Source organism: Pristiophorus japonicus, chromosome 10 (genome assembly GCF_044704955.1).
Source record: "Pristiophorus japonicus isolate sPriJap1 chromosome 10, sPriJap1.hap1, whole genome shotgun sequence".
NCBI lineage: Eukaryota > Metazoa > Chordata > Chondrichthyes > Pristiophoridae > Pristiophorus > Pristiophorus japonicus.
The window spans coordinates 100,635,480-100,923,837 of record NC_091986.1 but is presented as its reverse complement, the minus strand read 5'-3'; the positions used below and the strand labels follow the sequence as shown (position 1 = coordinate 100,923,837).

Genomic DNA, 288,358 nt, shown 5'->3' with positions numbered 1-288,358 from the left:
TTTTGGGCAGAAGGATTGCCGCTGATGGAATCCGCCCAACAGAGTCCAAAAAAGAAGCAATTCGCCTGGCACCCAGGCCCCGGAATGTCTCAGAACTGCGCGCCTTTCTGGGGCTACTCAATTACTTTGGGAACTTTATGCAGAACTTAAGCAAGCTGCTGGAGCCTCTCCACGTGCTACTCAGAAAGGGGTGCAATTAGTTTTGGGGGGACGCCCAGGAACGCGCCTTCAATAAGGCACGCAACCTTCTGCGTTCCAACAGTGTTTTGACTTTCTTTGACCCAGGTAAAAAGCTAGTTCTCACATGCGATGCGTCAGCGTATGGGGTCGGGTGCGTTTTGCAACATGTCAATAATGCGGGCAAATTACAACCCATAGTTTATGCCTCCAGGTCACTTTCGCGAGCGGAGCGCGGGTACGGAATGGTAGAGAAGGAGGCGCTCGCGTGTGTGTACGGTGTCAAAAAGATGCACCAATACCTTGTCGGGGCCAAGTTGGCGGTAGAAATCGACCACAAGCCCCTCACGTCCCTCCTATCTGAGAGCAAGGCAATAAACGCCAACGCCTCGGCGCGAATTTAACGGTGGGCACTTATGCTGGCGTCCTACGACTATACCATAAGGTACAGACCAGGCACAGACAACTGTGCCGACGTGCTCAGCAGGCTACCCCTGGCGACCACGGAAGGGTCTGACGAACAGGACTGTGAGATAGTCATGGCAATCAATGCCTTTGAGTCCACAGGTTCGCCCATGACAGCTCGCCAAATCAGAGCCTAGACGGCCAGCGACCTCACATTATCCTAAGTAAAAAGATGTGTCCTAACCGGTGACTGGGCAGAGGCTCGCGATGCCTGCCCCAAGGAATTAAAACCCTTTCACAGGCGCATGCATGAGTTATCACTACAAGCAGACTGCCTGATGTGGGGCAGCCGAGTAGTCATGCCTCTGTGAGGCAGAGAGGCATTTGTCCGGGAGCTCCACCGTGAGCACCCGGGGATTGTTCTCATGAAGGCCATAGCCAGATCTCACGTCTGGTGGCCTGGTATTGACGCAGACTTGGAGCTCTGCGTCCGAAGGTGCACCATTTGTGGCCAACTCAACAATGCCCCCAGGGAGGCTCCACTGAGCCCCTGGCCCTGACCTACCAAACTGTGGTCGCGGGTGCACGTAGACTATGCGGGCCCATTCATGGGCAAAATGTTCCTCGTAGTTGTAGATGCTTTTTTAAAGTGGATCGAATGCACCATTTTAAACTCGAGCACAACCTCCACCACTGTGGAGAGCCTCGCAACCACGTTTGCAATGCACGGAATCCCTGACATATTGGTCAGTGACAATGGTCCATGCTTCACCAGCGCAGAATTCCAAGACTTTATAATTGACCACGGCATAAATCACGTCAAGACGGCACCGTTCAAGCCGGCCTCCAACGGCCAGGCGGAGAGAGCAGTGTAAATCATTAAACAATGCATGCTTAAAATCCAAGGTCCCACGCTGCAGGGTCACCTGTCGCGACTGCTGCTGGCATACAGATCTCGTCCGCACTCGCTGACTGGGATTTCCCCCCCGTGCAACTGTTGATGAAAAGGACTTTAAAAACAAGGCTCTCATTAATCCTCCCAGACATGCACAAAATCGTTGAGGCAAAGCGCCGTAAGCTGACTGAATACCATGACAGAAATTCGAGGGGGAGATGGAATGAGATAGGGGACAAAGTGTTTGTACTAAACTATGGCAGGGGTCCCAAATGGCTTGCAGGGACAGTAACGGGAAAGGAAGGAAACAGGCTACTGGTAGTACAAATGGACAATGGCAAAACCTGCCGGGGGCATGTAAACCAAGTCAAAAGCAGATTTACCAACAACACTGCGGAACCAGAGGCAGACTACAATGTGGAACTCGCACCACACCTGGTGGACAGACAGAGGGAACAACCTGAGGAAAGGGCAATCCCAACAGACAGCCCAGGCGAGTCAACAACAATCACACAATTGAAACAGACAGCCCAGGCGAGATACCAGACCCAAAGAAAACCAGACACCAAGGCAAACAACTGAACCGCAACTCAGACACTCCACGCGAGATTGTAGACCACCTGAGAGACTGAACCTATAAAGACAATAAGACCTTGGGGGAGGGTGATGTCATGTATCTTACATTATTATATATAACTGTATCCTAACATGCTATACATGACTGTAATAAGATATCACCTGTAATCACCAGCATACCTTACCACCAGGGGTGCACTTGCAAGAGACAGATATATAAGGGCAGGTCTCAGGCAAGTGCAGCATTCCAGAGCTGTGAAATAAAGGTGCAGGTCCAGAGTGACCTTGACTTTACTACATGCCTCGTGTGAATCTGTACTGAGGGGACAGGACTTTACAGGGGAACTTCACAATTGACCTCAGTTTCCTTAATGTTTCTGCTCCTGATCATTATCCATCATCCCTGCCTGCATATCAGGTGAGGAAGGAATACATTTGGCTATGATGCTTTGAATGGATGCATAGACTGCCAACATCCACAGGCAAGGTTCACACATGAAGGGCCACTTAGATGAGACATAAAACTCTACTGCTACTCAAGCAACTGTAACCAAACATCAATTGCAGGAGGGAGTAAAGAGAGAACATGGGAGGGGAAAATTAGATGAGGAAGAGGGGCAAAACATATACATCACTTCTAGAATTACTCTTAAATAGTATGTTTGCAAGGAAACCCTAGCTGGAGTATGACTCATACAAAATAAGATATAATTTAAACATTGACCTGTTAGAAACATTACATATTACAGGCCTAGCTTCCACTGAGTGTATGCTAAACTTGTAGTTTGTTTGGTCAAAATAATTTAATTACATCATGGAGCAGAATTTGTTTCACATTCCATCAGAATATAATAATTGCAAGTTCAGCCACATGAACCATTGGGAGTAAAATGTACAGCAGGAAGCTGTTATTCCACACCTGGTAATAATTAATAAGCAAGATCTCAGAACAAAATATGTTTTTATCCTTCCCAGCAATAAGAGCACAGAAAGATCTGGCATCGAGCTCCAAAGAACCAGATGGATAAACAGAGTGAGCTGTTCTACTCCAGCACTGGAATTACACTACAGCTGCCAACTGAAACATCGGATAAATCAAATTAACAACAACAGTGAAATCACAAAGTGAATTCATTCATGCAGCAACTATATATGAACTTAAAAGTGAATCATAATATAAAACTGGTATTAGAAGTCTTATAGCAAAACTGAATAATGTATGGGTTATATTCTAATGTGTTTATTATCTTACAATGTCAGAACACCAAACCCTTTCCTGTGCATTTCTATCAATTAGATCCTATTTTATATAATAGAACCTGTCTATCTCTTACTATTAATGGTAGAAATCACCAATTAGCAGCTTTCTCATCAATAATAAATAGAATCAAAATGTAATTGCTGGGACTTGTTTATTTTGCATCAAAAAGATAAATTAAGTGCAACAATAACAACTTGTATTTATATAACAACTTTAACACAGCAAAATATCCCAAGGGGCTTCACAGGAGTATTACAAGACACAAATTTTACACCACTCAACATAAGAAGAAATATGGGCAGATGACCAAAAGCTTGTTCAAAGAGGTAGGTTTTAAGGAGCATCTGAAAGGAAAAAAAGAGAGGTAGAGAGGTATAGAGAGGGAATTCCAGAGCTTAGGGCTGAGGCAGCTGAAGGCACGGCCACCAATGGTTGAGTGATTATATTCAGGGATGCTCAAGAGGGCAGAATTTGAGTTACGTAGATATCTCGTGGAGTTGTGGGGCTGAAGGAGATTACAGAGATAGGGAGGGGCGAGGTCATGGAGGGATTTGAAAACATGGATGATAATTTTGAAATCGAAGCATTGCTTAACCGGGAGCCAATGTAGGTCAGCGAGCACAGGGGTGATGGGTGAGTGGGACTTGGTGCAAGTTAGGACACGGGCAGCTGAGTTTTGGATGACCTCAAGTTTGCATAGGGAGATGGGCAATGTTACAAAGGTGGAAATAGTCTTCGTTATGCCATGGCTATGTGATTGGAAGCTTATTTCAGGGTCAAATATGACACCAACGTTGCGAACAGTCTGGTTCAGCCTCAGATAGATGCTAGGGAGAGGGATGGAATTGGTGGCTAGGGAACGGAATTTGTGATGCGAACAAGAATGTCACTGAGTGGCTGCAGGGCATTCTGGGGGGAGAGGGTGAACAGCCAGAGGTCGTAGTCCACATCGGTACCAATGACATAGGTAGGAAGAGGGATGAGGTCCTGGAGGCAGAGTTTAGGGAGCTAGGAGAGAGATTAAAAAGCAGGACCTCAAAGGTATTCATCTCCGGATTACTCCCATTGCCATGAGCTAGTGAGTACAGAAATAGAAGGATAGTGCAGAGGAATACATGGCTGAAGAGATGGTGAAGAGGGCATTAGTTTCCTGAGGCATTGGGACCGCTTCTAGGGGAGATGGGACCTGTACAAGCTGGGCGGGTTGCACCTCAACAGACCCGGGACCAATATCCTCACAGTGGGGCTTTGCTAGTGCTGTTAGGGAAGGTTTAAACTAGCTTGGCAGGGGCTGGGAACCTGAAAATAGGTTCAGTAAGGAGAGGAGTAAAGCTGGAATTAGAAAGCAAAAATAAAGAAAGTGAGTTTGAAGGAGAGAGGAAACAAGCAGGAAAAAAGGGTAAAAAAGCAAACTTAAAGGCACTTTGTCTAAATGCACGTAGCATTTGTAACAAAATAGATGAGTTGACGGCACAAATTGAGACAAATGGGTATGATCTGATAGACATTACAGAGAAGTGGTTGCAAGGTGACCAGGATTGGGAATTAAATATTATGGGGTATTTGACAATCCGAAGGACAGACAGAAAGGAAAAGGAGGTGGGGTAGCTCTTTTGATAAAGGATGGAATCACTGCAATAGTGAGAAATGATATTGGCTCAAATGATCAGGATGTTGAAACAGTTTGGGTGGAGATAAGAAATAATAAGGGGAAAAAGTCACTGGTGGGCGTAGTCTATAGGCCCTCTAACAGCAGCAACTTTGTTGGTCAGAACCAAACCAGGAAATAGTGGGGGCTTGTAAAAAGGGAATAGCAATAATCATGGGTGATTTTAACCTCCATATTGATTGGACAAATCAAATTGGTCAGGGAAGCCTTGAGGAAGAGTTCATAGAGTGCATAAGGGACGGGTTCCTTGAGCAGTATGTAATGTAACCAACCAGGGGCAGGCTATCTTAGATCTGGTCCTGTGTAATGAGACAGGATTAATAAACAACCTCCTAGTAAAGGATCCCCTCGGAATGAGTGATCATAGCATGGTTGAATTTCAAATTCAGATGGAGGGTGAGAATGTTGGATCTCTAAGCAGCGTACTAAGCTTAAATAAAGGAGACTATGAAGGTATGAGGGCAGAATTGGCTAAAGTGGACTGTGAAAATAGATTAAAGTGTAGGACGGTTGATGAACAGTGGTGTACATTTAAGGAGATATTTCACAACTCAAGAAAAATATATTCCCGTGAGGAGGCAAGGGTGTAACAGATAAGTTAGCTATCTGTGGCTAACGAAAGATATAAAGGACGGTATCCAATTAAAAACAAGGGCATGCAAAGTGGTCAAAACTAGTGGGAGGACGGTGTTGTATATGTATGCCTGTTTACTATGTGATGTCTGTAACACTGTTATGCAACACTGAATGTACCCTTACACTGTACACACCTTACCTGTACACCAGAGGATGCTGCTGCTGGAGACTTAAGGGTTACCTGCACACTGCAGGTAACCCAGTATAAAAAGGAGCTCACAGCTTGTTGTCCTCACTCGAGGAGCTGCAAATAAAGGATTACAGGTATACACAGTTTAAGTATCATACCCTGCCTCGTGGAGTCATTACTAAAGGTGCCTACATACATGATAGACAGAAGACTGGGAAGCTTTTAAAAGCCAGCAAAGAATGACTAAAAAATGATTAAGAAAGGGAAGATAGATAATGAAAGTAAACTAGCACAAAATATAAAAACAGATAGCGAGAGTTTCTATAGGTATATAAAAAGGAAAAGAGTGGCTAAAGTAAATGTTGATCCCTCAGAGGACGAGACCGGGGAATTAGTAATGGGGAACATGGAGATGGCAGAAACTCTGAACAAATATTTTGTATCAGTCTTTACGGTAGATGACACTAACAATATTCCAACAGTGGATAGTCAAAGGGCAATAGGGGGGGAGGAACTTAACACAATCACAATCACTAAGGAGGTGGTACTCAGTAAGATAATGGAACTAAAGGCAGATAAATCTTCTGGACCTGATGGCTTGCATCCTAGAGTCTTAAGAGAAGTAACGGCAGGGATTGTGGATGTAGTGATTGTAATTTAACAAAATTCCCTGGATTCTGGGGCGGTCCCAGCAGATTGGAAAACTGCAAATGTAATGCCCCTATTTAAAAAAGGAGGCAGACAAAAAGCAGGAAATTGTAGACCAGTAAGCCTAACATCTGTGGTTTGGAAAATGTTGGAGTCCATTATTAAAGAAGCAGTAGCAGGACAGTTGGAAAAGCAAAATTCGGTCAGGCAGAGTCAGCATGGATTTATGAAGGGGAAGTCATGTTTGACAAATTTGCTGGAATTCTTTGTGGATGTGGATAAAGGGGAACCAGTGGATGTAGTGTATTTGGACTCCCAGAAGGTGCTTGACAAGGTGCCACATAAAAGGTTACTGCACAAGATAAAAGTTCACGGGGTTGGGGGTAATATATTAGCATGGATAGAGGATTGGCTAACTAAGAAAAAACAGAGAGTCGGGATAAATGGTTCATTCTCTGATTGGCAACCAGTAACTAGTGGGGTACCACAGGGATCACGGCTGGGACCCCAACTATTTGCAATCTATATTAACGACTTGGAAGAAGGGACCGAGTATTACGTCGCCAAGTTTGTTGACGACACAAAGATGGGAAGAAATGCAATGTGTGAGAAGGACACAAAGAAATCTGCAAAAGGACATAGACAGGCTAAGTGAGTGGGCAAAAATGTGGCAGATGGAGTATAATGTAGGAAAGTGTGTGGTCATGCACTTTGGCAGAAAAAAATCAAAGAGCAAGTTATTATTTAAATGGTGAAAGATTGCAAAGTGCCACAGTACAGCAGGACCTAGGGGTATTTGTGCATGAAACACAAAAGGATAGTATGCAGGTACATGCAAGTGATCAGGAAGGCCAATGGTATCTTGGCCTTTATTGCAAAGGGGATGGAGTATAAAAGCAAGGAAGTCTTGCTACAGCTATACAGGGTATTAGTGAGACACACCTGGATTACTGTGTGCAGTTTTGGTTTCCATAGTTACGAAAGGATATACTTGCTTTGGAGGCAGTTCAGTGAAGGTTCACTAGGTTGATTCTGGAAATGAGGGGGTTGACTTATGAGGAAAGTTTGAGTAGGTTGTGCCTCTACTCATTGGAATTCAGAAGAATGAGAGGTGATCTTATCGAAACGTATAAGATTATGAGGGGGCTTGACAAGGTGGGTGCAGAGAAGATGTTTCCACTGATGGGGGAGACTAGAACTAGAGGGTATAATCTTAGAATAAGGGGCTGCCCATTTAAAACTGAGATTAGAAGAAATTTCTTCTCTCAGAGGGTTGTAAATCTGTGGAATTTGCTGCCTCAGAGCTGTGGAAGCTGGAACATTGAATAAATTTAAGACAGAAATAGACAGTTTCTTAATCGATAAGGGAATAAGGGGTTATGGGGAGCGGGCAGGGAAGTGGAGCTGAGTCCATGATCAGATCAGCCATGATCTTGTTGAATGACGGAGCAGGCTCGATGGGCCATATGGCCTACTCCTGCTCCTATTTCTTATATTCTTATGTACTTATAAACCGAAGACAATGGGCTGGATTTTTGGTTTTGCCGTTTTTGGAGCGAAAACGGGGCAGGTGGGAAAGTTATCGGCCGGGAATAGATTGCGCTCTCGTGAGAACTTTTTGCCATCTGGGCCCTGTGCCAGAGACGTAGCATGAAGGGAGGCATTGTACTATTTTCACGCCGCAAAAATGGGAACTTTGTCAACATGGCTGGGAGCGCTCCAAGTGAGGCCTTGGGGCAGGGAAAAAAAACTAAAAAAAAACACAAAAACATTCCCAAAACATTGCCCACGCCCCAACAACACAAATCGCTAAAGAAAATAAAAGAATAAACACTCGCACTTACCTTTTCTGCACTTTACCTACCACACTGCCACCGACATGGCTGGACCACTCTGGTTTATCTGGCGGCCATTGTGGGGCGTACGCTTCGGGTGTATGGGTCGGGTGAGTGAAAACTCACACCGGTGTCGCAACAAGAGGCATTGCACACCCGGCACAGCTCTTCCCGATCCGAAGCTCCCAACGGGATGCAGGAGACCTCGCCGTCCATTTCACGCCGCTCCGGAGCGAGATCCGCAGCGCAAAGGTCCCGAAAATACAGCCCAATGGCTTTGATCTTCCCAATATTAAATTGGAGAAAATTTCTGCTCATTTAGAGACCGTGAAGGGGTCGAGAGAAATGGCTGTGAGGTAGAGCTGGGTGTCATCAGCGTACATGTGGAAACTGACACCGTATTTTCGGATGATGTTGCCAAGGGGCAGCATGTAGATGAGAAATAGGTTGAGGCCAAGGATAGATCCTTGGGGGACACCAGAGGTAATGATGCCGGAGCGGGAAAAAAAAGCCATTGCAGGTGATTTTCAAGCTATAATTAGACAGATATGAATGGAACCAGGCAAATGCAGTCACACCCAGCTGGATGTTGGTGGAGAGGTGTTGGAAGATGATGGAGTGGTCAACTGTGTCAAATGCAAACGAAGGATAAAAAATGAGTCATGCTCATTACCCAAACCAGACATACAATGTGCTAGGAAGAGGTCGTAGAATTACTTACCTTCCCCCACCCCAGCTTTAACAGTCATTGGCCCTGAAATCCCGGTCCTCTGTTTCCCACGGGCGCTCGCCAGAAAATGGCTAAAAAGATCCGCACCTGCCTTTGCCTGCTGCACCCACCAGCGATCCCGGTCCTGAGGCCTCATCTTCTTGTGCAATGGAGCGCGTTCACATTGGGCCGTCCGTAGGAGTCACGTGGACCTGGACATCCAATCACAGTAAAGTATTTTCTCATTCATACTAATAAGAGTTTCGTAAGTTCGAAACTCCTATTACTATGAATGAGAAACGTCCCCAAATACCCAAACACTACATAAAAATTTTTTTTAAAACACCTCACATAAATACATTATAGAAATTAAAGTTGATAGAAATGTTTTTGAAAAAAAAATATTTGCCGATTTAAAAAAAATGTTTTAATTATGCTTTAAAATAAACTTGCCATAGTGGGCAGGGTTTTCAACGTTAAAATGTGTTTTATAAATGTTATTTTTATGTGTTTTTGTATGTTTTAAAACTCTTATGCTGTAGCTATGTGCCTGCTTTTACCAGGCACGAGAGTTTTAAGGACATTCACCGGGCAAGAGATGGGCAAATAGCACAATCTCTGCTGTGGGAATGTCCTTCTCCCCGCGATGCATGCAATCAGTCAAGCCAGAAATTTGACAGATCAGAAAAGCTGGTTTTTGGCGCATGCGAATTGCACGCCGAAAATCGGCATTTGCGATGCCTTCCCAGGTCCGTACACACTCCATACGGACCTAGGGAGGCCGGAATTTCAGGCCAGTATGTCAAGAAATATAAAATGCATGGTGACTGTTCCAACAGCCAGCATAAATTTACTGTTTTTAAAGGCATATCATCATCAATCAGAAGTGTTTGCCAAACTTGTTTTTAGTTGTACATTAAGTAAATTATATATTACATTAAATTACATTAAACCACACAATTCTGTCATGAGAGTGTTCTTATATTATTTGAGCATAGTATCATTGTCACAAAAGTGATGTGCAACTCTTCTGGTTCTTCTTTTAGATCCCCTTTACATAAGAACATAAGCAATAGGAGCAGGAGTAGGCCATACGGCCCCTCGAGCCTGCTCCGCCATTTAATTCTTCATTAAGATGGAGAGTGACACAGTTAATTCAGAGACTAGGGTCCTGAACTTAAAGAAATGTAACTTCGATGGTATGAGACGTGAATTGGCTAGGATAGACTGGCGAATGATACTTAAAGGGTTGACAGTGCATAGGCAATGGCAGGCATTTAAGGATCACGTGGATGAATTTCAACAATTGTACATCCCTGTCTGGCGTAAAAATAAAATGGGGAAGGTGGCTCAACCGTGGCTAACAAGGGAAATTAGGGATAGTGTTAAATCCAAGGAAGAGGCATATAAATTGGCCAGAAAAAGCAGGAAACCTGAGGACTGGGAGAAATTGAGAGTTCAGCAGAGGAGGACAAAGGGTTTAATTAGGAGGAGGAAAATAGAGTATGAAAGTAAGCTTGCAGGGAACATAAAAACTGACTGCAAAAGCTTCTATAGATACGTGAAGAGAAAAAGATTAGTGAAGACAAATGTAGGTCCATTGCAGTCAGAATCAGGTGAATTTATAATGGGGAACAAAGAAATGGCAGACCAATTGAACAAAGACTTTGGTTCTGTCTTCACAAAGGAAGACAGAAATAACCTTCCGGAAATACTAGGGGACCGAGGGTCCAGTGAGAAGGAGGAACTGAAGGATATCTTTATTAGGCGGGAAATTGTGTTAGGGAAATTGATGGGATTGATGGCCGCTAAATTCCCAGGATAGTCTACATCCCAGAGTGCTTAAGGAAGTGGCCCTAGAAATAGTGGATGCATTGGTGATCATTTTCCGACATTCTATAGACTCTGGATCAGTTCCTATGGATTGGAGGGTAGCTAATGTAACACCACTTTTTAAAAAAGGAGGGAGAGAGAAAACAGGGAATTATAGACCGGTTAGCCCGACATCGGTAGTGGGGAAAATGTTAGAATCAATTATTAAAGACGTAATAGCAGCGCATTTGGAAAGCAGTGACAGAATCAGTCCAGTTAGCATGGATTTATGAAAGGGAAATCATGCTTGACAAATCTTCTAGATTTTTTGAGGATGTAATTAGTAGAGTGGTCAAGGGAGAACCAGTGGATGTGGTGTATTTGGACTTTCAAAAGGCTTTTGATAAGGTCCCACACAAGAGATTAGTGTTATAAATTAAATCACATGGTATTGGGGGTAATATACTGACGTGGATAGAGAACTGGTTAGCAGACAGGAAGCAGAGAGTAGGGATAAACGGGTCCTTTTCAGAATGGCAGGCAGTGACTAGTGAGGTGCCGCAAGATTCAGTGCTGGGCCCCCAGCTATTTACAATATACATTAATGGTTTGGACGAAGGAATTGAGTGTAATATCTCCAAGTTTGCAGATGACACGAAGCTGGGTGGCAGTGTGAGCTGTGAGGAGGATGCTAAAAGGCTGCAGGGTGACTTGGACAGGTTAGGTGAGTGGGCAAATGCATGGCAGATGCAGTATAATGTGGATAAATGTGAGGTTATCCACTTTTGTGGCAAAAACAGGAAGGCAGAATATTATCTGAATGGTGACAGATTAGGAAAAGGAGAGGTGCAACGAGACCTGGGTGTCATGGTACATCAGTCATTGAAAGTTGGCATGCAGGTACAGCAGGCGGTGAAGAAGGCAAATGGCATGTTGGCCTTCATAGCGAGGTGATTTGAGTATAGGAGCAGGGAGGTCTTACTGCAGTTGTACAGGGCCTTGGTGAGGCCTCACCTGGAATATTGTGTTCAGTTTTGGTCTCCTAATCTGAGGAAGGACATTCTTGCTATTGAGGGAGTGCAACGAAGGTTCACCAAACTGATTCCCGGGATGGCAGGACTGACATAAGAAGAAAGATTAGATCGACTCGGCTTATATTCACTGGAATTTAGAAGAATGATCTCATAGAAACATATAAAATTCTGACGGGATTGGAGGTTAGATGCAGGAAGAATGTTCCTAATGTTGGGGAAGTCAAGAACCAGGGTTCACAGTCTAAGGATAAGGGGTAAGCCATTTAGGACCGAGATGAGGAGAAACTTCTTCACTCAGAGAATTGTGAACCTGTGGAATTTTCGACCACAGAAAGTTATTGAGGCCAGTTCGTTAGATATATTCAAAAGGGAGTTAGATGTGGCCCTTACGGCTAAAGGGATCAAGGGGTATGGAGAGAAAGCAGAAATGGGGTACTGAAATTGCATGATCAGTCATGATCATATTGAATTTGAATGGTGGTGTAGGCTCGAAGGGTCAAATGGCCTACTCCTGCACCTATTTTCTATGTTTCAATGTTTCGAATAAGATCATGACTGATCTGATCATGGACTCAGCTCCACTTCCCCATCTGCTCCCCATAACCCCTTATCCCTTTATCGTTTAAGAAACTGTCTATTTCTGTCTTAAATTTATTCAATGTCCCAGCTTCCACAGCTCTCTGAGGCAGCGAATTCCATAGATTTACAACCCTCAGAGAAGAAATTTCTCCTCATCTCTGTTTTAAATGGGTGGCCCTTTATTCTAAGATCATGCCCTCTAGTTCTAGTCTCCCTCATCAGTGGAAACATCCTCTCTGCATCCACCTTGTCAAGCCCCCTCATAATCTTATACGTTTCGATAAGATCGCCTCTCATTCTTCTGAATTCCATTGAGTAGTGGCACAACCTACTCAACCTTTCCTCATAAGGCAACCCCCTCATCCCCGGAAGCAACCTAGTGAACCTTCTCTGAACTGTCTCCAAAGCAAATATATCCTTTCTTCAATACGGAAAACAAAACTGCATGCAGTATTCCAGGTGTGGCCTCACCAACACCTTGTATAGCTGAAGCAAGACTTCCCTGCTTTTATACTCCATCCCCTTTGCAATAAAGGCCAAGATACCATTGGCCTTCCTGATCACTTGCTGTACCTGCATACTATCCTTTTGTGTTTCATGCACAAATACCCCCAGGTCCCGCTGTACTGTGGCACTTTGCAATCTTTCTCCATTTAAATAATAACTTGCTCTTTGATTTTTTTCTGCCAAAGTACATGACCACACACTTTCCAACATTATACTCCATCTGCCACATTTTTGCCCACTCACTTAGCCTGTCTATGTCCTTTTGCAGATTTTTTGTGTCCTCCTCACACATTGCATTTCCTCCCATCTTTGTATCGTCAGCAAGCTTGGCTACATTGCACTCAGTCCCTTCTTCCAAGTCATTTATATAGATTGTAAATATTTGGGGTCCCAGCACTGATCCCTGCAGCACCTCACTAGTTACTGGTTGCCAACCAGAAAATGAACCATTTATCCCGACTCTCTGTTTTCTCTTCGTTAGCCAATCCTCTATCCATGCTAATATGTTACCCCCAACCCCATGAACTTTTATTTTGTGCAGTTACCTTTTATGTGGCACCTTGTCAAATGCCTTCTGGAAGTCCAAATACACCACATCCACTGGTTCCCCTTTATCCACACTGTTCGTTATATCTTCAAAGAACTCCAACAAATTTGTCAAACCTGGCTTCCCCTTCATAAATCCGTGCTGACTCTGCCTGACTGAATTTTGCTTTTCCAAATGTCCTGCTACTGCTTCTTTGATAATGGACTCCAACATTTTCCCTTTAGAAATGGTTTCATTCAAGTTATGATACACAGAAGTCATATCATGGGGAATAGCATAACCAGTTTATGCCATAAACAAGATACACTTAATATCTAATTTTTCCTTATGCTTAGTTGTGATCATAGTTCTTATTTTATTTATACTTCATAGGCTAAATTTTATTTGTGTTATTTATATCTGTACAACACTGACATGTGGCATAATTCCACATGCTGTGCAGAGATTAATTTCATTTAGTGGTAAAATGCACTCATTTACATATTATAAATAATAATTATGAACTATTTAAATATTTCTTAAGCATAATTCCATTCATGTGTCAGTGTGGCTGGATTGATAATATTTTCACTGTTGAATCAGTAGATTGTGGTTTGAAGCAGGACTCCAGGGGTAGATTTTCCTCCTAGGCAGTAATCTGGCAGATTAGCCCTTTATAGAAACCACCCGATTTTCATTCAACTGATTTCAATGGAATGAAAACCAGGCGGATTCTATAAAGGGTAGGTGATCTGCTCTACTAAGTTACTGCCCAGGCAATGAAGATGAAAATCTATCCTCCGGGTTTAAGTATGTTATCTAAACTGGCACATTCGTGGAATACTGTCAATATAACTTTAATCTCTCCTAAATCCCATTGGCTAAATTATGTTAACTTGAGGCCTGTTGCAGTAGTTCCTAAGAATGTAAATTATCCCATGAGACTATTCATAGAAGGCTAACTTTGAAGGTATGAGGCGTGAATTGGCTGAGATGGATTGGCGAATGATACTTAAGGGGTTGACTGTGGATGGGCAATGGCAGACATTTAGAGACCGCATGGATGAACTACAACAATTGTACATTCCTGTCTGGCATAGAAATAAAAAAGGGAAGGTGGCTCAACCGTGGCTATCAAGGGAAATCAGGGATAGTATTAAAGCCAAGGAAGTGGCATACAAATTGGCCAGAAATAGCAGCGAACCTGGGGACTGGGAGAAATTTAGAACTCAGCAGAGGAGGACAAAGGGTTTGATTAGGGCAGGGAAAATGGAGTATGAGAAGAAGCTTGCAGGGAACATTAAGACGGATTGCAAAAGTTTCTATAGATATGTAAAGAGAAAAAGGTTAGTAAAGACAAACGTAGGTCCCCTGCAGTCAGAATCAGGGGAAGTCATAACGGGGAACAAAGAAATGGCGGACCAATTGAACAAGTACTTTGGTTCGGTATTCACGAAGGAGGACACGAACAACCTTCCGGTTATAAAAGGGGTCGGGGGGTCTAGTAAGGAGGAGGAACTGAGGGAAATCCTTATTAGCCGGGAAATTGTGTTGGGGAAATTGATGGGATTGAAGGCCGATAAATCCCCAGGGCCTGATGGACTGCATCCCAGAGTACTTAAGGAGGTGGCCTTGGAAATAGTGGATGCGTTGACAGTCATTTTCCAACATTCCATTGACTCTGGATCAGTTCCTATGGAGTGGAGGGTAGCCAATGTAACCCCACTTTTTAAAAAAGGAGGGAGAGAGAAAACAGGGAATTATAGACCGGTCAGCCTGACATCGGTAGTGGGTAAAATGATGGAATCAATTATTAAGGATGTCATAGCAGTGCATTTGGAAAGAGGTGACATGATAGGTCCAAGTCAGCATGGATTTGTGAAAGGGAAATCATGCTTGACAAATCTTCTGGAATTTTTTGAGGATGTTTCCAGTAGAGTGGATAAGGGAGAACCAGTTGATGTGGTATATTTGGACTTTCAGAAGGCGTTCGACAAGGTCCCACACAAGAGATTGATGTGCAAAGTTAGAGCACATGGGATTGGGGGTAGTGTACTGACATGGATTGAGAACTGGTTGTCAGACAGGAAGCAAAGAGTAGGAGTAAATGGGTACTTTTCAGAATGGCAGGCAGTGACTAGTGGGGTACCGCAGGGTTCTGTGCTGGGGCCCCAGCTGTTTACACTGTACATTAATGATTTAGATGAGGGGATTGAGTGTAGTATCTCCAAGTTTGCGGATGACACTAAGTTGGGTGGCAGTGTGAGCTGCGAGGAGGATGCTGTGAGGCTGCAGAGCGACTTGGATAGGTTAGGTGAGTGGGCAAATGCATGGCAGATGAAGTATAATGTGGATAAATGTGAGGTTATCCACTTTGGTGGTAAAAACAGAGAGACAGACTATTATCTGAATGGTGACAGATTAGGAAAAGGGGAGGTGCAAAGAGACCTGGGTGTCATGGTACATCAGTCATTGAAGGTTGGCATGCAGGTGCAGCAGGCGGTTAAGAAAGCAAATGGCATGTTGGCCTTCATAGCAAGGGGATTTGAGTACAGGGGCAGGGAGGTGTTGCTACAGTTGTACAGGGCATTGGTGAGGCCACACCTGGAGTATTGTGTACAGTTTTGGTCTCCTAACCTGAGGAAGGACATTCTTGCTATTGAGGGAGTGCAGCGAAGGTTCACCAGACTGATTCCCGGGATGGCGGGACTGACCTATCAAGAAAGACTGGATCAACTGGGCTTGTATTCACTGGAGTTCAGAAGAATGAGAGGGGACCTCATAGAAACATATAAAATTCTGACGGGGTTAGACAGGTTAGATGCAGGAAGAATGTTCCCAATGTTGGGGAAGTCCAGAACCAGGGGTCACAGTCTAAGGATAAGGGGTAAGCCATTTAGGACCGAGATGCGGAGGAACTTCTTCACCCAGAGAGTGGTGAACCTGTGGAATTCTCTACCACAGAAAGTTGTTGAGGCCAATTCACTAAATATATTCAAAAAGGAGTTAGATGAGGTCCTTACTGCTAGGGGGATCAAGGGGTATGGCGAGAAAGCAGGAATGGGGTACTGAAGTGAATGTTCAGCCATGAACTCATTGAATGGCGGTGCAGGCTAGAAGGGCCGAATGGCCTACTCCTGCACCTATTTTCTATGTTTCTATGTTTCTATGTTTCTATGTTTCTATGTTTCTATGACAAGGAGTTCTCCCACTACCCTCGCCAACATTCCTCCCTAAACAAACAGTAATAATAGATTAACTGACCATTCATTTTATTATTGTTTATGGGATCTTGTCAGCAAGGTGAGCTGTCTACAGCACAACAGTCACTGCACTTGATGTGATAAATTACTATGTAAATGACAATATTTTGTGGAAAAAAACGAAATCTGAGCATGGACAATGAAATGACCTCCCATGGAATAGCAAAGTTAAAAGGGACTTTTTTTTTTAAAAAAGGGGTCATATTCACCCTCTTCTTCGCCCAATAAAAAAATTCCAAAGCTAATTGACATTGATCATTTGAAACCATTGACTCAGTGATATGTGTTTTATTTTGAGGTGATGAGTTCATATATATATCTACTAGCAAGTCTCCTCTAGTGGTGTTCACAGTCAGTTAGTGGATATGCTGTTTTAAAGTAGGCATGTAATAGTATGTAACACAATGCATCATATGGTCTTTTAAGATTTTTACTGATGTTTTGGGGATCGAATTCTGTCATTTTGATCATGGTTTTCATGAAAACTGTAAATGAGTGGCCTTGATTACTTGTATATGATGCTTTAGCTATGGATTTAATAACATTTTTATCTTACCGTTTTTAAAGCTCAGGATAGACAGAGATGACGGACAACATGTAGCAGATCAAAGGTAGGTATGTTGAGTTTAGCAATAGGGAGGAGAGCAGTTATGGGGGCTAGATCCAAAAGGACTGGAGGAGGTTCTTGGGTAAGGCAGTATTATAAAGAGGAAATCTCAGGTATGGTGGGACTGGAGATTGAACGTGGGGTTTGTTTTAGTGAGTAATTTCATGAATCTGGCATCAATGTGAAGGAGTATTGGGAGGAGGTTCCCAGTTTCTTGGATTGGGGAAGGCTATCCTCAGATTAAAGAGCATTTGGAGAGGGGGACTGTGGGATCTATGAGCGTTGGGGGTGGTCTTTGAATCTGGGAGAATTTAGAGAGAGATCTTTTGTCTAGTTTTAGCTTAGTATTGTCTCCATAAGATCCATAGGAGTTTAAACCAACTACATTCCCAGAAACACGGTCACAGCCTAAATTGATACAGATGTGATGATTGGTCAGCTATCTCTGGGAAAATTTGCTTGCGGAAGAAACCAAACCGCACAATTCAACCATAAACACAGAAATATAGAAACATAGAAAATAGATGCAGGAGTAGGCCATTCAACCCTTCGAGCCTGCACCACCATTCAATAAGATCATGACTGATCATTCCTTCAGTACCCCTTCCCTGCTTTCTCTCCATACCCCTTGATCCCTTTAGCCATAAGGGCCATATCTAACTCCCTCTTGAATATATCCAATGAACATGCTGTGTGATTGATTCAGATTCAAAGGTGGCTCTGTAAGAAAGAGACCTTTGGATGTGGAATTTGTGGGAGGGGGGCCTGGGGTATGGGATCACTTGGAAGATATCCCATGATGGAGCAGAGACACAGTTCCAGGCTACAAGAGCACTAGGGAAAGACATGAACATGTGTCTCTCTGTCTGTCTGTGTGTGTATCTCTCCCTCTATCTTTGTGTGTGTATCCCTCCCGCTATCTCCCTGTCTCTGTCTCTGTCTCTATCTCTCTATCTCTATCTCTATCTCTGTGTGTATTGTAATATATATAGCTCCAACCAGTGGACTACTGTGGTAATGCAGCCATTGCTGTTTACAACAAAAAAGAGGGAACAGGTCATCTGACAGGTTGCTGAAGTTATCAGCCATCTTAAAGCCTGTGTGTTTGTGAGGTCGTACCGAAAATGTAACATTGGCGATGAAGGATAGGATTTATGGATAACCTAGCTGAATTTTTTTTGGGTGGATGATTCAGCCAGCTGACAAAGAGACTTTGAGGGCTTCTTTGTTTAGATTCACAGCTAAAAATCTAAGGTAAATTACAAGCACACTTGACTGAACTGCCAGAGTTCAGTTAGCCGCACCTATGGGAATAATAGGGTGCATGGGTGAGTTTCAATGTCACCGTGAAACTTTTGGAGGATATGTGGAGCAGTTAGAAATGTTTTTCACTGCAAATAGTATCATCAAAGTTCCTGATGATGAAAACCATAACCGGGTGCTGTAGAAAGAAAATTGACTATTTTCTTAACTGAAGCAGGCCCCGAGGTGTATGAAACCCTGAAATATTTGCTTGTGCCTGTCGGGCCAAAGAACACATCACTTAAGCATATTCCAGCACTACAATCCTGAAACCCTAGAAATTGCTGAAAGTTATCATTTCGGAATACGAGATCAATTACCTGCCGAGAGTATCAGTGAGTACATTGTAGCATTAAAGAAGCTATCTATTCATTGACATTTCGGAAACTTTCAGAACCGAGCATTGCATGACCGCTTTGTTTGTGGGATGAAAAATGAAGCGATCAGAAGAAAGTTGTTGACTTTTGATTTAGCTTGTCAGACAGCTATGTCAATGGATATGGCCGACCAATATTCCCGAGAATTTTGTACCATTTTGAGTCGTCAGACAACCAAGGTGAATCGCCTGCAGGTTAAAAGTAAAAGGCAATTGAGCCCCAAGGCCTCAGAAACTGGCCATTGTACTCATGCTATCGATGTCTGGGGCAACACATTGCTCAAAGTTGTTCATATGTGAAGGCAGAGTGTTTCTTCAACAGGAAAACTGGGCATCTTGCGAAGGCATGTCAACTGAAGAGTAAACCAACTTTCAAGGCTATAAGTAGAACTCCCCAGAGACTACAGAGCATGGAAGAAAAACAACAGGACAAAGGGATACACATCATCAGGAGCACAAGAGTATCTAACAGCGATTCGAAAAGTTATCATCATCCAAGTAGATGTTGCAGGAAACAAGATACCCATGGAAATCGACACTGGTGCATCCATGAGCGTAGTACCGGAATCAATATATCTCGACTAATTGCGTGATTTCCCATTGGAGAAAACCAAGATCTGTGCAGATACTCAGGAGAGAACATTCCTGTGGTAGGTCGTATCACTGAACCGGTGAAATACAAGGATCAATTTCAGAGCTTGCCTCTCTTAGTAGTGGCAGGAGACAAGCCTGCCTTACCAGGAAGAAATTGGTTGGGATCACTGATGCTGGATTGGAGTGAGATTTTTCATGTTGAAACGAGATTTGCATCGAAGGATGATGTCATCAAGAAGTATCCGAAGGTGTTCTGCGAAACAGGCAGTCTGATCCAAGGCTTCAAAGCGAGTGTCAAGGTACAGAAGGACGCTAGACCAGTTTACTGCAAGCCACGTCCCGTACCATATGCACTCAAGGAGAAAGTTGAGCAAGAACTCAAAAGACTAGAGACTGAGAACATTATCTCTAAAACAGATCTCTGTATTGGGCTACACCCATTGTTGTTGTACCTAAGTCCAATGATAAAGTAAGGTTGTGTGGTGATTATAAAGCAACCGTAAACTAGGTTCTCGAGGGTAATCTCCTCAATACATTGCCAAATGTAGAAGATTTGTTCACAACACTGACAAGTGATCAGATCTTCTCAAAGTTGGATCTTACAAATGCCTACTTACAACTTGAGCTAAATGAGGAGTCCAAGTCATGCTTGACTATAAATACTCATCTAGGTCTATATCAATTTAATATGCTACCATTTGGAATGTCTTCCACCCCCGCCATATTCCAAGGGGTGATGAACCAGATTTTGCAAGGTATTGAAGGGGTAATATGTTATTTAGATGACAAACTAATTTCAGCAACAAACAAGCAAATCCATAATAACATATTGAATGAAGTGCTCAAATGGCTAGAGAAGCACAGAGTACGAGAGACTGCTCGCAAGTGTGAGTTATTTCAAAACTCAGTGAAGTACTTAGGGCACAGTGTAGACAAAGATGGTTTACATCCAACCAAGGGAAAGCTGGATGCAATCAGAAATGCACCCACTCCCAAGAATGTCACTGAGCTTCGATCATGTTTGGGTCTTTTGAACTATTATGGGAAGTTCCTACCAAATTTGGCTACAATGTTATATCCACTGAATGAACTGTTGAAAAAACAGGTCCGAAAAACAGATCAGAAGAATGTGACACAGCATTCAAGGAGTGAAAAAGCCAATTGGTAGCGAGCACCATGTCAGTTCACTATGACATATCTAAGGAGATCAAGCTAGCATGTGACGCCTCTCCATATGGAGTTGGGGCAGTGATCTCTCAGGTATTACATAGTGGAGAGGTGAGACCAATTGTTTTTGCTTCATGCACTCTCAGTGCCAGTGAGTGGAATCATGCGAAAATCAAAAGGGAAGTTTTGGCATTAATTTTTGGGGTCAAGAAGTTCCACAAATACTTGCATGGTCATAAGTTTATCATTGTTACGGACCATAAGCCCCTGACAGCAATCTTCCATCCAAAGGCCCCAGTTCCAACATTAGCTGCAGTCCAAATGCAGAGATGGGCTTTGATTTTGTCGGCATATACATATACACCTGATCACAGTAATGCTGATGCTATGTCTAGATTGCCTTCCCCATCACAAGTTACACCCGATAGGGAAGAAGTGTTCTAATTCTCATACTTTGATGAACTACAAGTCACAGCTGAAGAGATTGGTAGAGCAACCAAACATCTCCCAGTTATGTCAAAGATGTATGATTACATCACAAATGGCTGGCCAAACCAGGTATCAGAGAAAGATATTCATCCATTCTTCATTCGTAGGAATGTATAATCAGTCAATAAAAATTGTATCATGTGGGTGCAAGAGCAGTTATAATAAATTCAGGTCCAAATTATTAGGAGACCTTCATGACCAGCACCTGGGAATGTGCTTGACCAAGAGTTTTGCATGAAATTATTTATGGTGGCCATGTCTAGGTAAAGGTATAGAGTACATCATTACTCAGTGTACAACATATAAATCGGTAAACAAGAAACCACCATCAGTACCATTACAGCCATGGAAATGGCTTGCTAAGGTGTGGCAAAGGTTACATATCGATTTTGCTGAGCTAGGACAGCAATTGTTCATTGTGATTGATAGCCATTTGAAGTGGGCAGAGGTGGTTCCAATAACAAGTAAAACATTAGACGTTTTGCAAAGATTATTTTCTTTATATGGCCCCCAGTAGAAATTGTGTCTGATAATGGACCACAATTTTGTTCAGAATAATTTGCACAGGTCACAAGCAAAAATGTTGTGAAACATACCAAGGTTCCACCGTACCACCCTGCTTCAAATGGTGCAGCAGAGCACACAGTACAAATTGTAAAATGTGCCCTCATCAAACAGATGTTCGATCCAAATCCAAAGAAACAACAGTTGTCATTGGACCACAACTTGGCTAATTTTTTAATTACATATCGTAATACTCCTCATACAACTACTGGTAGAACACCAGCAGAGTTGTTTCTCAAACGACAGCCACAAACCAGATTCTCGTTGTTAAAACCAAACTTGGCACAGTCTGTAGAAAAGAAACAATTAAGACAGAAAGAAAATCATGATAGAGGTAGAGTAAGAGAAAGAAGTGTGAAATTAAATCAGAAGGTGAGAGTGAAGAACCATCACCATAAATGGATAAAGTGGTTACTAGGAAGAGTGGTGAAGATATGTGGTCCTCGCACATATTTGGTCAAGATGTTTGATCATGGACAGGTTAGTTTGTTCACATTGATCATATTTTACCTCCAGATGTGGAAGGAGTTGAAAGTTGGAATGATTCGATTATTTCTGACTCATCAGATAGTCTTATTATAAGTATAGTTCCAGTAGCAAATCCTACATGAAATGTAGTAGAAACAAGTCGAAGAGAAAGTCAGAATTTTAGTCTGAGTCCAAGTCAGACAGACAAACAGTCTGAAGTTGAAGAGAGTTCAAATATAGATCCAAGGCATTCCTTGGAGACAAATTCTCCTCAGGATCAGCCTAGAATGAGTCTAAGTTCAACACCATGTTTGGGAAGTTCTGTTTGAGCGCAAATGTATCCTCTTCGAAACAGAAAACAAGTGATTAAGCTTGATTTGTAAATATGGCAAAATAAGTCCATGGGCTAGAACCTCCACTTTTGTGTTTATCACCCAAAAATGGGCTTTATTTCCAGCGTGGGCATTAAAAAAGGGTTTTCAGATCGCCGGCTTCTCGCCCATGCTCAAAGCACCTAGTCTCCATTTTTGAAAATGGGCGTTACTGCAAGCGATATGAAATGGGCGGCAGCGTTAAATTTTTTTTACCTTCTGCCATAAAGTGTCACCGTCCTTAGCAACGGCATGGCAACGCTCGATTCCCGTGATTCGGGAGGTCAAGGGTCATCATGACAGGCGCAGAAGAGGAGACAGAGAGAGTGGGAGCTCAGAGGCACTGAAAGCGTGTGTGGGTGTGGTGTGTGCTTGTCTGGCTATTGTGCGAGGCACGAGGGAGATTCACCAGCAGCAAAAAGCCTACTAAGCACAAGAAAATAGTTGGCACCGAGTTTTTGATCAACAAATAAGATATAACATGGAAGGGATGGAGAAGGCCCTGAAGCTGGTAGCCAGGAACACTGGTGGCAGAGGGCTCCCAATGGTCCCGGAGTGCGGCACTGCACCCCAAGGTGCCGCACCCCCATTGCCAACCACACATGAGAGCCAGCAGCAACATCTTGCTTCTGGCTCGGAGCACATTCCCACCTCAGGACCATCCTCTCCTGTATCCGTCCCAGCAGCGTTTCGGCCATCACCCTCCCCCACGCCACCCCCCCAATGAAGCATTGCCTGAGGAGCTCCTCGGCCAAGCGGCTTGGAGTCAGGTGTGGAAGGGGAAGAGGTAGAGGTGGGGAAGAGAAGCGGGGCGGGGGGGGGGGGGTTGGTTTGTACAGAAATACTGATAATTTCAGACTAATGTTCGGTTTAAATGTTTTTTATTTAACAAAACCTTGTAGCGCATTGGCTCAGATAGCTGCACCATTACACACTGGTAATTCCTTAACATAAAAGGGTATAATTACACTTAACTTCAATCAACTTAAACTTTAACTGTCACCAAGGTGATGCCCACCATTAATGTATCACCTGCACACCCAGCAGTATGTCAGCCTTGTAAATAATACCAACGTTCTTTCAGGCAAAGCTCTCATTGATGAGTTCCTGACGCAAGGTTCTTGCAGCTATCCTGCCACCACGGGCCCTTTCATGCGGTCTACAGGGGGGCGGGGGCATGGCTTCAGTGTTAGCCTGATTGTCTGGGCCGATGTCAGCGTTCGCCCCCTCTTCCTCTCTCTGGTGAGGTGGACTGTCAGACTCTTCAGGCAATTCTTGACCCCTCCAGATAGCCAAGTTGTGCAGCATGGAGCACTCCACAATGAATTGAGCTACCTGTTCACGGTGGCATTGGAGCTCGCCTCCTGAGTGGTCCATCTAAAGTGCTGCTTCAGCATTCCAATGGTTTTCTCCATGATATTGCGAGTTGCTCTGTGGCTCTCGTTGTATCGCCTCTCAGCTTCGGTGTGGATGTCATGCAGGAGGGTCATCAGCCAGGTGCCTTTGTCACCAAGCATCCAGCATTGACCTTGTGGCTGATTGTTAAACAAGTCAGATACAGTGCTCTCATGCAGGATGTGAGTATCATGGATGCTGCCCAGAAATTGAGCATTTACTGCCAGTATAATTTGGTGGTGGTCGACAACCAGTTGGACATTCAGGGAGTGGAATCCCTTGCGGTTCCTAAAAACCTCTGCATCCTGTAAAGGTGCCCGCATAGCGATGTGTGTACAGTCTATTGCTGCCTGCTCCTTGGGGAAGTTTACAATTCTGGAGAATCCTAGAGCCCTCTCACTCTGTGCCTCCCTGGTCATAGGGAAGCTAATCAATTCCCTCCTGTGTGCGTACAGGGTTTCAGTGACCTGTCTAATGCAGCGATGTGTCGCATGCTGAGTAAGTCCGCAAATGTCTCCAGCTGTGGCCTGAAAAGAACCCGGAGGCGTAGAACGACAGTGCCGTGGTGACTTTGACCTCGACGGACAGTGCAGTACTGATGGTGCTGGCAGGCTGCAGATCTGCCCTTATCAGCTGACAGGCTGCAGATCTGCCCTTATCAGCTGCTAACCTCTTTGTGGAAGTGCAGTTTCCAAAGGCAGGTAGTGTCAGGCAAGTCGAGGTAAGAATGCTTCTCCTTGTACTTGCGGGGGGTGTAATGTCTGGTCCTCCTCATCAGTCTGTCACGTCTTACATTGGGCACATAATGCAGTGGAGCGTTCCTTCGGCAATCTCGAGTCTGCTGCATGTAATTGGTCACCAAGAGAGGGTGAGAAAGGACAGGCCCCATTGCAGTAGCTCTCTGTTTTCCACCGATTGGTCACAAACAAGGAATGTCCCGACAAAGATACCTATTCAATTCCAATCGGTCAAAGTATGGTCAAGATGGTTGTAGATATGTTCACAAGATCTCCAACGACCTGTAGAGTACATCCGAACTCCGCCGAGGTTGAAGCACAGCAGTCTTTTAAAGGACGCATCATGTGATCTAGAACATGGCGTCCATAACGCTGTGATTAGACCCGGTTAGTTCCACTTTTTCTGGCCTTTTTTTTGAGCAAGCGATATTGTGGGCGATATGTGTGCGAGGTGGTGAAATTGATGCTGGCCGATCTCATGGCCGATAGTTTCGATAAATATGCTCTTTATGACAAAAAAAAGTGGGCGGGCGGTATTATTGAATCTCAGCGTTAAATCAGTGTGGAAATTAACGCTGGGCGATATTATGGACGTTGATTTCACCCATTCTAATGATTCCGCCCAAAAAAAGTGGGCAGGCGGTAATATTTTTTCCCAACATTAAGTACATGGGGAAAGTAACACTCGCCATTAAGTTTCCTAAAACTGCCCGTCAGTTTATATTTTGTGCCAAAATGGGTGATATCTGGGCATTATACATCATTTCAGCAGTAAAATGGGCATTAAGTGGGCGTTAAGCATGCAAAAAAGTGGAGGTTCTAGCCCCATATTCTTTGTTATATATAAACATGCAAGTTATGTATGATGATTGTTTGTTATAATTACTTCTTCATTAATGAGGGAGAAATGTAATATATATAGCTCCACCCAGTGGACTACAGTGGTAATGCAGCGGTTGCTGTTTACAAGAATAAAGAGGGAATAGGTCACCTGACAGGTTCCTGAAGTTATCAGCCTGTGTGCTTGTGTGGTCGTACCGAAAATATAACATGTATCTCTGTCACTCTATCACTCTCTGTATCTCTGTCTCTATCTCACCTCTCTCTGTATCTCTGCCAATCTAACTCTATCTCTGTCTCTATCTCTATCGCTGAATCTCTGTCTATCTTGCTCTCTCTATCTCTGTGTGTGACTCTGTCTCTCTCTTGCGCTCTGTCTCTATCTCTGTGTGTATCTCTGGGCTGAATTTTTGTCACTAGTCTGCGCTGTTTTTTCGCCTACGCTGTTTTTTTTTTGAGCAGACTAAAATCTGCAAGTTTCGCCAAAGTTTCTGAGGCATCCTAAACTACTTACGGTCGATTTTTTTAGTTCCCGATTTTGTTTACATCACTGGGTGCTGGCTGCCAGCTGCGCCATTTCTGGCCATTTAAGTGAGTTTGGCCAAGTAGGATTTTTTCAAAAACGGCACAGTGCACCATTCTGAAAAACCTTACCTGCACTTAAGAAAATTGGCGCAGAGAAGATCACATTGTTTTAGCGGAGCTGAAGACACGGCACCGGGGGCGGGGGGGGTTTTCGGCCCGGGATAGAAGCGGCAGGCATCGGGGGCAGGGGGCCTTTCGGCCCGGGATAGAAGTGGCAGGTACCGGGGGGGCGGTTTCTGCCCAGGATAGAAGCAGCACCAGGCGTGGAGGGTCGTGGTTGAGTTTACAAAGAGAAAAATCAATTTTTTTAAATTAAGCTCTTGGAATGCTTACACCTGTTATGAAAATTCTTGGGGTGAGAAAAATCAGCTATGACACTACAGGATAAATTCAGCGACCCTCATTAGCTAGTAACCTCAGTTTTTCGGCGCAGACCTTAAGCTCAACCCACAGAGCTTAAGGACAATCTGCGCGGCTCCAAATGAAAGTTTATTCCGGCGAAACTTGCAACTTTGTTTTGACGCAGTCGGCCACTAAAAAATCAGACGTACCTCTACAACTGTGCCAAAAATTGGCCATGTGAAAAATTGGCCCTCTGTCTCTATCTTTCTCTCTATCTCTATCTCTCTCTGTCTCTGTTTCTATCTCTCTTTTTTCTCTCTCTGTGTCTCTGTCTCTGTCTCTCTCTTTATCTTTCTCTTTGTATTTCTGTGTCTGTGTCTCTGTCGATATCTGTCTCTGTCTGTCTCTGTCTCTATCTCTATCTCTCTCTTTATCTCTCTGTCTCTCTCACTCCCTCTCTCTCTCTCTCTCTCGATGTGGCCAAGATTTTGCGGGGGGTCAGCAGGTGGGATCAGTGGTGGGTTGGGTGGGAAAATTGATTTTTTTTAAATTTTTTACAGTGGGTCAGGAACCCACTGTCAACCCGCCGCAACATGCCTTTCCCAATGTCGGGTCTGTCAACACTGAGCAGACCTGACCGGCAGTGGCGGGGGACCCAATTAAAATCATTAGCATCTAGTTGACAGATGCTTAACAGGCTTTTTTAACTTACCTTTTGACTTTAACTACATGACCATGGGAACCACACTGTTCGTGGACCATGGGATGTCAACCTGAGGCAGGAGTTCTGTGGCCATTGCTCCAGCTGATTACTTGACAGCTTCAAATATACAGTAAAAGCTCCCACCTAACAGGTCATCACTTTCCTTAGTCATAAGCTGTTTCTCAGTCCATTTCCAGCACAGATTCTGCAGGTTTTCCAGTTACCACTCTCCATCCACTCTCACCTCATTGGAAGAACTCTCTCACCATTGATAGAATGATTCCGTCATCTCTACTTCACATGCCATCTATTCCATCAACGTGGGTGCTCTTTCTACTGACTCACCTTGGTCCGCAGAATCCGACCACGATCAGCTGCAACACCAGCAGCACCAGGCACAACACCAACCTTCTCCGCAATCACCTGATGCTGCACAGGACAGAAGGCATCAGCACCCGAGGACAATGCTGCCCAGGAGGCCAGGGATGGCCTCACCATAGCCAGATTTACTTCACTTGATGCTGTACATCCTGGCTGTGCCAGGTTGGCACCACCCCACGCCAGCTCCATTAAGCATCCCTGCAATGCCCAAACCATTCCTTTCACACTCATCACTATTGCGGGGAGGTACCGTTAAGTCTCACCATTCACTGCAACTCACTTAGCCACTTCAAAGGTGCACACAAATCTGCCCAAGAATGCAAAGTGTTGAAAATAAAGATTTCAATGTTTGACACTGTAATGTATGTACATAAGCTCTACCCACCAACAGGGGGCACTACCGTCAGCGGTATATAACCTGAATTTCACCTTTGTATCTTCACTTCTGGAAGCCATTAAAGATTGACCAGGTTGCACCTCACAGTACGGAGTCCATTGTATCATTTCATACACTACAACTTGCGACGAGGCAAATACGAACCCACACAAAAGTATGGCAATCACAGCACGATCAAGTATTGTTGGAATTCTCGAGAGATTCAATGAGGGAGATGATTGGGGAGATTTCATGGATCGGCTTGACCAGTATTTTGTGGCAAACGACCTAAACAAAGACGAGGATGCAGAGAAGCGCAGGGCAGTTCTTCTCACCGTCTATGGCCCCACGATCTATGCACTCATCAAGAATCTGGTCTCACCCACTCTTCCTACAGAAAAGGATTACAAAGAACTGTGTGCTCTAGTTCGGGAACACCTTAAACCCACGGAAGGAATCCTCATATCCAGATATCGATTCCATACACACGTTCGTCCAGAAGGCCAGGACGTAGCGGCATTTGTTGCCAACCTGAGACGTCTTGCAGGGCCTTGCAAGTTTGGGCCTGCGTTGGAAGACATGCTGCGTGATTTTTTCGTGATCGGGGTCAATCACGAGGCAATCTTAAGTAAGCTGCTGGCTGCGGAGACGCCGGACCTCAGCAAGGTCATCACCATCGCCCAGGCTTGCATGTCCACGCAGAAAAGCGACTAAACAGGAACTCCACGGCAAGTACTGTGTACAAAATTGTATCGACGGTCGGCAGAACTGCACATGGCAGGGCCTAATCGACTGCGTCTGCAAGACCATGAGCCGCTCAAAGTTCGCCATCGAGGGCCTACTCGACTGTGTATGGGAGAACGGGAGCCGCTCAAAGCCCGTCACCAGGCGCAAATCCGAGCTCAAAGTGTTGGCGTTGTGGGGGCAATCAACGACCCCATCAGTGCCGCTTCAGGCAGTATGTATGCAGGGGATGTGCGAAGACAGGGCATCTTCAGCGGACATGTCCACAGCAGAGCAAGCGAGCTGCGACACACCACATGGATGATGATCAATGCAGCGTGGATCTGGCGATGCAACCCGAGACATTTGAGAACTCCGAGGAGGAAGTGTATAGCGTACGTGCTTTCCTAACAAAGAGCCAACCGATAATGATGGAGGTAAAATTAAATGGCGTGCCGGAATCCATGGAATTAGACACGGGTGCAAGTCAATCGATAATGAGCCAGAGGACTTTTGAAAAGCTGTGGGAGACCAAGACAGAGAGACCCAAGCTGAGACCGATAAATGTGAAGTTGCGTACCTACACCAAAGAGCTCATACCAGTGATCGGTAGTGCAGCAGTAAGAGTGTCGTACGAGGGAGCAATTCATGAACTACCATTATGGATTATCCCGGGCAATGGCCCATCGTTATTCGGCAGGAGTTGGCTCAAGAAAATAAAATGGAAATGATACAATATCAAAGCTTTGTCATCAGCGGATGATGATTTGTGCTCAAATGCTGAGCAAATTTCCCTCAACATTTGAACCGAGAATTGGCAGCTTCAAGGGAGCCAAGGTGCAGATTCACCTCGGCCTAGACGCAAGGCCCATCCATTATAAAGTCAGGGCGGTCCCCTGCACATGATGAGAGAAAAGGTCGAGCACGAATTGGACAGGCTACAACGCGAGGGGGTCATCTCACCAGTTGAATTTAATGAATGGGCCAGCCCCATTATTCCGGTGTTAAAGAGTGACGGCACGGTCAGGATTTGTGGAGACTACAAGGTCACGATCAACCGAGTTTCGAAACAAGATCAGTACCCGCTACCGAAAGCTGATGATCTGTTTGCAAAATCATTCACCCAATTGGATCTAACATCAGCCTACATGACACAGGAACTGGTTGAATCATCAAAGAAGCTTACGTGCATCAACACACACAAAGGATTGTTTATTTACAACAGGTGCCCTTTTGGCATTCGTTCAGCGGCAGCCATATTTCAGAGAAACATGGAGAGCCTTTTGAAGTCCATCCCCAAGACCATGGTACTCCAAGACGACATCCTAGTCACAGGTTGTGACACCACCGAGCACCTGCACAATCTGGAAGAGGTTATGTGTCGTCTGGACACAGTGGGACTCAGGCTGAAACATTCGAAGTGCGTTTTCATGGCACCAGAGGTCGAATTCCTTGGACGAAAGATTTCTGCAGATGGAATCAGGCCTACAGACGCGAAAACAGAGGCCATCAAAAATGCGCCCAGGCCCCAGAATGTGACGGAGCTGCGTTCGTTCCTGGGTCTTCTCAACTACTTTGGTAATTTCTTACCCAAATTGAGCCTTTGCACAAGCTGCTCAGGAAAAAAGATGACTGGGTGCGGGGTGAACTTCAAGACAGAGCCTTTGAGAAGGCTAGAAATCTGTTGTGTTCCCACAAGCTACTGGTATGACCCATGCAAGCGTCTAGTTTTGACCTGTGATGCTTCATCCAATGGGGTCGGCTGCGTACTCCAGCAAGCCAATGAGTCAGGCAAACTACAACCAGTTGCATATGCGTCTCGAAGCCTGTCCAAGGCAGAAAGAGCCTACGGCATGGTAGAGAAAGAGGTTTTAGCATGTGTTTATGGGGTAAAAAAAATGCACCAGTACCTGTTTGGGCTTCGCTTCGAGCTGGAAACCAATCACAAGCCGCTTATATCGTTGTTCTCGGAACATAAAGGTATCAATACCAACGCGTCGTCCCACATCCAGAGGTGGGCGCTGACATTATCTGCCTATGATTATGTCATTCGCCATAGACCAGGCATCGACAACTGCGCTGATGCATTGAGCCGGTTACTGGAGGTGGAAACGCCAATGCCCGCAGAGCTACTCATGGTCATGGATGCCTTTGAGGGTGCAGGGTCGTCTGTCACTGTTCAACAAGTTAAGACCTAGACCAGCCAGGATCCGACCCTATGGGTTGTAAAACGTTCTGTTCTTAATGGGGACTGGTCGACCATCCCCAAGGAAATGGGTGATGAAACCAAACCGTACAGCCATCGCAAAGATGAGCTTTCCATCCAGTCTGACTGTTTACTGTGGGGTAATCGTGCTGTAATGCCCAAGAAAGACAGGGCGAGATTTGTACGGGAGTTACATAGTACGCATGCCGGTATTGTCATGATGAAGGCCATCGCCAGATCCCATGTTTGGTGGCCTGGTATTGACTCGGACTTAGAGTCATGCGTGCATCAGTGCAGCACTTGCATGCAGTTAAGCAATGCCCCAAAGGAAGCTCCACTCAGTCTGTGGTCATGGCCATCCAAACCTTGGTCTAGAATCCACATCGACTTTGCGAGCCCCTTCCGTGGTAAAATGTTTCTTGTGGTGGTGGATGCATACTCCAAATGGATAGAATGTGTGATCATGTCATCCAGTACTTCCACTGCCACCATTGAGAACCTGAGAGCCATGGTTGCCACAGATGGTCTGCCAGACATCATTGTCAGCGACAATGGACCATGTTTCTTGAACCTGGAGTTTCAAGAGTTCATGAAACACAACGGCACAAAACACGTGAGGTCAGTCCCATTCAAACCCGCGTCGAATAGTCAAGCAGAGTGGGCAGTCCAAACCATTAAGCAGAGCCTGAAATGCGTAACTCACGGTTCCTTGCAGACATGCCTGTCACGCATACTGCTCAGTTACAGGACAAGGCCACACACGCTCACCGGGGTGCGGAACTATTGATGGAGAGAGGCCTCAAAACCAGGCTCTTGTAATGTATGTACATAAGGTCTGCCCACCACCAGGGGGCACTATCGTCGGGGTCCTAGGATCATAGGTACACTCGTGCTGGGCCCGGTATATAACATAGAAACATAGAAAATAGGTGCAGGAGTAGGCCATTCGGCCCTTCGAGCCTGCACCACCATTCAATAAGATCATGGCTGATCATTCACCTCAGTATTCCTTTCCTGCTTTCTCGCCATACCCCTTGATCTCTTTAGCCATAAAGGCCATATCTAACTCCCTCTTGAATATATCCAATGAACTGGCATCAGCAACTCTCTGCGGCAGGGAATTCCACAGGTTAACAACTCTCTGAGTGAAGAAGTTTCTCCTCATCTCAGTCCTAAATGGCCTACCCCTTATCTTAATACTATGTCCCCTGGTTCTGGACTTCCCCAACATCGGGAACATTCTACCCGCATCTAACCTGTCCAGTCCCGTCAGAATCTTATATGTTTCTATGAGGTCCCCTCTCATCATTCTAAACTCCAGTGAAGAGAGGCCCAGTTGATCCAGTCTCTCCTCATATGTCAGTCCAGCCATCCCGGGAATCAGTCTGGTGAACCTTCGCTGCACTCCCTCAATAGCAAGAATGTCCTTCCTCAGATTAGGAGACCAAAACTGAACACAATATCCCAGGTGAGCCCTCACCAAGGCCCTGTACAACTGCAGTAAGACCTCCCTGCTCCTATACTCAAATCCCCGAGCTATGAAGGCCAACATACCATTTGCCTTCTTCACCGCCTGCTGTACCTGCATTCCAACTTTCAATGACTGATGAACCATGACACCCAGGTCTCGTTGTATCTCCCCTTTTCCTAATCTGCCACCATTCAGATAATATTCTGCCTTCATGTTTTTGCCCCCAAAATGTACAACCTCACATTTATCCACATTATACTGCATCTGCCATGCATTTGTCCAGTCACCCTGCAGCCTCTTAGCGTCCTCCTCACAGTTCACACCGCTTCACCTTTGTATCTTCACTTCTGGAAGCCATTAAAGACTGATCAGGTTATACCTAGTCACTGGCTCACAGTACGGAGTTCATTGTATCATTTCATACACTACAGTCACCACATTAACAGAAACTTTACATGAACATTGGATAAAACACCCAAGTGCCCAGCCTTGTGTGTTGTTAGTTGGTGTGATTGCACTAGGATGAGGGTGAGTGTGAGGGGTGGCTAGTGAGATGGGGATGTGATAATGCAGATAAAGAGAGAGGGATGTATGAAGTTGCAAGGTAAGTTGGTGTGAGTAAGGATGTGCAGGAGGCAGGATAGGGAAGGCAGAGTGATGGGGATGTGATGAGAGGCACAGGAGGAAGGTCAGTGTGGCTTTGTACTAATGTTTTGTGATCCAATGAGTTAATTGAAAAGTTTGCACTACTTCACCCAGATCCTTCTGACGACATCCCTGCTTGTGACCACCTGTGCAATGTCCAACCAGGCTGTGTTGGTCTTCTGGGGAGGTCTGTTCCACCCATGCGGAGGGAAGAGGACCTCCCTGCATGCTGTGACTCCCTCCATAAACATATGAGGGAGTCATGGGAGAACCTGGGTGCAGCCTCTGTACAGTCAATGTCAGTGTGCAGCACTTCAATGCTGTCATCATCATCATAGGCAGTCCATCGAAATCGTGGAAGCCTTGCTTCCACTCTAAAAGTGAGTTCTCAAGTGACTGAACAGTCCAATATGGGAATTATAGTCTCTGTCACAGGTGGGGCAGACAGTCGTTGAAGGAAAGGGTGGGTGGGGAGTCTGGTTTGCCGCACGCTCCTTCCGCTGCCTGCGCTTGTTTTCTGCATGCTCTCGGTGACGAGACTTGAGGTGCTCAGCGTCCTCCCCGATGCTCTTCCTCCACTTAGGGCAGTCTTTGGCCAGGGATTCCCAGCTGTCGGTGGGGATGTTGTACTTTGAAGGCTTTGAGAATGTCCTTGAAACGTTTCCTCTGCATATCTGGGGCTCACTTGCCGTTTAGCAGTTCCGAATGGAGTCTTGTGTCGGGCATGGATTACAATGTGGCCCGCTGTAGAACACTAACAGCACAACTGTCAAAAGTAAGGTGGCCAGGGTCCCTTTAAGGAAGCCAGCTGGTGATGTATCATGAATGACATTACCAGACCCGCTCCTTCTAATTGGGCCAGGAAATGCGCTGGGCGGGTTTAACACGCCCCATTGAGTTAAATTTATTTTTCAGAGCGGGATGGAGCCAGCAGCCGGGCCATGACCCGCCACCGACATCGCCCATTCCAGACCCGCCGAGGTAAGGAAAATCTCGGCCTGTCTCTGTCTCTCTCTCTCTGGGTATCTCTGACTCTATCTTGCTCTCTCTCTCTCTCTCTGCCTCTATCTCTGTGTGTGTCTCTGTCTCTCTATCTGTTTCTATCTCTGTGTATCTCTGTCTCTATCCATCTCTCTATCTCTGTCGCTATCTCTGTCTCTAGAGGGCTGGATTTTCGGCTTTTGAGATTTTGAGGCGGTAATGACGGCGGGAAGGTCCTGATGCCACCTGGAAAAAGTTTGCGTCCTCATCTGGAAAATTCAGCAAAAATTGAGGTTCCATAATCAGGGGCGCAAAATCAGGCGTTACACAAGGAAGTTTTTGCGCTCTAGCCAACAATCACGGTGTTAAAAATTTTGTTGATTTAGGAATGTCATTGTTGCTCAGTGCCCTGGAACATAACATTGCATGTTGTATGGTTTTATTTAGGTGGGGAGAGTTTTTGTTACTTTGTTGCAGTTAAATGTCTGTTTGATCCTTTGCCGTTGGTGTCTTGTGTATCATTCCAACATTCAACGGAGATGTGCTTTTATGGGGGCACATTGCTTGTCCCGTATTAGTTCCAGCCCTCAGTTTCCTCCATTTAGGAGAACCGGTCCATTATGAGCTGGCAACGTCCACATAGAGAGTAAGAACCCTGAATCTGTTGGACAAAAGCAAGGGCTGAGGCTCCTCCATCACTACCTCACTTGTAGTCACATCCTCCTGTCCCTGACCACGGATCGAATTTGAATTAATTAATCTAAGAGGTGTGACTGCCTCCTGGAACACAGCATCCAGGTAACTCTCCCCCTCCCTGATGTGTTGCAGTGTCTGCAGCTCAGAATCCAGCTCATCAACACGGAGCTGAAGTTCCTCGAGCTGCAGACACTTGCTGCAGATGTGGTTGCTGTGGATCTCAATGGGGTCAACCAGTTCCCACATGCAACAACAGAAACACATCTAAAGAGTCCAAACTCTTTTAACCTATCTTGATAACTAAGATGCTTTAGACTTCTGCACCTTTTCTGGAGCCTCAATATCACCCACCATGTGAGGAGACCAAAACTGGACACAGTATTCCAAGTGTGGCCTGACTAAGTTATTGTATAAGGACAAAACAGTACACCTCGTCTTATATTCAATTGTCCTATGGATACACCCCAACACCCTATTTGCTCTAGCTGTCGCTGCACCGCATTGCTCGTGTATCTTTAAGGATGTATGCACTTGAATGCCTAAATCTCTTTTTACCTCCACTATCTTTAATGCTTTTCCCTAGAGGGTGTATGAATGTTGAGCATTTGCCCTACCCACATGCATAACACTGAACTTATCTAAGTTATACATCATTTTCCAGTCACGAGCCCAGTCTCCCAACACTTTAAGATCTGCCAGAATCAGACAAGCCTCTTCTACAGTTCGAGCACTCGCACAGATCTTGGTATCATTTCCAAATTTGCAAATTGTGCCCCCAACTCCAAAATCCAGATCATTAATAAAAATAGTGAAAAGCAACGGTCCAAGCACTGATCCTGCAGGACACCATTGGTGACCGGTCTCCAAACAGATCCAAATCCATCTATAATTGCTCTTTACCTGCATTCTGCCAGCCAGGTCTGTATTCAGCTCAATATATTTCCACTAATACCAGAGGCTCCGATCTTATAGAGAAAGAAGCCCCTTGTGCGGTACCTTGTCAAAAGGTTTTTGGAAATCTAAGTAGACAATGATAAGGGGCAAGCCATTTAGGACTGAGATGAGGAGAAACTTCTTCACTCAGAGAGTTGTGAACATGTGGAATTCCCTACCGCAGAGAGTTGTTGATGCCAGTTCATTGGATATATTCAAGAAGGAGTTAGATGTGGCCCTTACAGCTAAAGGGATCAAGGGGTATGGAGAGAAAGCAGGAAAGGGAATGATCAGCCATGATCTTATTGAATGGTGGTGCAAGCTCGAAGGGCCGAATGGCCTACTCCGTGGATGGTGTGGCTATCCAATGGAGGCCTCACTAGGCCCCTCTGCATCCCCCACCTCCTGAAGTGGGCATGCAATCCCCACTGGCAATGTCTGGCCCCTCATGATGGCAAAGTTGTGCAACATGCAGCACGCCACAATGAATTCGGATACCTGTTGAGGGGAGTATTGAAGGCTGCCTTCAGAGCGGTCCAGGCATCGGTCTGCCTGAAGGAGATAGCAGGTCTCTGTCAGCACATCCTTTCGGAAGCGCAGCCTTCTCACACACTGCTCCTCAGGGAGCTGGAGGTATGAGCGTTAGTGCCTGTAAACCCGTGGGGAGGTAAGCCCTCCTCCCCAGATGTCTTCGGCCTCTCCTCATCCGTGGACCGACATGGCCAAGAGCCCTTCTTCTAGTTTGACACCACCTGGCAATAGTATGGAGCATGATATGCTGTTGAACTAGTAATGCGCCCATTAAATTCTCTCACTGAAGTTGTAAGGGCGTTGTAATGGCGATAAAAGTGTTGTTTGCAAGTTGGAGCTTCACGAAGCGTGCTGTGCACAACTATTGCAGTCAATGTGACCTGCGATATAGGAGCCTCATCCCTTCATTTAAATACTCTGCTAATACTACCTGCTGCACCCTGGAAATGAGGCGCTAGGGATGGATTTTGCATCTGGGGCAGTAGTGGAGCGTTGCACAACGATTGACGTCATGATCTTAATGAAACTAGAGGGCGGGACGTTAAGTTTTTGCGCCGTCGCAAACCAACAGCCGAATTTGTCAGCCGGATGGTAAAAACTGAACGCCTGGAAACAGCGTTTACCGCCCCTCCGGGGCGCTAACAGAAGCACAAGCGAGCCGAAAATCCAGTCCATTCTATCTTTCTCTCTGTGTATCTCTGTCTCTATCTCTCTCTCTGTTTCTATCTTTATCTCTCTCTCTATGCCTCTGTATTTCTCTCTCTATCGCTGTATAAATCCTTGTCTTTTTCTGACTGTTTCTTTGTCTAACAGCTGTCTCTAACTTGAATATTGACATTTTCTATTAATGAAACAAGTGACGGTAATGCACGGGCCCCGAAAATCCACAGGTGCATCTTGGCATAAGTGATGAGATGTGCCCTCCCCGATCTATGTCACTGACCCCTCCAAAATCTGTAAGATTCGATGGGGATCCCCTGATTTAAATGGCTTCAGTGGACTGTAGATGCTAAAAAATCTGGTGTAAGTCTCCAGCTTCCTCGCCAGAAGATTATTCTAGCTATCCCAAAAGCCTCCTTACAAAAGAGACTGCCTTAAAATAATTTTAAAAGGAAACATTTTTTTATTATTAGGGTCCAGGCTACAACTCCGTTGTTTAAAAAGGGAGAAAGGGAAAGACCGAGTAATTACCAGCCAATCAGCCTAACCTTGGTGGTGGGCAAATTATTGAAAGAAATTCTAAGCGACAGTATAAATTGTATTTTAGAAAGGTATAGATTAATCAAGGACAGTCAGTATAGATTTGTTATGGGAAGGTCCTGTCTGACTAACTTGATTTAATTTTTTGAGGCAGTAATAAGGATGGTCAATGAGGGTATTGCATTTAATGTAGTCTACCTGGATCTTAGCAAGGCTTTTGACAAGGTCCTACATGGCAGACTGGTCAGAAAAGTAAAAGCACATGGGGATCCAAGGGAAAGTGGCAATTTGAATTCAAAAACAAAAACAAAATAGTAAAATATTTTACAGGCACATCAATAAAAAACGGACGGTTGGGATGGGAATAGGGCCGTAAAGGGATAGACAGGATAATGCCACAGGTAACGATAGAAAGATGGCAGAAATATTAAATAATTATGTTGCTTCAGTATTTACTAGGGCGATAGAACAGGTAGACATGATGTTAACGTATAATAACATAAGAACATAAGAAATAGGAGCAGGAGTAGGCCATTTGGCCACTCAAGTCTGCTCCGTCATTCAATAAGATCATGGCTGATATGATCTTGGCCTCAACTCCACTTCCCCGCCCGCTCCCCATAACCCTTGATCCCCTATAGTTCAAAAATCTGTCTATCTCCACCTTAAATATACTCAATGACCCAGCCTCCACAGCTCGCTGGGGTAGAGAATTCCAAAGATTCACGACCCTCTGAAAGAACAAATTCCTCCTCATTTCCGTTTTAAATGGGCGACCCCTTATTCTGAAACTATGTCCCCTAGTTCTAGATTCCCTCACGAGGGGAAACATCCTCTCTGCATCTACCCTGTCAAGCCCTCTCAGAATCTTATATGTTTCAATAAGATCACCTCTCAGTCTTCTAAACTCCAATGAGTATATGCCCAATTTACTCAACCTTTCTTCATGACAACTTCTTCATCTCAAGAATCAACCTCGTGAACTTTCTCTGAACTGCCGCCAATGCAAGTATATCCCTCCTTAAATAAGGAGACATTGGATGATGAGATTAGTAATGAGATAAGTGCATTTAAAATAAAAAGAGGGGATATATTAAATAAACTAATCAAACTCAAAGAGGATAAAATCCCTGGTCCGGATGGATTGCATTCATGAATTTAAAAGAATCTAGGGAAGAGATAGCAGAGGCATTACTACACATATTTAATAATTCTGAAGAAAAAGGTGTAGTGCCAGAGGGCTGACGGATAGCTAATGTAATACCTATATTTAAAAAGGGGGATAGAACATGTCCAGGGACTTATAGACTAGCCAGCTTAACATCAGAGGTAGGAAAAATAATGGAATTCCTACTAAAGGAGAAAATAGAACATTAACCAAAAATATAGTAATGAATAGTCAGCATGGATTTCAAAAGGGAAAGTCTTGCTTGATCATCCTTAATAAAGTTTTTGAAAAGGTAACAGAGAGAGTAGACAATGGTAATGCAGTAGATGTAATTTATCCAGATTTTCAAAAGGCCTTCGATAAGGTGCCCCATAATAAACTAATGAATAAGGTTAGAGAATGCGGAGTCAGCAGACAAATAGAAGAATGGATAACTAGCTGGCTTCAAAACAGAAAGCAGAGAGTAGGGGTAAAAGGTAGCTATTTACAGTGGCAAAAGGTGGGTAGTGGTGTTCCTCAAGGATCAGTGCTGTTGTTCACAATTTATATTAACGATTTAGACTTTGGAATCAAAAATAAAATTTCTAAATTTGTGAATGACACCAAATTTGGGGGTGGCCGGGGGATAGTCAATACTGAGGAGGACTGCAACAAACTACAGGAGGATATTAATAAACTGTCAGAATGGGCATAAAATTGGCAAATGAAGTTCAACACAGATAAATGTGAGGTACTACATTTTGGTAGGAAGAATAGGGAGGCCATTTATTAATTGGACGGTGTGAGTCTAGGTGGGGTGGAGGAACAAAGGAATCTTGGAGTACAAATACACAAATCATTGAAAGTTAGGACACAGGTTAGGAAGGACATAAAAAAAAAAACAAAGCAAGCACTAGGGTTTATTTCTAGAGGTATAGAATTGAAAAGTAGGGAAGTTATGTTAAACCTGTATCAAACCTTGGTTAAACCACACTTAGAGTACTGCATAAAGTTCTGGTCACCATATTAAAAAAAGGATATATAGGGTGCAGAGAAGATTTACAAGGATGATACCAGAAATGCGAGGGTATACATATCAAAAAAGAACGCTGAGGGATGACCTAATAGAGGTCTTTAAAATTATGAAAGGTTATGAGGAAGTTTTGCTACAGTTATACACGGTATTGGTGAGGCCACACCTGGAATACTGCGTACAGTTTTGGTTTCCATATTTAAGAACGGATAGAAACATAGAAAATAGGTGCAGGAGGTCATTCGGCCCTTTGAGCCTGCACCACCATTCAATATGATCATGGCTGATCATGCAACTTCAGTACCCCCATTCCCGCTTTCTCTCCATACCCCTTGATCCCTTTGGCCGTAAGGACTACATCTAACTCCCTTTTGAATATATCTAACGAACTGGCCTCAACAGCTTTCTGTGGTAGAGAATTCCACAGGTTCACAACTCTCTGAGTGAAGAAGTTTCTCCTCATCTTGGTCCTAAATGGCTTACCCCTTATCCTTAAACTGCGACCCCTGGTTCTGGGCTTCCCCAACATCAGGGACATTCTTCCTGCATCTAATCTATCCAATCCCATCAGAATTTTATATGTTTCTATGAGATCCCCTCTCATTCTTCTAAATTCCAGTGAATATAAGCCTAGTCGATCCAGTCTTTCTTCATATGTCAGTCCTGCCATCCCGGGAATCAGTCTGGTGAACCTTCGTTGCACTCCCTCAATAGCAAGAATGTCCTTCCTCAGATTAGACCAAAACTGTACACAATATTCAAGGTATGGCCTCACCAAGGCCAAGCACAGCTGCAGCAACACCTCCCTGTTCCTATACTCAGATCCTCTCACTATGAAGGCAAACATGCCATTTGCCTTCTTCACCGCCTGCTGTACCTGCATGCCAACTTTCAATGACTGATGTACCATGACACCCAGGTCTTGTTGCACCTCCCCTTTTCCTAATCTGTCATCATTCAGATAATATTCAGATAATATGCTTCCATGTTTTTGCCACAAAAGTGGATAATCTCACATTTATCTACATTATACTGCCACTGCCATGCATTTGCCCACTCACCTAACCTGTCCAACTCACCCTGCAGCCTCTTAGCATCCTCCTCACAGTTCACACCGGCATCCAGCTTAGTGTCATCTGCAAACTTGGAGATATTACATTCAATTCCTTCGTCCAAATCATTAATGTATATTGTAAATAGCTGGGGCCTCAGCACTGCACCTTGCGGTACCCCACTAGTCACTGCCTGCCATTCTGAAAAGGACCCATTTATTCCTACTCTTTGCTTCCTGTTTTCCAACCAATTCTCTATCCATGTCAGTACATTACGTCAGTACATTACGTCAGTACATTACGTCAGTACATTACCCCCAATACCATGTGATTTAATTTTGCACACCAATCTCTTGTGTGGGGCCTTGTCAAAAGCCTTTTGAAAATCCAAATACATCACATCCACTTGTTCTCCCTTGTCCACTCTACTAGTTACATCCTCAAAAAATTCTAGAAGATTTGTCAAGCATGATTTCCCTTTCATAAATCCATGCTGACTTCGACCGATCCTGTCACTGCTTTCCAAATGCGCTGCTATTATGTCTTTAATAATTGATTCCAACATTTTCCCTACTACCGATGTCAGGCTAACCGGTCTATAATTCCCTGTTTTCTCTCTCCCTTCTTTTTTAAAAAGTGGGGTTACATTAGCTACCCTCCAATCCATAGGAACTGATCCAGAGTCTATAGAATGTTGGAAAATGACCACCAATGCATCCACTATTTCTCGGGCCACTTCCTTAAGTACTCTGGGATGCAGACTATCAGGCCCTGGGGATTTATCGGCCTTCAATCCCATCAATTTCCCCAACACAATTTCCTGACTAATAAGAATTTCCTTCAGTTCCTCCTTCTCACTAGACCCTCGGTCCCCTAGTATTTCCGGAAGGTTATTTTTGTCTTCTTTAGTGAATACAGAACCAAAGTATTTGTTCAATTGGTCTGCCATTTCTTTGTTCCCCCATTATAAATTCACCTGATTCTGACTGCAAGGGACCTACATTTGTCTTTACTAATCTTTTTCTCTCCACATATCTATAGAAGCTTTTGCAGTTAGTTTTTATGTTCCTTGCAAGCTTACTCTCATACTCTATTTTCCCCCTCCTAATTAAACCCTTTGTCCTCCTCTGCTGAATTCTAAATTTCTCCCAGTCCTCAGGTTTGCTGCTTTTTCTGGCTAATTTATATGCCTCTTCCTTGGATTTAACACTATCTCTAATTTCCCTTGTTAGTCACGGTTGAGCCACCTTCCTCTTTTTATTTTTACGCCAGACAGGGATGTACAATTGTTGAAGTTCATTCATGTGATCTTTAACTGTCTGCCATTGCCTATCCACCATCAACCCTTTTAAGTATCATTCGTCAGTCTATCCTCGCCAATTCACGTCTCATACCATCGAAGTTACCTTTTTTTAAGTTCAGGACCCTAGTCTCTGAATTAACTGTGTCACTCTCCATCTTAATGAAGAATTCTACCATATTATGGTCACTCTTCCCCAAGGGGTCACGCACGACAAGATTGCTAATTAATCCTCTCTCATTACACAAGACCCAGTCTAGGATGGCCTGCTCTCTAGTTGGTTCCTCAACATATTGGTCTACAAAACCATCCCTTAGACACTCCAGGAAATCCTCCTCTACCGTATTGCTACCATTTTGGTTAGCCCAATCTATATGTAGAATGAAGTCACCCATGATAACTGCTGTACCTTTATTGCACGCATCCCTAATTTCCTGTTTGATGCCATCCCCAACCTCACTACCACTTTTTGTGGTGTGTACACAACTCCCACTAGCGTTTTCTGCCCTTTGGTGCTCCGCAGCTCTACCCATACAGATTCCACATCATCCAAGCTAAAGTCCTTCCTTACTATTGCGTTAATCTCCTCTTTAACCAGCAACACTACCCCACCTCCTTTTCCTTTCTGTCTAGCCTTCCTGAATGTTGAATACCCCTGGATGTTGAGTTCCCAGCCTTGGTCACCCTGGAGCCATGTCTCCGTAATCCCAATTATATCATATCTGTCAACAGCTATCTGCGCAGTTAATTCATCCGCCTTATTTCGAATGCTCCTCGCAGTGTGACACAGAGCCTTCAGGCTTGTTTTTTTTTTTAAAAACACTTTTTGTCCTTTTAGAATTATGTTGTAATGTGGCCCTTTTTGATTTTTGCCTTTGATTTCCCTGCCCTCCACCTTTCCTTATCTCCTTTCTACCTTTTGCTTCTGCCCCCATTCTACTTCCCTCTGTCTCCCTGCATAGATTCACAACCCCCTGCCATATTAGTTTAAACCCTCCCCAACAGCACTTGCAAACACTCCCCCTAGGACATTGGTTGCGGTCCTGCCCAGGTGCAGACCGTCCGGTTTGTACTGGTCCCACCTCCCCCAGAACCGGTTCCAATGTCCCAGGAATTTGAATCCCTCCCTCTTGCACCATTCCTCAAGCCACGTATTCATCTTAACTATCCTGCTATTTCTACTCTGATACACTTGTTTTGGAGGCAGTTCAGAGAAGGTTCATTAGGTTGATTCTGGAGATGAGGGGATTGACTTATGAGGAAAGGTTGAGTAGGTTGGGCCTCTATTCATTGGAATTCAGAAGAACGGGAGGTGATCTTATCGAAACGTATAAGATTATGAGGGGCCTTGACAAGGTGGATGCAGAGAGAATGTTTCCACTGATAGGAGAGAATAGAACTAGGGGGCATAATCTTAGAATAAGGGGCCACCCATTTAAAACTGAGATGAGGAGGACTTTCTTCTCTCATAGGGTTGTGAATCTGTGGAATTCGCTGCTTCAGAGAGCTGTGGAAGCTGCATCATTGAGTAGATTTAAGACAGAGATAGACAGTTTCTTAACCGATAAGGAAATAAGGGGTTTTGGGGAGTGGGCAGAGAAGTGGACCTGAGCCCATGATCGGATCAGCCATAATCGTATTAAATGGCGGAACAGGCTCGAGGGGCCGTATGGCCTACTCCTGCTCCTATTTCTTATGTTCTTATGATAGAGTGGATACAGAGAGAATGTTTCCACATGGGGAAGAGCATAACTAAAGGCCATTAATGTAAGATAGTCACCGAGAAATCCAATAGGGAATTTAGAAGAAACTTATTTACCCAAAGAGTGGCGAGAATGTGGAACTTGCTACCACAGAGAATGGTTGAAACGAATAGTATAGATGCATTTAAGGGGAGGCTAGACAGGCATATGAGGGAGAAGGGAATAGAGGGTTATGCTGATGGATTTAGATGAGGAATGATGGGAGAAGGCTTGAGTGGAAGCATAAACACCAGCATGGACTGGTTGGGCCGAATGGCCTAATTCTGTGCCATGTATCCTATGTAATTCTATGTAATCCTATGTAAAATTGGCTCAGTGGCAGGTGATTTTGCGACTGGGAGACTGTTTCCAGTGGGTTTCTCAGGGCTCAGTACTAGTTCCCTTGCTGTGATATATATCAAAGATTTAGACTTCATTGTAGGGGGCATGATTAAGAAGTTTGCAGCTGATACAAAAATAGTTTGTGTGGTTGATAGCAAGGATGAAAGCTGTAGACTGCAGGAAAATATCAATGGACTGATTCCGTGGGCAGAAAAGTGGCAAATGGAATTCAATCTGGAGAAGTGTGAGGTAATGAATTTGGAGAGGGCTAACAAGACAAGGGAATACACAATAAATGGTAGGATACTGAGAAGTATAAAGGAACAGAGGGACCTTGGAGTGCATGTCCACAGATCCCTGAACATGTAGATAAGGTGGTTAAGAAGACATATGGGATACTTTCATTTATTAGCTGAGGCATAGATTATAAGAGCAGGGAGGTTATACTTGAACTGTATAAAACACTAATTAGGCCACAGCAAGAGTACTGTGCATAGTTCTGGTCAACACGTTACAGGAAAGATGTGACTGCACTTGAGAGGGTACAGAGCAGATTTACGAAGATGTTGCCAGGACTGCAGAACTTTAGCTATGAGGAAAGATTGGATAGGTTGGGATTGTTTTCTTTGGAACAGCTGAGGGGAGACTTAATTGAGGTGTATAAAATTATGAGAGGCCTAGATAGAGTGGATCAAAAGGACCTATTTCCCTTAGCAGAGAAATCAATAACCAGGGGGAAGAGATTTACAGTAATTGATAGACGGATTAGAGAGGAGTTGAGGAGGACTTTTTTCACCCAGAGGGTGGTGGGGGCCTGCAACTCACTGGCTGATAGGGTGGTAAAGGCAGAAACCCTCATCACATTTTTGGATATGCACTTAAAGTGCTGTAACCTACAAGACAATGGACCAAGAGCTGGAAAGTGAGATTATGGTAGATAGCTCTTTCTCAGCCGGCACAGATATGATGGGCCAAATGGCCTCCTTCTGTGCCGTAAATTTCTGTGATTCTATTTCTATTCAACCTTGGCCTGGTCCTCCAGTTGGGCTCCACTTCCACTAATTATTCAGCTGGTATACTTGATCTGACCAAGTGCCGAACAGGTCCCCAAGTATGCTCGGGACACAAGGATTCTAACATTCAAAGTTTCCACCTTCGGCTTCACTTCCCCTTATATTGATGGTTTTGTAAGGGGCTGGCAAGCTCTCTGCTCTCACAAGGTCTGAAAATATTGACACTACGTTGGGACCCAACGGCCCCAATATTGGTGGCCTTACTGCCCACTGCCGCCGACTGCCACCGAGTTTTGCTGTCATTTTCCTCTCCTTGCCATTTTCCACTTGGGCTGGAGCAGGCGGGAGGGAAGTACCGCTGGGAACCACCCACTGATGTCCTCTGGCGGCTAAGTAGCGTCAGTGGTCTCCTGCTTGCCGAGCTGCCAGATTGGTGCGGGCGGGAGTCGGTGCCAGCAGGGGGAAGGACCACTGTGTGGAGGCTGTTCTAACCCCAATGGTAGGCATGAAGACCTGCAAGAAAAGGTTAGTAAACATCTTTAAAAATATTTTTTTACAGCGACTTACCTGGGTGGGGTCCCCTGAAGATGTTCCGGTGTTTTTTTTTGGTAATGTTTTTTTTTACTGTTCAGGTCTTCCACCCTCCCTGGGCCCGACTCCATCCTCGGCGGCATTTGGGCGGCAAGCTCATTTGCTACCAAGATGGAGAGCTCCCACCCGCTGCCGCCCAGTTTTGATGGCGTAAGCCATTACTTGGCCGCCGGGAGGTACTGCCACCTCTTTTAGAGGAATCTTTCAGGCAAAGTACCACCCGGTCTCTTGGCGGCCATCGGTGGTCCTTTGGGTGGCAAATGGGTGGGCCTTGCAGCTCATGAAAACCGGGGCCAACATAACCAAATCTCAGTCAAATGTTTATTATTTGTTCTAGAAATGTAAGAAACACTGACATTTATTGGCCTTCTCTGGTTACCCAGAGACAGTGGTGGTGGGCTTTCTCCTTGAACAACTGCAGTCCTTGTGGTGATGGTGCTCCCACAATGGTGTTAAAGGGAATTTAAGGATATTGATCTCGTGACAATGAAGGAACAGCAATATATTTCCAAATCAGGATGATGTATGATTTGGAGGGGAACTTGGAGGGGACAGTAGTCCCATGAAATTGCTGCTCTTGTCCTTCTTGTTGGTAGAAGTTGCAGGGGACGGAGGTACTGTTGAAGTAACCTTGGTGAAATGGTGCATGCATCCTGTAGATCATAAATACTGCAGCCACAGTGCGCTGGTGGATAATGGGTCAAGTGACAGAAGCACTGACTAAGTGTACTGCCATGCCCTCGATGGTGTTGAGCTTGAGTGTTGTTGCAGTACACTCATTCAGGCGAGTGGTGAGTATTCCATCACATCCATGATGACCATTGTAAATAATGGAGAGGATTTGAGGGATCAGGAGGTGAGCCACTTGTCGCAGAGTAACCTGCCTCTGTCCTGATTTTGTAACCACGGTTTTAATATGGTTGGTTTAGTTGAGCTTCTGGTCATTGGATGTTGATGGTGGGGGTCTCGGCAGTGGTGGTCTTGTAGATGGTCAAGGGGAGATGGCTGGGTTCTGTCTTGTTCGAGATGGTCATTACTTGACGCTCATGCTGCTCACCCCTCTTGGGCCACCTCCAGCCATGCCTTCTTCGTTATGGGAGCAGGTTTTGTTTTCTGTTGCGAGGGAAGAGCACCTCCTTCCTGGCCCTTACTGCACCCAGCAGTACTTCAAGGGATGCCTCATTAAATAGGGCTGCTGACTTTGCCCTCACAGATTTCATTGCTACTTCCACTTCACTTCATTCAATGTATCCAATTCCTCCAAATTGCATCTGTGCAATTGGCCTTTAAATAGTCACGGTGAAATTGCATTATGCAGGCCCACATCAAGCATTGGAGGCGCGAAACCTGGAAGTAAAATTATAAGGAGGCATCCTTGTTGAAATGGGTGATTGTCATGCTTCCCACAATCTTCCATGTTTGTCGCCCGCTCCCATACCCACTCAGATCCTGGTTCCATGTTAATACCAGGGCCAAGGTATCTGGTCTTGAGTTTACTATGGTGTGTTTGTTACCACAAGGGGAAAGCAGGAAGGGAAGCCTGCTACCAACTGCTAGATAGGGCATGTGGCTGGAAAAGTCAGGTGATATAAGATTGGGCTCAACTGTCATACCCTCCCCTGATTGAATGCCCCAATACTTATTAAGATTTTTTTTTTTAACTTCAGCAATGAAGATTCAAAACAGCAAAGGAGAAAAGGTGAGAAAATCAGGATAGAGGAAGTGACACCGCTCACCACTTTCAAAAGCCTGAAGATTACAAAAGGACTCCATTCAATGGTTGAGGTCCCAGACAAAAGAAAAAAAAAGTGACTATGAGATAGTGGTACATTTTAACTCAGCAAGGATGCAGGGAGCTGCAAATGTTGGGGGACAGTACAAACAGCAGATATTGTGGCGTTTGAAACAGGATAGTTCAGAGGAGATCTGATATCAACTTTTTGAAAGTGGTGATGTTTTGGAACCTGGAAACCGAACAGGTCCATCTATTAAAACTATTAGATTATGTCCCAGCATACCAGAAAAGCCTGCATAAATATCGCACATCGTATTCAACTCTGATAACTTTTACAAAGAGAAAGTCAATCTATTCTTGACAGCAGAAGTTGCATTTTGTACAGAAGAGAAAAAAAGTTTTAGCAGTGCAGGAAGAGATGAGAGAGAGTGTTGTGCAATCTAAAGGAAGTCCATGTACAAAAATCATTGGCTGAGGAGCAAGAGGAGATGGCAAGTGATACGGGTAAGGAACAGAAAGGGGTCAGATCATTGGGAAACAACTGACTTAATGGAAGGTAACAACTACAGCATAGAGCTTTAAGAAGAAATCAAAGAACCAAGTTCATAGTTTTGGGGAAAGATCATTTAATGGCAATTGCTTTAGAAGAGCTTTGCGCTAGACCTCTTCTGTCATAATATGATCTGTTAAGAGTAGGTTATATGGCTTTAAGATTACTGTGCTGTCACTTATGTGCACTTCGGACTAATAAAGTTATACATAAAGCTATGATATGTTGAGATTCCGTGAATTTACCTGATGTACACATGCACTCCGGCCAACATTGAGTAGGCAAGAACTTTCAAGCTGATGAACTTTGAGCTAACAGCAGTTTCCATATTACAAAATATACAATACGGCAGCAACAGGGCTGCAGTTAGTAGGGTTTCAGTAAAAGTGAACACAAGCAAAGTTCCAAAGAGAAACTCCAAAGAGGACTTGGGCAACAATAGCTTAAGATGGGTTTAACCATCTGGGGAATGAAAGTATATCCCAGTTATCAATATACCTAAGGGCCCCATGGTAATCCTGGCGCACTAACCCACAAACAGCATGTACAAAGGAGCAGGTTTCAAAATGCCTTTTTTGCAGTTCACTCAACACACATCTTCAGGAAAACCACAAATTGTACTATCATGGTAGCAGAGCAATGGAAAGGAGGATAGTAGAAGACAGCAGTTAACAAAAAGCCATTCAGCAGCTCTGCAACCAAAATAAAGATTGGCAACTGGGCTAAGCTCCAAGAGCGCTTTCAATGCCTGTGAAACAAACACAAGTCAATGCCTTCAAGAGAAACAGCAAGACATAGAAATAGAGGCTATATTTAAATAAACACAATCAGACTGGTGACAAATGAAAAATTTAGACAGGAATTCGATTTCAATTTGTTGGTTTCAATGAGAATTGTGATACATATTGTACCTCAGGCTCCAATAAATATCCTGAACACAAATAAAATCATCTAAGGACATTATATTCACCATTTGAAATCAAATAACAAACATTCTCCACTGAAAATGAAGCAAGTCTTTCCAAAACTAATCCCTCCCCACCCCCTCCAGCTATTAACAGTTGGTAGTAACTCAAGGTTGTTGGTTCAAGTCCCACTCCAGTACTGGAGTCCAGAATCTAGTCCTACACTTCAGTTTGGTACTGCATTATCAAGGGTGCTGCATTTCAGAGGAAATGTTCAACTGAGACCCGGATTGCCTGTTTGGGTAACATGGCTAACATAGCATTATTCAAAGAAATCGTTGAGATGTATAATCCAGGAGTCCCAAAATTCCAAAAGTTTGCCCACCTCCTGGAACTTCCTTCATCATTATTAGGTTCAGTACTAGGTCCCTTGCTTTTTTGTGGTATACATCAATGATCTAGACTTGAATAAAGGGGTATGATTAAGAAGTTTGCAGATGATACTAAAATCAGCTCTATGGTTGATAATGAAGAAGAAAGCTGCGGACTGCAGGAAGATATCAAGCAATTGGTCAGAACAGTGGCAAATGGAATTTAATCCGGAGAAGTGTGAGGTAATGCATTTGGGGAGGGCTAACAAGGAAAGGGAATACACATTAAATGTAGGACACTGAGAAGTGTAGAGGAACAAAGGGACTCTGGAGTGCATGTCCACAGATCTCTGAAGGTAGCAGGCCAGGTAGATAAGATGGTTAAGAAGGCATACGGAATGCTTGCCTTTATTAGCCGAGGCATAAAATATAAGAGCTTATAAGGGTTATGCTCGAACTGTATAAAACACTGGTTAGACCACAGCTGGAGTACTGTGTGCAGTTCTGGTCATCGCATTACAGGAAGGACGTGATTGCACTGGAGTGGGTACAGAGGAGATTTACGAGGATGTTGCCGAGAGTGGAGAATCTAAGCTATGAGGACAGATTGGATAGGCTGGGTTTGTTTTCCTTGGAACAGAGGAGGCTGAGAGGAGACCTCATTGAAGTGTATAAAATTATGAGGGGCCCAGATATAGTGGATAGAAAGGGCCTATTTCCCTTAGCAGAGGGGTCAACAACCAGGGGGCATAAATTTAAAGTAATTGGTAGAAGGATTAGAGGGGATTTGAGGGGAAATTTCTTCACGCAGAGGGTTGTGGGGATCTGGAACCTACTGCTTGAAAGGGTGATAGTGGCAGAAACCCTCATCACATTTAAAAAGTACTTGGATGTGCACTTGAAGTGCCGTAACCTGCAGGGTTAAGGACCTAGAGCGGAAAATGGGATTAGGTTGGATAGCCTTCCGTGCTGTAAACTTTTATGATTCTATGGTTTCCTTTTTCAACACTCCTAACAAATCAGACAATCTTCTCTCTCTCTCTCTCACACACACACACACATAGACAAAATCAGGCTTTAAACGTCTATTACCTCCCTCGTTCCTTGAACTATGGTATGGTGGGTTTTCTTGAATGCCACTAGCTTGCAAACTAAAGGAAGAGATGCAACAGAAAACCACCTCCAAAGGGTTTCAGGAGGGATAGAGTAGCTTTCAGGTTCCAAAAAAAGCAGACCTTTTCACTAGAAAGACAAACTCAACAAAAACTCCTCCTCTGCACATTCCACAATTAAATGACATCAAGGTAAATTACATCATTAGACAAATGAATCCTCAAAAGCACAATATGCAGTCAGCATTCTAACATTGAGCAACAGTTATGAGCTGCCCAAAGGTCTCCAATCTTATTGTACTGCTGCAGTGGGTAATTGAACATGTTCCCTTTTAAAATAGACCAATAAGAAACATACTATATAAGAGCCATCTCCAAGAGGAGGGCAAAACTAACAAAAATGATTTATTACAATTTCACATTTTTACACACTCCCGAAAAGAGCGCACAACTAATACCTATGATCTATTCAAACTAAAATAGTGCTATACCATGACCTGATTATCCAGATATATGATACAAACCATATTCTGCAGTGCCCAATGGTCACGGAGGGTCTCAAATGTATTGGCGGATACCGTGTCAAGCTTTTCTAAGTTCACCCTGGAGCGCACAAGGTCTTCAACGAGAGTCAAACAGATTCTCTGCAGAACCTACGCATCTTGGGCCTGTGGTGGTTTTAGTGAGGCCCAGGAACAACCCACTAGGAGGAATCAGAGGTCAGAGGTCGGGCTCAGGAGGAGTCAGTAGTTGGAGATTGGGGCCCGGAGGAGTCGGAGGTCGGAGATTAGGGCCAGGAGGAGTCAGAGGTCAGGGCCAGAAGGAGTCAGTCGGAGGTTGGGGTCAGGAGGAAGCGGAGATTGGAGCTAGGAGGAGTCAGACGTCGGAGGTTGGGGCCAAGAGGTATCAGAGGTCGGAGGTTGGGGCCAGGAAGTGTCAGAGGTCAGATCCAGGAGGAGTCGGAGGTCTGGGCCAGGAGGAGTTGGAGGTTGGAGGTTGGGGCTAGGAGTCGTCGGAGGTCGGGGCAGGAGGTGTCGGAGGTCGGACCCAGGAGAAGTCAGAGGTTGGGGTGCAGAGCAGGAGGAAAGGAGGTTGGGACCCAGAATGGAGGTCGGGACCCAGAATGGAGGTCAGAGGTTGGGACCCAGAGTGGAGGTCAGGACCTAGAGTGGAGGTCGGGACCCAGAGCGGAGCTTGGGACCTAAAACGGAGGTTGGAGGTCAGGATCCAGAGTGGAGGTCGGGACCCAGAGCAGAGGTCGGAAGCCCAGGAGCGGCGAGGTCGAGGCCAAGGTGTGGCCCAGGAAAGGAACAGCACGGGTCAACAGCGAGGTGTCGCGAGGACTACACTGTGAATCTCAAGGAGAGAGTTCCTGTGGAAAGGAGGAAGGAGAGTAGGAGTATGCGAGTGTGTATGATCTAGGCCCATACCGCAGAGTCTGGTCTCCAGTCATCTTGGATACCCTTGCCACTGGACCAAGACCTTGCTCTGTCAAACCCATGTGGTAGCTAGTGTGCAACGGCCACCCCACATTAAAAGAATTCACACACAGGTATCTTCCACACTTTAAGATGAAGTTCGGGACCTGGAACGTCAGGACCCCCATGGACAACCCCAACAGCAACAGACCGGAACATTGCACCGTTATCGTTGCCCGGGAACTCAACCGCTTTGACAAAGACATCGCTGCCCTAAGCGAGACCCAGTGGGTAGGGGAAGGCCAGCGCAAAGAACAAAATGGTGGATACACCTTCTTCTGGAAAGGCAAACTAGAAGCAGAATGCCGCCTCCATGGGGTTAAGAAATGAGCTAGTGGAATGTCTCAGAGACTCCCCTTATGGGATAAATGAATGCCTCATGATTCTTCGGCTTACCCTAGCCCGGAACCAGTGCACCACGGTCTTCAGCACGTATTCCCCAACACTGGAAGCTACAGACGAGACCAAAGAGGAATTCTACTCCGGCCTCGAACAATCCCTGTCCCAAGTCCCAATGGGCGACAAGCTGATCCTCCTTGGCGACTTCAACGTCAGAGTTGGAAAGGACACTGACGTCTGATGAGGTGTGATCTGCAGAGTGGGGCGATAGGGAAAGCCAAGTCTAATGGCACCCTCCTCATGACGAAATGCTTAGAACATGGCCTCATCATAACCAATACCCTGTTCCGTCAGAAGGACAAATATAAAGCCTCATGGCAACACCCTCGCTCTAAGCACTGGCATCTGCTGGACTACATCATCGTCCGAGCGAGGGACAGCAAAGACGTGCGCATCACCTGCGTCTTGACAGGAATTGATGCCTGCTGGACGGACCACCGTCTAATTCGCTCTGTCATCGCCATCAACATTGCCCCAAAACAGCAACAGCAACGGAAACAATGCCGCTGGTGCACTCAAAAAATCCCATTAAGAAAGCTCGAATCAGCCAGTGCCTCGCTATCAATCTGACGACTCCCAGTGACCCAGAGACACAGCGTGTCCACAGCGCCTGGTCTGCCCTAAAGGCTGCCGTAATTAGTACCTGCTCAGTCACTTGACCAGGAAATACCAAGACGGGTTCGATGAGAACGACCAGGAGATCCAGGAGTTAATATACCGCAAGCGCAAGGCATTCTTGGACTGGAAGCAGCAACACAACTCGAGGGCAAGGAAGAAGCTCTACAGATGTCTGAAGGCCGAGGTTCAACAGAAAACTCGCGACCTAAAGAACAGATGGTGGGTGGAGAAAACTCAAGAAATCCAGCAGCTAGCCGACAACCACGACGTGCAAGAATTCTTCAGCGCAGTCAAGATGACCTACGGCTCAAGCACCTAAGGCCCTACCCCACTGCTGGCCAAGAACGGAGAGATGCTCATCAAGGACAGAGAGGCAGTTAGTGGCAGTTCGAGGATCTCCTGAACCGAGTTTCTGTCTTCGACATGGGTGTCCTCGACTCCATCCCACAGCATGCCACCCACCACCATCTCAGCACAACCCCAGTCCAGCACGAGGTTGAAAAGGCCATCCAACAACTGGTCATCAGGACCAGATGGAATCCCTGCTGAAGCACTAAAACATGGCAGAGAAGCACTACTGACATGGATCCAAGACCTTATCTCTCTTATCTGAAAGGAGATCATCATGCCAGGAAATTGCAGAGATGCTGTAATCGTGACCATCTTCAAGAATTGTGACGTCCGGCTGTGGTAACTACAGAGGAATCTCCCTGCTGTCGAAAGTCATCGCAAGAATCCTCCTCAATCGCCTTCTCCCTGTGGCTGAAGAGCTCCGCCCAGAGTCGCAATGCGGATTCCGCCCACTAAGGGGCACAATAGACATGATCTTCATCGTGCGGCAGATACAAGGGAAATGCAGGGAACAGCACCAGCCCTTGTACATGGCCTTCTTTGACCTCACAAAAGCCTTCGATACTGTCAATTGTGAGGGATTATGGAGCTTCCTCCTCAGATTTGGCTGTCCTCAAAAGTTTGTCATCATCTTCCTCCTGCTTCACGATGACATGCAAGCCATGATACTGATCAACGGATCTATCACAGACCCATTCCACTTTCAGACCGAGGTCAAGCAAGGCTGTGTCATGGCACCAATGCTCTTCTCGATCTTCCTTGCTGCAATGCTCCATCTCACCCTCAGCTGGAGTGGAGCTAAATTACAGGACAAATGGGAATCTGTTCAACCTCCGTCGCCTCCAGGCCAGATCCAACGTCGTCCCATCCTCCATCATCGAATTACAGTACGCAAGATACGGTACATTCCACTGCGAATGCTCGCCTCCACTGGCTGACAAGATGTTATACCAAGTGCATACGGATGGAAGATGAGTACAAAGGAATGGAGAGTTTGCATCAGCAGCCTATACCTAAAGTCCATCTGTACAGAACAGAATAGCACCAAGGGAGTTTCTGAGAGAAGGCTCAAATTGTGAGGCAAAGGTTCCTGCTACTTATTGCTCAACCACATGGCTTATTCCAGCAAAAAACCTGTTGCTTGGACTCAGAGAAACAATGTCTGATCGAACACACTGATAATCATTCATCTGCATACAGAGTCAAGATCCACTATTGTGCTGTCTTGAGAACCAAATTCCATTTAGGAAACATTTGATGAAAACACATTTTAAAATAGATAATATCCAAGTCCTTTGTGGGAAATAAATGGCCAAATAGCCCCAAACTGTGCCACCCTCTTTGTTAAATTATCTAATGCATGACTTCAATGGATTTTTTGTTGGAATAAGCCATGTGGTTGAGCAATAAGTAGCAGGCAGAAATACTGCTCAGGTATCCCCTGGGTCTGGGCTTGATTCCTGGCCTCCTTTCTCAACAGTCTTGAATATTTGGCTGTTTTCCTTATTCCTCGTCTATTGAGCACAATCCCGGATTGCATCAATTCAAAAGCCTTAGTCCTTCCAAATTGACCATCAGATTCAACTGGACTTTGTCTTGTCAATAGCAACAATTGGTAGAAAGACTCCTTTCTCCAACTTGTGCATCAGCTGCTCTCGGTCTGTGCTCCCAAGGCAGGATGGTCCCGTGTTATCTCAAAACACTTGCCAAAAGGATGGTGGATACATCACCTGGTAAACACATTCAACTGTTCAAATACCATTTTTTGTAATCCAAATTGAATATCTTTTCCTGGTTTCCATTTTACAATCAGAACACAACAGATTTTATGTTGCATAAATGAAATCCTCTTTGTGCCATTGTCAGTATTCAATGTATGCATCAATTAAAATATTAGGAGTGGAACAGATGTTCAACATGACTACTATTCAGTGAGTAGAAAACTATCACTCGAAATGACTGATCCCAATGTAAGAACATATACCAGGTTCATCTGAATTTTCTCATCTATTTCAATGAAGAGGTTAACTCATTTAATTTATACTGGCCAATGTCTCTGTTAAAGCAACAGATGAAAGAATGTCATTAGAATGTATTAAGGGTTTGTGGGCTCATATTGTACAGGAGAAATTAAAGGGCATAACTAGACTTAATATTCTGTGAAAGATTTGTCAATCCAATAACTGAACCGGCCAGGTCCACAGTATTCCAGGGCACTGCTGATGGTTGGCCAGCACACCGAGCTCAGAAAGGGAACCTCGAAGGGTAGATGTGTTATTGGGTTGGGAGGAGGGTGGGATCTTCCCACTTGTTTCCACATAATCCTGGATTCAACACCTACTGCATGTAGCTGACCACACTGGACAAGCAGCATTATAACTACCATTTGTTTTTTTGAAGTGCCTTGGCACATCTAATTTCATTGAAGGTGATTTGTTTTTTGGTTTTTTGTGTCCACCCCCTTTCAGCGGGGTGTCTGATGCATAGGGAAGCCAATCAAAATGCTGAAAAGTTACCAAAACAAACTACTGAGGAATCCACACAAGTAATCTTCCTCTATGCCTGACATGGAATACACAAGATTACTTGTGTGGGTTTCTCACTACCCTATAGTTTGTTTTGGTAACTTTTCAGCATTTTGATTGGCTTCCTTATGCATCAGGCACCACTGAAAGGGTATTCAGGATGGACACAAATTGCAGCTTTTATTTTGATACACAAAGTTGAATTTAAGCTTGCAGTACAATTTTTTTTTTTTAAGTTCCATCCAATTTTTTTAAATCCATGGATAAAATGAATGAAGACTAACTATCATTATCTTTTCTAGGTGCCACAACTTTGAATAGAATTGCAGGAACGGAATTGGTTCTTTCCATGTTGATAACTAGTTTCTCAGTGCAATGGTTTTCAAAACCTAGTGAACACAATGGTTACAATCCGTTATTTAATGCAAAGTTTGACAGATCTTAATTTAAGTAACTTTTTACCAATTCTAAATATCTGTTGACTGAAGTCATCCAATTTTACCTATAAAAATAGATGGGATTATCTTCTTACCCCAATGGTGGATGGTTTGTATGATTACCTAAAAAAAAAAATTGAGGATTGTTCTATCCACACAACCCTCTCTCTGAGCCTATGGTTTTAAATATTCCAAACTCCAAAACCAATTATTTCATATTTTGAAAATTCTAAGTGAACCCTTACCTTTACCATTAAGATATTCTTTCCTATAGAAGTGAGATATTTTCTAAGTGTGAGCTCCACTACAGCAATGGGGACTTTTCCACTGCTTAAACAGGGCTGCTGTTCCAAAACTACTTCACCATTTAAACTGAATGAGACAGACTAAAGGTAATACATTGTTTTAGAAATGAAATGAGGAAATTGCTTTAGCAAATTGCTCTTGACATTGGACTTGAAGAAGGAAAGATACCCATAGTTGGAGTGAAGATTTATTTTTCTCCACCCACTGCCCAACTCACTTGCCAGGAATGGAGGGCTTTTCATTGGGTGGTTGATTTGTTTGACTCACTCCAGCCTTGGCTGCAGGTGATTCTTCTTGTGTAAGCTGTGATAGGTAGCATAATGCAGTGGGCAAGCTCTGAAGCAGTTCAGTTACAGTCTGAATAGCTTTACTTTCATGCAATTCCATTTCTGATCTTTGCTTAGGTGTAGAGGAGTGTATCAAAATTTGGGCTCATCCATCCATTGCTTGAAATTAGCAAAGTAGGATGCTTATCCAGCCGTTTGCTGATGATACAAAGATGGGTGGGAAAGCAAATTGTAAGGAGGACACAAAAATTCTGCAAAGGGATAGAGACAGGCTAAGTGAGTGGGCAAAAATTTGGCAGATGGAGTATAATGTTGGAAAATGTGAGGTTATCCACTTTGATAGAAATAATAGAAAAGCAAATTATAATTTAAATGGAGAAAAATTGCAAAGTGCTGCAGTAGAGAGAGACCTGGGGGTCCTTGTGCATGAAACACAAAAAGTTATTATGCAGGTACAGCAAGTAATCTGGAAGGCAAATGGAATGCTGGCCTTTATTGCAAGGGGGGTAGAGTATAGAAGCAGAGAAGTCCTGCTACAGCTGTACAGGGTATTGGTGAAGCCGCACCTGGAGTACTGCGTACAGTTTTGGTCTCCTTATTTAAAGGAAGGATATACTTGCATTGGAGACTGTTCAGAGAAGTTTCACTAGGTTGATTCCAGAGATGAGGCGGTTGACTTATGAGGATAGGTTGAGTAGGTTGGGCCTATACACATTGGAGTTCAGAAGAATGAGAGGTGATTGAAACATATAAGATAATGAGGGGGCTCGACAAGGTGTATGCAGAGAGGATATTTCCACTCATAGGGGAAACTAAAACTAGGAGACAAAGTCATAGAATAAGGGGCCGCCCATTTAAAACTGAGATGAGGATAAATTTCTTCTCTGAGGATTGTAAATCTATGGAATTCTCTGCCCCAGAAGCTGTGGAGGTTGGGTCATTGAATATATTTAAGGTGGAGATAGACAGATTTTTTGAGCGACAAGGGAGTAAAGGGTTATGGGAAGTGGGCAAGGAAGTGGAGCTGAGTCCATGATCAGATCAGCCATGATCTTATTGAATGGCGGAGCAGGCTCGAGGGGCCAAATGGCCTACTCCTGTTCCTATTTCTTATGTTCTTAATTGCTTAATTGGAAGGTCAAGTGCAAACTGTACACCAACTGGTAGGAGAATGTGTTTTTGTTTAAAAGTTTCACATTGATGACTTGTACAGTCTCCTTCAATTTCCATTACTGAGTTATGACAGCTGGTCAATAATGCGTGCCCACTTTGTCCCATCAGAGAAGTCAAAGAACAATACCAGTTCATAGATCCAGCCTTTATTTCAGTTGGGAGATTTCACTTTAGAACTGAAATTGCAATTAGACCAAGGATTCTCCTCAGCTTCCTTCAGGACACTATTTTAAGGCTGCAGTTACACTGCAATTGGGGAGTTAGTGGAACCAAACCACTTTACACTGACTTCTCACTTGTATTGTCCATGTAATTAAGGAAGGATAGATCAGGAGGGGAATAGGGAAACTTAATCCTGAGCATGATTAAATTGCAGGACAATATAGTTTTGGCTTCAATGTAATGGGGCCAAGTTTTGGGCTGAGTTGCTCCTGTTTTTTTGAAGCAACTGGTTTAGAATGGAGTATCTTAGAAATTTGAATTCTCGGCATTTAGTTTGCTCCAGTTCTAGTCAGTTAGAACAGTTTCACTTTGGAACAGAATTTTTTTTTCAAAAGGGGGCGTGTCCGACCACTTACGCCTGTTTTCAAAGTTTAGGCAGTGAAAACTTACTTCAAACTAACTTAGAATGGAGTAAGTGAAGATTTTTGAACGTTCGAAAAAACCTTGTCTACACTTTAGAAAATCAGGCGTAGGTTACAAATTAGGCGTAGGGAATGGGGGGGGGGGGGGGGGGGTTTAAAGGGAAGTTTACAAACATTAAAAACTTCAGTTTTGCAAATAAAGAGCCATCATCAATAATAAATGATAAATACATCAATAAATCAACTAATAAATCAATCAAAAAAATGTTATAAAAAATAAAAAAAATGTAAAAAATCAATAAATAAAACATTTTCTACTTACCAACTGCAGCACCGGGAGTCCTCCAACAGCGTGCTGGGACGGCCCCGTCAGTGTGTCTCTGTCAGTGTCACTATCTCGCTGTCTGTCTGTGTGTGTGTCTCTCACTCTCTGTCTGTCAGTGTCTGTGTTTCTGACAGCGAGGGGAGGGGGAGAAGGAGAGAGGAGAGAGGGAGGGAGGGAGGGAGGGAGGGAAGGAGAGAGGGAAGGAGGGAGGGAAGGAAGGAGGGAAGGAAGGAGAGAGAGAGAGGAGGGAGAGAGGAGGGAGGGAGGGAAGGAGAGGGGAGCGAGGGAGGGAAGGAAGGAGAGAGGAGGGAGGGAGGAAAGGAAGGAGAGAGGAGGGAGGGAGGGAAGGAAGGAGAGAGGAGGGAGGGAGGGAAGGAAGGAGAGAGGAGGGAGGGAGGGAAGGAAGGAGAGAGGAGGGAGGGAGAGAAGGAAGGAGAGAGGAAGGGAAGGGAGAGAAGGAGGCTGAACGGCCGGGCCCAAGACCTCAGGCTGGATTTACAGGTAGGTGGCGTTGGGTCTCGGGGCGGGTTGCGGAGGTCCGGGGGGGGGGGGGGGTGGGGGGCGAGTCGAGGTCCGGGGGGGGGGGGAAAGAGAGAGAGTCGCGGAGGTCCAAGGGGGGTGGGAGAGAGTCGCGGGGGGGAGGGGAGGGGGGGAGAAGAGTCACGGAGGTCGGGGGGGGGGGCGGAGGGGAAAGAGAGAGAGAGAGAGTCGCGGAGGTCCGGGGGGAGGGAGGGGAGAGAGAGTCGCGGAGGTCCGCGGGGTCGGGTTCGGTCCGGTGGGAGGAGCCTTATTCACGCAGCCCCAGTGAGGCCATTCGGCCAGGGCTAGGGGCTGTGTGCTTCGGGCCCCTCCCAGAGTTTTGGGCACCTGGAGCTACTGCACATGTGCGCTCACTGCAGCGCGCATGTGCAAAGGTCCTGGCACTGTTTTCAGCGCAGGGACATGGCTCCGCCCCCTACAGCTCGTGCTGCGCCGCGCCCAGCTCCAGAGGGCCTCCAGGGAGCCGGAGAATTGTTAAGCTTTTTTTAGGCGCACTTTCTGGCGCGAAAAACGGGCGTCCAGGTCCGGGCTGCGCCGTTTTAGGCGCGGCCCGAAACTTGGGCCCAATGTAACCACCACTGACTGAGCTGGCCGAGTTCTGATGGACATAGCTGCCAGACTTGGGCTTGCAGCAGGTGGTGAGAAAACAACAGGAGGGGAAAAACCTACTTGACCTCATCCTCACCAATCTATCTGTTGTAAATGCATCTGTCCATGACAATATTGGTAGGAGTGACCATCGCTCCTTCGGAAACCGTACACCCGTCTTCGCACTGAGGACATCTGCCATAGTGGCATTACCACTGTGCTAAATGGGATTAAGAACATGTCTAGCAGCTCAAAACAGGGCATCCATGAGGCACTGTAGGCCATCAGCAGCAGCCAAATTGTATTCCTCGTACAATCTATAACCTTATGGCCCGGCATATCCCTCATTCTACCATTACCATCAAGCTAGGCGACCAACCCTGGTTCAATGAGGTAAAAGAGCATGCCATGAGCAGCACCAGGTGTACCTAAAAATGAGGTTCCGTCCTGGTGAAGCTACAGCACAGGACTACATGCATGCTAAACACCGAAAGCAGGATGCTGTAGCCAGAGCTAAGTGATCCCACAACCAACGGAACAGAGCAAAGCTCTGTAGTCCTGCCACATCCAGTATGAATGGTGGATGACAATTAACTGGAGGAGGAGGCTCAATGAATATTTCCATCCTCAACGATGGCGGACCACAGCATGTCAATGCGAAAGACGAGGCTGATGCATTCACAACCATTTCCAGCCAGAAGCGCTGAGTGGATGCAGCATATTGGCCTCCTCGAGGTCCCTAGCATCAACTCCAGCCAATTCTATTCACTCCATGTGAAATCAAGAAATGGCTGAACGCACTGAATACAGAAAAGGATATAATGCTGAAGACTTGTGCTCCAGAACTAGCCACACCTCTAGCCAAGCCGTTCCAGTACAGCTACAACATTAGCATCTACCCGACAAAATGGAAAATTGTCCAGGTATATTCTGTCCACAAAAGGCAGGCCAATCTAATCTGGGCAATTACTGCCCCATCAGCCTATTCTCAATCATGAGCAAAGAGGTGTCCTCAGCAATGCTATCAAATGGCACTTACTCACTAATATGCTTAGGTTTGGGTTCTGCCAGGCCCACTTGGTTCTAGACCCTATTACAGCCTTGGTCCAAACATGGACAAAAGACCTGAATTTCAGAGGTGAGAGTGACTGCCCTTGACATCAAGGTCGCATTTGACTGAGTCTGGCACCCAGGAGCCCTAGTAAAATTGAAGTCAATAGGAATCAGGGGAAAAACTCTCCACTAATTGGAGTTATGCCTTATACGAAGGAAGATGGTTGTGGTTGTTGAAGGCCTATCATCTCAGCCCCAGGACATTGCGACAGGAGTTCCTCAGAGCAGTGCCCTAAGCCCAACCATCTTCAGCTGCTTTATCAATGACCTTCCCTTTATCATAAGGTCAGAAGTGGGGATGTGCACTGATGATTTCAGTGCTCAGTTCCATTCAGTTCCTCAGATAATGAAGCAGTCCATGCCCGCATACAGGAAGACCCAGACAACATCAAGGCTTGGGGTGATATGTGGCAAGTAACATTCACACCACACAAGTGCCAGGCAATGACCATTCAATGGACCAGCCACATAAATACTGTAGCTACAAGAGGTCAGCGGTTGGGTATTCTGTGGCAAGCAACTCACATCCTGACCTCCCGAAGCCTTTCCACTATCTACAAGGCACAAGTCAGGAGTATAATGGAATACTCTCCCCTTGCCTGGATGAGTGCAGCTCCAACAGTACTCAAGAAGCTTGACACCATCCAAGTTATAGCACTGCAGCAACTTGCCAAGGCTTCTTCGACAGCACCTCCCAAACCTGCAACTTCTACCACCTAGAAAGATAAGGGCAGCAGGCGCATGGGAACATCACCACCTCCAAGTTTCCATCCAAGTCACGCATCAGTCTGACTTGGACATAGATCGCCACTCCTTCATCATCGCTGGGTCAAAATCCTAGAACTCTGGACAAAACAGCACTGTGGGAGTATCTTCACCACACAGACTGCAATGGTTCAAAAAGGCAGCTCACCACCAGCTTCTTAAGGCAACTAGGGGTGGGCAATAAATGCTGGCCTTGCCAATGACATCTACATCCCACGAATTAATAAATAAAACAAAATTAAAAAGGGTAGAAACTTGAAGAAAGGAGTTAGAAACTAATACAAAAGTTTTACAATAGAGGTCAGGAAGGATTTCACAGCAAAATACATCACTACCCGGAGTGGATTTCTGGGTGGGGTCATGGAATCGAAAACTCTGCAGTTACCCAGTGGTCAGTTAAATTATGTCATGGAGAGGCGGGTGGCCTTTGTATATTATTGTAGAAGGATGAACCAGATGTGTCTTCAACAAAGACTCAGCAAGCTTCAAGTTAACTAAGAGTTGCTAATATGGTCTGCATTCACAGCTGCCCTCAGGTGGCCTATAATGGTACAACAATTTGATGTGCATAAAGTTCTCACTTAACTGAAACATTTATTGTTCCAGGCATTACATGTCAAACAAACTAATATTGTTCGTCTTAACCAATCTCAGCCACACCACCAACCTGATCCCAGCATTAACTGGACACCTTTATTTCAGGGAAGAGGCCATGGTGACTGGTGAAGGAAATAGAAGGGTCACACGGTCACTGGCAAGGTGCTGATGTCAAATTAGGATTACGGAACACAGTGGGACAAGTCTTAGGGTATCAGAACTCCATCAACCCCATTATCTCCCTCTTGTCAGCATGACTGCTTGTAATTTGGGATCATGAGTCAGTTCCTGAATACATCCTTCACCTCTACAAAGGGTAAATAGAAGCCAAAACTAAAACCCCTCCCTCCAACAGCCAGGCAATCTGCAACAGATTTTAGCCTCATGATATGGATTTCAGTAAGGGATTGTGACCTAGATATCAAAGATCTCTAATCAGATGTAGAGTATAAAGTCAATATGCTCCAACATTCAATTTAAATGTTACTAGGCTGGCAGCTCCATCAGGAGCTCTGGAGCTTTTCACTTCTATCCATGGGAATCTCCAGTCATCCTTTCCCCCCTCTCTCCCAAATCTCATCGCTTCCACTGTTCAAGTTCCCCTGGCTTCATCAGTTGGTGTATTTTAGTCCCAACTACAAGTTAACAACTTTAAACTATCACCCATTGGCCCCATCCCTGCTGTCTGCTTCTCAAATTTGGTTTCTGAATTCCTCGGCTTCAAGGGACATCAAGACTATGTTCCTGCATTGGACTACACCACTACGCTTCTGCACTGCACTACACTACACTGCAAGAATCATTTTGTGTCTCAAAATCTGCTGCTAAAACAAAAATGTATCTTCCTCACTGCCTGTTTCTCTGCTGAGCTGGGTGACTTGTTTGACTGGTTTTTCAGCCCTGTTGGTCACTGCTACTGCTGTCGTCTCTACTGAGTTAGAGCAGCGGCCTGGAGCAGCGTGGTGGCCCCGACCTGCGAGAGACCATCAGTGGCAGGTTGGGGCTATAAAAGGAGTGGCGAGCAGCGGCAATGGGCAGTGTGGTGGCATACCACTGCAAGGTACAGCGCAAGCTGGTGCAGGAGGGTGACGGCAGCAAAGAGGGCGACTGGATGGGACGTCATCAAGGTTCAGGTCGGTGATTGGAGTGTGGGCTGGTGCAGCAGGAGCAGTGAGGGATTGTGGAACGGTGTGATCGGGGGCCAGGAGAGGCATACTAGGTCTGTGCAGCAGAGCTGGTCTCCAGTCACCACTGGACCAAGACCTAGCTCTGTCAAGCCCGTGTGGTGGCTGGTGTGCAATGGCCACTACACATTAAAAAAATCCACGCACAGGCATCTTCCACCCTTCAGGATGTAGTTCGGGACCTGGAATATTATTAGGTCCTTCATTGAAACACCTGTGAATTCATCCTTTTTTGGTGTGGAAGCAAGTCATCCTTGATACAAGGGACGGCCTATGATGCTGAGTCGGATGACTCGTTCTACTGGTTTTTCTGCTTTGTTGATCCTGGCTTGTGAGGTTTTACATTTTCTCCGCTGCTACTGATCTATAGCAACCTCCAACTTCGCATGTACTTTGCCATCATCTTCCTGCACCAAAACTGACACCCATTGCCATGGCAATAACCTCCATCCTTCAATTCTCTACCCTTTAAATAGCTTCTGGACTTCTCTCACTTGCTACACCTGTCTCCGAACTTGGGCAACAGTTCGTTGATGCTCCAAACTGACTCCATCCTACTGATGTCAACTTTTGCCCTCCACAGGACCTCCAACTTTAACTCTGGACTCCTTACTATTGTCACCAACTGATTGAGTTACTACCAGGAATTATGCATCCCTATAATTGCTACATAATCAAGCCTATGTAACTTGAGCTTTTTTCCGTGTCCATCCGTGTGCGCATTTTGGCTGCCACTCCAGACCAGAGTCCACTTCTTTCTCTCCCTTTTCCTTTTCTCTACCCCTCGCTGACCGGTGTCTCCTGTCGTCAAACCGCCTTTCATCTCTCCTTTCTGATACTGTCCTCCCAAATCACTACCCCAACACTTCATTACTCTTCGACCTTCCGATTCTCCTGCCACTGTCCCAGGTTTGACTCCCTCTTCGATAAGCCTACAGCTTCCCTCTGTGCCTCGTTTGGCATCCTCCAAAAAGGCCCACCATGGCACCTGTCGCTATCTCCTCACGAGTAGCAACCCCAACTGTCCCATCCTACTCTCTCAGCGACCTTGCCGCCCAGCTTGCCCGTGAGGAGGTAACCTTGCCAATCTCCTCGCTGTCCAACTCGCCTCTCCAAGCGCTGACCCTGTGGATGCTGGCAGTGGATCAGCCATCACCGATCCTCTCCGTATCTTTTGCAGAAGGGCCTTGTTCGCAAGTGAACGCACATTGTCATGCATGAGCTTATTGTGGATGATTGCATCGACATCATGGCCCTGATGGAAATTTGGCTGAGGGTGCTCACATCTTACTTTTAAATGAAGCCTCCCCACCTAGCTATACCTTCCACCACTTTCCTCGCCCAGACCTCCGTGGTGAAGATTTGGCTCTCATCACCAAATTATACCTTGGTCTTTTTCCCTACTTCTCCAGCACTTTCCCTTGATTTGAACATTCGCCTTATTCCACCCCTCATACGTCATTTAAAATTCTCTTTCTCTACCGCCCACCCAAGTACGATAAAAACTTTATCGCCGCTATCTCTTCACTACTTTCCTCCCTCAGCACCTGAACCAAGTGACTTCTCATCCTCGGTGATTTCAACCTCCATCTCAATTCATCGTGCTCTCTCTCCTCTAAGTTCACTACTCTCCTATCCTCCCTTAATCTCTCCCTCCATGTGAACTCCCCAACCCATATTCATGGCCACTTCCTGGACCTTGAAATCTCTCGTGGCCTCGCTATTTCTACCATGTCAATTACAGATAAGGCCATTTTTGACCATTTCCTCGTATCGCTCTCCATCCAGAGAAGGATGATGAGGGGGTTGACTTATGAGGATAGGTTTATGAGGTTGGGCCTATGCACACGAGTTCAGATGAGGGGTGATCTTATCGAAACATACAAAATAATGAGGGGGCTCAACAAAGTAGATGCAGAGAGAATATTTCCACTCATAGGAGGAACTAAAACTAGGGGTCATAATCTTAGAATAAGGAGCCGCCCATTTAAAACTGAAATGGAGGAGGAATTTCTTCTCCGAGGGTTGTAAATCTATGGAATTCTCTGCCCCAGAGAGCTGCGGAAGCTGGGTCATTGAATATATTTAAGGCCGAGAGACACAGATTTTTGAGCGATAAGGGAGTAAAAGGGTTATGGGGAGCGGGCAAGGAGGTGGAGCGGAGTCCATGATCTGATCAGCCATGATCTTATTGAATGGTGGAGCAGGCTCGAGGGGCCAAATGGCCTACTCCTGCTCCTATTTCTTATGCTCTCATGTCTCCACCACACTCACCTCCAACAACAAGTGCAAGGAGCTCATGGACGACATTGTCTCCTTCCTCCCTTCCTTCCCCTAGCCCACTGGGCCAAACTTCCTCTTAGGTTCCCCCCCTGTCCTAATCCTAAACTCGCACTCTCCAGTTTCTCTGATCCCCCCTCTTGACCTCTCCATGCTCATCTTATCCATGAGACCCAGTTCCAGCTCCCTTGACCCCATTCCCACTAAACTGCCCAACCAACTCCCTTTTCTAACTCCCATGTTAGCTGACATTGTTAACTGTTCTCCTTTCCTCAGGTACAGTCCCCCTCTCCTTCAAATCTGCTGTCATCACCCCTCTCCAAAAAAACCCTTAACCCCACTGCGCCTGCAAGGTACCACCCCATCTCCAACCTCCCTTTCCTCTCCAAAGTCCTTAAACATGTCACCCTCCCAAATCCTTGCCCACCTTTCCCAGAACTCCATGTTTGAATCCCTTCAATCTGGTTTCCGCCCCTGCCACAGTACCGAAACGGCTATCAGTCACAAATGACATCCTTTGTGACTGTGACAAAGATAAACTATCCCTCATTTGGCATGGTTGACCATTCCATCCTCCTCCAACACCTCTCCACCATCGTCTCGCTGGGTGGGACTGCACTCGCCTGATTCCATTCTTATCTACCTAATTGTAGCCAAAAAATTACCTACGCTGGCTTCTCTTCCCACTCCCACATCATTACCTCTGGTGTCCCCAAAGGATCGATCCTTGGCCCCCTCCTATTTCTCATTTATATATTGCCCTTCGACGACACCATGCGAAAACATGGGTCAGTTTCCATATGTATGCCGACAATACCGCCACTTCTCTCGACCCCTCCAGTTTCTATTTAAATTGTCAGACTGCTTGTCCGACATCCAGTACTGGATGAGCAGAAATTCTCCAATTAAATATTGGGAAGACTGAAGTCATTGTCTTTGGTCCCCACCACAAACTGCGCTCCTCAACCACCGACTCCATCCCTCTCCCTAGCATGTCTTGAGGCTGAACCTGACTGTTCTCAACCTAGGTGTCATTTGACCCTGAAATGAGCTTCCAGCCACATATCCGTGGCATAACTAAAATGGCCTATTTTCACCTCCGTAACATTGCCCATCATTTCCGCCCCTGCCACAGTTCATCTGCTGCTGAAACCCACATCCATGCCTTTGTTACCTCTAGACTGGACTACTCCAACGTACTCCTGACTGGCCTCCCACCTTCTACCCTACATAAACTTGTCTTCCAAAACTCAACAGCCCATGTCCTAACTCGCACCAAGTCCCATTCACCCATCACCCCTGTGCTCGTTGACTTACATTAGCTCCTGGTTTAGCAAAACCTCGACTTCAAAATTCACATCCTTGTTTACAAATCCCTCCATGGCCTCGCCCCTCATTATCTCTGTAATCTCCTTCAGTCTCCACACTTAATCGCCCCCTTCCCCACTTCTGAAGGCACCGACTCCTACACTTAAGACTCTTTCCCTAGTACTAGCAGCAGTTCAGTACCTCAGCACATATCCTATCATATGAGCCTGAAAAGCAAGTTTTGCAAGATCCAACCTTCATGACATTTTTCAGCAGATGTCAACATGAAGTCAGAGCTGGAACCAGAGCAGATTTCCTCCCACCCTGTCCCTCTCACAGCACAGACCCGTTGATGTGAAATGAAATTCCTCAACTCTTGCCAGAGAAGTGATCAGCTGATAGATCCCAGATCAGATCCAGGATGATCTGATTTTTGGCCCAGTGATACACTGCGTTGCATTCAGAGCAGCTACATGGTCAGTCCCACTTTCTATACTTTCTTGGTGTCCTTGATAATGACATAGTTTTTGTCTAATTACATTGCAAAAAATCAAAAAAATTGTGGTAGGTTTTGGGGCAACATTCAACCTCTGCTCCATTTTCCTCCATGATACAAAAGTAGTTTTCTGCTCTAATTTTCACATTAAATCTGAAAATTAAGTACTTTATTCATTCATTATTCTCTTATGATTTTTAGCTCCCTCTTTTTGTGGAGAATTGCAGGCATTAACTTGCATTCTACCACACCATTGCACAATGTTTTTGCAATGGAATGGCATTGGACCGGCCCTTATTTAGTCTATTGCTTCACAATATTTGCAATTGAACTTGTGCAAATCTAAAATAAGTTAATGCAAGAGTTAAAAATCTAAAATAAATTAATGCAATAGTTAAAAATTATTCTATACTCACCTTTATCCAAAGGATGATTGAAACCAAGGGAAATGTATACCCTGCATCATGTACACCAATTTCTGTTTTCTACATGGGCTTTTATACTCTGGAGTCAGTGGTCAGTGAATCTGGATTTAGCTTTCATAAATGTTTTTGAAGCTACTTGCTCAGACTAGAATCAAGCTGTTTATATTAGCTTCAGTATAACCAGTTTGCTTTGCAATCAAGGTGGTGTGCATTTTTACTTTGATGTAACAAAGTATGTGTTGACTATATACAGCTTTCATGGACCTTGCAATACATGTTCAATTTTACCGACTTGTAGTCTTCTTATTTGTAACAAACCTACATTCACAGAAGTTACCTAAACAAGATTCCATCATAAATTAATCTCTTACACCATTACTGGAACCGTGAGTGAATAAAACTTTTGTCTACTAATAGAGAGTTATGGGATCTGATCAGAATCCTCTGTATAGTGAAATGCACATTTCAACACAATTCAAATCTGCCAATTTTGACGTGACATTTAAATGTAAGGCAGACAATATACCCTTAGAAACCTTACTGGCAATGTTCCATGTCTTTTCATTTGTGAGTAGTCAGATTTAATTAAAAAATGTTGTGCGCCTTTATGACAAAAGCTAGATTAGATACACCAGTGAAAGTAGTACACAGTTCCTCTATTATTGCATGAATTTATCACATTGTAAACTGGTTGAGTGTCTATACAGACTTATATTATGTACATCTGCATGCATGTCATACTAAAATGTAAAATTGTATTACCAAAATCCTGCAGCGGATCAGATCTGACTTCTGATCAGCCATCAGAATTTGTTACTTCATAGCATCAGTGTTAGGGTGCAATATCTGTTTGTAGAGTATCAATATTTTGGTATTTCATCCATTAAATACAGTGAGCTAAAACAGTTAACAGCTATACATGATACACACTGTGCCATGGAGTAATCCCTGCCCTTTAAAACACACATTCAGAATATAAACATTCTGCGCTTGGTAAGATCTTTCAACAGCAGAATAATCCAAAGGACAAAGTGTGTTAGAAAGACAAGCCTGAAGGCTTTGTGCCTCAATGCGAGGAGTTTTCGGAATAAGGTGGACGAATTAACTGCGCAGATAGCAGTTAACGGGTATGATGTAATTGGCATCACGGAGACATGGCTCCAGGGTGACCAAGGCTGGGAACTCAACATCCAGGGGTATTCAGCATTTAGGAAGGATAGACAGAAAGGAAAAGGAGGCGGGTTGGCATTGCTGGTTAAAGAGGAAATTAATGCAATAATAAGAAAGGACATTAGCTTGGGTGATGTGGAATTGGTATGGGTGGAGCTGCGGAATACCAAACGGTAGAAAACGGTAGTGGGAGTTGTGTACAGACCACCAAACAGTAGTAGTAAGGTTGGGGACAGCATCAAACAAGAAATTAGGGATGCATGCAATAAAGGTACAGCAGTTATCATGGGTGACTTTAATCTACATATTGATTGGGCTAACCAATGCGGTGGAGGAGGATTTCCTGGAGTGTATTAGGGATGGTTTTCTAGACCAATATGTCGAGGAACCAACCAGGGAGCTGGCCATCCTAGACTGGGTGATGTGTAATGAGAAAGGACTAATTAGTAATCTTGTTGTGCAAGACCCCTTGGGGAAAAGTGACCATAACATGGTAGAATTCTTTATTCGGATGGAGAGTGACACAGTCAATTCAGAAACTAGGGTCCTGAACTTAAGGAAAGGTAACTTAAATGGTTTGAGGCATGAATTGGCTAGAATAGACTGGCAAATGATACTTAAAGGGTTAAATGGCAGACATTTATAGATCACATGGATGAACTTCAGCAATTGTACATCCCTGTCTGGAGTAAAAATAAAACGGGGAAGGTGGCTCAACCGTGGCTAACAAGGGAAATTAAGGATAGTGTTAAATCCAAGGAAGAGGCATATAAATTGGCCAGAAAAAGCAGCAAACCTGAGGATTGGGAGAAATTTAGAATTCAGCAGAGGAGGACAAAGGGTTTAATTCAGAGGGGGAAAATAGAGTACCAGAAGAAGCTTGCCGGGAACATAAAAACGGACTGCAAAAGCTTCTATAGATGCGTGAAGAGAAAAAGATTAGTGAAGACAAATGTAGGTCCCTTGCAGTCGAATTTATAATGGGAACAAAGAAATGGCAGACCAATTCAACAAATACTTTGGTTCTGTCTTCACGAAGGAAGACACAAATAACCTTCCGGAAGTACTAGGGGACCGAGGGTCTAGTGAGAAGGAGGAACTGAAGGATATCCTTATTAGGCGGGAAATTGTGTTAGGGAAATTGATGGGATTGAAGGCCGATAAATCCCCGGGGCCTGATAGTCTGCATCCCAGAGTACTTAAGGAAGTGGCCCTAAAAATAGTAGATGCATTGGTGATCATTTTCCAACAGTCTATCGACTCGGGATCAGTTCCTATGGACTGCAGGGTAGTTAATGTAACACCACTTTTTAAAAAGGGGAGAGAGAAAGCAGGTAATTTAATTATAGACCGGTTAGCCTGACATCAGTAGTGGGGAAAATGTTGAAATCAATTATTAAGGATGAAATAGCATTTGGAAAACAGGGGCAGGATCTGTCCAAGTCAGCATGGATTTATGATGGGGAAATCATGCTTGACAAATCTTCTGGAATTTTGAGGATGTAACTAGTAGAGTGGACAAGGGAGAACCAGTGGATGTGGTGTATTTGGACTTTCAAAATGCTTTTGACAAGATCCCACACAAGAGATTGGTGTGCAAAATCAAAGCACACGGTACTGGGGGTAATATACTGACGTGGATAGAGAACTGGTTGGCAGTCGGGATAAACGGGTCCTTTTCAGAATGGCAGGCAGTGACTAGTGGAGTGCCACAGGGCTCAGTGCTGGGACCCCAGCTCTTTACAATATACATCAATGATTTGGATGAAGGAATTGAGTGTAATATCTCCAAGTTTTCAGATGACACTAAACTGGGTGGCGGGGTGAGCTGTGAGGGGGATGGTAAGAGGCTGCGGGGTGACTTAAGATAGGTTAGGTGAGTGGGCAAATGCAGTGTAATGTGGATAAATGTGAGGTTATCCACTTTGGGGGCAAAAACGCAAAAGACAGAATATTATCTGAATGGGGGCAAATTAGGAAAAGGGGAGGTGCAACGAGACCTGGGTGTCATGGTTCATCAGTCATTGAAAGTTGGCAAGCAGGTACAGCAGGCTGTGAAGAAGCAAATGGTATGTTGGCCTTCATAGCTAGGGGATTTGAGTATAGGAGCAGGGAGGTCTTACAGCAGTTGTACAGGGCCTTGGTGAGGCCTCACCTGGATTATGATGTTCAGTTTTGGTCTCCTAATCGGAGAAAGGACATTCTTGCTATTAAGGGAGTGCAGCGAAGGTTCACCAGACCGATTCCCGGGATGGCGGGACTGACATATGAGGAGAAACTGGATCAACTGGGCCTTTATACATTGGAGTTTAGAAGGATGAGAGGGAATCTCATAGAAACATTCAAGATTCTGACGGGACGGGACAGGTTAAATACAGGTAGATTGTTCCCGATGTTGGGGAAGTCCAGAACCAGGGGACAGTCTTAGGATCAGGGGTAGGCCATTTCGGACTAAGATGGGGAGAAACTTCTTCACTCAGAGTTGTTAACCTGTGGAATTCCCTGCCGCAGAGAGTTGTTGATGCCAGTTCATTGGATATATTCAAGAGGGAGTTAGATATGGCCCTTACGGCTAAGTGGATCAAGGGGTATGGAGAGAAAGCGGGAAAGGGGTACTTAGGGAATGATTAACCATGATCTTATCGAATGGTGGTGCAGGCTCGAAGGGCCAAATGGCCTACTCCTGCACCTATTTTCTCGGTTTCTAAAACCACACATCTAGTCGACCCCAAGGTTAAATGGTGTGTATTCAAAAGCACAATATATATTTAAGCAAGATCCTTATCAAAATGTGTTCCCTACCCAGGTCCATTTTGAAAGTAAAAATATGAAAACAAGCAACCAAGACCTTTAAGCAAAACATTGTGTCGCAAGTTGTTTATTGTAACTAGCTTTTGTGGTAGAAGGCTCCATTATAGTTATACTCCCATCTCTCCATGCTCCTACATTACCAAAGATATTTGTATCAAACTTCTTTAATTATCAATGCCTCTTCTAAGTTTCCAGCTTCTTGTGACTATATCTGGATTATTTCAAACAGTAAAATGTTAATATTGATGACATTATTTAGTTTCCAACCCACATTCTTTTATGGTCCTAATAATAACTGGGTCGCCCAAGAACACGATAGTAATTTTCATGTTCTGGCAATGCGGCTCCAGGATCTGTCCACTACATGCTTTAGGCTCTTATAACAATTAACGCCGCCGAATCCTATTAGCTTAACCTCAATCTATTAAATCTGAAATCCTACGTTGGGATGGGCCTGCCACCAATTGTCTCCAATTCAGTAAATTAATGATTTCATGAACAAACACTGCACACTGTCTGTAAACGGATAGGATGTACCTATAGTTTCAGAAACACATATGTCAGTACAGAAACTGAGAACTAAAATTGTCATTACACAAAGCTGCTAGTGACTTCTCTGAATGACCACTCTGACTAAAAGGTAGCACTGCAACACTTAATGCAGTGCAGTACAAAGATTTAAATTCTTTAAATTAAGTCAAATCCCAAGTAAATATTTTCTTTTTCCCTTTTTTTCTTGCCAATTAATTGAAGACCACTTGGTGCTCGAACATAGTTCTACAGGAATGTTGCCCTCCAGTTCTTAGCCCAAATTGTCGGTTTTTATGCAGAAGCCTACGTAGCAAGTTCAGTGAGCTATTTTGTCGTTGGGACCATCACATTTAGCCCGAAAACTTATCCTCATCAATAGAGCTACACTTGCAGCAAGGGTCACAGAACAAGTGACATTGATGTAATTTCCCCTCCCTAATCCAGGGAGTCATTAGTATTGCACGTGCTGAGATCAGGTAATGCAGCACAGACTAGGGATCAGACTTGGGACTTCCCTAATCTGAGACTCAGCTTCTCATTGGAAAAACTCAGCCATCGGGGAACTCCTGAACATTCATTTACAAAGAGTTCAATGCTTAAAAGGACAATTCTTCAAGTTTAACATAAATCTAATCATTTTTGAGATCAACAGTGATGGAGTACTACGACTTGTCGCCCCAAATAAGAAAAGGAAAAAAAAAAGAAACCCCTAAACAGCATGTGACATTAAAAGCAGAATATTTTAAGAAGATTTATTTCAAACTGTCAAGATTTAGAAAACAAGTATAAAATTTCAGCTGTTGACCAATGTCTGATTACAGAATTCAGTCTGTTCCTGTGTATAGTTACAAATTCTGAGGAACACATTCCAAGCATTTCATGTATATAGTTCCTTAAGGAGGAAACACAGGAAATACAAGATGAGTTGTGAGATTTTAAAATATACAACTGCCAGCTTTGACTTAAATCCTATTCCATTAGAAAGAACACAAGTTTAATGAACTTACATTTATGGTTACATAAAAATGAAGTACAGTACAATTTAACCTTGCAGTTTCACCACTTATACAGGAAACTTCTTTCCAAAATAAAATAAAAATAAGCATAAGTCTATGTCTATTGCTGCAAGGAAACATCCCAGACTATTTTACAACTTAAAATTTTCAAGTAATAAATGGGAGGTAAAAACAAATAAAAACCATAGTAAAACCTTAAAATTCAGTACATGATTAAAATTTTCCATCCAGGTTTAAATACTGTGAAGCCTTTGAATTCTATGCACCCTGTTTCACAAATTACACTGTATACAACATATCTGATCAAGGTTTATAGCCCAAACATGAAGGGTAACAATCCTTCATACACAATGTAACTAGAATTAGCCTCAGGTGAAAAAGCATGGAATTACATGATTAAAATTAAGTTTAAAAAACATGGAACCACTCGACATCAAAACAAATTACAGCATTTAAAAATATGCAAACTGTTGCAATAGCAAAATTTTATATACAAATGGTAGTATATTAGCACTACTACAGAATGTATGCCAAATTTTAAAACTTGCATTATGACAAGGCACTGTTACTGGTAGAGGTCAATGGCAATTTACACATGGTTATATCACATTCTGCCAACTTTTGTAATTATGCTCCTGTTTACACACAAAATACTGCATCAATCTGTTCTCATCAAACATGTTAGAAAATTAGTTTGATCAAGTTTGCATCAGTTCTAGCAGAGGTACTTCATAGGCCCTGGGGTTAACCATGCTCGTACTGGAGTAACATGCTACCAAATATTTCCACATCACTATGAAACCAAGAGAGTTCAAACAAAAACTTACCCTTGCATTTATTATTCTGCAATAATTTTATAATGCTCCCTACAGATAGTTATCTGCTAGAAGTTTTAAATCCTGATCATAGAATTGCAGTGTGACATTATCAAGTGTTAATTGCATCAGCCTGAGAGAATAGATATTTAATTTTTGTTTTGTACAGTTACCAAAAAATGATACCATTGACATTTTTATAGGTTTTAAATGCATAGCTTTATATGGCCTACTCAACTTCATGCTGGTGGAGAATAGTAGTCAACAAAAATGGCCTGTACTATTGTCAGAATACAAGGCTCAGGCAGAATTTTATTATTCTTTTAAAATTATAAAGGAAATCAAAAGGCTGCATATAAAATAATGGTTTTCTACACCTAGAGCTTAAAGAAGTCTTCATACCTGTCTGTTAACTGCCAAGCTGCTGAAAGCACAAGTGTCACACATCTGACTGAATGCTGTAAAAATGTTCTTGCTTTCTATGTTATTTCTAGTTAAAAAGATCCTACAGGTAACAGTGGGCTTTTATTTAGGGGAAATTAAAAAAAAGGTACAAAAATTAAAAACTTCAATTTAGAAAATTTGAATATTATTTTCAAAGAAATATAATTAAATCACATCATAAGTCCAATGAGATAAGTTGACCATTTCATGTTATCTAATAGCACCTTTACATGAAAATTTAATTTTATCAAAATGCTGAGTATTTAAAAATTGTACAAATTTATATTGTATACACAATTTGCAGTTTTGCTATTTATAGTATAACTAAACTAAGAATTGTTTAAAAGGGACAGCTCACCATTTGCTATAACAGTTGTGTGAAAGGGATTTGAGAACTATTAGTTAATGTGTATAGCCTCATTAAGCTAAGAACACAAAAATTAGCAGGAGTAGGCTACTCGACCCCTCGAGCCTGCTCCACCATTCAATATCATGGCTGATCTTCTACCTCCACTTTTCTGCACTATGCCCATATCCCTTGATTCCCTTAATATCCAAAAATCTATCAATCTCTGTCTTGAATATACTCAAAGACGGGGTATCCAGTCCTCTGAGGTAGAGAATTCCAAAGATTCACCTCCCTGAGTGAAGACTGTTCTCCTCACCTCAGTCCTAAATGGCCGACCCCTTATTCTGAGACTGTGACCCCTGGTTCTAGACTCCCCAGCTAGAGGAAACATCCTCCCTTATAGGATTGTGCTAATGATAGTTTTTTTTTGGAATATCTGAATAATTATATAAATTGAATCATAGTTCATTTACAGCAACAATTTTTCAAAAATGTATATGCATTGTACAAACTTGAAAATTTATTTCCTTTAACACGAGATGTAAAATGAGATAAGGCTAACTTCCCTAAGGCACAACTCCAACTCTACCACATAAATCAATCTCGAGTCTCCCATCCATTTTATAAGCTTCATTCATAGAACAAAAACAAAAAATTGTATACACAGACCAATAATGCAAGATGTTTGACGTTCCTTTCCAACAGAATATTAATTCAGGGTTCATTTATCATTTGTAAGTTGGTTACCATGCAAAAGTAAAGGAAAAAAGAAAATAATATGGCATGCTCTTCAGATGGAGATTGAAAAAAATATAATTGTGCACTATATGGAGTTGCTCTTTTAAATGAAAGGAAAACAACTGGTGTCTCACATATGGGGAGAGCTCACATCATCTCATATCTAAAGTTCCTATTTTTTTTTCAACACACATTAGTTTGCAATCCTGGAATGTCCTCTATCAATCAGTTTAGCATAATTTTCACATACACACATACAATCACATATTTGTCAATTATGGTGAAAGCTACATGAAATGATACTGAAAAGGGAGTTTTCCCGCCCATTCCAACATTTTTAGTTTTAATTAAATCAGAAACATCAACTGTTCAAAATTCTACAGTATTTGAGAAAATCAATTTCCAAAAGAAAAGCAGCTCTGGGCAGATCACATTGTTCTCAGTATAAGTTTTATACATTTGTTAGTTCTGATTTGCATAAAGTATCATGTATATGAGTCATGTTATATTCTTCTACAGCTCAACTGGATAAAGGTGTTCACAGCGCTTCCTAAATAGGAAATGTAATTTATATTTTACATTCAAACCTCCAATTATAAACAAACCTTTGCACTGGCTCATGCTAAAACTCAATTATAATCAGGATTAGAGAAAATCTGATTCGGACTATTTTGCCAGACCTTACTGGTTTTCTTGTTAAATAAAAGTCTTGCTGTAAAACTAATAACCATTGCAAAAAGTGACTCATTTTACTATGTTATTGCGAGGTAAGAGCATTTTTCTGTAGAAAGTACGAATAGACTGAAGCACTTATTACTTTCCATTCACTGTCCCCTTTTAAACTGCCAAATTCAAGATGATAAAAGGGATTCAATATCCTGTCTGTCAGATAACTTTGTCTTATGTGAACAATACTGTTTGTTATTGCTAGTTAAAAATATAAGACTAAATCTAGCGACTTTGAAAACGATCAGGGTGCAAAAATATATTTAAAGACTTCACAGTAAGGTTCAACAACCACGGCAGTATTTACTTTCACTTGCACGATGCACCAGTCAAGGAACCCTCAAGGAGACAGCAGTACATTTCCAGTCTTCTCCATCTTTTTACCCTTGGACAATGCTGCAACTTGTTTCAGCAATTCGCGATTTTTGGCCTATGAAAAATAGTAAATATACAATGACCAGTTTCAAAACACAACTATTGTTTTTAATATTAAATTATCTGAAATGTGCATCACAAAAAAAGATTCAAAGCAGTTCAGTGTCACACTCAAAGGCCATCTTATGGCTCTGCATTAATGCATGAAGTAACCACTAACAATCTAAGTGAACAAAAAAGGTTCCCATCCACACTATAATGAGATTTGAGTTGTATGGTTAATAGAGGATAACAGATATGAGATACCACATTTAATGAATTAACCCAAATATTTCAAAGAAGAAAAATCTAGGGATAGTAACCATTATTCAAGTACTCATTACAAAAAGGGTAACATTTTTATCATGAGACTGTTCAGGTCAGGTTTCTTCCTCGCCACTAGGTCACAGGGACCTGATACTGTCGGTATCCAATGGGCAACTAATAGGAGGATTTAGCTTACACTGATGAGAAATAGGGCTGCAGTCTCCAAAGTGATTGAGGTGGTAAAGAAATTTGTGGCAATTGTTTTAAATGCTGTTTGTGAAAGAGTAGCTTTACACTTTTGTCAATCAAGGGATTTTAAAAGTGCTTTCACATGATTAGAGCATTTCATTGTCTACACCTATCTATATACCTCATTAAAAATCTTGGTCACCCAAGTTCCACTGTAACCTATGTAAAAATGTCCAATTGCAATTCTCATGTTAAAATGTCAACTATAATTATTACAGGAATATTGATATGGTGAGATGAGATGAAGTAAAGAGAGTGTGAGGCTTGTTTGGAGCCTAAACATCAGTCAAATGGGCTGTTTCTGTGCTATAAATTCTGTTATATTACTTACCGCACCACTAAGTGCTGCTATAGTTTGCCCACAAACCACAAAATGCTTTCTGAAAAAAAATTGCATGTCTTTTGCTCCTTAGTAACAAATTTCTAATGCTCCAAATCAGGTTTTAAACAAAAAAGGTAAAAAAAACCGCACACATTTCACAATAACATTTACCTATTGAATTATCTATCATGCCTTACAATACTTCCAGTAACATTTTTATTTTAAGGTCGTAGTCGATCTCAAAAACGCAGCATGCTTCAATATAACAATTAGAAAGAACTTTCAATCACATCTATACATTCTAAGCATGTGCATTTTGCAGATTTCCCAATATACAATCTGCACCAACAGAAATTGAAGGGTATGTCCTCTCATCCTGTCAGGATTTGAGTGTTTCTTTGCTTTTTCAAAGACTCTGAAACAAAGATTGAATTTTCAAAACTTTTATTTCAAGCAAATGAGGACATTTATATAAATGCATTAAAAAAAATCAGTTTATCTGTTATAAAACTCTTAGACAAACAACACTCGTGAGAGGCAACACCTATGAACAACAGCACTGAGCAGAAGAGCATGCCAGGAGCAGTACCAGGCATAGCTGAAAATGAGCTGACACCCTGGTGAAGCTACAACACAGGATGACATGCTAAATAGCAGCAGCATCCTATAAACAGGGCTAAGTGATCCTATAACCAATGCATCAGGTCAAAGCTCTACAGCCTCATCACAGTCAGTCACAAATTGTGGAGGACAATTAAGCAACTAACAGGAGGTGGCTCCATGAACATTAAATCCTCAATGATGGCAGAGTCCAGAATGCGAGTGCAAAATACAAGGCTGAAGTGTTTGCAACAATCTTAGCCAAAAGTGTTGAATAGACGATACTTCTCTGCCAAGGTCTCCGCCATCACAGATGCTAGTCTTCAGCCAATTCAATTCACTCCATGTGTCAAGAAATAACTGGACACTGCAAAAGCTATGGGCCCTGACAACATTGTGACTGTGGTGCTGAAGAACTAGCCAGGCCCTTAGCCAAATTGTTCCAGTACAGCTACAACACTAGCATCCACTTGACAATATGGAAAATTGTCCAGATATGTCTTGTATTCAAAATGTAGGCCAAATATGTCAATTACTGCCACAATAGACTATTCTGAATCATCGGCAAACTGATGGAAGGAGTCATCACGAGCACTTTCAAGCGGCACTTACTTAGTAATAACTGGATCACCAATGGAGTTTGGCTTCCACCATGACTACCCATTACAGCCTTGGTCTAAACGTGGATACTACAGCTGAATTTCAGAGGTGAGGCGGGAGAGTATTCGATCAAGTGAGGCACCAAGCAGTCCTAGTAAAACTGAGGTCAATAATGATCACTGGGGAAATCCTTCCAATGGCTGGAGTCGTGCCTGGCACAAAGGAAGATGGCTGTGGTTGTTGGAGGCCAATCATCTCAGCCCCAGAACATCACTGCAGGAGTTCCTCAGGGTAGCATCTTGGCCCAATTATCTTCAACTGCTTCATCAATGACATTCCCTCCATCATAAGGTCGGTAGTGGGCTGTTCGCTGGTGATTGCATCGTTCAGCTCCATTTGCGATTCCTCAATGAAGCAGGAGACCTGGACAACATCCAGGCTTGGGCTAATAAGTGTCAACTAACAATTGTGTAACACTAGTACAAGACAATGAGCATCTCCAACAAGAGAGCTCCTAACCATTTCTCAATGTCATTTAGTGGCATTACCATCGCTGAATCCCCACAATCAACAATGGACCAACCACATAACTGTCATGACTATAAGAGCAGATTAGATTGGATATTCTATGGCAAGTGGCTCAGCTCCCGACTGCCCAACGCCTCTCTACCATCTTCAAGGCACAAGTCAGGAGTGATGGACTGCCTGGATAGATGCAACTGCCACACACAAGATGGCACATCCAGGACAAAGCAGTCTGCTTGATAGGCTGTTCACCTACTAGCCTAACATGCACCCCTTCCACCACTGGCGTACCATGGATGCAGTACGTACTATCTACTGCACTGCGGCAACTCGCCAAGGCTTTTTTCAGCAACATCTCCCAATCTCACGACCGTGACCACCTAGCAGAACAAATGTAACAAATGTGTGGTTACACCATCACCTCCGTATATCAGTACATACGCACCTGTGTGATTTTCCATCCATTAATTTTAAGAAGAAAATTTATATTAAATGCTTAAAGGCAGGAACAAAGACAGGACCACGGGAACGTGGCTGGGTGAGAGAGAGTGAGGAGTGGCAGAGAAGCGGAAGGGAGTTATTCGAGGGCACAAAAGAGGCTGCAGACTGGTTGAGGAAGGAGGCTGGTGGGTAGTAATCAGATGGTGGGTAGGGGCCTGATGTGTTAAGGAGGCCAACAGTTTGGGTCTCATTCTCCTGGGCCCCTTTCCCCACATGGTCACAAAACATTACTTCCCTAGATAATGTCAGAGCCCAGCAAGCTCCAGTATTCCAGGACTTTGCCCTTTCCACATTTTAAAATCTTTAGAGTTCTTTTAGATCCTATGATCCACCTCCCTAGAACTTCTATTCCCAGATCTCTCTCTGCACTCACAAATCCCTCATCCCCATTACTCAGATTCCAATGCTTGCAGATCGAGACATCCTTCCCCAATGCCACAGATTGCCAAGACCTGCCTGCATTACTAGAACCTCCTTTCCCAATGTTCCACGGGCCCTAGGATCTCCTGCTAGCATCCCAACAGTACAACTCACCGAGACCCCACTGCTGCCAGACAACCCCCTCCACCAACCTCCCAGTGCTTCCAAGGACTGTCTTAAAGCTAATGGTCATGGTTCCTCATATTAATTGGCATACCACTCTTGTTCTTATAAAATAGCCAATTCACTGTCTGCAATGAGAGAGATCTGCTAGCATTTTATTAAAAATCTTGCATGTGGTACACACTTCCTTTCAACAACTCGCCAAGGCTTCTTCAGCAGCACCTCCCAAACCCGCGACCTCTACCACCTAGAAGGACAAAGACAGCAGGCGCATGGGAACACCACCAAATTCCCCTCCAAGTCACACACCATCCTAACTTGGAAGTATATCCTTCATCGTCGCTGGGTGAAAATCCTGGAACTCCCTTCCTAGTAGCACTTCACCATACAGACTGCAGTGATTCAAGGCGGCGGCTCACCACAAACTTCTCAAGGGCAATTGGGGATGGGCAATAAATGCTGGCCTTGCCAGCGACGCCCACATCCCATGAACGATTTAAAAAAAATCATAATCCCTGTGTCATGGTCGAGTAACTCTTTTTAGGCCATGTTTAACATTAAAACTGCTTATGCTAATAAATAAATGAACTCTGTATGTAAACATTTGTTATGTAAATTGTTGCTGCCAGTCATGAGAGTGAGTGGTATGCTCTGGTCACTATGTGACAGTGGCATAAATCCATCATCTCAATTTGAATGAAGAGTGACAGTACCAGTGTGATGCAGTCATTCTAAACATCTTCCAACAATGAAATGTAGTTTAAAAGCATTCTATCTTGGTGCACATTTATTGATTATGAACTCAACTAATCAAGTTTATAATTTAAAGCAAGCTTGTTGCAGCAAAAATACTAAAAAGCATGGCCAGCTTTACAATAAACATGAAATGAATAAATAGCTGTAGGATCAGGTGCATGAATAGTATTCAGAGATTTAAACATTTCACACCAGGCATCAGCTGGACAATTTGCAAGAATCTAAGTCATGTCAAATAAATGCTTAAGCTTCAGTGAGATTATTTTTATATAATTAAAGTGTAAAATCAGGTTAGTGCAGACAAAATAAAAAATTACAAATATTAAAAACTGGTAAATACCTGTAGCTGTTCCACTGCCTCTTTGTGAGCTTTCTCCGTGTTGTTCATTTTTGTCCTAAGGTTAGATTCCTGGTATTGAAAATCTGCCTTCAACTCAGTCAGCTTTGAAGAACAAAAAAAAAAGTACTAAAATCACAGAAATCCCAGTTTGTCCTACAAAATGTTTCAGATATAATGTTTTTTTTCAATTTCCTTCTCTGAAGGAACCAACTGGTACCTTGTCCAAGTAGGTATTCCTCACAAAAGTGAGCACTGGTAATAATTTATATATTACTGATCATATTATATAGCATTATAAACCTAATCCTATTACATCTAACATCCATACACATATGCTTTCCAGCAAGAGGCCTTAGACAGCAAGCAGAACAGGAATTGTGGCTGATTTTCTCTCCCCTTACCAAGGAGCACGAGGGCCAAATGCAACATCCCAACTGCTGTCCTAGCTAACTCAGCATCGAGCAGGAATTGAACCCAGGACCTTCTGCTCTACATTTCCTGTTATTATAATGGACAGTACCTATTACTGTATAATCTACCTTTTTATCTCTTTCCAAGATAGTCTGTTCTTTCTGCTGCAGAAGTCTTTTCAAAGACATCACCTCTTCTTTTAATTGGTTGATTATAACAAAGTTGTCTGTCCCACCAGAGTCCATTGACTGGGTTAATGAGCTGCTAGCAAAACAAAATATAGTTTAATATAAAATCAAATCACAAATTTGGAAATAGAAATGTATTACTTTACTTTATTGTTAAGATGTCAGCTTGGCTCAGTTTGTAGCACGCTCAACTGAGTCAAGAGGTTATGGGCTCAAGCCCTACTCCAGTGCTTGAACACATAATCGAGACCAATGCTTCAATATAGTCGAGAGAGCTTGTCAGAGGTGCAACATTCAGATGAGACATTAAACAGAGGCCCCAACTATCTGTTCTAATGGATGTTAAAAAACCTGTAACAATACTCAAAGCACAAGGAATTCTCCTGATGTATTGGAATTATTCCTGCCTCAACCAACACCATCAAGTTAGTTTGTAATTCTCAATGCTGCTTGTGGTACCAAAGTGATTAAGTTTTATCGACATAATAATGACTACAATAAAAAATTAAGCACTTTGGGACATTTGAGAGACATCATAATGCACCATATACCCATTTCTTACTCATTCCCTAAACAAATGCTAGAAAACAAAACCATACGCGAGAAGGACTCAAAAGTCTGTTAAAAAATTCAATCAAATTTTACCTGCAAGTAAAGCAAACTATAAACACCAGGCAGGATTTATCAATCTATCACTCTGCAACAGGCTATTAAAATCTCTCCCTGGTGGAAAATAAAGGCAACCAAGCAGCATTCAGATATATTTAAACATGCCAGTTTAACTACAGGAAATGAGCCACAAATATTAAGCTGCTGTGCCACATGGCACAGAGTAAATAACATGACATAGGACTGAAATAAAAGCACTCTGGCCTAGCATTTCTGCTCGATTGTGTTGGTTTCTTTTGGCACAATTCCCCCGATATCAGCATAACCGGTGCAAAAGATCATGGAATTTAAGCGCAACTCAAGCTTCTGCGATCTTTTGCGCTAGTTTTAAAAACACTAATAGAATTTCTAGAGTAATAGAATTGATGAGTAGAGATGTTATGCTAAACTTGTATCGAACCTTGGTTAGACCACACTTGGAGTACTGTGTACAATTCTGGTTGTCATAAGGATATAGATACACTGGAGTGGGTGTAAAAAGGATTTACAATGATGACAACAGAAATATGAGGTTGTACCCATTAGGAAAGGGTGAACAGGCTGGATCTCTTTTCTCTGGACAAGAGAAAGCTCAGGTGATAGAGGTCTTTCATATTAGGAAAGGTTTTGACAGTACTTTGGATCTGTCTTCACTAAGGAAGACACAAATAACCTTCCGGAAATATTAGGGGTTCGAGGGTCTTGCGAAAAGGAGGAAGTGAAGGAAATCCTTATTAGTCAGGAAATTGTGTTAGGGAAATTGATGGGATTGAAGGCCGATAAATCCCCAGGGCCTGGTAGTCTGTAGCCCAGAGTACTTAAGGAAGTGGCCCTAGAAATAGTGCATGCATTGGTCATCAATTTCCAAAAATCCATTGACTCTGGATCAGTTCCTATGGACTGGAGGGTAGCTAGCTAATGTAACCCCACTTTTTTTTTAAAAAAAAGGAGGAAGAGAAAACAGGGAATTATAGACCAGTTAGCCTGACATCGGTGGTGGGGAAAATGTTGGAATCAATTATTAAAGATGAAATAGCAGCACATTTGGAAAGCAGTGACAGAATCGGTCCAAGTCAGCATGGATTTATGAAAGGGAAATAAATCATGCTTGACAAATCTTCTGGAATTTTTTGAGGATGTAACTAGTAGAGTGGACAAGGGAGAACTAGTGGATGTAGTGTATTTGGACTTTCAAAAGGCTTGTGACAAGGTCCCACACAATAGATTGGTGTGCAAAATCAAAGCACATGGTATTGGGGGTAATGTACTGACGTGGATAGAGAATTGGTTGGCAGACAGGAAGCAGAGTCAGGATAAACGGGTCCTTTTCAGAATGGCAGGCAGTGACTAGTGGGGTGCTGCAGAGTTCTGTGCTGGGACCCCAGCTATTTACAATATACATCAATGATTTGGATGAAGGAATTGAATGTAATATCTCCAAGTTTGCAGATGACACTAAGCTGGGTGGCAGTGTGAGCTGTGAGGAGGATGCTAAGAGGCTGGAGGGTGACTTGGTCAGGTTAGGTAGTGGGCAATTGCATGGCAGATGCAGTATAATGTGGATAAATGAGAGGTTATCCACTTTGGTGGCAAAAACAGGACGACAGATTATCTGAATGGTGACAGATTAGGAAAAGGGGAGGTACAACAAGACCTGGGTGTCATGGAACATCAGTCCTTGAAGGTTAGCATGCAGGTATAGCAGGCGGTGAAGGTGGCAAATAGCACGCTGGCATTCATAGCTAGAGGATTTGAGTACAGGAGCAGGGAGGTCTTATTGCAGTTGTACAGAGCTTTGGTGAGGCCACACCAAGAATATTTTTTTCAGTTTTGGTCTCCTAATCTGAGGAAAGACGTTCTTGCTATTGAGGAAGTACAGCGAAGGTTCACCAGACTGATTTCAGGGATAGCAGGACTGACATACGAGGAGAGACTGGATCAACTGGGCTTGTATTCACTGGAGTTTAGAAGAATGAGGGGATCTCATAGAAACATATAAAATTCTGACAGAATTGGACAGGTTAGAGGCAGGAAGAATGTTCACGTTGCTGGGGAGTTCCAGAACCAGGGGTCACAGTCTAAGAATAAGGGGTAAGCCATTTAGGACTGAGATGAGGAGAAACTTCTTCACTCAGAGAGTGGTTAACCTGTGGAATTCTCTACCGCAGAAAGTTGTTGATGCCAGTTCGTTAGATATATTCGAAAGGGAGTTAGATATGGCTCTTACAGCAAAAGGGATGAAGGGGTAGGGAGAGAAAGCAGGAAAGGGGTACTGAGGTTGAATGATCAGCCATGATCTTATTGAATGGTGGTGTAGGCTCGAAGGGCCGAATGGCCTGCTCCTGCACCGAATTTCTATGTTTCTAGAGACCGCAAGAGTGTTTCCACTTGTGGGTAAGAGCAAAACTAGAGGTCATCAATATAAGATAGTCACCAAGAAATCAAATGGAGAATTCAGAAAAAACTTCTTTACCCAGAGTGTGTTTGGAATATAGACCTCGCTACCACAGGGAGTGGTTGAAGTGCATAGTATAGATGCGTTTAAGGGGAGGCTAGATAAGCATGTGTGAGACAAGGGAATAGAGGGTTATGCTAATAGATAAGGAAAGATGAGAGTAGGCTTCATGGAGCATAAACACCGGCATGGACTGGTTGGGCCAAATGGCCCGTTTTTGTGCTGTATATCCTATGCAATCCTAAAAAGACCCCGCCCTCAGTGAATTAATCACCATTAGGAATTGTGCTCGGGTGCAGGCAGTCGAGGAGGCACCAAAATTAAGCTGGAACTTTTGGGTGCAAGGACACCAATAGATAAGTTTTGAGAGGTTTTTAATGATTTGTTTTTTAAATTTATTAAAGTACTACAATCTAACTAGAAAATAGTTTTTTTTTTAAAAAAGTAATTTTCAGTCATTTAAAATGGGCGGTGGATTGACAGATTTAAAATGCATATTGTGTGTGTGAAAAACCCCATTTTCCACTGTATTAATCAAACTTTAACAAGTTACTACAGTATATCTCAGAATATATTTTAAAACATTTTGTAAAACAGATTGCACTGATTCATGGCAGATTTTGTGCTCGACGATATGCAAATGCATTTGAGCAGAAACTCGGGTGGGGGGGGGGGGGGGAGAGAGAAAGAGGGGGAAATAGGCAAAATTTGCACCAGAACCAGCAATTGCGCCCAGAGCTAAAACTTTAGGTTTCCTGCTGTATGGAAAGCTCCGATAATACAGTTCAGTAAATCACATTCCATTTCTACCTACAATTCAGGAATCTTGGAACTTTTTGCAAATGATGTGCCATTAAATGCAAGTGTTAATGAAATGTCAGAAATTACATGCAATACTAAGACTTCTCCAAGGCTAATTATTTTCAGTAGGATGCAATGCAAGAAAAAAACCCTACAGTGCAACACACTGGAAAATTACTCAAGGAGAAAACTAACAAGACCAAGTAATGGACAATCATAATATTTCACCTTGTATAACAAACTTGACAGAATCAGTAGATTCAGAAGAGACATCGGGTGTTATATTATTTTATGAAATGTTTTATTGGTTTATATAATATATAAAATGGTCTCAGCTATCATTACACACTGTATAATTCAACAACAATGAAAGATCTTTAAAACAAACAGCTGATTATTAGCTGATAATAATTGAAATCATAGGAAAATTGAGAGCTGTACTCTCATCATTCATTAGTTTTCTTTTCAGCAGTGCTGTGGCAATGAATGAAGCACTGTGTAATCCCAAAGTGATGCCACTTGGGTTTGCGAGTGATCTTAATTGATAGCTTCAACCATACTGCTGAAACCAAATACTTCTCCACAGGCCATTCAGGTGTGTCTAGAGTATCAGCAGAAACACATTACAAGTCTATCTGTAATGTGTACAGAACCAGGGAGACAGCAAAAAAGTAAGTTTAAAAAAAAAAGCCACATTCAGCCCCAAAAAGTTTTCCCTTCTCACAGAATGCATCCATCTGATCCTCCATGTCTCCTACGGATCAGATTCCTGTTCCTCACAATGTTCACTGATTGTCTCATCGGGCTGCTCATCAGGGAACATGATGGCAGGGATGAGGTGACCTGCTGGTTTATGGCAGTGGCCCATTTTCACTAGAAATAATTAGTTTGCAACAGTAACCTATTCTCACTACCAGGCTACACAAAGCAGGAGCCGTTCTAATAGTATTCCTAGGGGTATGGTAGCACAGTGGTTAGGTTATTGAACTCTTAATCCAGAGGCCTGGTCTAATGATCCAGTGACAAAAGTTCAAATCTCACCATGGCAGCTGTGGAATTTAAATTCAGTTAATTAAATAAATCTGGAATAAAAAGCTAGCATCAGTAATGGTGACCATGAAATTACCGGATTGTCATAAAAATCCATCTGGTTTGCTAATGTCCTTTAGGGAAGGAAACCTGCCGTCCTTATCCGGTCTGGCCGATATGTGACTCCAGACCCATAGCAATGGCCTCGCAAGCCACTCAGTTGTACCAAATCGTTAGGAAAAGGTCAGCACTGTGGGAGTACCTTCACCACAAGGACTGCGGCGGTTCAAGAAGGGGGCTCACCACCACCTTCTCAAGGGCAATAAATACTGGCTTTGCCAACAATACCCACATCCCAGAAATGATATTTTTTAAATTCCACTGTAAGAGGGAAAAGTTATAGAAAAAGTGACATTTTCAGGCAGATGTCAAAGAACGAGAAGCACCTTACAAAATCTACATATATTGTACTGCCAATTTGTATACAAAATAAATAGAGTAACAATCCAAAATAATGTCATAATGGTAGCCAAAATCTAAGTCATCAAATTTCAGCACTAAGTAAGACGAGAGCCCTATTTATAATAATTTACAAAATAAAAATAACATTGTAAAAAACACTATGGGGCCATGTTTCGACCCGAGTTGCTCCTGTTTTTTTTGGAGCAACTGGCTTAGAATGGATTATCTTAGAAATTGCAATTCTCGGCATTTAGTTTGCTCCAGTTCGAGTCAGTTAGAACAGTTTCAGTTTGGAACAGATTTTTTTTCCCCAAAAGGGGGCGCGTCCGGCCACTTACGCCCATTTTGAAAGTTTAGGCAGTGAAAACATACTCCAAACTAATTTAGAATGGAGTAAGTGTAGATTTTTGTACGCTCAGAAAAACCTTGTCTACACTTAGTAAATCAGGTGTAGGTTACAAATCAGGCGTAGGGAATGGGGGGGGGGGGGGGGGGGGAGGTTAAAGGGAAGTTTACAAACATTAAACACTTCAGTTTTACAAATAAAGAGCCATCATCAATAATAAATGATAAATACATCAATAAATCAATCAAAAAAAAAAATTTTAAAAATCAATAAAACAAAACATTTTCTACTTACCGACTGCAGCACCGGGAGTCCTCCAACAGTATGCTGGGACGGCCCCCGCAGTGTGTCTCTGTCAGTGTCTCTATCTCTGTCTGTGTGTGTCTCTCATTCTCTGTCCGTCAGTGTCTGTGTTTCTGACAGCGAGGGGAGGGGGTTGGGGGGAGGTAGAGGGAGATGGGGGAGAGGAGAGGAGGAGAGGAGGAGAGGAAAAGAGAGGAAAAGAGAGAGAGAAAAAACGGGCAGGGCCCAAGACTTAGGGCTGGATTTACAGGTAGGTGCCGTCGGGTCCCGGGGGGGGGTCTGGTCGGGTCAGGGGGAGCAGGGGTCGGGGGAAGAGAGCGGGAGTCAAGTCGGGAGGGAGCTGGTCGTGGGAGGTGAGCCTTATCCACGCAGCCCCAGTGAGGCCATTCGGCCAGGGCTAGGGGCTGCGTGCTGCAGGCCCCTCCCACAGTTTTGGGCACCTGGAGCTACTGCACATGCACGCCCACTGTAGCTCGCATGTGCAGAGGTCCCGGCACTGCTTTCAGCTCAGGGACCTGGCTCCAGAGGACCTGCAGGGAGCCGGAGAATAGGTGAGTTTTTTTTTAGGCGCACTTTGTGGCGCGAAAAATGGGCGTCCAGGTCCGGGCTGTGCCGTTCTAGGCGCGGCCCGAAACTTGGGCCCTATTAATCAATATTAATATTTTATGTTTTCTAAATATTTTGTAAATCATGAGCCAGAATTCGAGTATGCCATCGTACCACCTTTGAACTGCACAGCAAATTTGGGATTTCTGCATGCACTTGTGCTACATCCCAAACTTGCGATTGGTCAAGTTCCAACTTGACAGATCATCCGCTCCAACACCACATTGGCTAATTGCCCAAAACTGGCCAGCAATTACAGACAAAAAATTTACAAATGATGGAACCAGGCACAGGGCCTGTTTCCACAGTGCAAGGGGATACCTCCTGACAAATGCAAGTAATTTTAAAAACTTGAGGCCAGAAATGGAAGCATTTTCATTTTTATGCCATGGAAAGTATGTATTTGTCCATGAAAGGTTCGGAGGAAGTGGCTGCGACATTGATAATTATTTTTTTTGTATCTATGTGGAGCGCAAGCTTAAAACATATCAAAACTGAACGTATAGATGTTTCGTCCGAGAGGCTCTAGTTATGAGGGTTTTTTTTTCCCCCTTTCCGAAGATCATAAATGAATGAGACCTTCTGTACGATGATTGGAGCACCAGGCTCATGCGATCCCAGGCATGCTGCCGCACAGGCTGCGCCCCGGGATGCGTGGGCAAGTACACTATCCTCTAGTACGCAGCTTCAAACAGCAAATTTGTGAAGGAGGGTCCTCATCAGGTAGTTCACATTCTATTCGGATGCTGGTGGCATACTCCAGAGGTACGCCGCCAAAGGCAAAATCCAGGCCCATGTTTTAAACTTGGTCTGACGATAACTTTAGGGAGCTGATAGGTAGAAGTTTTAAAAAAATGGTTTCTATCATAAAGTTCTTAAATCAGTTTCCATCCCAATGGATATGAATGTGCACCCGCCTATTTTAACCACATCACCAGTAGCTGATGAATCCCTCAAATTTTGGGGAGGTGGGAGAAATAAGGAAATGAAGGGAAAAAAGCATTCAAATCAGTCTAATTACCCTGCAGCTGCATAAGATGGAATTTAATTTTCAATTTAATAACTTTGAAATGCATTAGAACATCAAATCGTGGCCTGTTTTACTGACTCTTATACAGCTTGGTATATATTGTGCCATGTTTTTTTTTAAAAAAGTAACTTTCTCTGAAATTCTCTTCCTTTCTGAAGGCACTGATTCTCTTTGCTGGAGTACAATTCCATGGGAAGCAGTTACTCTCCAGCATGTGATCCAACATTCATACAAGAGCTGGACAATAAGTGTAGGCAGGCTATGCAGCTGTGGAAGACATCACCACTAAACTAGACTCTGCCCTCACCCAATAGCCACCATGCATATTTCCAGCGGAGGTCGCTGTAGAACAATCAGGAACTCTGGCCAATTTTCCTTCCTTCACCCAAGGACTTTGGCACCATTCCAGATGAAATCGGCTAACTCTGCGTAGACAGGGGTTTAATTTGGCACCTTCCTGGTCAGTACGGCTAATGACAGTAACTTTTCTAGGCTTGGTTACTTCAGTACACTATCTGAATGGCTTGTGAAGTTGTACTGCATATAAAAATTCCCCCATCAATAATAAGACAACAGAAGTTTAATTTCCAAAGACAGCCAACACAGTTTACCTGTCTCCATTGGAGGGCTTTGTTTCAAGTTTTGGCTTTTTCTTTGGAGCTTCATTTTGAATACTAGATGATGACGATTTATGGCTATAAACAATAAGAAATGTTTAATTTATAGACAACTTAAAAAAATCATGGTTGACCCTAAACAAGAAAAATATGAAGGCAAAATAAACAATTGGGAAGTATTGATTCAACATACAATAAACTGAATTAAATATAAACCAATAAAACTTTGTTAAAATATGTTGAAAAATTTAGAATTAGTGGCAGGAATACCAAGCAAGGAATATCAAAGCATGGAAGAATGCATTCAGATATCCCACTTTATAGCCCCATTCACAGTCCAGCTGTAAATCTGTATTAGTTGTTAAACATGGAGTTAACAACTCAGATTCCAATTTGAAGCAAAAATCTCACCTCTAGATGCCCATTTAAAGCCAACTGTGAATAATCAAGGAGATTCAAATCCAACTGGTATAAAATGGGATTCAAATCCTAGGTCACTGTGTTCTGGGAAGAAAAAGTTAATTTGTACGCCTGTTATCCAATATCGAGGTTTTATCTTAAGATAATAAGACCTCAAACAGCACGTTCATGCTTTAACTGGGGGGGGGGGGGGGCTGGCCCCAGAGATGAAAACACGATTAAGACGAGATGACTATAAGCTGCATATGGATTAACGGGTTATAGATGTTGCTATCATCACAACAACTAAAAAGGCATTTTTACTATCATCTGTGTACAAGCTATCAATCGAGAGGTCGTGCTTGTTTACAGCCACTAATCAAATCATACCTAAACTAGCAGTACATATTAATCAATCAACAAATTAAGGATGTTGTGTGCCTTTATTTTAATGCCACTCAACACAAGATTTAGGTGTCATTGTTTTGTGCTCTTGTTTTGGCACTGTGCAATTATGGGACTTAATTCTCACTGCTTAAGGTAATGTTAATTGAATTGATAGAAGGAATAACATTCCTTGCTCCAGTCAGTGGCAAATCCTGATAATCACTTCTAGTCTAATTACATTGAACTTAAGTAGGAAAATGCACATTTGTTGGTGTCCATCACAACATCTTTCCTTCCCCCCCCCCAAACTTTATTTTTGCATATATATATATAAAAAAGATTTTTCTGCATAACTCATCAAGGTTGAGCTGATATTTATAAGCTGCAGCAGCAGTTAGAATGGTTTATTAAGTCATTTCAATGCCATAAAGCATTAATTATTCTATGCTAATGGATCGCCTGTGATGATATTCACAATGAGTTGGAGGACATTCCATGTAACGGTATAAACATATTATGAATGGCACTGATGGAAAAGTAAAATTGCGTTATTACACAACATAGCGTTATTACACAGCACTATGCAAGTGTTAATGGTATTTACAGACTTAGATTTTATGATTATGTGCATATCTGTACATAGTGTTAGATAAGAAAGATTACATATGGTAATAGATCATCTATTATTGTGCTGGTATATTTTAAGATGTTGGGAATAAAAACAATGATAGTTAAAAAGAAAACAGATGACAGATTATAGAAATTCCAATGAAAATTGAAAAACATGTAATACTATATTGATGGCTTTTATAGAATTAGAGGGAGCTTAAATATTGTGAAATATTTAAAGATATATATACATACATACATACATGTTTATGATGGTGTATGCCTAACAATGAGGCCATCAAGAGGCAGAAAGTTGGAGCACAGTGGTAGATTTCATGATGTTGTACTCTTGGCACCAAGACGACGCCAAAAATCAGAATAGCTGGTTTAGAAGTTAGCATGGCTGCTTTGCAGTAAGCCAAACTTTCCATCCTTTTACTTCAATTGGTGAAATATTGTAAATCGAGTGTGCTGAGCTGCGTCACAAAGTTCAGTGCAAGATCATGACATCGTGAAATCTGGTCCAGACAATCTTAATGGAAGATTTGTTTTTTAAAAAAAATTGAATCTTGGAGTGTGTTGAGGGAGTGTGAAATTTTATGTGTTATAGGTCGTGGAGAGGTCGCATTGGATGACTGGGAGATACAAAACATTCCAGAAGGAAAGTGCAAAAAAAGTCTGTAGATATAGAGAGGTTGCAGAGTGAATGGGAAAGAGATTGCTGGCGATAAGTGAGTGAAAAAGTAAGACTTTGGGATGAATGATGAAGAGCAGTGAAAGGCTGGGATAATGCAATTAGGGATTACGGAGAGTTTGCTGATGAGCAAGACTGATGGGATGAGGTGCGAGCAGTGGGATGGTAGCGGTAGGTTAAGGGAATGGTGGGAGTGGGTTCCAGGGTCAGGGTGCAACAACCGTGGAAAGGTAGTGATGGGATGCAATGTTTGGAGGGCTAGCTCAGGGGTCTTGTAATATGGTAGCATTTGAGGTTAGGTGTGATGGTATGGAAGAATCAGGACAGGTGTTAATTTTGGTATAAGTTGAATCAATTCGGAGCACCCAACATTGAAAGTTGCTTAATTATCCCCTACAATAAACTTACTAATTTCATCTTTCAGTCTTCCTCAGTTGAAAAACAATTGGAGAAATTGCTAATGTTTTAAAACCAAAAGTATATTTAACAAGTCTGCCACAAAAATTCTAAAGGTTTTAAGGAAATGTATTGTTCTAAAAATATTAGTGTGGTGGACCCCCTGACTATTGACACATTTGGTTAGCTACTCAAAAGAAAAACAGTACCATCACTGCAGAAAACAGGTTTTATAATGATACAATAGAAATAATGTGCTTACAAGTTAATAGCCCTAACAATCTGCCGCCAAATCTGCCTCTTTCTCCCCACCCACGAATAGGACTCCAGTTTGAATATCTAGCCTACACAAGTACACTGTTGCCCTTGTTATTGTGCTTCATGCTTTGGGAATATGCTGACCATAACCTATTCTTCTCATTCTTATCATCAGGGCTGCAACCAAGCTGTCTCTCACCAACAGCTCTAAAGCATAAAACATTAAAACAAGGACCAACTCATAACAAATGTACAGATATCTTCCTTTATAGTCTGTTTATAGAGATTATACAGCAATTATGTCCATAATATTTAGTCTTTATGTACTGTAGTTCTTCATTTTTAATTATTTTATAAACCAAGTATCTTTGGTGCTGCTGTGTCATCTGGTGGAATCAATTCTGCTACTCACCCTTTTGAACTTACAGCTGCACAGCAGCAGTTGTAAAAAGAAACACATAACTTGTTGCAACAAATGCTCAAAGCTGAGGCAGTGATTAAGGACAATAGAAATGATCCCCACACTGGAAAAAGTCTGAACAGCCACCAGTTCAGACAGGTGAAATACATTGACTATTTTAAAAAGGAAATTAATGAAAATCTAAAACAAGTAATTTCAGAATGAACAAATTTCAGGAATGATTAGCAAAAGCTATACAGAATTGAGTTCTGTTGGTAACCTGTACATGCAAATCAAAGCCAGGCTTTACACAATGCATCAAAAGGACCTTTCCCTAGACCATTAGCACACCCACCCCCTCAAAAAAAAGCTACATCTTGGCTTGGATCCCATGTAGTGAATTAAAACAAGTCTACTGCACCGAGGGACTCCGTTCAAATGAAATGCAACCAGGCAGCATTTGATTGCAGAGTCAGCATGGTTTTATGAAAGGGAAATCGTGTTTGACAAATTTGCTGGAGTTCTTTGAGGATGTAACGAGCAGGGTGGATAAGGGGGAACCAGTGGATGTGGTGTATTTGGACTTCCAGAAGGCATTCGATACGGTACCACATAAAAGGTTACTGCACAAAATAAAGTTCACGGGGTTGTGGGTAGAGGTAATATTAGCATGGATAGAGGATTGGCTAACTAACAGAAAACAGAGTGTCGGGATAAATGGGTAATTTTCCGGTTGACAAACAGTAACTAGTGGGGTGCCGCAGGGATGTTAGGGTCTCAACTATTTACAATCTATATTATTGACTTGGATGAAGGGATCGAGTGTAATGTAGCCAAGTTTGATGATACAAAGATGGGTGGGAAAGCAAATTGTGACGAGGCAACAGAAAATCTGCAAAGGGATATAGACAGGCTAAGTGAGTGAGCAAAAATTTGGCAGATTGAGCACAATGTGGGAAAATGTGAGGTTATCCACTTTGGCAGATAAAATGGAGAAAAATTGCAAAGTGCTGCAGTACAGAGGGATCTGGGGGTCCTTATGCATGAAACACAAAAAGTTAGGGCTAGACTTTCCACTTAGATCGCTAGGGCCAAAAAAATGGGCGATGTTCCAGCCTTAAGGATCGCTGGAACATCGCCACTTTAGTTTTTTCTCTCCAGGCAATTGCCCAGTAATGTGGATTGGGCCTTTGTGATGCAAAATGGATGGCAAGGCTTCCCTAGCAACGGCCTTCTGCGCAAGCGGTTTTTTTTGCAAACAAGTTTTCCCACAATTCGGGAGGTCAGAGGTCATCCACGCATGCGCAGAAGGCAAAGGGTGCGGGGGCTGGGTGTAGATAGATAGATAGATAGGAAGGGAGAGAAAAAGAAATATACTATTGGAGAAAATGTCTGAAATCGAGTCAGATCAGAGTGTGCACGATGTGGAGCTGGAAGGGCAAAGCCCTTTTCAGATGAGGCGAACAAGGCCCTGGTTAGCGAGGTGCACTCAAGGTGGGGCCAATTAACCCGGGGTGAGCATGGGAAACCTCCACCCCAGGCGTACAGAAAGATTTGGGGAGAGATCGCCGACGTGGTCTCGTCGGCATCCCACGAGGCCCGACCAGTGCCGCAAGCGCTGAAACAGCCTGGTTGCTTCAGCAAGAGTATGAAATTAAGCTGGTTATTCTTGCATATATTCCCTGCTAAGATCTGGACAGGGCTTTGAATCTGCACCCTTTTGGCACCATCTCCTTTTGGGTTACATTGGTGGATGGAACATGACTGAGCAATGAGGTGTCCAGTCACCTTTATCCAGACTGTCAGTCTCTCCAGCTGTTGTCACTTACACAGTGACCCAGCCTGGACTGGGGGAGAGCTGCCCTCTGCTCACTGTCTGCCCTGGGACACTAGCTCCAGTCATTGGCGAGTTCACCAGCTATCCTGATTCCCACCACCCAGGGGACCCTGCAATGGAGATTGTAGTTGACATGTTTGTGTCAAGCATTAGATCCTAAACTCGATCTTTGTTGTAACCATGCAGCAATTGTGGATACAAACCCTATTAGCATATAACGTTGGAAACTGTTGTCTTTCCATGATAGCACCTAGTCAATTAGCTTATGCCATGCTCTTGTCACATTTGCAGAGGAAGATATCCAAGAAGAGGAGGGCCCGCACAGCTGGTAACGCTGACCAAGTTGGAGGAATGCGCTGCGGCACTGGTCGGCAGCCACAGTCGCTCGGCCACCACCTGTGGGTGAGGCGTTGCCCTCCCTTGCGTCACGTGAGTAATGTGTAAAACAGTGTTAATACAAAGTAATGTAACGGCAATTCATATACGAATAATGTCATGTTATGCATGCAGCTCTGTCCTACTCTAAAGTTAACATAAGAACATAAAAATAGGAGCAGGAGCAGACTAACTGGCCCCTCGAGCCTGCTCCACTATTTGATAAGATCGTTGCTGATCTGATGTCGGGCTCAGCTCCACTTCCCTGCCCGCTTCCCATAAACAGTCACTTACCATTCTGTCTAACTCCAGTTGATACAGCCTCCACAGCTCTCTGGAGCAGTGAATTCCATAGATGTACTACCAAATTTAGTACCATATGATGCAGTAATGTCTCTCGGTCACATTTATTGTAGTAGTGCTGCCCCTCCTACATATGCCAGCGCAGCGCAAAAATCTCTTCTGCTCCAATAAGCTCAATTGTGTTTTGCAGGTCCAACAACTCCGATGCCGCACCTGCCCCCCTAACAGGTAATAATCACCACAGGGACTGAGGAGGCGGATACATCATCGGAACCAGAACCAGAGGAGGAGGAGAATGTTATGGAAAGGGTGGAGGATGCCCCTTCCATTCAACTGGAAGGAGTACTTGCGGCCATTTCTTCGTCATCATCTACAGAAGTAGCAGCGGGACCAAGCAGCTTGCAGCCAGCAACGCCAAGGCGTTTCGTGCTCACGCTGACCCCACGGAGGTCGAGTCAGCGAGGTCAGCACATGTCTCCACAGGCAGATTGGATTGAGGGCTTGACCAGACTGTGCATGGAAAATGTCATGATAAGTTACGATCTCATCCTGGTGAGTACATGTCCCGGATGTCCGCTTGCATATCGAAGGATATGCAGATGATCCGGGAGATGCGCGAGCAGACGGCCGCCATCCATGCCTTGTGGCATACAAGATGGCACTGCACCCCAAGGTGCCATCCCACCAACTGCCAGCATAGATGCGCGTCAGGAGGAAGAACTTCCTTCTGGCTCGGAAGTAGTTTCCTCAGGAATGTCTTCCCCTCCACCACCCCAAGCCGATCCTGCCACCATTCCCCCCCCCCCCCCGCCCCGCCACAGCAGGAAGTCTTGACGTCGCCTGCTGCATGTCCACCTCGTCCCGCTACCTGGGGATTCAAATGGGGGGCTAAGACACCAGGGGTGGGGGGGGTAAGAGGACCTGGAGGAAACTTGGCCGCAGGTAGGGAGCGGGGTGTTGTATTGTTATTGTTGTAATTTTCTTATTATTATTGTTGTTTTTTAAATTTATAGTTGGGTGATTGTTTGGGATGGGGGTGGGGGCTTGTTACAGTTGAAAAATAGTTACATTGTTAAATTATTAAAATTTTTATTGAATTTTACAATTGCAGTGTCTTCTAATAACGTACGGCAAGGTAAAACATGAATACAATTGTTGGAAAACAATGGCCAGGCAAGGATGAAATGATACGCAACTGCAAGTGTTGTCTTTCCATAACTAACTGTCAGCAATGCAAGTTCATGCAAAGCGTTCATTAATGAGCTGCTGACGCAACAGTTTTGCAGCTGCGTAACTCCCACGGGGTTTTTCCAGTCTCGCTGGGAGGGGGGGGGGGGGGGACATGGGTTAATCGCCAGGCTGATTGTCCTCCCCGAGGTCCTGATCATCCTTTCCCTCGCCTCCTCGTCCACTCTCTCCCAAGGTGGATCGGCAGCACCATCTGGCAATTGTTGTCCTCTCCTTATAGCTAGGTTATGCAGCACACAATAAACTCAGCGACCTGGTCAGAGTGGTCCAGACATCTGAAGCACTGCTTCAGCACTCCTATTGTCTTAGACGATATTGCGCGTAGCTATATGGCTTTTATTGTAGCGCTTCTCGGCTTCCGTCTGGGGATTACGCGGGGGGGGGGGTGCGGTCATGAGCCAACTGGCAAGGCCATATCCTTTATCCCCCAGCATCCAACCGTGACCTTGTGCTGATTGTTAAACAGGTCAGAGACAGTGCTCTCACGCAAGGTGTGCACATCATGGATGCTGCCTTGAAAATTAGCATTTACTGCCATGATTATTTGGTTGTGGTCGATAACGAGCTGCACATTCAGGGAGTGGAATCCCTTTCGGTTACCAAACACCTCCGTATCCTGTAAAGATGCTCTCAGGGCGATGTGCATACAGTCTATTGCTCCCTGCACCTTGGGGAAGTTTGCTATTCGAGAAACCCAAAGCCCTCCCAGTCTGTGCCTCCCTGGTCATAAGGAAGCTTATAAAGTCCATCCTGTGCGCTTAAAGGGCTTTAGTCATCTGTCGAATAGAGCAAAGTGCTGAGATATATCACGGATGTCGTCAGCTGAAGCTTGAAAGGAGCCTCGTGAGTAGAAGGAAAGTGCCGCAGTAACCTTTACCTCAACAGGCAGTGTGGTCCTGATGGTGCTGGTAGGCCGCAGATCTCCCTTAATTAGCTGGCATATCTCAGCAATGACCTCCTTTCGGAAGCACAGCCTCCTAAGGCACGTTTATCAGACAATTTCAGGTATGATTGCTTTTTTCCAAGTTCGTCCGGTGTAAGGTCTCCTCCTTCGCATCAATCTGCCACCTCTTTGATTGGGCTTTTCACTAAACCCAACTTCAGTCTCCAGCACGTGAGCATTTACAAATAATGGTAGGGAAGTTACAGACCCCATCACTAATGTTATAAATGTTATATATGGTCCTCAATAAACATAAATGTGAGCAAGTCAGTATGGTCCTTAAATAACTCACAAATTAAAATTATCCTGATAAGGCCCTTCTTCAAGCAGCCTCTCACTTCCTCCGACGTTCAAAATCACTTCTGTAGTGCCGAGTCATGTGAACAGTGCAAGGTAAGAGCAGCTTTTCTCCAGCGATCTTCTCGGCGAGTGATCAGCCCGGCGATGTGTCGAAAGTTGTGGTGGGCGATCACCTCGGCGATGTGAAATTCTTGTGCGCCGAAAGTTGGGCCAGCAATCTTTGTCCGATGTTCCAGCCCAACTTTCCATTTGTTTTTTTAAAAAAGTAAAATGGGCGATAGCCTGCCTATTTAGACGATAGCCCAGCGATCATCAGTGGAAAATCTAGCCTTTAGCATGCAGGTACAGCAAGTAATCAGGAAGGCAAATGGAATGTTGGCCTTTATTGCAAGGGGGAGAGAGTATAAAAGCAAGAGAAGTCCTGCTACAACTGTAAAGGATATTGATGACATCACACCTGGACTACTGCGTACAGTTTTGGTCTCCGTATTTAAGAAAGGATATACTTGCGTTGGAGGCTGTTCAGAGAAGGTTCACTAGGTTGATTCCGGAGATGAGGGGGTTAACTTATGAAGACAGGTTGAGTTGGTTGGGCCTACACTCATTGGAGTTCAGAAGAATGAGAGGTGATCTTACTGAAACATACAAGATAATGAGGGGGCTCGACAAGGTGGATACAGAGAGGATATTTCCACTCAAAGGGAAACTAAAACGAGGGGGTATAGTCTCAGAATAAGGGGCCGCCCATTTAAAACGGAGATGAGGAGGAATTTCTTCTCAGAGGGTTGTAAATCTGTTGAATTCTCTGCCCCAGAGAGCTGTGAAGGCTGGGTTATTGAATTATATTTAAGGCGGAGATACAGATTTTTGAGCGATAAGGGAATAAAGGGTTATGGGTGTCATGTATCTTACACTACTGTATATAACTGTATCTTACCATGCTATACATGACTGTAACTAGATATGACCTGTAACCACAGGCATACTTTACCACCAGGGGTGCACTTGCAGGAGGCACTGCATGCCTGTTCCACACAGGTATATAAAGGCAGGTCTCAGGCAAGCGTGGGACTCGAGAGCTGTGAAATAAAAGTGCAGGTCCGGAGTGACCTTGACTTCAGCATGTGCCTCGTGTAAGTCTGTACTGCAGGGTCAGGACTTTACAATGGGGAGCGGGTAGGGAAGTGGAGCTGAGTCCATGATCAGATAAGCCATGATCTTATTAAATGGCAGAGCAGGCTCGAGGGGTCAAATGGCCTACTCCTACTCCTATTTCTTATGTTCTTATGATTGCCTACCTCCAGCTAATAACCCATAGAATAGGACTGGTTTTGAAAGTTAAAGCTTACTCATCTGCAGGGAAAAGAAATATATAAAATAAGTAGTAATGGACAATGTATGTGCATTAATATATTTTGATTTTAGATTAATTAACTACACAAGAGGATGGATCCTAGAGGAATTATAAGGCTACAACTCAATTAAGGAGTCCTGATAATGGAATAGTTTACAGATCTTAGCAGAATCCTGACAATACAATCAACACCATCCACAAAATCTGCCAATTTCGACTAAAATCTTCGAATTACAAAAACCACAGTATGGAGTTGAAATTCTGCTGGGTGCTATTTTTAGTCTGCCAATTAATGTGTCCCTGTAATTACTGCATGTGCTATTTTAAGTGATTAACGACATTTTAAGAGTCAACGACTTAAAATAACAGGAATTTTTACACAAGTGTGTTAAGCAGTATATTAAAGATAGTACTCAGCAGGATTTGAAGTTCATAACTTAATCACTACAGCCAATTTCATTTAGCAACTTCCAGTCACAGCTCAGTTTTTTCTGCCACCCCGAGCTCAGCTACCGACCCCATATCCTCTCCATGACCGAGACTGCCTACCTCCACCTCCATAACATCAGCCGTCGCCGTCTCCGTCTCTGCCTCTGCCCATCAGCCGCTGAAACTCTCATTCATGGTTTGTTGCCTCGAGACTTAACTATTCCAATGCTCGTCTGGCCAGCATTCCATTTCCCCTCCTACATAAACTTAAACTTAACCAAAACTCTGTTGCACGTACCTTAACTCGCGCCTAGACCCATCACTACTGTGCTCGCTGACCCACATTCACTCCCAATCTGGTAAAGGCTCCATTTTAACATTTTCATTCTTGTTTTCAATTCCCTCCATGGCCTCGCCCCTCCCCATCTCAAACCTCCTCCAACCCTATAAGGGTTCTGTGCTCCTCCAATTCTGGGCTCTTGTGCATCCCCAATTTTAGTCATATCACCATTGGCGGCCGTGCCTTCAGTTGCCTAGGTCCAAAGCTCTGGAATTCCCTCCCTAAACCTCTCCGCCTCTCCTTTAAGAGGTTCCTTAAAACCTACCTTTTTGACTAACTTTGGACACCTGTCCCAACAGATCCTATGTGGTTCAGGTCAAATTTTGTTTGATAACGCTCCTGTGAAGTGCCTTGGGACCTTTTACTACTTTAAAAGGTGTTATATAAATGCAAGTTGCTGTTTTTAATGCTGTTTTCATCATGATGAGGGACACACACATTCCCAGGTTGGATAGAGTACAAAGTGACCTCCTGAAGGACTATCCTAACAATGCATTTGAATTCCAATAGTCGAACAGCATCCATTACTTCAGGAATGCATCATTTAATTTCCCGATAGTTGCCAAATCTGAGATTGACAAATAGTGCTAAATTAAGAGTAGATACATGCAAGGATAGAACACTCACTTGAACTCAGTCAAGATCCTTACAGCTAGCAGAGAGAAAGGATAATTTCATCCGAACTATCTGGTCTGCATACGGTGTAACATCCCAGAAGTGGAAATACAACATTTTAAGAGTCCACTGTGCTACCCAATCTCCTAAACTATTCAGTTATTTTAATCTGGTAAATTTATATTAAATTCAATGTAATCAGAAAGGTGCAACATATTTGGAACAAAACCCAATTGTTACAGGAATGAGTAAAGATCCAATAAGGTTGCTTTTTCTAGTACATTACTGGGAAATCCAATATACGTAATGTTATTCAAGCCCAAGTTCCATAAGGAAGTAGATAATTTTAAAAATAAACAATGGATAGATTAAGACACTAAAGACAGTACAAACGTTTCTAGTGGGGTTAGGGAGGAAAATATAAGAATTATTTAAAAAAAAAAAGATTACAAATGTGTGAGGATAAAGAAGAACACAAGAACATAAGAAATAGGAGCAGGAGTAGCCCATTTGGCCCCTTGCGCCTGCTCCACCATTCAAGAAGATTATGACTGATCTGACCTTGGCCTCAACTCTTTCCCTGCCCGCTCCCCATAACCGTCAACTCCCTTGTCGTTCAGAAATCTGTCTATCTCCACCTTAAATATATTCAAAGACCCAGCCTCCACAGCTCTCTAGGATATGAGAATTCCAAAGATTCACGACTATCTGAGAGAAGAAATTCCTTCTCATTTCCGTTTTAAATAGGCGACCCCTTATTCTGAAACTATGCCCCGTAGTTCTAGATTCCCCGAGGGGAAACATCCTCTTTGCATCTACCTGGTCAAGTCCCCGCAGGATCGGATACGTTTCAATAAGATCACCTCTCATTCTTCTAAACTCCAACCTGCTCAACCTTTCTTCTTAAGACAACCCCTTCAGCTCGGGAATCAACCTCATGAACCTTCTCTGAACTGCCTCCAATGCAAGTATATCCCTCCTTAAATAAGGATACCAATACTGTACGCAGTACTCCAGGTGTGGTCCTAACGACGCCCTGCAGAATTGTAGAGGACTTCCCTACTTTTATACTTGAGATAAAGGCCAACATTCTATTTGCCTTCCTAATTACTTGCTGTAGCTACATGCTAACTTTTTGTGTTTCATGTTCAAGAACCCCAAGATCCCGCTGTACCACAGCATTTTGTAATCTCTCCCCCATTTAAATATTAATTTGCTTTTGTATTTTTCCTACCAAGTGGATAACCTCACCTTTTACCACATTATACTACATCTGCCAATTTTTTGCCCACTTAGCCCATCTATATCCCTTTGGAGATTCTTTGCATCCTCTTAACAACTTGCTTTCCCACCTCTCTGTATCATCAGCAAATTTGGCTACATTACACTCAGTCCCTTCATTAAAGTCATTAATATAGATTGTAAATAGTTGAGACCCTAGTACTGATCCTTGTGGCACCCCACTAGTCACTGTTTGCCAACCTGAAAATGACCCATTTATCCAGACTGTTTTCTGTTAGCTGACCAATCCTCTATCCATGCTAATATATTACCCCCAACCCCAGGAGCTCTTATCTTGTGCAGTAACATTTTATGTGACACCTTATCGAATGCCTTCTGGAAATCCAAATACACGACATCTACTGATTCCCTTTTATCCACCCAAAAAGCATATTACAACACACTAGCTAAATATTTACCTCATTTTCCACACTCCATGCTGCTGCTCTGGGCTTAGGCTGCTGATTCTGAAACATATACAGTCAAGTCTTTGTTAAATTTTTCAGAAAATGCCTCGTTCAAAAAAATTACATGTAAAGATCACATGGTTTCAGGTGGGGCGGAGTGTATATATCGTGATACACAAGGTATCGCAATTGTGTACGACAGGCTCGATGGACCAGAGGGTCTTTCTTTACCTGTCATTATTCATATATTCGTATGTTTTTATGTACAGATTTTGTTGGTCAGACTAGCTTATTGCAACATTTGATTTGCACCAGAATGTTAAGAGTGCCAAATTGCTGTGGAAGTTATTTTTGGGATGGATTTGTCAGGGGCATTAGCATTCTATTGGCACACTATTTACATTACAAGTTGGATGCCCACATCAGAGGCAGGAAGGGGGCAGGAGTGGGAAAGAGGAGCTGTAACAAAGAGAAAGAGAGGAAGTGAAATCGAGTTCTCGTCTTGGGGCAAGTGGGCTAACATTACTAGACCAAGATGCCCCAAAAGTTAAATATTTGGATGGTGTCACTATAGGCCAGTTTACTGAAATCAAATAAACTCATTTCAAGACACAGATTGTTTACCTTGAAATCTCCCTCCCCATTAAATCCCTAGCAACATGCGACGCCAGGGACAGAGGCATCCTTTGTATCCAAAACTGTTAATGGCGTAAATGAGAGAAACTCATCATATGGCACATTTCTCTCATTTGCATGGCTCCCAAATCAAAACAAAATTTTGATAGGCGAAAACCAAACTAAATTGGGTTCCATCTCAATTGCAAAAACAGGACGCCAAGAAATTTTTCACATGACTAATATTGGAAATATACTTAAGGATAATCAAATTATTAAGTAATGTTCTATTCTACACCTCTATGTAAAAACAAAACTGGGCTCTTGGTCTAAAGTTCAGCACTTCAATAGGACATTAAGCATGAATTCCATCACAAAAAAAAAAGAACTTGGATACATAAAGCACCTTTCAAGATGTCTACAACTACACTTTAAAATGCTGATTGGGAAATGCACACCAATCAACTTGGCCTAATACTTATGATTTAAATTGTCATAGCATGTTAAAAATGAGTAATGCCTAAAGACAATAACTAAAGGAAACACATTATATCAAAATGGCCCTTACATAAGAATTAGGAGCAGGAGTAGGCCATTCGGCTCTTCGGGCATGCTCCGCCATTCAATAAGATCATGGCTGATGTTTTATCTCAACTCCACTTTCCTGCACTATCCCCATAAATGTTGATTTCCTGAATATTCAAAATTCTATTGATCTTGGTCTTGAATATACTCAATGACTGAGCGTCCACAGCTCTCTCGGGTAGAGAATTACAAAGATTCACCATTCTGAGTGAAGAAATTTCTCATCAGTCCTAAATGGCTGACCCCTTATTGAGACTGTGACCCCCTGGTTCTCGTCTTCCCAGCAAGGGAAACATCCTGCCTGCATCTACCCTGTCAAGCCCTGTAAGAATGTTGTATGTTTCAATGAGATCACCTCTCATTCTTCTAAACGTGAGAGAATATAGGCCTAGTCTACTCAATCTCTCCTCATAGAACAATCCCCCCATCCAAGGAATCAGTCTGGTGAACCTTCATTGCACTCCCCCCATGGCAAGCACATCCTTCCCAAGGTAAGGAGACCAAAACTGTACACAATACTCCAGGTGTGGTCTTACCAGGGCCCTACATAATTACAGCAAGACATCTTTACTCTATTACTCAAATTTTCTTGTAATAACAGCCAACATACCATTTGTTTTCTTAATTGCTTGCTGTACCTGCATGTTAACTTTCAGTGTTTCGTGTACAAGGACACCCAGTCCCTCTGAACACCAACATTTCCCAGTTTCTCACCGTTTAAAAAATACTCTTATTTTTCCCACCAAAGTGGATAACTTCTCATTTCTCCACATTATATTCCATGGCCATGTTCTTGCCCACTCACTTAGCCTGTCTGTATCCCCTTGAAGTCTCTCTGCATTCTCCTCATAACTTACATTCCTACCTAGCTTTGCATCATCAGCAAACTTGGATATATTACATTTGGTCCCCTCATCGAAATCATTGATATATATTGTGAATAGCCGAAGCCTTAACTGATCCTTGCGGTACCATACGAGTTACAGTCTGCCAACCCGAAAATTACCCATTTATTCCTACTCTCTGATTTCTGTCCATTAATCAATCCATGTTAATATATTACAGCCAATCCCATGAGCCCTAAATTTGTTTAATAACTTCTTGTGTGACACCTTATTGAATGCCTTCTGAAAATCCAAATACACTACCATCCACTGGTTCCCCCTTATCTATTCTGCTAGTTACAACCTCAAAAAACTGATTTGTCGAACACTATTTCCCTTTTATAAATCCATGTTGACTCTGCCCAATCCTATTATTTTCTAAGTGCCCTGTTACCACATCCTTAATAATAGATTCTAGCATGTTCCCTACTACTGATAAATAGCGGGGTTACATTTGTTACCTTCCAATCCGCGGGAACCTTTCTAGAATCTAAGGAATTTTGGAAGATGACAACCAATGCATCCACTACCTCTATAGCCACCTCTTTCATAACCCTAGGATGTAGGCTATCAGGTCCAGGGGATTTATCGGCTTTCAGTCCCAGTAATTTCTCCAGTACTTTTTTTTAAAAAACTAAAACTAATTTCTTTCAATTTCTCATTCCATTGGTTCTCCACTATTTCTGGGAGGTTTTTTTGCATCTTTTTCCGTGAAGATAGACACACAGTATTTGTTTAATTTCTCTGCCATTTCCTTATTCCCCGTTATAATTTCTCCTGTCTCAGCCTGTAAGGGACCCATATTTACTTTTGCTAATCTTTTCCTTTTTACACACCTATAGAAGCTTTTACAGTCTATTTTTATGTCTCTCGCTAATTTACTCTCATATTCTATTTTCCCTTTCTTTATCAATTTCTTGGTCCTCCTTTGCTGAATTCTAAAATCTTCCCAATCCTCAGGCTTACTGCTCTTTTTGGCAACATTATAAGCATCTTCCTTTGATCTAATACTAACTTTAACTTCTCTTGTTAGCCACGGTTGGACCACTTTTGCTGTGGAGTTTTTGTGCCTTAAAGGAATGTATATTTATTGTAAATTATTTATTAATCCTTTAATTGCCAGCCATTGCTTGTCTATTGTTATACCTTTTATTGCAGTTTCCCAATCTACCTTAGCCAACTCTCCTCTCATACCTTTGTTTAGGTTTAAGACCCTAGTTTCGGATTTAACAAAATCACTTTCAAACCGAATATAAAATTCTATCATATTATGGTCACTCTTCCCCAAGGGCCCCTTTACGACAAGGTTATTAATCAACCCTCTCTCATTACACAATACTAGATCTAAAATAGTCTGCTCCCTAGTTGGTTCCTCAATATACTGATCTAGAAAACTATCTTGTATACATTCCACAAATTCGTCCTTCATATCATTACTGCAAATTTGGTTTGCCCAGTCTATATGTAGATTAAAGTCCCCCATGATTACTATATTACCCTTATTACATGCGCCTCTAATTTTCTGATTTATACTCTGCCCTACATTACAACCACTGTTTGGGGGCCTATATATAACATGGAAGTAACAACAATGTTCATGTGTCCATTACTTTAAAAATCACTAATAGCACTCACTTGTGACGACTACTACTATGGTGATGTTTTGAGAGGTCTTTTTCAGGCAGCGAAGTTGATGATGAGGATGAGTGTGAGCCCAAGTTTTTTCTCTGTTCTTTTGTTTTCTGCAGAACACGCTTATATGAAAGAGTACAGAGCCAACACAGCAATTTTCCATCAACCTTTAAAACAAAATTAAAAAACAGAAGGTCAAACCTTGGAAAAATGAGCTGAGAGAATTATTTATACGGTATGCATTGTTCCATTTTAAAAGATACAATCTCTTGGATGCTACCTAGCTCCCCCTAACTTCAAACCTTACTAGAACAATACACTTGCTGTAGAATTTCCTATATTTACACCACATTTTTTGCAACCAATCTGTTTTTAGATGGACATGCAGATGTTTTTGTAATTTTATACAGATGTTGGATCTCTAACTGAACTTGCACCTTTGAATTATTATTACCAACAGTTACCTCACCTTTGCAGTTCTCCCACCCCAGTGAGATGCTGCCAATTTTTCAGAGAAATAAAGAAAAAACAAAATTATGCTCAGGAATATATGAATCACAGGCGTGTTAGGGGTTATTCACTGATTTCAAGATTCTATGTGCACATATTGACCCAAAAGAAACCAAGGGTCATACATCTCTCTTAGCAATTCATCCAATTGTCTAATATTTCTTAAATACTATAAGTAGCAGATACTAAACAGCTGAAAAAACAACCTTGTAATATGATAGTACCTGTCACAGGATGCAGTGTACTTTCAGGTCAATCGTCACAATCAGCTGCAATACCCTTCCTCACCCTTCCTCCTAAGTCATTTGGCATAGCTTTCAAACTTCAAGGCGAACCCAAATGGCGACGGTAGTAGAAGATAGGAATGGCTAAACTAAAACTAAAAATATATATTACGTAAAATAAATACCCGGGGGAAAGTTAAAGGTAATCCAATCTCAGGCTTTAATAAATTTTTGAACTGTCATTTTGACAGCATCAGAACCCCAGTGATTAAATTACAGCCGTGTAACTTCCTCCAAGGTACATGTTACTCTACAGATTATTCAGTTTTCTCCATTAAACCCAAATCTTTGTATGAAAATCATGAACGAACTTAAGTACCACTGGATATTACTATCACTGCCAGATGGAATAAGAAAGAATCAAAGCTTGAAGCGATTTTAACAGATATGAAAAGCAAGTGATTAACTGCACTAATTAAACATTTTACACTGACCAACTCAGTTACAATAACTTGAAACATATAATAATCGACAGGATATAAAATTTAAACTGTACAATACTTACAAAAGGATTCTTGGGATACTTTTTTTTAAATAGTATGATTTCAGCTTACATCTACCATATGTGGATACTTATATGTACTGGTTGATGTCCTATGCTGTATATACAAACATATGAAGCACTGAACTAAAGTTGAAATTGTATTTTAATTATAGCTATTGTTATAAATGAATTTTCAGTCTTTTATTTCTCTCCACATAACCTCTGAAAAGATGGTGCACTTTTACTTAAATACAATAGGATGAATGTAATACTGACAGTAAAAACAGCATCACTTACTAATGAGAAGCAATATACTGTCTATCTTTGTGGTTTAACATGGCAAGTCCTAACCAGTTTTCACAATTTATAAAAAAAATTCTAATTTCTAAATCAGAGAGTTAACTTTAATGCTAAATATTCATAAATAACTTTTGCTCACTTCTGTTACCTTTCGCCGACTCTCGTCTTTTCGATCAAAGGCACATTGCTGCTTGCACTGCTCACATGTCTGAGGAGGCCCATACTTCTTTTCTGAATTTGTACAACGCTGACACTTGGTGCCAATGAAAGCTGCTATAATGTTACAATATTGACAGGGTTTGGGCTGTAAGCATAAAAAACAAAATGTCAACTCAAACTTTAATAGAGCACTGATAATTCAACAAAATGCTGTACATCTGTGCTTAATGATCAGGACGAAGTACTGTATAGTACAGGTACAACATCTCAAATCCGGCTGTCCAAAAATTAAAATGTTCTGAAAACCGGACATTTGAGAAAATCCCATTTGATATTCAGTAGACCGGAATCCAGAATTATTGTCCATACACCGGCGGGCTGGACTAGTTATCGGCTTCAGGGATGCGGAGGGCCCTCTTCGGAGAAATCTTAATAGATTGGAAAAGTCGTTTTTTGGCACATGCGCATCGTGCCCTGAAAACCAGCTTTTGCGAGGCCTTTGTGGAATTTTTTGCCCCTAGATTTTCTTGTCCGAAATCCGGAAAAATCCAAAAACCGGCATGGTCTCGGTCCCAAGGTTTCCAGATTTGACACGTTGTACCTGTGGATCCAATTAAAGATTTGGGTTGCCGCTCTCTAAGCCACTGCACAGGGAATGAAGAAACCAATCTCCCATCCTTCTTTCACAATATCCGTTTTATCATGAAGCATTCTTCAGGCTCTCACTTCGATTCACAGAAACAGGAGAGACTCATTTTTCCTAACAGAGGAACTAAAATGTTCTGAATCATCCAATGTTGTAAAAGAGTTAAATCGTCAACCACAATTACATTTTTAATGTTTCAAGTAAATTATTTTCAAAATGAAAATCACAAAATAATGGAACATCAAGGATATCTTGTGTCTCTGCTTATTTACTTCTAACATGCAAGATTAGTAAAATAACTTTGGAAGTTGCTGAATTGATAACATGCACATTTTAATTTCATTGTGAAAGGTGAAATAAGGCATTCCAATGGTACAGGAGGTAAATTCAACCCCTGCTGTGATAGTTGGGCATCAAATCAGGAAATTTCCATGTTTGATCCCTGATCTGTCCAGATTTAGTAGACTTTATCTGGTGTGGGAGGACTATGAATGGTCTCACCATCAGACAGGAAAGGAAAACTCGCTCCAGCTTTCTGCTTATTTGCTGGAAATTATGTGTAGAGCAGATGTGGAGTGTATGGAGGCAGGGAAAGGAAAGGAAGAAACAGGTTCATGCTCAACTACGATGCCCAAAGTAGAATAGCCTAATAACTCTTGGGGCCCAAAATTAAAATTTACAAAATGCATAGTTTTTTTTTTATAAAAGCCAGTAATTGATGACCCACTAATAATATTGTGGGAATGCATAGCAATTTCATTAATGGGTTAGTTCCAGAGAAAAATAAGCATTCTTCCATTTTTTTTTTTAAAAAGAGGAATTTCACCCGCTTACTGCCCAGGCTTAAAGAATAGTCCAATGGCCCAGACATTGGAGGGCATACGGAACCATACCTTAGTACGAGTTTCAGGAAAGGAGTTAAAGGAATAGGAAGAATGTAAAAGAAAAAGATTTAAATGAGTGGGCTGAGTTTGAATATAATCCAAATATAAGCAATAAAGTTTTCTCTGATGATTATAAGGTTCCTCTGGTGATCCAAGCACAATGTTAATCCAGTTCCAGTAGCTAGGAATTCACAACCAGATGCCCTTAACTCTATAGCAACTTGCAGTCCAAGAGACACGACAGAAGTAGCAAGCATGGGAAACAGAAATGGCACATAATGCAAATAAAATTATTTGGATTGAGGAACACTGAAGATATTGGGCCCAAGTTTCCACAGGAAAAAAAACGGGCGCCCCTCCGAGCTGGGCGCCCGTTTTTCGCGCCTAAAACGGCGCCGAAAACAGTGCCGGGACCTCTGCACATGTGCGCTACAGTCGGCACGCAAGTGCAGTAGCTCCAGGCGCCGAACTGTGTGGGAGGGGCCCGAAGCACGCAGCCCCTAGCCCTGGCCCAATGGCCTCACTGGGGCAGCGTGAATGAGGCTCCTCCCACGGCCAGCTCCTGCTCCCCGCCCGACCAGACCCGACACTCGCTCTCCCACCCCCCCCCCCCACCCACCCCCGCCGACCCGACCCGAAACCCACTCCCCCCCGACCGAGACCCGACACCCGCTCCCCCCCACCCCGACCCGACACCCGCTCTCTTCCCCACCCCCCCCGACCCGACACCCGAGACCCGCTCCCCCCCGCCCCGACAGAGACCTGCTCTCCCCCACCCCCCCCGACCCGACACCCGAGACCCGCTCCCCCCCGCCCCGACAGAGACCTGCTCTCCCCCACCCCCCCCGACCCGAGGCCCCCCGCTCGCTCCTTCACTCCTTCCTTCCCTCCCTCCCTCCCTCAGCAGCACGAACAGCTGCAGAATTCTCCCTGGCTGAAGCACTTTCACACAGGTAGGAAGATGGTTTATTTAATCTTTTCTTGGCTTATAAAGGTTTATTCAGGTTGGATTTATTTGTATAATATTTGTAGAAGTATAAATAAGGATTTATTGTCAAATTTAATGAGTTCCCTTCCCCCCCCCCACCTCGTTCTGGGCGCCTAATTTGTAACCTGCGCCTGATTTTTTAATGTGTAGAACAGGTTTTTTCAGTTCTACAAAAATCTTCACTGGCGCCATTCTACTTTAGTTTGGAGTACGTTTTCACTGTGGAAACTTTCAAATCAGGCGTCAATGGCTGGACACGCCCCCTTTTGAAGAAAAAATTCTGTTCTAAACTAGAACTGTTCTACCTGACTAGAACTGCAGAAAAAAAAGTGGAGAATTGCGATTTCTAAAATAGTCAGTTCTCCACCAGTTGCTCCTAAAAATCAGGCGCGAATCATGTGGAAACTTGGGCCCATTATCCTACATCTAACCTGTATACCTGAACTGGTATACAGTTTTCTTTGCAATTTAAAAACTCACCATGATTGATGAATTTATTCAATGTGAAGCAACTTTAAGTCACATTAGCCACAAGAATACATGCAAAAAGTGCCCTTGATTAAAATCAATCTCAACTAGTAAATTCTTAATTTCAGTTAAATTAGATCTTCTAGATATCACAGTAGACTTGCAGAACAGTATAACAGTTTTGGTTCATAGCATTTTACAGCACAGGAGGCCACTTGGCCATTAGGTCTGTGTCAACTCTTTGAAAGAGCTATCCAATTAGTCCTACTTCTCCCACTCTTATTTATCCACAACCTTTCAAATATACATCCATCTGCATTCCAGTTCATGGAATACTCCAATGCAATGGTCTCGAACAAACATTAGTGTTTGGCTTCATATAACATTACATTGCTGCATAATTATTTTCACTTTTATTTATGTACAGATTAATATTACTATACCTTCATAAGTCAGGAAGAAGGTATAACAAGAATACTGCCATCTTCTGCCCATTTCCAGCCTTAGCTTCTTGTAATAAAAAGTCAAATATCCCAGGCCCTTTAAAACCTCACTCACTGGTCCGGGCTATTGAACAGACATGCGTCACTTTCTTCCTCATACCAAGTGACCTGTCCATATTGGCTTAAGTCCCAATATTTGTATATAGTAAAAGGGTAATCAAAAGGAAGGTGGGGCCTATTAGGGATCAAAAGGGAAATTTTCTTGTGGAGGCAGAGGGCATGGCTGAGGTACTGAATGAGTACTTGGACAGCAACCTCTTTAGAGAACACAGATGCAATGTAGCAGTAAAGGAGGAATCTGTAGCAATATTGGATAGGATAACAACAGAGAAAGAGGATGTACTTAAAAGGTTGGCAGTCCTCAAAAGTAGAAAAGTCACCCGATTCTGATGGGATGCATCCTAGGTTACTGAGGGAAGGGTGGAAATTGCAACGCCTCTGGTAACAATCTTCCAGTTCCCTTGGTGCCAGAGGACCAGAGGATTGCAACAGCCATGTTCAAATAAAGGGGCAGGAGATAAACCTGGCAACTACAGGCCAATCAGCCTAATGAAAGTGGTGGGGAATCTTTTAGAGATAATGATCTGGGACAAAATTAATCTGTATTAGGAAAAGTATGGGCTTATAAATTAAAGTTAGCATGGATTTATTAAAGGTAAATTGTGTTTGATTAACTTGATCCAGTTCATTATTGAAGTAACGGAGAGGGTTGATAGGGTAATGCGGTTGATGTTGTGCCTACAGACTTTCAAAAGGCATTTGATAAAGTACCACATAATAGACTTGTTGGCAAAATTAATGCCCGTGGGATTAAAGAGACAGTGGTAGCATGGATACAAATTGGCTAAAGGATAGAAAGCAGGGAGCAGTGATGAATGGTTGCTTTTCCAGACTGGAGGAAAGTATACAGTGGTGTTCCCCAGAGGTCAGTATTAGGACCACTGCTCTTTTGATATATATTAATAACTTGGACTTGGGTATACAGTGCATAATTTCAAAGGAGACTTGATAGGAGGTGTTCAAAATCATGAATGGTTTTGATATAGTAAATAAGGAGAAAATGTTACCAGTGGCAGAAAGGTCACTAACCAGAAGACACAGGTTTAAGATGATTGGCAAAAGAATCAGATGCGACATAAGGAAACATTTCATTTTAAACACAGTAAGTTGTTGTGATCTGGAATGCACTGCTTTAAACATTCAAAAGAGAATTGGATAAATACTTGAAGGGAATACATTCACAGGGCTATGGAAATAGCAAAGGAGTGGGATTAATTAGATAGCCCTACCAAAGAGCCAGCACAGGCACGATGGGCAGGATAGCCTCCTTCTGTGCTATATCATTTTATGATTCTATGATATTTCCCCCAATACAATTGGAGAGAGTTGTTTTGGATGCCATTTTACTGGCACCTTTGCTTCGCAACAAAGCAAAAGGGACAGTATAAATCCTGTCCAATCCAGACCAGACTTCTACAGGAGGCCACCTCGCACCACATTGATTTAATGCATGTAGGATAACACTTGTGCAGTGTCAAGTCCAAATTAAAAACTCCGCAAAAGCTTAGGGAGGTCATTTGAACATAGTACTTTAAATGTCTGTAGAAATAAACTACTCCCTCTGTTGAACCAAATACACTAAAAAATATACTGGATGGAAATAGAGCACTGTACATTAGTGTTAGCCATGTAGTATAAACAAATGTATACTTTAAATATTGATCAGAAACAGTATTAATTGTAGCATTAGAAACAAATACCTATGGTACTTTTCTCCATTGGACAAAAACACTTTCAGGTCTTAATAAAAAATTAAAAACAATTTTAAAAATCACAAACAAAATTTTCAATTTGAAGGTGGCCGCATTTACAATACGTACAAAACATCCGCCCTATAGTCACAATTGGGAAAACTTAGCAAGAATCGCACATTGGTGGATCTTACGTGGCATTTCTCATGCATTACAGTTTGATTGAGGCTGCTTTGCTCGGCCGCCGATAACACAATAACCCGCCTTGATTTTAAATGTCATCCTTGGCTCAGTGGTAGCAATCTCGCTTGAGCCAGAAGGCTGTTGCTTCAAGTCCTACTCCAGAGATTATATTTGGGACATTTAAAAATGTCTGATGGCATTGCTCGTCAAGTCAGATGATACATTGTTGGATATATAAATAATGCATAAAGACAATGGCCCAGATTTTGCAGTGGACAATGACAGCGAACGGTCGTGACCCTTCTGAAACTGACTAACTTCAGGATTTAGCGCATGCGCAGCTAAACTTTATAAGTTGCGGTCAGTCATTGCTCCAACACGGACTGTACTGTGGACCCCCACTCCACCATAGCCGGCAAACAGTGAAAGTGATGAAAACAGAAGCTTTACTGCACTAATATCACTATTAAACACCCCATTAAATATGTTAAACCTTGTTGGAATAGGTATAACTGGGATTTTAACAGTGTATTGACTACGAACCACTCGGTCTGAAAAACTGATTTTATATTTGTAGAAATGTCAAATTTCTTCATTGTGATAAAAATTACTAAAGTTTGCTTATGATGTCAGCTTTCTACCTTAACCCCATGTGTATGTCCCAATCTTTATCTCGCTCTCTGTAAAACTTTTAAAAGGGAATTGATAATCATTGCTTTTTATTTCCTGGGTTACTGTCTGAAAATTATTCAATGTGATTGGCTGCTTAGACAGCTTGATGACATCACTGTTGCACTACATTCGGGATCCTCTTTTGACAGCACTACAATCAAATTAAGGTCAAGAAAACTAAAGTTTTCGCCACAGAGATTGCAAGATCTTTGCGGGCAGCTTTCTTCGAGGTCAGCGGCGATTGCCGTCGCTTAGCCGCTGACCACAAATTCCAGGCCAATATCCCTGGAAGTTAAGAAGTGATGATTGTATTTGGGAGTTTCAACCATCAATGAGATTTTAAAAGAACATTTTTACATCAGGTCATGCGTGTACATTTTTCTTGTTTCACGGAGATGACTTTGCAGATGAAAATAATTGGCAGTGTGGGGAAAATCTATTTTGCAGCATCACTAGACATACCCAGCAATCCAATCATTAATTTTGTTCGTTTAAAATGAAGTAGAAATGTTACTCTTTGATTTATTTGATTTCCTTCCCCCATCCCAAAGCAGCCTTCCAGTATCTGATCTTTATACAGATGGAGGTGGAATTTATTCACTCTTAACTGGTAAAACTGTTCTATGATTACTTATAGGCTATTTGTGCTGAGCAGTATGATTAGCTCTCTCTTTCACACACAACCTGTAGACATAACATGAGGGCTAGATAAATTCAAGCAAACCAAAAATAAGAAAAAAAGTTAAACAAAAGCGGAGCAGAAACAAGCAGTCACAATCGAATTACCCTGCTCAAACTCATGATTTTGGAATAGCAGCAGTACTACTCCACCTAAATTATTTATTAAGTAGGTATTTCACTACCGATACTGAAATATTAATAATTCTACCAGTAACACAATTTATGCATACTGTTCCATTAGGTTTTTTCAAAATTCTAGCAGCTGTGTTAGCTATTAAAATGTCAAACAAAATGCTGCATCAACTTACTGTTCCAAACTGCTTCACATTCTGTGCACATTTCTTGCATATTGTGTTGGTTTTGCTGTACAAAATAAGAAACCCATAATTCAGAAACATTCAAGATTTCAAAGATGACAGAACTAAATGAAAGCATATCATAATGACTTTACCTTTCTTGTTGGAATTCAGTTCTGCAGTATGTACACTTGACTACTGGATGTGCTATCCGACACTCCTGTTTGGGAGAAAAATAAGGCAGTCTAATATAATCCAACATGTTTAAAATTTCATTGCCAAGCAGTTCATTGGTTGAGACATGCTACAGAATGAAAATACGACTTCATCAAGAAAGCTGCCTGAAAATTTCAATGTCAAAGAAAAAACATTAGTTGTTATTGCTCATCAAGTTGGATGAGTAACTCTTAAATCCATTGTATTATCCCCCACTGGTGGATCTAGATAGTAAAAGAAGTTTCCATCAAGTTCACTACTTTCAATTCGTCACACCTTTACCTAGCAGTTTAGGATTTTGAACCAAAAAAAGTTACTTTTAGGGAACAGTTCACTCCAGGAATAGGCTAGGAGGAGAAGCTACCATTTACTTCTGATAATTCAAAGCTATTTTTGCGTTAAATAAATTTTAATTACCTCATGATTCGAACTAAGCATAAATCACATAGGAAAGCAGCAATTTAATTGCAAAACCAAATTTAAAAACATCAGATAACTTTGAATTACAAATAGACTGTACTTTCAATCTAGGCTGGCTTAAAAAAAGCTCAAGAATATACTTCCATCGAGCCAATCAAAGGGTAGCTTGGCAATAAAATTATAAGGGGGTTTAATAGAGCAAGTATGGAGAAACTGTTTCCTCTGGCAAGTGGGTCGGTAACCAGAGGTCATAGATTTAAAATAATTGGCAAAGGAACTAGAGAAAAAGCAAGTTATTTCCTCCCCCCACCAGAGATTTGTTAAGATCTGAAACAAACTACCTGAACCAGATTCCATTGAAACTTTCAAAAGGCAATTGGACATTTACTTGAAGAGGATTACTTTGCAGGTTTATGGGAAACAGCTGGGGTGTGGGACTAAATTGCACAGCTCTTTCAAACAGCCGGCACATGCACAAGTCGAATGGGATGAGGAGGGGAGGTGTCACATCTTTTGCCCTTGACCAGGAAGGTGCCGTGGGATGGAGAGTGGGTGTTGGGGGTGCTGGAAGAGTGCACCAAGGTGTCCTTGGCCTCCTACACTGTCAATGAAGCTCCAGGAACAGCACCTCTTCTTTCTTTTAGGCACTTTACAGCCTTCTGAACTCATCGAGTTCAACAATAGAAAATACTGGAAATGCTCAGTAGGTCAGACAGCATCTGTGGCAAGAGAAACAGAGTTAATATTTCAGGTCGATGACCTTTCATCAGAACAAGGTCATCGACCTGAAACTTTAACTCTGTTTCTCTCTCCAAAGATGCTGTCTGACCTGATGATTTCCAGCCTTCTGTTTTTATTAAGATTTCCAGCATCCACAGTATTTTGCTTTTGTATTGAGTTCAATAATTTCAGATCATAATCTCTGCCCTGATTTTTCCAGACAGCAGCTGCTGCTGACAATTCTGATATTCCCAATTACACCTCCTCTGGACCCATCTTTTGTTTCTTTACTTGCCCCATTACCATCATCCCTTTTGTCATTTAATCTCTGTCTTCCACCCTATCACAGACCTTCCCTTTTGTTCTTTCCTCCGTTCTTTCCCTGCCTCTATTTTCTTAAAATCTGTGACAACACTAACGTTTTCCAGTTCCGACAAAAGGTCATTGACCTGAAACGTTAAATCTGTTTCTCTCTCCGCAGATGCTGCCCGACTTGCTAGTACTTCCAGCATTTTCTGTTTTTATTCCTAACACTTTTCTGGCCAAGACAATTCTGGATGCAAGAAATCATGTGCAATTGCACTTCGCAATTAGTAATCAAACATATTTACTGCAGTGAGCCACTGTAATAGCATGTTTGATTGTGAACAGTCAGAATGAAGATACAATGAAGAAGGAAGTTAGAACTAATTTTTACAACTAGGAAAGGTGTTTGAGTAAATGTTCATATACCTACAGAATACAAAAGGCGGTATTAGTATACTTGATGTCTCAATCCTCTTTAGTTATGTTTTGTGGTTTAAAACTGCTAATCAGAAGTATGCAAAACACAAATGTACCAACTTAGAACACGTAGCAATTCAATGGAATAAACGTCTCTATTAAAACTACCAAGAGATAATTGTGGTACCCTGTATTTGCAACAGTTGACATACAAAAGTAGAAAGCAGTTTGGAAATATGTCCTACTTGCATTCTGTGAATTACAGATCTTTCACCAACTTAAAAGTTCCAATCACAATACTGGACCCAGCATTTACAAGGATGCAGTGATGAGCTAATAAAAAAATGTTTTGCCTTTGAACCTTGTGCTGTAACGATAGCTTGAGGGAGCATATAATTTTTTTTGGAAAGGAAAATAACATGGAAGTTAGGATGTTATTTATCGCAGATCTGGATAATCTAAGCGATTAGTCAAGTTTTCACAAATCCTCCTAAAGCTGAAATGAACTTGTCAAGTCATGAAGTCTAGTCTCATTGTAAACAATTAAACATACAATTAAAATTGACAGAGAAACAAAAAGAATCTTTGAAGGTGGCATGACAAGTTGATAAAGTTGTTAAAAAAATGCATATGAGATCTTTGCCTTTATAAAGAGGGGGACAGACTACAAAAGCAAGGTGTTTTATAAAATCACTGGTTGGCCTCGGCTGGGCACCACACTTTAGGAAGGATGTCAAGGCCTTGGATAGGACACAGGAGATTTAACAGAATTATATCAGGGATGAAAGACTTCAGTTAAGTGGAGAAACAAGAGAAGCTGGGATTGTTCTCATTGGAGCAGAGAAGGTTAAGGGCAGTTTTAATAGGTGTTCAAAATTATGAGGGAGTTGGATAGAATATACAAGAAACTGTTTTCACTGGCAGATGGGTTGGTAACCAGAGGACACAGATTAAAGATAATCAGAGTAGATGTTAGGAGACTGAAAGGGTGGTGAAAGCAGATTCAATAGTAACTTTCAAAAGGGCATTGGATGTGTACTTAGAGGGAAAATTTGCAGGGCTCTTTGAAAGAGCAGGAAAGTGGGACTGAGCAGGTCACTCTTTCAAAGAACCTGCACAGGCAAGATGGCCCAAATGGTCTCATTTTGTGTTGTAATTTCAATGATAGAGCCAACAATTTAAATTATCCAGCTCTACAGCTGAGATTTTTTTTTAAAAAGGCTCGGCTTTACATAAATAAGACCTTAATCTGAGGATGGAAAAGATTGTTTATATCAGTGGTCTAGATATTTGATTTTAGACGATAATAAATCGCTCTTTCCTCACCTCATTCTTGATTTTTCAGTACAAGACAGTCATAAATCTCATTATTTGATCAATTTAGATTAAAGGATAACAACTCAGTTCAGACGAAAGGTTATCAACCTGAAACGTTAACTATCTCACTCCACAAATGCTGCCTGACCTGAGTATTTTCAGCATTTTCTGTTTTTACGCTAAAAAAAATCATGATTCTTCAGATCATTTGAAAAGTTAGCGTGAAATCTATCTTTACACGAGTATTTAAGAAATGGACAAGTTCAGGTAGTTTGGAAACATTTTCTCGGGAGGGGAGCAGTAAATTAGTCACGGTTACTAGATTTTCTTTTACACTCTAATCGATGGCAGCAGGGCATAGAAGGGGCGGCGGGGGGAAAACTTCAGAAACTAGGCCGAACCTACGCCCTACCTGGTTACAACTGAGCCTGTACCAGGTGGGGGAAGAGAGCAGGTGTCAGTTTAAATGCAAGACACGGTTCAAAACAGAACATTTCACCCTTTCCTACTCCCACATCCTCTTCCGTGTTGAGCAGCGCCTGCTGACTGAAAAACACCGAGCTGATTTGCGACACCGAGTGCGGAGTCCTTGGCCGGATTTCGGAGCTGATTAACCCCGGCGTAAATCACAAACTGCGGAGTAACTGATTTCCTCCGGGAGAAGGGACTGATATTTACTACAAACCTTACAAAGCTGCTGGCCTTGAGAGAGGTCCTCGAACGGGTATCGCTGATGGCATTTCGTACAAGCGTACAGCGCGGCCATTATTTCAAATATCAATCAATAGCCGCAACCGCCCGCCGTCAGACTTCAACACCTCGATTGGTTTCTTCACACATACAAAAAAAAAACACGGAATTTGAGGGACGGGAAAAAATACTTTTTTTAATAAAAGCGATAATCAAAATAAAGAATAATGTAAAGAATCTGACCTCCCGGCGTCACACCGCACGGACAGGCGACAACGGAAGCGGACGCTGACGAACGCAAGCCAGCCAATGGAAACACTCCATACGGCGATGCGACGAAACGCTTCAACCGTGACAGCCAGTCAGCACACGACCTCATCCGCGCGTGGCCGCCAATGGACACTGACGGTTGGATGCCGTGGCGCGCGAGGGGAGTGGCTGCCCCGCCGAGCAATCACACTTGAAAACTTGAATCCGATTTGAAAAGCTCCCAGGCTCAAGGCGAAACGCTGTTTGATTAGGCCGAAAATCACGTGACGTATGCAGCTGCGAATGAGGCTGGGGATAAAGGTTGTACATCCGCATTTACGGAACAAATACAATACCAATAACCTGATAGGGTTCAGTTACCACCATTGTTGTGATATTCATTAGCTTTCTCGGCAGTTTTCCTTGCCAATATGTTTGTATTGGTATAAAAGAGATAAGATGAAGAAAGAAAGACTTTCATTTCTATAGCGCCTTTCACGACCACCGGACGTCTCAAAGCGCTTTACTTTTGGAGTGTAATCACTTGTAATGTGAGAAACGCGGCAACCAACTTGCGCACAGCAAGCTCCCACAAACAGCATTGACAATGACCAGATAATCTGTTTTTGTTATGTTGACTGAGGGATAACTATTGGCCAAGACAGAAGAGGAAATTGAAGAACACGTTAGGATTTCTGTTGGGATTAGGATTGACCCCTTCTAATTGATCAATTAACCGCACTTTTAAAGTGAGGAAAGACAGCTATCAATCAGACGGCTCCGCCTATGAGATGTCGGAAAGGCCCGCGGCTCCGCCCACTCGGAGCTGATTCGAGCCTCACCGCTCGAGCTGCTTTGAACTGATGTCGGTACCAGTTCGGTTTTAATGGCTCTTCCGGTACGCGCACTGCATTCTTCCTGGCTCTGGCCGCTACGTCTCTTGACATAAAATCGGACATGGAAGCAGTTTACAGCAACGAAGGGGTGAGGTTCTCATTCCTTCTATTGATGTGAATTGTGGTAATGGGTTTAAGATGAAAAGTGGCATTCAGCGCGAGCTCTGCCTGATTCCAGAGTACTGGGGGAAGGGCTGGGGTGCTCCTTGCTGCAAGCGCTACCGCTCCTGTTAGACTATGCCCAACTTTTCAATATTGTACGCTCCTGCTTTGTCCATGAAAAACACCAAACAATGCGGGGACAATAACGGTATAATGTCTTAATTTTAATGGGGCACTCAGCCTGCTTTAAAGTATATGAAACGCTCGTACGGCTGCATTTCCTACCTGTTGCAGTCCTTGGCGACTTGAAATGTTTTAATCACCAAAAGCCTTTCCCTTTGTGGCGCACTTGCCTGCCCGATTGTTGTAGTGTGAGAGATCTACCTTGACTTGCAACATTTCGCTATACTGGTATTTGCAGTGAAAGCCAATGCAATTGTTTAAAGGAGTCATTTCGCTTTAGCATCTGTTCTTGCTAAAAATTCTAACTGTAAAAGTAGAAATCCTCTGACAAAAACGACTGCTTGGTGAGGGATCCTGCAGATTACCTCGCTCAAAGGCTTTGAAAATGCTGTATTGTAACTGTAAACTTGGTTTAGGCCCCATTTCATGACTTGAGCATGTAATTTAGGTTCCTATTCCAGTGTAATAATGAGGGAATGCTATATTGTCAATTCTTTCAGATGACATTTTAAATTATCTCCTGTCTGCCTGTTCAGGTGGATGTAAAAGATCCCTTGACTGACTTCATTCACCATGAATTGGTGATGGTATGAACATTTATTTGCATGTTTTATTCAGTGGGGTCATAGACACATAGAAAATAGGTGCAGGTGTAGGCCATTCGAGCCTGCACCACCATTCAATATGATCATGGCTGATCATTCCCTCAGTACCCCTTTCCCGCTTTCTCTCCATACCCCTTGATCCCTTTAGCCGTAAGGGCCATATCTAACTCCTTCTTGAATATATCCAATGAACTGGCATCAACAACTCTCTGCGGCAGGGGATTCCACAGGTTAACAACTCTGAGTGAAGACGTTTCTCCTCGTCTCAGTCCTAAATGGCCTAAGACTGTGTCCCCTGGTTCTGGACTTTCCGAACATCGGGAACATTCTTCCCGCATCTAATCATGTGAAATAGATTGTACAGCACTTGAATAATGTGTGGTAGACTGAGTACCCATGGAGCAGCTATGGGATGCAATCTATATTTTGCTTGTGTTCTATAAAGTGTATGCATCAGCTTTATGTTACATAGCTGCTTGCTATCTTCTGGATTATAAAAGTTAAGACTTGCTGCACAAAGACCTTTTTATACTGTGCAAGGTGATGTACAGGAGTTTTATGTAAAACTCAAAATCTCAGTGAACACATTGCTATAAATTGGGTTTATGGGGTTTTCTAAAATTATCTACTGTGCACATGCAGTAAACGAAAATGATAGGTAGTTCTTGCCATCCTGTCTTCTGCTTATATTAATTGACAAAGTAAGGTGAGTGTGACTGCCCTTGACATCAAGGAAGCATTTGACCAAGTGTGACATCAAGGAGCCCGAGTAAAATTTAAGTCAATGGGAATCGGGGATCATAAGGTCAGACGTGGGGATGTTCGCTAATGACGGCATAGTGTTCAGTTCCATTCGCAACTCCTCAGAAAATGAAGCAGTCGCAACACCTGAACGACAATCATGCTTTGGCTGATAAGTGGCAAGTAACATTCTGTGCCACAAGTGCCAGGCAATGACCACCTCCAACAAGCGAGAGTATAACCACTTGCCCTTGATGATATTCAGTGGTATTGCCATCACTGAAATCCCACCATCAACATCCTGGTGGGGTCGCCATTGACCAGAAACTTAACTGGACCAGCCACATAAATACTGTGGCAACAAGAGCAGATCAGAGGGAGTGTGTCGCCTCCTGACTCCCAAAAGCTTTTCCACCATCTACAAAGTACAAGTCAGGAGTGTGATGCAATAGTCTCCATTGCCTGGATGAGTGTAGCTCCAACAATACTCAAGAAGCTCAATACCATCCAGGACAAAGTAGCCCGCTTGATTGTCACACCATTCACCAGCTTCTACATTTTCTCCCTCCACCACCGGCGCACTGTGGCTGCAATGTGTACCATCTACAAGATACACTGCAGCAACTCGCCAAGGCTTCATCGGCAGCACCAACAGAGAAGAGCAAGGGCAGCAGGTGTATGGGAGCACCATCAACTGCAAGTTCCCCTCCAAGTCACACACCATCCTGACTTGGAAATATATTGCCGTTTCTTCCATCATTGCTGGGTCAAAATCCTGGAACTCTCTCCCCAACAGCACTGTGGGAGTACCTTCACCACACAGACTGCAGCGGTTCAAGAAGGTGGCTCACCAGCACCTTTTCGAGGGCAATTAGGGATGGGCAGTAAATGCTGGTCTTGCCAGCGACGTTCACATCCCAGAACAAATTTTTTTTTAATTATAACTAAAGTTGAAGGTTACCAGCAGCTGAGGGGCTATGAAACTGCTTCACTGATTCTATAGATACTATTTTTAATGTTGCAGCACAGCCTCTGTCATGTTATAATACCTTGCATTCAAACTACAATTGATAGAGTTCTGCAGATTAGCTATTCTGTACAGGGATATTGGAGCACTTATAAGGTGTGTGACCATAAAAAAATTGTTCAAGTGCTATTTTATATATATAATCTAACCCCATACATTCATGTCCTACCCTGCACAATCAGTTATAATTATTTCCCAACAATGAGTTAATAACTTTATAATTGCATTTTCATTCTACAGCTACAGCCTTGTTTGGATGGAAGTTTTCAAGTATTACCAATATCTGACATCTCGACCATGCCATCATTTGCTGCGTACCCAATGGGCAAGCCCTTCCTCAATGCTGACTTGAGACGGTCCCCAGATAAGCCTGTTGTTGCATATCCAGAAAGTAACAGTAGAGGTGTGTAATCAAAATAGCCTAAAAAATTAATTAAATCAACTGTGTTTGGTTTCAGTTGAGGCCAGCTGTGACTCATTTACTCATTGCAGTCATTTACATTCAAATAGGTAGCAAAAGCTTAACCTAGTCTGCCTGAATCTCAACAATCAATTTTCATTTTGTCGTTTTGATCAGTACCAATTTTGGTAAATTATTCAAATAACTTTGTTTTGTGCTGTAAACTTGTACGGTACTTTGATGCTATTGGGTAATGTTACTAGAGACACTCTGATCAATTAAACAACTTGGCCAATGAAAAATTAAATTGGTCCATCATTCACAGAAATTTACAGGACAGAAGGAGGCCATTCGGCCCATCGTGTTCGTGCCGGCCAACGAACAGCTATCCCGCCCAATGTAACGAGAAAAAATAGGTTTGTATTTTTTTTTAAGTGAATTCCAGGAATTTAAAATGGGGTTACTCAAGAGGTGCTGGATTGACAGTGGGATGTAAAAGGTTTACTTTTTGTGATAAACCCACTGTCAGCTGTATTAAGCGAACGACACCAAGTTAAATATAGCAAGCAATATTTTATAAGGCATATTTTTTTAAAAACTCACATTTAAAATGAGCCAGGAAAGTAAAGCAGTCACAAGTGAAGCTCAGGGCCTTGAAAGGCGGCCCAGATTGCAGCGACCTGCTGCCGGAGTGTCCGGCCCCGGCCCGGCCCGGGGGAGGAGGTGCCATCTCCTCAACATGGCGGCCGAGCCTCCGCTCCCTCAGACGGTGTGTGTGGGCGGCTCGGCTCGGGAAAGCAGCACAAACCCCACCACCCCTCCCCCACTTTACCACAGCAGCGAATCCAGCTGGCAACCCACCCCCTAAAACACACACAAATCCAACTCACGGCTGTCGGCTTGGTTTGGATCACTTCGGTTGTGGAATCAAACCCCATTCCAGAACTTGAGCACACAATTTAGGCTTCAGTGCAGTACTAAAGATAACACTTAGTGTTGTTGCCAGAGGTGTCATACTTTCAGATGCAGCAATAAGCCTGTGTGACAGTATCTGCCTGTTCCAAGCAGATGTAAAAGGCTCCATGATCTGACCTTATTCATGAGTCAACTATCCAGTACTTTATCAAAGGCCTTTGGAAAATCCAAGACCGGGAACTTGCGGTCAGCGGCGAAGCAAAAGCATTCGCTGCTGACCCCGAAAAATGCTGCCCACAAAGATCTCGCTTCTTCTATGGCGAGATTTGCCTTTTTCAACGTGCAATTGAGATCAGTGTAGTGTAGTGGGAATCCCATAGTACGATCTGCTGTGATGACGTCAACAATCTGTCTTAAGCAGCCAGTCACAAAGCAGAATACTCACAAACAGGGACCAAGGAAGGGAACAAGTTGCTTTTATTCTGACTTTTAAAAAATGTTACAGAAAGCAAAACTAAGATTGGAGCTCTCGCATGGGGAAAAGGTAAACCTGAAATAAATATGAACAAACTTTAAAAGAAAATACAATTTTTATTTGTTAAATATTTTTATTATAATGGAAACATTTGACACTCCACAAAATTAAAATTCATTTTTCCGGGCCATAACGTTTGTTTAGCAGTCAATATGCTGTTTAAAAACCCCAGTTACACCTAATCTTACAAGGCCTAACTTTTAATGTGGTATTTAACAGTGATATTACCATGAAAAAGCCCAAGTTTTTGTCCGTTTCACTGATTGCCGACTATGGGGATGGTCCACAGCGCAGCCAGTGTCTGAGCAGTGATTGACTGACCACACCTTCAGGATTTCTGCATTAGGATGCACTAATGGTACTCTTTCTGTTACTTCAAAGAATTCAGTAAGGTTGTTGAAGCATGACCATTGCTTTTAAAATCCATGCTGACTGCTGTTTATTATATTTTTGGTTTCAAGATGTTTTTCAATTACATCTTTGAGTAAAGATTCCATTGGGGCAGAAATTGCGATGGTCTTCGATGGCAGACACTTAGCATACGCCATCCTAATCCTGAAAGGCCCCGCAACTCCGGGTTTCCATGCGCAAAAACCCGGAACTTACGATCTGTCAAGATATGCCTTGATAAGTCATACGATCCAACTGGAAAATCACTTGCTGGCACAGAGTTGAGCTATTTTCCCCCCTCTTCCCCCCCCCCCCCCCCCACCCCCCCCTTCCTCTTCCCCCACCCCCCTCATTTCCTCCCTCCCTTTCCTCTTTCCCCCCCCCCCCCCCCCGTCCCGCTCTTCCCCCGTCCCTCTCTCTCCCTCCCCCCTAATTAATCCTTGTAATGTGGCCCATGCAACCTGTGCCATTGCTTGGGGTCCTGAGCCAATCAGGGCCCTTAATGGTTCCAGCCAGCAGAGCTGAGCACATGGTACAGATTGCCAACACACAAATGTGCTTGATGTGACCCCAAAACTTGCAAACCGTACAGCTTGAGTAAGTTAGTTGAGCTGTTGGGAGGTACTGAGAAGGGGCTGTGATGCTGAATTTCCTACGGCATCAACAGAAATCTTGTGAAGTAAATAATATAATGTCACTTGTGTCAGAGACATCCGTAATCTTGAGAGGGCGTTTCGCCTGGTGCCTCGTAACTACTGAGTGTCAGTGGTGGCAAGTATTTTAGCAGCAGTTGAGTCCTATCCTGCCATTGCTGGCCTGTGTGGACCTAACCTGAGCTTTGGGAAAATCCTGGCCTTATACAAATTTAACTTTATATGCACAAATCCCTAATCCTGGTCACACACTTCACACTGCCTTACATATGCAGCACTGCAGCGGCTTGCTTCCCTACAGATAGTCATGCAAGAGTGAGCCCTACTGCTTGCGTGTTTGTGCAACACATCAGTACGTCTAGTAAAATGTGGGGCCCTAGGGCAAGGCAACTACTTCTCCTGAATGTGTTCTTCTGTAAACGGTAAGGCTATAAGATTGAACAAATAACAGGCTATTTTATAATACAAAAGCTGACTTGCCACTAAAACAATTTTTTATGGGTCAGTTTGCTTGCTTAGACAAATTTAAATTTAATTATTAATCTGTCGTTGAATATAACTATCAGGATTTACCTTCCATATTTTTGCTTCTGATTTTATTTTAGCGGTACTTTCAGCATTAAGAAATCTTCAAGAGAAGATTCGCAGGTTGGAGCTGGAGCGAACACAGGCAGAGGAAAACTTGAAACGTATCTCCAAGGACACAGCTGAGTACAAAAAAGTGTTGGATAAGGGCCAACAAAGAGACCGCAACACACAGGCAGAAGTGGCACAGGATAATCGAGGTTTGTTGAAGTGTTTTTTTAAGTTTCAAATTTACAAAAAACCTGGCTTAGATTCTAGTTTTGTCTATCTAGAAAATCCTTATTTGCGATCTTTCATGCCTTCCAACCACTGCATACATAGTAAGTTAGTTGAGCTGTTGAGAGGAACTGAGAAGAGGTTGAGATGCTGAATTTCCCTATGGCATCAACCGAAATCTTGTGATGTAAAGAAAATAATGTCAGTTGTGTCAGAGACATCAGTAATCTTGAGGGTTTCGCCTGGTGTCTCTTAACTACTGAGTGCCAGTGCCAATTGAGTCCTATCCTGCCATTGCTGGCCTGTATAGACCTAACCTGAGCTTTGGGAAAATCCTGGCCTGATACAAATTTAACTTTATATGCACAAATCTCACATGCATGTTACCTTGGCAAAACTGTCTTTCAGTAGGATACATTCAGCAGCAAGGAAAGTGGTACATATTACAGAACAACTTTCAGTGGTATCTGAAATCTTGCAAATGGTACAAAGAAGGTAGCTCAATTAGGAACCCATCCATTGCATGGTAATCAATCTTTTGAAAACTTCAATGTATTTTTCAATTGAGGGGGACTGACTTCACATAATCCTAAATGTTATTGGGAGTTATCTGTCTAGTCGCTAGCATTTGTCTCCTTTTTTATTTAAATTGCATTTTGTGCTTTAGAACTGGTTAGAAACAATCTGGAAGCCGACTTCTTGTGCAGAATTTTCCCTTAGTCAATATTATGAAATTCTGCTTTAGTACTGTGAATAGGAAATTGTGTCTACAGTGCTCAATTGTGATATTCAAAAGTGGGTTTGTAACGATGTAACCCACTAAAGAAATTTACTTTTTGTATGTGACAAAATATTACTGTAACAATATTACAATTGGTTTTGGTTATTCTTCAGCATTGGCAGCACAATTGTCAGCAGCAGAGTCTCGCTGCAACATTCTGGAAAAACAGCTGGAGTACATGAGAGAAATGGTGCAGAATGCTGAAATGGAGAGGGGGACCGTGTTGCAGAGACAGGTAATGGTGAAGTTGTTGAGCGGATCTAATATATGCAAGGAAAGTAATCCCCAAAATCTGAAATAAAAATAGAAAATGCTGGAAACACTCAGCCGGTCAAGCAACATCTATGAAGAGGGAAACAGAGTTCACGTTTCAGGTCGATGACCCTTCGTCATAAATCTTAAAGTTGTCCCTCATATGATCACATAGCATGTGATTTTAGGAACTGGTTGTTGCTTTTATACTGGAATGAAAAATTGTCATCCTTGATTTTGAAGGTGTTCCTACTGAGCACTTAAGTTTCTTGTAACCATAGTAACTGGCTACAGTATCAAACCTCAGTTTGATTGTGAGCAGCTCTTAATTTTTCTTTTTAAACCTGGTATTGCAAGAGGAAAAAAGGTGTCTGCCAGTATTACTGACTGACTGACAGTAGTTTTGAAAAACACACTTAAATTGAAATAGATTGTGCTAATTTTAAAATCTATTGCAGTGAATCGTATTTAGTTTCGAAAACACTGAAACCATTTCACTACAAAGTTGAATATCCAATTTCTGCTTAAATTCCAACAACAACAACTAGTATTTATTGTGATATAGCCTTAGGACATCACTAAAAAAACACACTCGACAAGATGGCTCCAACTGTTATCATGTGACCATATCACATGACCCTTTTATTATCGACAGCAGTAGTTGCAGTACCACAATAGTCCACTAGGTGGGGCTATATTACACTTCTCCCTCCTTTAATGAAGTAATAACAAAATAATCATCATTCATAACTTGCATGGTTATATACAACAAAAGAGATGGACTTATTTTGCCCTATTTACAAATCAAGCTTAACCGCTGGTGTTCTGTTTCAAAGTGGAGGATACCTTCTCTCTTGAGCAAAACTTTCCAAACTTGGTGTCGAACTTAGACTCATTCTAGGCTGAAGGGAATGTTTTTAAAAGGACCCTTGATCTAAATTCTGACTCTCTACAACTTCAGACTGACTTGGACTTAAATTCTGACATTCTCTTGGACTTGTTTCTGGTACATCTGATGTAGGATTTTCTACTGGTACAGGTGCAGCGTTAAGAATCCGGATGTTTCGTAATCCAGACTCCGGGACGATTGGTGGCAGCGTCATCCGGAATCCGCAAACTGTTCTGCAATCTGGACCTGCAGACCTCTGGGCCCCGCCCCTGCCCGACCTCTGGCCTCGCCTCGCCTCGCCTCACCGCTGCTGCCCTTACCTCGGGGTATCCTCGCTGCCCCACCTGACGACCTATTCAGCGGGGCCCCGCCCGACGCGTCCTCCTCCTCCTCAGCGGGGCCCCGCCCGACGCAACCCCCTCCTCGGCTGGGCCCCGGACGACCCGAACAGCTCCTCGACATGGATCTCCCCCCGCCCCCCTTTTTCTGATGTTCCGAAATCCGGAAATACCCGAACCTGGGAGCGGGTGTTTCCGGATTCGTGATGTCAGGAAGCAAATGCAAATCAAAAGTCCGGAATCCGAAACGACCTCGGTCCTGAGGGTTCTGGATTTTAGGTGCTCCACCTGTAATTAGACTATCTGACTCATCATAAATAATTGAATCATTCTAACTTTTAACTCCTTCCACATCTGTAGGTAAAATATGATCAATGTGAACAAACCTAACCTTACCATGTTCAAACATCTTGATCAAATATGTGCGAGTGGCACATATCTTTACTACTCTTCCTGGTAACCACTTTAACCATTTATGGTGATGGTTCTTCACTCTCACCATCTGATTCAATTTCACACTTCTCTTTCTTACTGTACCTCTATCATGATTCTCTTTCTGTCTTAATTGTTTCTCTTCTACTGACTGCCAAGTTTAGCTTTAACAACGAGAACCTGGTTCATGGCTGTCGTTTGAGAAACAACTCTGCTGGTGTTCTACCAGTAGTTGTATGAGGAGTATTACGATAAGTAATCAGTTTGCCAATTTATGGTCCAATGACAACTGCCATTCCTTTGGATTTGGATCCAACATTTGCTTGATATTGGCACGTTTTACAATCTGCTGCACCATTTGAAGCAGGGTGGTAAGGTGGAACTTTGTGGTTACTTTATAATCCCCACACAAACTTACCATTTGACTTGGGTACAACAACAATGGGTGTAGCCCAATTACTTAGATCTACCTTAGAAATAATGTTCTCAGTTTCTAGTCTTTTGAGTTCTTGCTCAACTTTCTCCTTGAGTGCGTATGGCTTGCAGTAAACTGGTCTAGCATCGTTCTGCACTCTAACACTCGCCTTGAAGTCTTGAATTGGACTGCCTGTTTCGTGGAACACCTTCAGATACTAATACATAAGCAAAAATACTGCAGATGCTGGAATCTGAAATAAAAACAGAAAATGTTGGAAATCTCAGCGGGTTGGGCAGCATCTGTGGAGAAAGAAACCAAGTTAACATTTCAGCTCGATGACCCTTCGTCAGAAATGGCAAATGTTCAAAATGAATAGATTCTTAAGCAGCACTGAAAAGGGGAGGGGTGGAAAGAACAAAAGGGAAGGTCTGTGATAGAGTGGAAGACAGGAGATTTGAGAGACAAAAGGGATGATGGGCCGACTTGAGATGATAATGGCTGTAGTTAGAAAAGGATTAGTCTAGATAGGGTGTGAATGGTGGACGAATTACCAGCTGCCATGGGAAACGGGAAAAAATATATAAGATCGGTGGGGGGTTTAAAAAAAAAGGAGGAAAGGGCGCAAAATATGGGCAGAGGTTATGGTCTGAAATTGTTGAACCCGATGTGGAGTCCAGAAGGCTGTAAAGTGCGTCCATGAAAGTTACGGTGCTGTCCCGTGAGCTTCATTGGAACAGTGCAGGAGGCCGATGACTGAGATGTGGGAGTGGAGCGGGGAATTAAAGTGACGGGTGACCGGAAGCTTGGGGGCACGATTACGGACTGAATGGAGGTGTTACGCAAAGCGGTCACCCAATCTGGGTTTGGTGGTCTCAATGTAGAGGAGACCACATCGTGAGCAGTGAATACAGTATACTAAATTGAAAGAAGTACAAGTAAATCACAGTTTCACCTGGAAGGAGTATTTGGAGTCCTGGACAGTTTCAAACCATCACCTTTGCCCATATTTTGTTCTCTTTCCTCTTTTTTTTAAACCTTCCCGCCGTCCTTGTGTATTTTTTCACCTGTTTCCCTTGGCAGCTGGTAATTATTTCCCTTTTATTATCTATAGCAGTAGTTGCATTACCGTACAGTAGGTGGAGCTATATTACATTTATATCGTGCCTTTAACATAGTAAAACGTCCCAAGGCACTTCACAGGCGAATTCTAAGACACCGAGCCACATAAGGAGAAATTAGGGCAGATGACCAAAAGCTTGATCAAAGAGGTAGGTTTTAAGGAGTGTCTTAAAAGAACATAAATAGGAGCAGGAGGAGGCCATTTGGCCCCTGGAGCCTGCTCCACCATTCAATAAGATCATGACTGATCTGATCCTGGCCTCAACTCCACTTCCCTGCCCACTCCCCATAACCCTTGACTCCCTTATCATTCAAAAATCTGCCTATCTACCTTAAATACATTCAATGGCCCAGCCTCCAAAGCTCCCTGGGGTGGAGAATTCCAGAGATTCCCGACCCTCGGAAGAAATTACTCCATTTCTGTCTTAGATGGGCGACCCCTTATTCTGAAACTATGCCCCCTAGTTCTAGATTCTCCTATGAGGGAGAACATCCTCTTTGCATCTGCCCTGTCAAGCCCCCTCAGAATCTAGTATGTGTCATTAAGATCACCTCTCATTCTTCTAAACTCCAATGAGTATAGGCCCAATCTGCTCAACATTTCTTCATATGTCAACCCCCTCATATCAAGAATCAACCTCGTGAACCTTCTCTGAATTGCCTCCAATGCAAGTATATCCTTCCCTAAATAAGGAGACCAAAACTGTGCGCAGTACTCCAGGTGTGGTCTTACCAACGCCCTGTACAGAGGCGAGGATTCGGAGCCCAGAAGAGGCGAGGAGCCCAGGGGCAGCATGGGCCAGCCCACACTGCGATCGATGGATAGTAGGAGCATGTGTGCGCACTAGGTTCGTACAGCAGAGCTTGGTCTGTAGTCGTCTTCGCTAACCCTTGCCACTGTATCAAGACCTAGCTCTATCAAGCCTTTGTGGTGGCTGGTGTGCAATGGCCACCCCACTTTAAAAGAATCCACGCACAGACATCTTCCATCCTTCAATATGTAATTCGGGAGCTAGAATGTCAGGTCCCTCATTGAAACACCTGTGACCTCATCCCTTTTTGGTGTGGAAGCAGGTCATCCTCGATACGAGGGACTGCCTAATATTATACTATACAGTTGGAGCAGAACATCCCTGCTATTATACTCCATTCCCCTTGCAATAAAGGCCAACATTCCATTTGCCTTCCTAATTACATGCTGTACCTGCATGTTAACGTTTTGTGTTTCATGTACAAGGACCCCCAGATCCCTCTGTACTGCAGCATTTTGTAATCTCCATTTAAAAAATAATTTGCTTTTTTATTTTTCCTACTAAGTGGAAAACCTCACGTTTTCCCACATTATGGGCCCAAGTTTCCACATGATTTGCGCCTGATTTTTAGGAGCAACTGGTGGAGAATGGACTATCTTAGAAATCGCAATTCTCCACTTTTTTTCTGCAGTTCTAGTCAGTTAGAACAGTTTCACTTTGGAACAGAATTTGGAACAGGCCACTGATGCCTGATTTCAAACTTTCCACAGTGAAAACGTACTCCAAACTAACTTAGAATGGAGCAAGTGAAGATTTTTGTAGAATTGAAAAAACCTTGTCTACACATTAAAAAATCAGGCGCAGGTTACAAATTAGGCTCCAGAACGAGGTGGGGGGGGGGGGGTGAGGGAAGTCGTTAAATTCTATAATAAATCCTTATTTATACTTATACAAATAAATCCAACCTGAATAAAAATTTATAAACAAAGAAAAGATTAAATAAACCATCTTCCTACCTGTGTGAAAGTGCTTCACCCAGGGAGAATGCTGCAGGAAGCCTCAAGTTGAGGCAGCTGTTCCCGCGCGGGGGGGGGGGAGGAAGCTGTTCGTTCCCGCGGGGGGGGGGGGAGGAGGAAGCCGTTCGTTCCCGCGGGGGGGGGAGGAAAGGAGGAAGCCGTTCGTTCCCGCGGGGGGGGGGGGAGGAGGAAGCCGTTCGTTCCCGCGGGGGGGGGAGGAAAGGAGGAAGCCGTTCGTTCCCGCGGGGGGGGGGGGAGGAGGAAGCCGTTCGTTCCCGCGGGGGGGGGAGGAAAGGAGGAAGCCGTTCGTTCCCGCGGGGGGGGGGGGAGGAGGAAGCTGTTCGTTCCCGCGGGGGGGGGAGGAAAGGAGGAAGCCGTTCGTTCCCGCGGGGGGGAGGAGGAAGCCGTTCGTTCCCGCGGGGGGGAGGAGGAGGAGGAAGCCGTTCGTTCCCGCGGGGGGGGGGGGAGGAGGAGGAAGCCGTTCGTTCCCGCGGGGGGGGGGGGAGGAGGAGGAAGCCGTTCGTTCCCGCGGCGGGGGGGGAGGGGAGGAAGCCGTTCGTTCCCGCGGGGGGGGGGGAGGAGGAGGAAGCCGTTCGTTCCCGCGGCGGGGGGGGAGGGGAGGAAGCCGTTCGTTCCCGCGGGGGGGGGGGGAGGAGGAGGAAGCCGTTCGTTCCCGCGGGGGGGGGGGGAGGAGGAGGAAGCCGTTCGTTCCCGCGGGGGGGGGGGGGGAGGAGGAAGCCGTTCGTTCCCGCGGGGGGGGGAGGAAAGGAGGAAGCCGTTCGTTCCCGCGGGGGGGGAGGAGGAGGAGGAAGCCGTTCGTTCCCGCGGGGGGGAGGAGGAAGCCGTTCGTTCCCGCGGGGGGGAGGAGGAGGAGGAAGCCGTTCGTTCCCGCGGGGGGGGGGGAGGAGGAGGAAGCCGTTCGTTCCCGCGGCGGGGGGGGAGGGGAGGAAGCCGTTCGTTCCCGCGGGGGGGGGGGAGGAGGAAGCTGTTCGTTCCCGCGGGGGGGGGGGAGGAGGAGGAAGCCGTTCGTTCCCGCGGCGGGGGGGGAGGAGGAGGAGGAAGCCGTTCGTTCCCGCGGCGGGGGGGGAGGAGGAAGCCGTTCGTTCCCGCGGGGGGGGGGGAGGAGGAAGCTGTTCGTTCCCGCGGGGGGGGGGGGAGGAGGAAGCCGTTCGTTCCCGCGGGGGGGGGAGGAGGAGGAAGCCGTTCGTTCCCGCGGGGGGGGGAGGAAAGGAGGAAGCCGTTCGTTCCCGCGGGGGGGGGAGGAGGAGGAAGCCGTTCGTTCCCGCGGGAGGGGGAGGAGGAGGAAGCCGTTCGTTCCCGCGGGGGGGGGAGGAAAGGAGGAAGCCGTTCGTTCCCGCGGGGGGGGAGGAGGAAGCCGTTCGTTCCCGCGGGGGGAGGAGGAGGAGGAAGCCGTTCGTTCCCGCGGGGGGGGGGGGGAGGAGGAAGCCGTTCGTTCCCGCGGGGGGAGGAGGAGGAGGAAGCCGTTCGTTCCCGCGGGGGGGGGAGGAAAGGAGGAAGCCGTTCGTTCCCGCGGGGGGGGGAGGAGGAGGAAGCCGTTCGTTCCCGCGGGGGGGGGAGGAAAGGAGGAAGCCGTTCGTTCCCGCGGGGGGGGGAGGAGGAGGAAGCCGTTCGTTCCCGCGGGGGGGGGAGGAGGAGGAAGCTGTTCGTTCCCGCGGGGGGGGGGAGGGGAGGAGGAAGCCGTTCGTTCCCGCGGCGGGGGGGGGAGGAGGAGGAGGAAGCCGTTCGTTCCCGCGGGGGGGAGGAGGAGGAGGAAGCCGTTCGTTCCCGCGGCGGGGGGGGAGGAGGAAGCTGTTCGTTCCCGCGGGGGGGGGGAGGAGGAGGAGGAAGCCGTTCGTTCCCGCGGGGGGGGGAGGAGGAGGAAGCCGTTCGTTCCCGCGGGGGGGGGGAGGGGAGGAGGAAGCCGTTCGTTCCCGCGGCGGGGGGGGGGGAGGAAGCTGTTCGTTCCCGCGGGGGGAGGAGGAGGAGGAAGCCGTTCGTTCCCGCGGGGGGGGGGGGGAGGAGGAAGCCGTTCGTTCCCGCGGGGGGGGGAGGAGGAGGAGGAAGCCGTTCGTTCCCGCGGCGGGGGGGGGGGGAGGAAGCTGTTCGTTCCCGCGGGGGGGGGGGGAGGAGGAAGCCGTTCGTTCCCGCGGGGGGGGGGGGAGGAGGAGGAGGAAGCCGTTCGTTCCCGCGGGGGGGGAGGAGGAGGAAGCCGTTCGTTCCCGCGGGGGGGGGGGAGGAGGAGGAGGAAGCCGTTCGTTCCCGCGGGGGGGGGAGGAGGAGGAAGCCGTTCGTTCCCGCGGGGGGGGGGAGGAGGAGGAAGCCGTTCGTTCCCGCGGCGGGGGGGGAGGAGGAAGCTGTTCGTTCCCGCGGGGGGGGGGAGGAGGAGGAGGAGGAAGCCGTTCGTTCCCGCGGGGGGGGGGGAGGAGGAAGCTGTTCGTTCCCGCGGGGGGGGGGGAGGAGGAGGAAGCCGTTCGTTCCCGCGGCGGGGGGGGAGGAGGAGGAGGAAGCCGTTCGTTCCCGCGGCGGGGGGGGAGGAGGAAGCCGTTCGTTCCCGCGGGGGGGGGGGAGGAGGAAGCTGTTCGTTCCCGCGGGGGGGGGGGGAGGAGGAAGCCGTTCGTTCCCGCGGGGGAGGAGGAAAGGAGGAAGCCGTTCGTTCCCGCGGGGGGGGGGAGGAGGAGGAAGCCGTTCGTTCCCGCGGGGGGAGGAGGAGGAGGAAGCCGTTCGTTCCCGCGGGGGGGGGAGGAGGAGGAAGCCGTTCGTTCCCGCGGGGGGGGAGGAGGAAGCCGTTCGTTCCCGCGGGGGGAGGAGGAGGAGGAAGCCGTTCGTTCCCGCGGGGGGAGGAGGAGGAGGAAGCCGTTCGTTCCCGCCGGGGGGAGGAGGAGGAGGAAGCCGTTCGTTCCCGCGGGGGGAGGAGGAGGAGGAAGCCGTTCGTTCCCGCGGGGGGAGGAGGAGGAGGAAGCCGTTCGTTCCCGCGGGGGGAGGAGGAGGAGGAAGCCGTTCGTTCCCGCGGGGGGGGGAGGAAAGGAGGAAGCCGTTCGTTCCCGCGGGGGGGGAGGAGGAAGCCGTTCGTTCCCGCGGGGGGAGGAGGAGGAGGAAGCCGTTCGTTCCCGCGGGGGGAGGAGGAGGAGGAAGCCGTTCGTTCCCGCGGGGGGGGAGGAGGAAGCCGTTCGTTCCCGCGGGGGGAGGAGGAGGAGGAAGCCGTTCGTTCCCGCGGGGGGGGGAGGAGGAGGAAGCCGTTCGTTCCCGCGGGAGGGGGAGGAGGAGGAAGCCGTTCGTTCCCGCGGGGGGGGGAGGAGGAGGAAGCTGTTCGTTCCCGCGGGGGGGGGAGGGGAGGAGGAAGCCGTTCGTTCCCGCGGGGGGGAGGAGGAGGAGGAAGCCGTTCGTTCCCGCGGGGGGGGGAGGGGAGGAGGAAGCCGTTCGTTCCCGCGGCGGGGGGGGAGGAGGAGAGGAAGCCGTTCGTTCCCGCGGGGGGGAGGAGGAGGAGGAAGCCGTTCGTTCCCGCGGGGGGGGGGAGGAGGAGGAAGCCGTTCGTTCCCGCGGGGGGGGGAGGGAGAAGAAGCCGTTCGTTCCCGCGGCGGGGGGGAGGAGGAAGCTGTTCGTTCCCGCGGGGGGGGGGGAGGAGGAGGAGGAAGCCGTTCGTTCCCGCGGGGGGGGGAGGAGGAGGAAGCCGTTCGTTCCCGCGGGGGGGGGGAGGAGGAGGAAGCCGTTCGTTCCCGCGGCGGGGAGGGGGGAGGAAGCTGTTCGTTTCCCGCGGGGGGGGGGGAGGAGGAGGAGGAAGCCGTTCGTTCCCGCGGGGGGGGGGAGGAGGAGGAAGCCGTTCGTTCCCGCGGGGGGGGGGGAGGAGGAGGAGGAAGCCGTTCGTTCCCGCGGGGGGGGGAGGAGGAGGAAGCCGTTCGTTCCCGCGGGGGGGGGGGAGGAGGAGGAAGCCGTTCGTTCCCGCGGCGGGGGGGGAGGAGGAAGCTGTTCGTTCCCGCGGGGGGGGGGGGAGGAGGAGGAGGAGGAAGCCGTTCGTTCCCGCGGGGGGGAGGAGGAAGCCGTTCGTTCCCGCGGGGGGGAGGAGGAAGCCGTTCGTTCCCGCGGGGGGGGGGGAGGAGGAGGAAGCCGTTCGTTCCCGCGGGGGGGGGGGGGGAGGAGGAGGAGGAAGCCGTTCGTTCCCGCGGGGGGGGGGGGGGGAGGAGGAGGAGGAAGCCGTTCGTTCCCGCGGGGGGGGGGGGGGGAGGAGGAGGAGGAAGCCGTTCGTTCCCGCGGGGGGGGGGGAGGAGGAGGAGGAAGCCGTTCGTTCCCGCGGGGGGGGGAGGAGGAGGAAGCCGTTCGTTCCCGCGGGGGGGAGAGGAGGAGGAAGCCGTTCGTTCCCGCGGGGGGGGGGGAGGAGGAGGAAGCCGTTCGTTCCCGCGGGGGGGGGGGGAGGAGGAGGAAGCCGTTCGTTCCCGCGGCGGGGGGAGGGGAGGAAGCCGTTCGTTCCCGCGGGGGGGGGGGAGGAGGAGGAGGAAGCCGTTCGTTCCCGCGGGGGGGGGGGGAGGAGGAGGAGGAAGCCGTTCGTTCCCGCGGCGGGGGGGGAGGAGGAAGCCGTTCGTTCCCGCGGGGGGGGGGGGGAGGAGGAAGCTGTTCGTTCCCGCGGGGGGGGGGGAGGAGGAGGAAGCCGTTCGTTCCCGCGGCGGGGGGGGAGGAGGAAGCCGTTCGTTCCCGCGGGGGGGGGGGAGGAGGAAGCTGTTCGTTCCCGCGGCGGGGGAGGAGGAAAGGAGGAAGCCGTTCGTTCCCGCGGGGGGAGGAGGAGGAGGAAGCCGTTCGTTCCCGCGGGGGGGGAGGAGGAAGCCGTTCGTTCCCGCGGGGGGAGGAGGAGGAGGAAGCCGTTCGTTCCCGCGGGGGGGGAGGAAAGGAGGAAGCCGTTCGTTCCCGCGGGGGGGGGAGGGAGGAGGAAGCCGTTCGTTCCCGCGGGAGGGGGAGGAGGAGGAAGCCGTTCGTTCCCGCGGGGGGGGGAGGAGGAGGAAGCCGTTCGTTCCCGCGGGGGGGGGAGGGGAGGAGGAAGCCGTTCGTTCCCGCGGGGGGGGGAGGAAAGGAGGAAGCCGTTCGTTCCCGCGGGGGGGGGAGGAGGAGGAAGCCGTTCGTTCCCGCGGGGGGGGGGGGAGGAGGAAGCCGTTCGTTCCCGCGGGGGGGGGGGGAGGAGGAGGAGGAAGCCGTTCGTTCCCGCGGGGGGGGGGGGGAGGGGGAGGAGGAAGCTGTTCGTTCCCGCGGGGGGGGGAGGGGAGGAGGAAGCCGTTCGTTCCCGCGGCGGGGGGGGGAGGAGGAGGAGGAAGCCGTTCGTTCCCGCGGGGGGAGGAGGAGGAGGAAGCCGTTCGTTCCCGCGGCGGGGGGGGAGGAGGAAGCTGTTCGTTCCCGCGGGGGGGGGGGGAGGAGGAGGAGGAAGCCGTTCGTTCCCGCGGCGGGGGGGGGAGGAGGAAGCTGTTCGTTCCCGCGGGGGGGGGAGGGGAGGAGGAAGCCGTTCGTTCCCGCGGCGGGGGGGGGAGGAGGAGGAGGAAGCCGTTCGTTCCCGCGGGGGGGAGGAGGAGGAGGAAGCCGTTCGTTCCCGCGGCGGGGGGGGAGGAGGAAGCTGTTCGTTCCCGCGGGGGGGGGGGAGGAGGAGGAGGAAGCCGTTCGTTCCCGCGGGGGGGGGAGGAGGAGGAAGCCGTTCGTTCCCGCGGGGGGGGGGAGGAGGAGGAAGCCGTTCGTTCCCGCGGCGGGGGGGGGGGAGGAAGCTGTTCGTTCCCGCGGGGGGGGGGGAGGAGGAGGAGGAAGCCGTTCGTTCCCGCGGGGGGGGGGAGGAGGAGGAAGCCGTTCGTTCCCGCGGGGGGGGGGGAGGAGGAGGAGGAAGCCGTTCGTTCCCGCGGGGGGGGGAGGAGGAGGAAGCCGTTCGTTCCCGCGGCGGGGGGGGAGGAGGAAGCTGTTCGTTCCCGCGGGGGGGAGGAGGAGGAGGAAGCCGTTCGTTCCCGCGGGGGGGGGGGGGGAGGAGGAGGAGGAAGCCGTTCGTTCCCGCGGGGGGGGGGGGGGAGGAGGAGGAGGAAGCCGTTCGTTCCCGCGGGGGGGGGGGGGAGGAGGAGGAGGAAGCCGTTCGTTCCCGCGGGGGGGGGGGGGGGGGGAGGAAGCCGTTCGTTCCCGCGGCGGGGGGGGAGGAGGAAGCTGTTCGTTCCCGCGGCGGGGGGGGAGGAGGAAGCTGTTCGTTCCCGCGGGGGGAGGAGGAGGAGGAAGCCGTTCGTTCCCGCGGGGGGGGGGGGGGAGGAGGAGGAGGAAGCCGTTCGTTCCCGCGGGGGGGGGGGGGGGAGGAGGAGGAGGAAGCCGTTCGTTCCCGCGGGGGGGGGGGGAGGAGGAGGAGGAAGCCGTTCGTTCCCGCGGGGGGGGGGGGGGGGGAGGAAGCCGTTCGTTCCCGCGGCGGGGGGGGAGGAGGAAGCTGTTCGTTCCCGCGGCGGGGGGGGAGGAGGAAGCTGTTCGTTCCCGCAGGGGGGGGGGGAGGAGGAAGCCGTTCGTTCCCGCGGGGGGGAGGAGGAGGAGGAAGCCGTTCGTTCCCGCGGGGGGGGGGGGGGAGGAGGAAGCCGTTCGTTCCCGCGGGGGGGAGGAGGAGGAGGAAGCCGTTCGTTCCCGCGGGGGGGAGGAAGCCGTTCCCGCGGGGGGTGGGGGGGGGAGAAACAGCTGCCTCAACTTTCTGAGGCTTCCTGCAGCCTTCTCACTGCTGCAAGAAGCCTCAGTGCTGATGTGCTGATGGCAATGTGCTTTTATTTAAAAATGTTCAAAAATTAAACAGCTACAAAGAACTACAAAAATGGCCGAGTGCCAATGTTTCCTTCACACTGCGCGTGCGCGAACGCTCCAACGCGCACGCGCAGCGTTGCCGGCAGGAAAAAAACTAATTTAAATGGTACCCGCCCCCTCCCACTTACAAAATTGGCGCGAGTGGTAGGCTCTGCCCCCTGGGCGCCGCGCCAAGCAGACATGGAGCTGCAGGGCGCTCCAGAATCGCGCGTTTCTTTTCCGGCGCGAAAAACGGGCGCTCAGCTCGTAGGGGCGCCCGTTTTTTATCGTGTGGAAACTTGGGCCCTATATTCTAACATCTGCCAAATTTTTGGCCACTCATGGGTTTTATGAAAGGGAAATAATGTTTGACAAATTTGAGGATGTAACGAGCAGGGTGGATAAGGGAGAACCAGTGGATGTGGTGTATTTGGATTTCCAGATAAGGTGCCACATAAGAGGTTACTGCATAAGGTAATAGCTCACGGGGTTGGAGTAATGTACTAGCATGGTTAGAGGATTGGCTAACTAACAGAAAACAGAGTTGGGATAAATGGGTCATTTTCCGGTTGGCAAACAGTAACTGGTGGGGTGCCGCAGGGATTGGTGCTGGGTCCTCAACTATCTACAGTCGATATTAATGACTTGGATGAAGGGATCGAGTGTAATGTAGCCAAGTTTGCTGATACAAAGATGGGTGGAAAAGCAAATTCTGAGGCGGGCGCAAAAAATCTGCAAAGGGATATAGACAAGTTAAGTGAGTGGGCAAACATTTGGCAGATGGAGTATGATGTGGGAAAATGGGAGATTATCCACTTTGGCAGAAAAAATAGAAAAGCATATTATTTTTTAAATGGAGATTACAAAATGCTGCGGTACAGAGGGATCTGGGGGTCCTTGTACATGAAACACAAAAAGTTAGTATGCAGGTACAGCATGTAATTAGGAAGGCAAATGGAACGTTGGCCTTTATTGCAAGGGGGATAGCATATAAAAGCAGAGAAGTCCTGCTACAACTGTACAAGGTATTGGTGAGGCCACACCTGGAATACTACGTACAGTTTTGGTCTCCGTATTTAAGGAAGGATATACTTGCATTTGAGGCTGTTTAGAGAAGGTACACACGGTTGATTCCGGAGATGAGGGGGTTGACTTATGAGCATATGTTGAGTAGGTTAGGCCTCTACACGTTGGAGTTCAGAAGCACGAGAGCTGATCTTATTGAAACATAAGATAATGAGGGGGCTCGACAAGGTGTATGCAGAGAGGATATTTCCACTCCGGGGAAACTAAAACTAGGGGACATAGTCTTAGAATAAGGGGCCGCCAATTTAAAACTGAGACGAGGAGAAATTTCTTCTGAGGGTTGTAAATCTATTGAATTCTCTGCCCCAGAGAACTGTGGAGGCTGGGTCATTGACTATATTTAAGGCGGAGATACAAATTTTTGAGCAATAAGGGAGTAAAGGGTTATGGGGAGCGGGCAGGGAAGTGGTGCTGAGTCTGTGATTGGATCAGCCATGATCTTATTGAATGGCGGAGCAGGCTCAAGGGGCCAAATGGCCTACTCCTGCTCCTATTTCTTATGTTCACTGAGCCTATCTATATCCCTTTGTAGGTTCTTTTCGGCCTCCTCACAACTTGCTTTCCCCCACCTATCTTTGTATCATCAGCAAATTTGATTCGGTTCCTTCATCCAAGTCATTAATATAAATTGTAAATAGTTGAGGCTCCAGCACTGATCCCTGTGGCATCCCACTAGTTACAGTTTGCCAACCTGAAAATGATCCATTTATCCCGACTCTCTTTTCTGTTAGTTAGCCAATCTTCTATCCACGCTAATATATTACCCCCAATGACATGAGCTCTTATCTTGTGCAGTAACCTTTTATATGGCACCTTATCAAATATTTTCTGTAAATCCAAATATTCAATGTTTACTGGTTCCCCTTTATCCACCATGCTTGTTACATCCTCAAAGAACTCCAGCAAATTTGTCAAACATGATTTCCGTTTCATAAGACCATGCTGAATCTGCTTGACTGCATTGTGATTTTCTAAATGTCCTGCTACTGCTTCCTTACTGATGGACTCCAGTATTTTCCCAATGACAGATGTTAGGCTAACTAACCTATAGTTTCCTGCTTTCTGTCTCCCTCTCTTAAATCGGAGCGTTACATTTGTGGTTTTCCAGTCCGCTGGGACCTCTCCAGAATCTAGGGAATTTTGGTAGATTATAATCAATGCATCCACTATCTCTGCAGCCACTTCTTTTAAGACCCTAGGATGCAGGCAATCGGGTCCAGAGCTTGTCCACCTTTAATCCCATTGGTTTGCCTAATACTTTATCTCAAGTGATAGTAATTGTTTTAAGTTTCCCCCCCGGCCCCCCATTAGCTCCTTGATCATCAGTTATTGGGATATTTTTAGTGTCTTCTACCATGAAGACCGATACAAAATATTTGTTCAAAGTTTCTGCCCTTATTAATTCCCCAGTCTCTTCCTCTAAGTACCAACGTTTACTTTAGCTATTTGTTTTCTTTTTATATACCTGGACAGAGGTGTTTAGGCAGAGAATTCCGGAGCTTAGGGCCTAGGCAACAAAAGGCACAGCCACCAATGGTTGAACAACTATAATCAGGGATGCTCAAGAGGGCAGAATTAAAGGAGCGCAGATATCTCTGGGCAAGGGCGGGGGGGAGGGAGTGCGGGGTTGTTGGACTGACGGAGATGAGAAGTGGGGAGGGCCGAGGCCATGGAGGGATTTGAAAACAAGAATGAGAATTTTGAAATCGAGGCGTTGCTTATCCAGGAGCCAGTGTAGGTCAGCGAGCATGGGTGATGGGTGAGCGGGACTTGGGTGCGAGTTAGGACACGGGCAGCAGAGTTTTGTATCACCAAGTTTATGTAGAGCAGAATGTGGGAGGCCAGCCAGGAGTGGGTTGGAATAATTAAGTTTCGAGGTAACAAATGCATGGATGAAGCTTTCAGCAGCGGATGAGCTGAGACAAGTGCGGAGACTGGCGATGTTATAGAGGTGGCAATAGGGGGCCTTAGTTATGCTCCGGATATGTGGTCGGAAGCTCATTTTAGAGTCAAATATGATACCAAGGTTGCGAACAGTCTGGTTCAGCCTCAGACAGATGCTACAGAGAGGGATGGAGTCGGTGGCTAGGGAATGCAGTTTTTGGCGGGGGCTGAAAACAATGGCTTCGGTCTTCCCAATATAGAATTGGAGAAAATTTCTGCCATCCAGAACTGGATGTTGGATAAGCAGTCTGACAATTTCGAGACCAAGGAGGTGAGGTAGAGCTGGGTGTTGTCAAACTGACGCTGTTTTTTCGGATGATGTTGCCAAGGGGCAACATGTAAATGAGAAATAAGAGGCGGCCAAGGATAGATCCTTGGGGTCACCAGAGGTAATGCTGTGGGAGCAGGAAGATGTGCAGGTGATTCTCTGGCTACAATTCGATAAGAATGCAACTGGGTGAGTGCAGTCGCACGCAGCTGGATGACGGTGGAGAGGTGTTGAAGATGGAATGGTCAACCGTGTCCAAGGCTGCAGCCAAGTCAAGAAGGACAAGGAGGGATAGTTTGCCTTAGTCACAGTCACAAAGAATGTCATTTGTTACTTTGATGACAGCCGTTTCAGTTCTGTGGCAGGGGCGTAAACCTGATTGGAGGGATTCAAACATGGAGTGCAGGAAAGATGGGCACGGATTTGAGAGGCGACAACACATTCAAGGACTTTGGAGATGGGGTGGTAGTTTACAAGGACGGAGGGGTGGGGCAATACCTGAGGGGAGAGCGAACCATGAACAATGTCGGGTAAGATTGGAAAAATCCACATAATTGAATTGAATGCAAGATTACTGTAGTTAACTTTTTTTGAACAATATTTTTGTTAACAAATTTTGATATACAAGTGTGATGTCCAAAATCCAGAAACCTCTAGACCGAGGCCGTTCCAGATTCCGTGTATTTCCAGATTTCAAAACTTCTTTGCCTGGGCCGAGGTAGATGAGGTTGGACCACCGAGGGCCGGGGCGGAGGTTGGGCGGGCGAGTTTGGATTTCGGAACATTTTCTGGTTTCCGGATGACCCTGCCACGGATTGGCCCGGTGTCCGGATACCGGAACATTCCGAATTTTGGAACTCCGGATTTTGGACGCTCAACCTGTACCACTAAAATTAGTTCACAGCAAGAATTTGTTTATATTTTACTAGTTTTGAAGCCGTTTTGACACTCTTTAAATTTTATATGGTTACACTTTTTCTGTCTACCATTTTCAAAAGTTGTACCGTTAGTTTATGAATAATTCCAAGGTCTTTAGAAAGGACAGGGAAATTTGAAAAGGAGGTGGAGCATCAATGTTAACATAGGACACTGTTACAGCATTAGAAAGAGGGGTTATTAGTTCAGACAGTAGAAATACTATGGGTAGGAATTGAGGAATAGAAAAGGATGCCAGATTTTGGGAGTTACCGGTGATAAAATAGTGTGATAGATAAATGCAGAGATCAGAGAAGCTTGTTGCAAAATTTTCACAGACTGGGGGAAGCAGAACAACTCGAGTTGCAAAGGCAGCAAATTGAATGCCATCAGAACTTTTTTCTGGAAGAATATGTTCTTGAACCAACAAGAGAACAGGCAACCTTAGATTTATTTGAGTAATGAGCCTGAATTAGTCAATAATCTAATGTTATGGAAACACCTAGCTAACAGTGACCATAATATGATAGAATTTGTTACTCGGTTTGAGAGGGAGAAAGTGAGTTACGAATCAAGGTTTTAAATTTTAGTAAGGCTGACTTTGGCGGGATGAGGCAGGATCGACCACAATAGACCATTAACAGATAAAACTACGGATGAACAGTGGGAGATGTTCAAAAAAATATTTGGTAAAATACAAGACCTGAACATACCCCTAAAGGGCAAGAGCTCTACATGTGTAATTAAACAACCTTGGTGAACAAGAAGTGAAAGACCGTATAAAACTAAAAGGAGGGATTTATACGAAAACAAAGAACGGTAGAGATCCCATGGACTGGGAGAGATAAAGAACAGCAAAGGGATACAAAGAAAGTGTTGAGAGCTGCAAAAAGGAATACGAAAAAAAAGCTTGCAAAGGATATCAAACACAACACTAAAGGTTTTTACAAATATATTGAGAAAAAGGGGTGGTTAAGAGTAATGTGGGCCACTTAATGACAGATGCAGGTGATGTTGTAATTGGAAATCAGGATATGGCAGACTTATTAAATAGCTACTTTTATATTGGTCTTCACATCAGAGGATCAAGTTACCAACAATAAAAAGAAAACTTTAATTAAATCAAGGAGAAACCAACTAGATCCAATATAAGTAAAAGAAATATGGATCAGTATTTTCTAACTGGCAAGAAGCTAGGATCTGTGGGTGAGAAGAGCGATTTAGGGGTCCAAGTACAGAAATCACGAAAGCTAATTAAATAGACTAATTGTATGTTGGCCTTTACTTCAAGGGAGCTGGAATACCAATGGGGTGGAAGTTGCGTTAAATCGGTACAGAGCTCTGGTTAAATCCCATCTGGAGTACTGCATTCAGTTCTGGGCACCGCAAGTCAGGAAGTATATATTGACCTTGGAGGAAGTGCAGCCCAGACTCACCAGAATGATACGAGGGCTATAAGGTTTAAATTATGAGGACAGGTTGCATAGACTGGGGTTGTATTCCCTGGAGTATCGAAGGTTAAGAGGTGAACTAACTAAGGCGATCTAATTGAAGTGTTTATGATTAAAGGTGTTGATAGGGTAGATAGAGATGAACTATTTCCTCTGGTGGGGTCCAGAACAAAGGGCCACAATCTTGAATTTAGAGCCAGGCTATTCAGAAAGCACCTCTTCACACACACTAGTAGAAATCTGGAACGCACTTTTTTTCCCCCAAAAAGCAGTTGAGGCAAGGTCAGTTGAAAATTTAATAACTGAAATTGATAGTTTTTTGTATAGTTAGGGTATTGAGGGTTACAAAATCAAGGTAGGTAGATGGAGTTACGATACAGATCAGCCATGCTCTAATTGAATGGTGGAACAGGCACGAAGGGCTGAATGGTCTACACCTGTTCCGATATTCCTGTTGGATTTTAAGGGGGTAGTGCACAAAATTGCACTTCTGAAGTGGCAACTTGTTCCGTAAACATAAGTTTGAAGATTTCAGTTGTATTTTTGGTAAACCAGGCATCTTTGGAAAAGAAAAGTTCTGTGGACCAATCGGATCTACAATCAAAGCTTGAAAAACTTGACTTAATCGAACGGGAATATCTCAGACTCACAGCGACACAGACTACAGCAGAGGTATGTGATTTCTGTATAACCTTTATTATTTCCTGCTTAGGATTTCCGATCATTGGAAATCCTAACATTTCATATTGAAAATTCCATTTGAATTTATATGATTTATATCATTCATGGCAGTAACCATTACTTGTCATTTTGTTGCCATGGAGATATAATTAATGGGATACAATTTATCTCTCATTCTGTATTATTCGGGTGTATAATAATTTGAAGTTAATACACCTGCTCCCAATCCTGCCTATGGTACCTGGAACTTGAGTGCAAATGGCAACCTATGTGGTGCTTCCTATCCCTTGAATCAGTGTTTACAAAAACAAAATGGGATCGGTAGCATGAGAATGGCCGGGATTTTGTGGTCCGCAGCGAAGGAGCAGCACTCGCTGTTTATCGTGCTGACAGTTACTCACAAACATATATTGCGGGTTTTTGAGGGGCAACTTGCTGTCATCGGCTGTCTAATCCAGAGCACTCGAGTCAAAGGCAGAGTTTCAATTGAGATCTTCGAAGTGTTCCTTCCAGCGGGCCCTGACTCCATCCCGCAGCATGCCACCCGCCACCACCTCGGCAAAACCCCAACACTGCACGGGGTAGAAAAAGCCATAAGACAGCTTAAAAACAACAAGGCTACGGGAGTAGATGGAATCCCTGCTGAGGCACTGAAGTATGGCGGAGAAGCGCGAATACATGATCTCACCTCTCTCATCTGCAGGGAGGAGAGCATGCTAGGAGATCTGAGATGCAGTGATCGTGACAATCTTTAAAAAAGGGGACAAGTCCGACTGCAGCAGCTAGAGAAATCTCCCTGCTATCAGGCACTAGGAAAGTCGTCGCTAGAGTCCTCCTCAACCGTGTGGAAATGGCTGAGACCTTAAACAATTATTTTGCTTCGGTCTTCACAGTGGAATACACAAAACCATGCCAAAAATTGCTGGTCACGGGAATGTGGGAAGGGAGGACCTTGAGACAATCACTATCACTAGGGGGGTAGTGCTGGACAGGCTAATGGATCTCAAGGTAGACCAGTCCCCTGGTCCTGATAAAATGCATCCCAGGGTATTAAGAGATGGCGGAAGTTATAGCAGATGCATTCGTTATAATCTACCAAAATTCTCTGAACTCAGGGGAGGTACCATCGGATTGGAAAGCAGCTAATGTAATGCCTCTGTTTAAAAAAGGGGGCAGACAAAAGGCAGGTAACTATAGGCCGGTGAGTTTAACATCTGTAGTGGGGAAAATGCTTGAAGCTATCATTAAGGAAGAAATAGCGGGGCATCTAGATAGGAATAGTGCAAACAAGCAGACGCAACATGGATTTATAAAGGGGAAATCATGTTTAACTAATTTATTGGAATTCTTTGAGGATATAACGAGCATGGTGGATAGAGGTGTACCGATGGATGTGGTGTATTTGGATTTCCAAAAGGCATTCGATAAGGTGCCACACAAAAGGTTACTGCAGAAGATAAAGGTACGCGGAGTCAGAGGAAATGTGCTAGCCAGCCAATTCTCGATCCATGCTAACAAAGCAGAGAGTCGGGATAAATGGGTCCTTTTCAGATTGGAAATCGGTGGTGAGTGGTGTGCCACAGTGATGGGCGCTGGGACCACAACTATTTACAATATACATAGATGACCTGGAAGAGGGGACGGAGTGTAGTGTAACAAAATTTGCAGATGACACAAAGATTAGTGGGAAAGCGGGTTGTGTAGAGGAAACAGAGAGGCTGCAAAGCGATTTAGCTAGGTTAAGCGAATGGGCTAAGGTTGGCAGATGGAATACAATGTTGGAAAATGTGAGGTCATCCACCTTGGCGGGGGGGGGGGGGGAGGAAACAGTAAAAGGGAATATTATTTGAATGGGGAGAAATTACAACATGCTGCGGTGCAGAGGGACCTGGGGGTCCTTGTGCATGAAACTCTTTTTGGGAGTAAACAAAAAACATTAAACCGTGCCCCCCCGATCTGGGGGAAACACCAAACATTTACAGGCCCTCTTATTTTTTGGGGGGGGGTTTCTTGGGCACAAAAACATTTTTTTTCTCCAAGTGCCCCCTATAAAAGGGGAGGGGGACACTAAAAGCACCGGCAATTAAAACAAATTAACTTAAAAACATAAAATGAAATTAAAATTTGGTTGCCGGGCGTGATGATGCACTCCAGTCCCTCCGGTGCCCACCTCTCGCGGAAGGCCGCGAGCGTACCGGTGGACACTGTGTGCTCCATCTCCAGGGACACCCTGGACCGGATGTATGCGCGGAAGAGAGGCAGGCAGGCAGTCTGGCTGAACGACCGCCCGCTGCCTGGACCGGCTGATGGCACCCTTGGCCGTGCCCAGGAGCAGTCCTGCGAGGAGGCCCTCTGACCTACCCGCTCCCCTCCGCACAAGGTGCCCGAAGATCAGGAGTGTGGGACTGAAGTGCAACCAGAATTTCAGGAGCAGCCCCTTTAGATAACAAACAGGGGCTGCAACCTCGTGCACTCAATAAAAACATGGAACATGGACTCTTCCAGACCGCAGAAATTGCAGGCGGCCTGGGAGCCTGTGAACCGGCTTAAAAATTTATTGCACGGCACTGCTCCGTGCATCACCCTCCAGGCCAAGTCCCCGACAAATAGTGGGAGGACCCCTGCGTAGAGTGCCCTCCATCGGGGACCCCCGCCTCCTCCGGACGGCAAGATGGTACGCCATGGCGTGTCCGGACGGCAGGCGAGGATGGCAAAGTTGAGAGTGTGCAGGAGCAGCCCGTACAGGAAACCCCTCCGCGCGGAACTGAAAGGCACAGAGGGGATTTCCCCGAGGCGGCTCAAGTTGTGAGGCGCTGGCCCCCGAGGGAGGTTCCGGGGTTTGGCGCCGCTGAGGAATTCCGTCCGGACGGGGGTCAGTTCGGACGGGATCTCCCCACGTGCTTGAGCCTCCTCGATGCACCTAACGGAGTCGGGACCCAGAGCTCTTTTTAGCGACTCGATGGCATCGGCCGCGTGGCGGATGTTGGCAGAATTTAGGCACCGCGCCAGCGTGTCTGGCGCCATCCATCCCGCTCCTCCGCCATCGAGCAGGTCCCTGACCCTGGTCATCTCACCAGCCACAGCCCTCTCGTCCAACCGCCACAAAAAACCTCGGTCGTGGAGGTACGGATTCCCGAGCAGCGGCTCCTGCAGGACGGCCGCCACTCCAGCCGGTGGAGAGCTGCGCTTGGTGGAGACTTTGTTCCAGACCCTGATGAGTTCCTTGTAAAAGACAGGCAGCTCCCGGAGGGCGGTCCTGACGCCCCCCACACTCACAAACAGGAGCTGTGTGTCGTAGTTGAGGCCGTGCTGCTGGCGGAAGAAATACGTTGCCAGAGCATGCCACCTAGGAGGGGGCTCAACGTAAAGGTATCTCTGCAGGGTCTGAAGACGGAAAGTCGCGAGCTGGGCGCTGACGCACACCAACGACTGACCGCCCTCCCCAAGCGGGAGCCTCAAGACCGCCGCAGAGACCCAGTGCTTCCTGTTGTTCCAGAAGAGGTAAACCAGCTTCTTCTGTATCTTGGCGACAAACGCAGGGGGAGGGGTCAAAGTGACCAGCCGGTACCACAACATTGCGGCCACCAGCTGGTTTATGACTAGCGCTCGACCCCGAAGGACAGCACCCGGAGCAGTCCTGTCCAGCGCCCTAGGCGAGCGGCGACCTTGGCCTCCAGCTCCTGCCAGTTCGCCGGCCAGGCTTTCTCGTCGGGGCTAAGGTAGACTCCCAGATAGAGGAGATGGGTCGTGCTCCAGGCAAAAGGCCTGAGCTCCTCCGGCAGGGAGTCCACCCGCCACTGACCCACCAGGAATCCGGAACATTTCTCCCAGTTGATTCTGGCGGAGGATGCGGCCGAGTAAATCTCCTGGCACTCGCGCATCCTCCGCAGGTCAGCGGGATCCTCGACCGCGAGGAGCACGTCATCGGCGTAAGCCGAGAGGACGACCTCCACGCCCGGCCCTTGCAGAGCCAGTCCCGTCAACCTCGTCCGCAGGAGGCACAGGAAAGGCTCCACGCAGATGGCATATAACTGGCCGGACATGGGGCATCCCTGGTGCATCCCTCTCCTAAAGCGCAGGGGCGCCGTCAAGGACCCGTTAACCTTAATCAGACACTCCGCGGCGGCGTACAAAAGTCGGATCCGGGCGACGAAATCCGTCCCGAACCCGAAAGCGCGCAGAGTTCCGAGCAGATAGTCGTGATCCACCCTGTCGAACGCCTTCTCTTGGTCGAGAGATAGGAAGGCGACCGACAGACCAGCCTCGTGGGAATGATGGATGAGGTCCCGGACCAGATGGATGTTGTCGTGGATTGTCCGGCCCGGGACCGTGTAGGACTGGTCGGGGTGGATCATGTGGTCCAGCACGGCACCAAGGCGAGCAGACATCGCCCTGGCGAAGATTTTGTAGTCCGTGCTGAGGAGGGAGACCGGGCGCCAGTTCTTAAGGAGGCGGAGATCGCCCTTCTTAGGCAGCAGGACGATGACTGCCCTGCGCCAAGAGAGGGCATCTCCCCGGTCGCCAGACTTTCCCCCAGGACCCGCGCGTAGTCGCTCCCCAGGACGTCCCAGAACTCCCTGTGGAACTCCACGGTCAGCCCGTCCAGCCCCGGGGATTTTCCCCTCGAGAGCCGGTCGAGGGCACCGGTCAGCTCCGCCAGGCTTAGCGGAGCTTCTAGATTTTCGGCGCCCTCCGGGCTGACCTTCGGCAGGTCCTCCCACAAAACTCTACGTGTTTCCTCGCTGGACGGCTCCGGAGAGAACAGGGCCCCGTAATATTCACGGGCCCTGTTGTTGACGCCCACCGGATCCGAGACGAGAGAGCCGTCGTCGGCCAGCAGCATCAAGAGCTGCTTACGGACACTCTGTCTTTTTTCCAGCGAGTAGAAGAAGGGGGATCCGCGGTCCAGATCCCGCAGGAACCGGATCCGCGACCTCACGAACGCGCCTCGGGACCCGACGAGCTGCAGGTCCTTCAGCGCGGCCTTCTTCGCTTCGTACACCGTCCGCAGGGCCGGGTCCCCGACGACTTGACCGAGACGGGACTCCAGGTCGAGCACCTCTTTTTCTAGGCGCCCGACCCTGGCCGCCCGCCTCTTGGTCGACCTCCTCGCGTACTCTTGACAGAAGACGCGGACGTGAGCCTTGCCCACGTCCCACCATAGCCTCAAGGAGGGGAAGCCCCCCTGCTTCCTTCTCCAGTCGGACCAGAATCGACGGAACGAGTCCTGGAACCGCACGTCCTCCAGCAGCTGGTTGTTAAAATGCCAGTACGCGGACCCCGTCCTCGCGCAGAGCGAAGCGAGCTCCGCCCACACCAGGTGGTGGTCCGAACACGGCACCGGCCGCATGGAGGCCGCCGGGACGCAGGAAACGTACGCCCGAGACACGTAAAGGCGGTCGGCTCTGGACCATCCTACTCCAGGCCTCACCCAAGTAAAGGTGCTGGAGTCGGGATGGAGATTTCGCCCGACGTCCACCAAGTCGAAGGACCCGACCAGGTCCCTCAACTTCTCCATCGCCATCATGTACTGCGGGGCACCGGAGCGGTCCCTCGCCTCGAGGGCGCAGTTAAAATCCCCCCCGAGGACAATGCAGTCGCCGACCTCTTCAAAGAAGCGCGTCTGCTGCGGGCCGGGCTGAGGGGCGTACATGTTCACGAGATGGAGCGGCACGTCCCCCAGGCGAACAGTTACGTGCAGCAAGCGGCCTGGCACGGGCTCCTCGACCCCCAAGATCTCCGGCTGAAAATGCGGGGCCAGCAAGATGGCCACCCCACTAGAAGTGGCGGTGAGGTGGCTCATGCGGACCTCTCCTTGCCATTCCAGGAGCCACGTGGCTTCGTCTTCCGGAACGCTGTGGGTTTCTTGCAGGAAGCACACCGCATATTTCCCCTCCCGCAGGAGCGAAAAATTGTTAAATCTACAGCGTGCCTCTCTGCTGCCGTTGATGTTGAGGCTGGCTATGGTTATCTTCATGACTAGAGCATAGTGCAACCTCTACCTTAACCTATTGTGAGGGGGGAGTGGAGTCGTTTGTTGACCTCCACTCCTTCAGCAGCCCAGCGAGGAACTTTTTGAGCCGGCGCAGCTCAAGGCCTTGCGCCTTTGATAAGGGCCCGCCCGCGGCCATGGTTTTAGCGGCGGCGCAGATGGAAGCGACGAGCAACACCGGCTCAGACCATCTTTCCAGGGCCAGACGGGCTTGGTCGCGGCGACCCCGGCACTGAACCAAAAAGTCCCGGAGTTCCTTTGCAGGAATGAGGAGGGTCTCAGCGGCGGACGCGAGCAGATCCACCGCCTCACTGGCGATGGACTCGAGATCTTCACCCGCGTCCCCCACCGAGTCCCCGTCCCCCTCCGGGAGGTCGCCGCTAGCAGCCGGCCCGTCGACCGCACGAGGTACGGCAAACGGCCCGGCAGCTCCATCTGGCCCTGGCTCCGCCCCGATCCCACCCCCAGGATCGTCGGCAGAGGAGTCCCCACTGGGCTCTTTTAAAAGTGGTGCTGGGTCGGGAAGCAACAGCGGAAGGGGTTCCTCCTCCGCCCCAGGAACCGGGGAACACGGAGAGACCTGGTCAAAGTAATGTTCCAGGTCCACCAAGCACCCCAGCTCCAAAGTAGGGGGCGAGGGTTGTTGTTCTTCCCCCTCCCCGCCGCCACCTCCCGGCCCAGCGTGTACAGATTCATTAAAATTCAAAATTTCCGTTTCTGCCGAGTCGAGCAAGTCCCGGGGGAAGTCGGTTATTGGCTGGGCGGGCTCAGGTGCGGCCTTTTCGGCTCCGCCCACCTCAGTCCCCGGGACGCTCGGCCCGGCGGCAATGCATTCCTCTGCTGGCCCCACGCCCCCCACGACAGGCAGATCTTTCACGCCGTCCCCGGGAGGCAGCGGCTGGGCAGCCTCGACTGTCTCGCCCTCCCCGGTGACAGATTCCTCTCGCCTACAGCGCAGCTTGGCACTGGTGGGGGACGCAGGACACGCGGCGGGCACCGCCTCCTCCACGGAGGGATGTTGTTTCCCCCCCCCCCCCCCCCACCGCCTCATTGGAGCGGCCTCCTTTTTTTCCCCGGGGGGGGCGCGGAGACAGGGAGACACCCGTGTCTGCCGAGGCCTCCCGCTCCACTCCCCCCTTTTTCTTGTCTTGCCCGCGCCCGAACCCCTCTGCGGTATTGGGCACGGGCTCAGGGCACCCCGCGCTCGCCGGTGACGGGGTTGGGCCGAGCGCGGTAAACAAATCGTCTGGCGCACCGAGGGGACCCGCCTTCAGATGTTTCGCCGCCTTCCGCGCCTTTCTTCCGATCGGACGCTCTCCCTCCCCCCCGCCGGAGGCCGTGAAAACAAAGGCCCCCGACGATGCCCGCGCACCTACGGCTCCCGGCACGCGGACGCTATTAGGGGGAGGGGTGGCGGCGGCGCCAGCCTTGGCCGCCCTCGGTGGTTTGGCGGCCTTGGAGGCGGGGCAGTTCTTATGAACCCCTTCCCTCGACTATCTGCCCCACCTGTGACAAGAGTCTGTGGTTTTCATATTGGACTGTTCAGCCAACTAAGAACTAATTTTAAGAGTGGAAGCAAGTCCTCCTCGATTCCGAGGGACTGCCTGTGATGATGAGGTCCGTGCAGCAGAGCAGGTCTCCAGTCGTCCTGGTTTACCCTCGTCACTGGATGAAAGGCTAGCTCTGTCAAGCCCGTGCAGTGGCTGATGTGCAACGGTCACCACATTAAAAAAAATCCACGCACAGGCAACTTCCACCCCTGGAGTTCAGGACTGGAATATCAAGTCCTTCATTGAAACATCCCTTTTGGTGTGGAAGCAAGTCATCCTCGTTCGAGAGACCGCCTATGACTGACTGGAATCCAGAGCAGCACCCTTTACTGGGGATCTGTGGGATGAGAGCTGGTTAAGCAATAGCGAGGCTCTTCAACCAATCAAATTGAAAAATCCTCAGACACGCAGAGTCTAACCAGGATGTATAAATCAGCAAGTAGAAATTAGAATATTTAATTCAATGTAAAATCATGTATAGAAAGCAAAATAGAGAGGGAAAGAAAGATGGGATTGAGAAAGAGATGAGACAAAGAAAATGTTTAGAAAAAGTTATCTCAATACTAATTAAATTCAGTGCCAGAGAGGTTGTTTGGTAGTAATTATAACTTATCACGGCATTAAAAATTCATTTGCACAAGAATGCAGCATTTTCTGAAATATTTACTGGGTAACTACAGCAACTTCATGCCCTCGCGTGGATTTCACTGCCAAGTCTATTGACGAGATACTGTTCTAGCGCAGCCTGTAGAGGAGTAGGGTTACACGAACAGCAATTTCCGGATTTCCCGGTTTAACTGCGCATGTGCCTACTCCGGAAGTTGCTATCTGATTTACTCCATAATAATGGTGAACGCTGACAGCCTCACCGTTGATCTCAATGCAAAATCCAGACCAATGGGTGATACTCTGAATCATTGGGTTCTTTGTTGCTGAGACATGGCTGTAATGTGTGCATAGTTTTGTAGATCACATATGCCTTTGTATGCTTATGATAATCTGACAGCCAGTTTGCCTATTTTTCCACCTAGAAGAAAATTTGTGAATTGGAACAGAAGTTACGAGAGGAAGAACATCAACGAAAACTAGTACAAGATAAGGCTGCACAGGTTTGTGCAAGCATCGTAACATTGCTCTTAAAGTATTTGGGGGTTTAAAATTGTTGGATTTAGATAGTGATTGGTAGATTTGTTAAAATTGTACTTGATCTAATGCACTGCTTGTGTGATAATCTTAATAGTTTCAAATGGCTGCCAACATTACCAACAACAGTGACTGATCTGTAACCACCAACACTTCATCCTAATGTTATACAGCTCAAAATGTTCTTTCAGATGCAATCCCAATTTAAAGGGGCAACATTTATAAAATTGTTCTGCTTGGTGTGTTGCGTAATTCAAAGTGGATATAGTATGAAAATTTCACGCATTCACCGTTAAACTTTACTGAAAACCTAATGGCAACAGTATTGTATAGTTTCACGAGGAGAGTGTCAGCAGTTAGTACATGATCATGTATGCAGAATGAGTAAGGAAGAAACACCAAAGCAGATGTAAAGTCATAGGGAGATGAGGGGAGACACTAATTGCAGGAAGTTCAAATTTAGAGAATAAGTTGAGATTTAAATGGGTTAGAAAATGCTATATAGGAGAACTTCTGAGGTGCTGGCATTTTATATACTTGATACCAATTTGATTACCATTTTTTTAAAGTAAATATTCCAAAGAATGTATTAATTTTTGAGATGAATATATTCTTGTTAAAAATCAAATTGTACAGTCTTAGTTGCATATTTAAAGACTTGTTTTTTATATAGTTGCAGACAGGTCTGGAAAGAAATAGAATTTTGTTACAAGCAGTGTCGCCAACACCACCAAAGACAAAGAGAGTAAAAACCAAGAGGAAGCAGCCAGTCAAGGTAGATTTTACTTAGCTAATTAGAAATGTCTGGTTCTACAAGAATTTTATACTGCTTATTGATCTAATGCTTCAGAACGCCATCTGTTGTTTTATAGAGTTAGAGTTGGTAGATGTGACTGACTGAAGAGTAATTATTTGCAACAGTTTTTTGTGTGCCTTTCCACATATGCGTACCCTGGACTCTGCCCACTGATGTGCTATACGTGCGCACGACTGCCCTACGCGATCATTTTCACGGCCGCCTGTGGGAGAGAAAAATTGTGGGGAGAGAGAGACACACACACAGACTGGGGAGGAGAGAGTCTGAGGGAGGGAAGTGAGAGAGGGAGAGACTAGGGTAGCGATGGGGAAAGGGAGAGAATCCAGGGATGAAGGATCACATTCTTCCAACCCCACCCCCTTTGCACCCACATTATCGGAAAGCTCGGAGCGTTTGTGACGAGTGACATAATTGGAGCAGCTGAAATCCAGAAGTCACGGCACTGCCACTAGTCACTTCATACCCAATAAACCTGTTAACAATGTGTGACCCACACACAATGCCCCATCTATGGTGAGGCGGGGGGGTGTAAGGCCAGGAACTTGGGCTGGGGGGGTGTCAGAAACTTGGGCTCGGATGGGGGGGCGGGGGGGAAAAGAAGTCTTAACCTGTGAGAGTGAGCTCTCTCCTGTCTGGAGTCGGCAGTCAGAATGGCTCGAATTACATTTTGCAAAGCCACTGACTATGCAGTGCGGTTCTAATTGCACATTCCAGAGGAACTGCTGGGTGTGTCTTACCTTCCAAGGCGACCAATCAGCAACCGTGTCATGTGATCAATGGGACCCAATCAGAGCATTTTTCTGTTGCACATAAACGCGTGTCATTGATTCTTGACAGAAAGAAGAGCAGAAGAGCATTGCCTCATGACTTGGTGGAAGTTATGAGGCAATGTTCTTCTTGGCGTCGTATCTTTAATGACCCAGAAAATGTACAAGAAATAAAAGTTGCAACATTCTTGGGAGACAATGACTACAGAATGAAGATTAAAATAATCTGGGAGTCAAACACCTAATTTTTAAATGGCTAAATTTGTTGAAATAAGGGATCAAACAAATTGAGGAATGTTGTTGTTCACATCAGTAGAAGATAAGTGGAATACCTTTCAAAGTATAATGCTGACCATGCAGGATAAACATTCCCAAAACCAACAAGCTCTGACTAAGCAAATGTGACCCTAAATGGATTAACAAATTAAAAGGTTGGTTGGGAGTACAGACCATTTGGTTCATCTTAATTCATCCCATGGTTTTGAGTTCTATTCCATGTAAAAATAATGTAATCCATCATGAGGAGTAAACTTGAGGATCAAATAACAGCAGTCAGCATGTATTCAGAAAGAGAAGATCTTGCCTGACTAACCTTCGTCAACTTAGGAAATGACAACCTAAGTTGACTGTGCATGCCCTGTTGTGTGTCAACATCCAAAAGGCTTTGACAAGGTTCCATTAAATTCAATGGTTGGTGCTGTTCCCTACATGGCCGCCTTTGATCTTACAAAAGCCTTTGACACTGTCAACCACAAGGGACTATGGAATGTCCTCCGTTTCGGCTGCCCCCAAAAGTTTGTCACCATCCTCCACCTGCTCCACGACGACATGCAAGCTGTGATCCTGGCCAACGGATCCATCATGGACCCAATCCATGTCTGGACCGGAGTCGAGCAGGGCTGCATCATTGCGCCAACCCTCTTCTCGATCTTCCTCGCTGCAATGCTCCACCTTGCACTCCCCAAGCTCCCCGCTGAAGTGGAACTCAACTACAGAACCAGTGGGAACCTGTTCAACCTTCATCATTTCCAGGCCAGATCAAAGACCACCCCAACCTCTGTCGTCGAACTACTGCGTCATCCGCGTATTCAGAGACTGGACCCCAAGTCATAGTCAGCACCTTCACTGAAGCGTACAAAAGCATGGGCCTTACACTAAACATCTATAAGACAAAGGTCCTCCGCCAACCCGACCCCGTCACACAGCACTGCCCCCCAGTCATCAAGATGTGCGGCCCTGGACAACGTGGGCCACTTTCTATTCCTCAGGAGTCTATTATCAGCAAGGGCAGACATCAACGACGAGGTTAACTACCGCCTCCAGTGCGCCACCGCAGCCTTCGGCCACCTGAGGAAGAGAGTATTTGAAGATCAGGCCCTCAAATCTTGCACCAAGCTCATGGTCTACAGGGCTGTAGTGATACCTGCCCTCCTGTATGGCTCAGACATGGACCATATACATTAGACACCTCAAATCGCTGGAGAAATGCCACCAACGATGTCTCCACAAGATCCTGCAAATCCCCTGGGAGGACAGACGCACCAATGTTGGCGTCCTCGATCAGGCCAACATCCCCAGCATCGAAGCACTGACCACACTTGACCAGCTCTGTTGGACAGGTCACATTGTTCGCATGCCTGACACAAGACTCCCAAAGCAAGCGCTCTACTCTGAACTCCTACACGGCAAGCGAGCTCCAGGTGGGCAGAGGAAACGTTTCAAGGACACCCTCAAAGGCTCCTTGATTAAGCGCAACATCCCCACTGACACCTGGGAGTCCCTGGCCCAAGACTGCCTGAAGTATAAGAAGAGCAGCCGGGAGGGCGCTGAGCACCTCGAGTCTCGTTGCCGAGGGCATGCAGAAAACAAATGCAGGCAGTAGAAGCAGCCTGCGGCACACCAGTCCCATCCACCCTTTCCTTTAATGACTGACTGTCCCACCTGTGACAGACTAATTCCCGTATTGGACTGTTTAGTCACAAGAACTCAGAGTGGAAGCAAGTCTTCCTCGATTTTGAGGGACTGCCTATGATGATGATTATTAAATTCAAAACTGTGGGGTTTTGGGGTCAACCTTGGGAATAAGTGACAAACTGGTTGAAGGGTAGGAAACAGCGAGCACTTGTTAGAGGAGTTATGTCACAGTGTAATGTGCTAAGGAAAAATCGAAGAGACACTTGCTTCATGAATAATGTTAAATAGCTATAGATGAAAAAGATCCTGAAATCTTGGTAAACTTAACACTACATATGTCTGATGCTCTGCATTGATCAATCAACAAAGCTGATGGAATGTTGAACTCCTTCAGCAAAACAGTAGCATGCAAGTCAGAAGAGGTAATGATCAAACTGTAAAATGTTCTGGTCGAATAGCACCTTGAATAATGCATCCTGTTCTGGTCACCAAAAAACACTTTTTTTTATTCGTTCCTGGGATGTGGGTGTTGCTGGCAAGGCCAGCATTTATTGTTCTTGAGAAGGTGGTGGTGCACCACTGCAGTCCATGTGGGGAAAGAACTCCCATAGTTCTGTTAGGGAGTTCCAGGATTTTGACCCAGCGACGATGAAGGAATGGTGATACATTTCCAAGTAAAAAATGGTGTGTGACTTGGAGGTGATGGTGTTCCCTCCCCTGCTGCCCTTGTCCTTCAGTTGGTAGAGGCCACAGGTTTGTGAGGCGCTGTCGAAGAAGCCTTGGCAAGTTGCTGCAGTGCAACTTGTCGATGGTACACAATGCAGCGGTGATATTGGGGGATTCAGCGATTGTATTGCCGTTGAATGTTGGGGCGACAGTTAGACTCTCGCTTGTTGAAGATGGTCATTGCCTGGCACTTGTGTAGCGCGAATGTTACTTGACACTTATCAGCCCAAGCCTGAATGCTGGGGTATGGACTGCTTCATTATCTGAGGAGTTGCGAATGGAACTGAACACTGCAATCATCAGCAAATATCTCCACTTTTAACCTTATGATGGAGGGCAGGTCATTGATGAAGCAGCTGAAGATGGTTGGGCCTAGGGCACTGCCCCGAGGAACTCCTGCAGTGATGTCCTGGGCCTGAGATGCTTGATCTCCAACCACCACAACCATCTTCCTTTGTACTAGGTATGACGCCACCCACTGGAGAGTGTTCCCCATGGTTTCCATTGACTTCAATTTTATTCTGGCTCCTTGATGCCATGCTCCATGCTCTGTCGAATGCTGCTTTGATGTGCAAGGCAGTCACTCTCGCCTCACTTCTGGAATTCAGCTCTTTTGTTCATGTTTGGACCAAGGCTGTAATGAGGCCTGAAGCCGAGTGGTCATGGCGGAACCCAAACTGAGCATTAGTGAGCAGGTTATTGGTGAATAAGTGCCACTTGATAGCACTGTTGATGACATCTTCCATCACTTTGCTGCTGATTGAGAGTGGACTGATGGGGCGGTAATTGGCCAGATTGGATTTATCCTGCTTTTTGTGGACAGGACATACCTGAGCAGCTTTTCACATTGTTTGGTAGATGCCAGTGTTATAGCTGTACTGGAACAGCTTGGCTAGCAGCACGGTTAGTTGTGGAGCACAATTCGTTAGCATGACAGCCAGGATGTTGTCGGGGCCGAACGTAGTGCAGAGAATAGCTGTGCACAGAATAGCCACAAGGCTGATTCCTAATGTCGAGGCACAGGATTATGAGGAAAGAGTTTGAGAGAATTTGGCTTTTCCACCTGGAAAGGTGGCATTTGATAGACGATCATAGAGGTATATATATTTGTTAGGGGTATAGAAAGAGCGAACCTAGAATATTACTTTAAATTAAGTGATGGGTGTAGAGTTTAGGGACATAGGCTCAAACTAGTAAACAGTAATTTTGGGACTGATCAGGAAATTCTTCAATGGTGAATATGTGGAGTAAGTTTTCAGGTAGAGCTGAGGAGCCAAAAACTGGTATCAATTTAAAAAAACAACGAAGATGAGGAAATGTTAGGATTTCTCAGTGTATGAATTAAGATGGACCAAATGGCCTTCAGCATCTGTAATTTTCATGTGACCTTGTGATGTTTCCACGTGGCTGGTCATCAGGAGCGAGGTCTTCAAATTAGATTTGCAGTTCAACCCGAGAGCACGATCCAGTAAAGAAAGAAAGAGCAGGTCAGAAACTGGGTATTCTGTGGCTTTCACGACCTCAGGACCTCCCAATGTGCTTTACCGCCAATGAAGTACTTTTTGAAGTGCAGTCACTGTCGTAATCATAGAATGATGCAGCACAGAAGGAGGCAATTTGACCCATCGTGCCTGTGCTGGCTCTTTGAAAGCTATCCAATTAGTCACACTCCCCTGCTCTTTCCCCATAGCCCTGCACATTTTCCTCCAAATATTTATCCAGTTCCCTTTTGAAAGTTATTCTTGAATCTGCTTCCAACAACCTTTCTGGCAATGCATTCCATATCATAACTTGCTTTTCCCTTCAAATTGCCTCATTCTTTTGCCAATTACCTTAAATCTGTGTCTCTTGGTTGCTGATGCTTCTGCCACTGGAAACAATTTCTCCTTATTTACACTATCAAAACCCTTCATGATTTTCTATCAAATCTCCTCTTGGCTTTCTGTGCTCTAAGGATAGCAACCCCAGTTTCTCTAGTCTCTCCATGTAACTGAAGTAATTCCCTGGTACCATTCTAATAAATCCTCTCTGCATCGCAAAGGCCTTGACATATTTTCTAAGGTGTGGTGCCCAGAATTAGCCACAATACTCCAGCTGGGGCCTAACCAGTGTTTTATAAAGGTTTAGCATAACTTTCTTGCTTTTGTACTCTGCCTCTATTTATAAAGCCAATGATCCCACATGCCTTTTTAACCACCTTCACCTTCAACGACTTGTGTGCATACACCCCAGGTCTCTGTTCTTGCACCCCCTTTATAATTGGACCGTTTTGTTTATATTGCCTCTTCTTCTTCCTACCAAAATTAATCAATTCACACTTCTGTGTTAAATTTCATCGGCCATGTGTCTGCCCATTTTACCAGTCTGTCTATGGCCTCCTCCTCCTCGCTGTTTACTTACTGAGTTTTGTGTCATCTGAAAACTTTGAAATTATGTCCTGTACATCGAAGTCTGGGTCACTAAAGTATATCAAACAGAGCAGTGATCCCCAACGCCAACCCCTGGGGGACACCACTGCACATTTCCCTCCTGTCTGGGAAAAATAACAGTTCACCACTACTCTGTGCTTTCTGTGCCTTAGCCAATTTTGTATCCATGCAGCCAATACCACTTTAATCCATGGGCTTCAAAAGAACATAAGAATTGGGAACAGGAGTAGGCCATCTAGCCCCTCGAGCCTGCTCCGCCATTCAATAAGATCTGGCCGTGGACTCGGCTCCACTTACCCGCCTGCTCCCCGTAACGCTTAATTCCCTTATTGGTTAAAAATCTATCTATCTGTGACTTGAATACATTCAATGAGCTAGCCTCAACTGTTTCCTTGGGCAGAGAATTCCACAGATTCACAACCCTCTGGGAGAAGAAATTCCTTCTCAACTCGGTTTTAAATTGGCTCCCCCGTATTTTGAGGCTGTGCCCCTTGGTTCTAGTCTCCCCGACCACTGGAAACAACCTCTCCGCCTCTATCTTGTCTATCCCTTTCATTATTTTAAATGTTTCTATAAGATCACCCCTCATCCTTCTGAACTCCAACGAGTAAAGACCCAGTCTACTCAATCTATCATCATAAGGTAACCCCCTCATCTCCGGAATCAGCCTAGTGAATCGTCTCTGTACCCCCTCCAAAACCAGAATATCCTTCCTTAAGTAAGGTGACCAAAACTGCACGCAGTACTCCAGGTGCGGCCTTACCAATACCCTATACAGTTGCAGCAGGACCTCCCTGCTTTTGTACTCCATCCCTCTCGCAATGAAGGCCAACATTCCATTCGCCTTCCTGATTACCTGCTGCACCTGCAAACTAACTTTTTGGGATTCATGCACAAGGACCCCCAGGTCCCTCTGCACCTCAGCATGTTGTAATTTCTCCCCATTCAAATAATATTCCCTTTTACTGTTGTTTTTTTTTTCCCCAAGGTGGATGACCTCACACTTTCCGACATTGTATTCCATCTGCCAAACCTTAGCCCATTCGCTTAACCTATCTAAATCTCTTTGCAGCCTCTCTCTGTCCTCTACACAACCCGCTTTCCCACTAATCTTTGTGTCATCTGCAAATTTTGTTACACTACACTCTGTCCCCTCTTCCAGGTCATCTATGTATATTGTAAACAGTTGTGGTCCCAGCATCAATCCCTGTGGCACACCACTAACCACCGATTTCCAACCCGAAAAGGACCCATTTATCCCGACTCTCTGCTTTCTGTTCGCCAGCCAATTCTCTATCCATGCTAATACATTTCCTCTGACTCCGCATACCTCTATCTTCTGCAGTAACCTTTTGTGTGGCACCTTATCGAATGCCTTTTGGAAATCTAAATACACCACATCCATCAGTACACCTCTATCCACCATGTTCGTTATATCCTCAAAGAATTCCAGTAAATTGGTTAAACATGATTTCTCCTTCATGAATCCATGCTGCGTCTGCTTGATTGCACTATTCCTATCTAGATGTCCCGCTATTTCTTCCTTAATAGTTTCAAGCATTTTCCCCACTACAGATGTTAAACTAACCGGCCTATAGTTACCTGCCTTTTTGTCTGCCCCCTTTTTTAAACAGAGGCATTACATTAGCTGCTTTCTAATCCGCTGGTACCTCCCCAGAGTCCAGAGAATTTTGGTAGATTATAACGAATGCATCTGCTATAACTTCCGCCATCTCTTTTAATACCCTGAGATGCATTTCATCAGGACCAGGGGATTTGTCTACCTTGAGTCCCATTAGCCTGTCCAGCACTACCCCCCTAGTGATAGTGATTGTCTCAAGGTCCTCCCTTCTCACATTCCTGTGACCAGCAATTTTTGGCATGGTTTTTGTGTCTTCCACTGTGAAGACCGAAGCAAAATAATTGTTTAAGGTCTCAGTCATTTCCACATTTCCCATTATTAAATTCCCCCTTCTCATCTTCTAAGGAACCAACATTTACTTCAGTCACTCTTTTCAGTTTTATATATCTGTAAAAGCTTTTACTATCTGTTTTTATGTTTTGCGCAAGTTTACCTTTGTAATCTATCTTTCCTTTTCTTTATTGCTTTTTTAGTCATTCTTTGCTGTTGTTTAAAATTTTCCCAATCTTCTAGTTTCCCACTAACCTTGGCCACCTTATACACACTGGTCTTTGATTTGATACTCTCCTTTATTTCCTTGGTTATCCACGGCTGGTTATCCCTTCTCTTACCACCCTTTTTCACTGGAATATATTTTTGTTGCGCACTATAAAAGAGCTCCTTAAAAGTCCTCCACTGTTCCTCAATTGTGCCACCGTTTAGTCTGTGTTTTTGCTAATCTGTGTATTATGTGGCACTTTATCAAAAGCCTTTTGAAAGTCCGCATACACATAAACTGTACTGCCCTCGATCAACCCTCTCCATTACTTCCATCAAAGAATGTTGGAAATGCGGCAGCCAATTTGAGCAGAGCAATGTGATAATGACCAGATAATCCGTTTTACTGATATTGGTTGAGAAATAAATATTGGCCAGGACACCAGAGAGAACTCCGCTGCTCTTCATTGAAATAGTGCCATGGGATCTTTTACGTCCACCTGAGAGGGAAGACCGGGTCTCGGTTTAATATCTTGCCTCCAACAATGCAGTACAATTGGACCTCTCTGGTCCGGCACCCCAGGACCTGACCGGTGTTGGGCCAGAGAGTTTTCCGGACCACAGGTGGTCACGCCGACCCTGGACTTACCGGGCACTGCTGACAACATAGCTGACTACAACCTGGCTGCATTCTGCTCATGCGCTGCGCAGAAGCCGACTGCGCATCATTTCGTCGCTCAGAATCTCCGTTTTTCAAATCCTCGGCGCCTCAGTCATCCCTCTTCCCTTGCCTTGCCCGGCCCACTTACTTCCATGAACAGTTCGGGACCCTCCATGAACAGCACAGGTCAAGACCCCTGTCGGGAATGATGCCGGAACAGGGACGTTTCCAGACTAGAGAGTCCCGGACTGGAAAGGTACAACCTGTATCCCCTCAGTACTGCACTAAAGTATCAGCCTAGATTTTGTGCTCGGGTCCCTGGAGTGGTACTTGGAACCCACAACCTTCTGACTCAGTTAAGAGTGCTACCAACTGACCCATGGCTGACATCAGCCAGGTTTTGGCATTACAATCAGGTAATTTGTGAATTTAAGTTGTGCTCGTTGAAATACCTTATCAGTCAAGACGAAAGCGGCTGAACAGGATACAATTGTGAATGTCTCTAACATGATTTCCTTTACTCTTTTTTTTTAGAAATCTTGTACAAACCATTCACATGCGCAACCTCATTATCGCTTTAACCTGGGCGATGTACCATTTGTTGCAGGAAAAGTAAGTATTAGCAGTTGCATTAGTTTTGCACCTGTGTCCATATGCTTATAATATTGCATTATTTCCTGTCACTCCAGCTTGTTTCTATTGATTTTTCTTACCCAAGTTCTCTATGCATTGTTTCCAATGTAGCTGGACTGTTGGCTACTTAGCTGAGACTTACCAAGCTAATTTCCAGCTGAGGGGGTGCTGTAGACTTTTACAGCCTTCAAGAAAGTTTAATGCTTGAAATTTTTATACTTTAAAAAAAATTATTTTTATTTCAAATTTCTCTTCTTTGAATTTTTTTTTAAATGGGTCACATTCATTTCCTGTTGCCATGAGTGTCACCTTCCATCCCAATGGTTATGTACCCTTCCCTTACTGTGTCAGGCCTTGCCTGACACTGTTTCCTCCCAGCTCCCTTCCACATTACGACAGTGACTATACTTCAAAAGTACATTATTGATGTAAAAAGCGCTTTGGAACGTTCTGAGGTCGTGAAAGACTCTATGCAAATTCACATATTTTTCTGTAACTTTCAATGCACTAAGCTGAGAAACCAGCTTTTTCTTTCAGATGCTTATTGCAAATTCAGCTGTTGGAGGTGGAAAGAATGAGATTGAAGTGAGGAATGGGAAGTGATGAGGAAAATAGGAAAGGCAGCAGGGATAAAGAAAGACGTGTGTGTGTGTGTGTGTATATATATATATGTATATGGTGCCTTTCACGATGATTGGACTTCTCAAATGCTTTACAGCCAATGAAGTACTTTTTAGAGTGTTGTGACTGTTGTAATGTAATGTGGGAAACGCAGCAGCGAACTTACACAGCACACCCGCAATCAGCAATGTGATAAGAACATAAGAAATAGGAGCAGGAGTAGGCTGTACGGCCCCTCGAGCCTGCTTCGCCATTCAATACGATTATGGCTGATCCAATCATGGACTCAGGTCCACCTCCCCTGCCCGCTCCCCATAACCCCTTATTCCCTTATTGTTTAAGAAACTGTCTCTTTCTGTCTTAAATTTATTCAATGTCCTGGCTTCCACAGCTTTCTGAGGCAGTGAGTTCCATAGATCCACAACACTCAGAAGAAATTTCTCCTCATCTCAGTTTTAAATGGGTGGCCCCTTATTCTAAGATTTTGCCCTCTAGTTCTAGTCTCCCTTAGCAATGGAAACATCCTCTCTGCATCCACCTTGTCAAGCCCCTCATAATCTTTCACGTTTCGATAAGATCAGCTCTCATCTTCTGAATTCCAATGAGTAGAGACCCAACCTACTCTCAACCTTTCCTCATAAGTCAACCTCCTCATCTCCGGAATCAACCTAGTGAAACTTCTCTGAACTGCCTTCAAAGCCAGTATATCCTTTTGTAAATATGGAAACCAAAACTGTACACTGTATTCCAGGTGTGGCCTCACCAATATCCTGTACAACTGCAGCATGACTTCCCTGCTTTTATACTCCATCCCCTTTGCAATAAAGGCCAAGATTCCATTGGCCTTCCTGATCACTTGCTGTACCTGCATACTAACCCTTTTGTGTATCTTGCACAAGTATCCCCAGGTCCCGCTGTGCTGCAGCACTTTGCAATCTCTCTCCATTTAAATAATAACCTGCTGTTTGATTTTTTTTTTCTGCCAAAGTGCATGACCTCACTTTCCAACATTATACTCCATCTGCCAAATTTTTACCCACTCACTTAGCCTGTCTATGTCCTTTTGCAGATGTTTTGTGTCCTCACCCATTGCTTTTCCTCCCATCTTTGTATCATCAGCAAACTTGGCTACGTTACACTCGGTCCCTTCTTCCAAGTCGTTAACATAGATTGTAAATAGTTGGGGTCCCAGCACTGATCCCTGCGGCACACTATTAGTTACTGATTGCTAAACCGCGAATGAACCATTTATCCCGACTTTCTGTTTGTTAGCCAATCCTCTATCCATGCTAATATATTACCCCCAACTCTGTGAACTTTTATCTTGTGCAGTAACCTTTTATGTGGCACCTTGTCAAATGCCTTCTGGAAGTCCAAATACACCACATCCACTGGTTCCCTTTTATCCACCCTGTTCATTATATCCTCAAAGAATTCCAGCACATTTATGAAACATGACTTCCCCTTCATAAATCCATGCTGACTCTGCCTGACTGAATTTTACTTATCCAAATGTCCTGCTGCTGCTTCTTTAATAATGGACTCCAACATTTTCCCAACCACAGATGTTACGCTAACTGGTCTATAGTTTCCTGCTTTTTGTGTGCCTTTTTTAAATAGGGGCATTACATTTGCAGTTTTCTAATCTGCTAGGACCTCCCCAGAATCCAGGGGATTTTGGTAAATTACAACCAATACATCCACAATCCCTGCCGCTACTTCTCAAGACCCTAGGATGCAAACCATTAGGTCCAGGGGATTTATTGGCCTTTAGTCCCATTATCTTACTGAGTACCACCTCCTTGGTGTTTGTGATTGTGTTAAGTTCCTCCCACCCCAATCCGCCATAGCCCTTTGACTATCCACTGTTGGAATATTGTTAGTGTCATCTACCGTAAAGACTGATACAAAATATTTGTTCAGAGTTTCTGCCATCTCCGTGTTCCCCATTACTAATTCCCCAGTCTCGTCCTCTAAGAGACCAACATTTACTCTAGCCACTCTTTTCCTTTTTATATACTTATTGAAACTCTTACTACCTGTTTATATATTTCATGCTAGTTTACTTTCATAATCTATCTTCCCTTTCTTAATCATTTTTTTAGTCATTCTTTGCTGGCTTTTAAATGCCTCCCAGTCTTCTGTCCTCCCACTGGTTTTGGCCACATTGTATGCTCTTGTTTTTAATTGGATACCCTCCTTTTATTTATTTCTTTAGTTAGCCACGGTGGCTATCTTTTCTCTTGCACACTTTACTCCTCACTGGAATATATTTTTCTTGAGTTGTGAAATATCTCCGTAAATGTACACCACTGTTCATCAACCGTCCTATACTTTAATCTATTTTTCCAGTCCACTTTAGCCAACTCTGCCCTCATACCTTCATAGTCTCCTTTATTTAAACTTAGTACGCTGCTTAGAGATCCAACATTCTCACCCTTCATCTGAATTTGAAATTCAATCATGCTATGATCGCTCATTCCAAGGGGATCCTTTACTAGGAGATTGTTTATTAATCCTGTCTCATTACAGGACCAGATCTAAGAGAGCCCCCTAGTTGGTTCCGTTACATACTGCTCAAGAAATCCATCCCTCGATGAACTCTTCCTCAAGGTTACCCTGACTAATTTGATTTGTCCAATCAATATGGAGGTTAAAATCAGCCATGGTTATTGCTGTTCCCTTTTTACAAGCCCCCACTATTTCCTGGTTTATGCTCCAACCAACAGAGTTGCTACTGTTTGGTGGGCGTAGTCTGTAGGCCCCCTGTGACTTTTTCCCCTTACTATTCCTTATCTCCACCCAAACTGTTTTGACATCCTGATCATTTGAGCCAATATTGTTTCTCATTATTGCAGTGATTCCATCCTTTATCAATAGAGCTACCCCACCTCCTTTTCCTTTCTGTCTATCCTTCTGGATTGTGTCATACCCCATAATATTTAATTCCCAGTCCTGGTCACCTTGCAACTATGTCTCTCTAATGGCTGTCAGATCATACCCACTTGTCTCGATTTGTGCTGTCAACTCATCTATTTTGTTCTCTTTTTGTTATGTTGATTGAGGAATAAATATTGGCCAGGAAACCAGGATAACTTCCCTGCTGTTCTTCAAAATAGTGCCATGGCACCTTTTACGTCCACGTGAGAGGACAGACGGGGCCTTGGTTTAACGTCTCATTCGAAAGCACTTCCTCAGCACTGCACTGGAGTGGCGGCCTAGATTTTTGTACTCAAGTTCCTGGAATGGGACTTGAACCCACAACCTTCTGACTTGGGCAAGTGTGCTACCCACTGAGCCACAGCTGCAGTATTGAAGGGCTTGAGGGGGTAGTGATCTGGGAAGCAGGGCGAGGAGATCATATGTGGATAGGGTTACAAGTGATGGGGGGGGGAGAAAAAAATATGGGGAGGGCACAGGAGTTTGGTAAATAATGGAGATGGGAAAGCAAGAGGGCACAGGCTGAAATGGTATTGGGAGAGTGAAGAGAATGGTGGGGATGGGGCAGGAAAGCACTACCAGGTGCCCTAGTTTCCTCTTGGAATCAACCCCACTTCTCCTCTGATGTCCTGTCTCTGCTGTCATCGTTTTATTCCTACCCTATTAGTGTGCAGGTAGCACCAGTGAGTGGTACTAGACGATAATGGCCAGAGAGAATACCAGTGACGGATACGTACATGAAACACAGGTGGGACAAGTTTCTCTTGCCAGCACCATTTATTCTTCCAGATCTCTCATGCTGCCAGATCTAAGGATCCACATTCCACTATTGCCAGATCCTGGGACTAAGATTAACACCTATTTTATTTTTGTAATGCCTTCATTGCCAATCTGTTAAAGGGTAGATACTCCAGAAGAGTTATTTATATCCTTAAATTTCTTGGGCTTATTATGACCATTGTTCTTTTAGCATGTTGAGTTAAAAAATAATTTGCTTGTATATGTACACTCTCCAGTTCAGACGAAGGGTCATCGACCCGAAATGTTAACTCTTGCTTTCTTTCCACAGATGCTGCCTGACCTGATGAGATTTCCAGCATTTTCTGTTTTTATTCCAGATTCCAGCATTTGCAGTATTTTGCTTTTGTATTAATGTTTAATTCACTTGCCACTTCTCTTCGAGGAATGCCAACCTTGAAAAAGTTCTCCGCTTCCCTCAGACGGGATTTCCGTTTGTCTCTTTTACCTTGTTCAACCTCTTTTTGTTTTCTGTTTCTCTTCTCGTGTTTGATTAAGTATCTGCCCAGACTCTCTTTCACAGCCACATCCCTTTCCTTAGTAACTGTGTCTGCCTTGGACTTAATCCACGTGGATTCCAACTGAAATTCCACCCTTCATGTTTTGGATCCACCCAAGATTACAGATATCTTCGAGATATTCAACATTCCTCCAACCACTGCTCTCGCTGCATCCTGGGATCCACACTCAACGCTATGCGCCGTACCATGCACACTCTCAACCCCTCTTCAGCAGCACCAACTCACTCTATCTCTAAGCTGTCCTGGTCCGCAGTTCCATTTCATCCTTCGCCTCCTCCGGTGCTTTAACCAAAAACCATTTTCCTTTCTTTCAGGTGTCAAGGTTCGTAAACTTCAACAACTTTTGGACACCAACGCCACTCCGGAACCTCCTTCCCCCACACTTCGCACTGATCCCATCCCTTCTTCCAATCTCACCCCCTGCTGCGTTTTCACTATCCCCTCTCTGACCCCGAACGACCAGTCTTCAGCAAAGGCCTGAACTTAGAAACATAGAAAATAGGTGCAGGAGTAGGCCATTCGGCCCTTCGAACCTGCACCACCATTCAATAAGATCATGGCTGATCATTCAGCTTAGTCCCCCTTTCCTGCTTTCTCTCCATACCACTTGATACCTTTAGCCGTAAGGGCCATATCTAACTCCCTCTTGAATATATCTAACGAACTGGCCTCAACAACTTTCTGCAGTAGAGAATTCCACAGGTTAACCACTCTGAGTGCAGAAGTTTCTCCTCATCTCGGTCCTAAATAGCTTTCCCCTTATCCTTGGACTGTAACACCTGGTTCTGGACTTCCCCCAACATCGTGAACATTCTTCCTGCATCTAACCTGTCCAATCCCATCAGGATTTTATATGTTTCTACGAGATCCTCTCTCATTCTTCTAAACTCCAGTGAATACAGGCCCATCTTGATCCAGTTTCTCCTCATATGTCACTCCCGCCATCCCGGGAATCAGTCTGGTGAACTTTCGCTGCACTCAATAGCAAGAATGTCCTTCCTCAGATTAGGAGACCAAAACTGAACACACTATTCCAGGTGAGGCCTCACCAAAGCCCTGTACAACTGCAGTAAGACCTCCCTGCTCCTATATTCAAATCCCCTAGCTATGAAGCCCAACATGCCATTTGCTGCCTTCACCGCCTGCTGTACCTGCATGCCAACTTTGAATGACTGATGTACCATGACACTCGGGTCTCGTTGCACCTCCCCTTTTCCTAATCTGTCGCCATTCAGATAATATTCTGCCTTCCTGTTTTTGCCACCAAAGTGGATAACCTCACATTTATCTACATTATACTGCATCTGCCATGCATTTGCCCACTCACCTAACCTGTCCAAGTCACCCTGCAGCCTCTGCGTCCTCCTCACAGCTCACACCGCCACCCAGCTTAGTGTCATCTGCAAACTTGGAGATATTACACTCAATTCCTTCAACTAAATCATTGATGTATATTGTAAAGAGCTGGGGTCCCAGCACTGAGCCCTGCGACACCCCACTAGTTACTGCCTGCCATTCTGAAAAGGACCCGTTTATCCCGACTCTCTGCTTCCTGTCTGCCAACCAGTTCTCTATCCACGTCAATACCTTACCCCCAATACCATGTGCTTTAATTTTGCATACTAATCTCTTGTGTGGGACCTTGTCAAACCTTTTGAAAGTCCAAATACACCACATCCACTGGTTCTCCCTTATCCACTCTACTAGTTACATCCTCAATAAATTCTAGAAGATTTGTCGAGCATGATTTCCCTTTCAAAAATCCATGCTGACTTGGACCGATTCTGTCACTGTTTTCCAAATGCACTGCTATTTCATCTTTAAGAATTGATTCCAACATTTTCCCCACTACCGATGTCAGGCTAACCAGTCTATAATTCCCCATTTTCTCTTTCTCTCTTTTTTAAAAAAAAAAAGTGGTTTTGCATGAGCTTACCCTCCAGTTCATAGGAACTGATCCAGAGGCCATAGACTGTTGGAAAATGATCACCAATGCATACACTATTTTTAGGGCCACTTCCTTAGGTACTCTGGGATGCAGACTATCGGGCCTTGGGGATTTATCGGCCTTCAATCCCATCAATTTCCCTAACACAATTTCCTGACTAATAATGATTTCCTTCAGTTCCTGCTTCTTGCTAGACCCTCGGTCCCCTAGTATTTCCGGAAGGTTATTTGTGTCTTCCTTCGTAATGACAGAACCAAAGTATTTGTTCAATTGGTCTGTCATTTCTTTGTTCCCCATTATAAATTCACCTGATTCTGACTGCAAGGGACCTACGTTAATCTTCACTAATCTTTTTCTTTTCACATATCTATAGAAGCTTTTGCAGTCAGTTATTATGTTCCCAGCAAGCTTCCTCTCGTACTCTATTTTCCCCCTCCTAATTAAACCCTTTGTCATCCTCTGCTGAGTTCTAAATTTCTCCCAGTCCTCAGGTTTGCTGCTCTTTCTGGCCAATTTATATGCCTCTTCCTTGGATTTAACACTATCCTTAATTGTTAGCCACAGTTGAGCCACCTTCCCAGTTTTATTTTTACTCCAGACAGGGATGTACAAATTGTTGAAGTTCATCCATGTGATCTTTAAATGTCTGCCATTGCCTATACCCCGTCAACCCTTTTAAGTACCATTAGCCAGTTCACGTCTCATACCATCGAAGTTACCTTTCCTTAAGTTCAGGACCCTAGTCTCTGAATTAAATGTGTCACTCTCCATCTTAATAAAGAATTCTACCATATTATGGTCACTCTTCCCCAAGGGGCCTCGCACAACAAGATTGCTAATTAATCCTCTCTCATTACACAAAACCCAGTCTAGGATGGCCTGCTCTCTAGTTGGTTCCTCAACATATTGGTCTAGAAAACCATCCCTAATACACTCCACGAAATCCTCCTCCACCATATTGCGACCAGTTTGGTTAGTCCAATCTATATGTAGATTAAAGTCACCCATGATAACTTCTGTACCTTTATTGCACGCATCCCTAATTTCTTGTTTGATGCTGTCCCCAACCTCGCTATTACTGTTTGGTGGTCTGTACACAACTCCCACTAACGTTTTCTGCCCTTTGGTATTCCGCAGCTCTACCTATACAGATTCCACATCATCCAAGCTAATGTCCTTCCTTATTATTGTGTTAATTTCCTCTTTAACCAGCAACGCTACTCCACCTCGTTTTCCTTTCTGTCTAGCCTTCCTGAATGTTAAATACCTCTGGATATTGAGTTCCCAGCCTTGGTCACCCTGGAGCCATGTCTCCGTAATCCCAATTATATCATATTCGTTAATAGCTGCCTGCGCAGTTAATTCGTCCACCTTATTACAAATACTCCTCACATTGAGGCACAGAGCCATCAGGCTTGACTTTTTAACACACTTTGTCCCTTTAGAATTTTGCTGCAATGTGGCCCTTTTTGATTTTTACCTTGGGTTTCTATGCCCTCCTCTTTTACTTTTCTTCTTTCTATCTTTTGCTTCTTCCCCCATTTTACTTCATCCCCTTACGCCCCCACCTCAATGAATTTTGAGTTCTGCACGATGCCTGCACAACTGATATTTTCTCCCGTTTTCAGAATTCTCGTTCTACCTGAACCCCTCCCTCTGGTCTCTAGCCCTCTTCATTGCAAAATGCCGACGGAACATCGGCCGTCTCAAATTTCTCTGCTCCCCTCAATCACTCCAATCTACTTCCCTCTGAACTTGCAGCATTCCGCTCGCTCAGATCCAACCCAACCTTGTCATCAAAGCTGCTGACAAAGGTGGCGCTGTTGTTGTTTGGCGAACTGACCTCTACCTTGCAGAGACTGATCGCCAACTCTCTGACACCTCCTCTTACCTCCCCCTGGACCATGACCCCACAACTGAACATCTAGCCATCGTTTCCCAGACTGTCACTGACCTCATCATCTCTGGAGCTCTTCCCTCCACAGCCACCGACCTCAGAGTTCCCCAACCCCGCACAGCCTGCTTCTACCTCCTTCCCAGGATCCACAAACAGGACTACCCTGGTAGAATCATCATTTCAGCCCGTTCTTGTCTGACAGAACTTATTTCTTCCTATCTCGACTCTTATCTCCCGTTGTCCGCTCTCTTCCCACCTACATCCGCAACTCCTCCTTTGCCCTCCATCAATTTTCCAGTTTCCCAGCCCCAACCGTCTCCTTTTCACCCACCATGGACGTCCAATCCTTCTACACTTCTATCCCCCACCAGGATGGCCTGAGGGCGCTCTGCTTCTTCCTCAAGCAGAGGCCCAACCAGTTCCCATCCACCACCGCCCTCCTCCGCCTGGCGGAACTTGTTCTCACATTGAACAACTTCTCCTTTAACTCCACTCACTTTCTCCAAATTAAAGGTGTCACTATGGAAACCCGCATGGGTCCTAGCTATGACTGCCTTTTCGTGGGATATGTGGAACATTCATTGTTCCAGTCCTACCCGGGTCCCCTCCCTCACCTCTTTTTCCGGTACATTGCTGACTGTATCGCTGCCGTTTCCTGCTCTCGCCCCGAACTTGAAAATTTCATTCACTTTGCATCCAATTTCCACCCTACTCTCTCCTTCACATGGTCCATCTCCGACTTTTCCCTTCCCTTCCCTTCCTCAACTTCTCCATCTCTGGAAATAGGCTTTCGACCAGTATCCACTATAAGCCCACAGCTACTTGGACTACACTTCCTCCCACCCCGGCATCCTGTAAGGACTCCATTCCATTCTCCCATTTTCTCTGTCTCCGTCGCATCTGCTCTGGCGATGCCACCTTTCACACTAGTGCCTCTGATATGTCTTCCTTTTTTCTCAAGAGGATTTTCCTCCGCCGTGGTTAACATGGCTCTCGACCGTGTCTGTTCTATTTCCCGCACCTCTGCTCTCACCCCTTCCCCTCCGTCTTAGAACTATTACGGGGTTCCCCTTGTCCTCGCCTTTCACCCCACCTGCTTCCGCCATTTCTGCCACCTCCAGCGTGATCCCACCACCAATCACATCTTCCCCTCCCCTCCCCTCTCAGCATTCCGAAGGGACCGTTCCCTCCGCGACACCCTGGTCCATTTCACAGTCACCCCCAGCACCCTCTCCCCTTCCCACGGCACCTTTCCATGCAAGCGCAGGAGATGCAACACCTGCCCTTTTACCACCTCCCTTCCCAGTATCCAGAGCCCCAAATACTCCTTCCTGGTGAAACAGCGATTTACTTGTACTTCATTCAATTTAGTATACTGTATTCGCTGCTCACGATGTAGTCTCCTCTCCATTGGGGAGACCAAGTGTAGATTGGGTGACCGCTTTGCAGAGCACCTCCGTTCAGTCCACAAATGTGACCCTGAGCTTCTGGTCGCCTGTCACTTTAATTCTCCACGCCGTTCCCACTCTGACCTCTCTATCCTTGGTCTCCTGCACTGTTCCAACTAAGCTCAACGCAAGCTCGAGGAACAGCGCCTCATCTTTCGTTTAGGCACTTTACAGACTCTGGACTCAACATAGAGTTCAAAAATTTCAGCGTGTAACTGCGTGTTTGGCTCCCTTTCTCACCCCCCCCCCACCACCACCTTGTTTCTTTCTTTTTTTTCCATGTCTCTAATGGCAGTTGGTCATTATCCTGCCATTCACACACTATCTTGACTAATGTTTTTCTAACTCCTGGCATTATCATTTGAATTTGGGCCATCATCCCTTTTGTGCCTCTAATCTCTCCTGTCTTCTAACCTATCACAGACCTTCCTTTTTGTTCTTTCTTCCCCTTCCCCTTTTCAATGCTTGTTAAGAATCTGTTCTTTCCGAACACTCCAGTTCTGACGACGGGTCATCGACCCGAAACATTAACTCTGCTTCCTCTCCACAGATGCTGCCTGACCACCTGAGATTTCCAGCATTTTCTGTTTTTATTCCGGATTCCAGCATCCACAGTATTTTGCTTTTGCTTGTATATGGCATCTTTTATGACCAAGCTATCCCAAAGCACTTCACAGCCAATCAAATACTTTTGAAATGTAAATGTACATCTCAAGATCCTGCAAACAGCAGTACGATAGAAATAACCAGATAATCTGTTTGTGATGGTTGGGGGATAGTTGGCCAGAACACCAGGAGAGTGTATTTGCTCTTTCGAATAGTGCCATTATAATCCTTTATGTCCACCTGATCAGGTCACCGGCTCAGTTTAAAATCACATCCAATGAAGATCGTACCTTCGGCAATGTAGCACCCTCAGTATTCTGCTGAAGTGTTATCTACACTATGTTTTAAAGTCTCTGGAGTGGAGGTTGAATCAACAACCTTCTGACTCGCAAGACGAGCGTGCTTCCAATGAGCCAAGGCTGACGCTGTAAGTTAATGGGTTTTACTTGCTGATGAATTGGGCTATCGTACAATTTCTGAAACTGGATAAAAGTTTGAGAATTCCAATTTGAAACTTGAGGTTTCTTTTTCATTCTACCTTCATAATTTTTTCAACAGATAACTTCAGATCCTTGATTTACTGTACCCCAAGAAGGCTTAACTATTTCGTTCATGGGATGCCCACATTCCATGAACGAAAAAAAACATCAGTTCATTTCAGTTGGAGATTTAACTCCATCACAAAGCAAATTATATGTTTGTTATGCACTGGTAAGTCAGTAACTACCAGATGAAATGAAAATCTACCACCCACCCCCTCCCCCACCCATCCAAAGTTATTAACACTTTGTAAGCCAGAGTCAAGTTGCCGCAGATGTCATTTTATAAGGTTGTTTGGAGCGATCATATTAGTTAATCAATCTTTTTTTAGTATATTTCTTACGATGAATCTTGAATATATAAACTATGCCTATTTCTGTTGGAGGTATATTTGACCACCAACAGATAGGTGGAACACTAGGTAAAATTAACTATCCTGGGTACGGTCGTCATCTCTCGCGTGTAGGTTGTCTTCAATTCGCTTACTTCTCATTCTGATTTGTAATGTTCAACAGAGCAAAGTCCATTTGTTTACTTTGTACAGCTTTGCTGTAGTTGACTGCTAAAGAACCAATGACTGATCCATTGTCTGGACTTTTATTCATATGGGCAAGGGGAAGGTACCAGGTTCTAATAACTTAATGATATTAGGCGCCATTTTGTTCAATGATCACTCTAAAATGGATGACTGGCCTTTCTTAACCATGTGGAGGGTAGAATGCATTCATATCATGTGGATATGGTAATGTGATGATTATGGTACTGGACCAGAAGTTAAGTTCAAAACATTGCAAGTCGTGAATTTGGTACGGTGTGGGTTAGCCATAAAAGCCAGATTATCATAAATAACTAAGTGATTCACTTGGGGAAGGGAATTTTCTACCCCTACCCTCTTTGGCCTACACATGACTCCTGTCCCAAATTATGCCCTCTGAGGGGACCGAGCAAGTAATCAGGACAACTGAAGATGAGCAAAACTGAGGCCTTGCCAGTATCATCCACACCCTGAACATTTTTTTAAATTCCAAAACAGCCATACCAAAGCAGTAGTATTTTAGCTGCTGTTTGAATCTGTTGCAATGTTGGTATTTGGTCAAGTTGAACTTTTCCTTGCACAAATTAAGACACTCTGCTTAATATGTTCAAATAGTTTCTTTGTGAGATTCTGCACAATATCTACTGTCTTTGAAAGCAAGGTTTATGGGGATAATCTTTGCTAGTTGGTCATTCCAAAATGATTTATTAAATCATTGATTAAAGATAATGGATGAGAAGGAAGAAAAGTCAAATATCTCGCTTTGAATTTTTTTTAGTGATGAAATGTAGAAATATTTTGAAGTTTGAAGATGCTTGCATATGCACCAGTTACCAGCCAGTGTTGCCATGTAAGGAAGCTTGCATCAAGAAAGAGGTTTAGTTTAAAATGATTTTGCTTCCTATTTTTACCAATGCATTTTGTTTTCTTGAAACTTAACATTCTGTTGCCATGTCCATTTTCCTAATAGCCTTTGTCTTTCAGTCTGCTAGTCCAAGCCATTCAGTCCGTGCTAATGTTCAACATGTCTTGCATATGTTGAAGCAACACAACAAGATCTTGTGCAATGACCGAGTGATCAGTGAGCAGCCAATGGTCAGGAACAAAATCTCAAGAGCCTCCAATACAATACTTGAAAGTTCATCTGGATCTACCATTTCCTCCACTTCCCATGACGAACTGTCTGAACTACTGTTGACGTTACAAGATGAGTTTGGACAAATGAGCTTGTAAGTATTCCGTTCCTCTGCATATTAAGTAGTTATTGTCTACTGGAATGTTATTAGCTTGATAATTTGCAAAATACACTGATTTATTGTATAGCTGCATGTGAAATGTGGGAAATCTTTATTCTAGAAATTTAGTTGATTAAGATTACGGATGTAGATAGGACAGTACATTAAAACTCCACCACTTTGGGCTCAATTTTGTGTAGGGGGTGGTCTCGGGGGTCAGGTTCACGTCTGACCTTCTGAGCGGTACGGATCACTCCCACTCCCTGGGTTCTAGACTTTGGATTTATTTGGGGATGTGACAAAGTGCAAGAGACAACTGGTTTTGGTGCAAGAAACTTTGATTTTATTGAGGAAAAGAAAGTACAATGTCAAAACATTCAATCACTAGAATTAGGAACACTTTATCACACTTTCAAAAGGGGTTACAGAAAATAATATGCCTCCCACCTCCCAATGCCTAAATCTGACTAGGTTGAACTCTAAGGCAAACAAGGATTATGCTCACCAATCCTCTTATTGTCAGTTAGCGGTGGTTCGCGGTTTTGGGGTTCGCTGGACTCTGTCGGTTCTGCTTGCCGTACCCCGAACATCGTGGAGGACTTTTTAACTGCGTAGTCTTCAGTTGAGTGGGGTCTGCTGATGCGATAGGGCGAGTATTGGATTTATGGGATGAGTACCCGCTTCCTTTCGTTAGCAGTAGGTTTTAAAGTTCTTTTAGGTAATGTTTCACCTGTTGGTAGCTAGGAACAGATTGTAGAGTGGAAACTTTCGAATCTTCGGCTTCTTCTTGAGTCTTTTCTTTGAACCACTGCGATTGACAAATTCTATGTTACCACGTTGGCTGTAGTCAGTTGTCACGAGGATGATGTCCGAAGTTACTGGGAACTGCTTTTCTCTGCCAGTTCGATGATCATCTTTCTTCTTCGGTGGCAGAGCAGTGTAGCCCAGGAGTGTCGTTGAGGCTGAAGACATTGATCTCTCTGAAAGTTGTTCTCAGAAAGCTGTTCTTTTGATCCGGAAAGCGGGGCCCCAATTATACTTTGGGAGCCGTTCTAATCTGCGCATCAAATCAATCCTGATTCTTTGTCTCAATTTTGGCGGGCTTAGTAATTCTGTGTTTGGGGGGGGGGGGGGCCTGCTGTTTATGCCGAAAAAACGATGCAGCACCTTCTGCGCACGCGTGACCAAAAAATTTGACATTTTTTACATTATTTCAATGGGTGTGCATGCTCCAAGTTGGCCATTTTTAGAAGAGTCAGTTGTGTGTGTGAGGAGTGCTGTGTGAGAGCATTGGAAAAATCGGATCTGCAGCAATAAAAGATGCAACGCAGTGCAAGGACCAAGAATTTCTTACAGGATGAAGTGGAGGCACTAGTTACTGTGATTGAGGCCAGGTGGCAGGAGCTGGATACCAGCTGAGGTCACACAAGTTCCACCCAAAGAAATGAAGAAACGCTGGAACCAACTTGCAGAAGATTACTGTGCAATGGTGACCACCCTGACATTTGGAGATCAGTGTAAAAAGAAGTGGCAGGACCTTGGTCAAGTAGTTAATGTAAGTAATATTTTCATTTATTCAATGCAATGCAATTGTAATGTAGCTGTATATGTCCCACCTAGCAGAAAGATACCCTCTCTTTAATAAGTTGTATTTTCATCTTTGCAGAGGAAGGTGGCACATAACAAAAGAGAAAGAACTCGAACAAGAGGAGGCCCGGCAAATCTGCAGCCAATGACGCCCTTGGAAGAGAGGATTGCTGCTTTGATGGGTCCTGCCTGTAGAAAAGCAACCACTGCACAAGCTGGGCCCACCCTCAAGGGAAGAAAGTAAGTCCTGCAAATTTCACCATCTGGCTTTGCTAAATGTTAAATACTGTGCGGGCTAGCCATGCTTCGGTTCATGGGGATGTCTCCAGCTACGCTTCGGTTGCTGCACTGTGCTATCATTCATCATGGTCCTTAAAATCAGCCTGCTGCCTGCGCTGTGTGAGCCTACTCATGCCACCCACCCTGCCCCCTCTGCTGCTAACCATTTGTCTGTGTTCTGTTATATTTTGCAGAACTTGAGGCTAACCCTGACTATGAGAAGAATATTCAGACGAGGACGAGCCTGAAGAGAACATCTTCCAATCCCACCTTCCAGAACAAGAGCATATGGGGATGAGAGGGAGGTGGAGGGGATGGATGAAGCCCCGTCTCTTGTACTCACTTTGGAGGAGGTGCAGGTGCCGCCCATTGAGTTGCTAGCCCCTTCCCTGACTCGTGGTTTGAGTGTTAGTCGGACATTCCATGGTTTCCCACCGCCCGAGGTTGGGGATTCCAGTGGAGTGCAGCGAGGCACACCCAGGGCCCCACTGTCTGAGACTGCCGGTCCCAGTGGTGAGGTGCAGCAAGGCACACTCAGGGCACCACCCTCTCAGGCTACGGAACCCACTGGGATGCTGCGAGCCACACCGAGTGAGGAGGGGAAGGAGAGCTTGTCCGCGCACTCCTGGGGTGCAGGATCTAACAGATGTGGTTCACACGATGACAATGAGTGCGGAAAGCATTGACCTTGCGTGATCACTCCCGGACACCATCAGTGGGGTGGGTGATGAGGTATCGGGACTGTCGGGAGAAGTAACAACACACACTCGAGAAATGGGAACAATATCTGGGACCATGTGTGAGGGACTATCTCAGTCAGCTGAAACCATGTCGGTGAACCTGAGGGAGAGGATATTGCGCAAGTATTTGCGACACTTTTGCTCAACATGAGGGAGGGAATGTTGTAGGTCGTTGAGACACTGTAGGGGCGTATGAGGGACGGCATGTTGGAGTTGGCTCCTGCAGTAAGGGAACACGCCCAGACCCCATGCCCATTAACAGAATTATCTGCCACTCCCACTCCAATCCCCACACCAGCCTCTGAAGAGTCCCAAGCCGGGCCCTCCACATTGCCGCCTGCCCTTCCTCACACCCACCAACAGGTGTGCACTACCTGAGACCTTACAAAGAATAAACTTGGTACCAACCCCAGAAATACTACGCTACCGCCTATGGGTAGAAGTGGTGAGGTCACCAAGTGGAAGCACAGCGGGCGGTATTAAAATAAGGTGGCGGAGAGATGGGTGCAGCTTTTCTTTACTGTTATTACTGTTCTCAAATTAAAAGATTTGTGTAGGTTATATAAATTTACAAGTTTAAAAGTTAGTAATAAAATTTGTAAGTGATCATAACTGAAAACCTTAAACTTTGATATAAGAATAATTTTATTTAAGTTAAATACAAACAAGTGTTTGTTAAACTTTTGAATAAAATATATTTTACATTAAATCTGAATCATTTTTATTATTCGATCATTAACACAACTTTTAAAGTAAACAAGAATCCTTTCCATCATTTGTTCCTTTAACACAACACAACCTTACGGAACAGGTCCAAACAGTAAACCATGGTCCAAACAGTAAACATGGTCCATGTGGAATAATTGTCGTGAGCCTTCAGATAGCAAAGCGTTCACAGATGAGCAATCATTACAGGGGCACGATGGCCAGCTCTCTTCTGTCATGCTTCGGGTTCAGGTACTTGCATGGCTTCCTCGTCTTCCTGCTCATCATCTGCATCTTCATCATTATCATCAGCCACTCTCACCGCAGATGGGTCTTCTCCTACCAGCTGCTGCTGCCTCATGATGGCTAAGTTATGCAGCACACAACAGTGCACTTACTGACGATCTCAGGGGAGTATAGCAAGTAGCCTCCAGAATGGTCCAGACATCGGAAACGCTGTTTCAAGATGCCAATGGTCCGCTCTATGATGCTGCGTGCGACATGTTGCATTCCCGGTCAGTTTCCGTCCGGGTTACGCGTAGGGGCGTCATGAGCCAGGTGGCAAGGCCGTACCCGTTGGTTCCCAGTAGCCAGCTCTGCCCTTCTGGCTGCTGCTGAAACATGGCAGATATAACGCTCTCGCGTAGGATGAACACATCATGGGTATTCCCAAGGTATCTTGCATCGACTGACTTGATATGTTGCATGTCGTCGTACATGAGCTGTACATTAATGGAGTGGAAGCCTTTTCTGTTCCTGTATATCACTGAATCCTTCAAAGGTGCTCACAAGGTGATGTGGGTACAATTAATGCAGCCCTGTACCTTTTTGGGAAGCCAGCAATCCTTGAAGCCCACAGCCCTGTCGCACATTGGGCGGCCATGGGGTACTTTATGTAGTCATTCCTCCGTGCATATACTGCAGCTGTCACCTGCCGAATGCAGACAGGTGTTGAGAGATGGCGCACACATCCCCAGTTGTAGCTTGAAAAGATCTGGAAGCATAGAATGAAAGTGCAGATGTAACCTTCACTTCAACTGACAAAGCAGTCCACCTGACGCTTCGAGGTTGCAGGTCTGCTTTCACCAAGTCTCAGATCTCACTTACAACTTCTTTGTGGAAACGTAGCCTTCTGACACAGTCTGCATCATACAGGTACAGGAACAAATGCCTATCTTGATATAGCTGACGTGTGTAAGGCCTCCTGCCCAGCACCCTATGGGTTCTGATGTTTCTCATGCAATCAGTTGTCTCCTACGTGCAGAAGGCTTGCACAAGGGATGGCATTGTCAGTATTGCCTCCATAGTTAAATTTTACCTTTGCAAGAAGCTCAAAACAGCAGGCAGGACTTCTTCCCCAAGGTCTGTGTGGATGGACCAAGCCCAGGTCTTGTGACTTCTCCTCCCTCTTCTTCCTCTCTTTCCCCCCCCCCCCCCCCAAAAACTAATTGCAGTCTTGTGATTTCTTCCCCTCCCCCAAACTATAATTGCAGTCTTGTGACTTTGCCCCTTCTCCTGCACCTCCCCCGCCCCCCCCCCCCCCCCCCAAAAACTCATTGCAGTCTTGTGCGTAGTGCAGCAGCCTTCCGATCGCCACCTCCCTCCCCGGGCTCAGTGCAGAAGCCTACCAATCGCCACCTACCCCCTCCCGCCCTGGGCTTGTTTTCCAGCCAAGCCCGTGTCCAGGCGCAGGATCGATTCTGACGGCCAACGCTACAACCCGCCCTCCAGCCCTGCTTGAAGACAGTCGATGGTGGTAAAAAAAAATGAAAACTTCAGAAATCCAAGAAACTTCCTTCCATGTACTCCGTTGAAAGGTTTTAAAAAAAAAAAAGTTGAACTTTATTATGGATATTTCAAGTGTTAGAGACTCGCTCCAAAAACTTGGAATAACAATGGTGACTTTCAGCTCCAATTTTTCAATATGCGCTGCTTTCTGTTAACTCACGAGGAGGTTTTTCAGGAGTGGCCAGATACGCCGACCTAGGATAAAAAAAAAATTGGGCAAACTGCAAAAAATGCTAAAAACTGGCGCAGACATGAGGGAAGTATGACGTCCAAAAAACCTAACCTCAACAAATTGTCACTTTACCAGTTACACTGATAGACAAATCTCCAGGACCTGTGTTTCCAGCCCAGGGTATTAAAAGAAATAGGTTGAAAAAACTTGCAGATGTGTTTGTCAATTCCTGAATGGAGAGTGCTTTGGAAAATGATGACCGAGATCGATAGATTTTTGGGAACTAAGGGTTATGGGGATCGTGCGGGTAGGTGGAGTTGAGTTAGAAGATCAGCCATGATCTTATTAAATGGTGGAGCAGACTCGAAGGGTCGAATGGCCTACCCCTGCTCTTATTTCTTGGGTTCATGTGTAATTGTGCCTTTTAGATTGGAAAATTGCAAATATCACTATTCTTTCAGAAGGGAGGGAATTGGCATAGATATGTGGAGAAGATTATGAATGACTATTCTAGTTGAATTTTGTGAGGAAGTCACTAGCATGGTGGATAGGGGTGTGCCTATGGATGTTGTTTTATGGACTTCCAGAAGGCATTTAACGACCTTGGGACATTCCAAAGCAATTTACAGACAATTAATTACTGAAGTGTGGCCATGGTCGTGATGCAGCTAAATTGCACACAGAGGTGTCCCACAACCAGCAATGAAATACATGACCAGATAATATGCTTTTGTGATGTTGAAAGAGGGATAAATATTGGCCAGGATCAATGTTAACTTTAAGCTGCGCAACCACGCAGTGCTCTGCAGCTCCCGCGCAGTTGGCTCACCAGTTTATAAATGGGGGAAAATCGTACATGCACAGTATTTTAAATGAACCATGCAACCCAATTCAGGACACTGGGGAGAACTTCCTTGCTCTTCCAATAGTGTCATGGGATCTTTTACATCCACCTGAGAAGGAATCTGCTCTGTTTAACATTCTCATCAGTAAGATGGCACCTCTAACCTCTAATATATTGGCCTTGGAGGGAGTGCAATATAAATTTACCAGAATGATACCGAGATTAGAGTTAAATTACATGGGCGGGTTGCATAAACATGGGTAAAGTGGTGATCAAATTGAGGTGTTTAAAAATTATAAAAAATATTTGGTAGGGTTGATACTGAGAAACTATTTCCTTTTTGTGGGGAAATCAAGAACAAAGGAGTTTAAAATTAGAGCTAGGCTATTTAGGAGTGAAATCAGGAATCCCTTTTAGACAAAGGGTAGCGGAAATCTGGAACTCTTTCCCTAAAAGGCTGTGGATATGCTGGGTTAATTAAAATGTGTAGAAAATAAATAAACATTTAAATTAGTGACACCTGAGACAGAATGTGCAACCAGACACACAACACTCAATTCATTGTTTGTCACAGGTCTCTCGGAAGCTTACAAACTACGTTGCTGGGCCCTCGGCTCAGCCTCTCCCCTCACTGCTGACAAGACACCAAGGGGCTGAAATTGCTCCTTTCGATAAGCCTGAAAGCTGCGGGTCGGTGCGGAATGGCCGCTGAGTTTCTGCGGATGGACCGCCATTTTAAAAATTGCCATTCCTCAGGTTTAGAACAGTGTAGGGGACCGCTCCACCTGTTTTCGGGCTGTGGCGTGCACGCGCCAACCCCTTCCCGAAATTGCCCTTTGGGAAATTGGGCCTTCTCGGAATTGCCCTGCGGGAGCGGCGGCGCCACCGGTAGGTGCCTCCGACAGCTTTTGCTGTCAGTACACTCTGGCTTGCGGGTGCGGCCACCATCTTATTGAAACATAAGATAATGAGGGGGCTCAACAAGGTGGATGCAGAGAGAATATTTCCACTCATAGGGGAAACTAAAACTAGGGGACATAGTCTTAGAATAAGAGGCTGCCCATTTAAAACTGAGATGAGAAATTTCTAATGAGGGTTGTAAATCTATGGAATTCTCTGTCCCAGAGAGCTGTGGGGGCTGGGTCATTGAATATATTTAAGGCAGAGATAGACAGATCTTTGAGTGATAAGTGAATAAAGGGTTATGGGGAACGGGCGGGGAAGTGGAGCTGAGTCCATGATCAGATCAGCTATTATATTGAATGGTGGAGCAGGCTCAAGAGGCCAAATGGCCTACTCTTGCTCCTATTTCTTATGTTCTTAAAGTGGAGGTGGTGCTTCCAGGTCGGGCCGACAATTATGGCCACGGGTTCGGCCACTGGCCTGGCTGAAACCCTCCCTGGTGGCCCAGTGTTTGCCACTAAAGTGGCTGTAGAGTTTTTGCGCTCTCTCTCCTCCTTTAAGAAGTTTCTTAAAACCTACCTCGGTGGCCAAGCCTGCCCTAATATCTGCTTGTGAGGTCCGGAGTCAAATTTTGTCTGATTACGTTCCTGTGAAGCCACTTGAGATGTTTTACTAGCTAAAGGCGCTATATAAATGCAAGTTATTTTAAAAGATCCCAGAGCGCTATAAAAATTTAATTTGACTTATTCAGTCACTGTTAATCATTGAGCTTGATGTCATGGCATAAATGCCTCTAACCTTTTTTTTAAAAAGCATATCCTCCAATCACTGAGCAATGCCACAAGAGATCTGCTAGTTTTTAATTCTGCTACCTTTTCTATGTGCAATTTCTTCTTCTTAGCCACCCTGGCCCCATCTTTCCTGCTTGCAGCTGGTCCCACTAACTTCTTTCCTGCCTACCAATCTCCCTGTAGCCTCATGCCTTACTCTTTCCTACAGCCCACCACTACTCCCCTTGAGTATCTCAACCTCTCACACATACACACCCCTCCCCACACCCCCACAAACGTGTTGCATATCCAACTTTACACTCATAAACCTCATCACCCTTCCTTTTCAAACCACATGTTTTTCACTAATGCACTTATACCTACCTCCAAGATGCTAGGTTAGAGTTAACAGCAGTACAAAGGAAGAGGCTTGGGATTAGTGGTAGCTATGGAGGTTGCTTAGCTTGGCCACTACTGGGGGTGGCTATGCTACTGGTGGGATTATGGGGTTTTATGGGACTGGTGGTTTGTGGGTTTTGGTTTACTGGGTGATTGCTGCACAGCAGTAGAAATAGGAGGTCTTGGGATTTGGCAATAGAAAGTGGGGGAAGAAAATTCCTTTGGTATAGTAGCACTATAGGGTGGGGGCGGGGATGATAGGGAGATGATGATGATGGGGAGTTTCCAGGGTTTGCCCGCACTGAGTGGACAAGTTGCTAGGATCTGACTGAATTGGGGAGGGTGCTACTGGTCAGAACATTGGGCCCAACTTTGGCCATGACTTGCATCAATTTTTTTGGAGTAAGTTGTTTTTTCTGGCATAAGTTTAAAAAAATGACATTTTCCCCCAAAAATCTGCTGCAGAGTAAATCAGTTAGGTACGATTTTTTTTTCAAAAGGGGGTGTACCCAGACACTTATGCCAGTTTTGGCCATTTATGCCACTTTGGCCAGCAAAAACTTACTCCAAATCGACTTAGGTCAGCGCATGTGGCCAGCTCTGAAAAACCTTGCGGGCAGTGAAGAAAAAGCAGCGCACATAAGGGCAGGGATAGGGGAGGGAAGAGAACTGAAGAGGACCTCAACAACCAAGCACCAAACATTGCAAGGAAAAGCTCAAACAATTAAAATACTAATAAAAATGAAGTAAGTCCTACCGGAGAAATGCGAGCTGCTGACTGCGATGTCACCCAGAAAGTGGGGGGGGGGTGGTAGTAGAGAGAGAGAGATGCTGATATACAAAACACTCTTTCTTCCCCCCCCTCGCCCCAAAACACACACTTTCTCTCTTCCCTTCCCCTTCTCTTCCCCCCCACCCCCCAAAACGCTCCTCCTCCCCCGCATCCCCCTCAAGCATACACAGCCACTAAATAAAAACTAAAACCGAAGTCCTACCTTGCTCGGGAACTCAGCGGGCCGGCCGGCCGGTGCAGGAGTCCACTCTGCCGGGGATAGGGTGCGGTGAGATAGAGCGTCCCTTCGGCCAGGGATAGGGGCTGGAAGCATCGGGTCCTGCTCACAGCCCGCAGGACACGCTAGGAGGGCAGGAGCATGTGCGCAGACTTCACTGCGCAGGTGCCGGCAGTGCTTTCTGTGCTGGCTTGTTCCACCACCCCCCACCCCCTCCCCCCCCTTCAGTCTGCACGCCACGACACGACTCCGGGGACTCCGAAGAGCGGCCAGGATGGGGCCCCTTTTTTCCAGTGTGCAAAGTCGGCGCGCTTCAGGTAACTGCGCCGAGAAAAGGGGTTGGGCAAAGTTGGGCCGATTGAGCGGGGTTATGCCGCACTGAGTGAAATTGTTTGTCTAGAAACCCTGGGGATTGGAGTTTCATAATCTGGGAACAGGAGCAGGTCTCGGCACCTAGAAGCTCGGGGGGGGAGGGGAGAGGGGGTGCTCTCAGTTTCTTGTACGCGGGAGTGGGTTCCAAGGTGGCATAACATTGTGGGAGGGACTCTCGGATTCAGGATCTGTGCAAAGGGGGTCCCAGGACCTTGGGGTTAATAGAAGTGTGAACAGGAATATGACAGACTGGGGTCGGCAGATGCAGGAGAATGTGCGTTCCCTGACCTCTGATCTGTACCAGCCAGCAGCTTGGGTCCCAGTCTGTAACTAATATTCACTTATCGTATTTAACTATAGCAGCATTAAATCAGCAAATGTAGCATTTATAGTGTTTATCATACTTAAAACTTAAAACTTGCTTTTGGGGAGGATCCAGGCTCACTTTCAGGATCTCATTTGGATGTTCGTGGTAGAGGGGGTGAGTGTTTGGCGTCACTTGAGGGCTGGCTGACTGACAGCTAAACGTGGGTGGGGGGGTTGGTGGGGGGTTGCGGTTGAAAACCATTGACTGGTCAGGTGACTTGGTCAGGAATTTTGTGCAAGTACATGGGGGTGAGGGGATCCCTTTATTGCTCACAGTTATCTACATTTTTTTCCATTCCCTTCTCATCTCTTTTGTGTCTCTCACCTCTATTTTGTCTTCAGGCAACAAGATGCCTCAGCCAGGGGTGCAGGCCATCAATGTGGGGAATGGGAAGGATCTGGTCAGGGGTGCAGATAGGCTATCACTGGAGTATTTCTGTATTGCTCTTTAGTCTCTGCCTAGGTTTGCTGTCCCCCTATTTCTCTCCCCTTTCTGTTTTTCTATTCTCCCTGTCTGTTTGTTTGTCTCATGCTTCCCTTATTGCCCAGTACCTATAGGAAAGGAACAGCAACAAGTCCTCCCTAGGTTTAAAAATTAAATTCCTACTTTGCTTGTAGATAATGATTCTGTATTTTTTTTTATCTCCTAGTGAGCACCAAGAGTTGGTCAAACAAATTCATGAAGCAAATACAAATGCAATGAGAGAGGACTTGGAGCGAGAGTTAGAAGCATTGGTGAAAAGGATGGAAGCAAAAGGAGATCAAATCGCAAAAGTCCGCAAACATCAGGCATCGGTGAGGATAAAAAAAATTCTCTATTTTAAAGGATTTATAAAGTAGGTCAATTCCTATGATGGCTCAGTGCATAAAGGTGCTACTTAGTGCACTATAACTACGACATCATAGAGACCAAAGGTTCTCGGGTTTGATTCTCTTGGGCTCTGTCGATTTAGTTAATTTCAGTTGGGCAACAGTGAGGTGCTGCAAATGGAGTTCTAAAGACAGCAAAAATCCAGGCTTCCACTATTGATTCCTAGCCAGTGACTGCTGCTTGAAAGCGATTGTTGAAGATAATAGGATTAGACTGAGCTGTGATTCCTTCAGTGGGTGAATACCTTGCTGACACTTATATCCTGCCTCATAATTAATGACTATCTGGTTGATGTACTGGAGGTTAGGTGGTGCCCAAGGAACCATATCCTAGACTCATGCCTTAAAAATGAGTGCATGATTTTTCTTCATAGGCAGTCCCTCGGAATCGAGGAAGACTTGCTTCCACTCTAAAAATGAGGCCTTAGATGGCTGAATAGTCCAATACGAGAACCACAGTCCCTGTCACAGGTGGGACAGATAGTCGTTGAGGGAAGGGGTGGGTGGGACAGGTTTGCCGCATGCTCTTTCCGCTGCCTGCGCTTGGTTTCTGCATGCTCTCGGCTATGAGACTTTATACAACTGTCGGTGATCAGTAGCTGGGTTTCCTCTTCATCTATAGCCCATGTAGACATGGTGCTCTGAGGTTCTGCAGACTGCTTGACTGAGCTGAGATTTACTTCTGTTTTCCACTCCTTTTCTTGCTCTCAAACAATGGTCAGATGCTTCCTGCTGAACATAAGAACATAAGAATTAGGAACAGGAGTAGGCCATCTAGCCCCTCGAGCCTGCTCCGCCATTCAACAAGATCATGGCTCATCTGGCCGTGGACTCAGCTCCACTTACCCGCCCGCTCCCCGTAACCCTTAATTCCCTTATTGGCTGAGGATGGAAACTGGGGAGAAAAGCATTTTCCTTGCAGATGATGCATGCTGTATTCTTGTGCACTTTCAAGTGGCTGCTTTCAAAGGCTCGGGAGAAGACTGGGGATAGATGATACATGGCTAAGATGGAATCGCTAGCTCCATAAAAGAACAGTGGCATCTTCAAACTGCAAAATTATTCATTGGTGTTCCTATCGTCTAGGTTTAATCTCCTTTTTATTTCCCAAACACCCAAAACAAATTATTTGCTGCACTCCATGTATTTTCAAGGATTGAATTGTGTTCACTGCAGCATAAAAGGCATGTCCATTAATAAAAACGTGTACCACATGATGTATTACTTCCTTGAACTTTTTGCATTAGAACAATAAGTGAAAACAGATGGTATGGTGGAGCAATTCATTTCACAGTAATTTAAACTGCTTTGTCATTTGCATTAGATTAGCTCCCACTTAAGTTTGTCTCTTGACTTGCATGTACTCTGTTTATAACGCATGAGAAATGCAATGCCATTATTATCTCACTTAACGAGAGCATGCAGAAAGCAAGCGCAGGCAGCGGAAGAAGCATGCAGCAAACCAGACTCCCCACCCACTCTTTCCTTCAACGACTGTCTGTCCCACCTGTGACAGAGACTGTAATTCCTGTATTGGACTGTTCAGTCACCTAAGAACTCACTTTGAGTGGAAGCAAGTCTTCCTTGATTTCGAGGGACTGCCTATGATGATGATGACTTAATGTGTAGACCATTACTGAGCAATTGTTATTTGATCAACCCAGTCATGATGTGGAATGTTATCTACTGTTTCTGTGTTTTCCAGGTATTTAACAATCCCTAGTCACATTGAATGGTTTATAATTACTGGGACTTTTCCCCATCACAATAGTTATCATCTATGTATGTGATAGGAAACAAATGATTAGGAATAGGTTAACAAATATAGTTTCAGATCACCTTTTTTATTTTTAAAAAAAGACTAAATAAAATTTGAATTTTACATATGTGGGTTTCACTATACAAGACAAGCAATGAACAATGTTTAATAAAATCAGAAAATGCTGTAAATACTCAGGTCAGGCAGCATCTGTGGAGAGAGCAACAGAGTTAATGTTTCAGGTCGAAGACCCTTCGTCAGACCAGTTCTGACGAAAGGCCATCGACCTGAAACATTAGCTCTGTTTCTCTCTCCACAGATGCTGCCTGACCTGCTGAGTATTTCTAGCATTTTCTGATCTTATTTCAGATTTTCAGCATCTGCAGTATTTTGCTTTTGAATAAACAATGTTTGTTGTCTCTTTGCTCCTTTTGTTCTACAGTTGATAATCCTATAATATGCTTCATTTTTCTCTTTTAAGTTTAAAAAATTCCAAGAAACAATGAGGAAAAAGCGTTCTGCCAGTGGAGGGTCAAGTCAAAAAAAGACCCGTAATAGTGCAAATGAAGTGAAAGTCACAACAACAGTAACAACTAGAGGAAAGAATGCTTCCTCTGTTAAAGTGCAACCAGGAAATAAAAGCAAGGGGAGCCTTTGTTTATTAAGAGATATGCAGACTCTACAAACTACCCTCCAAAAAGATGATGTTAGTTGGGGCTATTAAAGTAATTTTTTTTTTTAAAGTTCTAGTGGTGTGAATTTCATTCCCCAACATGCTTGTTTACACCACCCCTTTTTTTTGGGGGGGGGGGGTGCAGGGTTAATAATTTAATTGGTTAATTCCTGATCCTTTTCAACAAAAAAAACATTTGCTTATAAGTAAGTGTATGGTTGTGAAGGTGAAATACCAGGATTCACAAACTGTAGCCTGTACATTTGGAAATGACTTCAATCCTGGTTTGTGGACCAGTGCACTTCTGAAATAATGCCATGTGACTTTCAAAATTGCATCTTCTGCATAACTTCTCTCCTAAGTTATGGAAGCTGAGCTTCATGCACATCCGGCAACTGAGAAAATGAGCAAATGACTTGAAGATTCAACTTGATCATCTGTACTTGGAAAGTATAGTCTCTCCTTAAAAAATCCTATTCTTTAAGGTTCAGCTTAGTTTGATGCTCTGTTCAGTTTGGTGACAATTAATGTAGACTGTAGCTTAGCAATGCTTCATTATTGAGCTACAAATTAATCTGAAGGCTTTATTGATGAATGACCTCCAGATTGATATAGTTACTCAGGGAAACTTATTCAACAATGTATTCAAAAGATATAATCTCATTTAATATTTTAAGATGACAATCCCTTGTGTAAACAATTTTTTTATCAACTCTGCAATTGCAAATTATGGCTCCTGCACATATTATAGAGTTGTTGGTCTATTTTTAAAATTTAACAGACTGTTAAGATTTTTATGCTTTTGAAGCTGCTCTGCAGCAAAAAGTCACCCTCTCAAAAGGTAAATTCTTAAATATTAATCTATTTTAAATAAAGATCTTGCATTTTTTGTTAGGTGACTGCCAATCTATTGCACCAAGACTTGTATGCTTGCAGCACTTTATTAGTTATAGGTATCTGTATTAATTTAGTATAACCCTCTTTGCAAATATTAGTGTCCATCAAGAATGTTACTGATCTCAATTCATGGCAATGGTGGAAGGGCTGATTTTAGCTATTTCATAAGTCTCATGGATTCATAGTAAAACATTGAAAGCAATTTGTCTTATCTTGGGCTTTGTTTTTTTTTAAAGATAAAATCCTCACTTGTATACGAGCGCTTCACACACACACGGCAGTTTAATTTAGGTTCATGCCGTGCAGTATGTGATGGAGGAAGAACTTCTCATTTTAAACATTTCTACCCATATTCCTACAATAGCAGAAGAGTCTAACTACTTTGTACAGTTATAACTAAATCAATATATTGAGACCAAATGCGTTTACTGTATTTTTCCTCCATTACATAGACTTTGAGTAGATTAAATTAACAATTTGGAAAATGGGATTCCTGTTTTTTTAAATCTAGAACCCATAACATCTTTAGAAAACCCTTCAAATGACTCTTTGCCTATTGCTGACTTGCATTTTGTACTGTTTGCAATGAGAGCATAGTAAACTTTTCAAAAAGATTGTATTGAGTTTTGCTTTTCTCTCTACACGGGAATTGGTTCTTGAAGTGAGCAGCATTAGAGAACCCATACAGTCACCTTGTACATGAGGATTTATGACTGAATGTTATGACCATCTAGATTTTAATGTCCCCTGACCTAAAATGGACTCTTCAGTATTACTATATTTTTCAGTACTGTATGAGCAAAACTACCTGGTTATAAAGCTTATTCTTGGCTTAATTCAACAGATAAAACAATCGCCATTATCAAGATGGCATGACTGATATCTTTCCTCCTATCTTTTCCTTATGTCACAAGGTTGTATTCTCATCAGTGTTTTGAGACCTTGCTTCAGTCCCCAGCCTAATGGAAGCTGTTTGAATGCCTCAGATCCTTTTGTCAAATTTTTGAGGCTTCAATTGATATTTGCACATCCATAACAACCATACAAAGGTATGCTTATAAATGCAGTGGGAAAGGAAATGGAACCTCGCTCAACCACTACACACATCAGTATTTTCAGATATCTAGGGGGTGTGAGAAGGAGGACATAAATTTTTAGGATTTGAATTTTCTATAGAGATGTGTAAAAATTGGTGTGTTTGGAATTGTAATCTTGTGATTATCATGTCTGAAATAAAAATTTCCTATAAATGGGCTATTCTCTATTAATTGTAATGTAGAACCATAAATAGCCCTTCAAATGTGGAATAACCTGGTACAGCCAGTTATGAAGTAATTGAGCCATGGAATCATGCAAATAGTCTGAATTAATGTACATCTCATTTTGGCACGGGAAGAGAGATCTACTTCACACACATTATCTAAGTTGTAAAATAGACCAAGTTAACTCAATGGAACAGCTCATCAGCTGTTTAAATTTGTAGTGCACTGCTCAAATTGCTGCTGCTGGAAAGCACAAACTAACGATTACTGTATTTAAATAAAAGGCACTGTCAGTAAAATTATAGCTTAGTTTAGTGGTAGATGTTCAATGCTGCTCTAGCATTTTGAACAGTGTTCCACTAGCAATACCTGTTTTTGGTTGATTTTGATTGCTACCTTCAGTTATGTTTCTTCTAAATATATTTTCTGTGGCGGACAATGCTCCCACAAGCCCAGTAGATTCTGGTTATAACGATTGATTAGGAGAGGTCCCTGCATTTTCCTAAGAAGAGTATTGAATGTTGTGAAAGGCGCTACAGAAATGCAAGTCTTTTCTTACCTGTTTCTGATGTCCGTACTGCTATTTCCGTCTCTCTGTTTTGCTTGTCTCACTATCTTCTCTCCTCTTTTTCTCTAACCCTTTTTGCTTCTCCCTTTTTTTCCAGTCATCACAGAATGTTATACCACCTCCCACACAAAGCATCAACACTTGCATTTATGGTGGGGATTGCAGGGAAAATGTGGCCGTCAGTGGCTCCCTTATCTTCCCATCCCCTCCCCCATTTCTCATGCTTTCTTCCACCCACAACATGGCCCTTACTCCTGTGCCTCGCACAACCCGCTCCTTTTCTACCACCCCTCCTATCACTATATCTTCTCTATTGAAGTACCTATTGACACCATGTATCCTTCCCTTGTTGCTCCGCTGTCACTGCAACACAATTCCCTCCGTTGCCATTTATGCATCCTAAGGGCAGTTGATTGAGAGGCTAAAAGCCTCATCACCCTCAACCAGTTTCCCATCTCTCTTTTCCCTTCCCCCCCCCCATCCTCTCTCCCTAACATAGGCTTTAATTGCTTTTAAAATTGAACTGAAAAATTAAATTATGAGGAATGAAAACTGCCTGTCTTTCAGTCTCCATCTTCAAGTTAGAACTCTGTCTCACATGTGAAAGCGATTAGTACTGACCTTATCTAGTTGGCTTCAAAATTCAACTGATTTATTTTTTGAAAATTGAAGCAATAACCTGGAGGCGACAAACTCTAGTCTCTCTCTCTCTCTTTACCTCTCCCTCTCCCTCAACAAAATTTAAACAGGTGTGCAGTGTTATTTATTTCTCTATCAACACACACACACACACACACATACAAGCATGCAGAACCTTTCTTCAAATAATTTTGACAAACCTTTGACCTGAAACTCCTAGAAACTTAACGTTCCATCAATACAGTGACCCATCCTGGAAGATTAGGTACACTGCTCAGACTACATAATCCATATTCCGGTCAGAGTCACACCTGAGCAGAAATATAAAGTTCAAGCCTGAGGTCTACAATTAAAACTTTAATGAAAGTTTAATCATATTAGTATAAAACAAATACTTTTATAATTTATTTTATTTAACCCCTTTTTTGACATTAAAATTTCAGTTAGAGAAAAATGGAAATAAAAGTTTTAAAGTAATTTGTAGGAACCCGGTGGCATGACGCAAAGACTTGATGCGTGCTGGGTAGAGTTTCTGCTTGTTTATGCTAGTATCAGTGCAATCTGGGTGTAATCGGCTGAACCAGTGCAAAAGATTATGGAATTAAGTGATTTGCGCCCAGAACCACTTGTGTTCTTGTTTTTAGTGGTCTTTTATACTGGTTCAAGATTCAATTTCCATGGATCAGGCCCCGCCCATAAAACCTGCTAGTCTAAATGGCAGGATTTTGCCAATTGTGCTGTTTCAGGAAGGCTCTTCATTTTCTTAAGTGCGTAGGCACATTAAAAAATATATATATATCAAGAACCCTCTGAGAAAATAAATTTCTCCTCATCTCAGTTTTAAATGGGCAGTCCCTAATTCTAGTCTCCCCATTAGTGGAACCATTTTCTCTGCATCCACCTTGTCAAGCTCCTCTCATAATCTTACACGTTTCGAATACTTTTTAATGGGGGAAAAAAAGAAACCCTGCCAGATTTGTGATTATGCGAATTAATGTTAATGGAAACTTGAACTGTAACCTAACCTCCGCATTTGGGCGCAGTTTCCCTTAATGCATCTGAAGTGGAATCTCAAACAACCGCAGGAAATTGTGCCATTTTTAACATTGAAAATACCCATCAAACTGCCATCTAGAGGATTAACAGGTACTGCAGCTGCTTACAATCATTTTTCAATGAAGTACATGCCCAATGTACCAATGTTTAATAGATATATTTAACATTTTGATTTTCATATAGATTATGATATATTATAGTCCTTGGCTTATTGTGGGCAATGCAGTGGAAATTTTACTAGTGTATATATAAAAATAGCAAGGACCTTAAATCATACATTACAAATTCATATTTTCTTTGCTATATTTTTTTAGAGTAATCACACAATTCTATGTGTGAAAGAAATTAGATGCAATCGTATACATTTTTGTTCATTTTCTTTTGAGGTGTTTATTTTTCATGTTTGGACCTCACAAATAAACTGCATTATTTTCTGCACACTGCGACATCCGTCTTTACTCCATTAGCCTGCCGGCCAAAAATTGCACTATTTCAAGTGACATAATCCATAGAAAATAAGTCCTTTTTAAAGAAAGTAAAATGTACTTTCTGCTCACCAATCATTTCCAGCACCTGTTCATACCATTAATGCAAGGGCTGACAAAACACCAATTTTTCAGGACCACTAAATTGGCTACGTAATAGCCGAGGGTTGGCAATTATGCTGATGCTCAAAAAGACGTTGAGTCAAGCAGTTGAATTGATGCTATCTGGGGGTGGGGGCTGTGAAATGATACATGGATGGAAAGACTTTATATAGTATTTATCGTGTACTCAGACCTTTCCAAAGTGCTTTACAGTCAACAAATTACTTTTCAAGTATAATCACTTGTTTTGTAGGCAAAGGCAGAATGTTGCTAGGCAAATGTCTTTTAATACAGGACTCAATTGCAAGATGAATGGATAGTGAGTTTTGTAGAAATTATGTTAAGACTGCTAATGAGGTGAGAGTTAAATCAAAAGCAGCACTGCAAGTGGAATTAAGATCATGGATAGAAATAGCTAAGGATCTAAAGAAACTAAACGTGGTTATGTCAGAACTATTGCTAATGTTGTTTTGCAGCATGGAAAGAAGTAGCAAAATTATTGACTCCAGTGAATGGTTAATTAAATTGAGTGCAAAGGAGATAGTTTGCATTGTAGATCACCTTTTTCATACAAAATGAACATGTATAGGAAGTTGGCCTTGAAGGGAAGAATTAAGTGGAAAGTAGTACTGCAGTTTCTATAAAATTGGCCCAGAGTTTCCTGTCAAAGTAACAGTGAGGCTAATGGAGCTCACCGCTATTTATGCATAAATGGTGCAGCAATTTCAGGCGAGGTGCAGATTTGCAGTTAAACGTGAATATCTAAACGTTGCACCATTCCACCGTTCACTTCACCTAATTGGCATTTTGTTGTCTGGCTCACCATTGAAATGCATTGAGTGACATGAAGTTGCTGTATTTCCAACCTTCAGGATTTAATTGTTTGAGATTTTAAAAATGTGAAATTTTATTTTTTTAACTTTTCCCTATCTCATTTTTTCTCTCTCATACAATCTTTATGACCCGCTCTCTTTTTCTGTACCTGATTTGACATTGAATTCACCCACTCTAATTCACACTTCCTGCTCACTCATGGAGCTGTTAATTTCACAATCCTTCAATCTGATTGGTTAAGGAGAGACACATTTGCTTTCCTAGTTCAGTCGGGTACCAGATGCTCTGTTTCTGTCACTGACATTATCAGCTTGCATTTTCAGCAACTTGCCCCGAGAAAAATTTTTAAAAAACAATGTGCAAAGGCAAGTTTAACTATAGGGGGCAAACACCATTAGATTCCTTCATACAGTAAAATCTCACTCAAAATCTCAGCACTGGCTTTGGGCACACCCAGTCCAGTTGACCCTGCAAAGTCCTCCTCACAAACAGCTGGGGCCTTGTGCCAAAGTTAGGAGAGCTGTCCCACAGACTAGTTAAGCAACAGCCTGACATAGTAATACTCACAGAATCATATCTTTCTGCCAATGTCCCAGATTCCTCCATCACCATCCCTGGGTATGTCCTGTCCCACTGGCAGAATAGACCCAGCAGGGGTGGCAGCACAGTGCCAAACAGTTGGGAGGGAGTGGTCCTGAGAGTCCTAACATTGACTCCAGACTCTATGAAGTCTCATGGCTTCAAGACAAGCATAGGCAAGGAAACAACCTGCTGATTGCCACTTATTGCCCTCCCTCAGCTGATGAATCAGTACTCTTCCCTGTTGAACACGACTTGGAAGAAGCACAGAGTAGCAAGGGCACAGAATGTACTTGGGTGGGGGACATCAATGTCCATCACCAAGAGTGGCTCAGTAGCATAACTGCTGGCCAAGTTCTGAAAGACAGCTGCCAGACTGGGCCTGCAGCAGACGGTGAGAGAACCAAAACGAGGGGAAAACCTACTTGACCTAGTCCTCACCAATCTACCTGTCCCAGATGCATCTGTCCTTAACAGCATTGGTAGCAGTGATCACCGTACAGTCACTGTGCAGACGAAGTCCCGGCTTCACACTGAAGATATCCTCCGTCGTGCTGTGTGGCACTACCGCCGTGCCAAATGGAATAGATTCAGAACAGATCTACCAGCTCAAAACTGGGCATCTATGAGGTGCTGTGGGCCATCAACAGCAGAAGAATTGTATTCCATCACAATCTGTAACCTCATGGCCTAGCATATCCCTCACTCTACCATTATCATCAAGCCAGGAGACCAACCCTCACTCCTGGTTGAATGAGGAGTGTACCTAAAAATGAGGTACGAACCTGGGAAAGCTGCAACACAGGACTACATGCATGCTAAACAGCGGAAGATGAACTTCAACAATTGTACATCCCTGTCTGGTGTAAAAATAAAACGGAAGGTGGATCAACCGTGGCTAACAAGGGAAATTAGGGATAGTGTTAAATCCAAGGAAGAGGCATATAAATTGGCCAGAAAAAGTAGCAAACCTGAGGACTGGGAGAAATTTGGAATTCAGCAGGAGGACAAAGGGTTTAATTAGGAGGGGGGAAATAGAGTATGAGAATAAGCTTGCTGGGAACATAAAAACTGATTGCAAAAGCTTCTATAGATATGTGAAGAGAAAAAGATTAGTGAAGCCAAATGCAGGTCCCTTGCAGTCAGAATCAGGTGAATTTATAATGGGGAGCAAAGAAATGGCAGACCAATTGAACAAATACTTTAGTTCTGTCTTCACTACGGAAGCCACAAATAACCTTCCGGAAACACTAGCGGACCAAGGGTCTCGTGAGAAGGAGGAACTGAAGGAAATCCTTATTCGTCAGGAAATTGTGTGAGGGAAATTGATGGGACTGAAGGCTGATAAATCCCTAGGGCCTGATAGTCTGCATCCCAGAGTACTTAAGGAAGTGGCCCTAGAAATAGCGGATGCATTGGTGGTCATTTTCTGACATTCTATAGACTCGAGATCAGTTCCTATAGATTGGAGGGTAGCTAATGTAATCCCACTTTTTAAAAAAGGAGGGGGAGAGAAAACGGAACTATAGACCGGTTAGCCTGACATCAGTAGTGGGGAAAATGTTGGAATCAATTATTAAAGATGTAATAGCAGCGCATTTGGAAAGCAGTGACAGGATCGGTCCAAGTCAGCGTGGATTTATAAAAGGGAAATCATGCTTGACAAATCTTCTAGAATTTTTTAGGATGTAACTAGTAGAGTGATCAAGGGAGAACCAGTGGATGTGGTGTATTTGGACTTTCAAAAGGCTTTTGACAAGGTCCCACACAAGAGATTAGTGTGAAAAATTAAAGCACATGGTATTGGGGATAATGTATTGATGTGGATAGAGAACTGGTTGGCAGACAGGAAGCAGAGAGTCGGGATAAATGGGTCCTTTTCAGAACGGCAGGCAGTATCTAGTGGGGTGCCGCAGGGCTCAGTGCTGGGACCCCAGCTATTTGCAATATACATTAATGATTTAGACGAAGGAATTGAATGTAATATCTCCAAGTTTGCAGATGACACTAAGCTGGGTGGCAGTATGAACTGTGAGGAGGATGCTAAGAGGCTGCAGGGTGACTTAGACAGGTTAAGTGAGTGGGCAAATGCATGGCAGATGCAATATAATGTAGATAAATGTGAGGTTATCCATTTTGGTGGCAAAAACAAGGCGGCAGAATATTATCTGAATGGTGACAGATTAGGAAAAGGGGAGGTGCATCGAGACCTGGGTGTCATGGTACATCAGTCACTAAAAGTTGGCATGCAGGTACAGCAGGCGGTGAAGAAGGCAAATGGCATGTTGGCCTTCGTAGTGAGAGGATTTGAGTATCGGAGTAGGGAGGTCTTTCTGCAGTTGTACAGGGCCTTGGTGAGGCCACACCTTGAATATTGTGTACAGTTTTGGTCTCCTAATCTGAGAAAGGACATTCATGCTATCGAGGGAGTGCAGCAAAGGTTCACCAGACTGATTTCCGGGATGGCAGGACTGACATATGAAGAAAGACTGGATTGACTGGACTTATATTCACTGGAATTCAAAAGAATAAGAGGGGATCTCATAGAAACATATAAAATTCTGATGGGATTGGATAGGTTAGATGCAGGAAGAATGTTCCCGATGTTGGGGAAGTCCAGAACCAGGGGTCACAGTCTAAGGGTAAGGGGTAAGCCATTTAGGACTGAGATGAGGAGAAACTTCTGCACTCAGAGAATTGTGAACCTGTGGAATTTTCGACCACAGAAAGTTGTTGAGACCAGTTCGTTAGATATATTCAAAAGGGAGTTAGATGTGGCCTTTACAGCTAAAAGGGATCAAGGGGTATGGAGAGAAAGCAGGAATGGGGTATTAAAGTTGCAAAAATGATCAGCCATGATCATATTGAATGGTGGTGCAGGCTCGAAGGGCCGAATGGCCTACTCCTGCACCTATTTTCTATGTTTCTAAGCAGCATGGTATAAACAGAGCTAAGCGATCCCACAATCAATGGATCAAATCAAAGCTCTGCACTCCTGCCACATCCAGTCGTGAATGGTGGTGGATAATTAAACAACTAATGGGAGGAGAAGGCTCCATGAATATCCCCATCCTCAATAACGGCAGAGCCCAGCCTGCAAGTGCAAAAGTCAAGGTTGAAGTGTTTGCAACCATCTTCAGCCAGAAATGCCGAGTGGATGATCCATATCGGCCTCCTGCTGAGGTCCCCACCATCACAGCAATCTTCAGTCAATTTGATTTACTCCACTTGATATCAAGGAACAGCTGAGAGCACGGGATACAACAAAGGATATGAGACCTGACAACATCCCGGCTGTTGTTTCTGAAGACTTGTGCTCCAGAACTAGCCGCGCCTCTGGTCAAGCTGTTCCAGTACAGCTGCAACACTGGCATCTACTCAACGACGTGGAAAACTGCCCAGGTATGTCCAGTCCACAAAAAGCGGGACAAATCTAATCCAGCCAATTATCAACCCATCAGTCTACTCTCAATCATCAGCAAAGTGATGGAAGGTGTTGTCAACAGTGCTATCAAGCCGCATTTACTCACCAATAACCTGCTCACCGATGCTCAGTTTGGATTCCACCAGGACCACTTGGCTCCAGATCGATTACAGTCTTGGTCAAAACATTCCAGAGGTGAGGTGAGAGTGACTGCCCTTGACATCAAAGCAGCATTTGACCGAGTGTGGCATTAAGGAGTCCAAGTAAAATTGAAGTCAATGGGAATCAGAGGAAAGATTCTCCACTGGCTGGAGTCATACTGAGCACAAAGGAAGATAGTGGTTGTTGTTGGAGGTCAATTATCCTAGCCCCAAAATATTGCTGCAGGAGTTCCTCAGGGCAGTGTCCTAGGCCCAACCATCTTCAGTTGTTTCATCAATGACCTTCCCTCCATCACATGCTCTAAAGTGGGGATGTTCGCTGATGACTGCACAGTGTTCAGTTCCATTCACAACTCCTCAGAAAATGAGGCAGTTCATGCCCGCATGCAGCAAGACCTGGATGACATTCAGGCTTGGGCTGATACCTGTCAAATAACATTCGTGCCATACTGAAGTGTTAATAGCGTTAGTGCGAAATTGCTGTGCTTTAGAAAATGTACTGTATGACAGGATGAGATAAGCAATTGCGAAAAGGTCACAAGACGCTGAGCAAGAAAGAAACCAACCACACCAGACGCTGGCCGAAGATAAGGAAGTAAGCTGGACAAAGACGGAAAAAAAAATCGTTGTGTAGACACTTTTGCAATGCCAGATGTAGAAGCAGTGACATGTGACCTTTACAGTTTACAACTTTAAATACTCATTTTTTGTAACCCCAAATTGAGTTGTTGCCTGGTTGAGGGACCTATATACAACTCCCCTGGTACCTTGTATTAATAAACTATGTGTTTTTTCAACTCTCTAACGTAGTCTCGGAGTATATTTATTTCTACCTCAGGGTTTTCCCCCAACAGTTTTGGTGCTGCGAGCAGGGTGTACCGGTAAGCCCTCCTGACCGAGACTCGAACATCTGGGGATAAGTTCGGATTTCACAACATCCCAGAAATTGGAAGGTCGAACCGGCAGGGTGAGGCTGCCAGACACCCAATGAACAAGTGAGACTCGGGGAGGGTTGATAACAGACACAGTGAGTAGAAATTAAGATAAAGTAGAATATAAGTAAGATAAGTGGTGTGTAAAAGAAACGAGTGTCCCCGTCACTACAATTGTCACAAACTATCTCAATCACCTAACTTGAGCCGGAATTAAAAGGGCAAATGCCCCACGTGATGGTCAAGGATTAAGGTCGAAGGGAACACCGGGAGGACAAAGTGACAGCGGAAACCTGTGAGTGACTGTGTGATACGCATGAACTGGTATGAGAGTTGAGGGATAATCCCATCGCAATAAAAAAGTGACAGAGTAGAAGAAGGCCCGCGTGAAGAGACTCATTCGCAGAGGAAGCGAGGGAAGGTCAGATCATATAATGGCGTCGGGGGAAGATCTTAAATGGGGGCCGGGAGGGTCTCTTAGTAGGATCTATGCAGACGACCAGAAGGGCTTAATAGATAAAATGATTAAAGACGGGTGGGATCCCTCGGCTGTCCCCAAGGAGCAAAAGAATTGGTGGGAGAAACAGAAACAGAAAAAGGCAAAGAAAGCCGGAGTACTTTTAGTTTATCAGTTATGTGTGTTACAAAGTAAAACCAAACAATTAGTAGAGAAAAGTAAGGAGACAGAAGCCGTGAATAAAAAATGGAGAGAGCGGTATGAACAAACCGGCAAGTGGGGGGGGGGAGGGGGGAGAATCAGATTATGACCTCCCTCCGACTTATGTTGCCGCAAAAGGGGCCTTGGCTCCTCCCTTTGATGAGGAGACCGAGATGGAAGGGTCAAATTCAATAAATATGGAAAGAGCAGCCCCTCTTAGGGTAACCCAGGGCACACAGGGAGGTAACCCCCGATATCAATACTACACTTTCACCCCCACAAAAAAACAAATGATCAATCAGGATTTGGGGAGTCTACAACCACGGAAGAAAAATGTAGAATTTTGGCAAAAGTTTGAAGAATTGTATGAGACCCACGATATGCATGAGCGAGATGTTCACCAAATAGTTCGGGCTAAGTGTCCAAAGGACCAGTGGACACGGCTAGCACCCCCTCACAGTGACGGCACATGGATACCTGCCATGGGTGCTACAAGGGCACAATAGGACACTGCCAGTACGGGGTTTGTCCAGTCTGTACAGGCCTTAATGAGAGCATCCACTCCAAATTGGGGATTGATAATGCAGACCCGCCAGAAAAAGGGAGACAACGCCAATGACTACGGAGAGAGGTTATGGTTCCAATACCAAGAATCCTCTGGACAGGCGGCCCCAAACAGAGACGACCCAGTCTTCGTGAAAATGTTTAAGGACGGCCTTTCAGCCAACCATCAAAAGATCTTAAAAATGGGGGCGGTAGTCGCGGACACATATATGACCAAGCTGTCCAGTGGGGCATGCCACATTAACTTTGGGGGAATAAAACAAGAAGTGGCCACAGCTAAGAGTAGTTAGAGTGCGGGCCGAGGGGAATGCTACAACTGTGGCAAGACGGGTCATTTTGACGCCGACTGTAGGGGCCCCAAAAGACCAACCGTCCGATGTAACAATTGCGGGAAAAAGGGACATGCCACTGATAAATGTTGGGCGCCCAAGGAGAAAAGAAATAGTCAGTCAGGCCTTAGAGTAGAGGAGATGACCCGACAGCAGCTAATCACAGCGCTGAGGGACTCGGGAAGAGACTGAAGGCCAGCGGCCCCCGTGGGGCAGGGAGAGGATCAGTGTATTCACATAACAGCGCTGTTAGGGGGCCGTCAGTGTGCTATGTTAGTGGATACCGGAGCATCAGTATCTATGACAGATATTCCCTTACCCACAACTAAACATGTAGTCCATATAACTGGCGTGGGAGGATTTGCCACCAAAGACCACCAGAGTGAAGTAATTCTATTGGAGAGAGCCGGTATTCTGATCCCGGCACAATTTTATGTATGCCCAAAAGCAGAAGGGACCATATTGGGGATCGACCTCCTGGAACAGTTGGGGGCAATAATAGACCCACAGAATAAGAGAATAGTTTGGAGAAATAAGGGAGGACGCAAAATCACGATGTACGGAGAACAGATTAATTTGCACAATCATGCGGAAGTGTGCAACTTCTCACCTGAGATTGGGATACAGCAGGAGACTACGGCCCATTATGAGAACAAATGAGGGAAGTGTGGGCTCAATCAAAGCAGGATTGTGGGCTGGTAAAGACCAAGCCAGTGGTCATTCCTGGGCCTGAATACACTCCTCATAAGCAATACCCCATTAAACCTGAAGCCCGAGAGGCCGTAAAACAAATAGTGCAGGACCTCTTGCGGAGCAGTGTCCTTCGGGAAGCCGAAAGCACTACAAACTCACCAACCTGGCCTGTAAAGAAACCAGATGGGTCATACCGATTGACAATAGACTATACGGCGTTAGATAAAGTAACTCCCCGCCAACACCCCATCGTAGCAAGCCCAGCGACCATATTTAATGAACTGAAAGCAGAACATAAAATATTCACGGTCTTAGATATAGCTAATGGATTTTGGTCCATACCATTAGCCCAGGAGTCCCAAGATGAATTCGCATCCACGGTCGGGGATAGGCAGTACACTTGGACACGAGTGCCCCAGGGTTTTCACAACAGCCCGGCCATATTTCACCGAACTATGAGTCGAGCCTTGGAGACCGTAGATTTAGCCTCCTACCGAAGTACCATCCTCCAATATGTGGACGATCTGTTGATTGCCTCAGAGGACGAGAGAGGACATATGGGGGCTCTAATAGAAACCCTAGAAGCCTTAAAGAAAGCGGGATTTAAGGTAAACCCCAAGAAAGCTCAGATCGGATTGAAGGAGGTACAGTACTTGGGACACGAACTGTCGCAGGGGACAAAGCAATGCCCCACGACAGAAAAGAAGCAATTCACATTATGCCCCGACCGAAAACGGTCCAAGGAGTGCGTAAGGTATTAGGACTCTTTACCTACTGTAGGAACTTTATAGCCAACTTCGCGGCAATCGCGGAACCCATACAAAGACTAGTTAAGGGAGGAAAACCAGCTCTAGAAATGGTGGAGTGGGGCCCGGAACAAGAAACAGCATACGGCCAGATAAAGGAAGCCCTGATGTCGGCATCAGGCCTAGGACTGCCAAATATGAATGCACCATTTCACATTCATTGTGAAAATGAGAGCGGGTTTTACGGAGCAGTAGTTACTCAAATGCATGGAGACCGAGCCCGCCCAGTAGCGGATTATTCCACCCAACAGTCGCCCGTGGCAGGAGGTCTGTCAAGATGTGTAGCAGCCTTGGACTGCGCAACATGGGCAGTGAAAGTTAGTGAGCCAGTAGTAATGACAAGGGAGGTTATACTACATACCAAACATACCTTGGTGGAAATGCTCAACACCGGGAAATTGCGCTCCGTGTCCAACATCCGCCGGGCCAAATGGGAAGCAGTATTACTTCCCTTAGATGGGTCCATAAAAATTGTACGAGACACGGGGGAGAACCCGGCAGAGGGCCTCTTATCCGTGGGAGAGCCTCATGAGTGCCAGTCACAAGAATGGGAGGACTCACCGGGACACATAAGTGAGATTCTCCTTGAAAACCCCGAGCTGATCCTGTACGTGGATGGGTCCCGGAAATATATTCAGGGGACCCCACATACGGGAAGGGCAGTGGTAGACGAAGCGCTAAACACTGTCCGAAAGGGAAGGTTAGACGGAGGACTATCAGCCCAAGTAGCTGAACTCACTGCCCTGACTGAAGCCCTCCAACTGGCCGAAGGCCGGCGGGCAAATATATATACGGATAGCCGCTATGCCTTCGGGGTAGTCCATGACTACATGACTGCCTGGGCAAGGAGAGGGTTCGTCACTTCGGGCAGGGAGGCTATCAAACATGAGGGCCGAATCAGACTACTATTAGACGCCCCCAGTAAACCTGCAGAGGCAGCAGTGATCAAGGTTAAGGCTCACCAGAAAGTAGTAAACAATGTCCAACGGGGCAATGAAGCAGCGGATAAAGCGGCACAGGAAGCAAGTATATCCTTAGAAGTGCAGGAAGAAGTTGTACGCAGTATCATTACCAGGGAAGATATAGACATTGTGAGATTACATGCTGATGTGAGTGATGAAGAAAAGAAAGATTGGGGCACAAAAGGAGGGAGCCAGGGTGATTATTTCATATAGAGGAAAGATGGGAAGGTGATAGCCCCGGCTTGTATTCGACAAATGCTCATGGAACTACACTACGGCATCAGTCATGTCGGACGGAACGTCATGATAACAAACATAACTGGGGATTGGTGGTGGCCAGGAATGGGACGGGACGTGACGTAGCTAAGTACGGTCAGCAATGTGTCACGTGTGCCCAGCACAACCCAGGAAAGGCCATTAAGGTTAGAATGGCTCACGAACCATAAGAACATAAGAACATAAGAATTAGGAACAGGAGTAGGCCATCTAGCCCCTCGGGCCTGCTCTGCCATTCACCAAGATCATGGCTGATCTGGCCGTGGACTCAGCTCCACTTACCCGCCCGCTCCCCTTAACCCTTAATTCCCTTATTGGTTAAAAATCTATCTATCTGTGATTTGAATACATTCAATGAGCTGGCCTCAACTGCTTCCTTGGGCAGAGAATTCCACAGATTCACAAACCTCTGGGAGAAGAAATTCCTGCTCAAATCGGTTTTAAATTGGCTCCCCCGTATTTTGAGGCTGTGCCCCCTAGTTCTAGTCTCCTCGACCAGTGGAAACAACCTCCCTGCCTCTATCTTGTCTATCCCTTTCATTATTTTAAATGTTTCTATACGATCACCCCTCATCCTTCTGAACTCCAACGAGTAAAGACCCAGTCTACTCAATCTATCATCATAAGGTAACCCCCTCATTTCCGTAATCAGCCGAGTGAATCGTCTCTGTACCCCCTCCAAAGCTAGTATATCATTCCTTAAGAAATGTGACCAAAACTGCAGGCAGTACTCCAGGTGCGGCCTCACCAATACCCTGTACAGTTGCAGCAGGACCTCCCTGCTTTTGTACTCCATCCCTCTCGCAATGAAGGCCAACATTCCATTCGCCTTCCTGATTACCTGCTGCACCTGCAAACTAACTTTTTGAGATTCACGCACAAGGACCCCCTGCACTGCAGCATGTTGTAATTTCTCCCCATTCAAATAATATTCCCTTTTACTGTTTTTTTTTCCAAGGTGGATGACCTCACATTTTCCGACATTGTGTTCCATCTGCCAAACCTTAGCCCATTCGCTTAACCTATCTAAATCTCTTTGCAGCCTCTGTGTCCTCTACACAACCCGCTTTCCCACTAATCTTTGTGTCATCTGCAAATTTTGTTACACTACACTCTGTCCCCTCTTCCAGGTCATCCATGTATATTGTAAACAGTTGTGGTCCCAGCACCGATCCCTGTGGCACACCACTAACCACCGATTTCCAACCCGAAAAGGACCCATTTATCCCGACTCTCTGCTTTCTGTTAGCTAGCCAATTCTCTATCCATGCTAATACATTTCCTCTGACTCCACGTACCTTTATCTTCTGCAGTAATCTTTTGTGTGGCACCTTATCGAATGCCTTTTGGAAATCTAAATACACCACATCCATCGGTACACCTCTATCCACCATGCTCGTTATATCCTCAAAGAATTCCAGTAAATTAGTTAAACATGATTTCCCCTTCATGAATCCATGTTGCGTCTGCTTGATTGCACTATTCCTATCTAGATGTCCCACTATTTCTTCCTTAATGATAGCTTCAAGCATTTTCCCCACTACAGATGTTTAACTAACCGGCCTATAGTTACCTGCCTTTTGTCTGCCCCCTTTTTTAAACAGAGGCGTTACATTAGCTGCTTTCCAATCCGCTGGTACCTCCCCAGAGTCCAGAGAATTTTGGTAGATTATAACGAATGCATCTGCTATAACTTCCGCCATCTCTTTTAATACCCTAGGATGCATTTCATCAAGACCAGGGGACTTGTCTACCTTGAGTCCCATTAGCCTGTCCAGCACTACCCCCCTAGTGATAGTGATTATCTCAAGGTCCTCCCTTCCCACATTCCCGTGACCAGCAATTTTTGGCATGGTTTTTGTGTCTTTCACTGTGAAGACCGAAGCAAAATAATTGTTTAAGGTCTCAGCCATTTAGTCACTCTTTTCTGTTTTATATATCAGTAAAACCAAGGGGGTCATGGGAGTGTATACAGATAGACTTCACGGGACCTTTACCATCCTCAAGGGGCAAGAAATACCAAAAACAAAGGTTAGAATGGCTCAGGCAATTATCCTCACCTGCTACCGGGAACTAGTAATGGAAATAGATACCCATGTTGAGCTGATTCAGAGATTAAACACGAAAATAGCAACTTTAGAAAGGGCTATAAAGGAGAACGGTAAACCCCTGCATCAGCAATACCCGACCCAAAGGTAGCCCCGATAACCGCTCCAATGTATCCCTCCCTGGAGAAAATACCAGGAGGAGAGCCTCCAAATGATGGAACACAGAGAGCCCCCGGCATATAATGAATACATACAGGCAGCTCCCGTACGCGTGACTACCACCCCTGCACACGGGCAGCAACCCGCTCACGTCACTATACAAGAAGTTCCCCTCACCCCGCATGAGAGACAGACACTACTAAAGGATCTACCCACACCCAAACCCAATAGCAGAAATACAGAGTTCTGGCAAAAGGTTGAGGAAATGTTCGATGCACATAACTTAACCTTAGGTGACATACACAGTTTGGTAAAGGCCAAAACCGGTAGTGTAAATTGGCAGAGGGCTACCCTCGGCGTGCAACATGGCGACTGGATGACGATACGGAACTGGACCAAGCCACAGCGGTTACTAGACCTAAAACACGGGATGGATGGATGTTGGGGGCCTATAAGAACTAACTGGAGCAGAATATTAAAGATAACCCAGAAGCCAAACGAAACTGTAGGAGAGTATGGGAGCGGAAATGGCTCGAGTACAAGGACCACTCCGGTGCTAATGACCCCGAGAAAGATGACGAGGCATTCCTAGAAATGTTTAAGGATGGGCTGGGGGAGGCGCATCAAAATAATTAAACTAGGATTCAAGATAGGGGATGACTATGATGAGATCTTAGAGTGGGCACAGAATGTAGAGGAGCTAAAGGCCGAGCAGAAGGAGAAAGTGTCTAAGATTGTGGCAGCAGCATTAGCAACAGAAGGAAAGGAAGGGGATGGGGACCTCCGCGCCGCCCCCTTGACGTGTTACCCATGCCATCAGGACGGACATTTTAGCAGAGAATGCCCACGAAAGGAGGCTGGGAAAGGAACGTATAGACCCAGGTGCCATAATTGCAATAAACCGGGACACATAGCAAGAAGATGCTGGGCACCGGGAGGGGGGGGGAGGCAGGACAGGGTCCCCAGCAACCTGGGAAACAAACCCCCCCAAACCGGGAAACAAACAGGGACGCCCATTACCCGTGAGGAACTGGTGGAGATCCTCCAGCAAAAAATATTGCCCCCGCCGGAGCCACCCTCTAATGAAGAGCTCCTCAACCTGCTCAAACTGGCCAGTGGTGGCCGCAAAGGGTTACCGGCCCCCGAAGGAAGGTTGGAATGGCCAACGTTAGATCCCCGTATGTTTATTAATGCAGTGTTAGGGGGCCAGCAGTGCAACATGCTAGTAGACACGGGAGCATCGGTATCCATAACCAACCTAGACCTCCCCCTTACCCAGACCACGGTCAATATCCAAGGGATGGGGGGGGGATTTAAAAAAGCAACATTGAGTGAAGTAGTACCTCTAGAGATACAGGGCATAATGATACCCATCCAATTCTGATGCTGCCCTAATGCAGAAGGCACCATACTAGGGATAGACACTTTGAGGGAAGTAGGGGCACTTATAGACCCCCAGCATAATCGAATTATATGGGGAGGAAAACATCAGACCGAACAGAAGTTCGATTGCCCGGGGCAACCGCAGCAGCGAGTGGCAAGGATAGTCCCAATACAGCCCGAATGGGAAAAGAAGTGCGTGTGGGGCACTGTCTGTCGACTATATCCGACACTGTGGGCACGGCACAAACAAGATTGTGGGCTGGCCCGGATGAACACGGTCAATATTCCCGGGCCGGAGCATAAGGCCCATAAACAATACCCTTTAAAACCCGAGGCTGATGCAGCAGTCCACCAAATAGTCCAAGAGTTAGAAGCGCCAGGGGTGGTGAAGCAAGTAACAGCCACCACTAATTCACCGGTATGGCCTGTGAAGAAACCCGACGGGACCTATAGGTTCACCGTTGATTATACCGCCCTGAACAAAGTCACCCCAAGGGAATACCCGATTGTGGCGAGCCCTTCTACTGTGTTCAACGGCCTGAACCCAGAACATAAAATCTTCACGGTACTTGACATAGCAAACGGGTTCTGGGCCATACCTTTAGAGGAGGAGTCACAGAAGACGTTTGCCTTCACTATAAAGGGGAGACAATATAGGTGGACCAGGGTGCCCCAGGGGTTTCACAATAGCCCGGGAATATTTCACCGGGCATTGTCAGGGATCTTAGAACCCCTGGATGTAGGGGAAGGAAGCACTGTACTACAGTACATGGACGACATTCTTATCACCTCAGGTACTGAGGCGCAACACCTGGTGGCCCTAACTACAGTATTAGGGGCCTTACAGCGCTCGGGGTTGAAGGCCAACCCTAGGAAAGCCCAGGTCGGAAGAAGGGAGGTTACATATTTGGGATACATAGTATCCCAAGGGAACAGACAGATGCCCGCCGATAGGAAGGAGGCTATAGACCACGGACAGTGAGAGGGGTCCGACAGATATTGGGGCTATTTAATTATTGCCGGAACTTTATCCCAGAATATACAGCTTAAACACGCCCTTTTGAGCGCACCTGCCTTGGGGTTGCCGGATCAGAATAGGCCCTTCCACCTGTATATGTACAATAGTGAGACCCACTACAATTCAATGGCCACCCAGGTGAACGGACCTATCTGGAACTTACCAACAGGGAGACAGTTATCGGGAAATATGGCCACCTTGGCGTATAGCCAAGGGCCAAAAGGGGGGATATGTAAGAGAAAAATTTGGCATTAGGAGTACCAGCAGGACAAGGGTTAAAGTACTGGTTCCTGCACTGACCCACAAGGAGGTAAACAGCCTCTCTTTGGCCTTGTACATTCCAGTACCAAGGCTCCAGAAGTTATCAATTCAATAATATTCTGACAGGATACGATGTGAGAACCTAAACAGACATTGATAAGACCTTGCGAAGAGGCTCGAGGCAGACTCACGGGCATCAAGGAGAATCAACAAATTCTGACCTAATGAAGTCATTCTAGTCATAGCCTAAGGTGGTCACGAGGGTCTTGGCCTGTCAATCCAAAGTAGCACTAATAAGGAGAATTAGAGAAGTAGCACTGATAAGGTAGTCCAATTAGAAATCTAGGGAGGTCTTACCAGGGAACGGAGGGATTTTTGAAATGTATAAAAGTTGTATGATTGTGCTGTTCGGGGAGCATCTCCACTCACAGGCGGCTGTGATGAGAGGTGTTCCCGGACGTTCGTAATAAAAGATCGTTATACTTTGCCATCTGTCTCTGTCTGCTAACTTCGAGAATTGCTACATGGGCTGGGGCGAGCGTCGACCCTCTATATCAGTGGGCCCGCTCGTGGGAAAAGAACCCTTCCTGTTCTCCCCTCAACATTTGGCGCTGCGAGCAGGGTACGGACTTCTCGAACGGAACAATGACCCAGCTGTTGGGGTGGGTATATTTTAATTTACCACCTTCAAGTTAGAGCTGTGTCATTGTAAACCTCAAGGGAAGGACATCTGTACAAAGAACCATTTGTAGCAGGTCCAGGAGGGATGGAGACGGAGGACAGGGACGATCTAGGGGTAGAAGGGGGTCAAAAGGTGCATCCTAAAACACGCGCATGTAGGTAGCGTGGCAGTGCGAGGGTACGACGCAAGGGAAAATATAGGGGAAGGTCTATTGACCCGAAGCGGTACGGGCGCACGGTGCAGGGACGAGGGAGTGAGGACATGGAGACGACGCCCCCGCAGTGACGGGATATATTGACCCAAAGCGTGGCAGTACGAGTGTACGGCGCCAAGGGAAGACATATAGATATAAATAATGTCCTGCATACCTAACACGAATTAAAGGGAGTGCCCAAGATCCTCATAGCCCCGAAGAAGATGGGTAACACGGTTAGTAAAAAGGCGAATAAAACCAATCAGTAATTGTAACTTGCGTAACTACGTTAATGCCATAAAAAAGCTGATGGTGACTATCTTAAGTGACATATGGATCCAAAAATACAGCCGGCCAAACAATTAATAAGCTTTGTTGAATGAAGAGAGACTTTTGTGAATGTCTGTCGTTGAGTGAGAGTCCTTGTGTGATATTTTGACTGCGGAATGAATTTTTCATGTTTCTGAAAGTCTGTTTGGAAAAATAGTGGAGCTGTCTGTTTATTTTAGCTTCATCCACTTTTTCAGACAGAGTGAAAGTTTTTTTTAACCCTTTGTAGTGTTGTCCTGTATGTGGGAAGTTTTAAGACATTTTAAGCTAGAAACGCAGGTGTGGATTTATTCGGATGATAAGTTATAGAGCTAGGAAATGCACAAAGGATAGGTTTGTTGAGCAAAGATTAAAAAAATACATGGTCTCAGAGGTTTTTAAAAAAAAATTATTTGACACGCTCACTTACTTGTCGACAGAAAACACGCAATCATTGATTACACCGGGTTGAAAGACATAAATTTAGTCTAGGAATGAGATAAAGAATGCCTTTTAAAAAAGCTTGCGAGGGTCTCTCGAGGCTGCGGGCTGGGGAAGCCTTCCCATTTTCCCCTTACATTTGGTGCTGCGAGCAGTTTACGCGGTGGGTAGAAGCGTTCGCCACGCGAAACTGCACCGCAATCACGGTGGCCCGAATATTGGCAGAGGAAGTAATCCCACGTTGGGGCGTCCCTATCCAAATCGATTCCGACCAGGGAACCCATTTTACTGGACAAATAATGAAGGAGGTGTGTGCTATGTTGGGTATTAGACAGAAGTTTCATATCCCCTACCACCCGCGAAGCTCTGGGATGGTAGAACAGGACACTTAAAACAGCCCTAGCAAAGGCCATCCAAGAGACGGGACAAGCTTGGGTGGATTTACTACCCACAATCTCGATGAAACAAAGGGCAATTCCTAACCGAGTGATGGGATTAACTCCATGAGAGTTGATGACGCCTGCCGGAAGGAATCATAACTTGGGGATCCGACGTAGGACCCCTGCGGGATCGGATTAGAAAGTACGTCTTGGAACTGAGTAAGCAACTTAAGGAACTGAGGAAGGAAGTAAGGGAACGGCAAGCAGGCAGGGACGAACAGAAGGAATTGGAGGACTAGGGGTCTGGCCCATTTGAAGTCCTAATTAGCGGAGATATGTGCACCTGCATAGCTATGGGTGGGGTTGGCCAATGGAAACATTGGTCTCAGCTCAAAGAATATGAATCCAACGACCCCAGCACAAGCGAACAAAACAAATAACCCTGCCTTCATACACATTCTAGGAAACTGAAGGCGGACGCATCAGCAGAAAACGCCGGAAGAAATAAAGACAATCCAAGATGAATGTGTTACGCGATATTATGTGCAGTTTGCTTTTTTGTGTAATTGTAATATGTAACCTAGGGAGGACTCAGGCCAGAGTAGCCCCACGGACCAAGAGAGAGTTGTATGTGAACACCTTTTTGTAGATGTCATACACCTATGGTAGCCCTCCGCACAGTAGCTTTGAAAAATCGGATGGCCCTTGACTATGTGTTGGCAGAAAAAGGGGGAACCTGTGCCCTCATCGGGGCTGAATGTTGTACATACATCCCGGATAGCTCGGAAGAAATTACCGATCTGGCAGAGCATATCCAAGAAGAGGTTAAAAAACTTAAGCAACCAGCAGCCTCCACGTTGTGGGACTGGTTCTCGGGGTGGTTGGGATCTATGGGAACGTCATGAATCCAAGGTCTGGTTACCTTTGTGGTGGTGGTAATAATGCTGTATTGCCTATGTATGTAACTTAAATGTTGTATAAGCAAAGCACTGTCATCTTTACTATCGAGCAGACCTGTAACCCAACCGCCCTCAAACTACAAGAACCTAGCGGTGTCTCAGAAGGTGGCATACACATGCCCAAAACACCTATATGATGAGGTTTTACAAGCAGTAGAATGAGGTGCGACAGGAGATGGGAACCTGGACCCCGGAGTGGAGACCCCGGGGCTCAGGAACTGGCACATCACATCACCAATTTCTGCATGAAGACCAGGTATACATTGGCCGAGAATTATGTATATGAAAAATTTCAGCCAAATGAGGGATTGAAGGGTTAATAGCGTTAGTGCGAAATTGCTGTGCTTTAGAAAATGTACTGTATGACAGGATGAGATAAGCAATTGCGAAAAGATCACAAGATGCTGAGCAATAAAGAAACCAACCACACCAGACGCTGGCCGAAGATAAGGAAGTAAGCTGGACAAAGACGAAAAAAAATCGTTGTGTAGACACTTTTGCAATGCCAGATGTAGAAGCGGTGACATGTGACCTTTGCGGTTTACGACTTTAAATACTCATTTTTTGTAACCCCAAATTGAGTTGTTGCCTGGTTGAGGGACCTACATACAACTCCCCTGGTATCTTGTATTAATAAACTGTGTATGTTTTCAACTCTCTAACGTAGTCTCGGAGTAGATTTATTTCTACCTTGGGGTTTTCCCCTATCACATACAAATGCCAGGCATTGACCATCTCCAACAAGCAAGAGTCTAACCACCTCCCCTTGATATTCAATGGCATTACCATCACCGAATCCCCCATTCATCATTGACCGGAAAATTAACTGGACCAGCCACATATATACTGTGGCAACAAGAGCAGGTCAGAGGCTGGGTATTCTGCGACGAGTGTCTCACCTCCTGACTCCCCAAAGCCTTTCCACCATCTACAAGGCACAAATCAGGGTTGTGATGGAATACTCTCGAATTGCCTGGATGAGTGCAGCTCCAACAAGAAGCTCGACACCATCCACCACGTTCAACATTCACTCCCTCCACCACCGGCGTACTGTGGCTGCAGCGTGTATCATCTACAAGATGCACTGCTGCAACTCACCAAGGCTTCTTCGGCAGCACCTCCCAATACCGCGACCTCTACGACCTAGAGGGCAAGGGCAGCAGGTGCATGGGAACATCATCACCTGCAAGTTCCCCTCCAAGTTACACACCATCCTGACTTGGAAATATATCGCTGTTTCTTCATTATTACTGGATCCAGAATCCTGGAGCTCCCCCCCTAATAGCACTGTGGGAGCACCTTCACCACAAGGACTGCAGTGGTTCAAGGCGGTGGCTCACCACCCATCTTCTCAAGGGCAACTAGGGATGGGCAATAAATGCTGGCCTTGCCAGCAACGTCCACATCCCAGAACGAATTTAAAAACAAATTCTTGTCATTCATTGTAAGGACTTTAAAAAGAAAATAAGTCTTTTTTAAATACTTCTTTATATAAAGACCACGACCAATGCTTGAATAAGCAAATGAAAATAAGAGACCAAGCACAAATATTTTAATAAGGACGAGAGATGAGCTGTCAATTGAGGAACCTTTAAAGCAGGGGTTCTCAACCGAAGGTCCCTTCGCGACATCCTGGTGCACTCCGCAATCACCCCCTCCCCTCCCGTTCCGACGACACCTTCCCATACAAGTGCAGGAGATGCAACACCTGCCCTTTTACCTCATCCCTTCCCACTGTCCACCATCATAGGTGGTCCCTCATATCGAGGATAACTTGCTTCCACGCCAAAAAGGGATGCATTCACAGATGTTTCAAGGAAGGACCTAATAATATTCCTGGTCCGCAAACAATCCTTCCAGGTGAAACAGCGATTTACTTGTACTTCTTTCTATTTAGTATACTGTATTCTCTGCTCACGATGTGGTCTCCTCTACATTGGGGCGATCAAGCACTGATAGGGTGACCGCTTTGCAGAACATCTTCGTTTCGGCCATAAGCGTGCCCCCGTGCTTTCGGTCGCCTGTCACTTTAATTCTCCCACTCCCACTTTGACCTCTCCGTCCTCGGCCTCCTACATAACACCTCATCTTTCGTTTAGGCACTTGACAGCCTTCTGGACTCAACATCAAGTTCAACAATTTTTTGGACCATAACTTCTGTCCATGTTTTTTTTGCCTTTCCTCTTTTTTTGTTTTACAAACCCCCTTTTTTTTTCTTTCCCATAGCAGCTGATGATTCTACCATTTACACCCCATCTAGATTCATCTTTTGTTTCTAAACTTGTTTCACCATCTGATTTTTGCCCATCATTCCTTTTCTCTCTTAAATCTCTTTTGCCTTCCACCCTACGAAAGTAAACTAGCACAAAATATAAAAACAGATAGCAAGTGTTTCTATAGGTATATAAAAAGGAAAAAAGTGGCTAAAGTAAATGTTGGTCCCTTAGAGGACGAGACCGGGGAACTAGTAATGGGGAACATGGAGATGGCAGAAATGCTGAACAAATATTTTGCATCAGTCTTTAAGGTAGAGGACACTAACAATATTCCAACAGTGGATAGTCAAGGGGCTATAGGGGAGGAGGAACTTAACACAATCACAATCACTAAGGAGGTGGTACTTAGTAAGATAATGGGACTAAAGGCAGATAAATCCCGTGGACCTGATGGCTTGCATCCTAGGATCTTAAGAGAAGTAGCGGCAGGGATTGTGGATGCATTGGTTGTAATTTACCAAAATTCCCTGGATTCTAGGGAGGTTCCAGCAGATTGGAAAACTGCAAATGTAACGCCCCTATTTAAAAAAGGAGGCAGACAAGAAGCAGGAAACTATAGACCAGTAAGCCTAACATCTGTGGGTTGGGAAAATGTTGGAGTCTATTATTAAAGTTTCTCTCCCTTAATGCTGCTGACCTTTTTAGTATTTTCTGTTTTATCTTCACCAACTAAAGCTGGTGCTGTAATTTTAGCCAGAATGGTGCTGCCACCCAGTGGTTCTCCCTGGAACTGCAGCTATTAAGATCTCACTTTGAGAATCTATTCAGTCTCCGATTCCCTTTAACAGAGTCCCTGAACTACATGGGTGTAGAGAACCGATCCACGGACAATTCCCCTTCAGTTGGCAGCCTACATGATTGGGTCTGGTTGAAAAAGTAGTAGATAAACTGTCGCTCAGGTTCATCCATTTGTATTGTATTTCTTGATGTCACACCTGATACTTTCCCCCTCCACTGCAAAATGTCCACAACAGAACATCGGGATTTATAGTCACGGGGTGATGTAAACCACTTTCACACAACTGTTCAATCTCCCGTATATAATGAAAAGCGGAACAAGAGCCTCCAACCCCAGTGGCCCCTCAGAATCAGGACAAAGCAGCCCACATGATTGGCATCCCATTCACCACTTTAAACATTCACTCCCTCCACCACCGGTGCATCGTGGCTGCGGTGTGTACCATCCACAAGCTGCACTGCAGCAACTCGCCAAGGCTTCTTTGACAACACCTCCCAAACCCACGACATTTTCCAAATAGAAGGACAAGTGTAGCATGTTATCAGAATTAGGAGAAGTAGGCCATTCGACCCCTCAAGCTTACTCTGCCATTCAATGAGATGATGGTTGATATTCTACCTCAACTCCACTTTCTTGCACTATCCCCATATCCCCATAATATCCAAAAATCTATCGATCTCTGTCTTGAATATACTCAAAGACTGAGCCTCCACAGCCCTTTGGGGTAGAGAATTCCAGAGATTCACCACCCTCCGAGGGAAGAGGTTTCTCCTCATCTCAGTCCTAAATGGCCGACCCCTTATTCTGAGACTGTGACCCCTGGTTCTAGACTCTTCAGCCAGAGGAAACATCCTCCCTGCATCTACCCTGTCAAGCCCTGTAAGAATGTTGTATGTTTCAATGAGATCACTTCTTCTAAACTCTAGAGAATATAGGCTTAGTCTACTCAATCTCTCCTCATAGGACAAACCTCTCATTCCAGGAATCAGTCTGGTGAACCTTCGTTGCACTCCCTTAATGGCAAGTATATCCTTCTTCAGGTAAGGAGACCAAAACTGTATACAATATTCCAGTTGCGGTTTCATTAGGGCCCTATATAATTGCAGTAAGACGCCTTTACTCTTATACTCAAATCCTTTTCTAAAGGCCAACATACCATTTGCTTTCTTAATTGTTTGCTGTATCTGCATGTTAATTTTCAGTGAGGTGTACAAGGACACCCAGGTCCCTCTGAACACCAACACTTCCCAATCTCTCACCATTTAAAAAATACTCTGCTTTTCTATTTTTACTACCAAAGTCGATAACTTCACAGTTCTCCACATTATGTTCCATTTGCCATGTTCTTGCCCACTCATTTAGCCTGTCTATAGCCTCTTCTATTTAAAAAAGGAGACAGACAAAAACCAGGAAACTATAAACCAATTAGCTTAACATCTGTGGCTGGAAAATGCTAGAGTCCATTATTAAGGAAGCAGTAACGGGACATTTGGAAAAGCATAATTCAATCAAGCAGAGTCAGCATGGTTTTATGAAAGGGAAATCATGTTTGACAAATTTGCTGGAGTTCTTTGAGGATGTAATGAGCTGAGTGGATAAGGGGGAAACCAGTGCATGTGATGTATTTGTATTTCCAGAAGGCATTTGATAAGGTGCCACATAAAAGGCTACTACAAGAGATAAAAGTTCATGGTAATATATTAGCATGGGTAGAGGATTGGCTAACTAACAGAAACCAGAGTGTTGGGATAAATGGGTCATTTTCTGGTTGGCACAGTGGGAAAATGAGGTTATCTACTTTGGCAGAAAAAAACATTATAATTTAAATGGAGAAAAATTCCAAATTGCTGCAGTACAGAGGGTCCTGGGGGTCTTTGTGCATGAAACACAAAATGTTAGTATGCAGGTACAGCAAGTAATCAGGAAGGCAAATGGGGATACAGTATAAAAGCAGGGAAGTCCTGTTACAACTGTACAGGGTATTGGTAAGGCCACACCTGGAGTACTGCGTACAGTTTTGGTCTCCGTATTTAAGGAAGAATATACTTGCATTGGAGGCTGTTCAGAGAAGGTTCGCTCGGTTGATTCCGGAGATGAGGGGGTTGACTTAGATTGAATAGGTTGGGCTTATACTCATTGGAGTTCAGAAGAATGCGAGGGGATCTTATCGAAACATACAAGATAATGAGGGGACTTAACAAGGTGGATGCAGAGAGGATATTTCCACTCATAGGGGAAACTAAAACCAGGGGACATAGTTTTAAATGGGCGGCCCCTTATTCTGAAACTGAGATGAAGAGGAATTTCTTCTGAGAGTTGCAAATCTATGGCATTCTCTGCCCCAGAGTGCTGTGGAGGCTGGGTCATTGAATATATTTAAGGTGGAGTTAGACAGATTTTTGAGTGATAAGGGAATAAAGGATATGGGGAGCGGGCAGGGCAGTGGAGCTGAGTCCATGATCAGTTCAGCCATGATCTTATTAAATGGCAAAACAGGCTCGAGGGGCCAGGTGGCCTACTCCTGCTCCGATTTCTTATGTTCTTATGAAGTCTCTTTGCATGCTCCTCACAACTTACAGTCCCACCTAGCTTTATATCATCATCAAACTTGGATATATTACATTTGGTCCCCTCATCCAAATCATTGATATAGATTGTGAATAGCTGAGGCCCACACACCAATCCTTGCGACATCTCACGAGTTACAGCCTGCCAACCAAAAAAGGACCTGTTTATTCCTGCTCTCTGTTTTCTGTCCGTCAACCAATCCTCAATCCATACTGGTATATTACCCCCATCCCATGAGCCCTAATTTTGTTCAATAACCTCCTGTGTGGCACTTTATCGAATGCTTCCTGAAAATCCAAAAACACCACATTCTCCCCTTATCTATTCTACTAGTTACAACCTCAAAAAAACTCAACAGATTTGTCAAACATGATTTCCCTTACATAAATTCCAGTTGACTCTGCCCAATCCTATTATTCTTTTCTAAGTGTCCTGTTACCACATCCTTAATAATTGATTCTAGCATTTTCCCGACTACTGATGTCAGACTAACTGGTCTGTAGTTTCCGTTTTCTCTCTCCCTCCTTTCTTAAATAGTGGGATTACATTAGCTACCTTCCAATCTGCAGGAACCATTCTAGAATCTATGGAATTTTGGAAGATGGCAACCAGTGCATCCACTATCTCTATAACCACCTCTTTCAAAACCCTAGGATGTAGGCCATCAGGTGCAGGGTATTTATTGGCTTTCAGTCCCATTAATTTCTTACGTACTATTTTTTTTTACTAATACTAATTTCTTTCAGTTCGTCATTCTCGCGAGACCCTGATTGTCGTTCAAATCCTTTAGGGCTTTCTTGATCTGATTAGTCAAAGTTTTAATCTTATCGTTCTAATGTGTTAGATCCAGGGTATTTACAGTAGCCATACTAATGCCATATACGGTGCCTACGTCGTTTACTAATCCTCTCTTCCTTCTCATTTTTTCCTTGGTGTTATTATCTCCTACCTCTTGCTTAAGCAACACCTTAACCAAATTCGCGTAGATCTGTTTCTGCTCCTTTGGACACCAGTTGGGCAATTTCATATTTAGCACAACGGGTACTAGTTCGTACCATACATTGTCATATACAACCTTTCTTGCCGGTCTTATAACAACGCCTTCCCTTAGACCTGGCTTGTGTTTGGGGCAGTCCCAAACCGGAAGTGGGGTCATAGTGATCAGGGTGGTGGTCTGAACAATGAGTGGGGTAGTTGGCTCGGGGGTAGCAAGTGTCTGTAATACCTGAACCACTCTTCTTCTTGGTGTTTACACGAGCACGTTGGTTTTAAGCTTTTCCGTGGGCTACTGATTATGTTTCTTACAGTTGGACTGCTGATAAGCTCTCAGTGAACCTTCTTAAAATATTGTAATTCCAGAGAGCTGTCCAGTCTGCAAGAACACAACAGACTCCCCCCACCACCTCCCCCCCACCCAAAAAAAAACATCCCTTTTAACACAGTTTCAATGGAACCACATAGACTGGACCTTTTCAAAAAATAAGATTGAATTATCCCCTTAAATGTATGATAAATTTCACTTCGAGTGCTTGAGCAGCAACTCATATCAATTTGCCCAGTCAATTTTAATTTCACAATAAGCTATGTCCAGCCTTTGTAATTTAACAAAACAGAAGGTATCTGCACTGCATTTGGATGGAAGTTCTTTATCTTCCCTGTCGAATATCGTGGAAGATAACACATGACTCCAAATCATTAATTCCAAGCACAAACTTTAAAAGCAAAGTCTTAAGTTTAATTTTGTCACCATGCTGCGACATTTGAGATCCATCATTGCAGATAAGAAGTTCAAACTCTTGAACATTACTGGAGCTTTTCTCCTTTGTTCCAGCAAAAAATCAAGTTCGATCACACTTTGAAGTCACTTCCATATTAAACAACCCCTCTTGGTAATCTTGTACCTGCTTAGAAGAAAAAAAACAAACTCCATTGTGGCTTTCCTGCCATCCCAATGGGTTAATTCATCAATTCTGATCCCCTTTCTGTTACTGAGGGAAACATCCACTCAAATTCTAAACTTAAAATTTTCTTAAAATTTTAAAATGCTCAAAATATTTACATTCAACTTTGCACAAGGTGTTGCTTTCTGAAGTCTTTTTCCCTGCATTTTAAAAACTGAGACACAGACCATTACTCATTACAATCATTCTGTAAAGCATTCCATGTATACCAATAGTATTCACCCCCCCCCCCCCCCCGGTCACACATTCTTGAAATTGGTCAGAAATTTTTATTTTTAAAATACCAAATGTGTGATTGCCTCATGTCTGGAACTAGAGGTTTTTCCACACAATTTAAACCAACCAGAATTTCACCATGGCCATAATAAAAGTCTGGTTTTAACAGGTTAATTAACCTCAATAACTCCAATTAATTCAAACCAATCTCAAATGAAGCAGTGCCAGTTGAGAAAAACTCTACAAACACACTTAAAAACAAATAAACATCCACATGCCTTTTTAAAAACAATTTTAAACATTCTTCCTGAAAACATCAAAGGTTTTTACACAGACAGGCTTTCACACACAACACATTTCATGACTTCTCAATTTTATTTCTCTCGGCACGAAAGTTAGAAGCTTAAGTGTCGAGTTCACCTTCTTAGACTCATAGAAATGCTTTTCTATTTTTTTTCATCTCAAACAAAATGCTTCCCTTCCAATCTTTGTACTCCTTTTTGGATCCCGCAGGATCCTTCTGCTCACCTTGTTTTACCTTTTCCTGCACCACCTTAATGTCAGCTTTCAAATTTCTAAAACTGCTTTTGCAGCTACTGAGGACAAGTTGGGTGGAGCTTACCCTTTTATACCTAAAATTCCAGGTTAGGAGTGTCTCCCACAAGTTCACCACCTAGTGGTCAGTGTTCTCACGGTGTACAACTTAGGTCAGTTTATACATGGATTACAATGACAGTTGAATATATGACATCCCACCCCCCCCTCCCCCCCCTCCCCAAAGTCTTATTGGGATCACAGGTTAAGTCTCTCTGGTGAGTTTACGCTCCTTTGTAGATCGCCTGAGTTGGGGCTCCGGTTGTTGGGCGCTGGCCTGTGTGTCTGCTGTTTGCGGTGCCTCAGGCCTGTCTGGACTGCCCACAGTGATTGGGCTCTCCTCCGCTTGGTTCCGGTGTTCGGTCACCTGTGGTGGAGTAAACTCTACGTCGTGTTCTTCCTCTGCTTCTTCTATGGGGTTGCTGAGCCTCCTTTTTGTTTGATCCACATGTTTGTGGCGGATTTGTCCATTGGTAAGTTTAACTACCAGAATCCTATTCCCCTCTTTGGCAATCACAGTGCCTGCAAGCCATTTGGACCCTGCAGCGTAGTTGAGGACAAAGACAGGGTCATTGACATCAATACATCGCGCCCTTGCATTCCCGTCATGGTAGTCACATTGTGATCGGCGCCTATACTCAACAATTTCTTTCATGGTGGGGCGTATATAGGATAACCTGGTTTTGAGCGTCCTTTTCTTAGCAGCTCTGCGGGTGGAATCCCTGTGAGCGAGTGTGGTCGGGATCTATTGGCTAACAGGAGGCGTGATAAGCGGGTTTGTAGGGAACCACCTTGGATTCTGAGCATCCCCTGTTTGATTATCTGCACTGCTCGTTCCGCCTGGCCGTTTGAGGCCAGTTTGAACGGTGCCGTTCTGACATGGTTGATACCATTTCCTGCCATGAAGTCCTGGAATTCAATGCTAGTAAAGCACGGGCCATTGTCGCTGACCAAGACGTCCAGTAGACCATGGGCGGCGAACATTGCCCATAGACTTTCTATCATGGCAGAGGATGTGCTTGAATTGAGAATGTCACACTCGATCCATTTGGAGTAGGCGTCTACTACAACCAAAAATATTTTTCCCATGAAAGGACCTGCGTAGTCCACATGGATGCGTGACCATGGCTTGGCGGGCCAGGACCAGGAGCTAAGGGGGGCTTCCCTGGGTGCATTGCCCAGCTGGGCACATGTGTTGCACCTGCGAACACTAAGTTCCAGGTCTGCATCTATCCCTGGCCACCAAACATGTGACCTGGCAAATTGCCTTCATCATGACGATGCCCGGGTGCTCATTGTGGAGTTCTCTGATGAATATCTCTCTGCCCATTTGGGGCATGACTACTTGGTTACCCCATAGTAGGCAATCGGCCTGAATCGAAAGTTCATCCTTGCGCCTGTGAAATGGTTTAAATTCCTCAGGGCATGCCCCGTATGGGGCTGCCCAGTCCCCATTCAGGACACATTTCTTGACTAAAGACAGTAGCAGGTCTCTATTTGTCCAGACTTTGACAGGCTGTCACGGGTGAGCCTTTGCTTTCGAAAGCTTCAACAGCCATGACCATCTCAGCAGCATGCTCGGTTGCCCCCTTGGTGGTGGCTAGTGGGAGCCTGCTGAGTGCATTGGCACAGTTTTCATTGCCTGGTCTGTGCCAAATGGTATAGTCATAGGTGGCTAACATGTGTGCCCACCTCTGTATACGGGCCGACGCATTTGCATTTATGGCCTTGTTGTCGGCCAAAAGAGACGTTAGGGGTTTGTGATCTGTCTGCAGCTCAAATTTCCTGCAAAACAGGGTACTGGTGCATTTTCTTTACTGCATATACACATGCAAGCGCTTCCTTTTCTACCATCCCATAGCCCCTTTCTGCCTGGTATAGACTTCTGGAGGCATAAGCTACCAGCTGTATCTGACCCTTGGCATTAACATGCTGCAACACACACCCGACCCCATAGGACGATGCATCGCACATTAAAACAAGTTTATTACATGGGTCATATAGCATTAACAGATTTTTGGAGCATAACAAATTACGTGCTCTATCAAAAGCCCTTTCCTGGCTGTCCCCCCAGACCCATTCGCGACCTTTGTGTAGGAGCACATGTAGCGGCTCTAACAGTGTGCTCAATTTGGGAAGAAAGTTACCAAAATAGTTCAGGAGCCCCAGGAACGAACACAGCTCCGTCGTGTTACGGGGTATGGGTGCTCTCTGGATTGCTTCCGTTTTGGATGCGGTAGGTCTCATCCCCAGGAATTCTACCTCGGGAGCTAGGAAGACGCACTTCGCCTTTTTCAGTCCAGTCTGCGTAGCACCTCCTCCAGGTTGTGGAGGTGTTCTTCAGTATCACAGCCCGTGATGTGGATGTCGTTTTGAAAAACCACCTTCCTTGGAATCGACTTGAGGAGACTTTCCATGTTTCGTTGAAAGATCGCCGGGGCCGAGCGAATCCCGAATGGACATCTGTTGTACTAAAACAACCCCTTGTGTGTTGTGATGGTGGTCAGGTTCTTCGACTCACTCGCCAGCTCCTGGGTCATGTAAGCTGAGGTCAGGTCCAATTTTGAAAAAAGTTTGCCACCGGATAGTGTCGCAAAGAGGTCCTCCGCTCTCGGTAGTGGGTACTGGTCTTGGAGTGACACCCGATTAATGGTACAGGTCTGGTTAGTGGTCAGGGATAGGAGGGTGTGATTGCAACTCAGGCAGGTGAAGGGACCCCAGATGAAGTGCTGGAGGAGCCTCAGTCTTTGCCCTTATCCAATAGGTATGAGGTTTTTACTGCCTGTGTGAATGAGGGAAAAGCCTGCAGGATGGAAGAGCAGGCTAACCATGGTGCAGGAAGCTATTCAAATGGAGGGAGTGAAAGGGAGTATAGTTGTGGTAGGGTATAGTCAGAGGTACAGATACTTTTCTCTGCAGCCACGACTGGGAGTTTCGGAGGTAATGTTGCCTGCCCGGTGCCAGGGTTAAGGACATCTCGTAACTGGAGAAAAACTTGGAGTGGGAAAGGGAAGGATCCAGTTGTTGTGGTCCATGTAGGAACCATCGACATAGATAGAAATAGGATTGAGGTTCTCCTGAAATGGTTTGAGAAGTTAGGTCCAAATTAAAAAGCAGAACCTCAAAGGTAATAATTTCTGGATTGTTACCTGAGCCACGTGCCAATTGGTATAGGGATAAGCAGATTAGAAAGTTAAATATGTGGCTCAGAGTGGTGTGGGAGGCAGGGGTTTTGCTTCATGGGGCACTGGCACCAGTACTGGGGCAAAATGGAGCTGGTTCATTGGGACGGGCTCCACTTTAACTGTGCTGAAACCAGTGTCCTGGTGAATCAAATAATTAGGGCAGTAGACAGGGCTTTAAACTCATAACATAAGAAATAGGAACAGGAGTAGGCCATACAGCCCCTCGAGCCTGCTCCGCCATTCAATAAGATCATGGCTGATCTGATCATGGACTCAGTTCCACTTCCCTGCCCGCTCCCCATAACCCCTTATCCCTTATCATTTAAGAAACTGTCTATTTCTGTCTTAAATGTATTAAATGTCCCAGCTTCCACAGCTCTCTGAGGCAGCGAATTCCACAGATTTACAACCCTCAGAAGAAATTTCTCCTCATCTGTTTTAAATGGCCGGCCCCTTATTCTAAGATCATGCCCTCTAGTTCTAGTCTCCCCCATCAGTGGAAACATCCTCTCTGCATCCACCTTGTCAAGCCCCCTCATAATCGTACATGTTTCGATAAGATCACCTCTCATTCTTCTGAATTCCAATGAGTAGAGGCCCAACCTACTCAAACTTTCCTCATAAGTCAACCCCCTCATCTCCGGAATCAACCGAGTGAACCTTCTCTGAACTGCCTCCAAAGCAAGTATATCTTTTCGTAAATATGGAAATCAAAACTGCACGCAATATTCCAGGTGTGGCCTCACCAATACCCTTATAGCTGTAGCAAGGCTTCCCTGCTTTTATACTCCATCCCCTTTGCAATAAAGGCCAAGATTCCATAGGCCTTCCTGATCATTTGCTGTACCTGCAAACTATCCTTTTGTGTTTCATGCACAAGTACCCCCAGGTCCCACTGTACTGCAGCACTTTGCAATCTTTCTCCATTTAAATAATAACTTGCTCTTTGATTTTGTCTGCCAAAGTGCATGACCTCACACTTTCCAACATTATACTCCATCTGCCAATGTTTTGCCCACTCACTTAGCCTGTCTATGTCCTTTTGCAGATTTTGTGTGTTCTCCTCACACATTGCTTTTCCTCCCATCTTTGTATCATCAGCAAGCTTGGCTACGTTACATTCAGTCCCTTCTTCCAAGTTGGTAATATAGATTGTAAATAGTTGGGATCCCAGCACTGATCCCTGCGGCACCCCACTAGTTACTGGTTGCCAACCAGAGAATGAACCATTTATCCCGACTCACTGTTTTCTGTTAGTTAGCCAATCCTCTATACCCATGCTAATATATTACCCCCAACCCCGTGAACTTTTATCTTGTGCAGTAACCTTTTTTATGACACCTTGTCAAATGCCTTCTGGAAGTCCAAATACACCACATCTACTGGTTCCCCTTTATCCACCCTGTTCATTAAATCCTCAAAGAATTCCAGCAAATTTGTCAAACATGACTTTCTCTTCATAAATCCATGCTGACTCTGCCTGACCGAACTTTGCTTTTCCAAATGTCCTGCTGCTGCTTCTTTAATAATGGACTCCCACATTTTCCCAACCACAGGTGTTAGGCTAACTGGTCTAGTTTCCTACTTTTTGTCTGCCTCCTTTTTTAAATAGGGGCGTTACATTTGCAGTTTTCCAATCTGCTGGGAGCTCCCCAGAATCCAGGGGATTTTGGTAAATTACAACCAATGCATCCACAATCCCTGCCGCTACTTCTTTTAAAACCCTAGGATGCAAGCCACCTGGTCCAGTGGATTTATCTGCCTTTAGTCCCATTATCTTACTGAGTACGACCTCCTTAGTGATTGTAATTATGTTAAGTTCCTCCTCCCCTATAGCCTTTTGACTATCCACTGTTGGAATATTGTTAGTGTCCTCTATCGTAAAGACTGATACAAAATATTTGTTCAGAGTTTCTGCCATCTCCATGTTCCCTATTACTAATTCCCCGGTCTCGTCCTCTAAGGGACCAACATTTACTTTAGCCACTCTTTTCTTTTTTATATACCTATAGAAACTCTTGCTATCTGTTTTTATATTTTGTGGAAGTTTAGTTTCATAGTCTATCTTCCTGGGGAGGGCGGCGGGGCGGGGTGGGTGTGGGGGGAAGGATGTAGGAAGGTGCAGGATTCAGGAAAGAGTAAATTTAAAAGCAGCAAGAGAAATGCCACAGCTATAGAGCAGAGCAGAGTTTTGGGTAAATATAGTGGGTCAGGAAAAGACAGAGTAACAAATGTCATCATCATCATAGGCAGTCCCTCAAAATCGAGGAAGACTTACTTCCACTCTAAAACTGAGTTCTCAAGTGACTGTACAGTCTAATACAGGAATTATAGACTCTGTCACAGTTGGGACAGACAGTCATTGAAGGAAAGTGTGGAAATATGGAAGCTATGGCAACATAAGATGCAAAGACCTGAGAGGTTAAGGTGCCTTGAACATAGAAACGAATTACCAATTGAAACTACAGTTTAGTCAATCCTTCCTTAGCATAGCCAGTAACAAGTGTACACTAATCATCTGAGCACAGACGAATGTGTAATCAAAGAGATGGGACAGTCTATAGAATAGTATAAACCAGGAGGGGAAACCCCAACTAGGCAGTGAGAACCTAGGAACCACCCTCGCGAGAAGCCGGACCTTAAGCTAAGCAGGACACCAGTGGCGGAGACTGATCACCTCTGTTAATGTGTAATACGAGCACAAGTAGTGAGGCTTATGTGCTATTTTATGCATTGTTTGTACTTTAATTCTACTTTTGGAAATAAAGTTTATTTGGTTTAAACGTAACGTTCGTCGACAACTTCCTTTCAATACTCGAAGTCCTACCATATTGTTGCGACTGTAGTGACTAAATACTCACCAAGTAAACTGTCTATAAACATAGAGAGTTTTGGGCAACAAACTGGTGACCCAGCTGGAACTGTAAATTTAAAGAGTATTGAAAGAAAGAAAGTAAAAATTTGAACTGGTCAGGAACCAGGACTAAGGATAGTCAGCATGGCGACTAAAAGGACATTCAAAGTTTAGAACAAAAGTTATGAACAGGATTAAGGGCAAGAAATCCGTGATGGAGGATAGGATATCCTCGTATGTATTTGGAAAAGTAAACATTTCTGAGCACTGGATGTTAGAAATGTTACACTCCGACCAGCCGTATGAGAAAGCGGTAGAGTGAACGGGTAGTAGCATACATAAGAAATCGAAGGAAAAGGCGATGTGGTTAATATGTATGCAGAAACAAATTCAGATGCTCACGGAGCAAGTTGAGCATTTAGAAAAAGAGAAACAGGAATCAGAAAGTAGGGCAGGAGAGAGTCTGTAGTGAACTGGCTGACTAGTTTTGATCATTGAAAGGCAGGAGAGAAAAGCACAGGAAGAAACTGCTAGAAACACTTATGTATTGTCCATGTACATTAAATGTATAGTTACAATGGTGCGCCACAAGGGGCACTGTGGTGGGAGACCCGAAAGTACTTGCGAGACAGAGTATAAAAGGTTGCCCACCACACCTGAAGGGCACTCTGGAGTTACACAATAAAGGACCAAGGTCACAGCAGTTACTACAACACCAGACTGTGTGGAGTCAGTGATTTGAGTGCTACATTCATCACAAATTGGCGACGAGAACACGGACGAGCTCTTCACACAACCATGGCTACTTTGGGCACGCTAAAGGATTTCACAGAGGGTAATAACTGGGATGCCTTTGCGGAAAGGCTCGAGTACTATTTTATAGCAAACGACCTGACAGGAGACACGAACGCACTGATAGAGAAGTGTAAGGCGATATTGCTGTCCACTTGTGGCGATGAGGTTTACCGTCTCGTCAGGGATTTGCTGGCACCCGCGAGCGCCAAGGACAAGTCATATGAGGAGCTGATTGAACTCATTCATAACCAACTGAAACCGAAGGAGAGCATCCTCACGACCAGGCACAAATTCTACCACCACTGCAGACCTGAGGGCCAGGATGTCACAAAATATGCTGCGGACATCAGGAGACTTGCGGCGCCGTGCGATTTTGGCACACACCTTGACGAGGCGTTGTGAGATGTCTTTGTTATGGGGATTGGCCATGAGGGTCTCCTTCACAAGCTGCTATCTACTGAACCTACAGTCAGCCTGAAGCAAGCCATCGATATCAGCCGGGCATTTATGACCTCGACTTTCAGCACCAGGCAGATGATGCACACGGTCTCGAACCCGGCAGGTACTATTCACAGGATAGCGCCCGTCACGGACAAAACTGCAGAACGTGGCTCTGCCCAGGGCAGAGAGCACAGACCTCAGAGTCCTGGAACTTAGAGTCCGCCGAGGGGGGCTAATCGAGTACCACCATGCTGGCGCTGCGGAGGAAGCCATGGGGCTCACCGGTGCAGGTTTGCGGAGTATATGTGCAATACCTGCCACACGAAAGGCCACCTCAGCCTATGTGCAAAAGAAACACGACTCACCGTGTGGCTGAAGAGATGGTAGATAATCTGCTGTCCAGCGAGGAACATTGCAGTTTGGCTCGACGGGCATCCCAGGTAGAAGATGATGATGCGTTTGGACTGTATACGTGTACCGGCGATTCGGCCCCAGTGATTATGGAAGTCAAGATTCACGGAGTCCCAGTGAGTATGGAAGTGGACACTGGGTCGGGTCAGTCACAGATGAGTCAGGAAACTTTTGATAAACCATGGATCAGCTGCACGATCCAAGCTGGTCCCGGTCACGGTGAAGCTGCACACCTACACCAAGGAACTGATACCTGTTCTTGGCAGAGCGGATGTGCAGGTATCTCACGTTGGCGAGACGCACGGTTTACCTTTGTGGATCATTGCAGGCGATGGGCCGATGCTACTTGGCAGGAGATGGATGGGGAAGGTCCGTGGGAGCTGGGAAGACTTCATTCCTCCACAGACCGCTGTCCCCCGTGTTCACAGGCAGAGCAGGCCTCCACCTTCGGATCGGATGGCAGCGAAGGAAGTGTGTGTGGGGTTGGGCAGAGCAGCGGTGGCCGTCGACTCTCCCCTGCAAAGTCTGAGAGTGAGAAAGAGGCGCTGGAACCAGCAGCAGCACCGACCGAGCTGGAGAAGAGAGAAGAAGGGTTTCGACGGGCTGCTCCAGCAGGTACCGTCGGCCCGCAGGCAGAGGCGGCCGTTCACGGGGCTTGTAGCGGGAGGAGCGGTGAATTGACAGTTTCGGGAGCGGGACTCGCTCAGCGACGTCATGAGGGCTGGGGCTCCGAGGAGCGGGCCTCGTCCAGGATCAGCTGCGGCAGTGAGGAGGTCAGCTCCGGAGGACGTGTGTGTGTGTGGCGACTCCCGGGCAAAAAGGTCAGCTGCGTGGTGTGCTCTGGAGGATGCGGCTGTGCGGGGGCCGGTGTGTTGCGGCTCCCGGGTGCGTTCAGAGATGGCGGAGAGCCCCATGGCAGCAGAGTTCTGCAGAGAGAGGCAGGCAGGCACCAGCAGAGCACCTAAAATGGCGGAGCCCAGTAGAAACCTCGTGGGAAAAACAAAATGGTGTTTTAAAAGGGAAATGTACCCGGGAGTCTTAAAGGGGCCTTACACTGTTGGCGGTCCCCATAGAGATTTTTGTAAGGGCAAGAGTGAGTCAAAATGGTTATTGTGATTTGTATGATGATGTGATTTATGACGAGTTAATATTTTGATGCTAAATGATTACTGTGATTAAAACGATTGAGATGATTGGTGAAAAGAGTTAATATCACAATGCACAGTTAAAAAGGGTTAATGGATCTGTGACTAACATGACTAATGGATTAATGCGATTTCTGATTTTATGTGATTTCTGCAATTGTTCAGCCTCTGCAGACAAGCCGCAAAGGCAACTATTTTCTGAGAACAGAGGCAACGCACCAGTTGCCATACCCTGTCTCAGTGCAGCCCATTACCTCGGGCTAAAAGGGGCAGTATACCGCCACCACACCTCACCCAGTGGAGCTGGGATTTAATAACTGTTCAGTGTGCCTGCAACCTTTTGATATAACTCTTCAACGCATACAAATGTACTGTCTATGTATACCTGGAGATTATGTTTCTAGTGGAGATTGTTTGTGTACTTGTATCACCCATGTAAGTACTGCAAATACCACATGCTTGCACAGGTGGGGGGGGGGGGGGGGAAAGAGGGAAGTGGATGGTCATGGACTCACACTCACAAATCAACCAGGACGAACAAGGCCGAGGTTATCGGCAATTTGCTTTTGGAACTGGGGAGGAGAGTGAGATGTTATGTATTGTCCATGTACATTAAATGTATAGTTACAATGGTGCGCCACAAGGGGCACTGTGGTGGGAGACCCGAAAGTACTTGCGAGACAGAGTATAAAAGGCTGCCCACCACACCTGAAGGGCACTCTGGAGTTACACAATAAAGGACCAAGGTCACAGCAGTTACTACAACACCAGACCGTGTGGAGTCAGTGATTTGAGTGCTACATACATCACAAACATGATAGAGTACCTGTAATTTCAGGCCACCGAAAGTAGAAGGTAGTGTCAGGCTCAGCGAGAGGAAGGAAATAGGAACTCGGAGAGAGCTGACATGGCTGAGAGTCAGTTAAAAGATATAAAGGTGGCATACAGGGTAGCTCAAAATCGGGTATATGAAGAGGCGATTCATAGGCCCTGTAATGAAAAAATCAGTAAGTTGACCATAGCAATATCTGGGGACAGGGGTATGGCTTGTCTTATGACACCGGGGGAAGTTGGGGTAGACTGGAATGAGGAGAGAAAGGAGCCCGATGATGGGACCCAGTATAGTGAGGGTCGGCCAGCTCCCGAAGCACCGGGACCAATCAATAACTGTGATGAGGATGAATTGGCAGCATTGAGCCGGGATATAGCCCCCATTAACTCCACGGATGGTCCGCTGGATGTTAATAGACACTAGGCAGATTTTTGGAGGAGTAACCTGGAGTTGGGGGATGTGAACTTGAAATGTAATTGCATTTGTATTTAAGTAACTTAGTTTACAGTTTAGCTCTTTGATTTCTTAATTGAAGTGATTTACAAGCGTTATTTCAGTTCCCTTATTCCCTGTGATTAACACCTGTTCAAGACTAACACTTACAGCTGACTGACAACTAACTGGCAGGCAACTTCTGTTAACTATAGTTTTAAAGTTCTAGGTTTAAATCAAAATGTTAAATTTAATTTCCCTTTTTACAGCTTCTACTTACCCAATACTTACCAGAAATTCCCACTCTTTTCCAAATTCCCAAATAGTCCACTCTGTGTTCTAAAAAACTGTTGACTTTTATGTTCTTAAGAGCTATGCCCAATGTACATGTTATAATGAATCTTAAAGAATCAAGGCACCTAGACCAGATTGAATATATCCTAGATTCTTCAAACAACTCTGGGTGGGAGGAGAATGGGGAGAGAACAGGATAATATTTAGGAGCTTCAGAAAACACTAAAGATAGGAGGAGGATAGGAAATGCTATCCTGATTTAAAAAAAAACATTAAAAAAAAATCAAGATGTGGACCTGTAAATGAATAGTTCAGTAAGTTCAACATTTGTACCAGGGATTTTGTTTGATAGCATTATGCAATTGATGCTGACCTAAAAGCAGAGAGATCATAATGTAATATTTAACAATGAGTTAGAAGCATAGATTCATCTCTACTAGAATTCTTTGAAGTGGTAACTCAACCAGTGGATGTGGGTTATCTTTTGGATATAATTTACTTATATTTTCAGAAAGCACTTGATATGTGAAGCTATTACTGTAAATGGAACTAACAGCAAATAAGCTAGCTATAATGAAAGCTAGGTTGGCAATGCGAGTCATATTATAAATGATAGAAGTAAAGAAAAATAGAAAGTGGAGTTCTGAGCTTTGAGTAATACAAATACAAATACAGAACTATTCATTTCACATTTCAAAATAAGCATGACAGGAATTTCTCCCTCTCTCTCCAAATGTGAAAATGATCAGCAAAAGTTGCGATTGTGTCAATTAACTGATTAAAATAGAATTGGACAAACATTTAGTTGCAAACAAATTAAAGATTAGAGAGATAATTAATGACTGATTGATTAACTACCAAGCAAAGCATAATGGATCCATGACTGAATTTATGTAGAGGAAATGCCAATAAATGGACTAGTACCACTGTAAGTAAAGGGTTAATCAGAATAACACTAATCTGCTTTTGACTTTATGTAATATTGGGCCAGAATCTGCAGTGAGTATGATGGCATACCGTCAGAGTATGTCATCGTACCACTTTTCAAATGGAGCGCAAGTACGAGATTTCTGCATGCGCTTAATCCCGAACTTGCGAGCTGTCAAGTTCCGACTTGAAAGATGATCTGCACCGACAGGGAAATCCTCATTGCTGGCATAATTGAGCTAATTGCCCACCAACTGCCTAGCAAGTATGTTTTTTTTTTAAACGGCTGATGCAAGCAGGCTCAGGGCCTGTTTGCATTAACGTAAGGGGATACCTCAAAAGGACCAACGCATCATTCGGCATGTTTAAACATTACTTGTGGTGTTTGCAGGCACTCTATTAATGACTCCAGGAGGCAAGATATTGCACTTGAACTGTTGTGTCCTTAATCCATTTATTGCAGCTCCTGAATGAGGTTACAGCAAGGTGGACTCCCTTTTATAGCTGGTTACCTGCGGTGTACAGGTGACCTCTAGGTCTCCACTTGCTGCACCCTCTGATGGTACAGGCATATTGTATACAGTGTAAAGATATATTCATTGGTCTTATGTAACTGTAAATTGAGTATACAGGGTATATACATACACATTACTTAGCTCACATAAAAATGAAATTGGAACATAAATTGGAACAGGTGGAAGATCCTGAGCTCCGTTTGATTAGCTGTGAGCTTCTTAGAATTGTGAAGAGCTTTTTTTGTTAGCTTGTTTTAGTGTCTGTGTTTCCATTCAATAAAGTTGTCAGAATAAGTATCAGTCTTGCCAAATGGGGATTAGTAAAGCAGTTTATCAATTGTTTCAATTTCGTTATTTGGTATACTAGCAATGCACTAGCTCCCAACCGCGACCAGAGAGGAAGAGAGAAAACTCGGCACTTCCACTGAGTGAGAAATTAGTCCTGAAGTTGTGCTGCGATTATCTGTAGAGTGATGGGAAATCTGTAACACCAGCTGTATTTTAAATAATTATTATATACATGTTTATGCACATTTGAATCCCGGAAGGCTCTAGTATTGGGGGTTTAGATGTTTGGAGCATCTGCACACGCGGAGACCCTGGGATCCTTGACAATTTCGCTGCCCTCCAGTACTCAGCATCAAACAGCAAGTTCGTGAAAGCGTGTCCCCATCAGGCAAGTGCGCATTTTATTCTGATGCCAACGGCGTACTCCGTAGGTATGCCACCGATGCAAAATCCAGGCCATTGTAATGTTAACTTTTAAACCTTGTTAATAAGGGAAGTATGATTTTTAAATTGTGATGTCTTAAAATGCTACAATTCTACAGTTAAAAAGCAATTCTAAGATGGTGGGTGACCACTGAACTTGAGACTAACAGCACCGGTAGTTAAGTTAATTGGACACGTGTCAGACGTGGACAACTTAGTGTTGATATGTAACTGCACGATCACTAGTTAGTCCTGCAAAAGAAAACATCCGGGTAAAACACTGATCCAGATTTTCCTGTCAAAATAATGGTGAGGCTAATGACGCTCGCTGTTATTTATGCACAAATGGTACAGCAATTTCAAGGGGCAAATGCTCTGTTCAATTTAAAAATCCAACATTTGCTATCCCGAGTTGCGCTGCTCTGCCATTAGCTTCGCGAAAATGGCATCTCGTGACTGCTGCACAATTGAAACAGATTGAATGGCGTGAAGCTGTTGTATTTGCACGGTAGACACGAACTAAACTCGCCACGGAAAGTTAAATCCTGTCCATTCCAGACTAAGTACCCTTTTAATGGTACAAGTGTTAATTGTTACCAGCCAAACTCTCAGACACAAACTATTGTCATGTATCTCACACTACTGTACATAACTGTATCTTACCATGCTATACATGACTGTAATAAGAGATGACCTGTAACCACAAGCTTACCTTACCACCAGGGGTGCACTTGCAGGAGACACTGGATACCTGTCCCAGACAGGTATAGAAGGACAGGTCTCAGGCAAGTGTGGCATTCAAGAGCTGTGTAATAAAGGTGCAGGTCCTGAGTGACCTTGACTTCAGTATGTGCCTCGTGTGAATCTGTACTGCAGGGACAGGACTTTACAGTGGCGACGAGTTATGGGATTACAGAATCCACAGAATGGCGACCAACGGCTCAGATGAAAAATACAATGCTGGAGATAATTGGGAGGACTTTATAGAAAGGCTCCAGCAAAGCTTTGTAACCAAAGACTGGTTAGGCAACGATAAGGCAGACAAGAGAAGAGCCCATCTCTTGACCAGCTGTGGCTCGAAAACATACGCCTTAATGAAGGACCTGCTGGCACCTGAGAAACTAGCAAGCAAGTCATTTGAAGAGTTGAGCACACTGGTAAGAGACCACCTGAAGCCAGCGAGCAGCCTACACATGGCCAGACACAGGTTCTACAACTACAGACGCTGTGGGCCAGAGCATACCCGACTTCATGGCGGAACTTCGGAGGTTGGCTAGCTTATGTGAGTTCTCTGATGAACTAAGGAGAGAAGTACTGAGAGACTTTTTTATTGAAGGAATAGGCCACGCAGGCATATTCCGAAAGCTCATAGAGACCAAGAACCTGACCCTAGAGGCAGCAGCACTGGTTGCACAGACATTCCTGGCAGAAGAGGAGGATACGAGGTTGATCTACGCTGCGAGTACGACAACTAACGAAACATCGGAACAAGGGGTTCACAGCGTGAAACAAGCCGCTACCCCCACAAACAGACAAAGGCAGGAGAGCAGGCCCTCAACACCAGGCAGTAGCGCCAGAAGCCATCAAGGGTCACATGAACGGTCGTTCACACCTCATCAACCCACAATGCGAGCAATCAACTACAAACTGAGAGAAGCTCAAGAGACATCAGCCAGACGCAGCTCATCCTTTGGAAACAATGGAAGCGGTCTGTGCTGGAGATGTGGGGGAAGGCACTCATCAAGGGGATGTCTATTTCATCATGCTGTTTGTAGAAACTGCAATTATACAGGGCATCTGGCCTGCATGTGCAGAAAAATGGCAGCTCGGCTGGTATACGAATCGGAAGGGTCGGAAAGCGGACCAGAAGACGGTGGGGTGGGGACAGTACCTGGGATACCGATGTACAGCGGGTCAACACGATCAATGGCCACTGCTCCTACAACAAGACGCCTCCAATAATGATGAGGGACCTACTCAACGGGATACCCGTCAACATGGAGCTGGATACGGGAGCGAGTTAATCTCTCATGAGCGCTCAACAATTTGAACAGCTATGGCCGCACAAGGGAGACAGACCAAATCTCACAAGGGTCGACACCAAACTAAGGACCTATAACAAAGAAATCGTCCCAGTCCTCGGCAGCGCCATGCTCTCAGTCACACACAAAGGGACAGTGAACCGACTTCCCCTGTGAATTGTCCCCGGAGATCTCCCAGCACTGCTGGGGAGAAGCTGGCTGGCAAAACTAAACTGGAAATGGGATGATGTTCACGCCATGTCGTCAGAGGAACGGACCTCCTGCTCAACAGTTCTAAGTCGATTTGAACATCTTTTTCAGCCAGGTGTGGGCACCTTCAAAGGGGCCAAAGTCAAAATCTACATCACACAGAATGCTAGACCGGTCCATCACAAGGCTAGAGCTGTGCCCTATGTGATGAGGGAAAAGATTGAACATGAACTGGACAGGCTTCTGCGGGAAGGCATTATCTCACCCGTGGAATTTAGCGACTGGGCAAGTCCCATCGTCCCAGTCATGAAGCCTGATGGATCTGTACGAATTTGTGGGGACTACAAATCTACCATAAACAGAGTCTCCCTATAGGACCAATACCCGCTGCCCAGAGCAGAGGACTTATGTGCCACATTGGCTGGAGGAAAACCTCTCTCAAAACTAGATCTCACATCTGCGTATGTGATGCAAGAATTGACCGATGAGTCCAAGCTACTCACCACCATCAACACACATCGAGGCCTTTTCATGTACAATCGATGCCCATTTGGAATCAGGTCTGCAGCTGCTATATTCCAGCGCAACATGGAGAGTCTGCTCAAGTCCATCCTGGGGACGGTTATATTTCAAGACGACATACTTATCACGGGCAGGAACACCGACTCCCATCTCCGCAATTTGGAGAAAGTACTAAAGCGGGTGGATCGGGTAAGCCTAAGGGTTAAGAAATCCAAGTGCCTGTTTCTCGTGCCCGAGGTTGAATTTTTGGGCAGAAGGATTGCCGCTGATGGAATCCGCCCAACAGAGTCCAAAACAGAAGCAATTCGCCTGGCACCCAGGCCCCGGAATGCACGCCTTTCTCAGGCTACTCAATTACTTTGGGAACTTTATGCAGAACTTAAGCACGCTGCTGGAGCCTCTCCACGTGCTACTCAGAAAGGGGTGCGATTGGTTTTGGGGGACGCCCAGGAACGCGCCTTCAATAAGGCATGCAACCTTCTGTGTTCCAACAGTGTTTTGGCTTTCTTTGATCCAGGTAAAAAGCTAGTTCTTACATGTGATGCGTCAGCGTACGGGGTCGGGTGCGTTTTACAACATGTCAATAGTGCGGGTAAATTACAACCCATAGCTTATGCCTCCAGGTCACTTTCGCGGGTGGAGCGTGGGTACAGAATGGTGGAGAAGGAGGCGCTCACGTGCACATACGGTGTCAAAAAGATGCACCAATACCTTTTCGGGGCCAAGTTCGTGTTAGAAACCGACCACAAGCCCCACGTCCCTACTATCCGAGAGCAAGGCAATAGACGTCAACACCTCGACGCGCATTCAACGGTGGGCATGCATGTTGGCATCTTATAATTACACCATAAGGTACAGACAACTGGTGTAAGGGTCTGATGAACAGGACTGTGAGATAGTCATGGCAATTAATGCCTTTGAGTCCACAGGTTCGTCCATGACGGCTCGCCAAATCAGAGCCTGAACGACCAGCGACCCCACGTTATCCCTAGTAAAAAGATGTGTCTTAACTGGTGACTGGGCAGAGGCTCGCGATGTCTGCCCCGAGGAGATCAAACCTTTCCATAGGCGCATGCATGAGTGGTCACTACAAGCAGACTGCCTGATGTGGGGCAGCCGAGTAGTTATGCCTCTGTGAGGCAGAGAGGCATTTGTCCGGGAGCTCCACCGCGAGCACCCGGGGATCGTTTTCATGAAGGCCATAGCCAGATCCCACGTCTGGTGGCCTGGCATTGACGCGGACTTGGAGCTCTGTGTCCGACATTGCACCATTTGTGCCCAACTCAGTAATGCCCCCAGGGAGGCCCCCCTGAGCCCCTGGTCCACCAAACCGTGATCGCAGGTGCATGTAGACTATGCAGGCCCATTCATGGGCAAAATGTTCCTCGTAGTTGTAGATGCATTTTTTAAGTGGATCGAATGCACCATTTTAAACTCGAGCACCACCTCCACCACTGTGGAGAGCCTTGGAATCATGTTCGCAACGCACGGCATTCCTGACATATTGGTCAGTGATAATGGTCCGTGCTTCACCAGCGCAGAATTCCAAGATGTTATAAGTGACCACGGCATAAATCTCATTAAGACGGCACTGTTCAAGCCGGCCTCCAACGGCCAGGCGGAGTGAGCAGTACAAATCATTAAACAAAGCATGCTCAAAATCCAAGGTCCCACGCTGCAGGGCCACCTGTCGCAACTGCTGCTGGCATACAGATCTCGTCCGCATTCATTGACTGGAGCTACCCCCATGCAACTATTAATGAAACGGACCTTAAAGACAAGGCTCTCATTAATCCTCCCAGACATGCATGAAATCGTTGAGGCAAAACACCGTAAGCTAACCGAGTACCATGACCGAAATTCGAGGGGGAGGTGGAATGAGATAGGGGACAAAGTGTTTGTGCTAAACTATGGCAGGGGTCCCAAATGGCTTGCAGGGACAGTAACAGGCAAGGAAGGAAACAGGCTACTGGTGGTACAAATGGACAATGGCCAAACCTGCCGGAGGCATGTAGACCAAGTCAAAAGTAGATTTACCAACAACACTGCTGAACCAGAGGCAGACCACACCTGGTGGACAGACAGAGGGAACAACCTGAGGAAAGGGAAATCCCAACAGACAGCCCAGGCGAGACACCAACAATCATACTGAACAAAACAGACAGCCCAGGCGAGATACCAGCAATCACACCGAAAGAAAAACAGGCACCAATACAAACAACTGAACCACAACTAAGACGCTCCACGCGAGAGCGTAAACCACCTGAGAGACTGAACCTATAAAGACAATAAGATCTTGGGGGAGGGTAATGTCATGTATCTCACACTACTGTACATAACTGTATCTTACCATGCTATACATGACTGTAATAAGAGATGACCTGTAACCACAAGCTTACCTTACCACCAGGGGTGCACTTGCAGGAGACACTGGATACCTGTCCCAGACAGGTATATAAGGACAGGTCTCAGGCAAGTGTGGCATTCGAGAGCTGTGTAATAAAGGTGCAGGTCCTGAGTGACCTTGACTTCAGTATGTGCCTCGTGTGAATCTGTACTGCAGGGACAGGACTTTACACTATTTCAAGTGTGGTTTCTCATTTCTTCAGGTTTTAAGTGTTGTTGGAAATTTTTAACGTTTTAAAATTTAAAATTAATTATATTTCTACTTTTCCTTTGACTCTCTTCATTTTTTAATCCAATCTTTTTAAAAAAAGCATGTCTCTTTCCATACCCAATTAGACGTTGAATTCACCCACTCTAACTTACACGATCTTCACAGACCTTGCATGGTTTATTTCACAATCCTTCAATCTGGTTGGTTGCCCTCACTCAGGTTCCAAGTGCCTTGTTTCCTGCACTGCGACTTGATTTGCTCATACTTTCAGCAACTTGCCACACAAAATTTAAAACCTAAACGCACATGAGCAAGTTTAACCAACTATCTTTTGAATTAAGGTCTCTAAGCTGGGATGACCAGGGGGTAGGGAATCGAATATAGATTTGCAGTTAACAGTTTCAATTGGTGAAACAGCAATTAAATGCAACGAGGAATGGGCAATAAGGTAACAAAGTAAGGAGGTATACTGATCTCATGAGCTCAACGGAAAAGGAGTTTGCTAGTGAGGGATTCAGCTTGTTGACTGAGTTATTGATAAGGTATAGGTACTTATTAGTTGCTCCTTATAATGGAGTGGTTTTTAACTTTTAGTAGAGACAAGCATATAGCAGGGCTAAGGGAAAGGTATAGAGATGGTGAATTGTAACGAGAATTTGGATTTGAAGGGTTTGGATTTGAAGGGTAATACTGTGCTCAGAACTGTAACTGGTTAGAGTCCCCACCTACATTGTCTGGTGTATCGTTAAGTATTATTTTTAAGTGTATACTTTATTATATGGTTAACAAATCTATGAACCCTTGACCTTAACGTGTCAAGAACCTTACCAATTGAGGAATCGACAGAACATCTAAATCATAAATACATACTCTCAGCACCAGAATTTCTGTTTTAGTGGCCAGTGCACATTAGTATCTATTAATTAGGATGTTGGTGCTGAGCTTGAAGTGATTGCTTCAGAAAGCAGTATTAAAACTGAAAAAGTATCTGAAGATTTTGATACTTTAGTCATCACTCCCCAAGAATTTGGGTCAGGCGGGACTGACTGCAGAATTCTGAGACTGGGAAGGCTTGTAAATAAGGTTCGAATGATTCCTGAAGGACCTCTTGCTTCCTCCCTGATCAAAAGTATCTATTTTGGAAGTGCTCGTTGCCTCCACTGAATTCCTTTGGCTTAAAGCTGGGAGTGCAGTTCTCGGCATTACTAAAATCCGGTATCTCTACTTGGTTTTCTTAAACTTGGACATCCTTGTGAGAAAGATAATCTTCCAGGCACTAGGACCATTATGTTACATTGGATACAGTTGTGTAGTGATTCTGGTAGTGGACTAGCAACCCAGAGGTCATGAATTCAAATCTATGACGAGATGTAATACTAAATTCAATAGTTTAGTAAATCGTGACCTAGCACTAGAACCAATTACCACAAAAACTCGATGATCGTAAAATCCCAACTGTTTATTAATGTCTTTCAGGGAAGGGAACTTGCTACCCCAGCCCCAGTGAATCTAGTCCACACTATGTGGTTGACTCTTTATGCTCTCTGAAATAGACTAGCAAGCCAATCAGTAGTAGCAATCACTATAAAAAGGTGGCAGCCCACACAACCACCTTCTCAGAGCAACAAGATGCAGCCATGCCAATGTTGTCCACATCCTGAGAATGGAAAAAAATCAAGACCTTTTGTTATGAGTTTGCATCAGGCCTCTGTCATCTAAAGATCCTAATGTCAGAAGACAATTTATCTGGTCACTGGGAAGGATCCAGGACATTTAATGCATAATGTGATAAACCAGAATCAAACTAATCAAAAAGATACATGGAGTGCAGCCGGGTCATCAAATTATAGCTTATACGATTGCAAGAAACTATCAGCCAAAAGAAAATGGTGGAGAACACTAATCAAGGGGAAGAGTTAAAATTCTCAACTTTCAGAAAAAAACATTACAGAGCTACTTCTAAAATTGGTATCTATGCATCAATTTACAGTGAAGCAACAGGAAAGAGGGCATTAGAGCTGCTATTATCAGGAGGAAAAAGACCAATGTTCAGAACAAGACCCTAATATACAACAGAGCAGACAGGCCACGCAACAAAGGAGATGCCATAATTAAATTCCTTCAACATTAGGCATTATCCTCAGAGACCGCAATTTGCTCCTTGTCTTTAGAGGTTGAACAAATAAGAACAAAAGTTATTTACTTTTGGTATGATCTCTCTCGGTCTTTAAATATAGTTCATCATCCACTGACTGCACTCCTACCACCAATTTTTGATTCTAAAATTCACAATGGGAGCAAATTGAAAAAAAGTAGAATGAGCTGTCCTCTGTAGCTTATCATGGTTGCTACTGACTCTGAAGTCAAAATTAGCATTCTATTCTCCACACCAAAATCCCTCATCTTGATTACCAAAGCTGAAAAAATGGGGAAAAACTATTATTTATCTCATTCACACTATCACAAAAACAAACTTTGCAAAGAAACCTTATTGTATGACCATAATCTGTACAAACTCTACTGGTTATTTGCTAGATTTTGCACTAGTGGTCCGAGTACAGCTAGCTTTCATGTCTTACTAGGTGGGAGTCAACTTGATCAGTCATTAATTCATAATAGAAGGCAGCATTTTTTTTTTAAGTAGGTGTTTTAAATGGGTCAGTTTATTGAAAAAATGTTTAGTAAAAGACACTGTATGTTATCTACTACCTGTAGGTCTTTTAGAATATTCTAGCAGCACAGTTAAAAAAATATACAGTGCACTTTTGAAAGTATTTCCTGCTCAGGTAACTCATGGATATCTTAACTCACTACCTATAATGATATTTAGCTTTACTGCCCTTACAGCTCGATTCTGGGAAAGTACCAGAGTAATTTCAGTTGTAGCCAGTGAAATTCCAAAGATCATACGTACTATAATGAGTAGAAAAGGCGCTTTTTATTTCTAGAGCAGTCAAAAATGAGCACAAATATTATCTAAATTTTCTATCCAAGACAAAAAAAACCCACAAAATGTTGCACGAAGATTTGTTTCCACCACTTGGTGAGAATTTAACATTCAGCATACTAAGTAGAATAAAAGGTTAATCCTGAGCATTTACTTCATTAAACCATAACCACAGGACAAGAGAACAGAAGTACAATCTGATAAAAGGCAATTTTGACATTGATGTCAGAAAACACTTCATATAAATGTGATTAATACCTGGATTAATCTTCCGGTGAGGCAGTGGAGGCAAAAACTCTGGACTTATTCAAGAGACAGGTGAACAGGATGATTGCAGATTTCTATGGAGAGTTGAGCTAGATGGGCCAAGTGGCACCCTTCAAGGGTACTTATACAATTATGCCCATTTGGATTTGGATTTAGCTGCAGCACAATTAAAGGCTTAAAAAAAAACCTACAATGAGACTATAGAAATCATGACCCAGGCATAAAAATGTTTTGGCACAATGCAACTGCACAACTAAAGACAAAGGGCCCAAATTTCCCCAGGAGTTGCTCCAAAAAAAACGGAGCAACTTGATTTTTCTGGAGTATCCTTTTAGTTGCAATTCTGACCATTTAATTTGCGCCAGTGTAAGTGAGTTAGTTAGTTTTTTTTTAAGTTTAGTTTTTTTCCAAAAGGGGTCTTTACCACCCACTTACACCTGTTTTGGCCATTTAAGCAAGTTTAGCCAGCTAAAAGTTACTCCAAACTAACTTAGGCCAGCGTAAGTGGGCACTCTTGTACGTTCAGAAAAACCTTGCGGTGACTTAAGAAATCAACGCAGGCAGCCACAGATGGGAGGGAGGGCTGAGGGGACCTTGCAAAGCACTAAACACCTTCACAACATTAAAGAAGCATAAATACATTTAAAGCACCAAGCACTAAACAAAGCAGTACATTTGCACCAAGCACTAAACAAAACACAAAAAGTAATAAGCAATTAATTTAATAAAAAATAGAAGGAACCCTGCACCTAAAGCACCAAGACCAAAGTAATAAGCAATCAATCAATCAGTAAATAACAAATAAAAAATAGAACTTCTACCTTAGGGAACGCAGCAGGCCGCCGATGAGGGAGCCCATTCGGCCAGGGCTAGGAATTGCGTGCTTTGGGTCCCTCCCACACAGCCTGCAGCGCGCACTCTCAGATTCGGACTGCCAGGAGCTACTGCACCTGCGTGCAGACTCTAGCGCGCATGTGCAGAGGTCCCGGCACTGGGACCTGGCTCCGCTCCCAATCCACTGGGCCACACTACGCCACCACTGAGGAGAGGCTGGGGAGCGGCCAGAATCAGGAGGAAGATTTTCGGCGTGCTTGAAGGCTTATAAAAGCGGCGCACCTTGGGTGAGGGTGCCAGAAAAAAGGGTTGGGGAAATTTGAGCCCAAAGTGAGTAGGCTTTAAAATATGTGAGTACTAAACATTAAGATAGAATTCAGATTTAATATTGAATTTAGTTTAATTAAGTAGCTAGCATTGTGCACAAGTGATGAACGCGAACCTCAGTCTACCCCAATGAAGAATTACTGTGGAAAAATACACTGGGCTAAGAGATTAAACAACTTTGTGGCTTTTTAAAAACCTGCCTATTCAAGAAAAAAATCCAGTTCTATGAAAAATATCGCTCTACATTAATTTGTTTTGACAATAAAAAATCGTAACACACTTGCATAGACTGAGCATTTGTTTCTGTATAATCTTATTTAAATGCATAGGTTAATTACCCAGGGCATTATTATGAATCATATTAATCTTATACTACATTACAATACAAGTTATTATTTTATATCCATTAACCAGTTTATGACAGCTGTGATTTATTTTTAAAATGTTTATTTCCAACTTATTGGTATTTCAGCAGGAAGACTGGACAGGTAAGAAAATCATTACTTTCCTGCAATGTTTTGGTGATAGATAATAACATGGAAGTTTTTTTTTCCAAAATTCAGTTTCTAATTTTATATTTTCTTCCATTCACTGCCCCCTCTTAATGAATGGCAAACTGCATCCCACCCTCCCCAAGCATTTCCTTGCCTCCCATTAACAATTCCATAGGCAGCAGTCACACTGCTGTATCTTGCTCAACAGGTCAGTATTCATTAGTGTTGGCAAGTTATCTGACCATGGAGGCCATCACAGTCAAATGCATTCCTGTTCTCACTCATGTGCAGTTCCAGCAAAGATCATTGGGTAGTGATTAGCAGTTGTGATCCTGACCAATTTATCCCTCCTTATCCCAAAGATGCTGAGGATAATTGCAATCCCTTCACTGCTCCACTAACTCAAATCAGCCAACTCAACACAGACAGGGTCTGTGTGGCTCAGCTACCCAAGGATAAACTTGTTGAACAATCAGAGGGACTGTTGTTTAAAAAAAATCTAATTAACTGGAATTGACCATGAATAAACAAGTTGCATCAGGATGACTTACTGCAAATTCCTTTTAGAGTATAATAGAACATTTAACAAATCTGCAATAGTGCAATGTCTTTTGACTTCGATCGTGTGTGTGACTTTGGGTCTTTCACACAAACTTCTGTAATATGGAATCACTGGGTGGATACAAGTTTATAAATATTAAACTATTACATAGCATTTAACAGTGGTCATGGATATTAAATTATATCACAATACAATGAGCAGTCAGAAGTGTTAGTTCAAGTGAACCGTAGACCTACACACAGTAAGGCAAGGAAATTTGATGTTTTGGTACCATTTCCAATGTTCAAGTTGCTCCAGAATTAACACATCTAAAGATGCATATTTCTAGTAAATGGCAATGTGCCAATAAAAATATCAAATGCTTTGCAACATTGGATTTAAACTTACTTCCATTTACCTGTGCAATCAAGTTGTGTTGTGTTTGTAATTGCAGACTCATATGGGGTAATTGTAAGCCCCCATAACAGGTGGGTGTGGGTCATGTGGAATGTTAAAATGCAAAAAAAAACCTCAAACCTGAACCCAATCCACCTCAAATGAGCCCACTTTTGGCTCCTAGAGGTGGATTGCTCATTTCAATATTTTAATGAGGCTGTGTGCCGCAGATTTTTTAATCTCCTCCAGCTTTAATGCTGGCCTGCTGGGTTTCCTGGACCCCAGGAAACTCGGCAGTTAAAGGGAGGCAAGGACTGGTGCATGAAGAGGCAAGTGCTTTTACAGCACTGCTTGTGGGCCAGGAGGAGCAGGAGTGCTTCCCCACGGCCCACCAAGCAAACCTGTTTCATCGCACCCCAACGCGATCACAGAACCCCCCACACAATTGTTAACCCATGATCAGGGCTGGGAACTCAACATTCAGGGGTATTCAACATTCAGGAAGGATAGAATAAAAGGAAAAGGAGGTGGGGTAGCATTGTTGGTTAAAGAGGAGATTAATGCAATAGCTAGGAAAGACATTAGCTTGGATGATGTGGAATCTATATGGGTAGAGCTGCAGAACACCAAAGGGCAAAAAACGTTAGTAGGAGTTGTGTACAGACCTCCAAACAGTAATAGGGATGTTGGGGAGGGCATCAAACAGGAAATTAGGGGTGCATGCAATAAAGGTGTAGCAGTTATAATGGGTGACTTTAATATGCACATAGATTGGGCTAGCCAAACTGGAAGCAATACGGTGGAGGAGGATTTCCTGGAGTGCATAAGGGATGGTTTTCTAGACCAATATGTTGAGGAACCAACTAGGGGGGAGGCCATCTTAGACTGGGTGTTGTGTAATGAGAGGATTAATTAGCAATCTCATTGTGCGAGGCCCCTTGGGGAAGAGTGACCATAATATGGTGGAATTCTGCATTAGGATGGAGAATGAAACAGTAAATTCAGAGACCATGGTCCAGAACTTAAAGAAGGCTAACTTTGAAGGTATGAGGCGTGAATTGGCTAGGATAGATTGGCGAATGATACTTAGGGGGTTGACTATGGATGGGCAATGGCAGACATTTAGAGACCGCATGGATGAATTACAACAATTGTACATTCCTGTCTGGCGTAAAAATAAAAAAGGGAAGGTGGCTCAACCGTGGCTATCTAGGGAAATCAGGGATAGTATTAAAGCCAAGGAAGTGGCATACAAATTGGCCAGAAATAGCAGCGAACCTGGGGACTGGGAGACATTTAGAACTCAGCAGAGGAGGACAAAGGGTTTGATTAGGGCAGGGAAAATGGAGTACGAGAAGAAGCTTGCAGGGAACATTAAGGTGGATTGCAAAAGTTTCTATAGGTATGTAAAGAGAAAAAGGTTAGTAAAGACAAACGTAGCTCCCCTGCAGTCAGAATCAGGGGAAGTCATAACGGGGAACAAAGAAATGGCAGACCAATTGAACAAGTACTTTGGTTCGGTATTCACTAAGGAGGATACAAACAACCTTCCGGATATAAAAGGGGTCAGAGGGTCTAGTAAGGAGGGGGAACTGAGGGAAATCCTTATTAGTCGGGAAATTGTGTTGGGGAAATTGATGGGATTGAAGGCCGATAAATCCCCAGGGCCTGATGGACTGCATCCCAGAGTACTTAAGGAGGTGGCCTTGGAAATAGCGGATGCATTGACAGTCATTTTCCAACATTCCATTGACTCTGGATCAGTTCCTATGGAGTGGAGGGTAGCCAATGTAACCCCACTTTTTAAAAAAGGAGGGAGAGAGAAAACAGGGAATTATAGACCGGTCAGCCTGACCTCAGTAGTGGGTAAAATGATGGAATCAATTATTAAGGATGTCATAGCAGTGCATCTGGAAAATGGTGACATGATAGGTCCAAGTCAGCATGGATTTGTGAAAGGGAAATCATGCTTGACAAATCTTCTGGAATCTTTTGAGGATGTTTCCAGTAAAGTGGACAAAGGAGAACCAGTTGATGTGGTATATTTGGACTTTCAGAAGGCTTTCGACAAGGTCCCACACAAGAGATTAATGTGAAAAGTTAAAGCACATGGGATTGGAGGTAGTGTGCTGACGTGGATTGAGAACTGGTTGTCAGACAGGAAGCAAAGAGTAGGAGTAAACGGGTACTTTTCAGAATGGCAGGCAGTGACTAGTGGGGTGCCGCAAGGTTCTGTGCTGGGGCCCCAGCTGTTTACATTGTACATTAATGATTTAGACGAGGGGATTAAATGCAGTATCTCTAAATTTGCGGATGACACTAAGTTGGGTGGCAGTGTGAGCTGCGAGGAGGATTCTATTAGGCTGCAGAGTGACTTGGATAGGTTAGGTGAGTGGGCAAATGCATGGCAGATGAAGTATAATGTGGATAAATGTGAGGTTATCCACTTTGGTGGTAAAAACAGAGAGACAGACTATTATCTGAATGGTGACAGATTAGGAAAAGGGAAGGTGCAACGAGACCTGGGTGTCATGGTACATCAGTCATTGAAGGTTAGCATGCAGGTACAGCAGGCGGTTAAGAAAGCAAATGGCATGTTGGCCTTCATAGCGAGGGGATTTGAATACAGGGGCAGGGAGGTGTTGCTACAGTTGTACAGGGCCTTGGTGAGGCCACACCTGGAGTATTGTGTACAGTTTTGGTCTCCTAACTTGAGGAAGGACATTCTTGCTATTGAGGGAGTGCAGCGAAGATTCACCAGACTGATTCCCGGGATGGCGGGACTGACCTATCAAGAAAGACTGGATCAACTGGGCTTGTATTCACTGGAGTTCAGAAGAATGAGAGGGGACCTCATAGAAACGTTTAAAATTCTGACGGGTTTAGACAGGTTAGATGCAGGAAGAATGTTCCCAATGTTGGGGAAGTCCAGAACCAGGGGTCACAGTCTGAGGATAAGGGGTAAGCCATTTAGGACCGAGATGAGGAGAAACTTCTTCACCCAGAGAGTGGTGAACCTGTGGAATTCTCTACCACAGAAAGTAGTTGAGGCCAATTCACTAAATATATTCAAAAGGGAGTTAGATGAAGTACTTACTACTCGGGGGATCAAGGGTTATGGCGAGAAAGCAGGAAGGGGGTACTGAAGTTTCATGTTCAGCCATGAACTCATTGAATGGCGGTACAGGCTAGAAGGGCTGAATGGCCTGCTCCTGCACCTATTTTCTATGTTTCTATGTTTCTTCACAGTCTCCAATCCAAGCAGCAGAAAACCTACCTGCTCCTGAACTGCGGCCTTTTCTGGAATGTTCCCTGCCCGACAGGGAGCCAAGCCGTTCAATAAAACTGGCTTCCTAGCAGGGAACCGGTTTTTAAAAAAAAACATGCATGCTGCCAGGACTCATTCAGTTTTTCTTTTCTCTTTCCATTTAACTTCCCCACATCATCTATTTTTAAAGATGGTTTTCACTGGCAAAAATAATTTGAAGAATTTTGTTGATATAAACAAGAAAACTAAATAATAAAGGCCAACACATTGGGGGTTGTGAATCTTCCTTGCAACATTTTGATTTTACACTTAAAAGCACAACACAGTATCCACTAGCATTAAGTTTAAACTTAAACTTTAAAAAAAAGTTGTTGTAAGAAATAAAGTTGAAATGTTTCAAATGTTTGACTCCTCATTCAAATACTTAGGTGAACTATAGTAATATGCAGTTCAGAATTGAACACTACTCAACTGAATTTGGGCACTAAGTTATTTGCAACCCTGAAATGTTCTTGCTAGCATGTTTGTACCCGAGACAGCTAACTAACTAATTTGATACACTAAATGCAACACATCGTCAAGAAAAACATGGATATTTACATAGAAAACTTTAACATTAAAAGAAAAATACAGATAAATTATAAATGTAAGTGTTTGTCAGTGCTTGTTCCTACGAGGTAGATTCAAGGAATAAATACAACAGAACTCCAGTTTGGACTGTGAAATGACCCTCAGTCCATCTATCTTAAGACAGTTAAAATCAATTTCTGGCATTATGAGACACAATAGTCTTCCAAACATATACTTTAAGTAAATTCCAGAACATATACCCGAGAGAGTATTTACTCAAAACCACCAATTGGCCCGAAATCAGTTTTTGGTCCAAAAAATTTCAACATGTTTCCCTATAAGCTTCCAACCAATTACAATGCATCTTACATGACCTAATCTGCATTATCATTTACAAATCACATCCTGAATATTTCACTCGTTGAATATAAGGGCTGATCTAGCCAGAAAAAGCAAAAATTAGTTTGTTTGCAATTTTAAATATGCTTTAGCATCAATAAAAGGCAAAATACAGGAAGCCTATACTTAAGAGTATCTGAAGTTATTTCTCTCCGCTACTAAAAGGCACACTAATACTATTTTCTAAAAATCATCTAGGTAATGACATTGGATTAGATTATTTTTAGCCATTTGTAATTTATTAGAAAAGCCTGCATCTCTGAAACTTTCAACTATACTCTCCTGTTTAAGTAGATCTGAGAGGAAAGGATACTAAAATGTTTGTCCTGGTCCAATTCAGACACATAGCAGGTGTAATCCTTGCATCCATGTCAATGAAGTAAAACATTAAACAGATTTAAAAAGTAGGATTAAAGATTAAGAGAATTTAACAGTGCTATAACAGCTAGGATAATCTTAAAATGTAATAACTTCCCCTTCAGAGGAGGCACAGATAGATTACAGTTGCTAAAGAGCCCCATTGCACTGCTGATTTCACAATAATGAATAACCTGGAACATTAGTAACAACTTCACAACAGACTGGCACCAGCTGACTAAATGTTGGAATTACATAGAATATTCAAACGTAAAAATAAATTGTGCTGATTAATCTTATCCCTAAAAAGTAAAATTATTGCTTTTCATGAAGTAAGCATCCAAAGCAAGGCATGAATTTAACCTGAAACCTAAACATTTGGGAAAGGGGTAGTCACTTAAGTGAAGTTTTCCATCCCAGCAGGGATGGTTTAATGTGAATAGTTCCAAAAGATTCAATCACAGATCCATTATCAATGCCCCATTTTCTGAAGTATAGAACAGATGCACACACAAGATACATCATAGCTTTGAACAGGTTACCAAATTTGTGTCAATAATCCCTGAAAGCACATTTCTGTGCACTGCATTACCTACTATATTACTATACTATATTATGAGGTCTTTTTGTCTTCGTTGTACCTGAATAATTTTGTTCCTGAATTTCAGGTTTGGCTTTATAATTTTAAGGATAAGTAGTGACGAATCATTGTATAAAAAAGATACAAGCAGTTTACTTTCTACACCACAAGCTTTGTGGTTTAGAAACTTTACCTCAACATTTTCCAGTTTATTCAGTATATACCAGATATTTTACTAACACGTAACTAAACAATTTTCTAACTTCAAAACGTATATATGAAAATACTAAAATTTAACAAGAAAGCTTAGGTATTTTTTCAAGCTTGCTTTAAAAATGCTTCTGTTCAAGTAGCCAAATTAAACAGAGGATTCAAGGAGACTGGCGGTTAACAGAAATAAATCAAGGTGGCGCTAGTTGGATATCTCTAACACTGCAATCATGGCAAGTGGTTTACTCTGTGGAAAACCAATCTGCACAATTTATTCTATTATACAATATATATTGTTCATTAGAAAAATACTTTACTTTGTCTTTCATTATTTTAGCTGGATCAACTCCACCAGTGCAGAACTGAGGTTGCAGTGCAATATCAATGGCATTACTTTGTGAGGATACCAAAATGGCAATTTGATTTGGATAAATATAAATTTAATAAGAATGGCTATATTAAAAAAACATTCCAGTGAAGTAAAGAAGTCTACACAGCACACATTGGTTAAATGACCATCTTCAACCCCAATCAATGTTGAATGTTTAATAGTCATTCTTTTCCTCTAATAGTTTTTCATTTATATTTTTATCAAATATATGCATCAATAATGTTTTACTCAGCAAGTACTTTGAGTGATATCCTCCTGGTTAATGGTAGGGAAGGTTGGGGGCCGGGGGGGGGGGTGGAGTGGAGAACCTAGTATATGATAGTTGGCTGTTAGAAGCTGTAGTATCAAATTAAATAAAGCTAACCAGTCTAAAACGTACAAGCACACTGGTTATTTCCTGAAGGTTTAGTGTTAATCTTAGAATTAAGGTTAAGTATGGTAGTTAAAACTTGTCAGTGCAATAAATAAGGTTCGCTTCCAAATGCAAAAACTAATTCATAGTCTATTCACTTAGAACACTTGAATTATTTGCCTACAAATAGCAAATAAGTGCTACAATTGTTCATATAAAATAAGTTGTAAATACAATTTACAGTAACCTGTTTGTATATGCTTGGCTGTGTACATGAATGAACTTTTCTTCAAGCATTAAAAACCGTTGCAAAAATAGTCTTTTCAACAGCTATTTTGTCCTTTAAAAGAACTAATTCAACTTTCAAACGACAGTCTGTACGGGTGTAACTGAACGCGAAGGCGAGCCAGCTTTCTCTGATGAGGAAGCTGACCTGTTAGAAACTTCTCGCTGTAATTCTTCCACCTTTTTCTGAAGCTCCGCTCGTTTTGCTAAAAGTTCCTTGTAACGCTGATGAATAGGCTCCTGTATTCAGAAAAGAATGATTAAAATGAGTATAGCATGCTTTTGTTGTCACCATTTGACAATATTCATATGCTGATCAATAACTAGAAATGGCCTTTTTTATCCTTCTGAATTTAGAGTGTGATATATTGTTTATATTACAGACAGATTTAGAACTGCTTTTTATTTAGGTATTCCCTTTCTGCAATCATAGAATCTTCTGCTGTAAACCATTCAGTTCATCGTTTGTGTGCTGGCTCTTTGAAAGAGCTATCCAATTAGCCCACTCCCCCGCTCTTTCCCAATAGCCCTGCAAATTATTCCTTTTCAGTAATATATCCAATTCCCTTTGGAAATTTACTATTTAATCTGCCTTCACCACTCTTTCAGGCAGTGCATTCAGGGTATACTCTCTTACACTATATATGCATGCATGTGAAAATTGTTGAAATATTTTGGGCTACATCAAATTCTAATCGTCAAAGTTTAAAAAATGTAATTATTATACTGCCATCCTCCCAGTAGGGACTTCTCATAGTTATTATATTAAATTCAAGGAGCAAATCTTTGATCAAAGTGATATGTCCTTACTATACAGTATAAATGCACACGAGGCCCATACTTAAGAGAAGTTGTGACCAGTTATCTTTATTGCCAAGACCTCAAGTGATGAAGGTGGGTGGAGCTTCCCTTTTTATACCTAAAAGTCCAGGTTAGGAGTGTCTCCCACAAGTTTACCCCCTTGTGGTCAATGTTCTCAAGGTGTACAACTTAGGTCAGCTTATACATGGGTTACAATGATAGTTGAATACATGACATCACCTCCCCCCCCAAAGTCTTATTGGGATCACAGGTTAAGTCTCTCTGGTAGTTTACGCTCCCTTGTAGAGCGCCCGATTTGGGGCTCCGGTTGTTGGGCGCTGGCCTGAGTGTCTGCTGTTTGCGGTGCCTCACGCCTGTCTGGACTGCCCACAGTGACTGGGCTCTCCTCCACTTGGTTCCGGTGTTCGGTCACCTGTGGTGGAGTAAACTCTATGTCGTGTTCTTCCTCTGCTTCTTCTATGGGGTTGCTGAACCTCCTTTTAGTTTGATCCACGTGTTTGTGGCGGATTTGTCCATTGGTAAATTTAACTACCAAAACCCTATTCCCCTCTTTGGCAATCACAGTGCCTGCAAGACATTTGGGCCCTGCAGCTTAATTAAGGACAAAAACAGAGTCATTGACATCAATACATCGCGCCCTCGCATTCCTGTCATGGTAGTCACATTGTGACTGACGCCTGCTCTCAACAATTTCTTTCATAGTAGGGTGTATAAGGGATAACCTGGTTTTGAGCGTCCTTTTCATTAGCAGCTCTGCGGGAGGAACCCCTGTGAGCGAATGTGGTCGGGGCCTATTAGCCAACAGGAGGCGTGATAAATGGCTTTGTAGGGAACCCACTTGGATTTTGAGCATCCCCTGTTTGATTATCTGCACTGCTCATTCTGCCTGGCTGTTTGAGGCTGGCTTGAACGATGCCATTCTGACATGATTGATTCCATTGCCTGCCATGAAGTCCTGGAATTCAGTGCTCGTGAAGCACGGGCCATTGTCGCTAACCAAGACATCCGGTAGACCATGGGCGGCGAACATCGCCCGTAGACTTTCTACTGCGGCAGAGGATGTGCTTGAATTTAAAATGGCACACTCAATCCATTTGGAGTAGGCGTCTACTACAACCAAAAACATTTTCCCATGAAAGGACCTGCGTAGTCCACATGGATGCGTGACCATGGCTTGGCAGGCCAGGACCAGGTGCTAAGGGGAGCTTCCCTGGGTGCGTTGCCCAGCTGAGCACATATGTTGCACCTGCGAACACAAAGTTCCAGGTCTGCATCTATCCCTGACCACCAAATGTGTGACCTGGCAATTGCCTTCATCATGACAATGCCCGGGTGCTTATTATGAAGTTCTCTGATAAACACCTCTCTGCCCCTCTGGGGCATGACTACTCAGTTTCCCCACAGTAGGCAATCGGCCTGAATTGAGAATTCATCCTTGCACCTATGAAACGGTTTAAATTCTTCAGGGCTTGCCCCGTACGTGGCTGCCCAGACCCCATTCAGGACACATTTCTTAACCAAAGACAGTAGCGGGTCTTTATTTGTCCAGACTTTAATCTGATGGGCTGTCACAGGTGAGCCTTCGCTTTCGAAAGCTTCAACAGCCATGACCATCTCAGCATCATGCTAAGTTGCCCCATCAGTGGTGGCTAGTGGGAGCCTGCTGAGTGCATCGGCATAGTTTTCAGTGCCCGGTCTGTGCCGAATTGTGCAGTCATAGGCGGCTAATGTAAGTACCCACCTCTGTATGCGGGCCGATGCATTCGCATCTATGGCCTAGTTGTCAGCCAAAAGGGACGTTAGGAGTTTGTGATCTGTCTCCAGCTCAAATTTCCTGCCAAACAGGTACTGGTGCATTTTTTTTTTTTTTTACTGCGTTTCCTTTTCTACCATCCTGTAGCCCCTTTCTGCCTGGGACAGACTTCTGGAGGCGTAAGCTACCGGCTGTAACTGACCATTGGCATTCACATGCTGCAACACACACCCGACCCCATAGGACGACACATCGCACGTTAGAACAAGTTTCTTACATGGGTCATATAACGGTAACAGTTTGTTGGAGCATAACAAGTTGCGTGCTCTATCAAAAGCCCTTTCCTGGCTAACCCCCAGACCCAATCGTGACCTTTAACAGCGTGCCCAATTTGGGAAGAAAGTTACCAAAATAGATCAGGAGCCCCAGGAACGAACGCAGCTCTGTCGTGTTACGGGGTCTGGGTGCTCTCTGAATTGCTTCCGTTTTGGACGCAGTGGGTCTGATCCCGTCTGCTGCTACCCTCATCCCCAGGAATTCTACCTCTGGAGCTAAGAAGACGCACTTCGCCTTTTTCAGTCGCAGCCCTACCCGGTCCAGTCTGCGTAGCACCTCCTCCAGGTTGTGGAGGTGTTCTTCAGTATCGCGACCCGTGATGAGGATGTCGTCTTGAAAAACCACCGTCCTTGGAATCGACTTGGAGGCTTTCCATATTTCATTGAAAGATCGCAGTGGCCGAACGAATCCCAAACGGATTCAAACAACCCCTCGTGTGTCGTGATGGTGGTCAGCTTCTTCGACTCACTCGCCAGCTCCTGGGTCATGTAAACTGAGGTCAGGTCCAATTTTGAAAAAAGTTTGCCACCAGATAGCATCGCTCTCGGTCGCGGGTACTGGTCTTGGAGTGACACCCGATTGATGGTGGCCTTATAATTGCCACATATCCTGACCGACCCCATCCGCCTTGATCGGGCTCGCCTAGTCATTGAATTCGACTGACGAGATGATGCCTTCCCTCAGCAGGTGGTTCAATTCACATTCTATCTTTTCCCACATCACGTACGGCACCGCTCTGGCCTTGTGGTGTACTGGCCTGGCGTCCTAGTTAACGTGAATCACTACCTTGGCCCCCATGAAAGTGCCGATGCCAGGTTGAAATGAGTCAAATTTGTCCAGGACCTGTGAGCATGATACTCGCTCCACAGAAGAAATTGCATTGACAGCGCCCCATTTCCAGTTCATGACAGCAAGCCAACTCCTCCCCAGTAGTGCGGGACGATCCCTCGGGACAATCCAGAGTGGCAACCTGTTCTCTGAATCTTTGTGGGTCACGACTACCGTGGCGCTGCCTAGCACCGGAATGATCTCCTTTGTATCTGTCCGTAGCTGTGCGTCAATCGGCAATAATTTTGGCCTCCTGGCCTTGGACACCCACAACCTTTTGAACTGTTTGATACTCATCAGGGACTGGCTGGCCCCTGTGTCTAGCTCCATTGATACTGGGATGCCATTGAGGAGCACTCTCATCATTATCGGTGGCGTCCTGGTATATGAACTGTATATGTGCTCCACATGAACTCGCTGAACTTCAGCTTCCAGCGATTTCCCCCAGAATTCATTTGGCCTCGTAGGGCTTACATCGGGCCCGTCCTCCTCGTACATCAACCTGGCTGCAGGCTTCCTGCACATACGTGCCAAGTGACTGCTGATGTTGCAGTTTCTGCAGGTATATTGCTGATACCTGCAAGCTCTGGCTGGGTGTTTGCCTCCACACCTCCAGCATGAGCTGGAGGCCCCATTGTTGGAAACAAAAGATCCATTACCAGTCGATCGTCTCTGACTGTCTCTGTAACTGTCCTTAAGCGCACCATTAACAGGTGTTGATGGCCCCATTACTGGCCGCATTGTCTATTGCGATGGCATGAATCGCCGTTCAGCTAGCCATTGTCTCTGTTGAATTCCCCCTTTGGATTCGACTACATGTCCGATTGCCCTTGTCTGCCTAGAGAACTTTGTGCCGTTTGCCGCATTTGAGCCAAGATTTTTGTCATACATCATTCTGGTCTCTTCCTCCCGAGATAAATGTGTGGGTTATCAGAGCCGCCGCTTCCAAGGTCAAGTCTTTGGTCTCAATCAGTTTCCTGAAAACCCCAGCGTGTCCGATGCCCTCAATAAAAAAAGTCTTGCAGCATCTCCGCTTTGCATGCATCTGTGAACTTACATAGGGTCGCCAGTCTCCAGAGATCTGCCACGAAGTCAGGAACGCTTTGCCCTTCTCGCCGCCGGTGCGTCGCCATGTGCATGCTGCTCGCCGGTTTAAGGTGTTCCCCGATCAACTTACTAAGCTCTTCCAACTTCTTTTCCGCCGGCTTCTCTGGCGCTAGAAGGTCCTTCATCAGGGAGTACGTTCTGGATCCACAAACCGGCAGGAGATGAGCCCTGCATTTGTCGGCCGAATCCTGTCCCAACCATTCCTTCGTGACAAAACTTTGCTGTAGTCTCTCAATAAAGTCGTCCCAATCATCACCAACTCAGTACCTCTCTTCTGTGCTGCTAGTGGCCATGATCGTGTGGTTTAAATCCTAGTTTCTCGTCACCAATGATATGTCCTTACTATACAGTATAAATGCACACGAGGCCCATACTTGAGAGAAGGTCACTCTGTGACCAGTTACCTTTATTACCAAGACCTCAAGTGATGAAGGTGGGTGGAGCTTCCCCTTTTATACCTGAAAGTCCAGGGTAAGAGTGTCTCCCACAAGTTCACCTCCTTGTGGTCAATGTTCTCAAGGTGTACAACTTAGGTCACTTTATACATGGGTTACAATGATAGTTGAATACATGACACAAACCATATCGGCTTCACATAAATTTAGCTTGTTAATTTAACCAGGTCTGACAAACTTAATTCTTTTGTACAGTATTATTTCCAGATTTCATCCCAAATTATTAATATATTAAGTTTCACTGGATTATGAAAATATTTGGTTACAACATCCTGCCTTTGGACAACAAACCAAAAACTGGCTATTAGGGTTACAGTAGTGACGTGGCGACCTAGTGTTTAATATACTGATGTGATGAGTATCATGTATTATTCCATCATGTGTAAGTCAGTATAATCTTTTAAAGATGTCAGTAGTTATGTTAGTAATAAGCCAGAGACTGCAAGGCGTGATGGGAAGCAAGATCATATGCAAGCTAAAAAATGTTAAAACCACAGTCTTCGGCAGTTTAGACAAACATGTTTCTAAAACCCTGAAACAAGGGACAATTGCGTAGAGATAAGGGGAAGGAAAGGGGAAGGAAAGGCAATCATAAAGGCCTCGAGGCCGAGACAATCGAGATAAAAGGAGACATCTGTTTAAGCTTACGTGATCAGTAGTTAATGGTCAAGCAACTGTCACTTTTATATGGGCTTGTCTTTGTCAACTGTGGAGTTTCACTTCCTCCTGATCATGTATAACTGAGTTGGCACGACTACTGGAATTTTGAGAGTCTTTGGTACGTTGAAAGGCTCTCCCCTGCATGCTTGTATTAAAGATTTCTCGTATCAGTGCACCCATGACTCCAATTGATTTCTTTCCACAACGACTTGGTGTAGTCGGCTCGTAATACCGAAAACAGGGCACTGTTCCAGGACCAACAGACGAAATACATTAATTTATACCACCCAGTAGTTAGGTCTGTGGGCACGGAGTGGTCCCTTGGACTATTGGGGATCTTGAACTAAACCGAATCGGGGTGACTGTCATGAGAGAAAGAGGAGGCAACGTTGCATAAGCTTTGTATCGCCATGGGCCGGGGGTGGTTTGATTTAACGGTTCGACACTGGGGTCTTAGGACCTCGCGAGTAACCTAGTTAATTTATGCTGACGGTTTGTCGGAACTGGGGGAGAGAGCATCTCCCCAGGGATAGGAGATCCCCGCGATTTAAAAGTTTACAGTTTGTATGAAAATGTGTGTGTGTGTGGAAGTTTTCCTGACGGTTTGGGGCGTTAAATCATTTTTCATTTGTCTGAAAGCCTTTCTTTTAAAGGAAAAACTGTACCTGCTTGTTTGTTTTAACTCCGCCTACCTTTTCGGACAGAGCTGAAAGCTATATTAACCCTTTTGTCATGGATATGGGAAGTTTTACGAAAGTGTGGATAAATTGAATTTTAAAATGTACATTGTGTACCTAGAATTGAATTACATTTTAAGTTATAAATGCGGGTGTGGATTTATTTTGATGATGAGTTATGGAGCTATGAAATGTACAAAGGATGGTTTGTTTTACAAAAGATAAAAATCAGCCTTGAAGTTACAGTTGAGATATTTGAAACCTTTTCAGGGCTCTTAACTTGAAGTGCAGATTTAAACCAAGTTTACAAACACCAGAAATATCCAGATAGCAATGGGGATAACTCGCCTGCTCTTCTTCAAAATATTTTAACGGTGACTGCTCAGCATAGATTTAAACTTTTATCAGCAATTGTTGCTGAAGAGATAATTTGAAAGTTTTAATTGGATTACAGTTCAAAAAAATTGCAATTGTCTTATATAGTTTAAATTTAAAATGTGTGGTCTCGTTTTAAATCAATTCGAATCATAACAAAGCACTGTATTTTCAATTTGGTTATTGCCAGCCCGAGATGCCTACTTACTTGTCAAAAAAAACAATTATTGATTACATTGGGTTGAGATACTAAATTTAGTCTATGAATAAGATAAAGAAAAACTAATGTTTCTCCAATTATATTTAGTATTTTTACAGTCAATTGGAAAGGCATCCAAAGAAAGGAGAATATGGAAAGTGATGCAACTTACTGTTATTTTATCTGCTCTGTATTGTGTTTTGTTAACATATTTGCTATAAAATGGTCCAAATTTGATAGGTTAATTAACCTCAATAATTCCAATGAAACCCCGACATTCACTGTGGTCACAGTGAAATTCTGGTTATTGCAAAATGTGGATGTCCTTAGTTCCAGACATGAGACTTTCCACATTGGAAAAAAAAAATAAAGGCACCTTATGTTGATAATGATTTTTGCTAAAAAAAAATATTAAAAGATTTTAAAGATATCGGGAGAGGTTTTTTTTTAAAAAAAGGGGGAAAAAAATTACGTGAAATGACGTAATGATGTCAGACAATGTTTTGCTCCGCCATCTTATAAACCTAGAAAGTAGTTAACCCTTTCCGCTGACGTGTTTTAAAAAAAATTCAGTAAGGAATCACTTTTGAATTGTTGAATAAAATTTTAAAAGATATTGGGCATGATTATGATTGAAACACTCTAGATAGGAAAATCTAACTGAAATGTCAGGGGATAATTGCTGTGTATCAAGAGGAAAGTTGTGGGGTAAAATATAGCCCACTTGAAGGGGAATGTGAAGCAATGTTTGTCGATGGTTCTAGGAGATTTATATGTGGTACACCCCACACTGGGTGGGCAGTCATAAGGAAGGATGGTCGGGTGGTTCGACAAGGGTTATTGGAAGGGGGGAATTCCGCACAGGTAGCAGAACTGCTAGCCCTCATTGAAGCGTTACGGGCTTGCCAAGGGAAACGTAAATATTTGCACCGATAGCCGGTATGTGTTTGGCGTCATCCATGATTATTTGGCCTCATGGGCCCGAAGAGAGTTCATAACATCCTCAGGGGGTCACATCAAACATGAACTACTAGTAAAGGCATTGGTGAGGCTGCAGGGCTCCCACTGGAGGCAGCAGTGGTTAAGGTAAAAGCGCATCAGAAGGGGGATGATTGGATACAGAAAGGAAATGAATGGGCTGATATGGCAGCTAATGAGGCCACCGAAGATATGTCCCCCACACTGGCCCCAGTGGCAGCTTGTGCCATCGGACCAGAGGAGATAAATATGGTACAGCTATACAAAGATATGCCAGAAGAAGAGAGAGGTATGGAGGAGGCACGGAGCAAAGGAAGATGCGGCGGGAGTGTGGAAGTTGGATGGGACAGAACAGCTAAGTAGCCCCCGAATACATCAGCCAGAATTTACTGGGAATCTATCACGGGTATTATACATCAGGGAAAGCATGGGATGCTGCACTCATTAAGGAGGTACTGGTGGTGGCTGGGAATGGTCAGGGATGTGGAAAATCACTGCCAAAGGTGCCTGATATGTGCACAGTATAACTCCAGGAAGGGAATAAAGGTCCATATGAGAAATCAGCCAAAGCCAAAGAGACGTGGGAGAATCTACAAATTGATTTCACCAGTCCCCTTCCAAAGAGCAGTGGAAAAACCTACTGTCTGGTAATAATGGACCATTTCACCCGTTGGGTAGAGGCCTTCCCAACACGAAATTGTACCGCCGATACCGCTGCAAGAATCTTAGCAGAGGAAGTGATACTTCGGTGGGGGATCCCCCTACAAATAGATTCAGATCAGGGGACCCATTTTACGGGTAGAGTCATGAAAATGGCATGCCAGTTATTGGGAGTGAAACAGAGGTTCCACATACCTTACCATCCTCAATGTTCTGGAATAGTGGAATGTATGAATAGGACCCTGAAAACAGCTATAGCAAAAGCAATTGCAAGCACGGGGGTAAAAGCTGGGTAGATGTCCTCCCAACTGTATTAATGAGATTGCGGGCAACCCCCAATTGGGCGATGGGCTGACCCCGGACGAATTAATGACTGGGAGGGTTATGAGACGACCGGAAGGGGTGATAGTTGGGGATAACGAGCCTGGGCCAGAGGGTTAGTATTACGCGGTACAAAACAGAACTGTGCAAACAACTTCAAGGGATGAAAGCGGAAGTAAAGCAGCAACAGCAAGAGGGAGCAGACCGAGATAGGCACAGGCCCAAACCCATGCCATCAGGGCTTCCGAGGGCAGGAGACAGGGAGTGCCATCCAAACCGGGACTGGCGACTCAATGGTCTGGACCCTACATGGTTCTCATGACTAGCGATAGATGCGTATGTTTGGATACACCAGGGGAAGTAGATGGAAACATTGGTCACAGGTTAAGCCATATAATTCACATTCTGTTTCTACCAACAGGAGGGCTAGCAGCTGGTCTCTTAACTATTTTGTTTCAGATAAACCGACAGCTCAATGGCGGCTGGGTGGACGGCAATAGTAGTGATAACCCTCCTGACAACTACAACAGCATAGGAGGTGCCCACCATGCACACTGATAAGAGTACTTGTTTGAATCCAGGAAAGTACGTGCAACTACCACAGGGAGGGAAAGGAGAATGGGTAAAGAAACCCAATCTATGAATTACGGATCGAGTCACCATGCGTACACACACTACCAGGGTATGGGAAGTCGGGCCCAAGTGCGTCACGCAGTTATGTGAAGGATACCGGGACCCTAGCTGCGGTGTTGAACACGAACGATCCGCACCAGGACAATCGATCCGACTCACGAGGCCTCTCTGCCCTTATGAAAGGGGGAATCTCACCGTTAAGCCAAGTGGTTGGTCTTTCGGTTGGTCTTCCAAAAAAAAGTGTTCGAACCCCAGTTCTGGATTCGCTGGAATGGGTCCTGAGCGGGATGGTGCAAACACACACATCTGCAGAGTAGTAAGGATACCAATGGGGATATAACACTTATAGGCATATATGACGATGCAACTGGGAAAATGGTACTACAACTGCAAAATGACCATCTGAGTTGTAAACATCATGGAAGGATGGAGGGGAACAATCGTCCATGATGTGAGCATCACAGCAGGATGGACTAAAATACCCCCATTTATTTGGGAACCAGGATTTGAGGAACAATATTGTCAGGAATTTTGTAGCGATGTGATTAAAGGGTTAGGATGTACTGATATAAGATGTCTTGATCTAACGATATGTGGGTACCAGAAGCCGACAGTGTCCCACTACTGTACCACGCCCGGAGGATGACATCATTATGAGAGGGAATCCAAAAACGTTGTTACACGGCGTCACGCTGGAAGTAATGTACAATCTCAGTAGCTTGGTACCAACGTTAGAAGCCAAGTGTAGTGACCATCCGCAATCAGTCACCTGGGCAAATGTAAGTTGCATCAGCTGCTCAGGGATTATAAAAGGCGCATAAGCCTCTGAGGTATAGGCCCTCAAAGGAAGGAACAGGCGTAGTGTATTGGGAGATGTTGGGGGACTGTTTAGAAGTGCTAATTCAGTTCTAAATTCACACCAGATCTCGAGTATAAATGATTACGCCACATGGGTGGCAAAAGGGAGTGCTAGGGGTATATGGTTTGCAGCCCAGGGAACGGAGTATGCGTTCACCACGGTAGAAGTACAGGGGGTCGGATTACAGAAGGGAATAGAGGAAGTAGGGAAAGCCATAGCAGACACGACCGACTCACAGTCTAAAGGGCGAGCACATGACATGCTGGCTCGAGACTTAATCGAGGGTGTAAAATCGGGAGGATGTTGAAGACATTAGATTTGGGACAGTACTTTGGCATGTGTATGGGGAAGTCCGGAGTTTAGACCTGGCTAATGTGGGGGAAATTAAACAGGAACTGTTGGTGACCCAACCCACAAATGGGGGGCCAGCAGACACGTTTTAAGTTCCTAATGATGATACCACAGGCACACAAGAGTGGGCCGTATCCAGGGGAATATAAATTTGAATCTCTGGGAGCGGTCAGAGACAAGTTGGTTTGCCGAGTAGGGACACCCTCCTCATGTTGCACCGAATCATAGCACTACATAGTATGTATCTGCAATACCTTGAAACCTATAGATAGCAACTCTGCAGTGGTGGTGACAATCGAGCCTCTAGAGGGTGCCTCCAAGGCAGTACAAGCATCCCCGACCCAGTGGTGTCTACTGTCTTGACAAAAGGAACTACTTCTACGGAGGAATGTGCGAATTATACCTTCTGTCTCCAAATCTCAGACTCCTTCACCTTGGGAGACTTCCATCTGGCCCATGGTGGGATGATGAGCTGGATGTGGATGACACACCAGGGAAGGTTGCTTGGGCCGTGGTAGAGAAGGCCCTGACTACAACAATGAGATATAGCCGTCAAAGTCGGCAGATCATCGCTAGGGGACGGGTTCAGGTAGAGTTGACCAAAGGAACGACCAAGGCACTGGAGGACTCAGCCACCAATAGGTCGAGATCAGGCCGTATGCAGTAAAACTGGTGGGAGATAGGGAGCATGGCGGCCACCATCGCTTCCATACTTGTCCTGACCATCATTCTGTGTATCTGTTGTTACCAAAGAATGATGGTGTTGATGTGAAACAAAGGGTATGCCCCAATGTCCATAGTTACAGAATCACTCCCAGAGAAGTACCGATGAATCAGTATGTTAAAAAGATCTAGCATATATATAGTTCCAAGCCTAGCCAATGTCACCAGGACATCGGTGATGCTGTAAGAGGATCTTTAAATTTATGAATTCGACACCCGCGGAAGTTCAGTAGGATCCCTGGACAATCTCATGGGGAGGGAATTCGGGGCTAGGTGTGTCCTACCTGGATCAGACGAGGTCTCATCAGGGGGCCAACAGGAGGGGCTGATGTGGCGACCTAGTATTGTTTAATGTACTGATGTGATGAATATCATGTATTATACCATCACGTGTAAGTCATTATGATCTTTTAAAGATGTCAGTAGCTATGTTAGTAATAAGCCATTGGAACTGCAAAGCGTGATGGGAAGGTAAGCCATATGTAAGCTAAAAAATGTTAAAACCAGTCTTCAGCAGTTTAGACATAAACATGTTTCTAAAATCTTAAAACAAGGGACAATTGGGTAGAGATAAGGGGAAGGAAAGGCAACCATAAAGGCCTCAAGGCCGAGACAGTCGAGATAACAGGAGACAGCTTACGTGATCAGTAGTTAATGGTCAAGCAACTGTCACCCTTATATGGACTTGTCTTTGTCAACTGTGGAGTTTCACTTCCTCCTGATCTGAGTCGGCACGACTACTGGAATTTTGAGTCTTTAATACACTGAAAGGCTCTCCCCTGCATGCTTGTATTAGAGATTTCTCTTTTCACAATGCACCCCTGACTCCGAGTGGTTTCTTTCCACAACAGGTAGCATAGTGGTTATGTTACTGGACTGGACTAATGATACAGAGAGATGAGTTAAAATCTCACCACGGCAGCTGGGGAATTTAAATTCAGTTCATTAAATACATCTGGAATAAAAAGCTAGTATCAGTAATGGTGAATATGAAATACCGGATTGTTGTAAAAACCCATCTGGTTCACTAATGTCCTTTAGGGAAGGAAATTGGCCATCCTTACCCTGTCTGGCCTATATGTGACTCCAGAACCACAGCAATGTGGTTGACTCTTAACTGCTCTCCGGCCTAGCAATCCACTCAGTTGTACAAAGTGGCAGACTGTAGTGGTTCAAGGTGGCGACTCAAGAGCAATTGGGGATGGGCAATAAATGCTGGCCTTGAACAAATTTTTAAAACTAGTAGGTTTGAGCACAAGTAATTTTTTTCCCCAGTATGTACAAATTTCAATGACAACATGCATTAAGTAGTGCCTTTAATGAAGAAAAACGTCTCAAGTTGCTTCGCAGGACAAATTTGGTTGCCGAATCACAGAATGAGATATTAGGAGGGGGCTAAAAGCTTGGGTTTAAAGGAGGGTCTTAAAGGGGGAGAGGGAGATGTAGAGATGGAGATGTTGAAGGATGGAATTCCAAAGCAAAGAAATGGAGAAATAAGTGAAATAATTTAATGAACTTGCACCAGTGGCACAGAACCTCATCAGGAATTCACTGTGGAGGTCAGCAGGCCCCACCTGATTTTCCAGCTGTAATGGGTGAACTCATAAAATTTGCCCTTAAAAGTACAAATAGACAGAATTGCCTGAGCCTCGAGGCTGCAGGGTAAGCGCCCTGGTGTACTGTATAGTGTTGGCTGAAAGCATGGCTGCTAATGTTGGGATAAGGTGAGTGGGGGATGCACCGAAGGCCAACGTCAGAGGATTGCGGCTTTCTCCGAAGCTTGTAGGCTGGAGGAAATTACAGAGATAGGGAAGGGAAAAGTCACGAAGGGATATAAACCTGTGGATCAGAATTTTCAATTTGAAGTGTTGGGGAACCAGGAGTCAATGTAGGTCAATGAGCACAGGGGTGATGGGTGAAAGGAACTTGGTGTGGGAAAGGATATGAGCAGCAGAGTTTTGGATGAGCTGAAGTTTACGGAGGGTGGAGGATGGGAAGCCAGACAGCAGAGTATTGGAATAGTCGAATCATGAGGTGACAAAGGCATGAATGAGGGTTACAGCAGCAGACGGGCTGAGGCAGATTAGATGCCAAGGTTGTGAACAGTCTGGTTGATCTTAAGGCGATGGCTGGGGGATGGAATCAGTTGAGAGGGTATGGAGTTTGTGGCATGAACTGAAAACAATGGCTTCAGTAAGTTAAAGAAATTAAAACAAATATTCTGCAATTGTTTTAAACATTTTTGGCATTTTTTAAAAATTGTCTGAATTTTTAAATATTTCTAATATCCATCATTTGGCTTTAAATGAGTAAGATGCAAAGCACATTAATTTTTAATGTGAAAAATCAAATTAAAGTGAAGTAAATAATTGGGATACTGAGTTTTTGAAACTCTTTTCAACATAAATCCCTTTTCAGTTTTCAAACCGGATACATTTTCTTTCACGCATCATCCACAAGAAATTTCTACATTCCAGATGGCAAATGGTTCAAAATAACTTACCTGAATCATCTGGACAAGAAAAATTGTATTATTTTTGACTCTGGTGTTATCAATCAGCTTCAATATTCACACTGGTTAAACAAAAAAAGGCAAAGTGGTTACCTGTGGTCTCATCCTTGGGTTCCAACGGATGTAATATCCAATCCAGAGCTCGAGGTGACGCATGCTTGCCACAGGATACAGCACATGATTATAGTAATTCACATAGAGAGGGTTGATAAACTCCTCCAGCTGGCTGTTAATGTAAGCCCATAATGAAACAGTACTTTTTTGCAATCCCTGTAAAATAAATTCAGGTTAAAAGCCGATTTTGCAGGAAATAGATTTCCTATTGTATATTTTCCTAGAAAATTAATTTACACCATTTACCCTTTATTTCTCAGTAAAACCACTGCTATATCAAATGAGAACATAAAACTATTGCCTACATTAGTCCTCAACATAAATGTGTGTGCTAATTGAATGCTATGTTGCCTACAAAACAACAGTGACTACATTTCAAAAGTATTTTGTTGGCTGTGAAACATTTTGGGATGTCCTGAATACATGAAAGGCATGATATAAATATAAGTCTTTCTTTAAAATAGTCTGTTCAATATCCAAGTATTTACTTGCAATTTTCTTCTCAACCAGCTATACTTCATATCCACACCTGACATTCACACACATGCACTTTCCAGCAGAAATCAATGGATGGTGATCGGGAGCAGAGATTTATAAACAGTGGCATACTGTACAACAGGAAAGTAATGATGAATCTGTACAAAATGTTAGTTATGCCATGGTTCGAATACTGCAAGCAGTTTTGGGCACCCCGTTATTGATAATCAAAGAGATATTGCGGGGGGGGGGTGGGGAGGAATTTAAAAAATCATTATCACTAGAGATAAAGTACTAGGCAAACTAATGGGTCTAAGGTTGGACAAGTCCCCAGGACCTGATGGTATGCAGAGATAGTGGATGCATTGGTTGTATTTCTACCAAAATTCCCTGAACTCTGGAGAGGTCCCAGTGGACTGGAAAACCGCAAGTGTAACACCTCTATTTAAGAAATGAGGCAGACAGAAAGCAAGAAATTATAGACCAGTTAGCCTAACAACTGTCATTGGGAAAATACTGGAGTCCATCATTAAGGAAGTAGTAGCAGGACATTTAGAAAATCATAATGCAGTCAAGCAGAGTCAGCATGGTTTTATGAAAGGGAAATCATGTTTGACAAATTTGCTGGAGTTCTTTGATGATATAACAAGCTGGGTGGATAAAGGAAAACCAGTAGATGTCGTGTATTTGGATTTCCAGAAAGAATTTGATAAAGTGCCACATAAAAGGTTACTTCACAAGATAAGGGCTCACATGGTTGGGGGTAATATATTAGCATGGATAGAGGATTGCTAACAGAAAACAGAGAGTCGGGATAAATGGGTCATTTTCATGTGGGCAAACTGTAACTATTGGGGTGCCACAGGGATCGGTACTGGGGCATCAACTACTTACAATTTATACTAATGACTTGGATGAAGGAACCAGGTGTAACGTAGCCAAATTTGCTGATGATACAAAGATAGGTGAGAATGCAAGTTGTATGACGCAAAGAATCTACAAAGGGATATAGATAGGCTCAGTGAGTGGGCAAAAATTTGGCAGATGGACTATAATGTGGGAAAATGTAAGGTTATCCACTTTGGTAGGAAAAATAAAAAAGCAAATTATTTAAATGGGGAGATATTACAAAATGCTGTAGTACAGAGGGATCTGGGGGTTCTTGTGCATGAAACGCAAAAGGTTAGCATGCAGGTACAGCAAGTAATCAGGAAGGCAAATGGAATGTTGGCCTTTATTCCAGGGGGGATGGAGTATAAAAGTAGGAAAGTCGTGCTCCAACTGTAAATGGTGTTGGTAAGACCACACCTGAAGTACTGCATACAGTTTTGGTCTCCTTATTTAAGAAGGGATATACTTGCATTGAGGCAGTTCAGAGAAGGTTCCCGAGGTTGATTCCTGAGATGAAGGGGTTGTCATCTGAAGAATGGTTGAGCAAGTTGGGCCTATACTCCTTGGAGTTTAGAAGAATGAGAGGCGATTTTATTGAAACATATAAGATTCTGAGGGGGGTGGACAGGGTAGATGCAGATTCTCATGGGGGAATCTTGAACTAGGGGGCATGGTTTCAGAATAAGGGGTTGCCCATTTAAAACAAATGAGGAGGAATTTCTTTTCTCAGAGGGTCGTGAATCCTTGGAATTCTCTAACCCAGAGAGCTGTGGAGGCTGATTCTTTGAATATATTTAAGGTGGAGATAGAGATATTTTTGAATGATATGGGAGTCAAGGGTTATGGGGAGTAGGCAGGAGAGTGGCGTTGAGGCCATGATCTTATTGAATGGCAGAGCAGGCTCGAGGAGCCAAATGGCCGACTCCTGCTCCTTTTTCTTATGTTCTTATTATAGAAAGCACATTAAAGCCATAGAGCGTAAGCAGCATAGATTCACCAGGACAATGCCAGGGATCAGAAACCACAGTTACAAGCAGCGTTTTGAGATACTGGGACTAAAGGCTAGATATGCCGAGGATTTCTGGAGCATGGACTGTTTTGTCGCAGCAAGTGGTTGAGGCAAGAACTGGATTATAAGAACATAAGAAATAGGAGCAGGAGTAGGTCATTTAGCCTCCTCGAGTCTGCTCCACCATTTAATAAGATCACGGTTGATCTGATCATGGACTCAGTTCCACTTCCCTGCCCGCTCCCCATAACCCTTTATTCCCTTATCGCTCAAAATCTGTCTATCTCTGCCTTAAATATATTCAATGACCCAGCCTCCACAGCTCTCTGGTGCAGAGAATTCCACCGATTTACAACCCTCAGAGAAGAAATTCCTCCATCTCAGTTTTAAATGGGCGGCCCCTTATTCTGAGACTATGCCCCCTAGTTTTAGTTTCCACATGAATGGAAATATCCTCTCTGTATCCACCTTGTCGATCCCCTTCATTATCTTATATGTTTTGATAACATCACCTCTCATTCTTCTGAACTCCAATGAGTATAGGCCCAACCTCCTCAACCTATCTTCGTAAGTCAACCCCCTCAATTCCAGAATCAACTTGATGAAACCTTCTCTGAACAGCCTCCAATGTAATATATCCTTCCTTATATACGGAGACCAAACTGTACGCAATACTCTAGGTGGCCTCACCAATACCCTGTACAGTTGTAGCAGGGCTTCTCTGCTTTTATACTCTATCCCTCTTGCAATAAAGGCCAGCATTCCATTTGCCTTCCTGATTACTTGCTGTACCTGCATACTAACTTTTTGTGTTTCATGCACATGGACCCCCAGGTCCCTCTGTACTGCAGCACTTTGCAATTTTTCTCCATTTAAATTATAATTTGCTTTTCTATTTTTTCTGCCAAGGTGGATAACCTCATATTTTCCCACATTATACTCTATCTGCCAAATTTTTGCCCACTCACTTAGCCTGTCTATATCTCTTGTGGCCTCCTCACAATTTGCTCTCCTACCCATCTTTGTATCATCAGAAAACTTGACTACATTACACTCGGTCCCTTCATCCAAGTCATTAATATAGATTGTAAATAGTTGAGGTCCCAGCACCGATCCCTGCGGCACCCCACTAGTTACTGTTTGCCAACTGGAAAATTACCCATTTATCCCGACTCTCTGTTTTCTGTTAGTTAGCCAATCCTCTATCTATACTAATATATTGCTCCCAACCCAGTGATCTTTTATCTTGTGCAGTAATCTTTTATGCTCCTTATCGAATGCCTTCTGGAAATCCAAATACACCACATCCACTGGTTCCCTTATCCACCCTGCTCGTTACATCCTCAAAGAACTCCAACAAATTTGTCAAACATGATTTCCCTTTCATAAAACCATGTTGACTCTGCTTGACTGAATCATGCTTTTCCAAATGTCCTGCTACTGCTTCCTTAATAATGGACTCCAGCATTTTCCCAACGACAGATGTTAGGCTAACTGGTCTATAGTTTCCTGCTTTCTGTCTGCCTCCTTTTTTAAATAGGAGCGTTACATTTGCGGTTTTCCAATCCGCTGGAACCGCCCCAGAATCCAGGGAATTTTGGTAGATTACAACCAATGCATCCACTATCTCTGCAGCCACTTCTTTTAAGACTCTAGGATGCAAGCTATCAGGTCCAGGGGACTTGTCCAGCTTTAGTCCCATTATTTTACCGAGTACTACTTCTTTAGTGATAGTAATTGAATTAAGTTCCTCACTCCCTATAGCCCCTTGATTATCCACGATTGGGAATTTTTGTGTCGTCTACCATGAAGACCGACACAAAATATTTGTTCAAAGTCTCTGCCATTTCCCTGTTCCGCATTAGTAATTCCCCAGTCTCATCCTCTAAGGGACCAACATTTATTTTAGCCACTCTTCCTTTTTATGTACCTGTAGAAACTATTATCTGTTTTTATATTTTGTGCAGTTTGCTTGCATAAGCTATCTTCCCTCTATTATTTTTTTAGTCGTTCTTTGCTGGCTTTTAGAAGTTTCCCAATCCTCTGGCCTTCCACTAGTCTTGGCCACTTTGTATGCCCTTGTTTTCAATTTGATACCATCCCTTATTTCCTTAGTTAGCCACGGATGGTTATTCCTTCTTATTGGAATATATTTTTGTTGAGATATGAAATAGCTCCTTAAATGTCTGCCACTGCTCATCAACCGTCCCATACATTAATCTATTTTCCCAGTCTACTTTAGCCAACTCTGCCTTCATACCTTTGTGGACTCCTTTGTTTAAGCCTAGGACACTGGTATGAGATCCAACTTTCTCATCCTCCAGCTGAATTTGAAATTCATCCATGCCATAGTCACTCATTCCTCGAGGATACTTTACTAGGAGATCATTTATTAATCCTGTCTCATTACACAGTACCAGATCTAAGATCCCTGGTTGGTTCCGCAATGTACTGTTCAAGGAAACTATCCCTGATAAACTCCATGAACTCTTCCTCAAGGCGACCCTGGCCAATTTGCTTTGTCTAATCAATATGAAGGTTAAAATTGCCCATGATTATTGCCGTTCCTTTTTTCTTAAACAAGCGTTCATTATTTCTTGATTTATACTCCGTCCAACAGTGTAACTACTGTTAAGGGGCCTATAGACTATGCTCACCAGTGACTTTTTCCCCTTATTATTCCTTATCTCCACCCAAACTGATTCAACATCTTGATCTTCTGAGCCAATATCGTTTCTCACTAACGCGCTGATCTCATCCTTTATTAACAGAGCTACCCCACCTCCTTTTCCGTTCTGTCTGTCCTTCCGAACTGTCAAATACCCAATGAATATTTAGTTTTAGATCGCTCTTGCAAAGAGCCAGTGCAGACATGATGGGCCAACTGGCTACTTTCTGTGCTGTAAACCTCTATGGTACTATTAACGCTGGCTGATTTACAAACTAAGATCAACAGGAATCAAAGATAACATATGGTGCATTATTAATTGGCTAAAGGAAAGGAAGCATGGGTAGTTTAAGGAAGCTAATGAGATGGGTACCCCAATGTCCCTGCTGGAATCCCTCCTGTTCTTTGTATACATAAATATGTTTTTTAAAAATTCGTTCATGGGATGTGGACTTCGCTGGAAAGGTCAGCATTTATTACCCATGCCCTTGTCCTTCTAGGTGGTAGAGGTCGCAGGTTTGGGATGTGCTGCTGAAGAAGCCTTGGCAAGTTGCTGCAGTGCATCTTGCAGATAGTACACACTGCAAGCCAGGGTTGCGCCGGTGGTGAAGGGAGTGAATGTTTAAGGTGGTGGATGGGGTGCCGATCAAGTGGGCTGCTTTGTCCTGGATGATGTCGAGTTTATAATAATAGAATATTTTTTTTAGCATCCTTTTAAAGCTTAAAAAAAAATCCAAACTGAAAGTACAGATGTTTCTCCCGGAAGGCTCTAGTAATGAGGGCTTGTTTTTTCACCTTTCCGGAGATTATAAATGAATGAGACACCTTCTGTTTTCCTGATTGGAGCACCAGGCCCACGTGATCCCAGGCACACTTCCGCACACGCTGTGCCCTCGGATTTGTGGGCCATTACGCTGCCCTCCAGTTCGCAAAGGAGGGTCCCCATCGTATTCTTTTTGTATGCGAGTGCCATACGCCGTGGACCACAAAATCCAGGCCAATGTGTTTATAAACTCAGTGCTCTCTGCATGTCCTACAGCCTTCTATTCAGGTGCATTTGGAGTAAAATTAATTTATTGATACGGCCATCAATTCAGATGGAATGGAAGGAAGGTTGTTTGTTTTATTATGATTTATCTGCAACTCTCGCACCGGGATTGAATGCGTGAGTGGGTGCAAAGTGCTGGACTTTAGTCAGAGAAAAGCTACTTGCAGTTTACAAGATGTTGGTTGGCTGGCTACCCTTAGTATAAAGTAATTGGGAACCCCTTGTATGGATTTCATCACGGATCCTAACACTTTTGATCTGTTTCTGCTTGTACATTACAGAGATGGTGTACATGCATCGCATTGTGGCTCCATTCACTACAATGGAGCATGATATTTTAGGTTGGCTAGAGAGCAAATCAAAAGACCTTCCACGCTGAAAAAATGATTGAGTCAGAGCTGCTCCATACTCTTCCTAGAAAGGGTTTTACAGGATTGGATGTGTCTGGATTATCCTTCAGTCTAGTCCAAAATGCCTGTTCCTATTTAAGTGAATGAAGCATCCAGACATGCGTGGACAACCTCACCACTTAACCTACAATACAAGAGTGGTTGACAATGGAAGGAGATCACCACACCAGAGTACAGCAAATTATTTAATGGGTCTTAGCATGGTTTAATTATTGTAAATAGAAAAGCTATTTTGGAGTATTGTATTATATACCATAGTGGAGTGTCTGGTCTGTGGTGAATGTCATATAGAAAGAGTACCAATCAGTTGTAAATTGATGAATTGTACATCTGCACAGTAGTTATTGAAGAAATATCAAAACCCAACACAATTTTATACATAGAACATGCAATTTTGTTTTATATTATGTATGCTTCAATGATTCAGATTATCATACTATTACAATGATCAACAAATTACACCACAACAAATAAGCCAAAATTAACATGGAATTTGATTACAGTGGTCAGACTCACCTCTGTGACTCGTTGCTGCTCACTGTTAAAAAGGAATGTTCCAAACAAACAGCTATACAGATGGTCAAGAATGGTTACAAGGAAGAACTCATTAAATTCAAAGGCTGTTGGGAACTGAGGAAATAAAAGTTATCAGAAATTCAATTTAAATGGGCTAATGTAAAAAATAATGCAAAAACTGAACCAAAAGCTGAACATGTAGATTGGATACAGACCTAAATTGAATGACAACAAAACAAGTCTATGTCATATTGTTATTTTACTATCCACTTCAATTTGTTTCAGAACAAACAAAATAAATTTCAGGTTCAGATATCTAATAATCATCTGTAGGGTTCCATGTCACGTTTTAGGATTTAAGTTTCCTTCCATTTAGTTGCTTGTCTTTTTTTAAACGTGGGACACTTCATGGATTACAGCAAGTATAACCGCAAACCTCAAAAGGAGAGGGAACGACTAAGGGAGAATAGTGTGTGTATTAGTAACTCCCTGCATCTTTCACTATAATATTTTATCTTTTGAGTTTTTGTCTATTTTTACTTGGTTAAACACGACACCATTCATGTCTCAAGCTGCTCTTACCATATAGATTATGGGTACTACATGTGCCTTGCACAGCAGTTCCATCAATTTTCATAGCAACTAGCTTGGCTAGTCAAACTGAGGAATGGGGTAGAATTACTACCTGCTGAGGCATGTGGGACCACTTCTGTATTCTGAACCACAGGAACAGTTTAGGAGGAGACCCCAAAAATCGCAGTCAAAAAAAGAGCCTCCCCTTAAAAAAGTCCTTTCTTTTATAAAACACTGATAAGGAGAAATTTTCCCTGTTGCCTTTTCTTCTGCTTTATTTGAATTAACAAAAATTCAGTCCTAATAACCTGATTATAGGTATTGCAACCCAAGTCTCTTGTTGATAACAACTCCAGAATTCAGAGACTTGCATTTATATAGTGTATTTCACGACCTCAGGAAGTCCCAAAGCACCTTACAGAAAATGAAGTACAATAGAAACCTCCCAATGCAAAGAACAATAACGTGCATTTAGAGAGCGCCTTTAATGTTGTTGAGTTTTCGATGAGCTCAAGTTTATGGAGGGTGGAAGATGGGAGGCCAGCCAGGAGACTATTGACATAGTTGTGTCTGAAGACACAGTCAAAGGGCTCAATTTTTCCAGTGATTTGCGCCGTTTTTTTGAGCAGGCTGCTCTTTTTGGCTGAAATTGAAAAACCAGTTTCCCCAATCAATTTGCACCAGTGTAATTCAGTTAGTTACGATTTTGTTAGGTCAGTTTTTTTTTCAGGCAAAGGGGGCGTAACCAGCCACCTACGCCAATTCTGGCCATTTAGGGAAGTTTGACCAGCTGAAAGTTACTCCAGTTGTGCTTAGGCCAGCGTATGTGGCCTCTGCAGAAAAACATTCCAGAGAGGTAAGGAAAGCGGTGCAGCAGATGCCCGGACACACTGAAAGAATTGAAAAACACACAGCAGCAACTTACCTCCAACCCCGTCCAAAGGCTGTCCGGTCCCATTCTCGGTCCCCGGTTCTCACACACAGTCCGGTCCCATTCTCGGTTAGTGAGTGAGCCTGCGCGAGAGACAGAGCGCGTGCGCGAGAAACAGAGCGAGCACGCGAGAGACAGTGTTTGTTCCGAGGATCGAGAATGGGACCGGATGGGGAGAATGGGGACCGAGAATGACCCCGGACCGGCAAGCCCTTCGGGTGGGGTTGGAGGTAAGCTGCTGCTATGTGTTTTTCAATTCTTTTAGTGTGTTGGGAGCTGGCTGTATACTTCACTTTGCAGCCTCAGCTCGCACTGTGTTCCTGGTTACCATGGCAGTCCGATCTTTTTGGCGCAGATCAAGGTTCCACCCCCAAAACTAAAGGTCGGGTCACGTCATGCCAAAATGAAGAAATCCAACGGGGAAACAAATTTTTTTTGTGCATGCTTAGGCCCCAAAAAATTGGGCGTAACTGTTCAAGTAAGCCAAAAAAATGCTTTGGGGAAAATTAAGTCCTAAGTTTCCAGAGTGAACAAATTTTATCTAAATTCAAAAATGACAATATCTGGGAGCTGGATAGTACATATATTACACATAAAAAGCCCACACAGCAACTTGCATTAATAACACTCCAAGGCACTTCACAGATAGGTCGAAGAAAAACAGATGCCAAGTCCAGAAGGAGGGGTGAGCAAAAGAGATAGATTGAGAAGATTTTAAGAGGAGAGAGAAGTGGCAAGAGAGAAGGGATTTCCAAATAGTAGGATCCTCACGGCTTAATGTTCTGCCAGTAACAGCGGGGCAATAGAAGGGTTATACATACAGAAGGCAGGAGTCAGGAAGGGGGACATCGAGGAGGTGGAGCGGCAGCGTGTGGAGGCCCATAAAAGGCCCAATGTCGTCGGGAGCCAGCGGGACGTCGAGGAGGCAGAGCGGCAGCGTGGGGAGGCCTATAAAAGGCCCAACGTTGTCAGGAGCCAGTGGGACATCGAGGAGGTGGAGCGGCAGCGTGTGGAGGCCTATAAAAGGCCCAATGTCGTCAGGAGCCAGCGGGACATCGAGGAGGTGGAGCGGCAGCGTGGGGAGGCCTATAAAAGGCCCAATGTCGTCAGGAGCCAGCGGGACATCGAGGAGGTGGAGCGGCAGCGTGGGGAGGCCTATAAAAGGTCAGCTGGTGCAGCTGCAGGGAGAGAAAGCAAAAAAGTAGAAAGAAATCGAAGGGTGATGTCACAGCCAAGGGAGTAAGTGATTGGCTGGTGATTGGTGAGTAGTTTTTCTTTATCAGTAGGTAACCTTTAGCATTGTTATTGGCAAATTAAGTTAATCTAAGGGTTAAGTCAAGGCAGGAGAGCTCGGACACGTGTCAAGCTCCTTCTGCACTATGTGGGAAGTCAGTGACGCTTCCAGTGTCCCTGACGATTACATGTGCGGGAATTGTATCGGCTGCAGCACCTGACAGACCGCATTGCGGCACTGGAGCTGCGGGTGGATTTACTCTAGAGCATCCACGATGCTGAGAATGTCGTGAATAGCACATTTACTGAGTTGGCCACACCGCAGGTAAAGGGTACACAGCCAGATAGGGGAAGGGTGACCAACAGGAAGAGCAGTGGAAGGAAGGTAATGCAGCGGTCCCCTGCAGTCATCCCCCTGCAAAACAGATACACCTCTTTGGGTACTGTTGAGGGGGATGACTCATCAGGGTAGAGCAGCAGCAGACAAGCTCATAGCACCATGGGTGGCTTTGCTGCGCAGGAGGACAGGAAAAAGAGTGGGAGAGCTATAGTGGTAGGGGATTCTATCGTAAGGGGAACAGATCGACGTTTCTGCGGCCACAATCGAGACTCCAGGATGGTATATTGCCTCCCTGGTGCAAGGGTCAAGGATGTCTCAGAGCGGCTGCAGGACATTTTGAAGGGGGAGGGTGAACAACCAGTTGTCGTGGTGCATATAGATACCAACGATATAGGTAAAAAATGGGATGAGGTCCTCCAAGACTAATTTAGGGAGCTAGGAACTAAATTAAAAAGTAAGACCTCAAAAGTAGTAATCTCACGATTGCTACCAGTGCCACGTGCTAGTCAGAGTAGAAATCACATGATAGCTCAGATGAATACGTGGCTTGAGGTGTGGTGTAAAAGGGAGGGATTCAAATTCCTGGGACATTGGAACTGGTTCTGGGGGAGGTGGGACCAGTACAAACTGGACGGTCTGCACCTGGGCAGGAGCGGAACCAATGTCCAAGGGGGAATGTTTGCTTGTGCTGTTGGGGAGGGGTTAAACTAATATGGCAGGGAGATGGGAACCTATGCAGGGAGACAGAGGGAAGTAGAAGGGGGGCAGAAGCAAAAGATAGAAAGAAGAAAAGTAAAAGTGGAGGGCAGAGAAACCCAAGGCAAAAAGCAAAAAGGGTCACTTTACAGCAAAATTCTAAAGGGGCAACGTATGTTAAAAAGACAAGCCTGAAGGCTCTGTGCCTCAATGCGAGGAGTATTCGTAATAATGTGGACGAATTAACTGCACAGAGAGCTGTTAACGGATATGATGTAATTGGCATCACGGAGACATGGCTCCAGGGTGACCAAGGCTGGGAACTCAACATCCAGGGGTATTCAACATTCAGGAAGGATAGACCGAAAGAAAAAGGAGGTGGGGTGGCGATGCTGGTTAAAGAGGAAATTAACTCAATCGTAAGGAAGGACATTAGCTTGGATGGTGTGGAATCTGTATGGGTGGAGCTACGGAATAGCAAAGGGCAGAAAACACTAGTGGGAGTTGTGTACAGACCACCAAACAGTAGTAGTGAGGTTGGGGACAGCATCAAACAAGAAATGAGGGATGCGTGCAATAAAGAAAGGTACAGCAGTTATCATGGGCGACCTTAATCTACATAATGATTGAGCTAACCAAACTGGTAGCAATGCGGTGGAGGGGGATTTCCTGGAGTGTATTAGGGATGGTTTTCTAGACCAATATATCGAGGAACCAACTAGAGGGCTGGCTATCCTAGACTGGGTGATGTGTAATAAGAAAGGACTAATTAGCAATCTTGTTATGCGAGGCCCCTTGGGGAAGAGTGACCATAATATGGTAGAATTCTTTATTAAGATGGAGAGTGGCACAGTTAATTCAGAGACTAGGGTCCTGAACTTGAGGAAAGGTAACTTCGATGGTATGAGACCTGAATTGGCTAGAATAGACTAGCGAGTGATACTTAAAGGGTTGACAGTGGATAGGCAATGGCAAACATTTAAAGATCACATGGATGAACTTCAACAATTGTACATCCCGGTCTGGAGTAAAAATAAAATGGGGAAAGTGGCTCTACCATGGCTAACAAGGGAAATTAAGGATAGTGTTAAATCCAAAGAAGCATATAAATTGGCCAGAAAAAGCAGCAAACCTGAGGACTGGGAGAATTTTATAATTCAACAGAGGAGCACAAAGGGTTTAATTAGGAAGGGGAATATAAGAGTATGAGAGGCCGCTTGTTGGGAACATAAAAACTGACTGCAAAAGCTTCTATAGGTATGTGAAGAGAAAAAGATTAGTGAAGACAAATTCAGGTGAATTTATAATGGGGAACAAAGAAATGGCAGACCAGTTAAACAAATACTTTGGTTCTGTCTTCACGAAGGAAGACACAAATAATCTTTCAGAAATACTAGGGGACCGAGGGTCTAGTGAGAAGGAGGAACTGAAGGAAATCCTTATTAGGTGAGAAATTGTGTTAGGGAAATTGATGGGATTGAAGGCTGATAAATCCCCGGGGTCTGCATCCCAGAGTACTTAAGGAAGTGGCACTAGAAATAGTGCATGCATTAGTGATCATTTTCCAACAGTCTATCGACATTGTTTCAGTTCCTATGGACTGGAGAGTAGCTAATGTAACACCACTTTTTAAGAAAGGAGGGAGAGAGAAAACGGGTAATTATAGACCGGTTAGCCTGACATCAGTACTGGGGAAAATGTTGGAATCAATTATTAAAGATGAAATAGCAGCTCAATTGGAAAGCAGTGACAGGATCGGTCCAAGTCAGCATGGATTTATGAAAGGGAAATCATGATTGACAAATCTTCTAGAATTTTTTTGAGGATGTAATTGGTCGAGTGGACAAGGGAGAACCAGTGGATGTGGTGTATTTGGACTTTCAAAAGCTTTTGACAAGGTTCCACACAAGAGATTGGCGTACAAAATTAAAGCACATGGTATTGGGGGTAATGTACTGACGTGGATAGTGAACTGGTTGGCAGACAGGAAGCGGAGAGTCGGGATAAACGGGTCCTTTTCAGAATGGCAGGCTGTGACTAGTGGGGTGCCGCAGGGCTCTGTGCTGGGACCCCAGCTATTTACAATATACATTAATGATTTAGATGAAGGAATTGAGTATAATATCTCCAAGTTTGCAGATGACATTAAGCTGGGTGGCGGTGTGAGCTGTGAGGAGAACGCCAAGAGGCTGCAGGGTGACTTGGACAGGTTAGGTGAGTACGCAAACGCATGGCAGATGCAGTATAATGTGGATAAATGTGAGGTTATCCACTTTGGTGTCAAAAATACGAAGGCAGAATATTATCTGAATGGCGGCAGATTAAGAAAAGGGGAGGTGCAACGAGACCTGGGTGTCATGGTACATCAGTCATTGAAAGTTGGCATGCAGGTACAGCAGGCGGTGAAGAAGACAAATGGTATGCTGGCCTTCATAGCTAGGGGATCTGAGTATAGGAGCAGGGAGGTCTTACTGCAGTTGTACAGGGCCTAAGTGAGGCCTCACCTGGAATATTGTGCTCGGTTATGGTCTCCTAATCTGAGGAAGGACAATGTTGCTATTGAGGGAGTGCGGTGAAGGTTCACCAGACGGATTCCTGGGATGGCAGGACTGACATATGAGGAGAGACTGGATCGACTGGGCCTGTATTCACTCGAGTTTAGAAGGATGAAAGGGGATCTCATGGAAACATATAAAATTCTGACGGGACTGGACAGGTTAGATGCAGGAAGAATGTTCCCGATGCTAAAGGGATCAAGGGGTATGGAGAGAAAGCAGGAAAGGGGTACTGAGGTGAATGATCAGCCATGATCTTATTGAATGGTGGTGCAGGCTCAAAGGGCCGAATGGCCTACTCCTGCACCTATTTTCTATGTTTCTATGTTTCTAATGTAGCAGATAAAGTGATGTGAGGCCAGAGAGAGATTTAAAGATGAGAAGGATTTTAAATTAAGTGGGGGACAGGAAGCTAATGTAGATCAGAGCAGACGGGGTAATGGGCAAGATAGACAGCGGGGACAGGATATCTGCAGTAGAGTTTTGGATAAGCTGAACTTCATGGAAAATGAAAGGTCAGCAAGGAGAGCATTAGGGTAATTGAACCTGCGAGTAATGGAGGGTTTCAGCAGCAATGGGACTGAGGTAGTGTGCGGAAACAGGAAATGCTGTGGAGAAATAAGCAGTCTTTCTGATCGAAATGAAATTGGATGTAAAACTAAGCTTAGAATTGAATAGGACGTCAAGGCGACAAACAGTTTGGTTCAGGCAGAACAGTGGGGAATCGAATCAGTGGCAAGGAAGTGAAGTGTGTTGTGGTGGGGGTTGGAGATGATGATTTTCAGTTTTCGAAATGCTGAGCTGGAGGTAGTGATGACTCTTCCAAGACTGCTGTTGGACAAGCTGTCTAACAGCACAGAGATAGTTGGGGCAAGAAATATGGTAAAAGAGGTAGCTCCTCACGTCATTAGCGAACATCTGTATGCTGACCTGGGGATGTGCAACATGCGCAGGACCTCCTGATCAATGCACAGGGGGAACGTTGGCCATGAGTAAATCCTTGGAGGACTCCAGAGATTAATATTGCAAAGGAGGGTAGCTGCGCTGGCTACATTTGGATTGACAGGACTAGAACCATGTGAAGGCAGTCCCATGGAGGTGGGCAATGCAGAATGGCATGGTCATCCATGTCAAATTGCTGCAGAGAGATTAAGTACAAAGACAGATAATACACCACAGTTATAATCACAGAGGATGCACTACGTGACTTTACTTAGAGCTGTTTCAGTGCTCAAGAAGGGCAGACACCAGAATGCAAAAAATTGGAGAGTAGTGGGAAAGGTAGGCATGGAGCTGGAGGTGATAACACGTTTAAGGATCTTAGCTAGAAAAGTGAGATTGGAGAGGGAGTGACAGCTAGTAAATACATAAGTGTAAAGAGCAGATATGTTGAGTAGCCTGGAATTAAACGTGCCCTCCAGGATATCTAAGAACAGTGAGTGGTTACAAACTGAGGAGAGCAAAGGATGGTAGTACTTGATGTGGTCAAGGAAGATTTAGTAGTGAATGCCTCAGGCAGTTGTGCGCAAGTACATTTGGGTTTGTCGTCCTTTGACTTAAACAAGCAAAGGTAGGGAACATTGGGGTGGAAGATAGAGATGTTTTTTTTTTCATTCATGGGATGTGAGCATCGCTGGCAAGACCAGCATTTACTGACCATCCTTAATTGCCCTCGAGAAAGTGGTGGTGAGCCGCCTTCTTCAACCGCTGCAGTCCGTGAGGTGAAGCTACTCCCAAAGAGCTGTTAGGGAGTTTGTTCCAGGATTTTGATCCTGCGACAATAAAGGAACAGCGATATATTTTCAACTCAAGCTGGTGTGTGACTTGGAGGGGAACTTGAAGATGTTGGTGTTCCAATGCGCCCACTGCCCTTGTCCTTCTAGGTGGTAGGTGCTGTCGAAGAGGCCTTAGCGAGTTAATGCAGTGCATCTTTTGATGGTACACAATGCAGCCACGGTGCACCGGTGATTGAGGGAGTGAATGTTTAAGATGGTAATGGAGTGCCAATCGAGCGGGCTGCTTTGTCCTGGATGGTGTCAAGCTTCTAGAGTGTTGTTGGAGCTGCACTCATCCAGGTGAATGGAGAGTATTCCATCACACTCCTGACATGCCTTGTAGATGGTGGAAAGGTCAGGAGGGGAGACACTCGCTGCAGGATACCCAGCCTCTGACCTGCTCTTGTAGCCACAATATTTGTGTGGCTGGTCCAGTTAGGTTTTTGGTCAATGGTGACCCCCAGGATGTTGATTGTGGGGGATTTGGTGATGGCAATCCATTGAAAGTCAAAGGGAGGTGGCTAGACTCTCTCCTGTTGGAGCTGGTCATTTCCTGGCACTTGTGTGGCGCAAATGTTACTTTTGCCACTTATCAGCCCAAGCCTGAATGTTGTCCATGTCTTGCTGCATGTGGGCACGGGCTGTTTCACCATCTGAGGAGTTGCAAATGGAATTGAACACTTGTGCAATCATCAGCAAACATCCCCACTTCTGACCTTATGATGGTGGGAAGGTCACTGATGAAGCAGCTGAAGATGGTTGGGCCTTGAGTAACTCCTGCAGTGATGTCCTGGGGCTGAGATGATTGGCCTCTAACAACCACAACCATCTTTCTTTGTGATAGATATGACTCCAGCCAGGAGAGTTTTCCCCGATTCTCATTGACTTCAGTTTTATTAGGGCTCTTTGATATGCCACACTCGGTCAAATGCTACCTTGATGTCAAGGACAATTACCAACTTTCCCTTTAAGCTGCATGGCCGTGCTCTAGAGGTTTTGCGCAACTGGTGAAAAACCCGCTTTAGAATTAGAGGGAACATCGGCAGTCATTCTCACCTCACCTCTAGAATTGAGCTCTTTTGTTCATGTTTAGACAAAGGCTGTAATGCGGACTGGAGCAGAGTGATTCTGGTAGAACTAAAACTGAAGATTGGTGAGTAAATGCCACTTAATAGCTCTGTCGACGACACCTTCCATCATTTTGCTGATGATTGAGAATAGACAGATGGGGAGGAAATTGGCTGGATTGGATTTGTCCTGCTTTTTGTGGACAGGTCATATGTGGGCAATTTGTCGGGTCGATGCCAGTCTTGTAGCTGTACTGGAACAGCTTGGCTAGAGGCACGGCTACTTCTGGATGTTGTAGGGGCCCATAGCTGTTGTTGTATCCAGTGCGCTCAGCCGTTTCTTGATACCACGTGGAGTGATTCTAACTGGCTGCAGACTGGCTTCTGTGGTGCGGACCTCAGGAGGAGGCTGAGATAGATCAACTCAGCACTTCTGTCTGAAGATGGTTGAAAATGCTTCAGCCTTGTCTTTTGCAGTCATGTGCTGGGCTCTGCCATCATTGAGGATGGGGATGTTCATGGAGCCTCCTCCTCCCGTTAGCTGTTTGATTGTCCACCACCATTCACAACTTGATGCAGCTGGACTGCAGAGCTTTTATCTGATCAGTTGGTTGTGACATTGCTTAGCCATTTATAGCATGCCACTTCCACTGTTTAGCATGCATGCAGTTCTGTGTTGTAGCTTAACCTGGTTGGCACCTCATTTTTGGTGTTGCTCCTGGCATGCTCCTCAATCAACCAGTGTTGGTCCCCTCGCTTGATGGTAAAGATAGAATGAGGGATATGCCAGGTCATGAGGTTAGATTATGGTAGTAAACAATTCTGCTGCGACTGATGGCCCACAGCGCCTCCTGGATGTCCAGTTTTGAGCTGCTATATCTGTTCTGAAACTATCCCATTTAGTACGGTCGTAGTGCCACACAACATGATGGAGCGTGTCCTCAGTGTTATAATGGGACTTCGTCTCCACAAGGACAAGGTCACTCCCACCAATACCGTCATGGACAGATGCATCTGCGACAGGTAGATGATGATCAAGTAGGTTTTCCCCTCGTGTTGCCGCTCTCTAAATAGAAAAACCGCGCATTAGAATTAGAGGGAACATCGGCAGTCATTCTCACCTCACCTCTAGAATTGAGCTCTTTTGTTCATGTTTGGACGAAGGCTGTAATGCGGTCTGGAGCAGAGTGATCCTGGCAAAACTCAAACTGAGCATTGGTAAGCAAGTTATTCGTAAGTGTGATAGGTAGATTGGTGATCAAGTAGGTTTTCCCAACATCTGCTGCAGGCCCAGTCTGACAGCTATGTCCTTCAGGATTCAGCCGGCTCGGTCAGTGGTGTTACCGAGCCACTCTTGGTGATGCACATTGAAGCCCCCCACCCAGAGTACATGCTGTGCCCTTGCTACCCTCAGTGCTTCTTTCAAGTGGTGTTCAACATAGACATAGACATAGAAAATAAGTGCAGGAGCAGGCCATTCAGCCCTTCTAGCCTGCACCGCCATTCAATGAGTTCATGGCTGAACATGAAACTTCAGGACCCCCTTCCTGCTTTCTCGCCATACCCCTTGATCCCCCGAGTAGTAAGGACTTCATCTAACTCCCTTTTGAATATATTTAGTGAATTGGCCCCAACCACTTTCTGTGGCAGAGAATTCCACAGGTTCACCACTCTCTGGGTGAAGAAGTCTCTCCTCATCTCGGTCCTAAATGGCTTACCCCTTATCCTTAGACTGTGACCCCTGGTTCTGGACTTCCCCAACATTGGGAACATTCTTCCTGCATCTAACCTGTCTAAACCCATCAGAATTTTAAACGTTTCTATGAGGTCCCCTCTCATTCTTCTGAACTCCAGTGAATACAAGCCCAGTTGATCCAGTCTTTCTTGATAGGTCAGTCCCACCATCCCGGGAATCAGTCTGGTGAATCTTCACTGCACTCCCTCAATAGCAAGAATGTCCTTCCTCAAGTTAGGAGACCACAATTGTACACAATACTCCAGGTGTGGCCTCACCAATGCCCTGTACAACTGTAGCAACACCTCCCTGCCCCTGTACTCAAATCCCCTCGCTATGAAGGCCAACATGCCATTTGCTTTCTTAACCGCCTGCTGTACCTGCATGCCAACCTTCAATGACTGATGTACCATGACACCCAGGTCTCGTTGCACCTTCCCTTTTCCTAATCTGTCACCATTCAGATAATAGTCTGTCTCTCTCTTTTTACCACCAAAGTGGATAACCTCACATTTATCCACATTATACTTCATCTGCCATGCATTTGCCCACTCACCTAACCTATCCAAGTCACTCTGCAGCCTCATAGCATCCTCCTCGCAGCTCACACTGCCACCCAACTTAGTGTCATCCGCAAATTTGGAGATACTACATTTAATCCCCTCGTCTAAATCATTAATGTACAATGTAAACAGCTGGGGCCCCAGCACAGAACCTTGCGGTACCCCACTAGTCACTGCCTGCCATTCTGAAAAGTACCCATTTACTCCTACTCTTTGCTTCCTGTCTGACAACCAGTTCTCAATCCACGTCAGCACACTACCCCCAATCCCATGTGCTTTAACTTTGCACATTGATCTCTTGTGTGGGACCTTGTCGAAAGCCTTCTGAAAGTCCAATATACCACATCAACTGGTTCTCCTTTGTCCACTTTACTGGAAACATCCTCAAAAAATTCCAGAAGATTTGTCAAGCATGATTTCCCTTTCACAAATCCATGCTGACTTGGGCCTATCATGTCACCATTTTCCAAATGCGCTGCTATGACATCCTTAATAATTGATTCCATCATTTTACCCACTACTGAGGTCAGGCTGACCGGTCTATAATTCCCTGTTTTTTCTCTCCCTCCTTTTTTAACATGGAAGAGTACTGATTCACAGCTGAGGGAGGGCGGTAGGTAGTAATCAGCAGAAGGTTTCCTTGCCCATGTCTGACCTGATGCCATAAGACTTCATGGGGTCTGGAGTCAAATATTGAGTACTCCCAGGGCCACTCCATCCTGAATGTATAAGCACTGGGCTGCCAGCTCTGGTGGATCTGTCCTGCTGGTGCGACATGTCATATCCAGGAATAGTGATGGAGGAGTCTGGGACGTTGAATGAAAGCTATGACTACGTCACGCCGTTGCTTGACTGGCCTGTGGGACAGCTCTCCCAATTTTGGCACAATTCCCCAGATATTAGTGAGAGGAACTTTGAAGTGTTGACTGGGCTGGGTATGCCTTTGCCATATGCGAATCTTGTACCTTAGTCAATGTTGGGTAGTCTGTCCGGTTATTCTTGTTGTTTATCCGAGCACTTAGATGCAACTGAGTGGCTTGCTAGGCCATTTGAGAGAGCAGTTAAGAGTCAACCACATTGCTGTGGGTCTGAAGTCACAAAAAGGCTAGACCGGGCAAGGGCGGCAGACTTCCTTCCCTAAAGGACATTAGAAAACCAGATGGGTTTTTATAATAACAGGTAGTTTCATGATCATTACTGGTACAACTTTTTATTCCAGATTTATTTAATTAACTGAATTTAAATTCTCCAGCTGCCGTGGTGGGATTTGAACTTGTGACTTTGGATCATTCTTCCAGTCCAGTAACATAACCATTGTGCTATCATACCCGTATCAGAGAGGTGAGGGACCACTTACACAAATTGACAGCAGTGGCAATGTCATGACGATTGGAGGGCCAAAGGCAAGTGTTTCGCGATTTGATATGGCAAATGGGGAAAGTGGAGGGATTGCTGGAGGATAGGGAGGTGTGGATAGCAAGGGAGACAAAGAAATAAATAGATAATTTAAATAAGTAGAGATAACCTTGTCAAGGGCTGTGACCAAAGGCGCTGAGGAGCGATGAGAGAGGGCAAGGTTGAGGGTATGGCCAATGATAAAGTTAGTGGATTTTATATGAAAAATGAGATAGAGGGAGGACAGGATGTAGTGAATTCAGAAGAGAATGGACTAGGGGAGTTGAAATTATCAAGGATGAGGAGCCACTCATGCAGAGGCTAAGGGCAGAGAAAAGGAAGGCTATCTCATTGGAAGACGTCAATGTGGAGCTGGGAGAGGGAGTGGTAAACAAGAATTTTAAATAAAAGGCATGATGGATCGAAAAGGGTTAAATGCTCAAAAACAAGAAAGTACAGAGGAAGTGGTCAAAGCGTAACTTGAAGATATGGGCCATGCTTCTCCCACAGTGATTTAGGGGGCAGGTGGTGAAAAGTATAACCAGGTTAGAGAGCAACATTCCCTGTAAGCTGCGCTTTGTTCTACACGGCCTGTTTCTTTTACTGCGTGGACCCTTTACATTTCTGCACATGCACGGTACTACAATGGAAAAGCCGATGGGCAGCCTGCGCAGGACCTTTCACATAGCTTGGAGGGAACATTGTTAAAGAGAAGGGGAAGGAGTCACCATCTGTAAGCCATGTTTCTCTCAGTGTCAGGATGTCAATATATGCATCCACAATGAGGCTGTGGATGGCAAGGATCTTGTTTGCAAGTGAATGAATACTCTGGAGAGAAATAGGAGGTGGTGATTGTTGAACTGGTAGTGTGATCTAAAGCAGGTGGAAAAGAGTAAGCAGGATGGAGAGATTGGAGAAGCTAACTTCCAAGCAGAGTAACGGATGAGGTGATTGGCAAGTATGGAGAATGGGGTAATTGGGATTGCTGGTGTTAGAGGTAATGATGGCTGCTACATGGGTCTGGCAGAGAAAGGTGCAGTGGGAGGCCATAGGCTCATGTGAGGGATTTGAGCCTGGG

At 44.7% G+C, this 288,358-nt stretch overlaps 3 protein-coding genes across 12 annotated transcripts in view; 1 reads left to right on the top strand and 2 right to left on the bottom strand.

Annotated features, from left to right (window-relative positions):
- Nucleotides 1-73,276: 73,276 nt before the first annotated feature.
- On the bottom strand, nucleotides 73,277-120,096 carry fam76b (family with sequence similarity 76 member B). Of its 4 annotated transcripts, none has more exons than XM_070891957.1 (10): nucleotides 119,812-120,096; nucleotides 115,886-115,950; nucleotides 115,743-115,797; nucleotides 108,639-108,803; nucleotides 106,925-107,088; nucleotides 103,218-103,265; nucleotides 90,625-90,708; nucleotides 82,274-82,409; nucleotides 81,735-81,836; nucleotides 73,277-77,047 (listed from the first exon to the last, which is right to left on the bottom strand). In XM_070891957.1, the coding sequence occupies exons 1-10, from the start codon at nucleotides 119,890-119,892 to the stop codon at nucleotides 76,958-76,960; spliced, it is 990 nt and encodes a 329-aa protein (XP_070748058.1). In that variant the 5' UTR covers nucleotides 119,893-120,096; the 3' UTR covers nucleotides 73,277-76,957. The 4 variants fall into 4 exon arrangements, with proteins under 4 accessions (XP_070748058.1, XP_070748059.1, XP_070748060.1 ...); XM_070891958.1 differs by having other exon boundaries at nucleotides 82,274-82,406; XM_070891959.1 differs by having other exon boundaries at nucleotides 108,648-108,803.
- A 107-nt stretch (nucleotides 120,097-120,203) lies between these two features.
- Nucleotides 120,204-193,638, top strand: LOC139275045 (centrosomal protein of 57 kDa-like). Of its 4 annotated transcripts, none has more exons than XM_070891954.1 (11): nucleotides 120,204-120,386; nucleotides 123,860-124,022; nucleotides 127,118-127,297; nucleotides 128,208-128,329; nucleotides 146,289-146,405; nucleotides 154,988-155,065; nucleotides 155,773-155,874; nucleotides 165,067-165,144; nucleotides 178,064-178,248; nucleotides 188,840-188,984; nucleotides 191,300-193,638. In XM_070891954.1, exons 1-11 carry the CDS (start codon nucleotides 120,357-120,359, stop codon nucleotides 191,540-191,542), a joined length of 1,443 nt encoding a protein of 480 aa, XP_070748055.1. In that variant the 5' UTR covers nucleotides 120,204-120,356; the 3' UTR covers nucleotides 191,543-193,638. The 4 variants fall into 4 exon arrangements, with proteins under 4 accessions (XP_070748055.1, XP_070748053.1, XP_070748057.1 ...); XM_070891952.1 differs by having other exon boundaries at nucleotides 178,004-178,248; XM_070891956.1 differs by lacking the exon at nucleotides 191,300-193,638 and adding an exon at nucleotides 189,782-190,384 and having other exon boundaries at nucleotides 178,004-178,248.
- A 58,876-nt stretch (nucleotides 193,639-252,514) lies between these two features.
- Nucleotides 252,515-288,358, bottom strand: part of mtmr2 (myotubularin related protein 2) — a 168,486-nt gene continuing 132,642 nt past the window's right edge. For all 4 annotated transcript variants that reach the window (XM_070891948.1, XM_070891949.1, XM_070891950.1 and 1 more), the window contains 3 exons: nucleotides 274,418-274,531; nucleotides 267,378-267,554; nucleotides 252,515-253,275 (listed from right to left, as the gene is read on the bottom strand). In XM_070891948.1, the coding sequence (XP_070748049.1) occupies nucleotides 253,114-253,275; nucleotides 267,378-267,554; nucleotides 274,418-274,531 (453 nt within the window). In that variant the 3' untranslated portion in view covers nucleotides 252,515-253,113. The remainder of the gene's footprint in view (nucleotides 253,276-267,377; nucleotides 267,555-274,417; nucleotides 274,532-288,358) is intronic.

Bases quoted from the DNA above. Each gene is read 5' to 3' on its own strand.
- fam76b (XM_070891957.1), bottom strand. From the start codon at position 119,892: ATGGCCGCGCTGTACGCTTGTACGAAATGCCATCAGCGATACCCGTTC. The intron at 108,804-115,742 runs GTAAGTTGATGC...TTATGCTTACAG, and splicing joins ATGTGAAGCAGTTTGGAACA to CCCAAACCCTGTCAATATTG. The intron at 103,266-106,924 runs GTGAGTGCTATT...TATATGTTTCAG, and splicing joins CATAGTAGTAGTCGTCACAA to AATCAGCAGCCTAAGCCCAG.
- LOC139275045 (XM_070891952.1), top strand. From the start codon at position 120,357: ATGCAGCTGCGAATGAGGCTGGGGATAAAG. The intron at 120,387-123,859 runs GTTGTACATCCG...TTCATTCTACAG, and splicing joins GAATGAGGCTGGGGATAAAG to CTACAGCCTTGTTTGGATGG. The intron at 178,249-188,839 runs GTAAGTATTCCG...TTTATCTCCTAG, and splicing joins GAGTTTGGACAAATGAGCTT to TGAGCACCAAGAGTTGGTCA.